This window comes from Lissotriton vulgaris, chromosome 6 (genome assembly GCF_964263255.1).
Source record: "Lissotriton vulgaris chromosome 6, aLisVul1.2, whole genome shotgun sequence".
Lineage (NCBI taxonomy): Eukaryota > Metazoa > Chordata > Amphibia > Caudata > Salamandridae > Lissotriton > Lissotriton vulgaris.
In genome coordinates, this window is record NC_141694.1 from 716,248,182 (window position 1) to 716,536,539 (window position 288,358).

The 288,358-nt window shown below is 43.0% G+C and overlaps 1 protein-coding gene across 1 annotated transcript; it reads left to right on the plus strand.

Annotated features, from left to right (window-relative positions):
- Positions 1–182,687: 182,687 nt before the first annotated feature.
- On the plus strand, positions 182,688–184,381 carry LOC147707892 (uncharacterized). The gene is made up of 2 exons (XM_086925254.1): positions 182,688–183,108; positions 183,384–184,381. Exons 1-2 carry the CDS (start codon positions 182,688–182,690, stop codon positions 184,379–184,381), a joined length of 1,419 nt encoding a protein of 472 aa, XP_086781380.1.
- The last annotated feature ends 103,977 nt before the right edge of the window (positions 184,382–288,358 follow it).

Consider the following 288,358-nt stretch of genomic DNA (forward strand, 5'->3'; position numbering starts at 1 on the left):
TCACTGATGACATCATCCAGTGACTGTGTGTTTCTGTAAAGTTTAAAAATGTTTTGTATAAGTGAGTGATTAAATGTGTTTTACTGAATACATGGGTTAGTGACTAAACTGTGTAAATGTTGGAATCAGTCTGTCAGTTGGTGTGTAAGCAGTTGAATGGGTTGGCGAGTAGCTAAATGAGTGTCTATATGGGTTATTGATTGGTTGTCTGAGTATCTGTATGGGTGCCTGAGTGTCTGTGTGGTTGGGTGGGGGGTGTGACTTTGTGCATAGATGTGTGAATGGCTGTTATAGTTAGCTGAACTAACTATAACAGCCAAATTTCTCTGGTTTTATACGAGTGAAATGTCCAACTAACTATAACGTCCCTGAAACCTGTGGCTTTTTAGTGAATTTCTAAGGTTTTTTAAATGCTAATTTCTAACTATACCGTCCCTGAAACCTATGGTTTTTTTCAGTGAATTTAAATGTTTTTTGAAATGCTAATTTCTAACTATGCCTACAGAAGTAGGACATGTGCAGAAAGAGGAAGAAATGCACAGAAAGAAGCAAGAGAAATGCAGAAAGAATCAATAGAAGTGCAGAAAGAGGCCTTGTTGCGAAGCCATCCTGTGCCTCCAACTTTTTACTGACGGGTACTGGTGGTAAATGACTATGCCTAACCAGACCTAGAGCCAGTGCTTTGCTAAAAGACACTTAGAATAAAGTGAAAACACCTACATACACTAGGGTAAACTATGGGTTGGGGGACCCCTGTGATTGGCATGACCTCCCCTGGAAGGCCCTAGTACATAATAGGGCAGGGGGGTTAAAACTACCTCTAAGTCAGAGGTACAGAAACATGCTTCTTTAACTAGTAGTCACGTTTGCATAGTGGTGGAGTAAGGGGGCATGACCTCTGAAGAAGTCTTAGCAATCCTACTGTGTGGGACTTACTGGAGGTAACAAGAGGAGTACTTGGCCCCCAAGGACATCCTTGGCCCCCAAAGACATCCTTGGTGGCCAACTACCACACCTACTACTTGCCCCCCTCCAGTAGGTACCACACAGCTGGAGTGCAAAGTCCTCATAACTAGCAATGCCCCCTTTGCCCACCACTCTGCAAACAAGCTCCCTGGTGCGCTCTTATTGTAATTATTGTTATTGTATTTCTTATATAGCGCCAGAATCGACCCCCGAAGGGGTATCTCCGCGCTTGCCTTGGGAACCCGTCCTAGTTTTTCCTTGTGAGATAGCCCCTACAGGGCATCCCCAAGGTGAAAGCCAGGCATCCCGCCGCGGGGGGGCCGTTGTGGAGATTAAGCAAGCTTAATGCCCAGAGTTGCAGAGTGTGAACCCATGATTAGGTCAGGCACCGAAGCGAGAATTATCGAGTCCGTGGACATTTGAGCTCAACACCCTGCCGCGTCGGGAATCGAACCCTGGTCCCGGGTCTGACCTCTGCTTCAGGGTCTGCCTGCTCTAACCAGTGAGCCACACTTCTCCAATGGGGATTGAAGTCCCCTTCACTGCTGGGGGTCCTTAGGGGCCAACTAGCCTACCTCTTACCTCCAGTAATGCCCACACAGTGGGATTGCTGAGAGGTGGACACAGGCCACACCCCCTTTCTCCACCACTCTGCAAACGCGCTTCCTGGTGCGATCTTGGTTGGGGGATGAAGTCCTTTTCCTCATGAGGGTCCCTGGGGGCCAAATAGCCCACCAGGTACCTCCAGTGTGCCCCACACAGCTGGATTGCTGAGAGTGGTCAGAGGCCATGCCCCCTATTTCCATCCCTCTGTAAACGAGGCTCCTGGTGCACTGCTGCTCGGGGGATGAAGTCCACTTGTGTCCTGAGGTCCTCAGGACACAAGAGGACCTCATCACCCCACCAGCAGTGCGCCAAGGGACGTGTTTGCTGAGTGGTGTAAAAAGGGGCATGGCCTCGGACCACTTCTCTGCAATCCAGCTGTTGGTGCTTCTTGGAGGTACCTGGTGGGCTACTTGGCCCCCAGGGACCCTCAGTATACAAGAGGACTTAATTCCCCAGGGGAATGCCAGGGGGCACGATTGCAGAGTGGTGCAGGGAGGTGGAGGGGCCTCCGGCGAGATGCCAGATTTTTTTAAATATATATTTTTAGAAAGGGAGCTGTGTGGCCCTCATACTTTTAGTATTTTTAGGGCCCTGGGGACCCCATCCCCCAGGGCCTGACCCTTTTAAAAAAAATAAAAATAAAAAAAAATGGGAAGGGGCAGCGCGGTCCCCCTCCAGCGGCCGATTTCGGCCCCAGGGACCCCATCCCCGGGCCCAGGCCTCCTTTAAAAAAAAATATGAATAGGGAAGGGGGATCACGTGTCCCCCCTTCCCTGGGCCACTTTTGGCCCCGGGGACCCCATCCCCCAGGGCTGTCCTCTTTTTTTTTCTTACTCTGTGGTGCTGGGGCCTAATTTTTCACCCTTCCTTAATCTCCGTAATCCTTCGATTTTAAAACTTTTTCCCCATCTTTATTATTTATTATCTTACCCTTTGTCTTTCTAAGTGTGTATTTGTGTTTTTTTAGGTCTCGCCTTTACCATTCCGCAGGAATGGGAAATGGGGAGAATTCAAGTCGGCTATTTTCTCTTCAAACCAAAGGGCTTTCAGCCGCGGTTTTCTTGCAGTTCACGTGAATCACGTGATCAAACATGCACGAGCATTCACGTCCAGGGCTTCTCCTCCCCTAGCAGCACTCCTCCCACACCAGCAACTCCCCCCTCCCACACCAGCACCTCCCCTCTCTCTCCCCGCAAACACAGCCTTGTCCTAGCAGCACTCCTCCCACACCAGCACCTCCCCCCTCCCACACCAGCACCTCCCCTCTCTCTCCACGCAATCACAGCCTTGCCCTAGCAGCACTCCTCCCCCCTCCCACACCAGCACCTCCCCTCTCTCTCCACGCAATCACAGCCTTTCCCTAGCAGCACTCCTCCCACACCAGCACCTCCCCCCTCCCACACCAGCACCTCCCCTCTCTCTCCACGCAATCACAGCCTTGCCCTAGCAGCACTCCTCCCCCCTCCCACACCAGCACCTCCCCTCTCTCTCCACGCAATCACAGCCTTGCCGTCTGGTATCTGCCTCATCCTTGTTTCTCTTTATTTTCTCTCCCGGTCTTGTAAATATGCCCCCTCCCCCATGCACTAAATCGCACTTTTCTTTTGATCCACATACTTGTTATCCTATGAGAGTGGAGGCAGATGTGGCAGAAGGACATTAATCTTCCACTTACTGACACTGGTTGTCTTGGTGTGGAACTGAGGTTGTGTGTGCCCACTGTATCTAGGGAAATCACAACAGGCTTGATCACGAATATCGAGAAACCACTGTCTCGAATTAAGCACTGCCAGGCAGACACCACGTGCTAGTCTCTCTGCATATCACTTATTATTGTACTCCATGTAAACCGCACTTGTGCGCCAAGCATGCAGGAAACCTTCTTGTTTTTAACCTAACAAAGCCAGACTTTGATGTGACATCACCAAACTAAAGACGTAATCCAGTGGGGTGTCTGAAACCTGTATCCCAAGAGACCTGGTTGGAGAATGTATTTATTGTTGTTGCTTTTTACAGGTTTCTAGCATCTCAAGGTGGTCTGGAAGGTTCAGCCCCGCCTGCGCGTAGCCGTAGATGCAGTTTTTGATCCCAATATTAAAATCAGATGTCCTCTTTCGGAGGGCGCAGCTGGAGCGCTGAGGTCATCAGAGGTCTATTTCTACCGCAAACACGCTCTGTTCCTCTTGCGCTTGCAGTGAAACGGAGCCCCTCTCCAGGCACGTTTCTCAGCAGCGCTCCTCTATCTCAGATGAATGCAGAGGAACATTCGGCGCACAGCTGTTGTTTTCATTCTCTCGCTGGTGTGGGTTTAACAGGCGCCATGGTGTGATGGGCGCACAGCCCGAGTCTGCGCAGGCGCAGGACGGAGCTGTGCGCTCTTTCAAACAATTAAGTTACTTCTGTTAACTCAGCAGAGGGGTAGCGCAGCACTCAAATCAAATGACAGGTTTTCGAATACCTTGCGCCAGCAAAGAGTCATGCAAAGTAACGCCTCCTTGAAGCAGGCGCTAATCTGGAGAAATGTTTTTATTTCTCAAACAATTTCGCGGAATTTATGTGCACATCTTCATACCATTCCGCAGGAATGGGAAATGGGGAGTGCATGTGAAAAACGGGAGAATCACGTGACCACAAGCCTCTCGTGAACGAGCCCAGCCAGCCCAGCCTCCCGCACACAGCTTCTCCCACCCCCTCCCTCTCCAGCGCCTGCCTTCCTTGACTCGCATTATATCATCAGAGGCAGCCCAGCCAAGCACACGCATTTCCCCACAGGCTTACCCATTGCATCACCACATCAAAGCCAGCCATCTGTTGCTACCCCAGCGTGGTGCCAGCAGCTTCACTTCAGGCATCCACTCCCCCCGCCCCCTACTTCACACTTCTCACGGTCACCAGGCTGTGTTTGCACTCCCAAACTCTCTTTCTGTATGTAAACTTCTCCGCGAGCACACTCACATTTCAAGAGTTCTGTGGAAACTTCAGAATTGTATTCATTATTATTTATATATTTAAATGACTCATCAAGAACCGAGAGAAAGCGTAGCCGAGTATCAAGCGATCGCTTGCTTGCGGTCAGACATACTTATTTGTTCGGCTGTTTTTTTTTCTCGGGTTAAATTTGCTCTGCATGGGAATTTGACATGCTCCAGGGCCCGTCCACAAAGACGGGCAGACAAAAGGGTAGAAAGTGTGTCCTCGCGGCACTTTCCCGGGTGTAAATGTGCGACACAGAAAGGGCTAGTGTAAGCAGAATCAACTCCACACTTTCCTTGCAAATGTGGTGTTTGCTTTAAACGCAGTTTGCACCAATGAAACAGAAAGACACGGACACACACCTACACAGAAGTCCCGAGGAGCCATAATTATAAATGTACAGCTCGTGTGTTTTCACTTGAGGGTTGTTTTTCGAGTCCGCTCAAGCGTGGCCACCAACACGCCCGAATAAAATGACTCATCAAGAACCGAGAGAAAGCGTAGCCGAGTATCAAGCGATCGCTTGCTTGCGGTCAGACATACTTATTTGTTCGGCTGTTTTTTTTTCTCGGGTTAAATTTGCTCTGCATGGGAATTTGACATGCTCCAGGGCCCGTCCACAAAGACGGGCAGACAAAAGGGTAGGAAGTGTGTCCTCGCGGCACTTTCCCGGGTGCAAATGTGCGACACAGAAAGGGCTAGTGTAAGCAGAATCAACTCCACACTTTCCTTGCAAATGTGGTGTTTGCTTTAAACGCAGTTTGCACCAATGAAACAGAAAGACACGGACACACACCTACACAGAAGTCCCGAGGAGCCATAATTATAAATGTACAGCTCGTGTGTTTTCACTTGAGGGTTGTTTTTCGAGTCCGCTCAAGCGTAGCCACCAACACGCCCGAATATGTCTCTGTAGGGGCAGTGGGTGTTCGTGTGAAGGAAGAAACGCTTTGCGGAGAAGTGCCCCCCTCCGCCCCCACCAAGAGGTTTATGTTATTGGAAGAATGTTCTAGTTTGGAGGAGGAAATGCAGCTCGAAAATGGCCAGTGCAAGCAAGGCATTTCTGAGCTCGTGTTTGTGCCTTATTTAGGACCGGGCATGGTCATTTATAAGGCGATGTTTACGTGTTAGGAAGTGTTATGACAAGCTGTTTCGGATTCCAGGGAAGAGGCCTCCACGGCACTCAGGGACACCACCACAGCCCTTAGGGACACCAACACAGCACTCAGGGACACCACCACATCACTGATGTACACCACAAAATCAATCAGGGACACCACCACATCACTCAGGGACACCACCACACCACTCAGGGACACCACCACACAACTCTGGGACACCACCACACAACTCTGGGACACCACCACACAACTCTGGGACACCACCACACAACTCTGGGACACCACCACACCACTCTGGGACACCACCACACCACTCTGGGACACCACCACACCACTCTGGGACACCACCACACCACTCTGGGACACCACCACACCACTCTGGGACACCACCACACCACTCTGGGACACCACCACACCACTCACGGACACCACCACACCACTCAGGGACACCACCACACCACTCAGGGACACCACCACACCACTCAGGGACACCACCACACAACTCTGGGACACCACCACACCACTCTGGGACACCACCACACCACTCTGGGACACCACCACACCACTCTGGGACACCACCACACCACTCTGGGACACCACCACACCACTCTGGGACACCACCACACCACTCTGGGACACCACCACACCACTCACGGACACCACCACACCACTCACGGACACCACCACATCACTCACGGACACCACCACATCACTCACGGACACCACCACATCACTCACGGACACCACCACATCACTCACGGACACCACCACATCACTCACGTACACCACCACATCACTCACGGACACCACCACATCACTCAAGGACACCACCACATCACTCACGGACACCACCACATCACTCTGGGACTCCACCACATCACTCCGCACCATAACAGCATCACTCAGCACCACAACAGCACTGTCCTTGCTGGCTAACAACAAGCATTCCCATAGCCAATAGGACTCGCATTAGGAAAGTGCAAGCTATTGGCTTTGTAAATAACAATGCTATTAATTTATATATTTTCAATGCCAACACATATTAAAAAACTAATTGTCATTTACAATACCAATAGCTCACACTTTCCTAATGCGAGACCTATTGGCAACGCCAGTGCTTGTTTCTACTTTACTGTGTGTTTTCGGTGAGTTTTGTACTGTATTTATTAGCTTTCCTACTTCCTTATTACTACCAAGTCCTTCCTTCTTTTGCCTCATTTCTTTTATTTCTCTCGTTCCCCCCAGCCCCATGGCAGATAAGGGTGCATCAAGGCTTGGCCGCCTTCCTTGCGGAAGGCGGCACCAGTCAGGGGTTCAGCCCCGTGCCCTGTTTTCTGAGGTGGAGGTGGAGGTGGCAGCGCTGTTTTTTTATATCCAGTTTCACCTCTCCTCCACCTTGGCAGCAGGCAAGGTTGCGCCAAGCAGTTTACCACTGCTCTGGGGTCCGGCGCACCCATCAGCAGTTGGTGCACCGTTGGTCTGACATCCTTGACCGAGAGCAGGACCTGCTGGACCTCTTAGGAGTTGAGGTTGTGGGTCTAGGTGAGTAAATATTAAAATTATTCATTTTTTTTATTACCTGTGTTCTATGCTAAAGCTAATATTTTTTCCCCAAATAATACAAGCATGCTGCTTACATGCAGGGAAGTTAAGTTTTGAAATATTATGTAATAATCGGTTATTCTAGACAGGTGCTTAGCCTACTTGGCACTACCCACCTAACCTAGTTATTGAATCGTACTTGTTGCCACTTGCTTGGGCTGATGTGATTAGTGATGATTATATAAAACATTCTGTAATAAGTTATTTGTAATTTCGTAACCGCATTGTGCATGCCAATGCCACACGGGGGTGCAGGGTTGTTTGTGAACAACAACATCCATTTTTCAATAGAAGCTTGTGCTGCAGGCCTTTTCGCCTGCCACACAAGCTTCCATTGATAAATGGAGGTTTGTGACGGCCCTATGGCCTATTCACGATCTCATCGATTCGTAGTAGACTAGTGCGGTCGTCGTGACCGTGGCGCTGACCTAAGTCTGTGCGGTTACAGAACCGCAATTGCATCCGCCCAACATCGTTGTAATCATTATCATAAGGAAGGCCCTTAGTGATTAGTGCATTGAGGGTTGACTTGAGACTGAGAGATTGCGAATGAGATTTGAGAAGAAGCAAACATCATGAGTTGTTGCAATTTATTATAAGTAATTCCAAAATGCAGTTTACTAAATTTCTAATAGGAGTGGACTAAGTAGGTAGGTTTTGGAAATGTTGAATATGATAGGACTGTCTGCGATATACTGTTACTAGTTGATATGATTTAGAAAAGTTCAATGTTATTGCGATTGCCTTTGCATGTCATATATATTTTGGGGAGATATTATTTATTACCCCTAATCTTTTTTTGTCTTTATGTTTTACATCAGCATCCAGCGGCAAGAAGAGGGCTGAGGCGGGTGAGGGTCCAGGAGCTAGAGCTCGAGGTGCCTCCCAGAGTTCCTCGGCCGATGGCTCTGCTGTCCCCAGTAAGTCCTCCTGGTGTTAACATAAATTCATTTATTCCCATAATTTTTCTGCTCCTTTTTGAATAATGTGAAGTCTACCCATTTATACATTATTTTTCCAAATCCTCTTCAATATATCCATTTCTAAATTCTTGTTATCCCTGCATCTGTTATGGACTAATGTGCAGCCTCTGTAAAATCTTTAAATGTCCCACTGTCATCTTGCATGCCACTTGCGCAAGGATTAATAATCCGCCATCTGGACTATGGCAATGCCCTTTTGAGCTCCATAAATGAAGAGCACATAACAAAACCCCAGGTCCTTCAAAACATGGTGGCCTGTTTACTTCTAAACCTTCCACCCCGTTCCCCCTCGGCACCTAGTACGAGAGCCCTTCAGTGGCTCGCAGTCAGAAAACGTACCAATTTCAAGATTAATTGTCTAGTACACAAAACCCTTAGTGGACATGGCCCCCATTATCTGGTTAACAAACTGAAAAGGTATCAGCCCCCCAGAACCCTCCGATATGCCAATATAATCTTCTAACTATTCCGAAAGTCCGCACTGCTAGGAACGGCGGAAGATCCTTCTCCTGTCTTAACCCCCTTTGTGGAAGACACTGCTTCTGCATCTTCGCACAGAGATCGACCACAAAAAGTTCTGTAACTCTCTTAAAACCTGGCTAGTCGGAGACTATTTTCCCTTCAGTTTGTTCCCCCTCTCCTCTTCCTTTCCCGCTTTCTGAGGCAGGCTAGCGCTTTGAGACCTCAGGATGGTATATATGCGCTGAACAAGAACCAATACATTACATAACATAACATAACATAACATAACATAACATAACATAACATAACATAACATAACATAACATAACATAACATAACATAACATTATCCTATTTACTTATTTTCTATATTTCAAGTTTCTCTACTTTACATCAAACTGTCTCTAGTTACTAGTCTGTCTGAGGCTTCCTTTCTTCTGCTTTAAAAAAAAAAGATTTTTATTGATTTCTATTCCAACAAAGCAAGAAAACATTCTTGTACATAATAAAGTGTGTAGCACAGCACTTCATCACTATAATTACCGATTATTATTATAAAGTCACAAATTTGCATTTTCTCAGCATCTGAAACTGGTCCCCGTCCATCCACCCTCAAATCATCACGTCTCATCCGAGTCTGAGTCATCATATTCTCGGTCCAGAGGTGGTTCACAAATATCACCCCTATATTTATTCCATGCCCCCCAGATTTTACTCCACTTTTTATGGCATCCTCTACTACTGAACACCACCCTCTCGGCAAACATGGCTGCATCCATGTCCCTTCCCCATGCTGCAAGAGACGGCACCTCCGTCCCTCCCCACTTTTGTGCTACGTTCCGTTTGGCAACCATAATTCCCAGTGTTATCCAACTCTGCCCAGATTGCGTGAGGTCATTCGGCTTCCATATATTTAATAAACAGGGTCTTGGTTCCGGTATAAGCGATACCCCCTCCGATTGTGATATGGTTCTCATTACCTGCGCCCAGTATTCTGTTATTTTAGGTCAATCTCTTTCTTCTGCTTTTTTAGTCAGCTTTCCCTCTACCCTTTTGTGACTGCCTAGTGGTGGTACTCTACGACTCAGAGAACTCATTAGTCACATAGTACTACTACTTCTCTGCCGTGCAGATAGCATGCCATTGCCCAAGTAAGGCATTCTACACATGTAATAGATGAGAAGGCTAAAACAAGAGAGTGGCAATGGTCATGTTGGACACCCCAAAGTTGTGTCTTCTTATTAGCTAGGCCTAGTATTATTAGCAGCAGTTGGTGAACTGATGTCTGTATACCATGTGTGGGAGGAAGTACGAGGACAGCCCCATTAAATTAGCAAACCAAGGCCATATGCTATTTTCTTCTAAAAAATCAGATTCATCCAGCCACTCCTTAACAGCTTGCCTCTTGCCTTGACTTCAGGCTTTTTTTTAACTTTCCAACAACAAAATGCCCATACTGATATTTTTTTATAGAAGATACTGTCTGTAATGTATCCAAATTGTAATGAATGATGTGTGTGGTGTTGTTTTATTTTGCTATAAAGCAATGAATAGGGGGAGGTGTATTTGGCATCTAAAAAAGGTGTAATCTTTTTTTCTAGCTGCACGACCACCAGTGCTGGGGCCAACACAGAAGGCGCCAGCCAGACTGCAGATGCAGCAGCAGAAGGGGTGAGCCTGCGGCACTGGCGGGTGGTGCTAAGTCATATTGCTTGCTTATTATTGACAATTAATTATAATTATACGCTCACTGTAAAGGTGCAGTCTTGTTGACTTGTGAACAACAGGTGAAAACAGCAGGAGTTGAAGTTGAGCTGAGTAACTAATGGCCGCTCCGATCTTCAACTCAGCAGAAAACGTTTCTTGAACAAGACCTTGAACTATGGGTTGTTGGAAAAGGGAAGGATGGAAGGGGAAAGGTTGAATGAAATGTATTATATATGACTGAAAGAGAAGGATGCGTGGGTGAAAGGACGCGCTGGAGGCATAAATGGTACTATAGGCGGTTGATAGCTAGGATGCATGAGGGGGTGAAGGATGGATGATAAGTTGGTATACGGGTAGGAACGAAGCTTGCCTGGGTGGCTGAAAGTATATGTATGAAAGGATGCCTGCCTCGGTGGGAGATTAGAATCCGATGTTTTTTTTTTTATTGAAATAAACTTAAGGACATATAGGTGGGTAAATGTCAAATGACAAATGTATGTTGCTGAAAGGTTTGTACTTGAGATCATGAGACTAGCGGGAGACAAAGAGCCTTGTTTTGAACTTTGGATGGATGGTTATATGGATGAATGGGTAGTTTTACTGGTTAAGAGTGGATTGAGAGAATGTAAAAAAAAAGTAAATGGTGGTGAGTAGCTACACCAAGGCTGAAGAATAAAAAATTAAATACTTGAGGAACAATGCAATGATGAATGTAAAAATTCTTTGGAAGGAGAATAAGGAACTATGGTGCTCCTCTGTAGTGGTGTTCGTCTCACCTTTATTTGCCTGGAATGTTTTTTTCGAGTTTTATTTAATTCAAATAGTTGAGGAGGTGGTATTTCGGACTCCTCCCTGGACTCACACTAGTTTTCAAGCGCAACATTATGTATCCTTCCTACCCACCCATCATAAATCACCTCCCTCCATACCCATGGCATAATTTTCTATGTGTTTTGCTAACAGCATTGTTTACAATGTCATTTTTCTTTTCTTGATATGTAGCTATTCCTGCTGCTCCACCAACCAGGCAGGAGATTACAGCCCGGAATTGGCGGCAGAAAATGGAGTCCATCAGGGCCGAGTACCAGCGGCTGGTGGCCGAGGAGGATGAGGCAGGAGCTGCTGCAGATGCCCTGGGCCCCAGCCAGGACCAAACAACCACCCCAACACCATACCGTCACCGCAGTCCAATGGGTGCCCACCTGCGCCGCCACCATTCCACCAGCACTGCTGCTCCCCTTTTTTCCTCCATTATGAGCACCGCATAATGCGAAAGGTGGCGGATATTGAAGCCAAGCAGGAATAGGTGAAGAGGCACCTCCAGAAGCTCCTAATCTGCCATTAGTACTCTCTTTAGCCCCTTTTTAAATAAAAAAAACTAGGTTCATGCCATTATTATTGTATGCAAGCTTGATGACAGTCACCAGAGACTAGACTACTAGAACAGACTCAGTCTCAGACACAAGAAGAGAGTATGATAAGCAATGAAAAACTGAATTAATCAATCAGAACAATGTTGAGCTACTACGAACTGTACGAAGTGGACAAGCTTAACCGGCTTAAACGCAAATTAATACAGTGCCTGAACGATGATGCTTACATTGAGATGTTCCTCTGGAAAAAAATATCATAACACTGTGCTGGCTGCGGTGGATATTGTATAATATATACTGCCAGTGTGGGCTATATGAGCTTAGTTCAGAATAAGTTCCTCCTCACCCTGCACTGAGTTGTGTGTTGCTTTCCCCACATCCGCCACACCAAGTGTGTGATCAATTAATGGTGTAACAATTGTTAAGTCACACCTCAATGAATCACACAGCCTGGGGGAAGAGGTTTAGGGGTCTGATGAATGGTTGGGAAGGGAGATTGAGGGAAAGGTTTGACAAAGACAAACACTACACATGGACAACACTCATCTTGGCAGCCGACCATCATAAATCTGTTATGGGAGAAAAAGGAAATGCATGCATGATGATGAGTAGTACTAGACAAGTACAGGGAAGTATATTAATTATGCAATTGTTTGTCTGCCACCAGAAAGACCCAAGTTACATACATCATATATATGCTCTGTTGTACCGGGCTTAGAAAGATAGCAAATACAATTAAATGATCTGTAGGAGTAAAAAGCGAACATAAATACAACACACTCAGTCGTAATGAATGAAGAGAAAAAAAAGATACTGTATAAATTGGGAGTTGCATTTCGGCATTCCTATTGGACTGTCCGCCCATGAATCTTGGGTGCTTGGCGGATGCTGTTTGGTATGGTAAGTGTGAGTTGTTTTTCCAGTATGGTGCAGAGTAAAGGGCCTGTAGATGGAAAAACAAAAAAAATATTTAAAAATCAAGGAGAAAACAAAAAGTTAAACTGCATAAGGAGGAATGCAACAAGAAGACTTTCAGAGGCAGCATGGCTAAATCAGATTCTGTTTACAGCAGTTACCTCCAACAATAGGCCACCCCGCCCAAATTCCACTTAGCTTCGAATTTGAGCCAGACAGCACTGAGTGAGCACACATACATAGTTTACACACAGCCACATAGCATTTTCCAAATATAGTAAAAAATCAATGCACCTCTGTCAGTCACACCACACTCACCGCCCACCACCACTACACAGACATGTAGGTCTGGTCTCTGTTGTTGTTTACCTTTAAGCCACTTCAAAGTCATCATCGATCATCCAATATGGGTTTGCTTCAGTGAATGTGCTAAAATCCATCTTCTTCAGGCCGCACACCCTGAGTTATTCCATCCATCATCTCTGATCCTCCTGACCCGACTCTGACTGCAAGTATGGTGGTCATGGTGTCCAACTCCGAGTCCGTACCAACAGTGTCCGACTCCCGAGTGAGTCCTCCAGACTCGTCCACTCCCGACTCAAAATGCAATGGCTCGGCCTGTAGTAGTACAATTTTGTTATTGAACAAAAAGAAGGGAAAGATTGACTTGTGTCACTTTGTAGAATAGACATTCACAACAAACAACAATCGCTCATAGTGCAATGCATGCCATCATTTACCTGTTCTTCCAGGGCAGTAGCTCTAGGTTAGGAAATGATAGTTAGATAGTCAGGGCCCCGGGTTGGAGGCAGGCACAAGTTTGTTTGAATTCTCTATCCAATGACTGGCTTGAGATAGATGGCTTTTGGGTGAGTCAGGAGTAGACTTCTTCATTGACCGCACACAGTTGCAAATCTGATCTGGCAATAAAAAGAGTAAGACGGTGGGGATGGATTTATGAACCAGAAACACAGTCACAAACACAAATAAATAATAAAGTAAATAATGTTCCTTAGCTATATCCTTATTTGGGGGGGGGGGTCAAAGAAAGAAAGAAAGTAACTGGAAATTAAAAGAGCATAGTTGTCAGGGAAGTAGAGCACATCCACAAACTGTGGTGGTTCGCTCAGAAGTAGGTCACCTAACACACACCTTCCATGGCCTGAGTCGATGTCATCATCTTCCTGCTGTGCTACTTCAGGTGTAATCTGGTGGTATAAAGTGCTGATTCATTTTGAACATGTTGAACATGTTTAACCACTCCACGTTTTGGGGCGAGAAACTGGTCCTTCTCAGTGTCAGAACTGCACCAGCAGCACTAAAAACATGCTCAGAAGAGACACTTGCGAGAGGGTATGCCCGATAGTTTAGCGCAAGCCTGCTGAGCACTGGCCATTGGCGCCTTTTCCCATACCAATACAGCAATGGGTTCTGATCAAAGTAGACCTCTGTTGGGTCATCCAGATAGGCCTGGACCATCCGCTCAATGCTCAGGGGTGCTCCGCTTTGCTCAGCTTCTTTTGACTTTGCCTCAGCACTGGACTTAAGCCCTTGCTGTAGAAACTATTCTAGTGCCGATTTTAGGGCTGATGCTCCTGTTGTTGTTGTTGATGTTGTTCTTGGTGTTGTTGGTGGTTTTGGCTGCTGTGAGCCAACCGCACTGCCCTCAGGCTCAGAAGTTGAATTTGAAGCCAGCTGCCCTGCAGTACTTGTTGTGCCCTGGCAAGGCGGTCCTGTAATTCCCGCCTGTTCTTTTTCTAGTTGACTGGCTTCCACAGCTATCCAAGTTTTGTAGTTGGAAACACCCCCATCTGAAAAAGGAATGAAAGTGTGCAGTAATGGTTTGTACCCTGGATTCAGAATTGTGGCACAAATGTAATGGTTAGATGACACAATGCCTCTTTGCACCCTTGTATTTTCAGATAAGCAAAGGGTTAATCTCTCCACCAACTCATATACTTCTTTTTTCTTCTTCACACCTGCGTACATTGCAGACACCCTCTTCAGCTGTCCCTGTAGCATGTGCAACAATGAGATAGCTTGGCTACAGTCCTTCTTGCTGACTTCACGTGTGAAGACCTCAAAAGGAAGTAGCATCTCTGTCAGGCATTTGTCTAAGCCTCATTGGTCCATCTCAATGATGATGCCTTTCATAGTAGCATCCCCTCTTTGCATGACATATTCATTTATTGGTCTGTACTGCTCAAACAGACGTTCAAGCATGTAATGTGTTGGCACTTTCTGGATGAGTTAACTGGCATTCTATTATCATGTTGAATGATCCTCAGCTGCTTCCGGGCTTTAAAAGAATGGCTGAAATGTGTGCAGATTCTTCTACAGGTGGTCAGTAAGTTGCTGACTCAGTCTTCTTTTTTCAGAAAATCTTGAACAATGATGTTAATGCAGTGCGCCAAACACAGGACCCTGAAATAGCCACCATCGGACATGGCCTTAACTATATTACTGCCATTGTCCGTGGCAACAAACACAATGTTAAGCCCTCTTGGTCGCAGTCATTAAAAGACCTTGCAGTCAAAGTCTTCCAAAATGTTTGCAGCAGTATGAGATTTCTCTATGGCGAACATGGCTACAGTTGCATGTTTCCAAGCAGCATTAAACATCTCAGCAGTGTCAAACACCTGCTGCAGACATCTTTTCTCTAACCCCACACAAAAGAGATCCAGTGTGCAGTGATGCACATGTAATCAATGGCTTGGCAACTCGTACACATGTCGGTTGTCAGGTGGGTAGTGTTTAAGGCACTCTGCTACAAAGCTTGTCCAAGCAATTCCAGCACATGTGATGTAGTGCTGTAACAGCAACTCTGGCGAAATAGGACCGGCCGGGAACCTTCCATTTCGGGCACACGGCTGCCACAAATTCAAGAAAACCCACCCCTTCCACAAAAGAAAAAGGGAGGAGGTCCAGTGCTAACATTTTAGCTAGCTTCGCGTTGTACAAACGTGCCATTGGGTGGTTGCCCCTCCCACCTAAACATGCTGAGAATGGTGGCCTGGATCTTTTTCTTTTCTGCTGCCACTGATGCAGGTGACTTTTTGACGGCAGATGTTGTTAGGCTCAACGCACGTTTTTTCGCTGCGGTACTCTCTTGCCTGGGACATGTCTCCCTCTTGTTCACCTTCCACCATGATTGGATCTTCTTCTTCATCCCCACCACCAGCAAGACATGCAGTTTTCTGTCTGTTAGTGTGCGCCTCCCACTGAATCAAGTGGTGTTTTCTCAGATGGGTTGTTTGGCCTCTGGTACCATAGTTTTTACCAAGCTTACCCCGACTAAGACCTTGTCCACAAATGGAGCATATAGCAAACCCATCATCTCCCGCATCACATACAACGCCGCAACCCTCACAGCCCTTAACCCCGGCCGTCCACCAAAGTGCTACCAAGCCGCCCCAGGACACACCCATGGACCATTCACCTGCCACTCCTGCAAATTCGACTGCATCAAGACCCACACCAAATCCACAAACCCCAAACAGAGCCCAGATACTAACCACCTAAAATGCATCCTTCTCCACACCCGCTCGGTTCACAAACACGCCATCGACCTTTGGAATCTCCTCGACACAATTTCTCCGGACGTCGCCTTCCCAACAGAAACCTGGATGAATGCCTCATCAGCTCCAGACATCACCATAGCCATCCCGGACGGCTACAAGATCATCCGAAAGGACCGCACCAACCAAACAGGAGGAGGCATCGCCATCGTCCACAAGAACTCCATCCGCGTCTCGACCAGTTCAGACGACAACCTCGCTACCGCCAAACACCTTCACTTCCAGATCCACACCGACCCCAAGACCACACTCAGAGGCACCCTCCTCTACAGACCACCAGGACCCCGCACACAATTCAGCGAAGACATCACTGACTTCATTACCCCACACACCCTCCTCTCCGAAGACTACATTCTACTGGGAGACCTCAATTTCCACCTGGAAAAGAGCAATGACAGCAACACAACCGCCCTTCTGGACAATCTCGCCAATCTCGGACTCAAACAACTTGTAAACACCCCCACCCACTATGCAGGACACACGCTCGACCCTATCTTCACTTCCAGCAAGCACATCTCCTTCAATCACACCACAGCTCTCCATTGGACGGACCACAGCTGCGTTCACTTCAACTACAAAAAGACCACGATCCACAACCACCCTCAACAAATTATGCGAAGAAACTGGAACAAAATCACCACCGAACAGATCTTCACATCGCTTCTTCAAAACCCCCCTGCCAATTCATCGGACCCAAACCAAGCAGCCATCAACCTCACACAATGGATCACCCACAGCGCCGACGAATTAGCACCCTTGAAGAACCATCAAATCAAGCATGGAAGCAAAAATGCCCCCTTGTTCAACGAGGACCTTAAGAAATCCAAGAAGCTTTGTCGTACCATTGCGAAAGCATGGAAAAAAGACCCAAACACCATCGCCCGGGCCGCCTTCAAAAACGCCACCCGCAAACACCACCAACTTATCCGGACAACCAAGAAATCAGCATTCAAAGACCGACTAGACAACAACGCCCACAACAACAAGGAACTATTCAACATCGTCAAAGAATTTACCAACCCCACCGCCGGCACTAACGACATCACTCCCTCCCAAGCCCTCTGCGACTCCCTAGCATCTTTCTTCCACGACAAGATCGCCGACATTCACAATAGCTTTGGCAACCAACCCAGAGACCAGTCCACCCCTCCCACCTCCGAACCAAAATCCCCCCTGAACATCCTTTACAACTGGGACCCAATCACCACTGATGACACCATTCGCCTGATGAACTCAATCCACTCAGGATCACCAACAGACCCATGTCCCCACCACATCTTCAACAAAGCAGACTCCATGATCGCACCCCATCTCCGAAACGTCATCAACTGCTCCCTCAACTCCGCCACATTCCCGGAAAGCTGGAAACACGCCGAACTTACCGCCCTTCTGAAAAAACCAACAGCAGACCCCACCGAACTCAAAAACCACCGCCCCATCTCGCTCCTCCCATACCCTGCCAAAGTCATTGAGAAAGCTGTCAACAGCCAGCTCGCCACCTTCCTCGAAACCAACAAATCCCTCGACCCCTCACAATCCGGCTTCCGAGCCAAACACAGCACCGAGACCGCCCTCATCGCAGCAACAGACGACATTCGAACTCTACTGGACAACGGAGACACAGTCGCCCTCATCCTACTTGACCTCTCCGCAGCCTTCGACACAGTCTGTCATAGCACCCTTATACAACGCCTCAGCAACATCGAAATTCAAGGAAAAGCATTGGACTGGATCATCTCGTTCCTCGCCGGAAGAACGCAGAGAGTCCGCCTTCCCCCTTTTAGATCAGAGGCCACCGAAGTCATCTGCGGCGTACCACAAGGATCTTCACTCAGCCCTACCCTCTTCAACGTATACATGAGTCCCCTCGCAACCATCACGCGACAACACAACCTCAACATCATCTCCTACGCATATGACACACAGCTGATCCTCTCCCTCACCAAAGACCCAAACACCGCCAAAATCAACCTACACGAAGGGATGAAACGAGTAGCCGAATGGATGAAAAACAGCCGTCTAAAACTTAACTCAGACAAAATGGAAGTCCTCATCTTAGGTACATCCCCCTCTGCCTGGGACGACTCCTAGTGGCCACCGTCCCTGGGAAACGCACCAATACCGACGGACCACGCACGTAACCTGGGCATCATCCTGGACTCCTCACTCTTGATGACCAGACAAGTCAACGCCGTCTCTTCATCATGCTTCAATATCCTACGCATGCTCAAAAAAACATTCCGTTGGATCCCCACCGAAACAAGAAAGACGGTCCCCCACGCACTGGTCACAAGCCGGCTGGACTACGGAAATACCCTTTACGCCGGAACCACGGCCAAACTTCAGAAAAACTCCAACGCATCCAAAACGCCTCAGCCAGACTCATACTAGACATTCCCCTCAGAGATCACATTTCCGGTCACCTGAAGGACCTCCACTGGCTCCCCGTCAACAAGAGGATAACGTTCCGTCTCCTCACCCACGCACACAAAGCCCTCTACGAACTTGGTCCCGAATGCCTCAACACGCGCCTATCCTTTTACACCCCCACCCGCCAACTGCGATCGTCCAACCAAGCCCTCGCCGCTGTTCCGCGCATCCATAAAGCCACCATGGGGGGTAGATCCTTCTCCTACCTAGCGGCCAAAACCTGGAATTCCCTCCCCATCCACCTCCGCCTTACACAAAACCACCTATCCTTCAGAAAACAACTAAAAACTTGGATATTCGATAAGTAAATTCCCCCCCCTTCCTCAAGCGCCTTGAGACCCTCTGGGTATGTAGTGCGCTATATAAGTGCTGACTTGACTTGACTTGACTTCCTGCTAACCGAAAAGAAGTCCCAAACTGGGGAGGGCAACTTTCTGGCGCTGCTGGTGCTGCTTGCAATGTCGGATTAACTGGTAGGTGGGCGTGAAGTTTGACTCTCGGTAGTACCTACTTCTACTGAGGTGGTTGTGGTGGATGTAGGTCGCTGCTGGCGAATTATGGAAGCTGGAGGTGGTGTTGGTGGTATCATCTGTATTGGTGGTATCCGTGCCACATCCCTCACAGCAATTTGGGATGGGGTAATGTTGGTCTCCACTGAGGCGGGACTAATATTCATGATGACTGGCTCGTCATCATCATCCTCCTCTTCTACAACTACCTCCATAACTCTAAGGCTTTCTGGAACCTTCCTTTTCCCAAACTTGTCTCGTGGGCATGGAGTGTTTCCAACTTGGACTGAGGCGGGGTCCAAGTGGTGTCCAGCTTATCAGAAGGGGGGCTTGGAGAAAAAGTTGATGGACTAATCCTCCTTTTCCTTGCTGGGGATCTGGAAGACAATGGATCTTCTGAAAGAGTGGCTTGCTCTTCCTCTGCAGGAAGCTTGATCTCTTGACCTGTCCCTTTTCGGGAAGAACAATTACTATTGGGGGCGGTTGCGGCTGTTGTTGCCCACTTATCTGAGTTTCTTGCATTGGTTGGGTACTACTTTGCGATAATGATAAGTAACTTTCAACATCACTGCTCGTCGGCGTTGGACTCATGATTAGACTGGCTGCCTCTGCAACAGACATGGGCTTGGGCCTAGGTTGGTGGGGTGGGTCCACTGATGTGGGGGTGCTGCTCCCAGCTTGCTCCCCAGACACCGCTGCTGCAAGTGCATTTCTTGGTTTCCCAAAAAAGGTCTTGGGCGACATACTAGTCTTGGTAAGTGGCAGTGCCTTCTTTTCACTGGCAACGTTCGTGGTACTGAACCTGGTACCTTTCTTTGGGGCCATCTTGAAGATGTCAGCAGCATGCAGTGGCACAAGTTGAAGAGATTTCTGTGGCCAACAGAACTTCTGTCTGGCAGTATAATGGGCGATGTTGTCTCCTTGTCTTTTGTGTACCTAAAAGCAAAGAAGCAAGAAGAACATCAGTGAAACGTGACATTCATTGTTGTGGTACAATTACTACTAGTACAAACAAATATAATATATAACTTAGTGTGTGGTCACACCTGTTAGTGTTATTAATATTCTAAAATGTATTACCTCAGCTATTGAGAAAACATAACAGTACAGTGTAGACATTTGTAAGATTTTGACAACAACATTTCATGGTTGGGGTACTAGTGTACAGTACACTCAGGAAGGATAGGAAAGAAGAAGAACAACAAAAATACAAATGTAACGGACCCGGTTTAGCATTGTGCATCATATGGGATTCAGCATTCGGGGAGCTGCAGCTGACAATGGATAGAAGCAATAAGCCAAGAGAAACAAAGGAAAGACATGTAGGCCTATTGCAGAAGCACACTGGCTGCCCCTTCACAAATGGCCACCAGCCACACGGCCAGACCACAACAACAAGAAAGTGAAGACAGACAATGCAGGCCTATGGCAAAAGCACACTGGCTGCCTTCACAAAATGACTGCCAGCCACATGGCCAGGCAGGCCACAACATGAAGCAATAAGCCAAGAGGAACAAAGGAAAGAATACATGCAGGTCTAAGGCAAAAGCACACTAACTACCACTGCCACAAAATGGCCATCAGCCACATTGTTACTCACGACAACAACAAGCAGGAGACCTGGAAAACCATGACCTCAAGCAGGCCTCTGTGAACACAGACTTTACAAAATGGCCCCTGGCCACGTGGAGAGGCTCATCCAAGGCAAATGCTGGCCCACTATTACAAACACATTCACACACTGGCCAGACAAAGGAGGTATGCTAAACAACACAGCTTTAATGCAACAATGCCAAAAACAAAAATCCACAGCGCAAAAAAACGGTTTGCAAGTTACAACAACCACACACACCCAAAAAAGCATTTATTTAGCCAACATGAAAAAAAGTGAAATACCCAAAAGAAAAGATTTTGCATTTCAATCCAATGCTATCCATACCCTAATTGGTGTTTAAAATCAACAGACACCACAGAAACAGTTGTTTCATGCACCCATCTGTAGCACTGGGCCTACTGGCTGAAAGGCCTATTTGCAGACTACTGGGCTAGTGAATTAAATAAATATTGCACATTGATTTCAAAAGTTGAAGAACATGTAGTGAACTGTGCAACGTGATTCCTTTAAAAAAGAAGAAAAAGTAATTGCAAAGAAACAACTAGGCCCCTCGTGAAACTACAGCCCACCCACCACAATACATTTAACGATGAAAAGTACAAAACAATGTAGGTGCAATGCCCAAATCAAACAAACGCAAAAGAAACATTGATGAACGGAATGCTGGACAATGCAAACATTTACCTCCAGACCAGAGAGGACCTGGCTTGGCAGTTCCGGCTGGACTGTTCCCACAAGGAACAGGGTCAAGACTGATTTGCATATGGCTGGGTCCAAACTGGGGTGGTGTGGTGAGCAAAAGAAAGATCATTGTGCCTGGGGGGTGAATGTTTGCATTGTCTAGCATTCTGTCTATCAATTGTTTCTTTTGCAAATGTCGCCCTAAGTGGGAAGGGTATGCCCAGATGTGGATCCCGTGCTCACTACACTACTGGATTCAAGCTAGCCTGGCTGAGGAAGGGTGATGCCCTCACACCGGTCCCAGGATGCTTGTTTCCGCTCCAGGGAGGACCTGGCTTGGCAGTTTGGGCTGGACTGTTCTTACAAGGAACAGGGTCAAGACTGATTTACCTATGGCTGGGTCCAAAAGGGGATGAGCTGGTGAGCAAAAGAATGATGGATCAAACCCAGGTCCTTGTGACTGGGGGTGAATGTTTGCATTGTCCAGCATTCCGTCCATCAATTGTTTCTTTTGCACCAATCAAACAAACACCAATTTTCAAACTTACTGGTGAAATCTGAAATTCAAAAGTCCTCAAATCTAATGATATATGATGCAGCATACACAACAAGGGCTCCTTCCAGCTCCAAATCCAAAAGAAAAGTGAACAGGAGATGGACAAAGCACTGGGAGGAGCCTGCTGGACAGGAACAGAAAGTTGAAGACAATGGGGCACTTATTAAAAATACAAAAATAAAAAGGACTCCTTGCACAAAAAAGTACAGCCAAATGTCAATCTGAGGAGTTTTTTTAATCCAAATACTCATTTCGAGAAACTTTTGATGCTGCTCGGGAGAGAACATTCTCCAGATTGCAATTTCTGCGTGTTCGGGATTGCGATCGTCATAAAACTTCCACCGGAAGTCCGATGGCGTGCCCGATTGACGTGTTTGTGATTCCAAACTCTTGCGGGACCATGCGGCCACCTAGCAAATCTTGTTGCACTCCCGGACGGATGGGAAATCTCGTCAGCAATCACAGGCACCCGGTAAGTTGCTTCAGCTCCCGCAAAGCTCATTTTGGGCATGCAAACAAAAAAAAACCCTCAGCTTCGCTGCTGAGTTTTTCGTCAACTCCGCATTCTACGCGAAATGTGGAGTTGCCAAAAGTCTGCATACTCCGCGAGCGGAGCATTGTTTTACGGCCAGGGTTAGTGTTGTTAAGGATTTCAATGTCTTTGGGGAAGGTGATTTTCATCTAGAGTTGGGTATCATCAGCATACATGGGGTATGAGGTGTGAGAGAGTTTGAGGATTTCAGTGAGGGGTTCCATATATTGGTTAAACAATGTCAGGGAGAAAATTGGCCTTGGGGAATGCCTAGTGACAGTGGAGACTGGTCAGAAAGAGTGTTATTGATTAGGATGTGGTGAGATATGTTATGTAGAAAGGAGGAGAAACATTTCCGCAGAGTACCAGGGAGGCCCATCCTGTGTTCAAGCAGGTTTAGAAAGGTAACATAGTTGATGGTGTCAAAAGCTGCTGATAGGTCCAATAGGATTAGGAGACAAGATTAATTCTGGTCAAGGCAGTGTAGGGCATTGTTGACGAGGTGGACCATGGCAGTTTCAGTGATATGACCCGATCAGAAACCAGATTAACAAAGGTCTAGAAGTTGGAATTTCACGTTGTAATTGTGAAGCTGTAGGTGCATACATTTTTCTAAGATTTAGCCAGAGTAGGGATGTTTGAGATAGGGCAGTAATTGTTGGGGTCTGATTGGTTGGAGTTTTTCTTTTTTTAGGCTAGTGGTTGATGTAAATAATTAATTTACTCTCTTAATTTCTATGCAGATAAGTACTTAATCAATAATAACTCAATCGAAATGAAGGAAAACAGAGTCCGTGGTGTAAGAGTTTCTAAGGGTTTTATTCCTCATAAAGGAATCAGGATATAATGTTCTGACCACCACACAGGATGTCAGAAGGGATAGATGAGCGCGCTGTCGTTTATTGACAATACATAGCTTATATACTTGATTTACATCATAATGTTCAATGTAAGAGGCGTAACAGCTGAGAGAAGACAAGATAACAGTATACACGTGGTGCTAGTACATCATCAAGAGGCGTAAACTAGGCGTGAACTAGGGTGTGTGCTAGAAACGTCACTGATAGGTGACGCAAGTGGGTGGCACCAAGGGGTGGTGCTAACAGAATGTTGCAATGTCAGCAGAAATCGGAAGCTTGGATGCGCGCGCAGCTGCATGACGTGTGATAGACGGGGTGCAGGGGACTTGACATTTACACTGGCGGAAAGAGACAGAAGTCTGGCATGTCAGATCAACTTGTGCTTCTATCATATCTGATATCTGATGTTTAGGAACTAAGCTATCTGGGCAGAAAGGTCTCTAGAGCAGAAGCTATTCTATACTTGCTGTGAGTGCGTGTATAAGCGCCTGAGTGTCTGTATGAGAAGCGTGGGGCATGGGGCCTTCCATGGAAGCATGGCAACAGAGGCTATGAATTACTTGCATAAAGACAGGTCGGCCCTTTAGCCCTGTAGCTGAGGAAGGATGTTTACTGAAGCTAGCAGGCTGGAATGTATCTTCGGGGAGGAAAACAGATAACTCGAAGGTTATAGTCAATCTTGGCAGGCAGCAGGCTGAGCTGAGCACGGAGGGCCGCGTTAGAAGTAAGTCAGAGTTCACGGGTACGGGGGCTGCTTGGGCAGAGGCCCTCGCAGTCAGAAGCCAGAAAAGAGGCTCGGTGGCAGAGATTCAGGGCCTACTTTCAGCCAGGCTGAAAAACGTAGGAGTACACTTCAAAAAGACGTTGGCATAGCATACTTAGGAACGGACCATCAAACCCATTCATGGTGGGTCTGAAAGAGGACAAGTTAACGTTGGACGCAAATGTATTTGCGTCTTCATAGCTGGTACAGGAGGGAAGTTACATGCACTTTTAACTCGTACATGGAGTCGGTGGGGTACTCGCTAGGGAACACAACATGACCATAAAATTTATATTACCTCATTCCCTCCTTGTTCCCTACGGACCCTTCATGATATATCGATCCTCATAAATCGATCAGTTTGTTCTTGTAACATTATATGTTCGTCTTTCTTTCTTTGACTGTTTGAGAGGCAACTGGAATGCTCAATGCAGGATGTGGCACACAGTCCACATATCGCTGGCCCACACTGCAGGCACAGGCAACAACTGAATACTATAACAAGGCCAATGCCTAGGAAGGATAAGATCTTCCATCCCCAAGCTGTTAACGTAGTCCAGAACCAACCGGACCAAGTCCAGGTGCCTGGATTCTGATGTATCTGATTTGCAATTTTATGTAAACGGGTGATAGCTTGATAGACAGATGGTGCGTTTTGTGGAATGAAAACACAGCAACTTGACCCGATGACCTTACAGGCTCCACCTCTATCTGCCAAGATGACGTCAATCACAAGGCGATTTTGAAGGACAACAGTCCGTATAGCAGACTGCTCCTCTGTTAGGTTACCTAGAGCGGAGGCAGTTTCGTTCACTACTGCTTCAAGTGTTCTCGTTAATCTGCGTATTAATTTACTGTTTTGGACAGGTCCTAGGAAGAAAAAGAATCCTTTATTGAAATCAGTGTACTGTTCCCATGCCGTTTCTGTGTAGTCGACAAGGGGAATATCTCTTTTGGGTCTATTCGGTGCTAGATTCGTATTTCTATGGTAATCAGGGGGAGCTAGAAAAACAGGTGGCAGGAGGAAGGCAATGTAACAGGTACCATCCCAATCTGGAGGCAAACGTATGTATGCGGTATGACCACAAACAAAGTAGGAATGACTGATAGCTTTAAAGGACGATTTACCATGGTCACTGAACTCGACCACAGTAGTGCATTTACTATGACCTACGTGTACTGAACCTTTCTTGCTAACACATAATTCACCTGTGACTGGTAGTACTAACATATGGGGCAGAACTGGAGCAGTTTCAGATTCAACAGTGAGGATCATAAGGCTAATTGTGTAATTACCTAATCCATATACTTCATTTTCTAGATCAGTTCCTATTCGAGTGGGGAGCCCCTCTTTATCAGGGTAACAGACGTTGAGCAGGACTAAGTTCAAGTTTCCCCAAACCCAGCCCCCATCGAAAACAGCAATATCAGGATCTAAAGAATTAATTATTTTAAACCATGCTCCACAGGAGCCATTGTGAGTGAATGGGTACGGAAAGAGAGGCAGAGCTCCCTTGTAATTCTGGTAGGGAGGGAGTCGGCCACATATCCAACAGTCTGTAGCATTATTTGTCTGATGGGAATGGTGTAACATACTAATGAATGTATTGTTGCGCAGCGCAAGTCTGTAAGAGAGTTCATGTGCGGGAAGTTCACTAAAAGTGTGTTCAGCAGAGACATTGTAAGCAGATTGTTCACGCCTGAAAATAGGCCAGTACATAGGAAGCAGAATGCTGGCAATAATAATTAGAATACTCAGAATAAACATGATTATTAGTGTCACTATGCAGTGACTACGAAGTGATTTGCAATATGTTCTTCTCTTTTCCTCTCTCTCTCTAACTCGATCTAGGGGATACATGTCAGAAACTATTTAACCGATTCACCTAGGGGAGGACTTAAACAATTAAACTGTCTGACTTGCTAGATCGAAGCTTCATACGGTAAAGTTCTTGAGGAGTCTTTTCTCTTTTAGGCACAGTAACGTCTTGTGCTTCAACACAGTCTTTGGTGGGGGTGGACGAGTCAGAGTCCTGTTTCAGTCCGTTTTTTAGTTCATTGCATAGTTTGATGTGACTCGTGTGGACCCACCCCTTTCTCCCCTCGATTTTCACGGCGGTCCTGGTGGTAAGCAGAACGGTCTTTGGAGACTTCCAGCGGGGCTCCAGCGGACTTTTCCGGTCGAAATTCCGGACGAGTACCAGGTCCCCTGGACGGACCTCATGCGCCTTTACATCGGTGTTGTCAGGGAAGGCTGCGGCAACCTGTGAACGACATGATTGGAGTGCAGACATCAAGGAGGCAAGGTAATCTGTCAACATGTTACAATCAATATCAGTGATCTTTTTCGGAACGGGCGTCCCCCACATATTCGGTGGTCTGCCAAAGACCACTTCGTACGGGGATAGCCCTGATCTCGAGTGGGCGACCATTCTCATGTAGAATAGTGCCACGGGCAGGGCGACTATCCAGTCGACCCCTTTTTCCTGACAGATCTTGGCAAGACGGATTTTTAGTGTCTGATTATGCCTTTCTACAAGGCCAGCTGCTTCGGGATGTCGGACACAGTGGAACCTCCACTGATATCCTAGCAAGAGGGAAACTTGTCTCATCAGCTCGGACGAGAACGGCTGTCCGTTATCTGAATACACGACACGGGGCAAACCGTACCGTGGGAAGAATTCACGAACCAACTGTCTGGCAGTGGTCGGAGCAGTGTAGTCTGGGACTGGGTATGCTTCGGTCCAGCGGGACAGAGCACAAACAATTACAAGGACATACTTAAATCCTCTACAGCTATTCATCTGGATATAATCCATCTGGAGGACTTCAAAAGGGTGATCGGGAGGATGAAATCCACCTTGCTCAACAGGGACACTTTTACCTGGATTGAACTGACAACAGATCATGCAAGTACGCACTTTCTGTTTTGCTGCTGCTCGTAAGTGTTTGTTGTACCAGAGATTCTGTAAACTGTCTAACATGGCTTTCTCTCCAAGATGGGCAGGACTATGTGCTGTATTTATCATGACTTGAACCATTGAGTCGGGGAGAAACCATATAGATTTTCCCTTCGTCACCCAACCTTGATCTGTCTGAATCCCTCCTAGTTCAGTCCATTTCTTTATCTCCTCTGGAGTAGCATGTGTCTGGATATCAATTACATCTAGGGCGGGATCTCTAACTGCCATACACTGGGTCTGGACTATTGTCTTTGTCACATCAGTAGTCTGGGTGTGAGTCAGTGCTGTATGTTTTGCTGTCTGGTCTGCCAGGTCGTTACCCTGGGAAACAGAATCTGTGACTTTAGTATGTGCCTTACACTTCATGACTGATATGCCCGAGGGCAAATGTATTGCTTCTAACAGTGCTTGAATGAGGGGGCCATGTTGGATCTTGGCCCCATGGGAAGTCAGAAAACCTCGTTCTTGCCAGAGGACTCCGAAGTCGTGTACAACTCCGAAGGCATAGCGGGAATCTGTGTATATGTTAACATTTCTGTTCTTGGCTAGAATACAGGCTCGAGTCAGAGCGATGAGCTCTGCCGCTTGAGCAGACAGTGTGTCAATACGATGTGTTTCTTTAATTTCAGTTTCAGTGGTCACGGCGTACGCGGCCACTAATTCTCCTGTACTTGTTCTCATGCATGAACCGTCCACATAAAGTGTCAGGTCTGGATTTGTCAATGGGACATCTGTTAAGTCTCGTCTAGGCTTAGTTACTGCATTAATTATTTCTATACAATCATGCGGAGCTGGATCTGTCATAACTGTAGGTAACAGTGTTGCTGGGTTCAGGATGCTGCAACGTCTGATTTCTATGTGTGGCTGGAATAGTGTTAATTCATAACCTGTCAGTCGTGCTATAGTTAAGTGTTGAGTCTGGGTTCTGTTTAACAAAACCTCTACAGAATGTGGTACTTGAACTGTTAACTGATGACCTAAAACAATTGAATCACTTTGTCTTATTGCTAACGCTGTTGCTGCTACTGACTTTAAGCACGCAGGGAGTGCTTGAGCTACTGAATCCAATGTACTAGAAAAATAAGCACAAGGCTTATGTGAACCTGCTTGGTCTTGAGTGAGGACAGACAACGCTGTGCCATCACGTTCTGTAACAAAAAGTGTAAACGGTTTGCTGTAACATGGTGTCGCTAAAACTGGTGCTTGGCATAAAACTTTCTTTAATTCTTCAAAAGCTTGTGTGTGTTCCTGAGTCCAAGGGAGGACAGTCGAAGTCGCTGCCTCCTGTGTCGTTAACTGGATGAGTGGTTTAGCTAGAAATGCATACTGGGGAATCCATTGTCTGCAGTACGAGGTGAGGCCTATGAAGGCCCGCACTTCCTTTTGTGTCTTGGGTTGCGGCATGTTCACAATTAACTGAATGCGATCGGGAGTGAGCTGTCTCCCCACTTTGGACAGCAAGTGACCCAAGTACACAACTTGCTGAACACAGAATTGTAGCTTCGAAGGAGACACCTTGTGTCCCTTGTCGGCCAGGAAATGTAAAACTGTCAGTGATGCTTTTTCACATTCGGGCTCACTTCGTGCGGTGATCAGCAGATCATCGACGTATTGTAGTAAAGCGGTGTTAACTGGCATTTGAATACAATCTAGTTGTCTTTTCAGTGCTTGACTATAGATGCTGGGGCTTTCTGTGAATCCTTGAGGTGCGCGCGAAAATTTGAAACTGCGTCCATTTAAACAGAATCCGAAGAGATATTGGCTCTCTGGATCAATAGGCACGCTGAAGAAGGCGTTCTTGAGATCAATTACAGTAAAGAACGTTGCTTCTGAATCAATAGCAGTCAAGAGAGATGATATATCGGGGACCACAGGATACTGTGGGATAATGCATTTATTCAATTCTCGAAGATCAATCACCAGCCGATATACTGGCGGTGCATTGGGATCAGTACGTTTAAGAATCGGAATGATGGGTGAGTTACAGATATTGGAGTCGGTCTCGACGACCACTCCTTGGGCAATGAGCTCTTCAATGATTTTCAGTAAAGCCGCTACAGCATCGGGTGGTAACTTGTATTGTCTTATTCTGGGTAATACAACACCTGCCTTGAGGGTAACGCGGTATGGTGTAATGTGCATACATCCTACATCAGTTGGGCCTTTTGCCCACAAGTAATCAGGTACATTTTTCAATCTGACGTCAAACTCACGAAGGACGTAATGACCCTTGAAATCCCGCAGAAAGAGTCTAACCCCCTCCGGGGAGCAGCATATTATAGCTCCTAGAGCCTTCAGTGTTTTAATTCCTAACAGATTTTCCGGACATGATTTTGTTAGCAACAGGTCTGTAACGCGTGATAATGGACCCACAGCCAGGGGAACTGGTTCTGATACTTCATTTACAATAGGTTGTCCTGAAAAACCAAGGGAAACATTTTGTGAGCCTGAGAGGGGTGCCCCTGGAACTTCGTCATGACTTATTGTAGTGCGACTTGCCCCTGTGTCAATTAAAAACTTTCTATCTTTCCCCAATACTTGACTGTGTACATAAGGACCTTCTTGATCTACAGGAATCTCGATAAGAGGCAAGCCACCTTCCCTCTCTAGGCTGTTTCATGTATATCGGGAATATTCGGGGTAAGCAGACTGGGCATACTGGTACATCTGTTGTGAGACTTGCTGAGTTGCAGCAATGGGCTGTGGCTGTGGTACTGCTACGGTCTGTGCTGTCTGTGCAGATGCATGCATGGGCTGTGTATTCTGTGTAGACTGATGCTGGTTATGGTCTTGTCTAGGCGGATGCGGTCTCTCTTTAGTTTTACCTGTCGCTATGTTATGTTTCAGAACTGCACATTCGTGTACGTAGTGACCTGGCTGCTTGCAATAATTGCATGTCCCTTTAACAGGAGCTGCAGCGTGACTTGTCTGGGTCGTACCTTTCCTGTGACTGTCGGATGGGACCGTCTGGGCTACTAACATTTTCATTTTCGTGTCTTTCATGCGCTTCTGTTCCTGATCTTGTTCTTCCCTAATTCTATTCTGGTGATATTGTAACATTTGTAACATCTGGGATGGCGTATTTGCTTGCCATGTACTCTCGACTTTATACACTCTATTTTTAACTAACGGTAGGGAATTCTCGACTAACTTTGATACAAAAAGATGTGGGTACGACTCGCTACTTGGCTGGAGGCCACTATTGATAATAAAACATTTCTCGAATCTTGAATAAAAGTCGCTAGTATCTTCATCATGTTTCTGTTTACAGGACGAGATTGCATCCCAATCCTCCTTTCTAGTTGTCAATAATCTGGGCAGGACCTGTACTATCAAACCTGGTAATGCTTTAGTTTTGTCCCCAAGGCCTAACCCTGGAACCCGTTTTTTCTCTTCGTCTTCTATTTCTGCCCAGGCAATCTTTGTGTCTCCCACCTCCCATTCCTTTTCCTTTAATTTCTCGAATATACCCGTAGGCAATAATACTTTCAACATTTTCATGATATCATCATATGTGTAGTCCCCCATTAATAACATGTCTTTAAGCTCTCTATGGAAACCTGCAGGGTCTTTATCATGGCATGGTACTAATTTCTTCATTTCTAACAGTTCTAATTTAGTCAGAGGCGTGTGCACATACACGCGTTTCAAAACCTTGTCCTCACCCATAACAGGGTGTACTTCTCGTAAGGGGTTCTGACTTTCAATACCACCCCCGCACTGCATATGGTACATTTTCCTTTCTGGAGGTGGGGCGGGGACATATTCAGGACTTACAAAGGTATCATATCTGCGTCGTTGTTCTAGAATTATTTGAACTAATTTAGTGCTTAGGCCTCTCCATCTATCCATCAGTAGTGCTTCTAGTGTCTCATGTAAGGGACCTGGATCGGAATAATGTTTTCTGTACTTAATGAGAAGGTGCTGAATCATATATACCCCTGCTAATTTCTGTTCGTCGGGGGAGAGGTTCAGAAATGTCTGTGCTACGGTGTCATCATTATATATGTCTGCATTTTCGGCCCATGATACCGCTGATCGGGCTAATTCTTGTTCATCCATAGAATTGAGTACATGGTACCCCACTCGATCTCGAAGCCGTTTATCAGTTTCCTGGAACTGATGCTCAGCAGAATTCGGATTCGTTAAGGCAGAGAAGAAAACTCTCTTGCTTTCTGGACGGATACCCTTCCTAAGATAAGTTCCCTTACCTACATATGCTATAGTGCTTGTAATCGGTTCTAGTTCTTCAGATTCTTCTTCCTCCTCGGAGGGAGCCTTTTCTTTCTCTTTCTCGTGTACTGCTATCACTGCTTTCTTAATCTTTTTATACATGGCCTCTATGCAATTTTGTCTGTCATGTTTTCCATCAGCTATATTTTGACCCCACTTGTTCAATGCATCTAATTCACTCTGATCTGTTCCGGGCCTGTCTCGTTCTCTTATTAGACAATTTATGAGAAATCGTAGTATCAGTGCTTGCATGTTAACTTTCTGTTTCTCCAGGGCATCCTTAATACTGTCGGGGTCCTTTCCCGTTTGAACGAACTCATATATTCTATCTAGGCGCTCCTTCATTCCTGCATAACATAACAAACTATCAGTAGCAGATCTTAACCGTAAAGACGCTAATATCATTAAGTCGTCCTGTCCAGGTTCTGGATCATATCTACAAACTGACATATTTTCTTTTAGTGCATCAAGACGGGATGAATTAGAAGAACGGGGGGATCTGTGCGTAAGAGGACTCTGCATACCTCTGAGATTTAATCTGTGAGTCGGTGGCGGGGTCTGGAGACCCGCGGTCGCACCTCCTGAAGCGGAAACTTGGGCATTATCTCTGTGTGTAGTCAGTATCTGAATTTGTCTTTTAGTAGGATCTGATTGAAGTGGTTTCGGCAGATCAGTTTTAGGTGAGGGAAGTGGCGGAGCTGGCGGAACGGAACTAGTCTTTTTCGGTGTCGGCTGAGAGTGATCTTGGGGGGCAGTACCACCCCCGGCCCTGTCAGTGGGCAGGGCACGAACAGGCAGATTGGTGTAAGCTGGCGCTACATCTTCGAGATATGAATTTAGGAATATGTCTTTAGTAGTCTTATGCATTACTTTAGTTGGAACTAATGGTGACGGCAAATTTTTCGGTATTTCTGAAATGGCGTCAGGGGTACCATCGGCCAAAAGATACATGTTGTTCACTTTGCCATTTTGGATACGATCTATTTGTTCTACTTTTACTCGAATTCCCTCAGTAACTAATTCGTTTTCTTGGGCCTTTTCTGATTCTTTAAGCCTGTCTTCTCTACGGAGTGCTCTATCAGCACGCTTACGTGATTCCTTACGCCAAAATTCTATGGCGTCTTTCTGGGATTGTCTAGCTTTCTTTTTCCGTAATATTTCTTCTACCTTTATGATGCACTCGGCATCCCATGTTCCGTTAACTGGCCATCGGTATCTTTCCTCTAGGTGCTTGGTATAATCTGTCCATAACTCTAGATACAAGATGGCGTCTATGCCATGCTTATTATACATGAAATTACCTGGAGTGTCCCTAGGGGGGATTGGAATCTCTTCCTCTAACATCCCTTTCCTAGTTCCTATCTGCTTTAATTTGTTAAAAAACGGCATTGTGCCTACTTGATACTGAAATGCTTGATCCTTAATACTTAATTTCGCCTGTAACTATTTAAACAAAAAAACACAATAATGCACAAAAACAATCACATTCATACCACGACATTAATCACATGAAACATTTAAAGACATAGCTAACTTCCCCCTACTCTGAATGTACCGCTCAACGATACAGATACACTGCTGTAACAGTGCAGAAATTCGGAATACTTTATATACTGCTAAACAGTACAGATACACTGCCTAAAAACAGTGCAGACCGGACTTGCGTACCCAAACCCGTCTAGATACGACCCAGCAATGGTACTCACCGGGAAGCACGGAAAACAGAAGGCCTCGGAAAACTCGACTGGACTCGACTCGGAACTTCGGAAAACTTCGGAAAACTTCGGAAAACTTCGGAAAACTTCGGAAAACTTCGGAAAACTGGTGGGCCTCTTCACACCTCGGACCTTGCTTCCTTCGGCTGGGCTCTGGTCGGGATCCTCCGCACTCCTCACCGCCTCGTCTGGGCACTGATCGCAGTCTTCGTCACCTCCGTGTGTCAGAGGGGGATGCAGGAAATCCTGCCAGTACACGTGTGGTCCGTCTAACTGATGGCAGGGGACACGGATTGCAACGCACCTTCCGGCGCGTGAGGTGGGGGAGGGGTCCCTATTCGGGCGCCAAAATGATGTAAATAATTAATTTACTCTCTTAATTTCTATGCAGATAAGTACTTAATCAATAATAACTCAATCGAAATGAAGGAAAACAGAGTCCGTGGTGTAAGAGTTTCTAAGGGTTTTATTCCTCATAAAGGAATCAGGATATCATGTTCTGACCACCACACAGGATGTCAGAAGGGATAGATGAGCGCGCTGTCGTTTATTGACAATACATAGCTTATATACTTGATTTACATCATAATGTTCAATGTAAGAGGCGTAACAGCTGAGAGAAGACAAGATAACAGTATACACGTGGTGCTAGTACATCATCAAGAGGCGTAAACTAGGCGTGAACTAGGGTGTGTGCTAGAAACGTCACTGATAGGTGACGCAAGTGGGTGGCACCAAGGGGTGGTGCTAACAGAATGTTGCAATGTCAGCAGAAATCGGAAGCTTGGATGCGCGCGCAGCTGCATGACGTGTGATAGACGGGGTGCAGGGGACTTGACATTTACACTGGCGGAAAGAGACAGAAGTCTGGCATGTCAGATCAACTTGTGCTTCTATCATATCTGATATCTGATGTTTAGGAACTAAGCTATCTGGGCAGAAAGGTCTCTAGAGCAGAAGCTATTCTATACTTGCTGTGAGTGCGTGTATAAGCGCCTGAGTGTCTGTATGAGAAGCGTGGGGCATGGGGCCTTCCATGGAAGCATGGCAACAGAGGCTATGAATTACTTGCATAAAGACAGGTCGGCCCTTTAGCCCTGTAGCTGAGGAAGGATGTTTACTGAAGCTAGCAGGCTGGAATGTATCTTCGGGGAGGAAAACAGATAACTCGAAGGTTATAGTCAATCTTGGCAGGCAGCAGGCTGAGCTGAGCACGGAGGGCCGCGTTAGAAGTAAGTCAGAGTTCACGGGTACGGGGGCTGCTTGGGCAGAGGCCCTCGCAGTCAGAAGCCAGAAAAGAGGCTCGGTGGCAGAGATTCAGGGCCTACTTTCAGCCAGGCTGAAAAACGTAGGAGTACACTTCAAAAAGACGTTGGCATAGCATACTTAGGAACGGACCATCAAACCCATTCATGGTGGGTCTGAAAGAGGACAAGTTAACGTTGGACGCAAATGTATTTGCGTCTTCATAGCTGGTACAGGAGGGAAGTTACATGCACTTTTAACTCGTACATGGAGTCGGTGGGGTACTCGCTAGGGAACACAACATGACCATAAAATTTATATTACCTCATGGTAACCTGGCACTGAGGCAGTCCGGTAAGAAGACTTGGGTGAGTGAAGCATTGATTATCATAGTCCATAGTGGTAGTAGGAGGTGAACTGATTCATTTAGGAATTTGGAAGAAAGGGGATCGTTGAAGTGGTTGGAATATTTCAGAGAGGTCAGTAAATTTAGAGTGCCATTTTCATCGAGGGTTTTGAAGCTGGACCAGGAGGCACTATTTTTGGATGAGATGGGGTATATCTCTGGCACGTGTCATGATCAGAAGGGGAGGGATGTAGGGGGGCTCATGTCAAAGTAGTTTCTTAGCGTGCTCAATATTGTTAAAGATTTACATGATTTTCTCTGAAAAAATGGAAGCAAACTTTTCACTTTTAGGTAATGTTTTGTTCTCTGCGGAAGTGGGATCACTTTTGCTAGTTCACTGGTTTTTGATAATTTTGAAGAGTTTCGAGGTCAGTTAGTTGCAGAGTCTAGTTGATTTTGGAAGAAAGCCGCTTTGGAGTACCTTAATGTGCCTATTTTAGGCACTGCGTCTTTGATGTAGGTGTTTGAGGTTGTCCAGGGAGGGGATATGTCTCCATGCTCTTTCTGCAAGTCTTAGGTGTCGGTATTCTTCGTTTAGGTTGAACCAGGGGTTGGATCTTTTAGACAGGATTCTTTTAAGTTGCTTGGGGCCAGGGTATCCATAATTTTGTTTAATGGAAAACAAGGAGAGAGCAAGGGAAATAGGGGGTGCGGCCATGTCCCTAATACGATACTAGGCTAACCAATGTGGACAGACCCACTGAGTTAACGTGTAACAATCACTGTTGTGGTAAGAACATGAACCCATTTGGGTTACTGAACAGACCCCTCACACACCAACCTAGTTGGTGTCAAGCTTTATAATTGGGGTCCCAACCAGGTGGCCGAATGCCACCCGGTTGTGCTACAACGCCTGATTACAGCGGAGCTGGTGTGGTGTGATTTGTGTAAAGTGTAGTGAATTATATATCTCTGAGAATCCTTGCCTGTAGAATTTATTAATGGCGGCCCAGGATATGGATAAAAATATGTGATGTAACTACTAGAGAGTTATTACCCTTAGTTGGCTAGATAACGTGATCTGCATGTTTTAGCCCGAAAGGTAGATGAAGTGGGCTTTCTTCCGGACCGAGTGAGTAAAAAAGTGAGTGGCAAAAGTGGAATTGCCACGTGAAATAGTAAAATACCTACACACGTGCTAAGATGTGTGGTAGTAGTGTTGGCAAAAATATAGCACCTTTGCTAATACATTCATTTTACCCACATTTACCCTGCCAATGAGTGTAAGATGTAGTTGTGACCATTTGTCAAAGGAATTCTTTATATTAGTTACTAAATCCCCCCAATTAACATCCAAAATTTCAAGCATGGACGAGCGTACTTTTATACCCAAATATAGCACATCATGTTCCACATGTGGGTCATTCATTGTAATAGAATCTGACGTCAATATTTGTGTTTTTGTTGCATTTAATTTATAACCAGAAGCTTGACCGAATACCACGGCTAATCGTTCAATCTCTTGTAATGCTATAACAGGGTCTGAGGAGGCTATCGCAACATCATCTGCGTAGGCGAATATAGTGTATGAAACATTATGTACTACAAATGGTGTAATCCGAACATTATCTGCCAACAACTCAATGAAAGGATTAATATAAAGGGCAAATAATAATGGTGAGCTGGGGCACCCTTGCCTGGTGCCCCTAGTGATGTTAACTGTATTTGACATTCGCCCCATCATAGAGATCTTAGCTACTGGTGAGGTATAAAGAACCTGGATAGCAGTCAGAAAGCGTTGCCCGAACCCTGAAAGTCACATTAATTCCCACAAATATGACCACTCTACACGGTCAAACGCTTTCTCTGCGCCGAGTAAGATCAAACCAAGATCTCTTCTCTCCGCCTGTGCAATATCGAATAATGTCACCACCTTATTAATATGAGAAGTGGTACTACGGCCTGATATGAACCCGTGTTGCATTTGTGATACCAATGAAGGAATTACCCTGGAGAGATGAGTGGCCAGTATCTTCGAATAAATCTTACTATCACAATTTAAGAGTGATATTGGCCTATAAGAGCCTACCAACTCAGGATCTTTACCTTTTTTATTAAAAACTACTATTGTAGCTTCTGCCCATGACTGCGGAGCCCGTCCAGATTGTGCAGCCCTGAAAGTTGCAAGCATATCCAATTTAATAACACCAAAGAAAAGCGTATAAATTTCCCTGGGTAGTCTATCTGGCCTTGCTGCTTTTCCCAGGGCTAACCCCTTAACTGCCGTCTCGAGCTCTTCCATAGAAATAGGTTCTTCTAAAGATGCTGCATCAATAGGATCCAAAAAAAATTAAATTCCGTCTGTTAATTTAAAGAACTCACTATGGTCTAACGGTTGTGCAGTATATAGCTGGGAGTAGAATATATGAAATATTGCTAGAATCCCTTCAGGATCCCGACAAGTTGTCCCATCCCCAGCTTTCAAGGCTTTAATCCCACCCATAGCTTCTTTCCTACGTAGCTTCCAAGCTAGACATCGTCCCACCGATTCACCATATTCATGCAACTGTTTTTTATTAACTAAATATTTTCGTGCATTATCTATGTGCCAAATCCCTTAAATTCTAGCTCTTACTCGTTCGCCCATTTCTTCAGACTCTAGAATATTATTTGCCCCTGACATGACACCGTCCACTAGCCTCGCTTCAGCCTCCTTTAACTGATCATATAATTCTCGTAACTCTAGCTTTTTGAATCGATTTTGTCTAAAAGCAAAACTTGATATTTCACCCCTCAAACACGCTTTAAATGAATCCCAAACGATTGCACAATGAGTTGAGTTCCTATTAAATTGAAAAAAGTTGCCTACCCATTGGGTCAACTCTTCTTTGAAGCTCTCGTTTGCATCAAGTTTCTGATCAAACGAAAACATCCTTAACGATGGAGTTTGACTTTGAACTTTAAGTGTCATTAAAATCGGTGAGTGGTCGGACGTTATCCTTGGATACACTTGAATTAAAGCCTGATCTTTCCAAGATGACGAAATAAAAAAATAATCTAAACGAGCAAATTTTCTTATGGGGATATGAATAATAAGTGAATCCCGGATTTGCTGGATTCAGATAGCTCCATAAATCTATTAACGCGTGGTCATTAGTGAAATTATACAAAGCTTTAAATACACGGGGTTTCCGTCCTTTATACTTTCGAGGACCATTGCACAATTCAATATTCGTTAGGTTAATATTCATATCGCCACAAAGTATAAGTGGTAGATCCCATGATGCTAATTCCACATTTAACTCTTCCAAGACAGAGGATTCGTCCAGATTGGACCCATATACTGCACAGACAGTGAACTTAACCTGCCCAAAGAGGCATTGTGCAATAGCCCACCTCCCGCAATTATCTGCTAAACATCGTGTCATCATAACCCTATTCTCTTTCACTAAAATTGCCACACCTCTGATCATTCAAGATTGATGAGAAGCCACTAATAAGGAATAACCAAAATTCTCTAACAAAGCACTTTGTGACCACCGTACATGTGTCTCCTGGAGACGAACTACATCAGGCTGGACATTACGGAGTTCGGCTGAGACGCGATTCCTTTTACTCCAACTATTTAAGCCCGAAACATTCCAAGCACACATTTTAAGCCCAGTTGCTGCCATATTAAATACAAGGGAAATGCAACTTCTGAAGCGATCTCATAATACTGAATGTGCCACAGAACTGAACAAAACATTACAATATGCCATGAATTTATTTCAATCAATCTGCACAATTTTTTGAAGAGCTGTGGTTCTTTTTCCCCCTTTTTTCCCCACCCTAGTGACACCTGAACACCCCCCACCCCAACTACCACCCCACCTACCACAATGCCGACACCCCTACCCCCCTCAAACGAGGCTTTATGACTGATAGTCCTGTAGATGGAGACTAGCGTATACCCCCTTGCTAGCTCCCGCAATTCTGACTACACACCGGAGTGTAGAGGCATAACACTCATAACATTTGTCCCAGATAGAATAAAAGAAAAGAAAATATGCCAAAGCAATCCTATACCCAAAAACCTGTGTATGTTTAAATGATACTATGTTGTAAGTACAAAAAAACGAGAATTATTCCTTGTTAAGAGATTGTAAATACTTTTTGGCAGAAGCTTCAGTTGAAAAATAATGTGAACGTTCCTTATAAATAACTTTAAGCTTTGCTGGATTCAGGAGAAAACACTGTGCCCCTTTGCCTTGAAATTGAGGGATCAGTTCACGTAATTGCCATCTTAACTCCACAGTGTACATACAAAAATCGGGTTGAACAAAAAATTCTAAATCCCCCCCAGATCTCTTCTTATATGGTCTAGCCAGCTGAAGCACATCTTCCCTTGCTAGAAAACTATTGAGAGAGATAAGCAAAGCCCTCGGTTTTTCCCTAGCAACATCTGTATTGGGCAGAGTACGTTTAAAGAAAGGGAAGCGATGCGCACTTTCTACTTCCCGCTCCCAATCCCATTTTGATAGTTCCGGAAAAGTTTTCTTAAACAATTCCACCACAAAACGACGGGGGTCTTGGCCTTCTTTTCCTTCCGGAATCTGCAAAATGCGCAAATTATTCTGTCTTGCCCGATTTTCCATGTCGGCTAATTTCCAAGCTGAATCATGCCTTACTGCCTGAAGTGAGGTTGTTACTGCTTTTTGTTGAAGGAGGTCGTCCTCTAATGTAGAGAAACTCGTCTCCACCTCATTGACCCGGCCAACAAACTCAGCTTGAGTTTTTGACATTCTACGTACAGTGTTCTGAAATTGCCTGCAAATGTTCTGTGTTTTCAAATTCTCTTCCCTAGTTTCAGTGCGGAAGGATAGAATAGACTGATAAATTAGTGACAGAGAGATATCTTCTTCCGCAGCTGTCGAAGTTGCAGGCTGGCCCATAGCATCTACATTTAGACCACTTTCCATTGAAGTCAAATCAAGCTTCCTACGCACCGTATCGGGGTGGTTACTATAAGCAATTGCCTCATCCAATAGGAGACTACTATGATCACTTCCTTCATTCATACTTATATGGGCCGCATATTGATGTACTAAGTCTTCACAGGAGGACATAGACTGCTCAGAAAGAGAATAATAATCTGCAGAGTCTGGGTCCACAACTAGGGGCACGTCCATGCCTTCAGCGCCCATTGTATTATTTTCTATCAAAGCCTCTTGTTCCAGACTAGTGATTACTGCTACCTCCCCCACAGAAATGTCCACTTCCTTCGCCACCACCGGCAATACTAATTCTGGAGTGGGGGTTGTAGTTGTAGTTACAATAGTATGCGGAGAGTCCTGTGTATGGATATCATTACCCTCATCTAAGGGGACCGGAGGTAAAGACTGGAGAGGGGGTTGCTGTTGTTGCTTTCCTCGTCGTCTCTCTTTGCTGTTGGAAAAAATCGCTGGAATTTTTTTCCCCTCTTTATCAGTGTTGCCAGTCACAGACAGCTTCCCTTGCTCCATGCTCCCACTGAGCAAACTGTTGCTTGCACAATTAGCTTTGCGGACCTCCACACCAGTCCCCCTGCCTGCTGCAGCTCCACTAGTGTCCACTATAGCAGTGCCAGCAACCCCCGAGCCCTGGGGAGGAGCCGTTTGCTCCGAGGCTCGTGCTTTACCCTGTCCCCCTTTAGGCGGCATGACAATCTCACTCTCACCGTAATCCGTAATCCGTAATCCGCTTTAATCAGGATGTGAAGCCGTCAGCTTCCTGGACTCCGTATCAGCCCCAGCTGGCTTCACTGACCGAAGCCCCACACAGTTCACTTAGGCTCCCAAGTCCCGGGTCTCGGACTCAGTCTCAACGTCTCGGCGTCTCAGGACACAAAAAGCTTCACCGCAGCAGAGCAAGCTTCACTTTACCGCCGAAAGGAGAAAGAAAAGTGGAGGCGAGGCCCCCTGCCTGCCGCTGGAGTGCAGCTCTGAAATACAGCGTTAGATCACCGCTAACCACCGCTTGCCGCCCCAGCTTCGAGCCTCTAATTCAGGCAAGAAGTGGAAAAAACGATGCCGGCCGCCAATGCAGTAAGTTTGACTCCAGCCGCTTATTACTGATTTTCAATCCGCTCACTTCTCAGCTTAAGTGCAACATTGTATCACCATGATTAGAGCAGAATGCGGGAGCCGCAAGAAACGTCGTCCAACGCGTCCACAGTCACGGGCGCCATCTTGCCTCTCTTGATGACTCCATTTAGCAGTTGCTCTGCAGTGAGGCAGGATCTCAAACCAATATGTGATATTCAGAGCTTTATGAAGAAGGGGCTCAAACTCATCTATATAATTTTTCAAACAATATGCATCTTTGAACTCGAGGAAGGCTGCAGGAAGAGAGCCCACCCTCTCTAAACTACAGATTCCATCAATAATATGCCTTCAAAATAACCCCTTTATGCAGACTTCGAAATCCTTCATGCATTCTCAGAAATAAGCCACAAATTATCACAATCAATCTCAGTTAAGTGGCATTTAATGAACCTAAACCATGGGATCCTGGCAGCCCCAGGTAGCTTTAAGATGTCTTCTAGACCCATCAGATATGGCACTAGATGCCCAGACCCTTCGCCAATAGAGCAGTATTCTAAGGTCTATTTTGTCGACAAGGGATCTAAGGCATAGGCTAACCGAAGAGGGATAGGTGCTCATGGGAAGGTTGGTAAGGAGACAAAGGAAGCGATTCTCAACCAACTCCATACTGTTGACACTCTCATGCACCCAGAATTCCCCACCATACAAAGACGCTCCAAGTGCTTGAAAGTTGTAGAATTGGAGGGGTTGGGAAAGTTGGGGAAATGTGGAACCATGCAAAGCCCTCATAATTGCCTCTGTATTGTGCTCTAGCCAGAGTCTGCACCTCTGTATCTGGGACATCCAGCCAAGTCACTCAGTGAGCGTAAACTCCAAATTTTCAAAAGAGCGAACTCTCTCCAGGGGAGCCCCATAGGGACCTGGTGTGATCGGGTCATGCGACAGTTTTAAAAACCATGTATTTCATTTTGGAAAGGTTAATCTCTAGGCCTCTCTGTCTGCAGAAAACACCAAACTGGTCAAGCAGGTTTTGCATTCCCATTGGGGATCTAGGTTCCAGTAAGATTTCGTCCACAAACAGTAACGCCGGGACCATCCATTGGCCAGGCTTGGGGCATCATGGTTACACATCTCCTGTTGGGCCACCAAATCATTAAAATTCAGTAAGAACAAGGTTGGGGCTAATACACAGCCTTGTCTTACACCCTGTGTAACTGGAATTGGTGCTGTCAATTCACCAGAGCAGCTGCAGCGGACCTGGGCATAGCTGTTTAACCCTTTCGGTGCAGTCCGACGTTACGGTGGGCGTGTGTGGAGGACAGCGGGGGGCCGTCCAAACCATGCCCAACCTTGATTTCACCCGCACCACGGTGGAATTCATGCCGCAGTGAAGAACCGGGCCTTACGGGCCTGGAGGCGCAGGGCACGCTTTAAATCTCCGAGTTCACCTGCCTTGTCGGACAGAGACACAAGACACTCGGTTAGCCGTAGAAAACCAGGTTTATTAGCTGCAGCTAAGCACAGTTGTCCCAGAAGTACAGAGTAGGTTCTTAGGAGACTGCCACTTTATTACGTGGCGCACAATCTTTTATAGCACACATATTTACAACGTATACTCCAAATACATACAAGGCTAGCCAATAGGAAAAGTTGGAAAACAAGCTATCAAGTGTCCCAAATACGCCCTTCTTTCAGACTCTGTGTGTCACCCCTCCCCACAAGTTAATCAGTGCTAGTGCCTACAATCCAATTTGCAGGTGGCAGGACGTATTTCTGTGCCTCAAAGGATAGTTGTGTAACAAGAGAGTACAAGGAGAGAATAGCGAAGGCCAGTTGGATAAGATATAGTAAGGAAAGAATAGGGAGAGCCAAACAGTCAGTCGAGACAGGGATCAATCAACCTAGACATGGATTAGTGGACTCGGCCAGACCCTGACATCAGTTTCGTAAACAAGGGCAGGGGGTTACTTTTTAACAGAAGAGACATGTAGCAGCTGGAAAAGGCAAAAACACTCAGTTCGCCGTGCTGCCTGAGTGAGGGCAACACAAAATGGCGACGGGACACAATATGGTGGCCGAATACGGGACGAAGTCGAAAACCAAAGAACCTCAGCAGTCAATGGGTTAAATGAAGCCTGATGATAGCATCTACAAGATGTTTAGGAACTCCCCGGTCAATCAGGACCCTCCACAAAGCCTCCCTTGGAACAAGGTTCAAAGCTGGCTTGAGGTCAACAGAAACTACATAGAGGCATCCCTCTTCCAAGGTGATGTATTTCAAATAGATTAGTTGTAAATGAAATACTTGGTCGATAGTACTGGTCCCTGTTCTAAACCCTACCTGCAATGGAAACACGAGGTCCACCTCTTCTATCCAATTAAGCAGCCTTTCAAGTAGATGGCGGTTAAGGAGCTTCTGGGAACTATCAGAAAGGCTGATTGGCCAGTAGTTGGTAGAAAGAGACCTTAGCCCTTCTTGTGGACAGGAATGATCTCACCTCCTGCCCACGTAGGGGGTGATGGGGACCCTCCCAATATATTGCTAAAGTACAGGACAAAATAAGGGCTTCAGATATCCTTGTCAGCATTAAACAAGTCTCCTGGTACCCTGTCCAATCCCTGAGCTGTCCCAGGGGTAATCAAATCAATTGCTATGGTGACCTCAAATACAGTAATGAGACTAAAGCCACTATCTCCCAGCCCTGCTTGCCCCCCACTGCATCTTTTTTCCCCTTCAAATCCCAACAAAGGTGTTACTCACCTCCATACAATCCAGAGAAGTGGTTTACCCAGGCGGCAGCAGTAATGTTGCTCGACATAGAAGTGGTGGATTCTAAAGCCCTGTTGGCCAAAAATTTCCAAAACGAGTGATGGCCCTCTGCTTTAACAGCAAACAATAGGGCTTCCTACTTAACCAGTTCATACTCTTTCTTGGCCCTAAATATTGAAGCTTTGTATGTAAGCTGGCCTCCTGTAGCAGAGTTCTGCTCCCACCTTTAATTGTGTTAGATAGGGCATGCCTTGCTACTTTACAAGCTTTGATATACCAAGAAGCCACTTTTGCATGTCTGGGAAGAGAACTTGACTCAACTAAAAAAGATTCTTTAGGGTGGAAAACATGGAATTATGAATGGCATTAAATTCCACCCAAGTTGCAGGTTCGGGTAATTACCTTGCTAAGGTTGTGGCCTCCAGGGTGTAAATTGCCTCATAGATATGGGCCTGGATGACTGGGGTTGTAGTAAAAACTCTCCATTTCACTCTGCGACAGTTACTAGTGGGTTTAACCCTTCTATTGAATGGTTCATTGGTTCAAGATAAGTTGGTGTGCCCTAACGGTCTCAGAGTTAGATCAAGGGTGTTGTGGTTGCTGTCCTGCTGTGGAAATCACTTCCATATCTATCAATTGTGGCAATAACCTGATGTCCAGCAAAATGTAGTCAATGAGACCAGTGCAGCCCTGTTGATTAAAGGTGTGCCTCCGATTCTTGTCAGATATTGATCTCCTGTTGCAGGCTTGGTGACCTTTGTTAAGGGAACGGGCATTCAAATGCAGGGCAGCCGGTATCCATTTCCTAATGGGCGAGAGCGACAATGTAGGCACTGCCCATACTTTGTCCTCACTGCAACTAAGAGAACTAGTGTTGATACCAAGGGATTCAAATTGCAATTGAAGTTGCCCGCCACAATTCTTAAGTAGCTAGCCGGAACAGATGATAGATGGGAATTAATTAAATCAATGATGGCTAGGTTTGCCCTGTTACTCTCATGTTTACAGTAAGCATTGTAAATATAAACGTAAATGGTTACCCTGCCGGGAAAACCGCAGTAAGGACGAATCACTGACAGAATATTGACCTACAAAATATCGACCTACAGAAATATCACCGCTGGAATAGCGAAGGCAAGAAAATCAACATCCTATCTACAACATGGTAAGTACAAAAATATTGAAGAAAAAAATATCGATGTTAAAAATATCGTAATTGAAAATATCGTTTTTTTCTGTTAAAAAAATTTGTAAAATGAAGTAAATAATACTTAGAAATGAAATAAATATAGTTAAAAATATTTAATAATATTTAAAATTTGTAAACAATACATATATAATAATAAAACATTAATTAAACATATACATAAAATATATAATATATACTTACTTAATAATACGTTTTGATAATTATTTTAATAACTTATACAATATTAAAAATATTATAAATTACAAATACATCTACACACATAAAACAATAACATAAATAAAAAGTAATGATTATGTGTAATAAATTAAAAAAATTAAATATACTTACAATATTTTTAAAATTCATTATATACTACATTATCTAAAATAATACAAAAAATATTAAATAGCTAAAGAAATAAAACTACTATTCAAAGTCCACAAAAAACTACAGTAATGAAAATATTGGATAGCGTAGGGCTTAAAATCACTATTCCCACTCCAGAAAATGCAACAGTAGGGAAAGCGTTGAATAGCGTAGGGGTAAAAATAACTGTTCCCACTCCAGAAAGTGCAACAGTAGGGAATGCTTTGGATAGCATAGGGGTAAAAATTAATTTTCCCACTCCAGAGAGTGTAACAGTAGGGAAAGCGTTGGATAGCGTAGGGGTAAAAATTACTATTCCCACTCCAGAGAGTGCAACAGTAGGGAAAGCGTTGGATAGTGTAGGGGTACAAATGACTATTCCCACTCCAGAGGGTGCAACATTAGATTTGATTTGATTGATTGATTTTGATTTTTCTATTTGTATAGCGCGCGAATGCCCGAGGGCGTCTTGGCGCTGAGAAATCCCAATAGCTCATTGAAGGTGTATGGTTAGAGATGTTTAGCGAAAAGCCATGTTTTAACTTCCTTTCTGAAGGATTTCAGGGATGGACTGGTTTTTATGTCTAGCGGTAGTTGATTCCATGTTCTTGCCGTCTGTACCAGAAAACTTCTACCGCCCCAATTGGTGCTTTTGAATCTGGGTACCTTTATGAGTTTCATTTGACTGGATCTAAGAGGTCTGTTTGGCTCATATAGTTGCAGGTGTGTTTTTAGGAATTTTGATCCGGTTCCGTTTATTGCTTTGTATGCCAAGCATAGTGATTTAAATAGTATCCTGCTTGCGATTGGGAGCCAATGCAGACTTTTTAGTTTATGGCTTACTTTTTCGTATTTTGGTATTTCCAGTATCAGTCTAGCTGCTGCATTCTGCAGGCGTTGGAGCTTAAGAAGGATTTTCTTTCTTGCTCCGGCATATAGGCCATTTCCGTAGTCCAGTCTGGACAAGGCCAATGCTGTCACCACTGTCTTTCGTGAGTCATATGGTATGTATGGTAAAATCTTTTAAATCATTTTTAAGATGTACCATAGTGATGAAGCTAGTTTGCTTGCTTGAGCGTCAAAAGAAAGGTTAGTATCTAACATGATCCCTAGGTTTTTCACCTTTTCTGACGACTCTGGGCATCTTCCCATATCTGTAGGCCACCAAAGAGGGGACCATATGTTTGTGTTTAGGGAAAACGTTGGATAGCGTAGGGGTTAAAATCACTATTCCCACTCCAGAAAATGCAACAGTAGGGAAAACGTTGGATAACGTAGGGGTAAAAATTACTATTCCAACTCCAGAGAGTGCAACAGTGGGGAAAGCGTTGGATAGCGTAGGGGTAAAAAGTACTATTCCAACTCCAGAGAGTGAAACAGTAGCGAAAGTATTGGATAGCGTGGGGTAAAAATTACTATTCCCACTCCAGAGAGTGCAACAGTAGGGAAAGCATTGGATAGCGTACGGGTAACAATTACTATTCCATTTCCAGAGAGTGCAACAGTATAGAAAGTGTTGGATAGCGTCAAAGTTAAATATAACATACTTATAAATAATTTTTTTATTTACAATAATTAATAATTTAAGTTTTAAATAACTCTACATCATTTACAAATACCCATTATTAATTATTAAAAACATAATTACAATGGAATAATTAATTAATAATAATTCAACAATAAATAACAATAAAAATTAATTAATACATATTAATTGCCAAATAATAACTATTGAACAATAAAATATTTTTCACAAGAACCATATTAATTATTAAAATGAATTAACAATTAAAAATATGAAACAATAAAATGCTTTTTTATACCAAGAAATACTTTTTATGAAACATTAATTACCAATTAATAAAAAATGAATTTCCAATTAATAAAATTGAATTAGCAAATAAAAAATGAATTACCAATTGAAAAAATTTATTGCCAATTAAAAAAACTTAAATGCCAATTAAAAACATTAATTACCAATTAAAATAATGAATTACACATGAAAAAATTTGCAATTAATAATTAGTTTAACTTTTTTTATCAATGCCAATAAGTAAATTTAAAAAAAATTACTTAATTACAATTAAATTACTTCCCACCCTATTCCCCTATAAACCCACAACCCGCTTCGGTACTAAAACACAAAATTGACTTAAAAATAACATTATTAACATATAAAAATAGTATACATATAATTTAAAACCAGTAGAATACTTCACAAAAAACATATAACACATACATATTACATACATAATAAAATACATAACAATAATACAAATATCGATATTAGTAACATCGATATAAAAATATCGATATTCTGTCCAACGATATTCTTGACCTCGATATTCTTTACCTTCGATATTTCCAACTCGATATTTCTGTGGGTCGATATTTCGAAATCAATATTTAGACTGTGCACCGTAAGGACCACATACCATCAGGAGGATTTAATCCAAATAGTTAGGCCCCATGAGGTACGACCCTTCCTAAGAGCAAGGCAGGTCGATCAAAGCTAGCAAAGCCTATTCAAAACTATGGTCGAGACGGCACACGTCTCCTGGAACTAGCAAATGTCAAACTGTCCAAAAATCTTTCTCCGTCTGGACATTTTTGATGCTGGTAAGGTTCCAAGAGAAGAACTTTGTGTTGATTTTGTCATTGATCAAGGGGCCACTAGTGTCAGGTGAACTGCAGAGAACAGGCGCTGGATATGAAGCGCCATTACCTGGATAAGATACAATGGATATACACCAGAAGCCAGTTCTGTAGCCCCATCGGTGCCAGTCTACCCAAACCAGGTAAAGAGGGTATCAATCATTACTATCCATGTCTGATAAAGAGAGGTATCTATTATGTGTAGGAATGGCTAAGGCCTCTGAGTGACCACTCGAGGAGATACTTTTCTTCTCCCAGCCTGCTGTTGTGGTAGATCGGGTTTATAAAAATAGCCTAGGGGAACGATACAAGCGACTGCTCCTTATTAGCCTGGTCAATGTCTTGATTTCATTAGACGCAGGGCAATCCCAAGATATCTACAGTTTATTATCACATAGTCCCCTCTTACGAGTATGCCTGAATGGCCAATCCACCCAATCCTCCTCAGTACTAGTACCTCATCATACTCCTATATAGAAAAATCTGAGTTCCAGAATAGCCAATGGCATAATTTATTTTTGAACATACAAAAGATATGATCGTTGTCAGCTGGTTGAACCATAAACTGATATGTATTCCGTGCTCCAGGAATTGACTCCCCGCTCGGGAGTAAATCAAATCAATGGACAAGTAGCACCAATACAGCTGTATAGGTGTCTTCCTGGGCACTGGATTGTAGATGCTGTGAATCACAGACAAGTTCAATCAAAAAAGTTCCCAAATATGAATATCGAGGTATAGATGTATTTTATTATTGAACATAAATCCACGTAAAGATGTCAATAATTCTTGAATCTTCACTCCATGTAACTATTATGGTACTATGATATGCATATTCAATATCATGCAAACATCGATTCCCAATTTTTTTGGCGCCAGGGCCTTCATCAGGGGAATATCTATAATGCAAATCAAATGAAAACATCTTAACTAAAGGAGAAAACCACTGGGAATGGCCATCACCAAACTTGCTGAAAAAACTTCACCGTATTGTGTGTAGGGATTAGAGCAGTTTTGACTGTGCATATAAATGAAGTGACTGATAGAGCCGATAGAATCCAAATTGGTGTGAATATAAAAACAAAATAGTGCCGTAGTGTTCTAAACAATAACGTGCTCAAAATTAAGATGCCTCTACTCAAAGAAAACCAACCGTGATTGTGGAATTGATCGTGTCGTTAACGTGCATATTAAAAATCGACAAACTTAGAGACCATGGTGGTGGTATATAGTGAAAAAAAATGTAAACAGCACACGCTATTTGAAACTTAAACAGCTAACTAGTATAACGGTCCAAATACTGCGCTTACCGATAAAAACGTTCTGAAAGCTCGCAACGTGTGGAAAGTAACCGGCGGTCTCTCTGCCGTCCGTGCATGTTTTGGTGGCGTGTGATGTATTGTCAGTAGGTGTGGTACTAATACGGAACAAACGTAACGTGTATCCTGAGACTTAAAAGGGATACCAATGCCTGAAGTGTATGAAATGAATAAGTGAAAAGCGAACATGCCGCGTGTTATGTGCATTTAAGTAGTGTAGCAATAAAGTTAAGATCGAAAATGACGCAACAGAAAAAAGTTCCTACACATTACAATGTTCTGTGTGGGTGGTCGTCACATGAGTATCAAGTCAAAAAAGTCTGACTAACTAATTGAATTGAAATGCTAAAGCACATGACTTAAGTACAGTATGATAAACAATTATAATTACGCCAATGTTTATCCGGAGCACCATTCAGATAACAAAATAAAAACAAGAGATGAAACCAGAAATGTTAACACTGATAAACACCGTCCTGTTGGTGTGGGGTCAAACTACAAATAACACGTAAATTCAGTCCTATCATTCATCCCATGAGGCTTCAGGGTATTTAGGTGATAAATCCAAAAGTTCTCACGCATCAGTAACATCTTTTTGTTATCTCTCCCTTCTCGACGTTCAATGGTTTCTATAACACATGCTTTACTTTGGCTGATGTGATGGTTGGCCTCTAAAAAATGAGTTGCAACAACAGATTTTAATGCTTTGGTTCATATGTTACTTTTGTGCTCATTCAGGCATGTCTTTAGTTTGCGTTCCATTTGGCAAATGCCACACGGGCAATTCAAAGCATATATGATGTTAGAACTGTCGCAGTTAGCGTTAACACGTAATGGAATTTTATGTCCCTTCATGGGGTGGGACATAAATTTACCCTGGAGTATATTATGGCAATTATTACAGTTCCAACAAGGAACTGTTCCTTTATAGGTTTGAGTTTCTTTGTCACCGCTAGACTGTTTGATCAGTTCGCCAATGTTTTTAGATCTGCTGAATGCAAACAAAGGAGTATTCTGAAAGATGTTATTAAAGTCAGATTCTGTTTGTAGGAGAGTCCAGTGTTTTCTAATATTTCTCTTATGTTGAGAACTTGTAGTGGAAAATTTGCTCACACATGTGATTATAGATTCTTTCCTTGTAGTTTGTGTAGACAATAATTCAGATTGGTTGCTCGTTTTGGATCTCTCTAAGGACTGGGATATGATTTCTTTCGGATATCCTCTATCCCAAAACCGTTGGAATATGTTCTGGGATTGTTCTTCACTCTTATCGGTGTCTGAGACAATTCTTTTGACACGTAAAAGTTGCGAGAACGGCAAATGATGTTTCAAGGCTTGCGGGTGAAAACTGTGGTCAGATAAGATGTTGTTGCGATCTGTAGCTTTAACAAATAGATTGGTTTCAAATCCAGTAGAGGTTTTGGTAATTAGCACATCCAAAAAACGAATCTTTTCATGTGGTATATCGTAGGTGAATTGAATAGATCATCAATCAAGTTTAGATCCATGATGTTTGCTCTCAAGTTCTCTTCTGTGCCTTTCCATAAAATGAAGATGTCATCTATATATCGCAAATATAGACTTTTCCACTTGTCAGAACTGAGGATATGTTGACTTTCATGTTCATGCATGAAAATGTTCGCATAGGTTGGAGCTGCACAATTAACAATCGATGCACCACTCTTTTAAAGGTACCAGTTCTCTTCCCATTTGAAATACCTGTGCATTAATGTGAACACAAGAAGTTCCATAAGAAACACTTTCATTTGTTCATCGTAGTCCATCCCTATGAGAGCTTTTTCCACAGCTTCTATGCCTGACTGATGAGGTATCGAAGTGTATAGGGATTTCAGGTCAATGCTACACAAGAGAATATCCACATGTTTATCCATCTGTATACCACCCAGTTTGTTTAAAAAACCAGTCGTGCCCTTAATGAATGATCCCCTGTTCTGTACAAATGGTTGAAGGTATCTGTCCAACAATTTCCCGACAGTTTCATGGATACTACCGCGTTTGGAAACAATTGGATGGCAGGGTGGTTTTATAGGGTCCTTATGGATTTTGGTGCCGCTAGCCAAGGCCTTTTGTATGATTTTAGAAAGAATATTTTGCATTTCTAAAGTAGGGTTAAAGTCAAGACGCATGTAAGTGCTTTCATCCAGCAAGTGTTGGTTAACCTTTTCCAGGTAGTATGATGTGTTGAGAATTACTAAAGCACCTCCTTTATCGGCATGGCAGTTCGGGCTGGACTGTTCCGTCCATCAATTGTTGTTTTTGCTTGTGTCACCCCTAGTGGGATGGGTTTGCTCAGGCGTGAGTCTCATGCTCTCCATACCACTGGAATCAAGCTATCGTGGCTGATGACGGCTGATAGCCAGAAACCGGTCCTAGGATGCTTGATTCCACTCCAGGGAAGACATGGCTTGGCAGTTCGGGCTGGAATGTTCCCATGAGGCACAGGTCAAGACTGATTTGCATATGGCCATGTCTGAACTGGGGTGGTGTGGTGAGCAAAATAACAATGGATTAAACCCAGATCTGTGACTGGGGGTGAATGTTTTGCCATTGTGCAACATTCCGTCCATCAATTGTTGTTTTTTACTCTAGATGAGGCAGACAGAATCAAACTATTAGGATTCCAATTAAAGGGTCACAAGGAAAATATGGCTAAGGCGATCTTTGTCACATGCCACCCAACACTGCAAATTCTTCCCTACCTTCTCTTTTAGACAACATTACCAACATGAGGCTTACTCAAACCAATCTCTTCTTATTGGGAGACTTTAATATGTGGGCAGAAGGAGATTTATCCCCGGCCTGCAAAGAACTGATGAGTACCTGTGAAATTATTGGTCCCCAACAACAGGTCCAAGGCCCTACACACATAGCTGGCCACACTCTTGACCTCATTTTCTCCCCAGAAGGCCTAATTTCAGTTGGAGAAACCATCCCTTTGTGTTGGACTGTTCACTCACTGATAGCTTTTCACCTGCATGCGGGCAAAAAGGGATCCCCAGAAAAAACAAACACATATCTAGTAGAAAGCGGAGCATGGTATAAACTCTGAACAATTAAGTCTAAACCCTTTCTTAAGGAGGTATACTTCTCTCCTACAGACTCCACAGAAAGTGAAATATCAAAAGTTCAAAAAAGAGATCTCAAAAACACTAGATGAAATGATACCCCTTACTACTTTGAAACGTCGGAAAAAAGTATCAGGCCCATGGTACGATGTCAGTCACTCTGAAAGAAGGCAAACTAAAATGCAGGCATTTGGAAAAGAGATGGAGGCGCCATTACTTAAAGGAAGACAAGACCCATTTAAAATCTACATTAAAGGACTAAAAAATATGTTAAGGAAAGCTAAAGCTAACTACTACTGTGAGCTGATTACCGCGGCCCCTAACAAATCAAACAAGACTTTTGAAATACTTAAAGATTTTGCCAATCCATCCCGTTTCAAGGGAGAAATCATACCATCGCAGAATCTATGTGACGACCTGTCTGAATCCTTTGAAAATAAAACCAAAGCAATGGAAAAAATGGGAAGATGAACTGCAAGGCCCTCTCTTAGAACTTGTTATCATTCCCTTGAAACTGACTGTTGAATAAGGGCAATAGTGAAGCTGCTGTTGAAAAAAGCTTTGGCTGACCCATTAGACCTATCTCTGTCCTACCCTTCCCAATAAAAACCCTAGACCGTTATGTGAGTGCAATCCTGTTGCAACACCTGGAGGAACACGCATGGCTAGAAGAAGAGCAACTTGGCTTTCGTCCCAGTCATGGAACCGAGACTGCACTGATCTGCGCTAATCACGAAATACGGAGGATAACTGGCAGCCGACAACCAATTGTACTGGTCCTCTTCGATCTATCAGCCACATTTGAAACGGTTAACCACTGCACGCTCTTGTACAAACTTATGTCAGCGGGTATCGGTGGCCCGATGTTAAATTGGCTAAAATCTTATCTGACCGGCCGCCGTCAGGCTGTATCCATGCCCCCATTTCTTTCTAAATTCAGATTGGCCTCGAATGGCGTTCCCAGGGCTCTTCTCTCAGCCCAATTTTATTCAACATTTACATCAAACCTCTAATTTCCCTTATTAAGTCCCACAAGATGAAGTTGATTAACTATGCACACAATACCCAGCTGATTTTATCACTAAACAAACATCAGGCTAAACTCTCTTGGCAATTTTCAGACATGCCTCCTGGATATATCTAAATGGATGAGCGTACATTCACTCAAAATTAATGGAAGTACGACCGAGCTCCTTTGCTGTTCCCCTAGTAAAATCTCCACACCCAGACCCTCTAACTTCTGGCCTCTGCCCACGGAAGCCCCGTTGGGCAACTCAACTCTGGTACGAAACCAAGGGGTAGTTATAGACGAAAGCCTCTCTATGGAAAAGCAAGTGAATGGAATCACTGGGACCTGTTTTGCATTGATTCGCACCCTCAGGAAGCTATACCCACTGCTTGATCTTCCAGCTAGAGCATTAATTTCTAGAGGTGCAATATTAAGTAGATTTGACTATGGAAACGCTCTTCTATTAGGAGCTCCAAGCTTTTTACTAAAAAAGTTAGAACACATCTAGGTAGTCACAGCAAAGCTAACACTAAATAGACCCCGATACTCTTCTGCTACATATGCCCTTACAGATCTTCATTGGCTGCCTATTAAACAGAGAATAATATTAAAATCACTATGTATTATACACAGGGCATGTCACAACAAAGGACCAAGACCTTGACAAGACAAACTAAGGCGAATACCCCAGGCAGACTCCTCTGATCAGCTGCAGGTAACTATGTCCAAGAATATAGATTTACATTTTTTTTACCTGGAGGTCGAACCTTTACTGCAAGAGCAGCTCAGATATGGAATACACTGCCAGCCTCATTGAGATCCCGTACTGATCTGCTTTTGTTTAGAAAGTCCTTGAAAACTTGGCTCTTTCCTCACTAACAGTCAGGATCTGCCCCTTGAGACTTATTCCAGTTGACTCCCTTATATAGTGGTTTAGGTAGCGCCAGGATACAATTTTTGGTCACAGTGCGCTGTATAAATTCATAACACATACATACATACATACAGTTTCCAAATATGATTCGCCCTTATTAGAGGCAAAGGCGGTATTATGACCAGCACCGCCACATATGGGCAGCATTCAGGTGGCAAATCCAAGCACGACTGGGTGCAAGTGGTACAATGTGGGGGCCTTGGCACCTGAAGACCTGGGCTTTTAGCTTAATTTGCTCCAATTTGACCATGTTGGCCCTGGACAGGATTCCTATTACATGATAATGCCGAATGCCCTGTCCCCAGTACTGATGGTAGCGTATCAGTGGAGAGAGCAAATTGCCCAGTTAATGGAGGAGGCCTCTGGTCAAGGGCAAGATTGCTGTTGTTGTAACTGGCCATAGTGATGGAATAAGGAAGCTATTATTAGTAATTGTTGGTACCAAAAAGGTGTTTAGTTTAAAAATTAGATCCTGAATAGCACCCTCCAGGGAGCTTATCTTGTCTACAAAAGGAGAAACTGCTGATGTCACAATACCGTTAACCTTATCCATGGCACTCTCCCAGTCCAACTTTAAAGCCCCATCACTCTCCCTAGTAGTTGCGATAGGTAGACTCTCTGTCTGAGAAAAGCTAGGGCCTGGTGTGCTGCAAGAACTGGCAGAAGTCCAGGCTACAGGTCCATATTTTTTTTATAAAAAAAGGTGCCGGCCTTTGCTTAGTTTTCCTCTTTTTCCAAGCTGCAAGTTCAAAAAAACTAGTAATTACAGGCAGATCAACAGTGGCTGTTCTGTTGTTCTCATAGTTGTAGGAGGAGTACTATGCCCCTCCCCTAAGTCAAGAGACAGACCCCTTTCAGTCAGATATATCTCTTTGGTTATTACACTTGTTATTTGGTTAAGAAATGAGTCTATGGTTGTGCAAGTTTGGGCTTTAGTTATGGAAGTGGCTTTATCTCCCGACAATTTTCTTTTGCCCATGATTCAGAATCAAAAAGTTGATAGAAACATGGACACAGGCAATACAGCAAAATGGACAGGTAGGCAAGAAGGGCAAAAAGCTCTCAGGTATCGCTTAATGACAGCAGCCAAGAGGGGCGGCTCAGCCCAGCCTCTTCCGGGACATGAGAGTCAAAGACGAGCCCATCTTGACCCAGTCTTTGCCCAGGCGCACGCCCCGGTGCATCCTGCCCTTTGGGGAGTTGTTGGCGCCTTTGAGGGTGTCAGTGAATTAGGCCCCGCCCCTCCTGGGCTCGATGTGGCTGTAGGACATGGTCCCACCCCAGCCCAAGCAGCAAGTTTGTTATGGTCACAGTGGACAGGGAACTGCTTCAGCAAATGCCCCTTATATTTTCTAATCACTCAGTCACACAGTCATCCATGCACGCTCTTGGGGTGGTTGCAGGGTAAAGCCGCAGGTCGAAGTCCATGCCCAGTGGGCGGTTGGACACCCAACCACCACACCACACACTATAATGGACATCTAACTTCGGTTAAATATATCGAAATTCCCTGAAAAACCAAAGGTTAAAGTGATATTATATTTTAATTTAAATGTTTAAAAACCTTAGAAATTCACTAAAAATAACAGAAGTTATAGTGCCATTATAGTTAGATGACAATGACAGTTTAACCACAGTGTTTTAAAACACCAAAACCACTGAAATGTACTGCTTATAGTTATCTCAAGTAATTATAACTTATGCCCTAGAGCGACTAAAACGTGCACCCTTGCCATGCACTGCTAATTTCCTCACATATTAGATCACTCTTGACATGTTCTATGACATCATTGATAACATCACTGAAACATCTGAAATGACATCATTGATGACAACACTGTGCATGGCAGGGGTGGAAGTTATAGGTACTTGACAGGATCCCCATTGAACATCATTTATTCCAGGTGATCGCCTTCTCCTCACAGGATCCTCTGGTTTTGGGTCAGGCTGAAGCTGGTGCTCCAGGCGAGTGTATCCCCTCACCAAGCATGGAAAAGTGGCAGGACCTTGTCCCAACAAGCAGAACTCATGCTGAGCTTCTCACGCTGATGTACAGCTTCCGTTTGATAATTTGGGAGTCTCAAGCATCCCTTTTCATAATCTGTTTCCAGACACAAATGTGATTTATTGTTTCTGTCTTTTAAGGTCGTGCTCTGGGGGTCGACCCCTTTGAAATGTCCACTCCTGTACCTTGCTGTCCCATCAGAGAGCAGTATATCACAGTAGAACAGTCTCAAAACTTGATAGCGCCAACAGGCCTTGGATGTGACTAGAGGCTCACACATGGATGTCAGCCTCAGTGATATGAGCATCATAAGTTTACCAAAGGACTCCAGCCCTTCTCTTTATGATTCCTTTATCAGCCCCACCACCTTCCTGAGATGTGCCCAAGCCCCCTTTGACCTGTGACCTGTTTCAGAATCAAGGAGCTCCTTTTGAAGCATATTGACAAGCCTGACTCTTCTTTCCTCCAGTGTGTGTCCTATCCCGCTATTAGGAAAGCAGCAATCTACAAATCTGACAGGAGGGTATAATCTATCTCCACATGTTCCTGAAACTCAACCCTGGGGTTCCCAATCTGTACCTACAGGCCTCATGCACTGTCACACTCCCAGGTACGTGCCCATCCTTAGTGCTTCCAATGTACTGCTGCTTTGGGCATACATTTATAACAGCGCACTATTTATTCATTTATTTATTTATTTATATCATTTCTAAAGCGCGCTGATACCAACCGGTGTCCTGGCGCTGAAATGGTAACTCCCTGAGCTTCAAGCCTCAACAGACTAAGGGTGAAAAGCCATGTTTTTAAGTTTTTCCTGAATACCATCAGATTTGCTTTTTGTTTGAGGGCCATGGGAAGGGCGTTCCAAGCCTTCGCCGCTCCCGTGACAAAGCTTCTGCCCCCCCAGCGCACCTCCCTGATGCGAGCTGTTTTGACCAACCCCCTGCTGGCCGATCTGAGTTGTCTGCCGGGTCTGGACCATTGGAAGCGCTCCTGAAGGAACCCCGTGCCCTGACCGTGCAATGCCTTGAAGACAATGTACAGAGATTTAAACAGTATCCGCTTCCACACCGGGAGCCAGTGCAGCTTCTCCAGCTCCCTGGTGACTGATGAATATTTAGGCAAACCCCCTATAAGGCGGGCCACCGCGTTTTGAAGGACCTGGAGTTTATTATGCAGTCCCTGTTGGGCCTCGAGGAGAAGACTGTTACAATAATCGAGGCGAGAGAGCACAAGTGCAGTCACCACCGTCTTTCTGCTCCCACCAGGTAGGAAGGGGAGAATTTTCCTGATGATTTTCAGGGTCCAGTGAATGGAAGACGTAATTGGGTTAACGTGAGGTTTGAAGGAGAGTTGGTTATCTATAATAACTCCTAAGATCTTCACCTTCGAAGCGGAAGACGGAGGAGATCCCATGTCATCCAGCCACCACTTTGGGCTCCAGATGTTAGTATTTGGCCCAAAGATCAACACCTCGTCTTAGCGGAATTCAACTTTAGGCAGCTTTTTGCCATCCATGAACTAACTGCTGCAATGCAGTCCTGAAACCTGGCCGTCACACCCAGCTCTTTCACAGGGACCACCGAGACCACAATCTGGGTATCGTAAGCGTAAGATGTTTACTCAAACCCGAAGGAACGGATCACCGGGGCAAGGGAGGAAACATAGATGTTAAACAAAGTGGGGCTTAGGGAGGATCCTTGAGGGACCCCCCCTGGGAGTTCGATAGATCTTGACTCGAAATCTCCCATCGCTACCACTTCCACCCGATCTTTGAGGAAGGCTTTCAGGATACTCAGTGCTAGACCCTGGACCCCGCAGTCTTCTAACCGGTCCACCAAAACAGTATGGTGGACCGTATCGAAGCCGCGGACAGATCCAGGAGGACCAGCACCGCCTGACCCCCATCGTCAAGTGCCTTCCTGATCTCCTCTGTGGACTTGATCAGGGCGGTCTCTGTACTGTGTCCTTCCCTAAACCCATGCTGGGCTGGGTCCAGCCCCTGTGAGGTGCGCAGAAAAGCACAAAGCTGAAAGTTCATGGCTTTCTCAACAAGTTTGGCCGGCAACTGCAATCTGGCAATGGGCCTATAGCTATTAGGATCTGTAATATCCAATGAGGGCTGTGTAAAGACACACTTGCAGACCTTCATGTACTGCATGGGCATATATACATAACAGTGCACCGTGTGACACTCACACTCTTCCCGCCATCCATCCATCCACTCTGAGGGAGGACACGGGTGAGGTTAGCACATGGCAACGTAACTTCAATTGAATGGCCCAGTAGGACCCATTCCCACAGCCCAGGTAAACACTCTAGCCATGTTAAAGTTTGCTGTATTGAGTTCTCACCTCTCCTATATCGTACATATTTATTATATCTTTTGCTCCTCTTTAATGACCATTGATATATTATTGTACCATGTTTTGTTTTTGCATTAATAAAGCTTTTTAAACAAAAAAATGATTACTCATTAAAAAAATATTTGCTGCCACCACTGTAATCAGGCACCTTGCACTTGTTATGGGCTGTAGCCCTTCATCACTATGAGGGTAGCATTTTGTGCACCCCTCCTGGATTAACCAGACCCCAATCGATGAGACAGGCTTAGGTCATGGGCACATGCATGACTCGTGCTCGCCCCTGACTACTATTTGTCACCAAGAAGCCAGATATCATTGCAGCTGGGGCAATCAGGACAGAGGTTCATGTCTATGACCATGCAAGGGACATTTCTGTCCCAACATCTATCTACACTTACCTTCACTATATTTTGTAGTTAGTAGTCTGATGATGTTATTTTTGTAGTGCAAAGGGCACACTATTGTGGTAGTATGCTGGTAATTCACCAAAATACTCGGGATAGTGGCAGTGACATCATGCGCCCTTCGACCACCTAATAACCCTAGAAGGTTGACTTCTTTCTTCACACTTAGCCCCTCAGCATCCTCGTGTGTGCAGCTGAGGGGCTATCAGGGCAGAGGTTGAACCTACATAAAGCAAACATGCCCCTCACAGCTCTGTATACTTTCTGTTCCTGCTACTGCTGCGGAGACCAGGGTTAGGAATGGCAGTGACAAAGCTGTCAAAGGGCAAACAAGGGATAGCTTCAGGTAACCCTGGTGACGCCCGTTTGAGGTCCATGACAACAGCGACAAAATCTGTCCCCTGCATATTCTAACATTTCTTTCTGTGCAGAATTCATCTTCATCCATGTTGGGAAACATCCTTTACGACGCAACTTTTACCACGCAGTGCCTTTACAACGCAGGTTTTTCAACGCAAGTCATTACAACAAATTGCGCAGGGGGCGCTGTAGGATAGATAATAGTTTCATTTACCATCCAACACCATCCCTACAATCCACGGGGACTGGAGTTGGAATAGTAAATTAAACTATTCACTATCCAGCACCCCCCAACGCAAGTCGTTGTAACGACTTGCGTTGAAAAACCTGTGTTGTAAAGGCATGCGTGGTAAAAGCATGCGTTGTAACAACGTACATCCTCCATGTTACTGTATCTCCCTTTTTCACCCATTTGAGAAAGTTGGAATTTCAAGGCAGCCAGTGGTTCTTTGGGCGATCACCATTATTCTTTCTGCAGCGGTTTCGAACTATTAGGAGTTATCAAGTCAAGTCAAACACTTTAATTTCGCTTCGTTTCCACAGCATAAAAAGTACATCAAATACATATCACTATAAACGTAATATAGTTAAGGCTAGAATCAGAAGGCTAGATTCAGAACTAAGATAATGATTTAAAGTGCTGATATGGTACATTATCGTCCAGGTCATAAAAGCTACAAAACTGTGCCAACTAGACATCCATTAAAAGGTAGCGAAAGTGCCAACTGCACATAGCAACTTCAAGGGTATATCCATTCAATTATGTTTAAAATCCTATACACATAAAGTTATAACGAGCATCATTATTTTTAGGATGCTGTTAAAAAAGCATCTATTTTAGGGCAACGCCTGTCTTTTTCCTCCCACTTGTGGGACATGTGAACATGGCCTACCTAGATTAGATCACTTCCCCAGGAATGAAAGGCAGCGGTGTCAGTGAGACTGCCAGCAGCCCAGGTACCAGCAGCCAGGAGAAACTGGTCTTTAAATGACAGAGCACCGCAGAAAGGTGAAACCTGAATTTCCAGCCTCCACTTAGTGCTTCTGGCTCGACCTCAAAGCAGTTGAGCAACAGAAAATGAGCTCCCTAATGCCGTGGGCACGCAGACTTCCTTTTACAGATGGCTGATAAAGTTTAGATTTAATTTTAGTACATTAATTGTGCTACTATCAAAACAGTGTACAACAGCAAACGTTTTATCCCTGTGCCAGAGATGGCTGGATGCCCCTTCGTCTCTAGTCTGCAACGAGGGCCGCATGCAACACAACCGTCTCATGGGTAGGCCCAAACCTGCATCACGTTCTTCCTCTGCGATAAATATGAAAACGCACACTGATGATGCTTTGCTTTCACTGACCAAAGACTCAAACAGTACGGCTCATGCTGTACGTATAGGTTTGTGGACGGATGCATTTGTGGATCTCTACGTTGTGTCACTCAGTTCCCTCTGTTAGACCAAACACAGGGCCCGATTCACAGAATTAACTAAAGACAAAGTCCTAAACTTACTACCATTTTGGTATTCACAGAAGGCAGTTACTCATTTTGGTATTCACAGAAGCCACTTACTCCGTTTGGTATTCACAAAATGCACTTTCTCATTGATGAGTAAGTGCCTTCTGTGAATACTAAAATGAGTACTCATTTTGGTATTCACAGAAGGCACTTACTCATCAATGAGTAAGTGCCTACTGTGAATACCAAAATGAGTATATGGTAGTAACTTTAGGATTTTGTCTTAAGTTAGTTCTGTGAATCGGGCCCACAGTCTTTAGAAGTCACTCTCAGTCTCACTGTTTCCCTTTGACCTTGAGGGTGCATTTTAATACCTGTGGCATAGACCACACCCCTCTCACCTTTGATAATAGAGCTTTTCTAGGGCCGACTAGGGGCCGTATTACATAAAGTGCCCTGGGGGCGCAAAGGGCATCTGCTCCTGCTTTGTGCGCCCCCGGGGCACTTTGGCATTACAGAAGGGGCTGCAGATGCTTGTGCGGCCCCTTCTGTATTACTGAGAGCGCTGGTGCACATAAAGCGCCAGTGCTATCTTCAAGGGGGTGTTCCCTCATTTGCGTGCCCCATGCAAATGAGGAAATCTCTTTGCCTCTGCGCCTGCGCTGTATTTTGCAATTTTCACCCCGAGTGTGCTGGGTATACTCAGACGTGAGTCCCAGGCTCTCCACACCACTGGAGTCAAGCTATCCAGGCTGATGAAGGCTGATAGCCAGAAACCGGTCCTTGGATGCTTGATTCCGGTCTGGGAAAGACATGGCTTGGTAGTTCGGACTGGACTGTTCCCATGAGGCACAGGGTCAGAGCTGATTTGCATATAGCCAGTGTCTAACCCAGGGTGGTGTGGAGTGCAAAAAAACGATGGATTTAGGCCCAGATCCTTGTACTGGGGTGAATGTATGACATTGTTCTACATTCTGTCCATCAACTGTGTTTTTTGCAATTTTCACCCCGAGTGTGCTGGGTATACTCAGACGTGAGTCCCAGGCTCTCCACACCACTGGAGTCAAGCTATCCAGGCTGATGAAGGCTGATAGCCAGAAACCGGTCCTTGGATGCTTGATTCCGGTCTGGGAAAGACATGGCTTGGTAGTTCGGACTGGACTGTTCCCATGAGGCACAGGGTCAGAGCTGATTTGCATATAGCCAGTGTCTAACCCAGGGTGGTGTGGAGTGCAAAAAAACGATGGATTTAGGCCCAGATCCTTGTACTGGGGTGAATGTATGACATTGTTCTACATTCTGTCCATCAACTGTGTTTTTTGCAATTTTCACCCCGAGTGTGCTGGGTATACTCAGACGTGAGTCCCAGGCTCTCCACACCACTGGAGTCAAGCTATCCAGGCTGATGAAGGCTGATAGCCAGAAACCGGTCCTTGGATGCTTGATTCCGGTCTGGGAAAGACATGGCTTGGTAGTTCGGACTGGACTGTTCCCATGAGGCACAGGGTCAGAGCTGATTTGCATATAGCCAGTGTCTAACCCAGGGTGGTGTGGAGTGCAAAAAAACGATGGATTTAGGCCCAGATCCTTGTACTGGGGTGAATGTATGACATTGTTCTACATTCTGTCCATCAACTGTGTTTTTTGCAATTTTCACCCCGAGTGTGCTGGGTATACTCAGACGTGGGTCCCAGGCTCTCCACACCACTGGAGTCAAGCTATCCAGGCTGATGAAGGCTGATAGCCAGAAACCGGTCCTTGGATGCTTGATTCCGGTCTGGGAAAGACATGGCTTGGTAGTTCGGACTGGACTGTTCCCATGAGGCACAGGGTCAGAGCTGATTTGCATATAGCCAGTGTCTAACCCAGGGTGGTGTGGAGTGCAAAAAAACGATGGATTTAGGCCCAGATCCTTGTACTGGGGTGAATGTATGACATTGTTCTACATTCTGTCCATCAACTGTGTTTTTTGCAATTTTCACCCCGAGTGTGCTGGGTATACTCAGACGTGAGTCCCAGGCTCTCCACACCACTGGAGTCAAGCTATCCAGGCTGATGAAGGCTGATAGCCAGAAACCGGTCCTTGGATGCTTGATTCCGGTCTGGGAAAGACATGGCTTGGTAGTTCGGACTGGACTGTTCCCATGAGGCACAGGGTCAGAGCTGATTTGCATATAGCCAGTGTCTAACCCAGGGTGGTGTGGAGTGCAAAAAAACGATGGATTTAGGCCCAGATCCTTGTACTGGGGTGAATGTATGACATTGTTCTACATTCTGTCCATCAACTGTGTTTTTTGCAATTTTCACCCCGAGTGTGCTGGGTATACTCAGACGTGAGTCCCAGGCTCTCCACACCACTGGAGTCAAGCTATCCAGGCTGATGAAGGCTGATAGCCAGAAACCGGTCCTTGGATGCTTGATTCCGGTCTGGGAAAGACATGGCTTGGTAGTTCGGACTGGACTGTTCCCATGAGGCACAGGGTCAGAGCTGATTTGCATATAGCCAGTGTCTAACCCAGGGTGGTGTGGAGTGCAAAAAAACGATGGATTTAGGCCCAGATCCTTGTACTGGGGTGAATGTATGACATTGTTCTACATTCTGTCCATCAACTGTGTTTTTTGCAATTTTCACCCCGAGTGTGCTGGGTATACTCAGACGTGAGTCCCAGGCTCTCCACACCACTGGAGTCAAGCTATCCAGGCTGATGAAGGCTGATAGCCAGAAACCGGTCCTTGGATGCTTGATTCCGGTCTGGGAAAGACATGGCTTGGTAGTTCGGACTGGACTGTTCCCATGAGGCACAGTGTCAGAGCTGATTTGCATATAGCCAGTGTCTAACCCAGGGTGGTGTGGAGTGCAAAAAAACGATGGATTTAGGCCCAGATCCTTGTACTGGGGTGAATGTATGACATTGTTCTACATTCTATCCATCAACTGTGTTTTTTGCAATTTTCACCCCGAGTGTGCTGGGTATACTCAGACGTGAGTCCCAGGCTCTCCACACCACTGGAGTCAAGCTATCCAGGCTGATGAAGGCTGATAGCCAGAAACCGGTCCTTGGATGCTTGATTCCGGTCTGGGAAAGACATGGCTTGGTAGTTCGGACTGGACTGTTCCCATGAGGCACAGGGTCAGAGCTGATTTGCATATAGCCAGTGTCTAACCCAGGGTGGTGTGGAGTGCAAAAAAACGATGGATTTAGGCCCAGATCCTTGTACTGGGGTGAATGTATGACATTGTTCTACATTCTGTCCATCAACTGTGTTTTTTGCAATTTTCACCCCGAGTGTGCTGGGTATACTCAGACGTGAGTCCCAGGCTCTCCACACCACTGGAGTCAAGCTATCCAGGCTGATGAAGGCTGATAGCCAGAAACCGGTCCTTGGATGCTTGATTCCGGTCTGGGAAAGACATGGCTTGGTAGTTCGGACTGGACTGTTCCCATGAGGCACAGGGTCAGAGCTGATTTGCATATAGCCAGTGTCTAACCCAGGGTGGTGTGGAGTGCAAAAAAACGATGGATGTAGGCCCAGATCCTTGTACTGGGGTGAATGTATGACATTGTTCTACATTCTGTCCATCAACTGTGTTTTTTGCAATTTTCACCCCGAGTGTGCTGGGTATACTCAGACGTGAGTCCCAGGCTCTCCACACCACTGGAGTCAAGCTATCCAGGCTGATGAAGGCTGATAGCCAGAAACCGGTCCTTGGATGCTTGATTCCGGTCTGGGAAAGACATGGCTTGGTAGTTCGGACTGGACTGTTCCCATGAGGCACAGGGTCAGAGCTGATTTGCATATAGCCAGTGTCTAACCCAGGGTGGTGTGGAGTGCAAAAAAACGATGGATTTAGGCCCAGATCCTTGTACTGGGGTGAATGTATGACATTGTTCTACATTCTGTCCATCAACTGTGTTTTTTGCAATTTTCACCCCGAGTGTGCTGGGTATACTCAGACGTGAGTCCCAGGCTCTCCACACCACTGGAGTCAAGCTATCCAGGCTGATGAAGGCTGATAGCCAGAAACCGGTCCTTGGATGCTTGATTCCGGCCCGGGAAAGACATGGCTTGGTAGTTCGGACTGGACTGTTCCCATGAGGCACAGGGTCAGAGCTGATTTGCATATAGCCAGTCTCTAACCCAGGGTGGTGTGGAGTGCAAAAAAACGATGGATTTAGGCCCAGATCCTTGTACTGGGGTGAATGTATGACATTGTTCTACATTCTGTCCATCAACTGTGTTTTTTGCAATTTTCACCCCGAGTGTGCTGGGTATACTCAGACGTGAGTCCCAGGCTCTCCACACCACTGGAGTCAAGCTATCCAGGCTGATGAAGGCTGATAGCCAGAAACCGGTCCTTGGATGCTTGATTCCGGTCTGGGAAAGACATGGCTTGGTAGTTCGGACTGGACTGTTCCCATGAGGCACAGGGTCAGAGCTGATTTGCATATAGCCAGTGTGTAACCCAGGGTGGTGTGGAGTGCAAAAAAACGATGGATTTAGGCCCAGATCCTTGTACTGGGGTGAATGTATGACATTGTTCTACATTCTGTCCATCAACTGTGTTTTTTGCAATTTTCACCCAGAGTGTGCTGGGTATACTCAGACGTGAGTCCCAGGCTCTCCACACCACTGGAGTCAAGCTATCCAGGCTGATGAAGGCTGATAGCCAGAAACCGGTCCTTGGATGCTTGATTCCGGTCTGGGAAAGACATGGCTTGGTAGTTCGGACTGGACTGTTCCCATGAGGCACAGGGTCAGAGCTGATTTGCATATAGCCAGTGTCTAACCCAGGGTGGTGTGGAGTGCAAAAAAACGATGGATGTAGGCCCAGATCCTTGTACTGGGGTGAATGTATGACATTGTTCTACATTCTGTCCATCAACTGTGTTTTTTTGCAATTTTCACCCCGAGTGTGCTGGGTATACTCAGACGTGAGTCCCAGGCTCTCCACACCACTGGAGTCAAGCTATCCAGGCTGATGAAGGCTGATAGCCAGAAACCGGTCCTTGGATGCTTGATTCCGGTCTGGGAAAGACATGGCTTGGTAGTTCGGACTGGACTGTTCCCATGAGGCACAGGGTCAGAGCTGATTTGCATATAGCCAGTCTCTAACCCAGGGTGGTGTGGAGTGCAAAAAAACGATGGATTTAGGCCCAGATCCTTGTACTGGGGTGAATGTATGACATTGTTCTACATTCTGTCCATCAACTGTGTTTTTTGCAATTTTCACCCCGAGTGTGCTGGGTATACTCAGACGTGAGTCCCAGGCTCTCCACACCACTGGAGTCAAGCTATCCAGGCTGATGAAGGCTGATAGCCAGAAACCGGTCCTTGGATGCTTGATTCCGGTCTGGGAAAGACATGGCTTGGTAGTTCGGACTGGACTGTTCCCATGAGGCACAGGGTCAGAGCTGATTTGCATATAGCCAGTGTGTAACCCAGGGTGGTGTGGAGTGCAAAAAAACGATGGATTTAGGCCCAGATCCTTGTACTGGGGTGAATGTATGACATTGTTCTACATTCTGTCCATCAACTGTGTTTTTTGCAATTTTCACCCAGAGTGTGCTGGGTATACTCAGACGTGAGTCCCAGGCTCTCCACACCACTGGAGTCAAGCTATCCAGGCTGATGAAGGCTGATAGCCAGAAACCGGTCCTTGGATGCTTGATTCCGGTCTGGGAAAGACATGGCTTGGTAGTTCGGACTGGACTGTTCCCATGAGGCACAGGGTCAGAGCTGATTTGCATATAGCCAGTGTCTAACCCAGGGTGGTGTGGAGTGCAAAAAAACGATGGATTTAGGCCCAGATCCTTGTACTGGGGTGAATGTATGACATTGTTCTACATTCTGTCCATCAACTGTGTTTTTTGCAATTTTCACCCCGAGTGTGCTGGGTATACTCAGACGTGAGTCCCAGGCTCTCCACACCACTGGAGTCAAGCTATCCAGGCTGATGAAGGCTGATAGCCAGAAACCGGTCCTTGGATGCTTGATTCCGGTCTGGGAAAGACATGGCTTGGTAGTTCGGACTGGACTGTTCCCATGAGGCACAGGGTCAGAGCTGATTTGCATATAGCCAGTGTCTAACCCAGGGTGGTGTGGAGTGCAAAAAAACGATGGATTTAGGCCCAGATCCTTGTACTGGGGTGAATGTATGACATTGTTCTACATTCTGTCCATCAACTGTGTTTTTTGCAATTTTCACCCCGAGTGTGCTGGGTATACTCAGACGTGAGTCCCAGGCTCTCCACACCACTGGAGTCAAGCTATCCAGGCTGATGAAGGCTGATAGCCAGAAACCGGTCCTTGGATGCTTGATTCCGGTCTGGGAAAGACATGGCTTGGTAGTTCGGACTGGACTGTTCCCATGAGGCACAGGGTCAGAGCTGATTTGCATATAGCCAGTGTCTAACCCAGGGTGGTGTGGAGTGCAAAAAAACGATGGATTTAGGCCCAGATCCTTGTACTGGGGTGAATGTATGACATTGTTCTACATTCTGTCCATCAACTGTGTTTTTTGCAATTTTCACCCCGAGTGTGCTGGGTATACTCAGACGTGAGTCCCAGGCTCTCCACACCACTGGAGTCAAGCTATCCAGGCTGATGAAGGCTGATAGCCAGAAACCGGTCCTTGGATGCTTGATTCCGGTCTGGGAAAGACATGGCTTGGTAGTTCGGACTGGACTGTTCCCATGAGGCACAGGGTCAGAGCTGATTTGCATATAGCCAGTGTCTAACCCAGGGTGGTGTGGAGTGCAAAAAAACGATGGATTTAGGCCCAGATCCTTGTACTGGGGTGAATGTATGACACTGTTCTACATTCTGTCCATCAACTGTGTTTTTTGCAATTTTCACCCCGAGTGTGCTGGGTATACTCAGACGTGAGTCCCAGGCTCTCCACACCACTGGAGTCAAGCTATCCAGGCTGATGAAGGCTGATAGCCAGAAACCGGTCCTTGGATGCTTGATTCCGGTCTGGGAAAGACATGGCTTGGTAGTTCGGACTGGACTGTTCCCATGAGGCACAGGGTCAGAGCTGATTTGCATATAGCCAGTGCCTAACCCAGGGTGGTGTGGAGTGCAAAAAAACGATGGATTTAGGCCCAGATCCTTGTACTGGGGTGAATGTATGACATTGTTCTACATTTTGTCCATCAACTGTGTTTTTTGCAATTTTCACCCCGAGTGTGCTGGGTATACTCAGACGTGAGTCCCAGGCTCTCCACACCACTGGAGTCAAGCTATCCAGGCTGATGAAGGCTGATAGCCAGAAACCGGTCCTTGGATGCTTGATTCCGGTCTGGGAAAGACATGGCTTGGTAGTTCGGACTGGACTGTTCCCATGAGGCACAGGGTCAGAGCTGATTTGCATATAGCCAGTGTCTAACCCAGGGTGGTGTGGAGTGCAAAAAAACGATGGATTTAGGCCCAGATCCTTGTACTGGGGTGAATGTATGACATTGTTCTACATTCTGTCCATCAACTGTGTTTTTTGCAATTTTCACCCCGAGTGTGCTGGGTATACTCAGACGTGAGTCCCAGGCTCTCCACACCACTGGAGTCAAGCTATCCAGGCTGATGAAGGCTGATAGCCAGAAACCGGTCCTTGGATGCTTGATTCCGGTCTGGGAAAGACATGGCTTGGTAGTTCGGACTGGACTGTTCCCATGAGGCACAGGGTCAGAGCTGATTTGCATATAGCCAGTGTCTAACCCAGGGTGGTGTGGAGTGCAAAAAAACGATGGATTTAGGCCCAGATCCTTGTACTGGGGTGAATGTATGACATTGTTCTACATTCTGTCCATCAACTGTGTTTTTTGCAATTTTCACCCCGAGTGTGCTGGGTATACTCAGACGTGAGTCCCAGGCTCTCCACACCACTGGAGTCAAGCTATCCAGGCTGATGAAGGCTGATAGCCAGAAACCGGTCCTTGGATGCTTGATTCCGGTCTGGGAAAGACATGGCTTGGTACTTCGGACTGGACTGTTCCCATGAGGCACAGGGTCAGAGCTGATTTGCATATAGCCAGTGTCTAACCCAGGGTGGTGTGGAGTGCAAAAAAACGATGGATTTAGGCCCAGATCCTTGTACTGGGGTGAATGTATGACATTGTTCTACATTCCGTCCATCACCTGTGTTTGTATGCAATTTTCACCCCGAGTGTGCTGGGTATACTCAGACGTGAGTCCCAGGCTCTCCACACCACTGGAGTCAAGCTATCCAGGCTGATGAAGGCTGATAGCCAGAAACCGGTCCTTGGATGCTTGATTCCGGTCTGGGAAAGACATGGCTTGGTAGTTCGGACTGGACTGTTCCCATGAGGCACAGGGTCAGAGCTGATTTGCATATAGCCAGTGTCTAACCCAGGGTGGTGTGGAGTGCAAAAAAACGATGGATTTAGGCCCAGATCCTTGTACTGGGGTGAATGTATGACATTGTTCTACATTCTGTCCATCAACTGTGTTTTTTGTATTACAGATGTTGGCGCAGAGGCAAAGAAACCCTCAGGAGGAGCATTGACAGTGCGCCACCTAAAAAAAGGCACAATGTCAGTGCACTCCTTGAGAGAAGCCCTCAGGAGGGGAGGAAAGGGAGTCCTATGGACCCCCCCAAACATCTCCTTGCAGGCACAAGTTTGTGACTGCCCTTGGGGCAGCACGTTCCCCATAATGTGGCGCATTTTCCTCATTTGCATCTGGCACACCGTTTTAAAGGGGTGCCCGGCGCAATGAAGGAAAATGCGCCGCATGTGTAATGCGGGCCCCAAGTCGAAGCCTCCTTAAAAGGTCATTGTTCGACCACTGGTGAGACTTTGGTTAAGACCTGGGCCCGGTACTGCGGTACTGCCCCTTCATCAATCTATTGATGTTGGGAAGCAGGTCAAATGACTATTCATGTTCCAGTTGTCAAAATGTCTTCAGCTCATGGAACTCAGTTAGGCAGCAGGCCAAGCATGGCATAAACTTTAAGTCTAATTGAAAAGTAGATAACCACTAAAACAGCATCCTTATAAAAAAATGTTTAAGTACTGTCATCTTTCTTTTCTCGTGTTATTCTGTCTATGTTTCTGTGACCATAGTTTGAACAAACTTTCAAGGACCAAATATGATTCACCTAAGACTAAAAGAGCACACATTTCTATACATTATGTACCTCCAGGGATGTTTAAAAAATACACAAAGCCAACTCTAAAGCCACCGGGCTAACTCAGAAAGATTTAACTGTACCTTAATCTTGAAATTCCACAGATCGTCAGGAGTAAGCCAGAAGTAAACTAACAGTACTCCTGACTTGATCCTGGAAATAATAATTACGCCAGGAGTAATACATAAATTAGGGCCTGATTTAGATTTCGGTGGACAGGTTACTCCGTCTCAACGAAATATGAATTTCATAATATTCTATAGTATTTATATTTTGGCGGATGGGATATCCGTCCCCAATGTGATGGAGTAACCCGTCACCCAAGATCTAAATCAGGCCCTAAGTCACACTTGCTCATACACCAATCTTTGTGACACGATAATAGCCTGAACTGCTGAATGGAATTACACCAAATTTGGTAAAAAAAGAGGAAGAGCTTGGTCCAGAAAGCAACCATTTTGTTGAATGGCGTGAATCCGTTCAGTAGTTACTGAGAAATTTAAAGATTTCTCAGATATACAACTGTGGCCGTGGTGGATCCGTGATCCCTCCCGATCTACTGCCTGAGATCTGATTGGCTGCCAACACTTCAAACTAGGAAGTGTTGGCTGCCATATTGTGACTCGGTTGAACCGAGTCATAGGAAATAACGTTACAAACAACACCCTGACCCCCTGGGCCTCTTTGGTGCATCCTAGAGGAATCCCCCAGGGCCCCAAAAGCATTTTTTTTTTATTCCACAGGAGCTGCGTTGAATCTGCGAAAACAAAGCGCAGGCTGCCGCGCTTCGTTTATTTAGGCCACTGGGTGGGCCAGATCATGGGGGCAATTAGATATAATCATGGGAGGGGCCCGCTGGGCCCCGAAGCCTCGGGGACTGCCACCGCCCAAGGCTATGTTAAAAAAAGAATGTGTGGGTGGGCTCCAGCCCCCCACGCAGCCCCGGCAATTGTCACCTGCACGTGGCTAATTCACTGAAATACAGGGGGCTTGCAGCCCCCTCATGCAGCCCCGTGGACCTCCACCTCCCTGGGGCTATTTGACTGAAATGGGTGGCCACATGGCCCTCAGCAGCCCAGGGACCGCCACCTCCGTGGGTCTATTTAACTGAAATGCAGGGGCCATGTGGTCCCCCAGAGACACGAGGACCGCAACCTCCCCGGGGTATGTAAAAATAATGTGTGGGGAGGGCTCCAGCCCCCCCCCCCACGCAGCCCCAGGGACTACCACCTCCCCGGAGCTAATACATTGAAATTCTTGGAGGCATGTGGCGCCCCATGCAGCCCCGGGGACCGCCACCTTCCATGGGTTATTTGACTGAAATGTGGGGAACAAAGCGCCACCTCCCCCGGACAACTGTAAAGTAAACTATATATGGGGCCACGCAACCCTTCAGCCCCGGGGCCACCACCTTCCTGGGGCTTCATTTTTGTTGGAGGGGGTCACGCAGACCCCCTCCTGGAGTTGTGGTTCTATACTCCGCCACCCCAAGGGCCAACTCCAGCAATGTCCCATGGAGCCCACCCTTAGGACATTGCAGTTTTCTATTGCTTGGCGGGCGCATCGAGCACCCAGCAGGTTTAAAAGGAGCAGTCCAAAATTGCTTTACTTGGCTTTGAGCCTTCATTGCAGAACACACTCAAAAGACTTCGATTCATCAGTTGATAGCAGTATGACAATTTAGAGACTGATGATACTCAACTGGTAGTGAAAGGAAAGAGATTGCAAAAGAATCTGTGTCAAGTGGAAGCATTTAAAATCTGTTCATTTCTTCTTCTTAGGAATTTATGTCTAGATAAATCAAATCTGAACGTGCCTGCAGATGATCTGAGGCATAAATCAATTTACTGGAAAAATATTTTCCAATGAGAACTCTTTCCACTTTTTAAAAGTCTTAAAAAGATTCCCTTGTTTTAAAAAAAGAAATTGTGCATTTTTCCCCTCATTATAGTTCTTATTTTGTATAACTGATTTGCAAGATATATTGTTATGTGTTGGGAGAAAAAATACATCATTAAAATGAAATAAATAATTTGAAAAACAATCAAGAGAGGAAAAGAAAAATTAGAAGAATGAGGATATTGGAATTCTATGTGCTCTGCAAGGATTATATGTTTTTTAGCCAATGTGGCTGCACTCGATCCCGTAAAGTTCGCCATACATAAACTATTAGAGCTAATTCATGCAAAGTACAGTCAATTATTTTGCAAAAATAGAATTTCGAAGTATCATTAAAAAATGCATAAAGTTGGAACAAAAAACACACAAATTGTAAAGTAGTACAACCTAGGAAGAACAGGAATCTCTCCTTCCAGCCTATTTGACCGCCGCCTGATAACGCTGTTTGGACAAATTATCAAGGTCAAAATGTCAGAAATCAGAAATATCAGAAAAAAATATTGTGGTGTAGAATATTGCGGTCAAGAATATTGCTTTATTTTTATGAATAATGCTTTTAAGAAATTGCTGCTTTAAATATTGTTTTCAGTAGTAGAGTTGTAAAAAATAAATGTATTTTAATTATTTTAATGTGTTTTGGTTAATATATTTGTTTTGTATATTAGTGTTGTCAGCATAATTGTTATTCATTTTTTTAAATCTAATTTGTAATTTTAAGTGATTTCATTTTTCTTAACTGTAATTGTCATTTCTAGTGTCGTAGAACATTGTTTTGTTAAATCGTTTTTTTATTGTTAATTAATTATGAACTTGATTAATTATTAGGTAAGTACTTTAATACTGATTTATTTAAGTTATATTTTAGTTACGGGATGCTAGATTTGTAGGGAATAGGTTGGGAATTTAAAATTAAATTTTATTTAATTTGTTGCTAAATAATTTTTAGACTAATATTTGATTAGTAATTATGTAAATTAGTTATTAATGATTGTGTGATTATTGTACTGTGTTATCTATTTTAATATGTATTTTAGTTTTTATATGTTAATTGAATATGTATTTTTTCACTGTCTTCTATTTTGTTTGTGTGAGTTGGTTTGGGAATGTCATTTGAGATATCATCATGATGTAATCAGTGATGTCACTAATCATGTCATCAGTGTAATATGTGAGGGTATAAGCAGTGCATTGCGGGGCTTAACTCATAGTTGGCTCAGCTAACAGTAACTGCTGAATTTCACTGGTTTTCTACAAGTGAAATCTGACCCTAATTATAACGTACCTGTTATGTTTGGTTTTTTTGGGTGAATTTCTAGGTTTTTTAAAATTCTGTTTCCTAACTATAATGTTCCTTTTACCTTTGGGTTTTTCAGTGAATTTCTAAGGTTTTTAAAATTGTGGGGCATATTATCAAGGGGGTTTATCTCCGCTTTTTTGGCTTTAAAAGCCAAGAAAGCGGAGATAAAATTATCTCCCTATTACCAAGCTGTCGCTAACACCAGTTAGCGACAGCTAGTAGGAGATAGCGACCATCTTGGGCCCCACTTTGCATGTCAGTGATATTTATCACTAATGAGATGCAAAGTGGGCGTGCCAAGATGTTAGAGACTGAAAACAGTCGCTAACATCGCTATCTCCTATTACCAACCTTTGGAGATATTCGCGCTAAGCGGGAATATCTCCAAAAGCTAACACCTGCCCTGAGCAGTTCTTAGCCATGTTATCCAATGGGAGGTGGATAACATGGCTAAGAGCATTTGCTCGATAATGCATGAAAATCGCTGACTTTTCAGCGATATTCATGCATTTCGGCCGTTTTTTATCGCATTTGCGATAAACCTTGTTAATAGCAAGGTTTATCTGCGATAAAAATCGCCGATGTGCGGCGATAATTTTTGTCTCTAAACAAGTTAGAGACAAAAATTATCGCTAGTTGTTGGTAATATGCCCCTGTGTTTCCTAACTGTAACCTGTAACCTTTGAGAGTGAGTAAGGGAGTGTCTTAATGGGGTGTGAGTGGGTGCGTGAAGGTCTGAGTGGGTCTGTGAGTAGGTGTGTGAGTGTCTGAGTGGGCGCATTACTGTTTACGTGAGTGTTTTACTGGGTCTGCGAGTGGGTGTAAGAGTGTCTCAGTGGGATTGTGAGTGCCTATATACGTGTGTTAGCTTTTGAGTGAGTTTCAGAGTGAGTCTCTGATTGGGTGCGTAAGATTCTGATTGGGTCTATGAGTTGGAATGTGAGTTTCTGAGTGGGTCTGTGAGTGGCTGTATGAGTGACTGTATGGGTTTGTGAGTTGGCGCATGAGTGTCCTAGTGGGTCTGTGAGTGGGTGCACATGTGTGAGTGGATCTGTGAGTGGGTCCATGAATGACTAAGTTCATCTGTGAGTGGAAGTGTGAGTGTCTGAGTGCGTCAGTGAGAGGGTGTATCAGTGTCTGAGTGGGTGTGTGAGTGCATGAGAGTGTGAGTGGGTGTCTAAGTGTCGGTGTGGGCGTTTTCAGTAGCTGTGTGTGAGTAACTCGGCCACAAAGGAACTGTGCCTCACCTTTTATCCAACAAGAGTCCACAGTTTTAGCACAAAATATCTCCCCAAGTATTGCACTTTCTACTCGTTCATCACTAATTATCCAGTTCGTATTTTACACTATAGCTGCGTAATGGAGCGCTAGGAAATATCACTAGTGACCTTGTGTGTGTTTTGGAAATGTGATTTTCCTGGTGGTTCTTGATTTAGAAATATGTGATGACATGAATCCACCTATGGAGAAGGCAACAAGACTACAAAACGCTTAACCTCCACCAAACAATGCCCTTTCCTCCTAACTATATGAAATAAGTGCTTCTTTGTTTGGTGGAGATGTCCTAATTTCCCTCATCATTGTTGAACTTTTTGCCATTTGTAGTTATGTTTTAGTATTCCACACACACCTCAAAGTAGCCCTTTTCTTTTTCAAAATGAATGTTTATTGTGACAAAAGATACTATCTGCTTCCAAATGTATTTTCACCTAGGCATGGACATGGACACAATTGTTCTCCTTATGTAATATGATATTTTGCCAAATATCATATTTATTTATTTTCAATGCATGAGGGAGATGAACTGATTTGCTCAGGATCCTAGGGGGTTGTACCAAGACCTAACAAGCTTTGGCAAAGCCAACAGGTCTCGCCTTTGAGACTATTGGCTCTGCCAAAACCTTTTGTTTAATCTGTACAACATGGGCATTGCTGGTTTTGGTCATAGTTTGTTGCCATGTTGTATAGCAGGGTGACTATTGTGCAGCATGGCTAATGATAATTATATAATAATAATAATAAAAGACTATGATGCATCCAGTGCTAACGCACTTTAAAAAAGAGCATTAGCCACGGCTGTATCATAGTGCCTTCTTAAATTGGTTTTAGCTGGTTGCAAACCATTCACGCTGCTATATAGCATGACTACAAACCAATGATTTAGCTTTTATAGGCGTGGCATAGTGCCTTTGCCTGTGCTTGTTTATTCTTCCACTGATGCTGATATGTTGGATTTAAGAGGATTAAAGAGGAAAGCAGAAAAGGGAATTCAGATAAATTGTTGTAACTAAGCTTATACTGCTGGTTATATAGCACACAAACCTATCAAGTAACCATTCACTGTCCCAGTTTAAAGTAGAGTTAATTTGTGTTGGTGGCTGCAGCAGTAAGTACCAGTGTTCTGCCTGATCAAGCTCTCCATATGCCAATGCCGCACAGTCACTGATATGCATGTGAGAGAAATTCACTGATGCACACTGACAGTCTGGCATTTTTACTCTCTCAATTTGCGGAAATTACAATAAGACTCACTTTCCTAAACATTTGTGGGCAGGAGTAAGATTAGTAGACCATCCACTCCTTGAATATTTAGTATATTTCTATGCCTCAAAATGCATGAAAGCCCAGAAGGCACTGAAAGGCAGTGAGCTTTGATGGGCAGTACATCAACACTTTTTTTGCGGGCAATTGGCCGTATTATGCATACGGTGCACTTTCCCTGGTTTTGCAATGACGCACCTTATGCTGGGTTATAAAGAATATGCTGTTCCCAGGGCAGTCACATACATGCAATGCCCACAGGGCAGCGCATTCAAGTGAAATACGGATCGGCTGCTTTAAAGCCACTCCGTATTTCACAGTGCAGGCGGCATGCCGTCACATTGAAAAAGAGGGAGAGATCCCCTTGTAGGCGGTTGCCGTGAGTGACTGCACCCACCTGCCGTGGGATGTCTGGGAAGCAGGTCCATCGGACCTCCTTTCTCTGCTCCAGAGTGCTGCCTTTAGGAGTGCGCCTCCTAAGGACATATTTGCCTCTGCGCCTGCATCCATAATATGGCGCATGCACAGAGGCAAAGTAATTCCTCATTTGCATGAGGCCACGCCCCCATGCAAATGAGGGAACACCCCCTCATGATAGCACTGATGCTACATGTGAGCCAGTGCTATCAGTATTACAGAAGGAGAAGCACACGCGTCGTGGCCTCTTCTGTTATAACATTATGCCCAGGGTGTGTACAAAACAGGCGCACACGCCCATTGTGCCCCAAGGTCACAATGTATAAATCTGGTCGCAGTTTTTTTCTTCAGCATCAGACTTTGTAGAGCAGGAGTGAGGAAGGCAGAACAGGAAGAGAGACTGAGGAAGCTAAACATAGTAAAGCAATAACAAAATGGTAAAGGGATGAGAAAACCTTCAAGAATGAGATAGTTCACCTCTGTAAACCGTATAAAGCGCTCTGATACCCTCACAGGTCAAGTTTGCGCTCTATAAAACACTAAAATAAATAAATAAATAAGATATAGCGACAGTAGGTGGAAGGTGGTGAAGGAGAGATGCACGAGCTGGAAGGAAAACGACACAACTTGGGTAAGCAGCATCCCATCATTCAGTAGCACCAGTGTAGAGGCCCTAAAAACCATATTGGGTGGATGTGCTGCAAAGAAGGTAGGGGGCATGGTGGGGAAGGCTGGTTTACAGTTTTGTTCCCATTTGAGTGGGTTGAAAAACGAGGTGTGATAACGTCCAGGCTGTTGCTGTTTTGTTAATTGACTTAATAGTAATGTATTTACACCTAAGGAAATCTTTGGGACTCGGCACTTTATTTTACAAATGACCTACTGTATGCGCTGTCTAATTCATTAAAGCATTCTCCTTGGCCGTTAATGCACATATATCGTTTTTGTGTTTTTTTTTAATGTAGCAAGTACGAAGGAGTTAATTAAAAGCACTGAGATGTAAATCTCAAAACCCCTAAGGGACTTTACCTCTTCCTCCAAACATCATCCTTAAGCAGTTCATCACTGCCTCTCAAAAATGCAAATGTTTACAGTTGAAAATGGCTGATGCTCTGTATTTGTGTTTATTAGGTAGGGGGAGGGGTTGGGGGAGAAGCTTCTTTCATGTGGGTGGCCTCTCTTGAACAATTTCCACAGCCAGACCTCACAGCTTGGACTAAAACCCCAGTTGCAGTGACTCTCTGCTTTATTCCTTCCTGAAGCAATGGTTTTGGGAGTTTACGGTATAAAGACATGAATGTGCTACCGCACAACGATAAACGGCGCCATTAGGCAAAAGTATCCACATTTTTCAGGAAGTAATAAGTTGGGGGACCCATATCATATCCAATGCTTTACTTGTTAAAAAAACACGAATTCTGGTGCTCAAAGTTTTTCTTCGGCGCCTGTCCCTGGCGCTGCCGAGTGCCAGTATTTACAAATACTGCTAGTTTTAATCCCAATTTATTCATCCTTCATCCACCACTCTAAGCTTTTTCTTTATTTATTTAAACTCATGCCGTTCATTTTTCATCTCTGCTTTCTCCCTTTGCCACTGTTTTCTATCTTTCTCTCCCTCCTTCCTTAGCCATTTTCCACTTTCTCTCTTGCTCAGGGTCACAGTCTGATGTTGAGAAGTAAATACCGGTCCTTACAAATGTGTAGCTCTACCCACCATCTGCACCCACCCACACAAATTAAGAACTGCACATGCCATCCACTCATCGGGGCATATTAGCAAGAACCTCGGGGCATATTAGCAAGAACCTCGTTAAAATTATCGCCGTTTTAGCAGCAGGAAACTGCAGCTAAAACGGCGATAATGGGCTTGCTAATATGCGTTATAGAATTCCAATAGAAGCCCAGGTTAGATGTCCTGCACATCTAACCTGGGCTTCTATTGGAATTCTTTAACGCATAAACGCATATTAGCAAGCCCATTTTCACCATTTTAGCAGTAGTTTCCTGTCGCTAAAACGGCGATAATTTTAACAAGGTTTTTGCTAATATGCCCCCTCGTTCAAATTATAGCCGTTTTAGCGGCAGGAAACTGCCGGCGATAATGGGCTTGCTAATATGCGTTATAGAATTCCAATAGAAGCCCAGGTTAGATGTCCTGCACATCTAACCTGGGCTTCTATTGGAATTCTTTAACGCATAAACGCATATTAGCAAGCCCATTTTCACCATTTTAGCAGCAGTTTCCTGTCGCTAAAACGGCGATAATTTTAACAAGGTTTTTGCTAATATGCCCCCTCGTTCAAATTATAGCCGTTTTAGCGGCAGGAAACTGCCGGCGATAATGGGCTTGCTAATATGCGCTATAGAATTCCAATAGAAGCCCAGGTTAGATGTCCTGCACATCTAACCTGGGCTTCTATTGGAATTTTATAACGCATATTAGCAAGCCTATTATCGCCGTTTTACCAGCAGTTTCCTGCCGCTAAAACTGCGATAATTTTCACGAAGTTCTTGCTAATATGCCCCATCATTTTCAATCCAACTGGTCGTCAGAAATATATTATTGCAGAAGAAACGATTTTCTCCTCCGAGATACATTTGTAAGTCTCTCCACGGGCAAGAAGCCTATCCAGGATTGATCTAATTGCGGTGACTGAATGGCACAAACATCACTTTATGTTGTGATATAAAAAACGATTTTTGTTAAGCGCTTGCATGAATGAGCTTCATGGCGCTACAGCAACTGCACAACGTAGTTACTAAATGTGCTTTACCACATTTCCAAGCGTTTGGCATCGGCTAATAGGCTTGTTGCAAAGAATGATGTTTAAGGCTGTGGCACGTTTGTGGGTGGGAAGATGTAGGGAGGGTTTGGGTTTCGACTGATTGGTTTTATGCTTTACCCATATTTCAGTTTTTTCTGCCAGTGCACAGATGTGTAGTTGTTTTATTTAAATTTGGATTTGGGAAATGCATTTGTTTGGGAAGATCTGACTCCCTAGACATTTTATAGACATAAAGATATACGGCAATTGGTAAACACAGTCTGGTAGTACAGAATCAAGGATACCTCATTATATTCGAGTTTGGGGTAATAAAGGGCAGACTCTTCGTCTAAAAATAGCACATTCCAGTAATTGTGTAGTGCTGCTTCTCGGTTTTCCCAGAATTGAGCAAAGTCTTTGTGTACAGGAATGCACTCAGTGCACCCAGCAGCATCCTGTGTAGCCTAAAGGTATGCTTCCGACATCTGCAGAGTGCAAAGCCTTGGCAAATCGCAAACAGGACAACACATTCGTCAGCCTCTGATGCTTGTAAAATTGGGTCTAAATCTGTTTCTAGGAATTTCAAAGAGCGAGGTAGCGAGGAAAAATGGCATACATACTTTACCATGTTAACAGTTTCTATCTTTTTATTTTTTTCCCCAGATGTTATTCTTAAAGCCTTTAAGAAAGATCTAGCGGCCGAAGATGTGTGCATACAACAGCACAACAGGGAGCCGTTTATTAGGTTCTAGTTCTAGGGTTCTTCCAGTCAAACCCATGATCAGATGGGTTTCCTGTACTTCACACTGAAGAAGAGATTAGCACTGGGGCAGAGCTGGTTGTTTTTGCTAGGCTTTGGTCTTGTTATCTACTGCTGTAGTGATGCTAAAACACCCTACTGTTGTGTCTGGCTATGCACAGAAGTTTCTTTTGTGGTCTCATCCTGTAGAGAAGTGGAAATCCCTGGTTCGAGCTTGCAGGAGAGAGAAGGATGTGCTTCTTACACCTCTGAGGTGAAACACTGTGCTCTGTGGCTTGGCCCCTGTGTTCCTCCTTTCACTTTAACTCTATCGCCTTCAGTCACACCTCCTAACTCCCTTGGACGGACCATTATTGTGTCCACTTCACCTTCAACCAACATCACCCGCAAATGCCCACACCAGATCCAGTGCAGGACCTGGAACAAGATCTCCGACGACCAGCTCACAGCTTGCCTCAGCAGCTCAGTTCCCACCGCCAAGGACGACGACCCAACCTCCGCCGCTCGAACCCTGCACACCTGGATCACCGACTGCACCAACACCATCGCCCCCCACAAGAAAACCACCAACCCTCAGGCCAAGAGAGCCAGCTGGTTCTCCACCGAACTCCGTGAATTGAGAAGAGCCTGCAGACGCCTTGACAAGACATGGAGGAACTCCAAAACTTCAACAGACCTCGACAACTTCAAAGCAGCCACAGCTGCCCACCACAACCTCTTCAGATAAACTAGGAAGAAAGCACTCAGGACAGAATCTCCGCCCACGCCCACAACAGCAAGGAACTCTTCGGCATCATCAAAGAGTTCGCCCAATCCAACAGTGAGACAACAGACATCGCCCCCTCCCAGGACCTCTGAGAAAGACTCAGCGCCTTCTTCCACCACAAAATCAAGATCATCTATGACAACTTCGACGACAATGACAACCTACACGAGGAAACTACACCACCAGCCTAAACTAGACAGCTGGACTTCCCTCACCAACGAAGGCACCCTGAAGACTATGAAGTCAACCCACTCATAGGGCCCCCACGGACCCCTGCCCCCACCACATGACATCATCGCCCCAGAGCTTTGTCAAATCATCAACCTCTTCTTTGAGACTACCTCCTTCCCCGACGACTGGAAACACGCCGAGATTATCCCTCTCCTGGAAAAACCATTGCGGACCCCACCAACCTCAAAAACTACAGACTGACCTCCTTACTCACGTACCCAGAGAAAGTCATCGAAAAATCGGTCAACAGCCAGCTCGCCTCCTTCATAGAAGACAACAACATCCTCAACTCCTCCCAAACCGGGCTTCAGGAAAAAGGAGCACCAAAACCGCTATCCTTGCCGCAACAGATGACATCCGCTCCCTCCTTGACAGAGGAGAGACTGTGGTCCTCATCCTCCTGGACCTATCCTCAGCCTTCAACACAGTCTCTCACCGCACCCTAGCCTGCATACTACACGATGCAGTAATCCGGAACAAGGCCCTCGACTGGATACGATCATTCCTCTCCGGCAGCACACAGCGGGTCAGACTTCCTCCCTTAGACACTAAACTTGGTAGACATTACCATTAACCCTAATAAAATAAAAGGATAAGTGAATATATGATAAATCACTCTCACACATCGTACTACAGACATATACTGCATGTTGTTTAAGGTACTTTGTTCCAAGATAGTGTAATAAATGTCCCTCATTTATTGGATAATAGATCTCTTCCTGAACCGCCATGAAATGTTGAACTCTTGACAGATTTCAGCTTTTGGCAAGGGCCTTCTCTTGCCCTAGGTCCTGAAGTTCGTTTAATCGGAGTGATTCCACACAACTGAGTTATTGTAAAGTGTTTACTAATATGTATAGCTGTAAATTACTTAAAAATTCAAAATCCTGTTTTCTATTCCAGTTTTCTGTGGAAGTTGTCCCTTCCAGTTTTATCCCAACAATTGCATATGGTGTTGAATATGCAGTAATGATTTAAGTTGGACAACAGGTTATACAAATCTAACAAGAATTATGTACGAAACAAAAAACGCACTATTATTGAAATAATTCTATTTAGAAAAGGTCGGATGGATGAATATGGAGTTGAAACACAATTCTATTAGGACCCTGCTCTAATCATATAAACCATGGAACTGTAGTAGGAGTTTAAAATCTTCATTTTTCAAAGCATCAAACTACATGAATGGCCAAATCATTTTCTTTTCATATGAGTATCTTTTATGTTCAGGTCCCAAATGTACAGTAAGTCTGTTTAATTATGTTTTCTTCAAGATTTCCTATAAAGACATATTGTCTTATTACTTCATAGTATAAATATAATAAAAGTATTAAAAGTATATAAGTAATAAAAGTATCTATCTATATGACGGAAAGCAATAGTGATGGAAAGAGATTGTTAATTATTGTACAATATTGTTTAATGACATATATTATGAGTCATTTGATGGCCAACCGCACTGAGAGAAATGTGGAACTGTAGAGCCTAACAGTGATTTTGTGCTCCTTGGACCATCACCCCACCAATTTATCATCAAATTATTACATTTTGTGCATTCTTATGGTCTAATGAGGGCTTGTTCCGTCTGTCTATCTATATCTATCACATGGGCCTCCAACATGCCCATCCATTTTTGTGTTTGCTTACCTTTGGTCTACTAACATCTAAAACAGAAGAATTACGCTTGCCAGAACTCCTCATAAAAGAGCCTGCATTGGCTAGCGAATGCATTATTTCACAGCTACCTATATCTTTCATCTGGATGGACACACCATGGATTTTAGTCAGATATATTGCTTAGGTTGAGAGATGTTGCATAGTCGAGTCATTCATAACTTCCTACATTTTATTTTGAAACTTTGTGTGCTTCATGAAATGTAAAGCTTCGGAAATAAAAAAATATAAAAGAGTACCCGATTCAGGGGCCCTTTTTGACAGCGTAATAGCAGGTCAACTGATGATGTTTGGTGGCAGTCTCCTGTCAGTGCCTTCGCTCAGGCACATCTACTGCCGTATTCCCCACCACTTGCACCATCTCCTGACACATCAATCCCAGCCCTCCCTGCAAAGGTCTCCTTGGGACAACATCCAATCTCCTGGTTGCAATTGATTAGCTGCAGCTCCGGCAGTGGCATAACGAAACTTGAGGGGGCCCACCTGCAAAGAACATGAAGGGGCCCCCCCAAGCTCTGGATCCAGTCCGGAGCTCTCTGTGCCAGAGGGGGTCCCTGGCTCGGGGGCCCCCACACTGCAGGGCTTGCGTCACGCCACTAAGCTCCAGCTAGGGAGAACATCTTCCTCCAGGTCATTATGGACACTGTTTCCAGCCCTGGACTTTGGTGTGATAGCATAATGCATTCTGAGCACTGCAGTCTTGTTTGGCTTCCATTGAACTAATTTGATTAGCACACCTGAAATCAATGAATCGGAGGTGAAAAGTCCAGGACTGGAGAAAGTATACTTAATGACCTGGTGCAAAATGGTCACTCTCTTTGCTACCATAGTGCAAGCCTCTGCTTCATTTTTTTAAAAAAATGTTAATCTGTTTTTATTGACTTTTAGGTTACCTGTACATGAAAGGCAATATACTCATAAAACTATCCATACATTGGATCACTCATCAATAGTGGAAACATACTAGTGGTACATGAAGTATGAGCATTTCAAGTATACATAGGGTGCCTGGTGCACCAGAGTGCATATAAATCCATTTTAGCTCATCCCTTGAATGATATAGGTTGCGTTTCAGTGATAACATGGTTCCATTAGTCCAGCGAGTAAAGTCTTTCAGATGGATCAGTGTGGACCTTCGAACAGATGTCGTGTAATTAAAACAGTCAAAACCAACAACCACAACATAGACCGGTGCTATTGCAAGTATCCGCCCGCCACCCTCTGCTCCCCCAACAGTGCGCCATATCTCGTCAGTCTGACTGTTACTCCCTGACGTTGGTGTCAGCTGTGCTCACCCTTGGTGTCAATTCGGATATTCATATACATGGAACACTACGGCTGCACACGGATATGGCCCATAGTACGTACCCTGGGCCTACATCCCTCCCTTTGGGTTGTACCCCTGAGCATACTTCCTCAGTGTGCTGAAGTGCTTGGAGTAGTCCCTCCCACTGAGTAGCTATGGGCTCCTTCCTCAGTCCCAGTGTCTCTTCCAGTCGGATGGCCGTTTCCTCTGCCCTGGCCCATGCGGAGATAAAGTGTCTCCATGCTTGTGTGTGAGGTGGGTCTTGCACCTTCCACCTCTTGTTGATAAGTCGCTTGGCGACCACTAGCCCCAGGTCAAGGAACCGGGATGTTACTTTTGTGGCCGGAGTTCCCCGGAAATGGTGCAGCAGGTGGACAGTCCAGTCAAAGGGTATGTCGCGCCCGTGCTTACGTGTAGTAACTCGCCAATTGTGCGCCAATATGTGTGTAGTCTGTGGCAACTCCACAGCATGTGGACTAGACCAGCCCCGGGTTCGGCACATCTAGGGCACACTGCATCCGTGCGGTGGAAATATCTATTTATCATCTCATGTGTACGGTATGCCCTATGCACAATGAATAATTGTATTTGTCGGAACCTCATATTTCTGGGTATGCACACTGGACTCTTAAATACCCATTCCCTGTCCTCTAGTTTCCTCCCTAGATCCAATTCCCATTTGTGTTGGAGGCGTTCCAAAGTAATTGCCACATGAGTGCATAGTGAGGCCGCTAACCAACGGATCAGGTGTCTGCCCCGCCCCATAACTTCGGGGTATTGTATGGTAAGGTGTTGGCTGTTTTCTGTGGCTATGTCTCCCCATTTAGCGGTCAGGGTGGCAATCTGCGAGCTGTGTATTAGGAATTGCCCCGGTGGTAATCTCTCATCTTCGACCAGGGAGTCACATGGAATAAGTGTGCCGTCGCGGTATAGATCTCCCAGGGACTGTATGTCAACGTCTTGCCAGTGTGTGAGTGTAAGAGAGGTGAGCGTCCTTGCCCCATTAGGGGAGCCTTCCATTGGTATCGCCGGTGCATAAGGGACCAAAGCTCTGGTGAGAAATAGGCTCCTACGATAACATTTGTACGCCACCGCCAGAAGGAGCGGTGTCGGTATCGCAGACTTGATGGCTGGGTGGAAGAGTGTTAGTATCTGCTCAAGGGATCGTGGGGGTAGTGTAGATGCAGTGTCTTCCCGACCCTTATCCGCGAGCCAGGGGGCTATCCATTGCAGCTGTGCTACTAAATAGTAGTGCTTGAAGCAAGGCGCAGCCAGCCCTCCCTGGTCTGTGGGGAGGTATAGCTTCGTTAGTGTCATCCTGTGCCGATTGCTCCCCCAGATGAGGTCCCTGAGCAGTTTGGAAAGTGTGGCAAAGAAAGCCACGGGAACGTATAAAGACAGGTTAGCAAAGTAATACAGGAGCTTGGGTAGAATCACCATTTTGGACAGTGCTACCCGGCCAGTGACCATTAGCGGTAACGTGCTCCAGAAACGTACTTGCGACTTGATGGCCGTGGAGGCCCTTCCCAGGTTACCATCAAAAAGGTCTGCCAGTTGATGATATATCTATTTCTCAGGTATTGGAAGGTGTCCTCTCTTCACTGTACTCTCATACCGGTAAGGGTGTATCCCAGATCTTGCCTCCCCGAACGCATAAAGACAGGACTTGCTGGCATTTACCCGGAGTCCTGAAATGGAGGCAAAGTCCTGTAGGGTGCAGGCCAACTGGTCTGGAATATCTTCTATGTTTCTCACGTATACCAGCAGGTCACCTGCATACAACAACACCTGGTGTACTGCATCTCCAAGGGGTATTCCGTTCCCTAATGTTGCGCGTAATGCTGCCGCTAGGGGCTCGATCGTCAACGCGAACAGGAGTGGCGATAGTGGACACCCCTATCTGGTACCCCTGCATATTGGTATGACATCAGATATGTACGTACCCAGACTTACCCTAACTGTGGAGTTCTTGCATAAGAGGCCCACCGTTTGCTGAAATCCCAGTCCAAGATCGTATTGTTGCAACAGTGCTGACAAGTAGCCCCACTCCAAGCAATCAAATACTTTTTCCAGGTCCAACATTAGGCAACCCGCTCTTGGCCACTCCCATACACTGTCTGCGGCCACTCTGAAAGACCTCTGCAGGTTCAGCAACGCGCTCCATTTGGGCACAAATCCATTTTGGTCACTGTGGACTATTTCCGGGACTACTGATTTCAAATGCTCTGCTAGTACTTTGGCAAGTATCTTATAATCCGCGTGGAGGAGCGCTAGCGGCCTATAAGCTCCCAAGATTTAAGATCCCAGTCCAGTTTGAGTAGAGACACTAGGTACGCCTTGCGCATTGAGGGGGGTAGTGTGCCTTTCTCTAACACTGTTGTGTAAAGCGTGTGTAAGTATGGCATCAGAGACTTCCGGTAAGCCTTGTAGAATTCAGTGGCAGGCCATCTGGGCCCGGTGTTTTCCCAGATACCATGGATGCGATCGCTTCTCCTATCTCCTCCAGGGTGAGGGGGCAATTAAGTATCTCATGATGTGTTTCTGAGGCTGCGGATAGTTGGGTCTGCACGAGGAACCTCTCCAGGTCTTGGCCAGTACAGCGGACTCTTGACTGATACAGTTGTGTATAGTGACCTACCATGACTCTGAATCTCCAGTTGTGTGTACACTAGGTCTCCCTCCCGTGTGCGCATAGCTGCAATCGGAGTGCGGTTACTCTCTTGTTTTAGCAGCCAGGTGAGCAGACGGCCTGCCCTATCTGCTGTGGCGTGCGGACTGTGTGAGCTGCATAGTTATGACACCGCAAGCACTCCAGAAGTTCTGCATGTTGTGCCTGAAGGGTTTCTAGGTGATTCGAGTGTCTGCCCCCTCCATCCCCTTCGCGTTCATATTCATATTGTAGCAATTTGGATTCAAGGCGGGTGCTTAATGTCGCTTGCTGTTTTCGTATGTTCCATGTAGCTCCTGAACAGTGACCCCTGAGTGTTGTTTTGAGGCATCCCATCACTCGCCGTACCTTTGTTGAGATCAAAATATGTAAGGATGGCTGTCCCTAGTGAGGAGCGGAATTCGGAGTCTTCCAGTGCAGTGGGTTGGAGACGCCATGTGGGTATAGGGGGCCGATCAGCTTAAAAGCTGAGTTGAAACCACAGGGGGTTATGATCGGAGTGTGTCCGCCCTAGATATTCCGATTTCTCGACTAATGGTAGCAGAGACTGGGACCCTACTACCCTATCCAGTCGTACATGCAGGTCATGCGTCGCCGAGTAATAGGAGTAAATACGTTTAGTGGGGTGGAGGACTGGCCACATGTCGAGTAATGCCCAGTGTGAGAGCCAGTCTGTGAGTGTCTGCGCATTTGATACAGCTGGTGTTTTACGGAGAGGGGGGAAGGATCTATCAAAGTGCACGTCAAGCACTGAATTGAAATCGCCCCCCAGCAACCGGAGGAGCCCAGCATAAGGGGTCAGCACCAGTGACAGCTGTGCTAGGAATGATGCCTGATCGGTATTCAGAGCATAGATAGAGGCCAGCAGCATGGATTGACCATTGAGTGTTCCATGTACTAGAGTGTACCTGCCTTCAGGGTCTATTACTGTGTCCGTGCTAACGAACGGGACGCCCGCTCTTACCCAGATGAGTGTGCCCCTAGCATGGGCCGAATACACAGTACCATACACCTGCCCTCTCCAGCGCTTGTGTAGTCTTTCTAGTTCCGGCTGTGTCATGTGTGTTTCCTGCAATAGGGCGATTCCGACTGAGTGTTATTATTATTATTATATTTCTTATATAGCGCCAGATTCGATCCGTGAAGGGGTATCTCCGCGCTTGCCTTGGGAACCCGTCCTGGTTTTTCCCTGTGAGATAGCCCCTACAGGGCATCCCCAAGGTGAAAGCCAGGCATCCTGCCACGGGGGGCCGTTGTGGAGATTAAGCAAGCTTAATGCCCAGAGTTGCAAAGTGTGAACCCATGATTAGGTCAGGCACCGAAGCGAGAATTATCGAGTCCGTGGACATTTGAGCTCAACACCCTGCCGCGTCGGGAATCGAACCCTGGTCCCGGGTCTGACCTCTGCTTCAGGGTCTGCCTGCTCTAACCAGTGAGCCACACTTCTCCACTTATCTGGAGATAAGCAAATATGGAGTTTCGCCATGTGGGAGTGTGCGTGCCGCGTATATTCCATGTGAGTATGTTAACTCGTGTCATTGCTAGAGTGTATAATCATCTGGAAAGCCAGGGGTGGGGTATGCCTTGGTGAGCGCGGAACTTGGTCAAACGTGAGTGCACCGGTCTGCTGTAACAATAACAATGTGTGAACTGTGAACAACATAATGTCCGGAGCAAACTTTGCGTGTTTGTCTGTCCAAACTTTTGTGATCATGCAGAGGTATAAACTAGGTCATTGTGTGACCTGGAGGGGTGCGTGGGTGAGTAACATTGTACTGTGGCTGACCGCTCCTTACCCTACATGTGTAGTGTAGTTCCTATTTTCCCTATAGGCCCTGCGCATTGGAATAACATAAACAGCAGTGTAGACGTAGAAGTGCGGTCTTCCAGGTCTCTACTGACTATGCTAAAGTTAATTGGGTTTGTACCAACTAGCTCAGAGGTCACTGGAAACTTTCTTGACTGAATAGGAAGTGATCAGCTCCCCTGGCTCAGACAAGAAGGGATTCAGTTTTCCAACAACCGCATAAACATGACAACTTTGCTCCTTTAGAATAAGAGTCAATCTCTAGAGTCGTGTGAAACAATAGACAGCTATTTCACTCAGTCAGTTGTGCAAGAATTACTTTTACAGGATGCAGAGAATAGAGAGACGGGCGTTTTCAATAAAAAGGTATTATTTATTGAACAGTCTTTCTTCTCATGCAAGAGAAATGAATTGCCACAATTGCAAGACTTGTTATTATAAAAAGTGCGTACAGTAAAAGGAGGATTGCGAAATAATACTGTAAAAGCATTGATATGGTTTCTTATCCATACAATGGTTTAAAATGAGTAAAATATATACATTCATATATACATTTAACTAACGTACTCAACTGGTGCTTCTAACTACGCCTACCCCAGTGTACCTGACCTAAGCCTAATACATGGAAGGGAGTAAGTAAGTAGCAGTTTAAGTTAAGTTGGTTTTGCCAAGAGTTTGCTTCAAGAATTCTCTCTAAGGGTTTAGTCAACACCGTACCTCTGGAATAGAATGTTGGAGGTCTTGTATCTCCTCTCAGGACTTGATATTCCAGTTACCCGCGAGTGTAGGCTGGAAACGCCGGAGCTGGATTTTCTCGGCAGGAGAAAAGACAGCGTCTTTCTCAGCGGGTCAAGGAGGAGGAGGGGCAGCGTCCGTGGGCATCTCGCATCTGCTGGGCTCTGCAAGGGACAGCTGTTCTGCTCCTGTATTCTCTATCACCACCACTGTGTTTGCTTAAGGCAACGTTGGTATTATTTATACCTGGAAGGTGCCTTGTTTGACGTAAGTTTTTGGACATAAGACGTCAATAAAGATGGCACTAAGAACCGGTCGTTCTTACAGTGCTCATTAGAGTTCTATTACTAATCAAAACATAGCAAGCGGGGCTTTCCCAGGTTGCTGGGGGTTTTATCTGGTGAAAGAACTCAGTGTGTAATCTAGGAATCTTAGATAGTGGCTTCTGCTGTGCCATATACTGTAATGAGCTGCAGAGGCGAGTTTCTGAAATATGGATCTGATCGTTTATGCCATTATAGGGGTATGGATGGATTATAGCCGTATTAGGGGCATAGGATCACAATATTGATCGGGGTCCTAGATAGAACACGACACCCACTCCACGAATTTATGTCCATCAAATTACTAAAACCAAAGCAATAAGATGCGTGTGTAATACTTCCCACCACAAAATACATATTGCATTTGAAATGGTGTATTTGAAATACATGAAAATATAGGTACTGTACGTCTTTAAGCATAGAAATCATTCAAAAATTATTGCATATGTAATCAGTTGAACGATTTTGCGAAAAAATTACACATGAAATATCTATTTATACAGAAAAGAAGGGCGAGATTATTTCATCACATATAAATGCATTTGCTGTAACATGTGTTAGAGGCTGAGGTAAAGTTATTATTTCTCTGGATCTACCTAAAAATAGAAGTTCTCTTCTTTATGAATAGTTCTACTTTAAGCAAAGGTTTTCGTGCCAGAAAAAAGGTAAATATTTTGAAAAAGTGTTCAATTTAAAAAAAAAAAATTCATGGTGAACGGGGGAATAGAGTTCCAAACGCTTTTTAGTAGTTTTTGTTGATCAAAACTGAAGGCCGAATTCAGAGTTCATGGGAACGCTGTGCGCTGGAATGCTTTCCAAAAATTAATTGTTGTTGTTCAGGCGAGAACATCATATCAGACAGACTTTTAAAGAACAGGTCTACATATTCAGGTGACAGTTCGACCAAGTTCGATAATGCTGTTACTTGGCAGGTGTGAGAATGATTGCTATTATCGATGTGTGGATCAGCAATGCTCATAGGAGGCCGTACCTGGGTGATGTTGCTTTCTTATATCGCTTCACTGCCGCCACCTAGTCGTAGCACAGGAGTCTCAACGAATGCCGTCATCAGGATTGGTAGCCGCTGGGGACAACCGATGCGTGAGCCGTTACAGGACTTAGCAAAGTATCGATATCCATTGGTACTGCTGATGGTAGTGCAAGACAGGTGTCTAACACTCATTCTTCTCCGCATAGCATACATCGAAGCACAGGTAAGATGCAGGTCTGCCATATGGGTCTGAATGAAAGAAACCAGGTATGTTCAGATCTCTCAGCCTGGCCAATCCAAGGACTCTAGTTATGCGGTCCAGGTAGCGTACTGCTAGGATTGTTTCTTCCATCCTTGCCGGAGTCATGTCTGTGTTTTGGCTTGCCATATCGGAGCAGGAGGGTCAAAAATAAAATGCCTGCTACAAGTCCCAAAATCAGGGGTATGCCGCCAAAGACTGAATGGACAAAATTAGGAATAATTCCCAGGATTGCTTTGAATGGTGTTAGCAGTCCCCAAAAAATGGTCTTAAATACGCCCGAGATACCTTTGGCATCTGACATATTTAGAATTTGGCTAAGCATTTCTGTGAAATGCACGGGGCAATTTGTTGATAAAAGGTCATGTATCTCCGAAGCCGTCCTTGCAACTTGGAGATCATACGTCTCTTTTGATGACGTTATGGGCACTGTTGTCTGTAAAAGCACAGACTTAATTCTGCTTAAAGTATCAATTTGTATAGAAGAGACATTCAAACGAGGCCAAATGGGAGTCTCGGAGTCTCCAGGGCCGTTTGGAAACAATGCTTGCATACAGCAAGTGACCATGGAAGTTACGCTTACGAGATATGCTTTCCCTGGCAGCAAGCCACAACAGCTGTGATCCGTTATTAGAATGTAACTCCCGTAAGAAAGTTGCTTAAAGAAAGGCTCTATCTGCGCTGCAGGTTTGACGTGTTGGTGGCAAGAAAGGTTGTTTGAAGTTCCTTCACAGGCCCCGTGTAAATTAATACCCTGGCACAAAAGTATACCGCTTAGTGAATGTTTGCAATTTTCACTACTAAGAAATACATTTTTGTTGCTGTCACTTTAGCATGTGTGTGTATATGGTAATTTCCATGCTGACTTAATGTACCCTTTACCCAATTGTTCATACTGGCCAGTCGGTATATATTCAAGGCAATTTTTAAATCGGAAAGTTGTTATCGGAATTGTGATAATCCTGTGTATTATCCATTCAATGACAGGTCTTTCTGACATTGTCAATGGTAATCTCTCAAGTTTTTCAATGCTCAGGATTGTATAGTCTGCTCCTTTCTGTGCCCAGCTGATTTGTTTATCAGTAAGGTTAAAGATGGAAAACAATGACGTTGTGTTGATTAAACGCCATGGCACATAGCCTGAACGAAGATTTTGCAGCGTCCAGCCTAGCTGTACAATAGAACGTAATTGCGACTGGCCATGTTGTAACATTAGCAAGTCTTTATCTATTATATCGATGGCAGATGATACAATACTGTCCAGTGAATATATTCTGGAGGACAGAGTCATTAACCCATTGTCCACAACAGAAAGTGATTTTTCCAAATTAATACGATCAATTTCTCGTATTTTTTCAGCTGTTTCAATTTGTGTTACTTTCCAAGCCTCGTTATATGCCGCATAGATGCTGGCCGCTATGAAGCGTTTCTGACGCTGTTTGCGTGGTCCCAGAATGAAATCGCGCAAATCAGCACCATCTTTAAGTAAAGATAAGTGTTGCTTAATTTCTGCCAGTGTGGATGATTCTAGCCATTCAAGGCACAGTTTCCCTACACTGTATGTTGTTACTATCCCTGGATGTTGTCTCTGGGAGTATCTAGGGTCTGGTCTCGTCATTGTTAACCCCTGTGTTTTGTTCAGGAATCTATCTTGACAGTTATTCGTGTCAGTAGGCCAGATTAACCACTTTTTCCAATCAGGATGTGTTCTGTTTAAATGTAAAATTTTAGATACGTCTATTTCAATATCTGTGGTTGCATTATCAGGTATTGGCTTTGGAATAGACGGTTTGTTAAGGTCTTTAATCTTAGCTAGGCCAAGACAGGTTGTTTGGTGAATGGTGTCATTTAAGAACATTATTTGTTCTGGGATCATGCAGGCTCGAAATAATGCTTCTAGGCCTTGTACCTGCCAATCTTTTGTACCCCAGATGGTTTTTGTTTCAATATTATTTTTCCAAAAATCAAAACCAAATGTCATCATTTTTTCATAAAATGCTTCTGAATATATCAATTTAGTATTTGTCAGCATTGTTTTCAATCCTGTTTTATCCAACAGTTTATAATAAAACGTTTCTGCATCACTTGTGTTAAACCCTGAGAAGTACTGGAATTTCTCATAGAATGTTTTAGAACTACTTTTAGGTGGAGTAGCACAATGTTCCAATTGGTTATATTTAAAAACATTTCTAGGTTGTGCAGATTTATGTAAGTAATGGTTTCCGTAATGTGAGAAGCAGTACATCTGTTCATAATTAGACGTACCTTGTAAATAATCATGTTCTGTAAATCTTGCTGACAACACTAAATCAGACATCATATTATTTATATTTTCAAAATCCCAATCATCAGAGAATGTACTCGGTTTTACAAAGTCACTTAATGAAACCTTGAACTTGTGAGTATATTTCAGGATTTCGACCGGGCCATATACTTCATAGTCAGTCTTGTCCCATACTACCCCGCAGGGTATTGGAATGGCTGTGACATTTACTGATGATAGTCCTCTTTTCTTCACGTGGGATGATTTGTGTGGTTTCAGGACTAAGTTGATGGTCTGACTTGCTGTGTCCATTGAACTGTATTTCCCTTCAATGAATGTTCCCAAACAAAGTATCATGATGAGCCAAAGCACGAGGAAAAATAACCCTAGCCCAAACCAAAACTCTAACCATGGAGAAATAAGACACGTTTCCTTGAGATGATGAAAGAGTTCTGTTGCTTTTTCTTTAAAAGTCTTTGTTTCTGGCGTCACTTCAGGGTCGTTTTGATCTTCAGAAAAGGTATAAAAGTTGATGAAGTAGCCAGAGGCAGTTCTGTCAATTGTTGGAATTTGTTTCTCAATTTGTCTTTCGTTAGCACATTCTGATGCCACATCATTGTAGACAGGTGTTTCATGACGAACTGTTTTAATCTGTGTTTCAAGAGGCACGAGTTCCATGGCATTATTGCATAGTCCCTCTCTGTGCACTGCAGGTTTATCAAATGTGATTAGTCTTTCAGTTTGAACCTCTTGGATTGTTGCAAATTTGGGTATTCTGTTATTTCTTGGGAGTCCACTTGGCCTACTGTTGATTATAGGCCACATGCTTGTGGTTTTACCAGGTCGATTGATACAACTCGGTTCTCCTTTTTACCAGCAAGAGGCGGTAGTACTACTGATCTTGTTCCGTTGATTGCCAAGACAGGTACTGCTTTTCAGTAAGAAGGCCCAAATTCCTTCTTCACCGCTATTTTCTCTCTGACTAGATCCCCAATCTTTGGAATCCAGACAGGTCTTGCTGGGACAGGTGGTGTGTCTTCAGTGGTAGTTGGCTGTTGCTTTAACTTTATGTTGCTTAAGGATTTTCTTGTTTCATTCAAGTCCTGTAAAACAGCCAAACAATCTTTGATGTCAAAGTCTTTATTCTTATCTGTTACCACTGAAACCTGACTATCGAGGTCCTGAACATGCATTCTAGTTCCGAACAATAGTTCGAACGGGCTGAAACCTTTTAGAGAATTTCTTGGCAAATTATTTAGACTAAGTTGGACACTTATTGAATGTTTGACCCACCCATCACCCAAACCTAAGACCTTCACCGTTATAGATTGCTTTATGTCTCGGTTTTTTCTTTCCACTACACTGTTCCCCTCAGGGTGTGATGGACAAGAGTATCACAACCCAACGCCCATACTGGCCATGGCCTCCTTATATGCTCGAGAGCTGAAAGCAGGACCCTGGTCAGAATGGAACATGGCAATTGCGTATGTGCCGATAAAGACTTGCAGATCTTTTATAACAGTTTTGGCGTCAGCCGAGTGCTGGGGCCACATTTTCTAAGTGAATTTTAGTCTTAAACGATTAATAGGATGCTGGTTTGCCTATAGACAGCATTCTGCTACCTACATACATGGCCATGGCATTACTGCGCTTGACTCGCTGCTGCGATCTCTGTCGCAGTCTGGACAGTTCTTTACATATTTATAGTGGTGCAGGCTTATCTCCCGCCACCAGTATACTGATTGTAATTCAGTCAGAGATTCCTTCATCTGTTTGTGCCGTGGACCTTCACCCATGTGTGCGTCTGCTATTAATAACTTTCTCCGGTTCGTGTTTGGAATTACCCTATCCCCCACTCCAGGGATTCGAGCAAAAGGAACGGAGTTTGCATCAATTACGTATGCATAATTGAGTGGATAGTTCACGGGTAGTGCTGCACAGTCGCCTTTTAAGGATGTTTTTACTGCCAGCATGGTTTCCCCGTCTATGTATTTTTCTGAACGCTTTTTGGGAGTGTTGTTCTATCATCTTTTACTGACGCACTGACAGCTTGTAGTATGTCGCTGTCTATTTTTGTTTTTGACCGGGTGATAGCAGCTACGGAAGCCATTTGCACAGCTGCCTTCGCGGCTTCATCAGCCAATGAATTCCCTGCAACGTGAACGCCATCACGTTGATGACTCAGAGTGTGTATCACGTGAGTCTTTTGTAATTCCTTCTGTAAAAGAACTACTTGTTCCCAAAGCATTTTATGCTTGATTGTGCCACCTTTTGCATCTTTGAACCCATTTCCCACCCAATTCTGCAAGTATTCATTATAAGATTGAACGCAATAATATGAATCGCACACTATAAGTGTGGGGAATTCGCGATCGGTATTTTCTAGCGCCATCTTAAATGCTAGTAGTTCAGCTCGCTGAGCTGTACAATCTCCTAGAGATTGCGTCTTAGTGACCAGTGGTCTACATTTTCCTTTATGCCAACGACCTTTAATAATCGCGCATGCAGCACTGTAAGCTTGTTTACCCCCAACTGCGGGTTGTGCTGATCCGTCTGTATATATGATACTACCGTATTCTTCTAGAGGCAGGATGTCAATTGGCAGCGGATATTCATATTCATATTGTAAAAATTCCTGTGTCTTTAGATTAGGATCAAATTCATACACTACATCTTTTGCAGCAAGAGAATTAACCCATTGGATCCATCTTGGATGCAGAGCTTTAGCATTTGGAATGCTTGCTTTAGTTACCGCTTCTAAAGCAGGTATAGGTGTAATGATTATTATTCATTTACCTTGTGCTTGGGCCCTTTCTTTTGCTACAGCAGTCTGAACCGCAGTTAGAATTTTTTCCGTTGAACTGAATTTTATTTCAGCTTTTGTGTACAAATGTGATTTGTAAGCAATTGGTACCGTTTCTCCCTCATTAAAGGTCAGTTACGTGAATCCGCATCTTCCTGGGATGACTCGGATTACAAGGTTTCGTGTATTGTCACGTGTATCTAAGTTTGTTTTTGCTAACATGTCTGTTTGCAATGATCTCAACATTTCTGTGTGCTTTTGAGTTCAGTTGATTGGTTTAAAATCAGCTTTAATTAGTTCGTAGAGAGGTTTAACCCTCTCCGCATAATTTAGAATGTAAGTTCTTCCAAAATTCAGGAAGCCTAGAATCGATTGTAAGTTCTTCAGCGTTTTTGGTGCTTGGAGTACAGCGCACTTCTCTAAGAAGTTGTCCGCTAGGCTCTTCCCTTCACTTGATAATTCGTATCCTAAAAATAAGACTGTCAGATGGGCAATTCTTGACTTTTTAAAGTTGAATTTGTAACCCTCTGCAGCGAACCCAAGTATTATGGTGTTCACTCTTTTCAAGTGAGTATCCAAGTCGTTGTCTGTTAGATAGATGTCATCGACATAAGATAATGCCTCATCATCATATATTTGCAGTAACTCTGTTACTCTGGCTGAGAATAGTCCTGGGCTGTTCTTGAATCCCTGTGGGAGCCTACAGAAATTTTTCTGTGACCCCATTACTGAGAAAGCGGTCAAGTATCTGCTTTCTGGTGCAATATTTTGACAAAAGAACCCGTTAGATATGTCTAATGTCGTTTTGTATTTTTTTCAAACTATGTTATTCATTAGTGCAGCACTATGCGAATTTTGTACTGCAAATGTTTTGCAACATGAGTTATGGTGTCTGTAGTCCAAGACTAGACGATATGAATCGTCCAGTTTGGAGACAGGAAACAAAGGATTGTTCATTTGAGAGGTGCATGTTTCAATCACCCCCTGGTATTCAAGTTGATCTAAAATCTCCCTGACCTGTTTTTTAGCTTCTTGCTTAATTGGAGACTGCCTTTGTGCAGTCGGTTGACTTTTTAACTGGATTTTGTGAGGAGGAGAGTCCTCATCCCATCCTACATGATTTTTATATAATGCTGGTGCCTGGGCTACTGCCCATTTCCTCGCATATATATATTTAGTATGAATCGGAATGTGATTCGAGAAGGCAGGCATAATCATTTCTTCGCCACGAGGGCACTCCCTGACAAACTCCGGGGGCCAATCTTTTTCAGCTAACAGGATGTCATAGCCTTTGGAGAGGTTATCCCAGAATAGACCCCTTATTTTCCTAGTCTTATCACCCTCTATAGGCAGTGTTATTTCGTATATCTTATGAGGTTCGCTAACTCTGGTGTCGGCAGTTTCTACTTGAATGTATTCATTCGTGTCCACTGTCTCCAGATGACTCATCAGGATCTTGCGAGCTATGGTGATTTCTGCTGTACTGTCTAGCATTGTCTGTGCCCACTCCCCGTTTTTCAGCTGTGTCCTCAGTATTCTCGGCATGTTCGATTACTCTAATACGGGCTACCTTCTTTTTTGGAAATTGTGATTTTTTATTTTGAGCAGGTTCCTTGTCTTTGGACTTGGTGTGCTCTCCTGGGTCTGACCGTCCTCTTCTTTCCGATTTCTGCGAAAAAGATCGAGAGGGACGTGTATCAATACTTTGATATCTATCAGGCTTCTTCAAGTTATCCCTATTTCTAAGGTTATATCTTTTCTCAGAGGGCTCCCTCTGGGGAGACTGGTGTTCTCGAGTCGGAGTTTGTTCCCTCCTTTGAGGAGACCTTCCTCTGGACTGGAAAACTTTTTCCTTGGGAGTGGATTGTTTATTTCCATCCCAGCTCTTTTTAGGAGTGTTTGAATTATTTTTAATAAATCATTTTTCAGGATTTTCAAGTAGTTGGGGTTTTACTGGTTTCCCACCCAAGCTATCTCTACCTAATTCTTCATAGCATTTTTCTATGATTCTGGCAAGCTCAATTGGTTGATCTGTTATATCTGTTTCCTTCAATTTCTGGCGGATCGCCACAGATGCTGCTTCTCCTTTTATATTGGCTAGTAATATAGCCGAGACCTGCTTGAAGTCTTTCAGTAATTTCATACCAAGAGTTAAAGCAGGTTCTGGACCGTATTCATTCTGAATCTGTTTTAGCACATCTGGTATTACCGCCATGGACGGAACACCATGTGTTTTTGTGTAAATGGAAGCAAAGACTGTACCCCAAGTGTCACAGTCCTCCACGTGTGGTGCGACCCCCATTGGAAGGCAGATGGTCAGAATTCTGTGTTTCTCAATAGGGGTAGTATTCGGAAATACTGCCTCTATTTGAGTAATTTTCTGCGCTAACCAGAAAGGAATTTGTTCCCGTTTTATGGGTGTTTTACCAAGACATGATTGTATGTTCTGTGGTGTAATTTTATTTGTGTTCCCCTGATGAGGGGTCAGCTGTGGAACATTAACAGCTGTTTGGACTGTTGCAGTCCGCATTACATATTGGACTAATTGTCTATGTATTTTAATTAATGTTTTTAGCTGTGCTAAAAGTTCTTCTTTTGACATTTTTTCAATGTCCGGATGTGGTGTGTAGCTGGCTAGAACCGGCCACGCTGATCCTGGTCTACCTAGTGGACCGAACCTGATAATATGATCATTGTGTTTTAGGGCGCCTTTAAACCAGAGCAAATGCTCTTGGTATTTTAATGGAATTTCAATCTCCTCGAAAGGAGCGTACTCTTCCGGAGGTTCCTCTATTTTGTAATAGTGGAACTCGTGTGTTGCAGCGTTTGCCGCTGGAAATTTTATCCAAGAATAGAATACCTCTGTCTGCCGATATTCGTGTGCCTCTATCACGAAGACGACTGTGCCACCTTGTGTGGTCAGTCCATTTTCTCTAAGTTTTAACGTTATAGTTTTTCTTATGTTGACCGGGATGATTATTGCACCCGGTTCATTAACACCGGTGTCCCGTTGATTCGCATCTACTGCGGCTTCAACGGTCCCGTTGTCTAGTAATGACATTGTATAAATGAAAGTTTTTTGCAGAGCAGGTCTCCAAGGACACAAAGATTAGGTGCACAATATTTTGGAACACTGTATCCTTCAACGTTGAATAAACCAGAGCTTTACATAGGAATCTCTTCCTACTAAGTTCCGGCGGATTTTAACCTTTCACCCACTCCAGACGTCTATTGGAGTATTTACGGGAGAAAGGGTCTGTGTGAAAAAGCACGACTGAGTTACTCTAACGTCTTGCGTTAGTTTTATCACCTTACCAAACGTTGGGCACCATGTAGTGTAGTTCCTATGTTCCCTATAGGCCCTGCGCATTGGAATAACATAAACAGCAGTGTAGACGTAGAAGTGCGGTCATCCAGGTCTCTACTGACTATGCTAAACTTAATTGGGTTTGTACCAACTAGCTCAGAGGTCACTGGAAACTTTCTTGACTGAATAGGAAGTGATCAGCTCTCCTGGCTCAGACAAGAAGGGATTCAGTTTTCCAACAACCGCATAAACATGACAACTTTGCTCCTTTAGAATAAGCGTCAATCTCTAGAGTCGAGTGAAACAATAGACAGCTATTTCACTCAATCAGTTGTGCAAGAATTACTTTCACAGGATGCAGAGAATAGAGAGACGGGCGTTTTCAATACAAAGGTATTATTTATTGAACAATCTTTCTTCTCATGCAAGAGAAATGAATTGCCACAATTGCAAGACTTGTTATTATAAAAAGTGCGTACAGTAAAAGGAGGATTGCGAAATAATACTGTAAAAGCATTGATATGGTTTCTTAGCCATACAATGGTTTAAAATGAGTAAAATATATACATTCATATATACATTTAGCTAACGTACTCAACTGGTGCTTCTAACTACGCCTACCCCAGTGTACCTGACCTAAGCCTAATACATGGAAGGGAGTAAGTAAGTAGCAGTTTAAGTTAAGTTGGTTTTGCCAAGAGTTTGCTTCAAGAATTCTCTCTAAGGGTTTAGTCAACACCGTACCTCTGGAATAGAATGTTGGAGGTCTTGTATCTCCTCTCAGGACTCAATATTCCAGTTACCCACGAGGGTAGGCTGGAAACGCCGGAGCTGGATTTTCTCGGCAGGAGAAAAGACAGCGTCTTTCTCAGCGCGTCAAGAAGGAGGAGGGGCAGCGTCCGTGGGCTTCTCGCATCTGCTGGGTTCTGCAAGGGACAGCTGTTCTGCTCCTGTATTCTCTATCACCACCGCTGTGTTTGCTTAAGGCAATGCTGGTATTATTTATACCTGGAAGGTGCCTTGTTTGACGTAAGTTTTTGGACATAAGACGTCAATAAAGATGTCACTAAGAACCGGTCGTTCTTACAGTGCTCATTAGAGTTCTATTACTAATCAAAACATAGCAAGCGGGGCTTTCCCAGGTTGCTGGGGGTTTTATCTGGTGAAAGAACTCAGTGTGTAATCTAGGAATCTTAGATAGTGGCTTCTGCTGTGTCATATACTGTAATGAGCTGCAGAGGCGAGTTTCTGAAATATGGCTCTGATCGTTTATGCCATTATAGGGGTATGGATGGATTATAGCCGTATTAGGGGCATAGGATCACAATATTTATCGGGGTCCTAGATAGAACACGACACATGTGTGGTGTGCCGCTGAGAAGTTCCGCCAGTTGAGCCTGCGGGGTTAGTAGTGTTCAGGTTCAGATTCAAGTGTCGTTGCATATCTGTTAACCGCCTGCGAGGAGATTCACAAGGTGTCTGGCTATAAGCTTAGTGGCTCCCAGGTGACATCTAATGGTCATGTACAGACAGTAGCACTGCTGACCTGCCCCGCCCCACCCCCGCAACATATAAACAAAACCATATTAGAAACAATGGGCTACTTGTGTGGGTGGTCCGCCACCGAGTTCAGTACAATAGTGTTCTCATCCTAGGATACCGTCAGCAGTCTGTGGAGTGACTACCGGTAGGCAAAGGTTCTCAGAAATGACTGTTGATGGTGACAGCGAGCCGCTCGCCACCACCGTGGGTTGCACAAAGGATTCCAGGCGATCTCTGTGCAAGCCTCTGCTTCATTATCTTCATTGTCCTCCTTCACACCTGGCAGGCATTTGGAGCTGTTTTCCAGCCTGTGCTGGTAAAATAGCTCAATTATGTGAGCTTGTGGTTGGGGAAATCTTGCATGGGCAAGTCCAACGAAGATGTAAAACTTTGCTCGGCTTTGTCACTGTGAAGTTAAGGAAACAGAAATTTTATGTGGTCAGTGTGTCCCCCCCTCGCACCCTATCCACGTACCCATGTTACATGTATGTCCATGTTATCATATAATTCCCTTCCCGTGCCTGTCATAATAATGCTCCTGCATTTCCGTCTAATGTTAGCATGTCAGCTATTAGGCCCTCCATGAATGAAACGTTAATTCTGTACTGAAGTTTACGTTGCCAATGCATTTACATGGCACACGTTTTAATATCGAGAAGCACACGTTTTTTTGGCCCAGCCGAGCCAGGCCCTGAATTCAGGCTCTGAGCCTCTTCTGTCTCTGAACACTGCAGCTTTGGTATGCATCCCTGACCTCTCCCCTACTCCCTACCCAGCCGAGAGGTGCCCGGCCTGGCCTGCCTGCCAAGACGGTATTTTGCCTACAGTTATCTGCTCATCCTCCGCAAAAACACATTCCAGTCTAGTGAAATAGGTAAACATCTTTCCGCCTGCAGAGCGTAGGGCCTAGCCTTCCTGTCTCCATGCAAGTGATTTACTGCACCCGTTGCCATAGTAGGCCCATGGCCCCCGCGAAATGCTCGAAGATATATACACGTATACTAGCATTCAGTAATGAAACAGCCTTTACTCGAGAGACCTTTACTTCAGACAATACATCCTCCAAACACAAGATATCAGATATGCCAGAAGTGCAGGTCGTTCTGACATCCCAGACTCCAGACTCCTCTACTAGTGCTAAAGTCACAGCCCCCCAGCTCTCCCCAGTTACACGTCAATTTCACGTCATGACCAGTTGCGCGCACATGTAGGTTAAAGGTTTCTGCTGATCCTGCAGTCTTCCTCTATGTCTCCACCTACCTCTGACATGTCTATGACTCATCAAGTACACACCTACGTGTACGCCTTCTTACACGCCTTCTTTCACGCCCATGTGTTCTTATCTCTCTCCTTACATTGCTCCGCCTGGAGTGTTCCGCCTACTGTATTCATTACAATTGTATGGTTTTACTATATATATTGTGTGATGTTAATAAAGATGTGACATCCCTTCCTGAACCTTAGTGGTGATGGAACCCGATTCTCCCCCTGGCTCGAGCCATTGAAATAAAGCCCTTTCGACTCTGATACCACGGACTCTGCCTCTCATTATATGAGCTATCCTTATTGTTATTAATGTATAGAAAAATGTATAGGTAATTTTATTTACCACATAACCTGGCGCCCGAATAGGGACTAGTCCCCTTCCCCACGCGCCGGCGATGTAAGCGCAGCCCCCTGACCCCTTCTGCAGCCGCGACGGACCCATTCTGTGCACATCCACGGGTTTTCCTGCTAACTCCCTCAGGCCCACGGAGGAGACGGAGACTGCGACGAGGCATCCACACGAGGCGGTGAGGATTGCGGACCATCCCGACCAGAGCCCAAGCGGAGAGAGCAAGGTCAGAGGTATCCCGAGGCCCACCTGTTCCGAGGCGCATGCGCAGCAAGAAGCCGTAGCAGTCCAGTCCAGTATCGAGTTTCCGAGGCCTTCAGTTTTGCTTCCCGGTGAGTACCGTTGTTGGGAACGCATATAGACGGGTCCATCTATTTGTGCCCGGTCAAGACGGGTCTGGGTACACAGATCCGGTCCAGATGTGTCCACTTAGGTGGATGCGGTAAAGACGTGTCTCTTTATGAGACCGGTATGACTGTACTGTTCTAGCAGTGCATCCAGTAAACAAGGTTTATTCTAGGTTTCTTATAACTGTGTTTTTCCTTGTATTAGCCAGTGTCTGTTTCTAATGTTCTCATATCGTGGTATGAATGATTGTTTACAGTCTATTATTGTGCTTATTGTGTTTATCGTTTAAGTTAGTTCAACCATGCCGTTGTTCTCGAAATTACGTCAGATAGGGACCAGGAAAGGGATACTCAAACAGGCAGTCCCCGTCCCGCCTAGGGACACTCCTGGACACTTTATGTACCACAAACATGGCTTAGATGCCATACTGTACTTAGATTTATGGGTTGACTATACAAAAGATTTGGAAGAGAAATATAGATGGCCTGTCTCAGGGACATGGGATGCTGACTGCATCATGAGAGTAGAGGAAGCACTATGGAAAAAGAAAGCCAGACAATCCCAGAAAGATGCCATAGAATTGTGGCGCAAAGAAGCGCATAGGAGAATAGAGAAAGAAATACACAAAGCAGAGAGAAGTAGAGAAGCATCAGAAAAAGCCAAAGAAAAAGAACTACTAGAAGAAGGTGAACGGGTTAAAGCAGAACAAGAAGATAGACAAAGAAACGCCCTTATTAAAGGCATGTACCCCCTCCTAGCCGAGGGCCTACCTAAAGTGACCCCGGAAGTACCTAGTAACTTGCCGGCACCATTGATCCCGACTAAACTCCGTAGTCATAAACAGACCGCAGCGGACATTTTCTTTTCCTCCTATTTAGACGACGCTGCTCCAGCATATGTAAACGTAAATGTACCTCCTCCCAACCCTATCGTTCCTGTCAACCTAACTAATACTCCAACTAATCCTCCTACTACTACTCCTGTCACTGTCCTTCCACAAAGTCACACTGTCCCTACCAACGTGGAGGCACTGCCTACCAACCCTTTTAAATTGCCACCACCCGTAACACAAGATCGATCCGCATTAACAGCGGCAGCACCGACAATAAAAGACGACTCAAGTCATGGCGACTCAAGTCTAGGAGCAGCGGGAGGAGGAGGCCCCTCCACCCCACCACCAATAAAAAGAACACTACGAGATTTAGCACTACAGCACACGCCAAAAGCAGCTACTTACGCAACCCTTAGACAGTACCTTACGGATTGTATATATGATCCAGTACCAGAATGTCTGACAAAATATCGAAAACTAGAATATCGAAGTACAAAAATATCGGAACAAAATTATCGATGTCAAAAATATCGGGATCCTATACTTAACTATATATCTACACAAATATCGATTTTTTAATATCGATATACAAAAATATCGTTTACTGTGATATCGACCACATTTATATCGGAAAACAAAAATATCGCTATCGGCAAAATGTAATGACATTTACAAAAATATCGAAATCAAAAATATCGTGAACATAAATATCGGATTTTGAACTATATCGACTTTTGTTAAGCTTTTCTTTACATAATTAATTAACGCTTTATATGTTTTCACATCAAAAATAACATACAACACTTTCATTTCTACTATACACACACCATAAAATCAAATCTTTTTTAATATTTATTTAAAATTATGTCACCTACACATATAAAAATATTCTATGGTACTGTGTATACTTTTCTAATTATTCTTTGATTTTATATTCTAATACTAATTAATGTCAACAGAAATTCAAATCTATTAACTAACCAATCACAAGCCTAATTTTTTAAATGAACCAATAGTAAAGTAATTACTACTGACACTCCCCTATATAAGCAATGAAAACGTAAGCACAAACTACTTGCCAAAAGTCACAGAAGGAGATTCATCTCTATCCGAATTGCTGCACAACAAGTAGAAGAACGAGACTCAAAACCTACTATTACATCTACTAAGTAAGTAAATAAAATATATGATACATTATTTTTTATTTGTATTTACTTACCTGCTAAATACCCAGTGGCCCTTTGCTATTTATACTACTTAACATTCTAAATAATGATATAAAATTATTTTTTTTAGATACTACCACTACTGATAATTGTACTCCAAATAATTGTGAACAAAAGATAGGAATACAGAATCAGAAAAGTATGTAAGTAATTTGACATTGTTTCGTTTTGTGCACATTAATCTAAACACCCTGAAATAATTACTTTTGCACACCATTTTTTTATTTTTCTGTAGATTCTGCTACAGAAAACTGCACTACTACAAAACTAAGGCTACAGTACTACATCTATAATCCTTTATATTAAGTAAGTAAATAAAATAGAAAGTGCTTCATTTGCTAGTAATACTTAATTACCTGCTAAATACCCAGTACCCCTTTGCTATTCATTGCAGTTAACATGCTAATAAATTATCTGCTACTATTTGTTTAAGATACCACGAGAACTGAATATTTTACTCAAAATAACTGTGAACAAAGCATAGGAATACAGAAGCCAAAATATATGTAAATAATGGCACATTGTTTCATTATGTCCACATAAATCTAAACACAATGAAATAATCATTTTTCTCCCACATATTTATTTTTCTCTATAGATTATACTACTGAAAGCAGCTTTACTACAGAACTAAGAACATCCGAACTATTTCTAAAATACTTTGTCATAAGTAAGTACATAAAATAGAAACTGCATATTTAGTACTACTAATTATTTTCCTGCTAAATACCCGGTAGCTCTTTGCTATTCATACTACTTAACATCCTAAATAATAACATATTATTATTTTTTTAGATACTACAACAACTGAATTTTCTTCTCAAACTAAGTGTGAAGTAAGCATAGGAACACAGAATCGAATAACTATGTAAGTTAAGTAATATTGTGTAATTTTGTGGTCAAAAATCTAAACACTGAAAAAATAACAGTTTTCCTCAACATATATTTTTTTCTCTGTAGATTCGACTTCTGAAAACTGCACTCCTAATTAACTAAGGACCTCAGTAGTATTTCTAAAATACATTTTAGTAAGTAAGTATTATGCAACTGCAATAAATGTGTGAAAACAATACTAACATTTCTAACTATTTTAATAATTTTCTATGACATATTCTTTATTTACAGAGCAAACACAGTGAATAGATATACAGACAACATACAGAACTTCACATTCTAAACAACAGTAAAACAAATAACTAAGTAAGTATATTAAATAACATATTTACCACATGTTTCAAAAAACCTACCAACATGGTGATTAAAGTAACTCATATGTTCCTTATTTTTTTAAGATAACACTACAAAGTATTCTACAGAAGTTGAAGAAAGAATTATAACTGCCAAATACCAACCACAAAAATTATGTAAGTATCTTCACAATGTGAATAATGAAGACACATCTTTGTAGTAAAAATGAGCTTTATAATTGCTAATTTACCTAAACATTAATAAATAATATACTACTTTCATATTTCTCAGAACAGCTACAACAACATCAAAACTATTTATCCTCAACTAAAGAAGCAAGAAAGTCCGAAGTTTAGCTGCACATTGTAAAACACGTAAGTATAAACATTCCTACTTATCACTAACATAGATTATTGATCACATTTAAATTGATATTAACTATTATATATATTTTATAGATATACAAAGTACAAAATGACCGAAGGAGCCGAATTTGTGACCAGCCAAAAAGGAAAATTATTGTTATGCTACATGGGTTACACGTACACACAGGAAAAACAATATGGCATGAAAGTGAATTGGAAATGTTGCAAATATTATTCCAACAAGTGCTATGGCAGAGCAACAACAAAAGAAGCTACAGTACTACATACTAGGGAACATAATCATCCACCTAATATTACAGAAATAGAAGTCAGAACAGCCATGGAAAGTATAAAAGAAGCTAGTACCGGATCCCAAAAGCAAACTAATGTCATTTTAAAAGAAGCCATTCCAAAAATTCCCAAAACAGCCTCAACCCAAATGCCAAACATCCTATCATTAAAAAGAACTATAGCACGGACCAAAAAAGCGACAACTTGTTCAACACCATGTCCTAGAACATATCAGGATATTAGTTTTAGTGCTAACGAAATAATAACTTTAAATAAACAACCCTTTATAATTTATGACAACGAAAGCAATGAGAATAGACTTATAATTTTTGGTACCAGTATGAATTTAGTGAAACTGCAGCAAAGCCAATATTGGATGATGGATGGGACATTTAACATCTGTCCCAAACCATTCTTCCAATTATACACAATACATGGCCTCTATCACAACTGCAATATCCCTTTGTTATATGCACTATTGCCTAACAAAAACAATTCTACATATATGGAATTATTAAATGTCATAAAACAAAAAAACAATGATTTCTCTCCGGACAAAATCATTCTTGATTTTGAGCATGCAATGCTCTCAACTATTCTAAAGATCCACCCACATACCTCCATTCAAGGGTGCTATTATCATTTCAACCAGTGTTTATGGCGACACCTTCAAAAAACTACCCTAAGTGTTGAATATGCTACAAATTCTTAATTTGCTTTTCAAATAAAAAAACTTATAGCACTTGCCTATGTCCCTACAACAGATGTAGCAGAACATTACAATATTATCATAGACAGTCCATTTTATAAACAAAACGAAACTAGATTAACTCCTTTTCTTGATTACTTTGAGGACACCTGGGTAGGCAGACTCCACAGATCTGGGCACAGAAGAAATCCAAAATTCCTTATTCCCTGGTGGAATGTGTACAATAGTACCCTTAACGGGGAGTCAAAAACTAACAATGCCGTTGAAGGTTGGCACAATGCATTTGTCCAATCAACTGGCAGAAGCAAACCTAGTCTCGAAAAATTCATAAAATGCCTACAGAAAGAACAGAGCTATCAAGAATTCCGAATGGACCAATCTGTTACCGAAATTGTCCCTAAAACATCCAAGCAAAATAAACAAATGCACAAGTACCTGGAAGAGCAGGTTAAACTTTACCCTAATACGAAAGGCATAGAATACCTAAACATCATAGCCAAAACACTACTGTAATTAAAGCCGAAACTGTTATAAAACACCAAATGTAGCACCTAAGTATATGAAAATATGTAACGTGAGCTTCTAAAGTATTTAATGTATGCAATATATAATGATATTATTTTAATATATGCACACATTAAAACAAAATAATAAGTTAAAAACAATTCCATAATAAATATGACATTACCCACCCACAAAAATAATAGAAAGCAAACACTTACCAATTTTGTTGTCTATCCAAGAACGTCCATTACCACCAAAGTAATCCAGGTAGTGCAAAAGTAACCCAAAAAAAAATGTAAAAATACAACTGTTCCACAATTAGGAATTCCACACGGTCCTTAGCCATCGAAGTACCATAAAAAACCCGAAAAAGTCGAAAAAAATAAAGAATCGCTCCGGAAAACCCGAAAAACTGTAAAGAAGTGTTTGTAAATCACTGTAGGATTAGAAAAAGTAACACTTCCTTTAGAAAAAAAAACGGAACTTCCGATGTTGCGTACACCTAGGAAAAAAACATAGAAAACAGACATTCCCACCCACAATATTTAACAAATAATGACAGACTAACATATTAACATTGATGATTTAATGTTCGATATACCCTAAAAGACTTAAATGAACTCTATAAATAATTAGTAAACTAACTAACACGACGTGTATATACCATACGTAAATATGTTATTTCAAAATCTGAAACATAGCTCCCTCACATTCAACAGCACTAAATATAAGCTCACTAGTGTCAAACCATAATATTAATACACATATAACATATAAAATAAACCTTACCTGCAGCGACGTGAAGTGTCTCCCAACCGCGATCAGCCCTTCTTCCAAATAACCCAAAACGACCAAACCCGGTTACAAAAGAAAGCACCAAAAACTGAATAAAATAGTCCCAAGTGTAAAATATAATATCTATACAGAACTAAATGTGTAAAAAAAGAAGTATTAATTTATGTTATATTGAAAAAATTTATATTTTTTTCCTACAAAGAAATCATGATAAAAATGTATATTAATATAATAATTTAATATGATGAAAACAATGATGTTTATGTTAACAATGTTAAAAAATGTAAGTACATTGTCACTAAAAGGAAAAATATTTTCATAAAAATGAAAAATGTTGATTTATATTGTAAAAATGTTATCTTCACAAATGAAGCTGAGAAAAGCTTAACAGAAAAATATTAGTGTTATTTGCATTATTTTTCTGACATAACAATATGTGAAAGAGATAATAAAGAATGTGAATGTCATATGAAAAAGAAGAAAAATAAGAATAATTCTGTATAGTTGTTATTAATTGTGTTTATAAAAGTTTATTTCGAATGAAATGTCAATAAAAATATATTATTATGCATTTATGTTATTTGTTAAAATGTAAATAAAATAAAAGTTAATAAAATCATGCTGAATATTGTATTTTATTATCTTACTAAAAAGTATCAATGTAATAAAAAATAAATAACTGTATATTACAAGTGAGTATATGTTGGACTCTAATAATGTAATGAAGAATATACAAAATCCAGTGTACATTAAATTACAATAGGTGTGGCACAGTAATAACATAAATATTAATATTCCTACTGCACTCTACATAAAATGTTAATATGTACTATACACTAATTAATTTCAATAGATTATTCCAACAGTAGTGTACAGTAAATTAAACTTGATGTAATGGTATATATGTTAAAAATCCTGTAATTGATTAAATTAAAAATAAATATATTTGTACCCTGTAGAACTAGGTACCAAAATCAATCAATTGACCCTGAACCCTACAAATACTCCTTTACCCTAAAAACAGAACACTGACCCAGAACCCCAGAAATAGACCTTAACCTAAAAACTTAAAACTGACCCAGAACACAACAATGACCCCTTTACCCACAAACTGAAAACTGACCCTGAACTCAACAAATACCCCTCTACCCAAAAACTAAAAACTGACCCAGAACCCTAAAATTAGCCCTTTACCCAAAAACTAAAAACTGACCCATAACCCTAAAATTAGCCCTTTACCCAGAAACTGAAAACTGACCCTGAACCCAACAAATACCCCTTTATCCACAAACTGAAAACTGACCCTGAACCCAACAAATACCCCTTTACCCAAAAACTAAAAACTGACCCAGAACACTAAAATGAGCCCTTTACCCAAAATCTAAAAACTGACCCTGAACCCTAAAATTAGCCCTTTACCCAAAAACTGAAAACTGACCCTGAACCCAACAAATACCCCTTTATTCACAAACTGAAAACTGACCCTGAACCCAACAAATACCCCTTTATCCACAAACTGAAAACTGACCCTGAACCTAACAAATAACCCTTTATCCACAAACTGAAAACTGACCCTGAACCCAACAAATACCCCTTTATCCACAAACTGAAAACTGACCCTGAACCCTAAAATTAGCCCTGTACCCAAAAACTGAAAACTGACCCTGAACCCAACAAATACCCCTTTATCCACAAACTGAAAACTGACCCTGAACCCAACAAATACCCCTTTATCCACAAACTGAAAACTGACCCTGAACCTAACAAATAACCCTTTATCCACAAACTGAAAACTGACCCTGAACCCAACAAATACCCCTTTATCCACAAACTGAAAACTGACCCTGAACCCAACAAATACCCCTTTATCCACAAAGTGAAAACTGACCCTAAACCCAACAAATACCCCTTTCTCCACAAACTGAAAACTGACCCTGAACCCAACAAATACCCCTTTCTCTACAAACTGAAAACTGACCCTAAACCCAACAAATACCCTACAAATACCCCTTTCTCTACAAACTGAAAACTGACCCTAAACCCAACAAATACCCCTTTATCCACAAACTGAAAACTGACCCTGAACCCAACAAATACCCCTTTATCCACAAACTGAAAACTGACCCAGAACTCAACAAATACCCCTTTATCCACAAACTTAAAACTGACCCAAAACTCAACTAATACCCCTTACATTAAAAATAATTAATTACATTTTTAAAATTAATAACAATAAAAACTAATTATTTTCAAAGAATTGAGTAAATAATAATTTAGACTATATAATATTAATTACTGAACTAATTATTATTAATTATTTGCCAATTAGGTGTAATGTAGAAAAAAATATGTACAATTATTAATTAATGATTTAATTATTAATAAATTACTTCCCACCCTTATCCCCTATAAACACAATAACCCGCTCCCAAACCTAGAAATGTAATTTACAAATAACAATTTAACATTAATGTCGAAATACTAAATAAACATGTATGTACATTGAATTATTTAAGTAAATATTTAATATGTCTTAATTAATATTAATTATGTATCAATTATTTATTAATTAATATAATTGACTATATGAGCTTAAATAATTAACTAACTAATTATAATTAATAAAAATAATTTAACAATTAGGTATAATGTACAAATATTTTATTACATTTATTTAATAATGAATTAATTAATAATAAATTACTTCCCACCCTTATCCCCTATAAACACAATAACCCGCTCCGAAACATAATAAAATAATTTTGAAATATTGTATTTTACTAATTGTAGAAAACGAAAATCAACAAATATCTACATATATAGTTTAAAATATATATTTTTAATTGATTAATTAATATTTATTAATTATCAATTAATTATTAATTAATAATATAGACTATATGAGCTTAATTAATTAACTAATTAATTATAAATAATTATATAATACGTATAATTTAGTATTTGTTATTAACATATATTAATTAATTATTAATAAATTACTTCCCACCCTTATCCCCTATAAACCCAATAACCCGCTCCTAAAACTAAAAATGGAAATTGTAAAAATTTTATTTTACTAAATGTAGAAATACAAAATTAACAAATATCTACATATATATTGTTTAAAATATGTAATTTTTATTTCATAATTAATATTTATTAATTATCAATTAATTATTAATTAATAATATAGACTATATGAGCTTAATTAATTAACTAATTAATTATAATTAAGTAAATAATACGTATAATTTACTATTTGTTATTAACATATATTAATTAATTATTAATAAATTACTTCCCACCCTTATCCCCTATAAACCCAATAACCCGCTCCTAAAACTAAAAATGGAAATTTTAAAAATTTTATTTTACTAAATGTAGAAATACAAAATTAACAAATATCTACATATAATGTTTAAAATATGTAATTTTTATTTCATAATTAATATTTATTAATTATCAATTAATTATTAATTAATAATATAGACTATATGAGCTTAATTAATTAACTAATTAATTATAATTAATTAAATAATACGTATAATTTAGTATTTGTTATTAACATATATTAATTAATTATTAATAAATTACTTCCCACCCTTATCCCCTATAAACCCAATAACCCGCTCCTAAACATAGATATGTATTTTTAAATATTTTTATTATAATTGTTTTATTTATTATAATACAGCTTTTTTAATACTTTTTCAATGCAATTATTTTACTTTTTCCTATACTATTGATTATTTCCATTAGTACACGATATTTTTTTTCACGATATTTTGACACTCAATATTTTTTTTGTCGATATTTTTACATACTCACCTATTTCGATATTTTTGTATCCGATATTTTTGCATACCTATATTTTTGACCTTCGATATTTTTCCTTCGATATTTTGTCTTTCCGATATTTTTTTTTCGATATTTTGTCTGATTACCCCAGTACCAGGTGAGGACGCCATGCTTATATACTCGATACGTTTAAGACGCGTCGCAAACTATTTGAGTATTCTACCAGACATAAAAGACCACTTAGATAAAATATACCACTTCATTAGAACGGGGGAGGGACCAGAAAGTATTCACGAGGCCATGGCACATAGAAAGGTGGAGCTACAACGTATGCTCTTACAGTTTTTGATAAATTGTTTGATCAGGGAACGAGACCAGGAAGATAAAGGAGTAACTAAAATGATGATAAACTGGAGTGACAATATAGCTGCTGGTAAACATGAATCGCAGAAGTCAGTAGAAAGCATGTACAGGAAAATTCGTAAAGAAATTCTTGAGCTACACAAGAAAGAACAAGCCGAGAAAGAAACCGAGAAAGAGGATGATGAAGTCTCAGAGGACGATGAAATAGTAGCAGGGGACACCAGTAAAATAAATTACGTAGGAAGGGCAAGACCGTTTGATAGACCCATACGCTTAGATTACAATAAAGGCTCTCCCTCTCCCGTTTCAGTACAATATTCCCTTGAACACATATTTCAGGTCACTGATCAAGCACTGAAAAACCGAGTAGGGAGTAGCGAGCTTAGTACTATGCATGAGCAGGAACTAGCTCGGTCAGCAGTTCAATGGGCTGGAAATTCTAACATATACAAGGATGATGTAGTAGCACAAACATTTTTGAGTCTTCCTCCAGAAGAACAGCGTTTAGCTGGTACTTACATGATTCAACATCTTATCATACTGTACGAAAGCCAGCATTCTGATCCAGGTCCCCTATATAAATTATTGGACGATTTACTCCTCGCAAGATGGAGAGGTCTAGGTACCGAATTAATTAATGTGATACTAGAACAACGATGTAAATACATGACTTTCCTGACCCCACACTTTGTTCCTACCCCACACCGAGAAAGAAAGACCTTTTTTATAGACCGACAGAATCCCCTGCGAGAGGTTCATCCCGTTAGAACTGATGCGGGTGTGCTTCAGCGAGTATTCGTTTACACACCCTTGACGAAAATGGAATTATTGGAAATGAAAAAATTGCTGCCCTGTCACGATAAAGACCCAGCAGGGTTCCACCGTGAATTAAAAGACATGCTCCGTATGGGGGAGTATACATACGCCGATATCATTAAAATGTTGAAAGTACTGTTACCCGCAGGTATATATGAAAAACTCAAAGAGAAAGAATGGGAGGTGGGAGAGAAAAAGATTAACTGGACAGAATTAGAAGACGAAGATAAAACACGAGCCCCAGGTATTGGTCTTTCGGATAAAGCTAGAGAATTACCCGAGCTATTGATACAGGTTCTGCCGAGATTATTGACTACTAAAAAGGAAGATTGGGATGCTATTTCAGCCTGCAAACAGAAACAAGATGAAGACACTAGTGATTTTTATTCTAGATTTGAAAAATGTTTTCTTATTAATAGTGGTCTGAAGACAAGTAGTGAATCGTACCCACATCTTTTTGTGACCAAATTAGTAGAAAATTCCTCACCACAGATTAAAAATAGAGTACTGAAGGTTGAGAGTACTTGGCAAGCTAATAGCCCTTCCCAAATGTTACAAATGTTACAGTATCACCAGAACAGAATTAGAGAAGAGCAGGAACACGAAAAGAGACGCATGAAAGACACGAAGATGAAAGTGCTAGTTGCACAATCAGTTCCAGCCGCTGATGGTCAGAAAAAGGGCGTGGCACCTGTCAAAGGGAACTGCAACTATTGTAAACAGCCAGGTCACTATATAAATGAATGTGCTGTCCTGAAATACAATATAGCAACAGGCAAGACGAAAGAAAGACCGCGTCCTCCTAGACAGGAACACCCCCCGCAAAACGCGCAAACTCCTCAGAACACACAACAGACAGTGGCTGTGCCCCAACCCATTGCTGCCACGCAACATGTCACCCAACAAATGTACCAGTATGCACAGTCAGACTACCCAGATTATCAACAGTATTCATGAAACAGCCTAGAGAGGGAGATTGGCTTGCCCCTTATTGAGGTTCCTGTAGATCAAGAAGGTCCCTATGTACATAGTCAGGTTTTAGGGAAAGACAGAAAGTTTCTGATTGATACAGGGGCGAGCAGAACTACCATCAGTCATGACGAGGTTCCAGGGGCACCCCTCTCAGGCTCACAGAATATTTCCCTGGGATTTTCAGGAAAGCCTATTGTCAACGAAGTGTCAAAGCCAGTTTCCCTAGGAGTTGGTCCATTGTCCCGCACTACAGACTTGTTGCTTACGAAATCATGTCCAGAGAACTTGCTTGGTATAAAAACGTTGAAAGAACTAGGAGCAGTGATTTGTTGCTCTCCGGAAGGAGTGAGATTGTTTTTACGGGATTTTAAAGGACATTATGTGTTGAGAGATTTTGATCCAAGACTTCAGAATGTACCACAGCATTTATGGGCGCAAGGTCCGACTGATGTAGGTTGCATGCACATTACACCATACCGTGTCACACTCAAGCAAGGAGTTGTACTGCCACGAATTCGACAATACAAGTTACCACCTGAGGCTGTAGTTGCATTACTGAAAATTGTTGAGGAACTCATTGCACAAGGAGTGGTTGTAGAAACTGACTCCAATGTATGTAATTCTCCTATCATTCCGATCCTTAAACGAACTGACCCGAATGCACCACCGGTTTACAGACTAGTGATTGACCTCAGAGAATTGAACAAATGCATAATACCCCAGTACCCGGTGGTCCCAGACATTTCTTCATTACTGACTGCAATTGATTCTGAAGCGACGTTCTTCACTGTAATAGATCTCAAGAACGCCTTCTTCAGTGTCCCAATACATCCAGAAAGCCAATATCTTTTCGGATTCTGTTTAAATGGCCGAAGCTTCAAATTTGCGAGGGCTCCTCAAGGGTTCACAGAAAGCCCTAGTATTTACAGTCAAGCATTCAAACGACAACTAGACAGTATTCACATGCCCACTGACACTGCACTGCTTCAATATGTTGATGATCTTTTGATCACAGCACGGACAGAACGAGACTGCGAACGTGCATCACTGACAGTCTTATACTTCCTGGCGGAAAAGGGGCACAAGGTGTCCCCTTCGAAGCTACAATTCTGTGCCCAGCAAGTGGTATACCTTGGGCACTTGCTGTCCAAGAGGGGTAGACAGCTGACACCTGACCGCATCCAGTTAATTGCACACCTTCCGCAGCCCAAGACACAAAAGGAAGTACGGGCCTTCATTGGCCTCACTTCTTACTGCAGACAATGGATCCCTCAATATGCATATCTAGCCAAACCACTCATACAGTTGACAACACAGGAGGCAGCGACTTCGACTGTCCTGCCTTGGACTCAGGAACATACACTTGCATTTGATGAATTGAAGAAAGCTTTATGTCAAGCACCAGTTTTAGCGACACCATGTTACAGCAAGCCTTTTACTCTTTTTGTCACTGAACGCGATGGCACGGCATTATCTGTTCTCACACAAGACCAGGCAGGAAAGCACAAGCCTTGTGCTTACTTTTCTAGTACATTGGATCCAGTGGCCCAGGCTCTGCCCGCGTGCCTAAAATCAGTTGCAGCAACGGCTCTAGCAATCAGACAAAGCGACTCCATAGTGTTAGGGCATCCCCTGACAGTACAGGTTCCACACTCAGTGGAAGTGCTTTTGAACAGGACACAGACACAGCACCTGACCATAGCGAGACTGACAGGATATGAACTGACACTGTTCCAGCCACACATAGAGATCAGACGTTGCAGTATTCTCAACCCTGCTACACTTTTACCCTCGAGCACAGCAGAACCTACACCACATGACTGTGTGGAAGTGATTAACACAGTGACGAAACAAAGACAGGACTTGACAGACATTGTCCTCCAGATGGATTATATCCAGATGGACAGATGTCGAGGATTCAAGTATGTCCTCGTAGTTGTATGTGCCTTATCCAGATGGACAGAAGCGTACCCAGTCCCAGATTACACTGCTGTGACCACTGCCAAACAGTTGGTCCGTGAATTTTTCCCGAGATACGGCTTGCCCCGTGTCGTGTACTCAGATAATGGACAGCCATTCTCTTCTGAATTAATGAAGCAAGTATCTCTTCTGTTAGGGTACCAGTGGAAGTTCCATTGCGTACGACATCCAGAGGCAGCTGGCCTCGTCGAGAGACACAATCAGACTCTAAAAACACGGCTAGCGAAGGTCTGTGCAGAAAAAGGCGTAGATTGGATGGTAGCCCTGCCGGTTGCCCTCTTTTACATGCGTATGGTAGCTCATTCCAGAACCGGACTATCTCCATATGAGGTAGTTTTCGGTAGACCGCCTAATATGTGGGGTACGCCTATGCCGAGAAAAATCACAGATGTCGACAGTAATATGCTGACAGATTACCTGGCTTCCTTGATGTCTGCACTACTCTCTTGTCGTTCACAGGTTGCCGCCGCTTTCCCAGACAACACCCAGGTTAAGGACCACGTCATCGTCCCTGGGGACCTAGTCCTGGTGAGAAATTTTGACCGGTCGAGCCCCCTGGAGCCACGTTGGAAGTCGCCGAAGCTTGTGCTACTGACGACGAGGACGGCTATCAAAGTGGAAGGACGTAAGGGCTGGATCCATGCCCACCACGTGAAGAGATTCCATGGACTTGGTTTGAAAAAGGATTCCGAGAACTGTTCCGACACTGACACTAAACTCCCTTTGCTAGAAAAAACTCCGCAACAGGAGTATCGGTCTAAGCTACGGTCTAGTAAGTCAGACAGCGTTTAATTGTTTAAGTCCCCCTCGGGTGAAGCGGTTAGACAGGTTCCTGACATGTATAAGACTGTAGACCCAAATAGTGAGAGAGATAGGCAAAACCAAATGAAAGACAAATACTGTAAAAACCTACGCAGCAGATGCATAATTACTCTGATCATTATGTTTTTTCTAAGTATATCGATTATATGTATAAGCTTGACGCTACATGTTTTCTTTCCTCCTCTTGATTCACATGTACATTCTTCTTTCAATGACACTGTAGAGCACACATTCAGCGACCTGCCACCTCACGAACTATCCTACCGACTGGTACTGCGCAACAATACTTTTATTCGCATGTTACAGCATTCCCACCAGACCAGCAATGTCACGAATTGCTGGGTATGTGGCTGACTCCCACCTTATCAGAAATTGAAGGGAGCTCTGCCCCTCTTTCCTTATCCGTTTTCACACAATGGTTCGTGCGGAGCCTGGTTTGCTTTAATGTCATCACTAGACAGTAAGTCCACAGTTTCCCAAGGCGATTGGATATGGGGAGACCTGAATACAGTTATGAATAAAGCATGCTTTCCAGACAAAGATGGTCTTCCCCAAAGGACAGGGACCGATCTAGAAAATGAAGTGTACGAATTAGGAAATTTTTCCCTTAACCTCATGATTCTGAACGTCCAGTCCGAAACCACTACAACTTCACCGTTTATTACAGTTTTGCCAGTAAGAGGTGAATTATGCGTTAGGAAAATTGGTTCAGTGCACCTAGGACACAGTGATTGTAATACTGTGATCGAATTCAGTGATAAAGGAAAGTCTACTTTCAAAGCTTCCCGCCATTCCTATTTTATTTGTGGTCAGACAGCTTATGTACGTCTGCCCTTAGACTGGGGTGGAACATGTTATATTGCGTTCCTGTTGCCACCAGTTTTTCTAGCCCCATCCAATTATCATCGAGATTCCCGACTCAAACATGTAAGACACAAGAGGGAGATCGAGTCCACAATTGTCGATCAGACTGAGACAACATTGGAGCAATATACAGATTTCAATAAAGGATTCTTTTTTTTCATAGGTCCCATTCAAAATAGTAAATCAATACGTAGATTAACCAGAACTTTGGAAGCAGTAGTGAACGAAACTACTTCTGCCTTAGGTAACCTGACCGAAGAGCAGTCTGCTATGAGACTTGTTGTTCTTCAGAACCGCCTTGTTCTTGACGTCATCCTGGCCGATAGGGGCGGAGCTTGTAGAGTGATCGGCTCCAGTTGTTGTGTGTTTATTCCTAATAATGCACCATCAGTGTATGCAGCAATAACAAGGCTCCATAAAATAGCACACCAGATACACCAGAATCCTGGCACCTGGACTTGGTCCGGTTGGTTCTGGAGCGTGATATCAGCCTGGGGTTGGAAAATATTGTCGTTCCTAGGAATGATACTGCTCATACTATTCAGTTGCTGTCTCTGTCTGCAATGTGGCCCAGCGATTTGCGGCTTGTGTGCCACTGCTTGTATTCCCCGTCCGTGTTCACGTTCCCGTGCACGAATGAAGAAAGACGAGCAAATGATGCTATATGAACAAATAGATGGTCTCATGAAAATAGATATATCCTAAAGGGCGCAGTAGGGGACAAGGAGGGAATGAGGAAACAGAAATGTTATGTGGTCAGTGTGTCCCCCCCTCGCACCCTATCCACGTACCCATGTTACATGTATGTCCATGTTATCATATAATTCCCTTCCCGTGCCTGTCATAATAATGCTCCTGCATTTCCGTCTAATGTTAGCATGTCAGCTATTAGGCCCTCCATGAATGAAACGTTAATTCTGTACTGAAGTTTACGTTGCCAATGCATTTACATGGCACACGTTTTAATATCGAGAAGCACACGTTTTTGTGGCCCAGCCAAGCCAGGCCCTGAATTCAGGCTCCGAGCCTCTTCTGTCTCTGAACACTGCAGCTTTGGTATGCATCCCTGACCTCTCCCCTACGCCCTACCCAGCCGAGAGGTGCCCGGCCTGGCCTGCCTGCCAAGACGGTATTTTGCCTACAGTTATCTGCTCAGCCTCCGCAAAAACACATTCTAGTCTAGTGAAAAAGGTAAACATCTTTCCGCCTGCAGAGCGTAGGGCCTAGCCTTCCTGTCTCCATGCAAGTGATTTACTGCACCCGTTGCCATAGTAGGCCCATGGCCCCCGCGAAATGCTCGAAGACATATACACGTATACTAGCATTCAGTAATGAAACAGCCTTTACTCGAGAGACCTTTACTTCAGACAATACATCCTCCAAACACAAGATATCAGATATGCCAGAAGTGCAGGTCGTTCTGACATCCCAGACTCTAGACTCCTCTACTAGTGCTAAAGTCACAGCCCCCCAGCTCTCCCCAGTTACACGTCAATTTCACGTCATGACCAGTTGCGCGCACATGTAGGTTAAAGGTTTCTGCTGATCCTGCAGTCTTCCTCTATGTCTCCACCTACCTCTGACATGTCTATGACTCATCAAGTACACACCTACGTGTACGCCCTCTTACACGCCTTCTTTCACGCCCATGTGTTCTTATCTCTCTCCTTACATTGCTCCGCCTGGAGTGTTCCGCCTACTGTATTCATTACAATTGTATGGTTTTACTATATATAATGTGAGATGTTAATAAAGATGTGACATCCCTTCCTGAACCTTAGTGGTGATGGAACCCGATTCTCCCCCTGGCTCGAGCCATTGAAATAAAGCCCTTTCGACTCTGATACCACGGACTCTGCCTCTCATTATATGAGCTATCCTTATTGTTATTAATGTATAGAAAAATGTATAGGTAATTTTATTTACCACAAAGTTTCCAAATTTGCTGGGCACTGTGAGTGAGGGCTTTAACTTTGCTTGACTCTAATTCATGTCTGTAGGACTTGGCTGAGGAGTGCGGTCAGCTCTAAATCTGCAGGTCTGACCATGAATCAGCATTCTGAGTAATAAACACAATGCTTCCATATACGGTTTGCCTTCCCATCTCTTCTCTTCTTAGAATAGGCTTACTAGGGAAAGTCATCCTACAAATGATGACAGATTTTGAATAATTCTGTGATCATACAAATCCTCCTCTGGGTAATTTAAACAAAAACCTCTACTGTGATTTGACTATATATATGCCCAAACTTAGCTGCTGATCTGCACTGCATTCTCAGTCTTAAGTCCTAATATTTGACCTTAAGATCATTAAAGTATCATTCAAAGTGTGCTTTGTATACTTTCCACTGTATCTTTCTGTGACACCAGCAGTCCTGGTGGTAAAAATATTACTGACCCACAACTCCAACCTGCTCTCATGGCACCAAAATCTTCCCAGATAGCACAAACCTCGCCTATGTAATTTGAACCACACTTAAAAGTGTGACATATTTTATATATCAGTACACCAGTCTTTGTCACGTGCATGCCTTATCCCTGGCTTACGTTTGCCACAGCGCAATCGAAACACATCTCTGGAACTTACATAAGACAACCAACAATTCCTACCACAATGAACACATGCAAATTCCAAATATATGTGCACTGTCTGGCATGCGATAAATTGGTCAGGACAACAGAGCTGGGAGTCCAAACCAGAAGCGGACATGCACTCTACAAATATCAACAAAAACAACATTAAAAGTTATGAATAGCTATCACCATGTGATGTCTACCTTTAAGCTTCTTGCAAGTTTTGTAAGGCGATAATCAAACCCCAACCCACCGACCTGTGCAACCCCTTCACACCAACAGATGCCACCCACAACCATCAGCTCGCAGCATGGGAACAGCTCACCACACAGAGCACCACAGCCATCATGAACTCCAGAGCACCCACGGACCCCTGCCCCAACCACTTCTTTAACTTCAGGAGCAAGGAAATCAGCTGCGTCCACACGTCCAAAACCACGGTCGCCTTTCCTGACGGATGGAAACACCCACAGGCCAGACCCCTTCTCAAAAAATCTGCTGCCAACCCTAGCAAACTCAAGAACTACCACCCCATCTCTCTGCTCCACTTCCCGACCAAAGTCCTTGAGAATGCCATCAACCGCCCACTCACCGGACACCTGAAAAAAAACAACCTGCTGGACACCTCCCAATCTGATTTCAAAGTCAATCACAGCATAGAGACCGTCCTGATGGCTGACACCGAAGACATCAGAACCCTTCTCAACCCGGGAGCAACAGCAGCCCTGATCCTCCTCGACCTCTTAGCAGTGTTTGATACCATATCCCACCACACCCTCATCAAGACACTTCACCACATCTGGATCCAGGGAGACATCTCAAATGTATTGCGTTCATTCTCAAGGGATGAACTCAGAGGACCCACCTTCCACACTTCACTTCAGAACCCAGGAGCATCATTTGTGGTGTCCCTCAAGGCTCAAACCTCAGCCCTAGCCTCTCCAACACATACATGACCCCACTGGCCAACATTGTCAAAACCCATGGCATCAACATCATATCCTATGCAAACAACAACCAGCTCATCCTCTCGCTTTCAGACAACCCCTCCACCACGAGGACCAACTTCCACAACTGCATGAGGAATGTTGCCGAATGGATGAAACTATCTGCCTGAAACTCACTAAGGAAGTGTTGATGTTTGGAAAACAACACCTCCCCATGGAATGACATTTGGTGCCCACAGATCTGGGATCTACAGCCACATTGACAGACCACGCCTGCAACCCTGACATCATCCTGGACAGCAAACTCACCATGAAAGGCCAGATGCCAAATGCGATGCAGCGCACGCAATGACATTTGTTTTATTTATTTATTTGTATACTTACCTCCGTTCGGCCATAATACAGAGTTTACTACCCCCCACCCTGCCCCTCCCCCACCCTGCGTCACCGCCTGACAGCCCTCCCTCCAGGAGCCGCTACTGACCTCTCCGTGATCTAATGTTCCATATCAATGATCTTTTTAGTAGCAATGTATCTCTGTGAGGGAAATCTAGAATCCATGTCATAAAGTCCTAGCTACAGCAACATTGCCTAGAAAAATATGCATAAAGTGTGAGGAAAATTATATCTGATAATCCAAGATTTCACAAAAGAATTTATGGCCTGTTGGGAATCAAAGTTCACTTACAGCACGCTGCTGCACAGCGCATCATCCATTTGCACAGCTTCAGTCTAGACAACGCCACCACTCCATGATGGCCCTTCCTCTTCTGAAGGACACCCAGTGCAGGTAGATTTGGAGTACTGCCTCCACGCACATGGCCACAAAGAGTCTCCAGTCTTGCTTCCTGACAATCACTGTTTCACAGATGGCCCCATCACAAGTGCACCTTTGTGCCTCCTGCTGTTCATCCACATCCATTGCACTTGCAGTTTTTAGAGGAGCGACAGTTGTACAAATAACATTGGGCCTCTCATCAATATTACCCTAATGTGAGTGAGACAAAAACAGCTCAAATCTAAGACAAGGTTTATTTTGAAACGAATCCATGACTGGGATATTATTTTCCACTGTGATGAGAATTCATTCTACGCCGGAAACTATGTGATCCTTACCTTGTGTCCCTTGAGCCAATAACCCAGGATTATCGGGAAAGGCATTACAACCCAGACCCAAAGAATTGTCTCTTTACTCACTGCATCCATGTCACTTTCTAGCATTTATCCTTACCATATATTTCCCTTAAGACACTCTGGGAAAGGCTCCTGTGGACTCTGCCATGATGTTAACCATAACATTAGTAGGTTGACCCCTCCTTAGTCTTCTACTGCCATCATCCTCAATTATGCTCTCATTGCCACTAGTGGGGTCATCCGGTGGAGCCCAAACAACCTCCTAAAACCTATTCTCAACCAGTATTATAGGCCTGGGTTTTGTACAGACACATAACACAGCTCCTTAAAAATGTGCAGTCACTGCCCAGAAAATACTCACCATTGCGACCTTATCCTTTATAATTAGACCCAGAATGGCATGCTCCATGAGGCAAAACTCCACTTGCTTTTACCATGTACTGAATCTGGGAGCCAGATAATCATCATTTGCCAACTTTTCCAACCTGTAACCAGACGAGGGACATTTCCTCTTCCAAGAGAAAGTCACATTCGATTTTCCCATGTTGACTTCCAGATATTTTACTCCTCAGGATCCCCTTTACATTCATCAAGAGCTTCTTGACTGCCAGGGGTGCTTTGCTACAAAGACTGGATAAACTGTATCTAACAACACTGCAGCATCCTCTAAATATAAATATTGGATACCTGCAGTACATATCTAAAATCAACTACAAGATTTCAAAACTAGGGCCCACATGCATCAACATTGCCATTTGCGATTCCTTATTAGCGAAAAATAAGGATTTGCTAATAAGGAAACGCAATTGGCTATACATGAAGAAATCGCTAAAAAATAACGATTTCTTAAAGTTCCTTAATTGCGACTCGCAAATTGAGAATCGCAATTAAGGAATACCTCCCCATTTATTCTTATGGGCCAAGAGGCCCATAGGAATGAATGGGAAGGCATTCTCAATTTGCGATTCTCAATTAGAGAATCACAAATTGAGAATGCAATTTTAAGGGTGCCAGGGTGTCGAAGTATAAGTACATCTTGCACACGCACATGCCCCAAGGGCATGTATGTGTGTAAAATGGAACTTTGAAAAATGCACTTTAGTGCTTTTTTGAAGGTTTTTGCAAATTACCATGAAGGTCAACTTCATGGTAATTTGCTCCCCCTAATAGCGAAATCGCAAATTTTTCAAGTTTGATGCATTGCATTTAAGGAATCTCAGTTTGAGATTCCTTAAATGCAATCGCAATTTAAGTAATCGCAATTTTGCGATTTCTTAAATTGCGAAAATTACAAAAATGATGATGCATCCCAAAAGTAAAAATTGCATTCGCAAACGGACGATTTTTGCAATTCGCACCATTTGTGAATGCAATTTTCAATGATGCATGTGCCCCTAGGTCTCTTACAGATTAAATACATTAATTAAAAAAATTGGCAGAAACACTGAGTACTGTAATCCTGTAAAGGACATAATTTTACAATCTTTCTCTAAGGTTCTCCATCAGATTGTTTTATTTGCATTTGTCAGAATATGTTGGTCTCATAGTTTCCCTTTGGCAGGAAGAAAGGCTGGACATTGCCCTCAGATCGCTTTTCAGATTTTTCTAAAAATGTAATCAGTGTGTCTCTTCACCGTCCACCTATTATGCCTCACTCAAAGATTGTTTTTATTAATTATGGAATGTAAAGAGAAATATTATAATTTATGCACATGTTGGATAAGGATCTATGAAAAAAATTTGGGTTTAAGGGATCATTTTAAATTCAGAGCCCAGCCATTACAGAGTCAGAAGGGGACAGACAATAGACATGACCACAAAATTAAAGGAGGACTTCATTAGGGTATCAGACACCTAAAAAGGTGGCCCACATTTGAAAATCAGGAAATTTTTAAACTTGTAAAGGAAAACTGTTAGGTGTGTTGCAAGGTATAGGAGACTGTATACATATGTGCTTCCTGGAGGCAATGTTTGTGGTAATATCATGGAAAACAGGAGAAAAATCTGGTCCACCAGATCATAAAGCTGTCCCGCAAACAGTCAAAAAAACAGCCGACACACTGATCTGTCAGACCAGTTCTTCGGGCAGTACCTGATTGCCCTGTAGGCCAGTCCGACCATGAGCCATTATACACCTGGAGTGGCAGAGGCAGTGCTGACTTTAATTTGACCACACAGTTAGGTATAATTTACCCTCAAAGCAGCTCCTGTGTCCATGGCAAAAAGGGGTTTTGGGGGAAAGAATCACTGACACCAGGTCCACCATGCAGTGGTGGATGGAGGACTTACCTAAATGTATGTTATTTCTGAAGGTAGGTCTCCAAACAGTGGTCTTTTGATTTACCTAAATAATGTCCCAATGCTGTGGGATCCTTTAACCCTTTCTGGACTTTTTTATGTTCAGGCTATCAGTTTTTACATTGTGGTCTTGGATAGAAGAGATACCAAAATGAATGATGTCTGTGTTCCTACTCTAAATAGAACAGACCCTCAGATCCAATCCTTCTGTTGCCGGTTCTGCCACAAGGGGTTTTCCTGCAGGAGTGCTTATTGTGATCCTCCCTTCGCGAAAAACTGAAAGTGTAGGGCTGTTTTGATAACGATAATAATTTTGTTGCAAAAAGATGTTTCTAATTTTTACTAATTTGCTTTATCTGTAAGTTTATATATTGTGTGTTAATCGCTCTCCTTTTTCTGACCTATCATTATATAGGTGCTAAAAACACTATTGCTCCCTTCCTTCATTCCTCCCTCTCCCCCTCCCTTCTTCCATCTCTGCCTTCCTTCCTCCCCCCTCCTTCTTTCCTTGCCTGCCTTCCTCCATACATCCCTTCCTCACTCCATCAACATGCATCTCATTGGGGTTACTTCAGACAGTTTGTGAAATAAAAGCTACCCATGTCCTCCTCCCAGACCCATGAATAAGGAGTGACCATAGATGCCAAGCTGATTTCTTGGTTCCTGTTTCAGAGGGCCTTATCCTTCAAAAACACCAAGAATGTCTGCAGCTCAATAAAAGGCACTGGGAGCCTGAATGACCCTCAACAGTCCATGTCTCCTTCTGTTGCATGAGGTGTACCCTCTGGACTGAACCCCTGAACAAAAACTCATATTGCTTAACACAAATTTCACCCGTGGTGAATCTACAGGTAAATTAAGAAATTGATTTTTCATCCACAAAAAGATCATGAAATCAATTATTATGCAGACAGTTTTAGAAATATGACTGTGTTCAATTCCGAACTACCTAATTCTTTCCGAATATTAGAGACTTGTTCCCAGAGTGCAGAGCGTCATACAGGTTCTGGTGGCTGTAGAAAATAATTATTTTAAGGTTTGTAGTTCAGCGTGGTGCAATATATCTCTTATGGTTGATAAAATGACATGAATGTACAAGAAAGGAAATGTCTTAATTTCATTCTTTAGATTTTGTCTTGACAGCGCACTCGCTGTCTCTTCTAGACCGTTAATTTCTGTGGGCTTAGAGGCCACCATTGCTTACCATTGATTGGCTTCATCGTCACTCTTGTCTGCTTCCTTCTTATTGGTCAGCTGCCTTAGTCTTCATTCCTCTTTGATTGTTTGTCCTTTCCTTGGACCATGAGCACATTACTTTTGTCCTTTCACTGCTGAATTTTAGGCATTACTTTTTTTAATTAAAGCACACCAACAGAGCATGTCTTCTCAGTTGAATCCCTTGTGTACTTCTCCCCCACGGTATTCTTCCTGCCTTCCGTCCTTCCCTCATCCATGTTGCTTCCCCACACACCGTTACTCTCCAATCCATGTCGTTAGCCCCCACCCTCCCCCCGTCATCCATGTTGTTTGGTCTGTTGCTTACCCCACCAGCCCTCTCTCCCTCCTTCATCCAAGTTGTTTGTCCCACCATGCCCTCCCTCTTTCTGTTGGCTGTGTCATTGCTTGCCCCTAAACCCCCTTCCTCCATTATCTGTGTTACTTTCCCCCACCCACCCTTCCTCCTTATCCAGGGTGTTTGCATCAGCTGTCTGCCCTTCCTCCTTCTGTTGTCTGTGTTGTTTCTTGTTCCTACCAGCCTGACGTCCCTCCTTACTTTGTCTAGGTTGTTGTTTGCCGTCACCTGCCTGCCCTCTCTCTTTCGTTGGCTGTGTTTTTGTTTGACTCCACCGACCCGCCCGCCCTCGGTCTCTATATTGTCTACATCATTGATTGCTTCTATTCAACATCCCTCCCTCCATTGTCTGTGTGTTGCTTGGCCCCCACTGGCCACAGCAGCAAACAAGCATTGGTAAATGCAGGAAAGGGTAGGTCACAGCTAACAGAAATGGAAGAAAAGTAAGTGATAAGCATAGGAACCAATGAAAAGGAAGGAGGCTGGATATAAGCCCCTTTTAAGATTTATATTAAATACAATAAATTTCACAAGCACAACGCAAATGCTGTGCAGGCGCAACCGATAAAGCACAGTCACGAGGACACCGCTGGCTGTGCCTTTGCACTCTTTTCCTCACACCCTCAGTTGTCTGTGTTGAACCCCACCCGCCCTCACTGTTCCCTCCTACCTTACCCTCCCTTCTACCAGCAATTTAAAAACGCTCTATGGCCAGGCCAGTGCTGGCTGGGTCATAATGTTTTATTTAATTTTTTTAACTTTCAGCCATGCAGCATGGCAGCTGTGCTGCTGTACACAATGGCTAAAAAACATTGACATAGCTAATATTTCTATTCGCGTATGCAAGATTTATTGGCTTTGCTAAAGCTTGTTTTGAAATCGCTACTGATGACGCAAGATTTCAAAAATCATACTACACAACACCTTTACTGATTTAAGACACGAAGAGCTGATAGTGTACCTTGCACACATTAGACACAGTAACACACAAAAGTGACACAAATGTAGTAGATGCACTGTAAAAGCGTGGTTTGAAATGAAAGGTGAAGAAACATATGGGCAAAACACTACTAATACATACATATAAATGAGTTGCACTAATGAGAATTCTTGAAAATATTGTTTATTGGCATTTGCTGATGGAATAATGTGCTATTAATAAAGTGGCCTAGTGTATCTGTTGCTTTCCATTAGAATGCAGAAAAGTCAGTACAAAATTTGTAAAAATACTAGAGTATTTTTTTTTTTGGTAATAATAACTTAGAAAACTATATGCGCATGTGAAAGTTGAGAAAAATTGTGGTAGTAGTCTATTTATAACCTTAGTCAATTTCATGTGATAATACTTGATGATAGTTCTATGTTATTTCCAATGTGAAATGATTTTATTGCAGTATATTTGAAATAGGCTTAGACTTTATTTCATTTAAAATTCTTATTCCAACGTGAGGCCTTTTTTAAATATGCTCTTTCTCTAATGTTGAATTATTCTCTGTCCTACTACAATTGTTCTTTTGCAAATAGTAAAATGTTGCCTTATTGGTTCAATACATGTTCCTGAAATGTTTCCTCAACGTTCCCACTGAATTGTTCCTGTGGGAACTGGATTTCAATTGTTACTACAAACTGATACTTTATATTCTTTTTTACCGTTGTTAGGCCTACGTGGACTTTAAGATGAGCATGGGAGATCATCTTATAGTTGTAAATGTCCTGGGTGATAGTCTGGGAATATGAGCACATGACAATCTTCCAACAGTGGTGTGACGCTACATCACTCGGACTTTTACAGAGAATTTATAAAAGAAGAAACCCCAAAGGAGGGGCAGCGCAATTCAAATTTTTCTTACTTAAGACCAGAACACTATGATGATCGATTTTTGATGATTTTATAACCTATCATCTTTGGCTTTTTATTTTTGGACTGCTTTGTGAATGTTACATCCGGTAGCTGATAGACTGAAACCCTTCTTTGCCGAACCATTTCATTTTCCTTATTTCTTTTGTCCCATATTAATGGACACACCATTATTGGTTTTTATATCTGAACCTTTTCTCCCTTTTCCTTAGGATTGTGAGCTGTTAAATAATTAAATGGTTATTTGAAGCTTGGCCTACGTATTTGGCATTATATTGCAAGCTGTGATCATTTTAATAGGATTACTTAATAGAGTGCTTATTACCAAGAATTTTAATTTTTAATAAAATAACCACATTTATTTAATATCTGTCCAAATCTATTACTGCGTCTTGTTGGTTCTTCCATTGAAACTGTGCAATTTTCTAATGATTTAAATGCATAAGGAGAATCAGCAAGGTTTTACAAAATATCAAGTTCTGCTTCTTTTATTCTGTACGGCCATAGCGCAACTTTTGGTTTGCATACTACTTGTCTGACTTAACTTTTTTGGGAGGTTGGATCTTCCTATTGCAATTCTTTATTTCTACAGTATGGTTTTGCGAGTGGTGTACTTAAACCTGATTTCAAATTTGTAAGTTAGCTGTCAAGTTATGGTCCTCACTGGACAGCTAACTTGGTGTTTTAGCCACTTTAATTTCCACTCCTCCTAACAGAGGAGAAATATTCAGAAGAGGATCATTGCCTCTGTGGTAAATGGAAATGCAGCGGATTGTCTAATTGTAAAGGGCCCAGTACGGTTAGAGTAGTAGGGAAAGTAAGCGTACAGAAATGTTTTACCACGCTTGCGTTGCAACACTACCTAGCTTGTTCTTTCCTCAACAGCACACACTCCCACTGGAGACAGTGGGAAAAAATGTTAAATTCTGAGAGCAGAACATTTCTGTTCTCAGGCTCTTCCAGAGTGCCTCATGAGTAGTGCAGATAGGTCAAAATAGAAGTGTGCTTAATCTGAAAGTAAACAAGAAAACTGTGCTTGTCTGTGGACTTGCTTGGATATTCCTCAGTAATTTTTTATTATGGGAAGTGTAGAGGGTTGTATGTAAAGAGAACTTTCTGTTCACACACTTGTCAGTTTGCCATTGACCTAGCTGATGAATAGGGGGTAATGGCAAATGAAAAGTTGAGATTATCCGCCAAACAGTAACATTTCTATTCAATGATTAAATAAAGCCATTTTTTTGGTGACGTACTTTAGAACAAAAAGAAAAACTGAACGACAAGCTTTACCAATTGGGAATTGACTCCCACATCTCAGACAACCAAGGGCTATGAATTTTAAAAAACGCGGACATATTGGGAGTGTTTCATTTGAAATGCTGGTATTTTACCGAATGCACACCAGCACGATGCACTTTGTAAACAGACATGAATTTACATATCAATTCTAAATACACAGCTGATGTTCTTCAGGCAAAAATATTTATGTAATTTAAGGGTTCTCAGGGGTTGCAGTTACAACTCCTGGCTTACCCCTTGTGACCCCTGGCCCTCCCTTTGTGACACCTGGTCTCAGAGTTGGCTAAATCAGTGCCAGGAGTACAGGGGCAACTCCTCCTTATGGGAGTTGGTTGGAACTCCATTTTCTTTGTTTTTTGTCACTTTTTTATCACACTAATGGTGAATAATTTTCTAATATTCACTATTAGTGTACATTAAATGGAATATAATTAGCTGGAATATGACCCTCCCTGGTAGCTGAGGTAAGTAAAAAATGCTGTTAATTGTATGCTGTGCGCATGCTATTGGATGAGAGTGTGTTTATGTGAGAGTCTGAGTGCCTGATTCACATAGGGCCTCTGTACTCTTTTTGAAAACTCTTTCTGAGTAACTCACTCCTCGCGAAGGCCCCGCAGTTGGGGGGGGGGGGGCGCTCGTGTCTGGACCTCTTTAGGAGAAACTGAAATGCAGAAGTCCTGCCACAAGTACAGGGCTCGCGTCATGACTGCGGGGCTCGCGCCATGACTGCGGGTCTTGCGCCGCGACTGCGGGGCTCCCGCCACGACGGCAGGGCCTCCGCCATGAGTGCGGAGTCCTTATGTGAATCAGGCCCAGTGTGTGTATGTGTAAATATGTGTGTATGTATGAGAGTGAAAGTGAAGGTCACATAGTGTGATGTCACAGCCACTGCTACTGACATTTTAGTGATTTGACGTCCATGGGCAAAACAATCCCGTTCATAAATTGTCTATATGGAACTATGAGCTTAAATCTTTGCCATACCTGGGTATGGAATTCTTATCACATATTAGTGTCCCTTCTTCGATACAGACAGGCTTCCCCACATGCTAGGTGTGTAAAACCAAAGATTCCATAAGAGATGTGGCATCCCCAGCACACACTTTGTTGATGGCATTTTGTGACTTATAAAATTCTGTGCAGGAAAACCGTATGGAATTTTGACAGTGTTTATTCTCATATAGAGCGAACATTGAACAGAATAAGAAGTTTCATTATTTGCCATTTCGCGTCACAATAGTGACATATAACACCAATATGAGAAAGACACTAAAACATACATTTCAGAGTAACATTAACTCTTTCAAATGTTACAATTTCCAGAAAAAATGTTTTTAAAAAATCATAAATATTAAAAACTGTTGTGTATCGTGGCTTATACTTATAAACGTTTTCTGCACGTGGTTCATTCTTTAAAAAAAACAGTATAGAAGCAAATAAAATCTGAAAAATCGCTTGTCACAAAAAAGCATGGACTGTTGCATGGGAGTTTTAAAGTGGATTGTATCCCCCTGAGCACACTTGTAGTAATCTAATTGTAAATCTAAACAGTATTGTAGTTACACAAATTGTAAATACTTGGCAAGCCACAAGATATCAAAATGAATTCAAGTCTATTCATCAGTAGTTGCAGTCTCTTTGTATCTCCAAAATGTATTCCAATCCAATGTTCAATATTTCTATACATTCAGTATGACAGTCCAGTGTAGAGATGGTACATCAGCCAACACGTGTTTCGTCGTGTATTTATACAACACTTAGACTTCCTCAGGGCTGTAACCAAAAAATATAAACAATATCCATATTATGACATAAAACCTCTATATGTTTAAGAAATGAAGGAAAAGTAAAGTAACCTCCACCAAGAATTACCACCACTAGCAAGTGTCCATGTAGGCACTATTCGTGAGAAAGATAGAGACGTTCATGTTCCGTGGATACCTTATAACCCAGACATTGTCAACAACTAGTCGATATAGAATAGTTACCTCGGACATATACTTGTATCCAGTAGAATAAAGGTTCCTTGTCTTGTATAAGGTTAAAGCTCTATTTTACAAAATAAACATAAACCAAATCACCAAACGTGTCCTATCTAAAACGTCTTCATATTAATTCAATCATCTGCGAGCTACTTCATCAGAAATCTAACAACCAAAATCTGAATATCTTCCACAACATACGATAATTATAATACATGTTCACAATATCATATTTAAATCTATTGCAAACTGTATCTCCAAAACCCCTAGTAACTGCTGGAACAAATCGAGACGCATGATACTGATTGATAGTCACAAACTAACAAAAAACGCACAGTACTGGTTGATAGTCACACTATATCAAGTAACACTCACCAATATACTCAAAACTCGTTCCATAAATCTTCACTTAGAGTCCTATTCCTCATTTGGCAGTATCTATAAAGAAAAGACAGCCTATAGACCGTATTCCTGATAATTCTAAATTCGTAATTTAAGTAACAGCTGTGAATAAACAGACTCGCTTACAGGTCTCGCAAATAGCGTTACAAGTGCTACGGTAAACCGTAGATCACTGCTGTTAACAAAGCAAATGGGCGTAAACATTTATTATCTGAAGTATGCCAATATTTCGATACACGAAGCTTAACTCCACTTACCAAAATAAGTGATCACGAGTGAATTCTGAGGATATATGCTGTAAAAATAAAAAATTATTTGCATTTAAGTTCCTCCTAATTGTATCCACTCCTAGTCACGAAGCTGCCTGTCCAACTATCAGACCTAGAACTTACCGAGTATATGTAACACTCTGGTATCGTCCTCATTCAATATCAGTCCTTGATAAAATGAATTATTCGCAAATACGACAAAGTCGAAATGGGGGGATATATCTTCCAAAAGTATCTGCAACAGTTAAAATTAAAAAATCACTATAGTGGCATTAAGAAACAGAAACCAAACTATCTTACTGGTATCAACTATCTTACCCAATGTTAGTGTCAAGTGATCAATCCGTTCCTCATCCAAACGACCCGCACCTGTTAAAAAGATGTAGACGCATATTTATCTATAATCTATTGTAAGCGTCAAAACAAAGCAAGTCCAAAACAGCTAACACTCAGAGCATACCTGCGATACGGCAGCAAAAGTCCTCACTGCTCTTTGGCGTTCAGCGTAGGCGCCATATTGGAACGCCTATTTATTGCAAACGGCAATGGGCGCCATCTTGTAGTAGTAAAGATTTATTAATGAACAACTAAAATAATGTCCATACAGGAATACTTTTCATAATTCTTAAGAACACTAGTACTAACGCTGTACACGATATCTACGCCTCATATCCGTCATGATTATTTCGAGTTGTAACGTTACATGTATCAGTGAACCCACGTGGTAATCAAAAGGACAAATCACCCGAGAATTATACTATGCGGTTTCTAGCCGAGTATACAAGGCTCCGCATTATTAGAAACTTGCGAACTATTCATATGTCAGTAAACTAATACTATTCATAAATCTTAAGATCACCAATATTGATGCTATTCACAATATCTTATTTACAAAAAGGGGTGGTGAGGGACAGAGTCTCTGAATTAAACAGAAAGCTCTCACCCAGTCAAAAGATCAGGGCTAGATCCAACACCGTTTTTTAGCTCACTGCACCATCCCAGTTTCAGAACCTGACTGTATGCAAATTAGTCTGTTCCTGTCCCAGTGCATGATGGGAACAGGACAAACCAAACTACAGAAGCCAATTCTTACACTGGGAAGGAAACAAGCTCCCGGGGACCGGTTTCTGGCATTACAGCCGTCTTCGGCCCGGTTTGCTTGAATCCTGATGGTGCAATGAGCAAGGGTCTCACATCTGAGAATACCCTTCCACGCTTAGGGTGGACAAAAATATTTACAAAAAGGGGTGGTGAGGGACAGAGTCTCTGAATTAAACAGAAAGCTCTCACCCAGTCAAAAGATCAGGGCTAGATCCAACACCGTTTTTTAGCTCACTGCACCATCCCAGTTTCAGAACCTGACTGTATGCAAATTAGTCTGTTCCTGTCCCAGTGCATGATGGGAACAGGACAAACCAAACTACAGAAGACAATTCTTACACTGGGAAGGAAACAAGCTCCCGGGGACCGGTTTCTGGCATTACAGCCGTCTTCGGCCCGGTTTGCTTGAATCCTGATGGTGCAATGAGCAAGGGTCTCACATCTGAGAATACCCTTCCACGCTTAGGGTGGACAAAAATATTTACAAAAAGGGGTGGTGAGGGACAGAGTCTCTGAATTAAACAGAAAGCTCTCACCCAGTCAAAAGATCAGGGCTAGATCCAACACCGTTTTTTAGCTCACTGCACCATCCCAGTTTCAGAACCTGACTGTATGCAAATTAGTCTGTTCCTGTCCCAGTGCATGATGGGAACAGGACAAACCAAACTACAGAAGCCAATTCTTACACTGGGAAGGAAACAAGCTCCCGGGGACCGGTTTCTGGCATTACAGCCGTCTTCGGCCCGGTTTGCTTGAATCCTGATGGTGCAATGAGCAAGGGTCTCACATCTGAGAATACCCTTCCACGCTTAGGGTGGACAAAAATATTTACAAAAAGGGGTGGTGAGGGACAGAGTCTCTGAATTAAACAGAAAGCTCTCACCCAGTCAAAAGATCAGGGCTAGATCCAACACCGTTTTTTAGCTCACTGCACCATCCCAGTTTCAGAACCTGACTGTATGCAAATTAGTCTGTTCCTGTCCCAGTGCATGATGGGAACAGGACAAACCAAACTACAGAAGCCAATTCTTACACTGGGAAGGAAACAAGCTCCCGGGGACCGGTTTCTGGCATTACAGCCGTCTTCGGCCCGGTTTGCTTGAATCCTGATGGTGCAATGAGCAAGGGTCTCACATCTGAGAATACCCTTCCACGCTTAGGGTGGACCCCCTTTTGTAAATCGATTTTGGCCACTATAGGTGTGGCAGGGTATACTCAGACATGAGTCCCTTTCTCACTGCTCCATCAGGATTCAAGCAAGCCGGGCTGAAGACGGCTGAAATGCCAGAAACCGGTCCCCGGTAGCTTGTCTCCTTTCTGGTAAAGAATTGGCTTGGTAGTTTAGTCTGCCCTGTTCCCATGACGCACTGGGCCAGGGACAGACTGATTTGCATATAGCCAGGTTCTGAGCTGGGATGGGGCAGTGAGATAAATAACGGTGATGGATCAAGCCCTGATCTTTGGACTGGGTTAGAGTGGTCTGCTCAATTCAGACACTCTGTTCATCACCACCCCCTTTTGTAAATCGATTTTGGCCACTATAGGTGTGGCAGGGTATACTCAGACATGAGTCCCTTTCTCACTGCTCCATCAGCATTCAAGCAAGCCGGGCCGAAGACGGCTGAAATGCCAGAAACCGGTCCCCGGTAGCTTGTCTCCTTTCTGGTAAAGAATTGGCTTGGTAGTTTAGTCTGCCCTGTTCCCATGATGCACTGGGCCAGGGACAGACTGATTTGCATATAGCCAGGTTCTGAGCTGGGATGGGGCAGTGAGATAAATAACGGTGATGGATCAAGCCCTGATCTTTGGACTGGGTTAGAGTGGTCTGCTCAATTCAGACACTCTGTTCATCACCACCCCCTTTTGTAAATCGATTTTGGCCACTATAGGTGTGGCAGGGTATACTCAGACATGAGTCCCTTTCTCACTGCTCCATCAGGATTCAAGCAAGCCGGGCCGAAGACGGCTGAAATGCCAGAAACCGGTCCCCGGTAGCTTGTCTCCTTTCTGGTAAAGAATTGGCTTGGTAGTTTAGTCTGCCCTGTTCCCATGATGCACTGGGCCAGGGACAGACTGATTTGCATATAGCCAGGTTCTGAGCTGGGATGGGGCAGTGAGATAAATAACGGTGATGGATCAAGCCCTGATCTTTGGACTGGGTTAGAGTGGTCTGCTCAATTCAGACACTCTGTTCATCACCACCCCCTTTTGTAAATCGATTTTGGCCACTATAGGTGTGGCAGGGTATACTCAGACATGAGTCCCTTTCTCACTGCTCCATCAGGATTCAAGCAAGCCGGGCCGAAGACGGCTGAAATGCCAGAAACCGGTCCCCGGTATCTTGTCTCCTTTCTGGTAAAGAATTGGCTTGGTAGTTTAGTCTGCCCTGTTCCCATGATGCACTGGGCCAGGGACAGACTGATTTGCATATAGCCAGGTTCTGAGCTGGGATGGGGCAGTGAGATAAATAACGGTGATGGATCAAGCCCTGATCTTTGGACTGGGTTAGAGTGGTCTGCTCAATTCAGACACTCTGTTCATCACCACCCCCTTTTGTAAATCGATTTTGGCCACTATAGGTGTGGCAGGGTATACTCAGACATGAGTCCCTTTCTCACTGCTCCATCAGGATTCAAGCAAGCCGGGCCGAAGACGGCTGAAATGCCAGAAACCGGTCCCCGGTAGCTTGTCTCCTTTCTGGTAAAGAATTGGCTTGGTAGTTTAGTCTGCCCTGTTCCCATGATGCACTGGGCCAGGGACAGACTGATTTGCATATAGCCAGGTTCTGAGCTGGGATGGGGCAGTGAGATAAATAACGGTGATGGATCAAGCCCTGATCTTTGGACTGGGTTAGAGTGGTCTGCTCAATTCAGACACTCTGTTCATCACCACCCCCTTTTGTAAATCGATTTTGGCCACTATAGGTGTGGCAGGGTATACTCAGACATGAGTCCCTTTCTCACTGCTCCATCAGGATTCAAGCAAGCCGGGCCGAAGACGGCTGAAATGCCAGAAACCGGTCCCCGGTAGCTTGTCTCCTTTCTGGTAAAGAATTGGCTTGGTAGTTTAGTCTGCCCTGTTCCCATGATGCACTGAGCCAGGGACAGACTGATTTGCATATAGCCAGGTTCTGAGCTGGGATGGGGCAGTGAGATAAATAACGGTGATGGATCAAGCCCTGATCTTTGGACTGGGTTAGAGTGGTCTGCTCAATTCAGACACTCTGTTCATCACCACCCCCTTTTGTAAATCGATTTTGGCCACTATAGGTGTGGCAGGGTATACTCAGACATGAGTCCCTTTCTCACTGCTCCATCAGGATTCAAGCAAGCCGGGCCGAAGACGGCTGAAATGCCAGAAACCGGTCCCCGGTAGCTTGTCTCCTTTCTGGTAAAGAATTGGCTTGGTAGTTTAGTCTGCCCTGTTCCCATGATGCACTGGGCCAGGGACAGACTGATTTGCATATAGCCAGGTTCTGAGCTGGGATGGGGCAGTGAGATAAATAACGGTGATGGATCACGCCCTGATCTTTGGACTGGGTTAGAGTGGTCTGCTCAATTCAGACACTCTGTTCATCACCACCCCCTTTTGTAAATCGATTTTGGCCACTATAGGTGTGGCAGGGTATACTCAGACATGAGTCCCTTTCTCACTGCTCCATCAGGATTCAAGCAAGCCGGGCCGAAGACGGCTGAAATGCCAGAAACCGGTCCCCGGTAGCTTGTCTCCTTTCTGGTAAAGAATTGGCTTGGTAGTTTAGTCTGCCCTGTTCCCATGATGCACTGGGCCAGGGACAGACTGATTTGCATATAGCCAGGTTCTGAGCTGGGATGGGGCAGTGAGATAAATAACGGTGATGGATCAAGCCCTGATCTTTGGACTGGGTTAGAGTGGTCTGCTCAATTCAGACACTCTGTTCATCACCACCCCCTTTTGTAAATCGATTTTGGCCACTATAGGTGTGGCAGGGTATACTCAGACATGAGTCCCTTTCTCACTGCTCCATCAGGATTCAAGCAAGCCGGGCCGAAGACGGCTGAAATGCCAGAAACCGGTCCCCGGTAGCTTGTCTCCTTTCTGGTAAAGAATTGGCTTGGTAGTTTAGTCTGCCCTGTTCCCATGATGCACTGGGCCAGGGACAGACTGATTTGCATATAGCCAGGTTCTGAGCTGGGATGGGGCAGTGAGATAAATAACGGTGATGGATCAAGCCCTGATCTTTGGACTGGGTTAGAGTGGTCTGCTCAATTCAGACACTCTGTTCATCACCACCCCCTTTTGTAAATCGATTCACGATATCTTAGCATCATATCCATCACACTTATTGCAATTTGTAACGTTACTTGTATCAGCGAACCCATGTAATAGCCATAAGGACAAATCATTCGAGAGGTATGCTATGCGATTTATGAATGAATATTCAAAGCTCCACTACATATGTTCCAAGCTTGACACAAAATCAGTTAATTCACAGTCGCAGCACTTAAGGTCCACATGTCTCCTCCATATCTACAATATTGATGACAGTAATGATACCAACAAGTCCAACAGTTGACTAAGGAATAATAATTAGTATATTGCTTAGTTATGAAAGAGTACTAGAAAAGGTATAGATAAAGGGTGGATAAAGAAGTATATCCATGTGTGCCATATTAACCTCGGTACCCATACAGTACTAACAAAGCCAATACATAACGTGCATATGTATAACCATTTTAACTGTTAAGTCTTCAATCATTAACAGTATATCAATATCATCAAGGGTCAGAAACATAATATAAACCACAATTTTTTCGCCAATAAAAGATAGCATTCAATTTCCATTTACATTCCATAAGAGAATAAAGCACATTTCAGAAACAGTACAATCAAATTCTCATCAATTATTAATATCAGTTTAGATGCTCCAATCTAATCATCAGGTAAATACCAAATGCATGTCCTTATAGTAATTAACATAACACTTATACATCTGATGCAATCAGTCTAGTTAATGCATGCCCTCACTCTTGTCCTAAATAGTATTGATATTCATTGTCAATATTAAGACCCCTGTCCACTGCTTTCAATTTCATGATCCAGATCACTTCTCTCCGTCTCAGTCTCAATTGTCTGTTGCCCCCCCGGGGTCTTGCAAAACATGGTCAATCCCATGGTAACTAAATTGGTGTTGGTGCTGTTTATCATGATTCTGCACACTATGGGCAGCAATCGGATATCTGGTGTCTCCAATCTTCCAAGCTCGGAAGTGCTCCATCATCCTGTCTCTCAACCTCCTTATTGTGCTGCCAACGTATATCTGACCACACGTACATGAAATCACAGAAAACACATAAGGGGTTTCACAGTTAATAAATGTGTCAATCTCAAATGTGTCGGAACCATTATAACTGAAGCGTTGGACCTTTTTCTTTGCCCATCTACATGAGTTACAACGTCCACATTTATGGAAACTCTTTATAGCAGATGTCAGCCAAATTTTCTTACTCTGGGTAGGGTAACTCGGGCTTAAATCATTGGCTAATGTTCTTCCTTTCCTAAAAGTGATTGAGGGGCTCTCACTAATATAGGGCAATAGGTCTTTATCTGCTCTTAATAAGTGCCAGTGTCTATTGACAATAGAGTATAACCGATTAGACTCAATATTATACTGTGTGATGAGCCTAACCTTCTCTGCACTTCTCTCTATTTTCTTCTTCTGTGACAAAGTATATGACCTCTGGAGGTTCAATGCTCTCTTTTTAGCCTTATTGATCACATTTCATTCATAACCCCTGGCTATAAATCTTCGTGACATATCCAGTAAGTTAAAATGAAAATCCTCTTCCTCAGAGCAATTTCTTCTCACTCTAACCATTTCTGAGTAGGGAATTGAATTCTTCTGACAGTTGGGGTGGCAACTTGTAGCGTAAAGGACAGCATTGCAATTCGTTTCTTTTCTGTACATTTGGGAACATAGTCTGTTGTCCTTAACAAATAACTCCACATCCAGGAATACAATTTTCCTGGTGTCATATTGTGTGGTAAATCATAGATTAACATCATTACTGTTTAAGTATTCAAAAAAGCAAAGTAAATCATCCAGGGTACCAGTCCAGATCATGAGACAATCGTCTATAAATCTTCCCCAGTACTGTATGTTGTCAATATACCTTTGACCACGACGGCCCCAGATCCACTCCGCCTCTAGCTAGTGGTGGTAATTCTTGTTGGAGGTTACTTTACTTTTCCTTCATTTCTTAAACATATAGAGGTTTTATGTCATAATATGGATATTGTTTATATTTTTTGGTTACAGCCCTGAGGAAGTCTAAGTGTTGTATAAATACACGACGAAACACGTGTTGGCTGATGTACCATCTCTACACTGGACTGTCATACTGAATGTATAGAAATATTGAACATTGGATTGGAATACATTTTGGAGATACAAAGAGACTGCAACTACTGATGAATGGACTTGAATTCATTTTGATATCTTGTGGCTTGCCAAGTAATTACAATTTGTGTAACTACAATACTGTTTAGATTTACAATTAGATTACTGCAAGTGTGCTCAGGGGGATACAATACATTTTGTTTCTGTTTTTACAGAAGTTTAGGGTGTTGGATGTTATTAAGAGTGGAGCGCACATTAACTGTCAGTATCCATATCTTTGTTAGAGTTTTAAAGTGGCTTAGGTTTTGAGACAGTTAAAAAATGAAAATTATTTCAAGTATATAGACTTTTGTGTGCCTTGCAGTGAATTAACTAGCGATGAATAATCAGTTTCAGTCGGAGCCTTTCAGTGCTTGCGGAAGGAAGTCGAGTGACTAATTTACTTGAAGGAGTCACTTATAAAAACTAAGAGGAAATATGGGTTTCTCCTATTTCACTTCTTCACTAGCATTCCCATCATAATTTATAAAAACATAACCTTTTTTGTCTGCCTAGTTATTCACAGAAAGTATTCTTTAAATGTAATTTGGTTCATGAGATGGTCTCTGTAGATGAACTGGCCTGGTCACTTAACTCTACTGTTTCAAGGACTGAATTTTAAATATTTTAATTAAAAGGGTTACATTGCTAAGTGAAGATCGGGTTTAAGATGACGTGGCAAGATTTCAGTATATGCTTCTTAAACAAAATAACGGTATCACTTATGTTTGGACTATTTGTCCATTTTGTCAATCCGCATTTTCTGCATCAGTGGTGGCTCCACCGCAATGGTGGAGGAGCATCGGCCCCTCTGCCTGACTCAGAGCCAGCAAAAGTCAAATAAAAAAATGTTCTTGCATCGTTTTATTTAGCATTTGCCGGCTTTTAGCCGGTGGTGTCGGAAAGGTTGGGGCCTAGGCTTGGGAGGGGGGAGAAAGAGTGCTACGTGCACGCCACTTCCTAAGTGGCCACTTCCTAAGTGCGCATTTGTGTGTGTTTATAGCAGCCGCCGCTGCTCTGCGTAGAGGCATGTTTTAGGTTTCTGGAGAGCATGGAAGTCTGCTAGTGTTTATTTCACTAAAAATATGGACATGGCAACGTCATCCAGGACCTGACGGCCAGCTGAATGAGCGCTGATTGGTCAGACGCCTTGTCCTATTTCATGCTCACAGCAAAATGTACAAATGTAGTTCAACGAACAGCTGAGCATGATATAATTATTTACATGATGTCTGCATCAAATTTAAAGCTTTTTGTAGTCAAATTTATGTTTCAAATGTTTTCCATGCGATATAATGTACATGTTTAAAAGTATATGCTGCATCAACTGGCCAGCTTTACAACAGTACTTTTGTAAATCCCAAAAATATTTGGCGACAAACGTTTGCAGGCTTACCCGTGCAAGCTGTATCTCAACAGATACTAACAAGAAGGGACCAGTTGCTCCCTACACCTAATTAGAGCGAGGCCCATCACTCATGCCCTTATACTTAAATAATGTTGCACCCTTAATGAAAAAGCATTCCCAACATCCAGTAGTTGATAATCATTAGCTCTACACCTTCTTGCTCTCAACCATGTCATGAGCACCAACGTTTCCCCTTTTGCAATCACAGAAACCCTTGAGGCTAAAGATATATCTGTTTTCCAAAAACAAGACCCCGGCATAGGAGATGGAGTCACTTTCATCTTCACTAACATTATTTCATGCAAGGATCTTGATGAGCATATCTTCAAAGTACGTCTCCGTTAAAATTACAAGCCCTTCTTTTCCCTAGATTTATACTGTGGTCCTTTCATCTTCTTCCATCATCTAATAGCCTTGGCTCAATATATAAAATATGGAATAAAGCACCCCACCATACATTAGATATTGCAAGTCATAGAAGAGTTCCTTGACCATATATGGGAATGAGGCCAAAGTTCATTTATAAAGTTATGCAACTCCAAGTTGACTTCAAATAGCCTTATAATGTACAGCAAGGGGTAATTTATTCCTTATAATACATGGTCACACTATTACCTTTCCCATAAACCACTAAGTCCTTGGTGTGTTACTGTTTCGTGTGAAAGAGATAGCATGTTTGCAAACATAATGAGTAAAAGTACATTTTATAGTGCAAAGTTAAACACATGAAAATAAATAGTTAGATATGTGTTGCAAAAAGATATTAAAATCAGTTTAATACAAGTCATATTTTTTTTTAAAAAGCTCTGTAGGGCGGAATGTGCAGCGAAATGCAGAAAGGTTCTAAGAAGTGCACAAATGAACATGTTGCAATAAATATCTCTTTTATGCTTATCACTGTTCATTTCGATAAACAGAGCAGAAGGAAAAGCTAAGTTTTATCTTCTTTTTTTAAACTTCAGCTTTCATTATGCTCGGTGTCCTGCTTTTCACCTTGGGTGCTGGCAGCAGACATTGTGCTGTCAGAACTCAACAGTAACATTACAGTTGAACAGCTACAGCATTTCTTTATTACAAGTGCATCAGAAGTCGCCTGTAATAAGGAAATTAGAGATGGGGTTTATACAGAGATTTTAGGATTCTATAGATTCAATATAGAATTATATATGATTAACAGTGAATTATGGTGATGCTTTCACCAAGGATTTCTGAGTGATATCAAATAGACAACAAAAGTGAAGTTCGAGTTGCCTATAATGTCACTCTGAATCCTGAGGTGAAAAACAACAGTGCAATTCACTTGCTAATCAATCTACAATCGTATGTTATGTATAGTGCCCAAAATCATCTGCTCCTAATTTCATGTTCTGTGCAGTGCCAGAGAAGTGATGGGATAGCCATACAAAATATAACCTCTCCTCCCAGTCCCAAATTTAAAGGAAAAATACATGAACTCCTGCCAGTGCCACCCACCCCCACTGCTCTCTGTGCCTTCCCTTCCCTCTCCCCCAGAAGCTGTGCTCCCTTCTTTCTAGTGCCCAAAGAGCCAGCCAGAGCAGCCTGAATTTCATATAGGATTTCACAACAGAGGTTAACAAATTCTGTTACCTACTGTTGTTACGTCACAGCAGCAAATAACCAGATTTAGAATCTAATCATTTACGCTAAAGGCTTTCAATACAAGCCATGCATAACAAGCCTAAAGAGATTCTCCTGATGGCAATCTTGCCAACTTTGTTGGTGACCAAACAAACCATTATGAACAAGAATAAATTGGATCACACACAACAAATGAATGAGTCACAATTCACTGGAGGGCACAGCCTCTGCATACTGTCCTCCCTTAATCTCAATCCTTTTGTAATAGTCTCTTTCCAAATCCATATCAGGTTTAAACTACCTGAGGAACTCTGCAATAGACTCACGGTAACCACCTAGGTTAAGTATTATGTTTTGAAACTTATATTTAGCCTCCAAACAAGCAGTTCCTGGAAGTATTCCCATGCACTCTGGGCGAAGGATTGTCTGATTGTACCACATAGAAAATGAGATTATCATAATTGTTGACAATATGGCCCCAATAGGCTCCCGAAGGATGAAATCACCAAAACCAACTGCCAACACCTGAAATAACAATTTAGGAAATAGAAAGGATGCTCCCATATCTCACAACTCTCTAGAGATCAAATGGTCTGGTCAATCCCACCCCATACCACTACAAGAACTCTCCGCTCCTCCAACTGCAACCTAGCCTCCATACCTAGAATCAAGAAAGCTTGTTCAGGTGGGCGACTGTTCTCATACAACTCATCCAAACTCTGGAACACTCTTCCCCCTGACATCAGAGCCCAACCCAACCTGCTTTCATTCCACAGAGCGCTCAAAACATGGCTATTCCCGTGAGACCCCTCCACAGAAGGTTCTTGTCACTTAGCGATGGGACGCTCACGGGCAGCCATGCGCTCTAGAAATCTGTTAAATAAATAAATAAAAATAAATAAATCTACTGCAAGCAAAACAAACAAGTAATTCTCAGGACCAAAGAGTTCTAATACTCTTGCCTCACTCACTAATGCTTCAATTTGCATATGACCATATCTCAGAAGCTGAAGCATGCCATAATCAGCCACATTCCCAAGAAAACTAATTCAGAACTAAACATAACAGCAAATATTAACCCATCTCTAACATCTATTGGGTGACCTAGGTCCCTAAGAAGATCTCTATTTTATTTCAAACCACTAGTTCCTACACACTCAGCTATTCCATTCAACTTCAACCTGAGATGAGACAAAGACAATCTCTTTGCCACAGATCTGAGTTTAGCCTGCGTCCTATTTCTTGCAGATCTATCCGCAGCAGACAAGTTAGCACACACAGATTGAACTCAATAAGAAGGTTTAGAGTGTGTTATTCGGGCCCTGATGGGTGGCCCATCAGCCAGTAGGTCAACAGAGTCCTTGGCTTCTGCTCCATAGGCAGAGGACTGACCTTTATATTATAAGATTCCCTCCTGCCTAGAAGGGGCTCATTGCCTTCTCTGCAACTGAAAGGTGTGCGATTGCAGAGAAGGGAAAACGGGTTGTCAAGTGGGCAAACGTGCTGCTTTAGCCCTGAAGGCGAACTTTTTCTTTTTCAGAAACAAATAGCCCTGACATGCTGGAAGTATTCTCCGAGCATGTGGGGTGTCATCTAATTTATTTTCTGTTTCGTACTACCAGGCTATTGCTGACGGTCCCGCACAGAAAAAACGAGCCCTGGGAGGACCACCCTAAAATGGGCAGACCTTCTGCCATACATCGATTGATGGGCTGCTAGTCAAAGATTCCCAATGGTGGAGGGAGCTGAGGTCCGGCTGTTGGAAACCTGACACTTTAGCCTCCTCTAAATGAGGCCATATTTCAAAAGACCAATAGGGCTGAAATGGTGGTGGGAGAGCTGTTTTTACTGCGGCTGGTTCCTAATCTTTATTTTGCTGGGTAATAAAATTCATGTGTGATGTATCTGATGAGGTGCTAATGTGTTTTTTTTGTTTGGGACATGCTTAAATTTTGATTATTGTTCTGTGGTATATCCTCATTTTGTCAGTGTATGAGGAAAAAGGCCATGATGGTGACGTATAGATTGGATAACTAACAGAATATTGTGTCAAACATATCGAGGATCGAAATATTGAGATGGTAAATGTAAATAGGTAGGTGTAGATGTATTATTATTAACTCCATATGTACGTTTCTTAAAGTTATATATATCGTCAAGGTACATATAGGTCAAGTTAAGTATAGTCACACTTTGCATACCCATAGAAACTTACCTTCACAATATTCTTGGCCTCGATATTCTTGGCACAATATTTGGTTCACATGATATTTTGGACTCGATTGTTCAAATACTGTGTGGATTACTTCAGGCAGCTCTTATTAGGCTTAAATACCATTCCTTGTTAAACTGCTGAGTCTCTTCCTTCCTGGGTGGTTGTGGCATGTATTGCCTGGTATAATACAGGAAGCAAGCCTCCCTCAATGGGAGTAATGGGTTGAAAAACGATGGAGTCCATCTCAGAAAGGGCAGATCAGGGAGGGAAGCCATTGAAAGGAAGAAAGGACACTATCTTCCTAGGTTGTTGGTGAGGAGGCATGCCTCTATTTACCACAATTTTAACAAGGTCAAGGATGTCGGAAATAAAGAGAATTATCTCAAGTAATCCTGACATTACAGAATCATCTGATGTGGGGAGCAGTGACAGAGCAGCTTATTTGTGTGAACACAATTTGCACTTGTTATTGGTGCTAAACGTTATTTTCCAAGACTATAGGAGCTATAAGAAAAAACAAATGAGACAGTTTAAAGTATGTATGTTCTTATATAGCGCTCGACTTACCCTTGGGCATCTCGGCACTTGCATTGGGAACCCGTCCTGGCTTTTCCCTGTGAGATAGCCCATACTAGGCATCCCCAAGGTGAAAGCCAGGCATCCCGCCAGGGGGGGGGCTGATGTGGAGATTAAGCAAGCTTGTTGCCCAGAGCTGCATAGTGTGAACTCGTGCTTAGAGTGGGCAGCAAAGCGAGTATTATCAAGTCCGTGGACAATTGGGCTCAGGACTCTGCCGCGTCAGGAATCGAACCCTGGTCCCGGGTCTGACCTCTGCTCCAGGGTATGCCTCCTCTAACCAGTGAGCCACACTTCTCCACTTCCCAGTCATCTGAGAGTCTGGTACTACTGTCATTAGGGACAATTTAAAAGAAAGGGAGCCTGTGGCTAAAAGTCTAACCTACATTTGGTATAAATTTAATGTATTTAGAAAGGGAGCATTATGTCCAATTAAGGTTACCGTCCAGAAAATAAGCATACGGGTCCTGCAAGATGAGACAAGTACATTAACAGCAGCAGTTAGAAAGTATTTGAACGGCTGTAGCTAAAAGACACAGAGCCCAGAAATTACAGGCAAATTCAGCTTCAAGAAAGCCTTTTTCCTGGAGTTCTAGCTTAAATTAATTTTTTAATGAATGCATCTGTATAACCACTTGATGACTGTGGCTTAATGACGGGGTCCCTTCAAACAACATTTCTTTGAGTCTAATTGCGCATCTGTTTTTTGTTGTTTATACATTCTCTAGAAACAATCACCACTTTTTCTGAAATTTAGAATTATAATTTCAAGGTATGATGATGACATTTCAAAATCTTTTCTGAGCATGTGCCACATACTTCAGTGACCACGCAATAGTTTTCAATCTGAAAATGAAATGTTCTTCATTTACTTAAAACACCACATCATGTTGAAATTGTGAAGCGAGGTTTAATACAGTTATGTTTTTACAGAGTCAGCAGTCATGTAGGGGACACCAGCTGCGCGCATGTCTTTTTGTCTTCAACAGGAGTTGAAAAGGAACATTCTAAAGAAGCAGCAACTAATCCGTTCGGAAATAAAGTAAGGTAGATACAAATGTACATCAAGAAGCCATATTTCAGGTGAAAAACTGGAATCTACTACAGGGTTTTAAAGCCACAGATAAAGTAAGGACCTCCTATAAAGATTCCCCACCAACATGAGTCTCATATGGTGGCAGCCATTTTTGGGAAAAAGCAACATGTCAGCAGGTCTTTTCCATTGCGTCATGGCAGACCTGTCAGTACTTTTGCTTTTAACAAAAACATAACTCCTAAATGTGGCTCTGTCTTTTTGTTTGGGGGGGGGGGGGGGACTAATGTGCTGAGAGATTTCTCCAGTGTGTGGTGCTATCTGGGACCTACATGTTTCACTTGGTAGACACAGACACAGACACTTAAATAACGTCTATGGTAACAGTGGTTCAAAAGGCTTCCTTATTTAAAATTTGAAATTTCCATTGCCAACTGATTGCCAAAGTCTCATTTAGTTACAAAACATCTTGGTAGCCCTTCTGAGTAATCATACATTTTTTTTATAAAACAACATTCAACAAACTAAATTAGTACAATATTTGCTCAAGTAGTGATCACAGGGTGAATATGTGCAACTGTGAGAAAAAGTGTGTATACATTAAAATACAATCAGTGGAGGAGTGCAGAAGGGAAAACAGGCTGCTTGAATTAGAATGTACACTTCTGTAATTAATACATAGGCTTAACATCCTGTACCACCTAATCGCCCATGCTTAAAAAAAAAAATACTAAAATAAAAACATAAATGTAATGGTGTTTAATGTGTCCCCGTGCCTAAATAATTATTTTTTAAAAATTAACGTAATGTAACTTGAGCTCATGTTGAGCGATTCAATACCTTCAGGTCGAGTTTGCGCTAGGGGGGAAAGAACAACCAGACACAAGGGGGAGTAGGAAGTAGAAAAAAAGAAATAGTACCTCAGTCATAGCATGAGCTGTGGACAGAGACTAAATATGTTTAATTAATCTGTGCTTTGTCCATGCTCTACTTGAAGGAACGGAACTGACTTATGGCCCGTAATGCCCTATTAAAAAGTAGCAAAGAGTGAAGATGGAGCGAGATAATGGTGAGCAATGGGTGGACTGCAAGCCCTTTACAGTATACAAGACCCCTCGCAGCAACAGGGCATACGCGCTGTTAGGCAAGACCTAAAAAGCTGCTCAATAATGCTGGCAATCACTGGAGCAAAAATTGATTATGACAATATCCTAGATCCTAGTCAATCCAATAAACTGATTTCAGCAGTGAAATAGAGGGACATAGTGCAGCTTGGGTGGAAAGAGGGAGCAGTGCATTTCTTCATCTAGCCCCAATAATCAGAGTTTCACATTTGTTTAAAGACAAGCCAAGGACCAAGGTAAAAAATGCAGCTATATTAGGCAAAACTCTCTATCGAGAAATCTAAACTCGGCCAAAGAACCATAAAAGAGACCAGTGTCTGTATCCAACCGAGAATGCTGAGGTCTGTTTTTCATAACATGGTGGGAACTTCGCCTGGCATGAAGGAAAGGGCGTGGGAGGATGAAGACTCTCACTAACAGGACCAACAGTCTGGTGCCCTCTCACCAATCCGGCGGGCACTAACTTTATTCAGCAAAAATGGGAATGCGTCTTTTCTAGATCATCCTGGTGCAACCAGTGATGAACTAACCACCCAATACACTAGAATGAGCAGCTTTTAAATACTGTACAGAAAAGCGGAAGAAGAAATAACAAACATGAGGCTTTAGAAGTGGCAAAAGTGGAAACATATAAATCTAGCCATAGTTTTGACATTTACACTTAAGTTTAATGCACCTGCGGTCCTGCAACTATCTTTACTTCTACAAAAGGGCTATTCTCAAAGGCATTTATGAGTACATATTATAGTATTACTGTTGTACCCTTTTACGTACTCTTACAAACCGCTCTAAATTGGTCCCAAAAACATCTAAAATAGGTATAAAATGGGGATATTTAGGGAATATTCATATACAGTTAGTACAAATAGAAAGGTATGCACCCTCTTTCCACTTCTGCTAATAGGGATTTGTATGATTTAGGATCAATTCACAAAGGAACGTAAGAATACCTAGAAGAGTACTCCTGTAGTACTACTTGCCCTACTCATGAACGCTTTTGTCAGTCGGCCTCATTATCTGTTAGCTTTATCTAATATTGAAACAAAGAGTTACTATTTCAGCTCACTGCTGTCCCTTTCATTTTCTATTTTTAGTCTTAGTAATGTGTCCAATTAAAATGTTGGCAGGAGTTTTTAAACATGGTTTTGTATTTGTCAACTTTAATCTGTGTGTTTCATGCAGCCTTCACATCCCTCGCATGTGAATAATTACCAGCAACAGTCACAGGGCTGACACCCATAGGGCATTGTCCTTATTAAGATTGTGATGATGCTATGATACCGCGGCATTTGTTTGTTATTTTCTACATGTTGAGAAGGCCTTTTTGTAGATCCTATGTAATTTAATTACAGAGCCTTCCTGTGCCAAGTATGGTTTCCACTGATGTATAAAATGTCTCCTGTAATGACATTAAACACTACATGAGCAAGCACTGAATCAGATGTAAAATGCTGTGTTTAACAATTTCCTTTGTGAAACCTTATGCAGCCAGCCACATTATTTGTGGTGAGGCACAAGGCAAAATCACTTTCTTCGGATCTGGCTCTAATGTGCTATAGCCATTGTAAGAAAACGGCTTGGTATTTAGGGTGGGTGACCACCCAACTTAAGGAATATACACAATTCATGTTATGGTGAACGCTTGACCCCTTCACTGCTAGGCCTTCTCACAACCCCCCTCCCAACCCCCCAGTGCTAAGCCTTTGTTTGGCTATTCGGGGTAGTGTGCACTAAGGCCTCCATACTTTTTGTCCACATAAGCTATGCATGCATAATTTGCGCCCTTATTTTTCAACATTCCTGGGGATTTTAAAGGTACCCAGCGTTTGTGGATTCCCCTTAAGGTAACTGAGAAATTAGCCTACATAAAGCTACATTTTGTGTTTTTTGGGGGAAAATGGGGAAAAAGTGCTGCAGAAGAAAGCATCTTTTGTTTCCTGCAATGACATCAACGAAGGGTTTGCGGTGGTAAAATCATCATCTTCTCAGCTTTCCGGAATAGACAGACTTGAATGAAGAAACCACATTTTTTAACACAATTGTGGCATTTTACTGGGAGATAGCCCTTTTTCTTATTTTTCTGTGCCTTCATCCTCCTTCCAGTTTGAGGTGAAAAGGGGTAAAAAGCCCATGGTGGAACCCGGAAAGCTATACATTTCTGAAAACTAAACATAATTCTGAATTGCGCAAGGGATTATTTGTATAGATTACTTTCCAATAAAAAGTAACAGTTGAAATTAAACAATATCGAAATTGAGTTTAAAAAAAACCAGCAATTTGTATCTGCGTTTTCACCTGTAACTTCTTATTACTAGGGCCGATTTTGGAAAGCATTATACCTATTTATTCCCTGAGCCATTCTGGTTGTGGGGATATATAAGGCTTGTAGGTTGTCCAAGTACCAGAGGTACCCAGAGCCAACAACCGAGCTGCACTTTATAATGTTTTTTTTATTGTGTAACGACTATAAACCAATTCATATGGTAAATTATAAAGAATGGAAAAAGGGTACGGAGTAAAACTCTGTATTTCTGAAATGTATACTAGATACTGAGTTTAGGAGCAGTGGTTGTTTGTACATCTCTGAAATTATTGGTACCCATACTGGCAGGTGCTTCAGAGGGGAGTTTGTAAAGTGTCTTCTGTGTTACACACTTGCTTACATTTGAAAGACCTAAACTTACAGATATTCGATTGGTAATAACAAATGCTCTAATATTCTGTATTCCCACATGTCTCCCGATTAAAGTGGTACTGCACTTGTGTGACTGGCCCATGCGTCTGGGACACAAAACATTCCAAAACTTGACCTAGGAGACATCATATTTCACCTAGCAGAATATATGTTTTTTTTACATGATGGCTAGCTGTCGATTTTGAGGCCCATCTCATCTGGCACCTGCGGAAACTTACCAAACCAGCTCATTTTTTAAAACTAGGCACGGGGGGAGTCCAGGGTGGGGTGCCTTGCGGGGCTCTCACCAGGTTGTTTTACCCAGAATTGTGTGCAAACCTCAAACGTTGCTTTAAAAACACATTTCCTTGCATTTCTGTGAAGAAAAGTCATGGAATGTGGAGGCAGCCATAAATTTCCTACCACCCAGCGTTCCCCCAAGTCTCCTGAGAAAAATGGTGCCTCACTTGTGTGGGTAGTCTAAATGCCCACCACACAAAAGCAACGTAGACACATCACATATTTCCAGTGAAAAACAATGTTTTTTTTGCTATGTGGGTAACTGTGGATTTTGGGCCCCATCTCATCTGTTACCTAGGGAAACCAACTAAACCAGTGGATTTGTTTAAATCAGACACCCGGAGGAATCCAGGGTGTGGTGACTTGCATGGCTCTCACAGGTCTTTTTTATCCAGAATCCTGTGCAAATCTCAATCGTTGCCTTAAAAAACACATTTTCCTAGCATTTTAGTGAAGAAAAGTCCTGGAATCAGCAAGTAGCCACACATATCCTACCATCCAGTGTTACTCAAGGTCTCCCGATAAAAATGCTACCTCACTTGTGTAGGTGGGCCAAGTGCCCACGACAGGGAAGGGCCTAAAACATATTATTGAGATAATGATATCTATGGTAGGTGTACTAATTAGTTGTGGGGTCGGCAACCATGTAGGGAAAGCTATCAAACCCAGAAATGTCTGCAAACTAGACACCCGGAAGAATTTAGGGAGGTATGGGTTGCATTGACCCCCTAATGTTTTCTTACCCAGAATACCCTGGAAATGTGAAATGTTGAATAAAAACACACATTTTCCTTGCATTTCTGACGTAAACTACAGGAATGTGCAAGGATCTACAAACTTCAAACCACCCAGCATTCCTCCACTTGTCCCAGTACAAATGCTACCCCCCTTGTGTGTCTAGGCCTAGTGACCGTAAGAAGAATGGGTTGCACAAGGGTCAACAGTAGTCCTTGCATGAGGACTTCAGTTGACCCTGGTGTGATCCATTCCTGACGCAGGCACTAGGCCCAGGCAAAACTCTGCCAACATGGGTAGAATTTATTGCCCACCCCTAGTCATATTGCACCTAGGTCCCCGCATTTAGCAACCATTGGCTATCATTAGTACTCTATGCTTCTTGATGCTATTTCTACTTAAAATTTAAAACATCTCTGATTCTCCTTATTGGATTTTTTTCATATCTGCTAATTTGTTTATTAAATGTTACACTATTTTTCTGATTTAGTTTTGGATTTTTATTTTTTTGCACTTTGACTTTATTACTGTCTTGGTGCTGCATAAAAACTTGCACATTGCCCAAGTTAAGCCTGTCTGCTCAGTGCCAGAGCTACCAGGAGGTTGAGCTCAGGTTAATATAGTGATTTTAAGGGTTCACCCTGACAATGGCTGTTATTATTCATTGAAGCGAGTATTCACCCACCCCAAGTAATAGTCCAATTTCTTACACAAATGATGTGGAGTAAGTCTGCCACACTAAATGGTGAGGAACAAGGGAATTGGGTTTAAAGCACAGAGTAGAAGTCACCTGTTTCCAATTTTCAGATTACTAGTTCTCAGTCAACTGTGATATTCACTCAAATACCTGTTTGTGCTTGCCTAGTAACACTGTATGCATCTTATCATCCTCTGTCTGAGAGTGACTTCGGAGAGAGAGTGTAGATGTGGGTTAGCTAGCTGTGGCCTCTGTGTCCCTAAGGTATTAGGGTAAACTGCCAATTTCCACATGGTGTAGGAATCCTGCCAGAGGCCTCTCTTTTCATCCATTTGTGGTTGCCCAACTGCCTTTCAAGTTCAGCTCCCACCACCTCGGACACTTAGCTTCATCTATTTCTTGGTGACTGCCTAGGCTGCTTCACCTGCAACTACTACACAGCATCTCCTATCTCAATCTTTCCACTGCAGGGACCTGAATTTCTGTAATCTTCCTTGGCTCTAATGTTAAATCTCCTTCCCCTATGGCCACATCTGTGTGCAAACAGACCTAAACTATCCAAGGTAGAACTGAGTATAATTATCTTCACAGTGACTGTGTTTATAGTTACTATCTATTTAAATGTACAATTTCTTTATCCAGGGCCACTGAACAATATAGCGGTTACTCACAGCACATTATGTTGTTTTTAAATAGAAGAAGCATTGTTTATGTCATTTTAAAATGAAAGATCTTTGCAAGAGGACAATGAGGACTGCTGAAAATGGAAATGCTTACTAAGAGGGAAGGAGTCCTTTTATTTTGTTGTGAGGAATTTTTAATGATTGCGTTTGGGTGTTCAAAAAACATTAGTATTGGATTTTAAGATTCAGGAAGCAAGATTTTGAGTGAAGCCGGGGGACCTGACCAAACAGCCCCTCTGCAGTATGGTGTTCCAGGTGCCAAAAGGATGAAACAATTACCATTGTGTGTGAATGAGATGTACATTTGTTAAGAATCAAGACACTTTGGGGCATATCATCAAGAGGGGTCGATAATTATCGCTAAGTGCACTTAGCGCTAGGATAATTATCGCCTCCCAACTCTGAATTTTATTGCGGAGAAAATGTGCTATCAGCAACGCTTATCTCCGCAGCGATAAAATTCAGAGTGCAAGCTGCCTAACTGTGTGATTATCACTGGAAATCCAGCGATAATCACACAACGTTTGGCGATAGCTTGCTGATAGGGCCTCACATACTTAGCCATGATATAAACCTTCCATAGGATATCATGGCTAAGTCAGTTTCAAAGCAGGCATAAGGAAAGTAGCGATAACCTCTGTTATCGCTACTTTTCTTGTCGCTATGCTGCTTTGCGTGAGGCTTGATAATAGGAGAAATGTCGCTTAGCGACATTTCTCCCGTTATCCTGGGGAGGAACGCCTACTTTGCATCTCATTAGAGCTGTAAAGCTGGGCGTTGAGGGAAAGGGCGAAGAAGCATGGATTCACACGTTAGTGTGTCCTTGCTAATTGGGTGTTAGAATTATCGCCGGTCCTATCAATTAGCAGATACAAATATAAAAACTAGGGCTATCCGGTGCACATTAGGGATCACACTGACATCCCTTTTTAATAGAAGGTGGTACCTGTAGTCTTAACATACAAATTGAACCTTTGTTTCCACATGGAAAATAAGCAAGTGGGATATTATCTTTCAGACTTTAAGATTAAACGTTGAAACCTCCTTATTATGAAGAGCTTACATATTATGGACAAAAAATATCAAATTTTTTAACTTGCAATTTTATTCTCGGTGATAGTGTTATGCTGCTTTCTGGCTTATGTTCAAATTCGGCACACTGAGAGTTGCATGTCAAGTGAGGTCTTTGCAATACTTTGACCTTCTGTCACATACTGAGAGCTTCTCTTCTAGAGACAAACATGTATTGAAAAAATCAATAGGTCTGGTTTTGGCTGCCAGCATTTTGGCTTTGCAAACGCTTGTTTCGCTTGGCTTTATTAGTGGAAATACATTGCAAATATGAATATATGGGGGTGACTTTGGGGTTTGTATGCATAAGAACCAATGAAGTATTGGGAGCAGATTTCAAAGTATTAGAAGCTGTACTAATACTATATTGTAAAAGTTGGAATTTATGTTGGAATGAGGACGGAAAACCAAAAAGTACTTGAGCTTGTAGAAAAGAAATAGAAGATTCTTAACAAAATAATTGATTAACCCCTATCATTCCCTTTTCCTCCAAGATTTCCAATATATATGCCTATTGGTTAATTGATTGAATCATTTATGCAAAGAGTAGAATGGAAGAAAGTGTGAAAATCTTTAGGTGCATATGAAATGACGGTGTCCAATAATCTACGGGTCTTTTTAAAAACAGGGTTGGATATTGTTTGAGGCCCATAATAGGCAATATTCAAAGGAAGAAGTGAACCAGGATTGCCTCAATAAAAATGTTTTATGATATTCGGAGAAGTCAGGGAAATTTACACAGTCATCATTTTTTGAGCATTTAAGTTTTGCTGCAAACAAGTGTAGACATTTTGTACACCAGAGAAAAGAGGAGAGTTTGGAATAGATTTTTTGTGTAAAACTTAAGGGGAATGTGTAATGGAATATTTGAAATTATATAAAGAATAATGGTAACCAACATCATTTTTATTATATCCAAACAACCTCACCATGAGAGGTATAAGGGGTGCCAATGAGTTGGTTAATGAGGTCACTTTTTCCACAGATATTTTTGTTATTCAGTGCAATACACTTTACAGCCATCAGTATCACAACACATCTTACAAGAAGTATCCGGATGAGTCATCAATATCTTTATGTAAACAGTTCCCCAACACCCCCACCCCTGTACAGCTCAAGTAAAATTGTAGATAGAGATGTTTACTCCGATTAGTTACAAAGCTATGGAAGTATCAGAATCTTACTTCGTATCATCCATATATCTTAGCATATCAATAATGCTCTTGTTCATGATTACAGTAACCTCCTGAGACCAGGAGTCCAGATATGTATATCATGTACATCATGAGGTCCCTTCCTTAATACAGTTGTCCATGTTTAGAAAGATGGATGTTTTAAGAGATGAAGTAAATTGTAAACCAAGATATTTAATTTGTTCAGGTTTCCAGCTTAAATGTGAAGGTAAAAATTAATGTTTAAAAGTAAATTTATTTAGAGGTCAAATTTCACATTTGTCATTATTTAATTTATATCCAGATACTAAGGCGTAAGCGTTAGCCTCAGATGAAAAAGCAGGAATTGAGGAATGAGGGGAGGACATAAATAGTAAAATATCATCAGCGTATGAAGCCAGTTTAATTTGCTAAGTATTATACGAAAAACCATCTAAGTCTGAGTTTTGTCTAAGTTAATTTAAAAATGGTTCTAAAGCAAGATTAAAGAGAAAGGGGGAGAAAGATCATCCTTGACATTCTCCTGTACTTAAGGTAAAATGAGGAGAAGTCAACCCATTTACATAAACAGCTGCTCGAGGAAAGGAATAAAGAAGTGAGATGAGGTTAGTTATCCTGAGACCAAAACCAAGCCAATGGGGGGTATAAAACAAACAAACCCAATTTACACAATGAAAAGCTTTCTCAGTGTTCAAGGCCATGGCCGCTGGGTTTACTAAGAGCTGTGGATTTTGAAAGGACATCAAAGAGGAGCCAGGTGTTATCCAAAATGCATCTTACTTTGACAAAACCTGATTGTTCCTTTCCTAAAAGATTAGGACGGATGGGTTCCAAACGCAAGGCCCATGCTTTTGAGAAGATATTATCATCTATATTGAGAAGAGATATGAGTCTATATTATTTACATTATTGCGGTTCTTTGCCATCTTTTGGGATAAGGCAAATAAGGAAATCTAAAAAGGAGCCTGGTGAAGTTGAAGAATTAGTGAAGGACTCAGTAAGTGTAGGTAGCTTAGGGAGAAACTATTTAGAATAGTGTGTATAAAATACTGCTTTGAAACCATCCGGCCCTGGAGCTTTATCTTTGCTTAAGGTACGTAAGGGAGTGTAAAGGTCTGTTTGTGTGATATGTGATTCTAAGGGAGAAAAATCTAGATGCGGAGAAAGGACTTTTTGCATGGAGGATAAATAACGTCGAAGTTCAGAATCAGAAGGAAAATACTCTGGTGTATATAAAGTTTCATAAAAGTGTTTTAACTGATTTAGAATTTCTGAGTCTTTGTATTGGTCAGTATTACTTTCATCTGTAATTGATTCAATGTGTAATCCCTGTTGTTTAACTTTGAGATAGTTTGCTAATATCTTCCCAATTTTATTTTCACCTCCATAAAATTTAGTGCTAGTTTTAAGAAGGTAAGAAGACGTGTATTTGGTTGATAATTTATTAAGGTGTTATTTGGCCTTAATAGGTTGTTGTAAAGATTGTTGTGTTCCCGAGGTGTAACATGCTTGTTCTAATCATTTGATATTGTCTATAATTAGCTTGGATTGATTTTGGGGATATTTCAGTTGTTTTATACAAAATTAATGATGCAATCATGAGCTGATGCTTTAAACACATCCCTTATAGTGTGGAACGGAATGTCTCCTGTGTTATTAAACTGAAAGTAATCATGAAAAAATTAGGTACAGGTAAATGCGGAGTCTAGTAATAATGAAATATTAAGGGCCAGCTCAGGATGTCGGGCAGACCACTACTGACATCCAGGATAGCGGTCAGACCGCAGCATTATGATGCGTTCGGGTGAAAGGCAGCAGTCTAATGGGCTGACTGACACCTAGATGTTTGCAAAATGCTTTTTTCCAGTGCGGCTTGTGCTGCTGTGCTTTTCTGGGCCGCAGCACAAGCCGCAATGGAAAAAGGCATTTTTCCGACCGCCTACATGGCAGTCAAATCATAATTTGGTGGGTGAAACTACCGACTACATGTCAGGCGGTTCCATTCCCGCTGCCATGTCGGTTGGACTCTTGCTCAACCACCACCGTAATCAGGCCCAAAATCTCCACCAGTTTGGAGATGTGGATGTAGGTAAAATATATAATTGGGTAGTAATCATGGCATGATCTGATATGAGAATAGAACCGATATCTGTGGCATGTAAGGTTTGGGTCAAGTTATGAGAAAGAAACATTTAGTCAATCCTTGATTGGGTATGTTGCACTGGGTAAAAATATGAATATTCATATTATATGGGCTTACATAGCCTTCAGGTAAATGTATTTTGTGATTTGTTAGGTATGTAGTGTCATGTGGAGCGTCTATCGATAAAAGGATCAACAAGTTGAATGAAGTCTCCTGCAAGTACAAAATTATCAGCCGGATGTTGCAAGAGTTTTTGTGTAACATTAGCCCAGAATTGACCGTCTGGAGCAGTAGGACCGTATATGTTCATTAATGTGTTTGGTAAATTGTCAATGAATAATTTGAGCAGTATTCATCTACCATCAACATCAATTTCTTGTGATATAAATTGAAATGAAGATATTTATGACAAAGGATTGCAACACCATTCTTTTTATCAGTTCCTGGTCAAAAAAAGATTTCACCCACCTATCCCCTTTTTAATTTCAAAGATTCAGTTTCCATATGGTGAAATTCTTGCAAAAAAGCAATATGTGCAAGAAGCTTAACTAAATGTCTCAATACTCTCTATTGCTTAATAGAGGAACCTAAACCTCTGATATTCCAGGATATACACTTTAAAGCCATTGGAAAAGCAAAATCAGACATAATAATAGAAACATAGGTTAATAACAATGTAGGGAAAAAGAGGTCAAATATTGTGAAGAAAAAATAATATAATAATAGTTGGAAAATGATGGGAGAAATGAGAGAGGATAAATGAAAAGTAGCGAGAAAAAAGAAAAGGAAATGAGAGAAATAATATGTGAAAGGAGGGAAAAGAAAAAAGTCAACATGAAAAGACCACAAAGAAGAGGGAAAGGAGATAACCAAGGTAAACTGTGATGAGGATGGGGTAGAAGACCACATGGATAAGACAGCACGTCCAGTCCACAGGGATAACAAGGCTCACAAAGGTTGAAGAAGATAGATCAGATAATAAGCATAAGGACACACGAGTATCTGTGGGAAAATGACATGAAAATGGGTTAAAACATGAAATAAAATATGAATGTACTATCAGTGCTTGGGAATAACAACTTGGTAACATCATGAGAAAAAAATAATTTGATCATAGAAAAAAAATCAGCGTTGTAAATAAAACATGTGAATGTATATATATTATTTTAAATTTACTAGATATGGAAATATCTATTGTATAAGGCCGGCACATGTCAAGGAAAACGTTCAGCTGACTAGGATCTTCGTAGGTTGTCATTTTATTCTTGTAGGTGACCTTAAAAAAGCACAGGGCAAAAAGCAGAAAACGGGAACCTATAGATTGAAGCACTGGTTGCAGTTTTAAGAATTCCTTTGGTCAATCTGCAGCATTTTTTGCATAGTATTCAGTAAAATAAAGGTTACTTCCTGACCAGGAAATGTGTTTTATCCGTTTGGCCAATGAGATTACTTGCAATAGCTATGTATATTCCAGGAAATAAATAATAACTCCTCTGGGTTTTCTTGAAGTTGATGCGGCAGCAGAAGGATGTACCAGCCTGTGCGCTCTTTGAATATTTAGTGACGTCTCATCCGATAAATTAAGGAGTTCAGGAAGAAAGCTTTTAAAGTATGTGATAGGGTTAGTTTCCTCAGTTGCCTCAGTGAGACCGTAAATTTGCAGGTTATTTCGGCTACTTTGATTTTCAAGCTCTTCGACATGCTTCAGAAATATGACAACTTCTGACTGAAGAGAATTTACTGTGTGAGAAGACTTCTTTCGGGTTGTAATCTGATGTTCAGCTGCAGTCATCCTTTCCTCATTGTGAGTTCATCGATCTCCAAGATATTGTAATTTAGCATTTGTCTCTTCCATATGTCAAGTCAAGTCAAGTCAGAGAATTTATATAGCGCACTACATACCCAGAGGGTCTCAAGGCGCTTAAGGAGGGGTGGGGAATTACTTGTCAAATATCCACGTTTTAAGTTGCTTTCTGAATGCAAGGTGGTTCTGGGTAAGGCGAAGGTAAGTGGGAAGTGAGTTCCAGGTTTTAGCTGCCAGGTAGGAGAAGGATCTACCTCCCATGGTGGTTTTGTTGATGCGAGGTACAGTGGCAAGGGCTTGGTTGGAAGATCGAAGCTGGCGGGAGGGGGTGTAGAAGGACAGTCGTGTGTTGAGGCATTCTGGTCCGATTTCGTAGAGTGCTTTGTGTGCGTGAGTTAGGAGCCGGAAAGTGATCCTCTTATTGACGGGAAGCCAGTGGAGGTTTTTCAGGTGACCAGAGATATGTTCTTTACGCGGGATGTCTAATATGAGCCTGGCTGAGGCGTTTTGGATTCGTTGGAGTTTTTTCTGGAGTTTAGCGGTAGTCCCGGCGTAGAGGGTGTTTCCATAGTCCAGTCGGCTCGTGACCAGAGCGTGGGTGACCGTTTTCCTAGTTTCGGTGGGGATCCAACGAAATGTTTTTTTAAGCATGCGAAGAATGTTGAAGCAGGATGAGGAGACGGCGTTGACTTGTCTGTTCATTGAAAGTGAGGAATCCAGGATGACGCCCAGGTTCCGTGCGTGGTCTGTCGGGATGGGTGCTTTTCCAAGGGCTTCTGGCCACCAAGAGTCGTCCCATGCGGAGGGGGAGGTACCTAAGATGAGGACTTCTGTTTTATCTGAGTTCAGTTTCAGACGGCTGTGTTTCATCCATTCGGCTACTTCTTTCATTCCTTCGTGTAGGTTAGTTTTGGCGGTGCTAGGGTCATTGGTGAGTGATAGAATCAGTTGAGTGTCATCCGCGTAGGAGATGATGTTGAGGTTGTGTTGGCGGGCGATGGCCGCGAGGGGGCTCATGTATACGTTGAAAAGGGTGGGGCTGAGTGAAGATCCTTGTGGTACGCCGCAGATGACTTCAGTGGCCTCTGACTTGAATGGTGGAAGGCGGACTCTCTGGGTTCTTCCGGTGAGGAACGAGGTGATCCAATCTAGTGCTTTTTCCTTGGATTCCGATGTTTCTGAGGCGCTGTAGAAGGGTGCTATGGCAGACTGTGTCGAAGGCTGCGGAGAGGTCGACGAGGATGAGGGCGACTGTGTCTCCATTGTCCAGTAGAGTTCGAATGTCGTCTGTTGCTGCGATGAGGGCGGTCTCAGTGCTGAGTTTTGCTCGGAAGCCGGACTGTGAGGAGTCGAGGGATTTGTTGGCTTCGAGGAAGGCGGCGAGCTGATTGTTGACAGCTTTCTCGATGACTTTGGCCGGGAATGGAAGAAGCGAGATGGGGCAGTAATTTTTGAGTTCGGTGGGGTCCGCTGTGGGTTTTTTCAGAAGGGCGCTGAGTTCAGCGTGTTTCCAGCTTTCCGGGAAGGTGGCGGATTTGAAGGAGCAGTTGATGACGTCTCGGAGGTGCGGTGCTATGATGGAGTCTGCTTTGTTGAAGATGTGGTGAGGGCATGGGTCTGGGGGGGATCCTGAGTGGATGGAGTTCATCAGGCGGATGGTGTCCTCAGTGGAGATTGGGTTCCAGTCATTAAGGATGTTCGAGGGGGGAGAAGGTCCAGCAGATGGTTGGGTGGGTTGGTCTCCGGGTTGGTTGTCGAAGCTGTTGTGGATGTCTGCAATTTTGTTGTGGAAGAATGAGGCTAGGGAGTCGCAGAGGGCTTGAGAGGGGGTGATGTCGTTAGAGTTGGCCGAGGGATTGGTAAATTCCTTGACGATGTTGAAAAGTTCCTTGCTGTTGTGGGCGTTGTTATCTAGTCGGTCCTTGAAGGCAGTTTTCTTGGCCTTTCGGATCAGTTGGTGGTGTATGCGGGTGGCGTTTTTGAAGGCGTCCTTGGTGATGGTGGTTGGGTCTTTTTTCCAGGCCTTCTCAAGGGAGCGGCAGAGTTTCTTGGATTTCTTAATATCATCGTTGAACCATGAGGCCTTCTTGCTGCCAAGTTTGCTTTGTCGTTTTTTCAGTGGTGCTAGGATGTCGGCGCTGTTGGATAACCATAGGGTGAGGTTGGTGGCGGCTTGGTCGGGGTTTGAGGAGTGGGCTGGGGGGTTTAGAAGAAGCGATGAGGAGATCTGGTTGATGGTGATTTTGTTCCAGTTTCTTTGCAGAGTTGGTTGGGGGTGGTTGTTGGGTTTGGGCTTGCTGTAGGTAAAGTGAACGCAGCTGTGGTCAGTCCAGAGGAGAGCCGTAGTGTGGTTGAAGGAGACATGAGGTGAAGATAGGGTCGAGAGTGTGACCTGCGATGTGGGTGGGGGAAGTGACCAGTTGTTTAAGTCCGAGGTTGGCGAGGTTGTCCAGAAGGGTGGTGGAGTTGCGGTCGTTGTTCTTTTCAAGGTGAAAGTTGAGGTCTCCCAGAAGGATGTAATCTTTGGAGGGGAGCGCATGTGGAGTGATGAAGTACGTGATGTCCTCACTAAATTGTGCGCGGGGTCCTGGTGGCCTGTAAAGGAGGGTGCCTCTAAGTGTTGTCTTGGGGTCGATGTGGATCTGGAAGTGAAGGTGTTCAGAGTTGGCGAGATTGACGTCAGAGCTGGTTGAGATGTGGATGGATTTCTTATGGACGATAGCGATTCCTCCTCCTGTGTGGCCGGTACGGTCCTTGCGTATGATCTTATAATCTTCTGGGATGGCAATGGTGATGTCTGGGGCGGAGGAGGCGTTCATCCATGTTTCTGTAAGGAAGGCGACGTCCGGAGAGATGGTGTCTAGTAGATTCCATAGGTCAATGGCATGCCTGTGGACCGATCGGGTGTTGAGCAAGATGCATTGTAGGTGGTTGGGGTCGGGAATCTGAGGTGTGATCGTAGCGGAGTTGTTGACGGTGCCGAAGAATTTGCAGGAGTAGCGTGAGAAAGGTCCATGGGTGTGTCCAGGAGCGGCTTGGACGCAGTTGGGGGAGCGGCCGGGGTTAAGGGCTAGGAGGGTGGTGGCATCGTAGGTAATGCGGGAGGGCTGGGCAAAGCGAGGGCCAGGGGGTCTGGCGCTGGGCGCGGTCCAGGCGCGGACGGGCGTAGACGGGCTTACCTTTGGCGCACCTTCGGCGTGGACGCTGCGCGTGGGACCATCTGACATATATGGACAGTGGAGGGGGCGGAGCGTGGGAGGGTCAGCAGGGAGGCGGGGTCAGAGAGGCGGGTCAGGGGAGAGCAAAACACAAAATGGAGGAATGAAAGTGAAAACAAACAGCGAAGGCACAGTGCAATGCTCGCCAGCAAGCTATCAAAGGCACCTAAAACCTGCACAAAGTGTACACCTAAAGCGCTATCCAGAAAGCAATCAACCTTGGAAGCGTTACACAAACACAGAAGTCTAGGCGATGAATACACAGCGCTAATTAAATGAGCACAATTGGATTTCCTAGGTGCTACACGATAATGATCTTCAAAGCGCAACAGTATCCAAGGCGCTGCAATGTAAATGTAAATGAGCGAGAGCTTCAAAGCGCGACTATGCACAGAGCGCGAGGCAGATAATACTTAAAAGTTTTCAAAGTGCTTCAAGAGTGAGAGCTTCACAGCGCGATTATGCTGCCTGAGGCTACGATACCAGGTGCAGTCGGGAGGTCGAGGATGAAAGAGGTTTCAGCTGCGGGCAGTATGGGCTGCAGAAAGATCGAGCAGGGAGCGTGGGGGAGCAACCGTTCCGGACGGAATCCAGGCGGAATCCAGGGTGCGAGACCCTGATCTCTTCCAACAGGATGTCTATTGAAGTAATAGGAGATTTTTTTTGTAGGGGATGGTGGGTCTTTTCAAAGTTTTATGGTTGAAGACTTATTAGCGGTTGGTTGTGTAGAAATTGAAGTAGTAGTGGCAAATGATGCAGAGGAAGTACCTCTATGTTACGAAGAGCAACAGTTCTCCATTATAATATGACGTTAGATCGCAGTGGGATGTTTGAGGTATTTAACCGGTATATTCTTCAGAGGCTGTTTAAGTCTTGCAAGCATGACCAAATACAAAAATAACCAGCAAGATTATATTTAGGAACAGCAAGTTGTAATAACAAATAGTAATCTGCAAACTTCATGTAGCAGAGTAGGAAAGATACATTTTGAAAGTCCCGCTCAGAAGTATGAGTAAACTGCGATATGATAAGAAAATAACTCCCACATCTGCTTGTGATGATAGAGAATCACACTTTTAAGTAGGCCTGGGCGGTAAATTCCGCTACGCTTGCGGCATTTGGGTAATTTCGAGTTCTGCGGAGAACGTGGAATTGGCAAAAATTCCGTGATCCGCAGCTTTGTGGAATTTTTTGCTTGTTCGCACTTTCAAAATGCGTGTTCGTGAGATATTTCTCCCCGAGCACTCAAACAGCGTTCGTGAACAGGAAAAAAGCATCGTGAACGGACGGGACAATCAATTCTGTGTGTTTGCGGGACTTTTGCGTGTTCGCAGAGATTTTTTACCGTTTTGCAAAGCTTTGCGTAGCGCGACTATGCAAATTCCACCCACCCCTACTTTTAAGTATGCAAAAGTTTATTTAGGGTCACATGTCCATGCAGAGAAGTAAGCCTGACTGCTGTATGATTAACATATAGTAAACACCAGATTGAGGTTTAATATCCAAGTATTGGGCATTTCCACTTCATTAACCATCAAGATACTCATGCAGCTGAAGAAAGTGAGGAGGCTGAGCATGTTAGCCTAATAACTACAGTCCTGACAGAATCCTCATTAAAAATATTTAACCACATTTGCCTGGTTAATGTAAGGTGAGGACCCTTTAAAAGACCTCCTAGCAGCATTGGAGGAGGTTACACATTGAAAGGGGAGTGACCATTAGTCAAGCAAAGTGTTGCTTCGGTGCTTGCGGCGTCATTCAAAATCTACCAAAATGGCGGGTGCCTCTGAGGAGAGAGAAGCGATCCACCGGTTTCACCTAAAATATGCTTCCCCAGGCAGAAAAAGGCTGGCAGCCAATTCTACATTGCCTAACACCATTGAGGGAATGCAGTGAAGTCGAGTCATCGAGGGAAAACGCCTCTGCAGCTCCTTTGTGTGGGGTGGCCTGTGGAACTCTAAAAGGATGCCGCCATTTTTCTTGGGCAGTAAGTCACGCCCCCAGTTAGCTATCTCTTTGAGCCTTGCTTCATGTTCTTCTTCTTTCTGTAATGGGGCAGATAGTACCCCATAACACTTACTGTATTCTGCTCACACTAGCCAGTTTATTTCAAATACTGCCTTTATACTACTCCATTACATCACAATTCAGTTTTACCCTGGGCTACCCCTGAATATTGAACAATCAGTGGTAGACTAAACCCTGGATGCACTGCATTTGTATTCAAAAGGTTTTCCTCCTTTCTCAACTCCTGCATCTTGCTATCCAGTTTCATCAAGCTGTGGCCCAATGTCCCCACTTCTCCGGGGTGTTGCTACCATAGTTTGCCCTGTTTTTTATCAATACAGCACTCTCTCTGGTTGTTGCTCTCCCTTCTGCTTTGAAATATATGTCTTGTCATCATTACTAAGTTAATATATGTATATATCCTCAGCTCCTTTCTATTTTAATTCTTCACTTCTCCATAATATCTCAATTTCCTCTTACCCATAGCACTAAGCAGGCGTTGCTGCGCTCGCCCACTCAATGTTATGTTCCCTTTCTGTTTGCAATAATAACATTAAGAATACTTATTATCACCCCTGTTAGTGGCTTTCATCCCACGCAATGTTGGTTACTTAGCGGTCTTAATCGCCTATGCTTGGAACAGAACATTACAAACAAATCATGGGATCAAAAAGAATGGCTTGCAAACATTGCTCAAAACACAGTGCGAAACAAGATTGCAAAATCATTTCCTGGCAAATGTCTGCAGATTATGACTTTAACCTAGAAAGGACACTCAAAAACACAGATTAGCAATGCCAGATGGTCTAACGTTAGCTGCTAGCCTTTTGGTTTTGTCAAGGCCTGCTTTGTTTGTGGTGGTTTTAGTACAATTTTGTTGTGTGGGGGAAGCACGGCCCTCACCTATACATACAAAAAAACAAAAAACTTAAAGCAACTATCCTTTTTGGTCTCATAAACAACACTTTACCATAGAAGTCTCCAGCACTGTGTGAATGTGTGATCCTTGTGACATACCAAAATGCCATCACTCACAGTGAAGTTAACCAAAGGCTGATGTGGGCTGACCATTTATTCCATGCTGTATGCTCCAGTCGTCAGAAGGAAAATGTGAATAACACAACAACAGAGCAGTGGATGAAAAATACTGGATGAAAACCCCTTTAGATAAAGATATTAAACATATAACTTTAGTAAAATCAAAGCCAGACGTAAAAAGATTTGCCAGCTTCTTTGAAAACTTCGCAGTGGACCCACAAAGACTTCAAAGAGAGGTAGTGTGCATCAGAGTGATCGATAAACGCAATGCTAGTCGCAGCCATGATCTGCATTATGAAGGTTTCATATGTTCTCTTAAAAAACGTATAGAAATGTATGCGTTAACATAGCTAAATGCCCTTCACATTACCCTTTTTGGGGATTCAAGAATGTGATCTTTCACTAGCTACACGGCCTCCTTGTTTTAAACTAATGCATTGTCACAAAGTTTGAGGCATTTTTTGTGACTCCTCTGGGTTAATTAGCCTTTTTATAGCACTCCAAAACAATAACTTGAAAGGGTTAAATGGATGTTACAGAGAAGCAACTCAAAAAGAAGTGCTAGCTCCATGTCTCTCAATAACAATGTGGAATATCAAAATTGTGTAAATGTAAATGTAAATGTGCTGGACGTGTAAGGCATGTTTGATGGTTGTCATTGTCCATCACACATATACCACTCATGCATGGGTACAATTCAGGCTGCAAATCGGGCCGCACTGACTATTTTAATGGAAAGACATGGCTTTTTAGGATAATAGTATGATCCTTTCCTGGTTGATAATCTCTTGCTTGGTGTTTTGGGGTATAGGGAGCATGTGTTTTATTGTTAATGCAAGTGCTCACAAAATTTCCCATCTTAGATGAATCTAAGCAAGTAGAGGCAAAGATGAGCTTAGAAAGATAAATATTTCTAAGCAACTCGCCAAAAAGAAAAAGATCTGGATGCTGAATCACTTACTCTCAGGTGCAGGGAGCAAAGAGAGTACTACGCCTGCACAGTCCTTTTTTTCTCCACCTGATGTATAATTTTCAGTCCAGAGGTAAAAGTGGCAATGTAGTGAAGATGTGTGCAAGAGATTTGATTTGATGTAACTCACATCCTAAAGCATGTAGGAGTTAGGGTGTAGCTAGAAGAGATGGTTGAGGACTTTGACTAGTCTAGGTGCTGCTCTTCCTGGACAGGCATCCTACCAATGGACTCTAGCCTCTTCCTTTATAAGTGCCATACCAAATGGGTAATGCCTCAAAACACGGCCGGACTGAGAAAGCAAACCAGCCCTGGCAATTAAGTCAGATGGGCCGGAGAGGGTGGAGGGCAGAGAGGTGCTGGTGGGGGAAACACTGCTGCTGCTTTTGTTACAGGGAGCCTATATTGCAGCACTGCTGCAAAACTAGCCCCAGTAACAAAAATGGCCCCTACCGCTCCAAAATCGGCCCTGCGATTCCGGCCCATCGGGAAACGGCCCTGTGCCCACTACGGCCAGTCCGGCCCTGCCTGAAAACCTTGGAGAGAGTTCATTAAGACAGGAGCTCCCCCACTCTTGGGGGCATTCAGGCGGTGTGACGATCATTGCTTGGACACGTTAGCCTTGATTATGAATGTGTCCGAACGTTTTGACTAGAAAGAAAACCCATTTGTGCAGGGGTCAGAATTCCTAGTTGTTTGTGTAATTACCGGGTGTGATAAAGGTTGCATTGCCCAACACATTTCCGCAGGGCAAACTTGCTAGAATTTATTCAGGGAAGGCCTAGTATTCACTGAGACATGCAGATGTTGGCACGGTAAGTGCCAAAATCCATAGTTTAATCCCCATATCCTCAGAATAGGTGCACTTTATCACATCTGATGAATTCCAAATCCAGGGAATTGGTTTTTATATGGTGCAGTACATTCTGTACGCTGCTCAGCAGCACTAGCTGTAACGGACCCCTCTCCCCAGCGCCTTGAGACCCTTCCGGGTGAGTAGCGCGCTAAACAAATGTCATGATTGATTAATTGATTAGTAATCATGCCCATAAAGGGGAGTTAAACTTGGTATAACAGCAGTGACATAGGGTATGGAGGTATACCCCTAACCATGCTCTTATAGGAATATTGTATACAAATCTTCAATGTGCTCATATTTAAGTAATCAGCAAAAGCAGTGTCATATTAAATGTATGCAATTATCCTTGCAAAATGAGCACTAGTGTAAAAATGTGCACTGAAAACTCGAGCCCAATAGCACGCACAGTAAAAGAGGCCACAGAACCAAGAATGCAATGGGCAAAATTGGCACCAAAATCTCCTCCACCGAAAACCAGGTGGCAATCAAATTCAACAACCTATTTCAGAATTCAATGAAAACACCTGTAACTTAAACTAGCTTTCGTTACCTTGTGATTTTTTCTCTGTAATGGACTTTCCTTTTACAAATGACTATTCGCAGGCGTGACAGTCCAATGCGTTCCCACTATTTCAAAAATTGAAAGATAGAACAAGAAACAGGGTTTCCTGTAGATAGACCGTTAAATGGAAATCCTACATAAGGTAATGACACTGCAAACATATTCAAACAACAAATTAATAAAAAAGTGTGTCTAATAATTCCGTCAAATATGTATGCCCAACTACTGTGCCACAGTTTGTAACTAAACTAAAAATATAACACATACATAATGAAAGAAAACAAAGAACATACCTGAAAACGGCCTTTGCAGCACCATAAACCCACGAATGTTTGCTACATGAATGCCAATGTAGACAGGTAGTCGATGGCAGCACAATAAGGTTATTAATGGTGATTTTTGCCTGTGCATCTGAACAAACTGGTGCTAAAGTTGCTACTTCCTCAGTTAGATCAAAGCCATCAGTATAACAAATATACAAAAGCAGTAGAACCACCAACACACAGATCAGAAAGCATAAAGGCTACTTTTGAAAATGTCTTATTTGTCCACCAGATGTCAGTGCTATTGGAACATACCTTGCTGCAGGAGAAGGAGCATTACCCAGATCCTCCCGCGATATGATGATCCTGAGAAATAAAAAATCACACGGAGGGACGGAGGGCAAATAAAGGTCCAGCACATGGGCCCCCAGGAACGTATGTATGCGTAAAGGTGTGCTCTTCCTATAGAAAGGGAGGTCGGGAATACCTGAGGGATCAAGTCAGAGGGATCTAATCCTTCAGGAGCAAGAGCCTCACACACCCCAAGGGGTGTCACTGTCATGTTATGTTATGTTAATACATTTATTAAGCGCGCAAATACCCGGAGGTTCATAATAGGGCAGCTCCTCGTTCGGCCGGCACTACAAGTGCGCAACGGGCCCCAAAGGGGGCTCTTTGCCGGAGTTCTTTTAAGCTGCCGAAGTGAAGTATGGGTGTAAAGGTGAGGGTGCTGTGAATGAGTAGAGTGATGGGTTTTAAAAATAACTCAAAGGGAATTTTAAGTCAAATTGTAATGTGTAAGTCCCTAGGTTATGTTAAAAAGAAGTGCAGGCCAGAGGCTGATCTCTCTTTCTATAGGAACTGCACACCTTTGCGCATACCTACGATACTGAGAAATAACCAGATACCTCCACATCGATTCACAACATCTGTACAGAGGCTGGTTTAGGTATGTGGGGACCCCCCCTACACACAGGTGCATTAAGCCACTCACACAAACACACACATATGCACTAAGCCTGGGCGCAGTAGTGGTCCGCATAGTGCCACAGAGTTTTACCTACCACCTATCCCCTCCCAAAGCAATTAAGAATTAAAAAAACACTTACCTGCTGCGTGTTCCTTGACTGCCTCCTCCTCGCACGGAATAACCCCTACTTTGTACGTCTTCGCATGTGCATTCGCAAGACATACACGTAGGGGTTATTCAGTGCGAGGAGGCGGCAGGAGAGAGCAGCCATTGCGAGGAGAAAGCAGCCGAGGAAGATGCTGCAGGTAAGTGCCTTTTTAATTATTTTTATGGCTTTTTCATTATTTTTAATAACTTTGGGAGGGTTGAGGAGCCGGTTAACTACGCTCTGTGACGGAGTTCTAGTTTTGCCTGAACTCTGTGCTTGCAGCGGAATGCAAAGTAGGCTAAACTCTGCGGCGGAGCGTAATTACCCGCCCGGGGTTAATATGCATATGCAGTTCTGCCTACTATTGGCTCACCGTAGCATCTCACAAAATGACCATTCATCACTGGTGGTTATACTGTCCCCAATAACATTCTGATAAAACCATGTCCCGGATAAAAGATAAAAAGCAAAAGTATATTACCAAAGCACATATGTCATGCTTAATGCCATGGATATTCACACAGTTCTATATTTCAGTGGGTGCTGAAGAAGGTCCTTGATGCTTTGTCCAATAATCATGCAGTGGTCCATAATCATATCCTCATCATTTCCGCGCGTAGGATTCTGTGTCTGGAACCAGCAAACGGATTATTGTTAAATCCATAGCGATTACATGCACTTAATTTACACGCCAGGAAACCTCTCATCCTTGTCACTTTGCACCTTGACTAGTGTGCTTCCTTCTAACTAGGTCTAGCAGGATTTCCTCCCACCATCTTCAACAACAGATTTAAGAAAGTTCACATACACCCCAACCGCTCACCTCACCCATCATCTTTCTACTTGCAGCATTCTCTATTGTTTTTCAACCCATTCATGATCTTGTATCTATAGATAGTTATGTATTTCTTCAACCATATTATACATTTTCAGTAGATCAGGTTTTCATTGATTGTCTTCCCTTCCTTGTCACATGTTGTTCTCTTGAAATAATTTGAGACAAGAGCTATTGAAGTGCACGGCATTGAAATAAATACAACTAATTTGGAGAAAGTTGTCCCAGGTGAATAACATGGTGATACCACACATCAAAGACACGCGTCCAGACAGGGTTACTACGTCACTGCATGCTCCAGTTCCAATAATCACAGGCTACTTGTACTTCTGCAAGGGCATTTATCATCTTCTGTGCAGTGCAGCAATGCTTGTGGTGCAACAATGAATGTACAAGTCACATAGTTCCACGGAACATTGGAAGTGCATCACAATTACACTGTACACATTTGCACATGTGTAAGTGTTGCTCACAAAATGGTATATGGCTGGACAGCTCCCTTTCAATGGAAGCACAAGCAAGAGAAGTCACTTGTACGTGCTTTGCCTTGCTGAGAACCTTGCACAAAATTCTGGACTTACTACCTAATCTTTCCAGAAGAATCGTAGTCCAAGCCCTTTTTTTGTTTTGGACTACGGGAACGCCTAATATCTGGGATCACTCAAATCAGTCTTAAAGAGACTTCAAGTCGTCTCAAATGTTGCGGCCAGAACAATCTTCAAGTTACCCAAATGCTAGTCAGTCAAAGATGCCTTGGTATCCTTGCACTGAATACCAGTGGAGAAGAGAATAAAATTAAGACACTTTGCACAACTCACAGGGCAACAAATCACAGGGGACCCAATATGATTAGGGCTCTTCTTACTTCCTATACCTCCAATATAACTTTAAGATCCTCAAACACTGGTCTTCTGAAGGTCCCTCGCAATCAGAAGTCCAGATGGGCTGTAAGGTCCTTCTCTTACAAATCCCCCAAACTGTGGAATTCAATGTCTATCAGCTTGAGAACAGAACCCAATGTACCCAATTTTAGAAAGATCCTCAAAACCTGGCTTCACACCAACGAATTCCTCTACACATTAATAGGCTAGAATAATGCTTACTCTCACAGCACTGGGAAGCCTTTGGGTGTCTATGGGCTCTACAAATCTACACAAGATAAGGTAAGATATCCCCTAGTGCTATTATTGCTGACTCTCCTAGGAGCCAACTAATGCTCAGTAGCAGAGACACAACCTGACCTCAAGTACCATAGAAAATTGCTTCGGGCTGTCCAATTTAGACCTGATGAATAATCCTGAAAAGGTAGGCCAAACTGGCTGTGGTATTGGTAATGCATTGCATGGCCTTGTCTTAGAAATCTCATGTTTCTCCCCTTGTATCTGAGTGGTGCAAAGATTTCATTAATAATAATAATAAAGTTTTAATAAAATGGTCACATGCTGACATAACTGTCAGGTCAAATACCCGAAGTGGCGCTCCAAATTGGGGGGGGGGGGGGGGGGGGGGGGAACTAAATGCCATTGGACAATTGCTTGCAGGAACTAGAACCCAAATCTGATAAACGCTCCTCGTGACCCCATGATGCGAAGCTAAGAAAGTAGTGAAGGTTTATCTTCATAGATCTTTACAGAGGAATATGGGTATGCGACTACAAGCCACTTAGGGTTGGAACCAATAGTTTTATGGTTAACACCATCGCTGCTAGTGATATTTTCCTCCTGTGCTGGAATTTTCAAAAGTCCATAGAGCATGACGAGCTGGGCTCGTCATCAGTGTGCGAGGAGGCTACTTCATGACGAGCCCAGCTCGTCATGAGCCTGGAAGGGGTTATACTCTCATGGAATTGAAGGGACACTCATTGGAGGCTGTACGAGTCTTCCACCCAGGAACAAGTCAACTCACCAAAAGCTTCCTGTCAATGTTGGCTTGTTTTTAAAGGTTAGATTGTTTGATGTTAGGTCTTAAGGTACCTCTAACCTGAACACTGAGCAAAGCAGTGATATGCCAGCTTGCCGGAATAGACATATATTGTGCAGTGTTACTTACTGCAATGTAGTAATGCATTCGAGCTGAGCAATAGTTGCAAACCATTGTTTTTGAGAAGACTCAATAAAGAAATATTTTAAAAAAATATGTAGTTACAGAAGCAGCCACGCATGTGTTAATACTGGGACACAACGGGAATGTGCACCATTTCTGTGCCCTATGGCAGTTTTATACAGTCCGAGGCACGCATGTCTGTGAGTGTGCAAAAGGCCATGGAAGATGCACACAGTGGGTTGCATCTCCACAAGTGTGAACTAGCACCGCCCTAGTTATAGCGAAAATGTGCCTGTAACTGTGCACTGTCATCCCTGCACAAACTACCTGTTCTAGCATGAACACAGCCAGGAGACTTGCATACACTGGATTTGTATGTAGAAGTAGGTGTTAGGTACTTTTAGTGATGTTGTGGTGGCGATAGTAGCTTAGCCTTATTTACAAGGCAGCGTTAAGCTACCTAACATGGCTTAATGCTGCCTTGTAAATAAGGCTAAGCACCTATCGGACAATGGGTGCCCCCTATTTACAAGTATCCAAAAACAAGGGTTATGCCCTAATCACCCCGACTTCGTCGAGGACGTGGTTGCCCATTTTGAGGATTTGATGCCTGTAATGTATCCCGCAAGAGAAGTGTCCACCACTAATTGATTTCCAGAGCGGAGGGGATGGTAAAAGTGGAAACGCCGGCCGGTTTCCAAAAGTGGATGTGACGATGTAGCAGCGGCCGTGGTACCGGAGTGCTATATATTTGCTATATAGTTCATGCAGATTACAAAGTTTCTAAGGAGCTGATCAACTGAATTTCATATTTGCCTTGCTTCTGAGTGCATTACTGTGTTTTTTTCTTTCTTTTGTTGCGTATGTCCTAATGAGGCCCGAATCAGTGGGCCGAAGCGCGTCGACCAGAAAAAGAGGAGGAGTCCAACGGATAAACACCATCGATGCTGATGGTCTTCTCCTCCAGTGCTGACTATCATCGATTCCCATCATTCATGATGAGCTCAGCTCGTCATGAGTGTACGAGAGGTGTACCTCATGATGAGCTGAGCTCGTTATGAGCATCGAAAGGGTTAAAAAACGTACATATTTATGTTAAAACACACACAACCGACGGACTGAGTGGAGGGGGAAGTTTCCCTCTTGTTTTTGTGTGTAAAGGACTAGGTCCACTCGGATTACCTATATATGTGTATTGTTTTGCCTCCAGGTTAGAATGGATAGGTAGGAAGGGACTAGGAATAATTTTGGAATATTGAACTTTTTATGTTTTATGTGTAATGTTTTTGGTTGTGTCATAAAATATATATTACCTACTGGCGGTCGCCAGTAGGTAGGTATAGTTAGGACCTATTATCAATAGGAAAAGTGTTTTTTGATTTGCCAATATCTTCGGGCGTTTGACGAATCCTCACAAACCTTTCCATTCTGCAGCACACATAGGAAGAGCAAAACACGCTTGTTGCTTGTTTATGTGCAGGAAAAGACACCTTCCTGCACATAAACAATCATTCTCTGCAATGCAGGCTCCCTTGCACAATGGAGAAATGGTTCCTGCATTGTCGCTAGGCAGATAATTTTAGCACCAGTGCTGGGGAAAACGTAGGGGTGTGCTGTATTGCTGTAAATAAAGTGCATCCCTGTCTTTTGGAAATGTCAGAGCGTACCGCTGCTTAATTTGGCGCAGCTCTGCGCTCCAACATTTCCTTGTAAACATGCCCTGAAGTTTCAAGCGTGAGGTTTTGCGATGGATAGTACGTACCCTGCCTAGACTCTGTCCCGCTTTGTTCACTGCCTGACTTTGAGGTGGCGCACAACCTTGATAAATCTGCCCCTTCACGTTTGCAGGAAACGTAATTCCAGCAGAAGAAATGTTAAGACACTCAGCTTTGTCTTTCACTCTCTCTTTTCTACAGGGCGAGAATGTAATGTCAGAGTTTTCCGCAAGTAGATCTGATAGATCACTGTACCTTTTCCACCCATTTTGCAAGGATTATGAATGTGCCATCAGAGGTGCTAAACAAATTCATGCAACATTATGATGGCCTGAGCTATGGAAACTGCTGCAGAACTACACGTCATGCAACAACGAGCTGTCAGACAGTCATAATTAATTGTTTACCCAGTTCTTAATTTGAGCCGGTGCTTTCCGGTGCTGGGCACCAGCACTTAATTGTCAACACCGGCACTTATGACAGTCTGACATATGCTGGTGCAGTTAGCAGGGGCCGTGGGTGGTGCAACCTGCAGTGGCCTCCTGATGAGGGCCCTGGCAAATATTATTTTGCAAATGAAGCACTGTGTGTGCCAAAAGTTCTCTGCTTCTAAAACATTTACATTGGCTGTCTGTAAAGGCCAGAATAAATGTCATGTTAATGACGGTGTCCCAGAAAGGATGCTGTGGCAACATGCTCGCAACTACATGAAAGGTCAAATGACCTTTTATCAGCCCTACAGTGCCCTTAGGACAGTTAATCAAAGTTTGATGTCCAAAAGACACGAGCTGCATGTGCTTAGAGAGAAACCTAACCCAGGGCTCAGGGCAGTGCTTAATTTGTGCTGATGGTTGCAAGTGGTGGGCATTGGCATTATTTTTTTGGGCCTATTGTACTGATCTTGACCCAGTACAAAAGAGGAAAAGGCAGGAAGGGTATAAAACAGTGCTAAATTTGAAATTCATAATTGGGGACCAGCACTTATTTTACTTACTTCTGAAGAGACGGAAAAAACCCAAAAGGGAATGATGGAGTAAGAGAAAGATGGAAAAACGTCACAAAGGGAGACAGCAGGAGCCTGCAAGAGTAAGATAAAGGGACTGGGTGTGTCTGCAAGTGGACTAAAAAGGCCTGAGATGGATTCCAGACTATGTAGCCTTTGTATTTGGTGTGCCGGTACCGTCGCAGGCTTCTGATCAGAGCATTGGGTAACAGCACCAGTCGTGCCTGGTGGCGGGCCAAAGTGGTGGGCAGGGGAAGGGAGGGCAAAACAAAAAAACTAATAAATAAAACAACTTACCTGAATGTCACCGCATTGCCATATCACCGCACTTCTGGCTACACTGCAGGCACAATCTCTCAGACTGCCCTGCGGCCAATCCTGACACTGCTCTCACAAAATGAGAGCAGCATCAGGAATGGCCTGACTGCACTCAATATGCGCTCCCGTGGAGACTGGGAGCATGTGCCAACTGTCTCCAACCTGGCAATGCAGCTCGAGTTGGCACACTGATAACAGTGCCCACCAATCCCCTTCAGTGCCTGTCATCCCCGGGCCCCGCCCCTAAGACTCCACATTAGGGGAAAAAGAAAGATGATAATAAATACAATTTATAATAATTTTATTTTTTAAGTTTTGCAGCTGCTGTTGTTGTAAGGAGGGCTATGCTCCTTCGCCATAGCGGAGGAGCAACCACTGACCAGCGCTTATTCTTCTACAAATTAAGCACTGGCTACAAAATAGGAAGAACAGAAAGAAAACGAAACAGTGGCACATGCAGAAAGCAGGACTGCAAAGAGTCGGTAGGAGTGAGCTAAAGAGATTGGTAGTGTGGCAGAGGATAGAGGCGTCAGGAATATTAAAGCGGCATTTGCATTCAGCAGCACCGACCTTTTTTAAAAAAAAATATCAAGCACTGCTAAGAGGCCAACAAGAATTTCTCTCATTTCGACTTGTGTTGAAAGCTCATATTTTCTGACGTTCTGTAAGGTGTTTCTTTTTGTGCAAGTGATTCCATACCTGCCTTTGTTTGAGCACTGCAAAAACATCTGCTGGTGATGGCTGAACGACTGCTTGGGAGTGGATGCTAAGTGACTTACCATATAGGCGGGGGGTGAGTTATCCGCTTCTGAGGACTGTATTATCAGCCAAGACGACCCTTTGTTTTGTGAAGGTCGAATAAATGACAATTTCACCTTGAAAATCATTGCCCTGTCAATGTGCCACACCAAATGAAAATAGCTTCAAAAATAGCTCTGTAGATTTAGAGAAGCTTTTGCTGACTACTAATTTTTCGCGACAATAATGTGCACGTTGCATTGGTCACTCGTGAGTCACTGTTAATGACAAAGAACTTTCCAAACATTGTTTGAAGAAAATAACACTTTTTCCTGTAAAAAAAAATCCCTTTTCAAAAGAAGGAAGTCTAGTTCAACAAACATAGCCAGACTATGACAATGACTAATTTTTTATGTTTTTAGATGTGAAGCAAATACAAAGAGCTTCCCATCCTTTCGGGCACAGAATAATGCAGTTGAGTGGGAAGTGAAAAAAGCTGAACACATTAAACATTTCCTTTCACCAAAACACAGTTTTCTTAGGTGTGGAATATGATCCCTACTTTTTAAGGCACCGAATAATGATAGATGCACATATTTCCCACCCCCATCAAATTTTGGCATATAAATTCCCATGGTCCTTTCTAATTTTCTGCAGTGAGATGAAGTGCACTCAATTTTCTCTTGAAACTACTTTCTGCTATTTTCTGTGCACCTTGTGTTTCAATAACACCAAGGGACCCTATTATGAGTTGCCTGGTAATCCTGATGTGTCCATTAACAGCATTAATCGACTCCAATAGGATTAGCCCCATTGTCATCTACGAGGCCTGTGGTCCATATGAAATGCTGTAAGAAAATGGGGAATAACTAAAGCATTCAGGAGTGGTATTACTGATTCCTTAATGCTTCTGCATTTCTGAGAATGCCTCAATATCTAACTCTTAATTCTGTGGTGCTGGAATTACCAAAGACCATGGAGCTTGCAATATTGTCAACATTGGGGAAGGGGTGCCGTGGGGATACCGGGACGTTTTCCAGCCCATAAGTTTTAAGTAATTGTATCATATCAGAGACAACTGGCAACATGATACAAGAAATGTTCCAGAAAAGTGCCCACTTCCAAGGAGATAACAGCAAAATCTGTTGCCGTTCAACAAAGACTATAACACTCATTTAAGTACAATGCACTCGGTTTTCAGGATAGAGAAGATGAAAGATATACATATGACTTCAAATAGTGCCCTTCATGATGCAAGTCTTCCTGTGGATGCATTGTTTTTGTTTTTGAAGGTTGGCGAATCCATAACCCAAATAAAACAAAGATCGTCTGGTACCAGTTCTCTCTTCTAAGAAAGTGAAACCATTTCTCTCAGAAAACAACTGCTGTACAAGCCCTTGTGCTACTGCATTTGGAATGTGATAACACCCTGCTTCATGACCTCCTAGACTCAACTCTGGCACTCCTTAAGGGCACACTCTAGTGCATGTATCATCCAATGGCTTCCACTTGCAGGCCCGCACCATCGTCAAAACCAGCTGCATCATTTACAAAGCCACAATGACCACCACTCTGACATATTGAAGACAAGCTCAGCATCTCCAGTGATTCTTGGCACATCCCCAGCCAGGGCACCATCGTACTGAAGACTATGATGTAGAAAAAGAAAAAACACAGGGAAGCCTTTTCCATCAATTGAACCATAATCTGGAACAACATCCCCGTGTGCACCAAGATCACTTCAATGCTGCTCCCATTCAAATGAATACAGAGTTGAAGATTCAACTTTGAAGGAACACCATTTCACAATGCATTAACAGTCAAAACCAGCTACCTTTCCTACCACTTATTGCCTTCCTTTTGACTAGGTTCGTACTGTAGAAATACCATATACATACATACAGACAGCAGTGTTACAGTGTCACCCATAGGTGTGACAAAAAGGGCCATACTGTCAGCTACCCATATGGCCCTCTTGCTGGGGAGGGTGCATGTGTGTATGCTTCTGGCCCCAATAAAACTTGAACAGTTGAATCAGAGATTCAGTCCTTGATTGTGCCTTAGCAGAAAAGGCATCTTTTACTTTAATTTTATCACTTTGGTATGTTTGCCTTGGTCTCATTGGGGCACTCTTTTGTGGAGTGCCATAAGAGAGCAACAACCACAATTGTGTTTTTAAATGAGATGCATGAAGGAGACCTCTATGACACATCGTTGTGGCTTATGTTTTTTAATTTTTTGTTTTTTTGTTTTTTGAATTTATTTAATTTTCTAAATTTGTTTTATTATCTTCTCCGCTCAATCAGTTATTTTTCGTTTTCACCCTAGCATTGCTGCAGTTTTTTGGATCAATTGCCCCTATGCTTTGTACACCTCCAGCTCTCTCAACTTGATGTTGCTGGTTCCTGCTGCTTCTGCTGTATCCTACCACGATGGCCATTCTCAAGTCAGGGAAGCCCGCATCATAACGGACACATTACAGTCAAAATACCCAATTTTGGGTCTTTCCACTTCATTCCACAATGTCAGCCATGGAAATTCTATTTAGACACTACAGAGTGAGGCTCGCTTGCTGTCTTCTAAAGTGGGTCAGGTCAGCTCATTTCAGAAGGTCTCAATGCATCTTGCACCTTCCTTTTTCAGTCAGCAGAAACGGAAATCCAAAGTGGGTCACTGTGTACATGGAAGCATGTATGCATCTATGTAGTATTTGTATCACTCAAACCAAGCTGGAAGGCAGCAGAGGACTGTAGAGGGTCAAACTGTAGCGTAGCAAAGATGCCATGGGCTCTTGTGCAAGCTAGGTAATTGATCCCTCTGGCTGCTATTGGGGTAGTAAAATACACCATTTATCAGGGTCCAATGGGCCCCTCAGAGCTCTGGACCCCAGTCCACTGCACCTGCAACATCCATGGTAGCTACGCCCCAGTGGAGTAGCCAGTTGGGGGGGTGTGGTCCACCCGGGCGGCACATGGTTTAGTGGGCAACAGCCTCCGCCCGCTCCTACCTGCGGGCGTGCGAGGCGGCCATCACGGGAATCGCCAGCACCCCCGCTCTTATATGCTGCCGCCAGACTGCAAACGCAGTGACCACCACAGGCGGCACAACATCTAGCCACGCCACTGCTACACCCCCTGGGATCAAAGGCAAAAATAGGGTCAGCTGTACTGGGAGAGGTAGCTGGTTTCTACAAGTGAAACTGGATTGGTACTGCGTTGTGAGGTGTTATTCTATTCTTCAGGTAAAGTGTATTTTAAGCTCTTTCCTAAATTGGATCAGAATAGGGGCAGTCCTGAGGAATACATCTCCATCTACAACTGGGGGTGTCCTGGCTGCAGATGTGCCAAGAGCCTTTCTGATTGTCAGCAGCTTCTCCTTTGTCCTCAAGCATGTCTCTGCTCGCCTTTTAAGATATTCACCTGTACCTACTTTTTTAGTGTCACCAAACTGGAAGTGTTTTTTTTTACCAGAGGTTCCTGAAAAACCTGTAGCCCTGGAATTGAAGTCAATTATAGAGACAGCCAGGTCATTCTGCTAACATTGTTTATTATTTACAATGTAGCTACGCCACTTATTCAGGCAACCATTATAGACATTGCATTTACATTGATACGTACAGTGCCCTGAAAAAAGGGGGGAGGGGAAGTGCGGAGTGAGTGTAGGAAGGGGTAAAGTGACATAAAAACAAAGCCAAAAAGGCTACAATTAATTGAAGATTCTTATACTGATTTAAATTCACAAAGAACAAAGTTCGGTAATGATACTACAAAATACCATGCTTCATGAGTGTACTTAATAACATGATTGTGGGAATGAGGCTGAAGAACACGAAAAAAAACAGTCGATGTTTCGACCCCTAGTATGAAGGCAGGCTGAGATTGATCCCTTGCATTGGGGTCTTCATCAGGACATAGGACAGGGACACAGACCAGGGATGTTTGTTAAACTCGGTGAAGAGGGAACCGGTACTCCCACAAAGCAAGATAAAAGGGGCCAGGGCTGGAGAACCACGCTCAATTATCAGATGCAACCGAAGATAAATGGCAGAATCCTTCTAATGGGAAATGTCTCTCTGTACATCCCAGCAGCCGGCGTTACATGGATTTCCTCTAACGAATGCAGATGCCGCGTGTGAACTCCAACCATTAGACCCTACCCGGGCTCGGTTTCTTCCCTCTGCAACGCTCATCGAATCTTCCCATTAGTTATTGATTGATCTTTACACAGCCCTGCGTGTAAACAATTGGAGACCAGTGTCCCGGTCTAACGTTTCATGCTGGGATGTACAGAGAGACATTTCCCTTTTTGATGTCAACTTACCAATTCTTCGTAACTACTTAGTCGTCAATGACAGTGACGCTACTGCATCCACTCTGAATTACAGTGGAGCCCATTAGAAGGATTGTGCCATTTATCTTCGGTTGCATCTGATAATTGAGCGTGGTTCTCCAGCCCTGGCCCCTTTTATCTTGCTTTGTGGGAGTACTGGTTCCCTCTTCACCGAGTTTAACAAACATCCCTGGTCTGTGTCCCTGTCCATTGTCCTGATGAAGACCCCAATGCAAGGGATCAATCTCAGCCTGCCTTCATACTAGGGGTCGAAATGTCGACTGTTTTTTTCGTGTTCTTCAGCTTCATTCCCACAATCATGTTATTAAGTACACTCATGAAGCATGGTATTTTGTAGTATCATTAGCGAACTTTGTTCTTTGTGAATTTAAATCAGTATAAGAATCTTCAATTAATTGTAGCCTTTTTGGCTTTGTTTTGATGTCACTTTACCCCTTCCTACACTCACTCCGCACTTCCCCTCCCCCCTTTTTTCAGGGCACTGTACGTATCAATGTAAATGCAATGTCTATAATGGTTGCCTGAATAAGTGGCGTAGCTACATTGTAAATAATAAACAATGTTAGCAGAATGACCTGGCTGTCTCTATAATTGACTTTATCTTGTTGTGAATAATTTTCCTTGGTTTACTGGGACCCCTCTTTCTCAGCAATCTATATACCCAGGTCCCAGTGACTACATTGGGTCAACCCCCCTTTTTGCAACTTACACGCCCTGGAATTGAGACTTGACTGCTTTCATATATGTCTTACTATTTCTCTGGGGGAAAAAACTGCAGTGAGTTCAAATTTCCGAGGTGAAGATAGTTGCTGGGACCACCACAGAGCCAACATCATACCAGTTGTTCACAGCTTGCACTGTCTGCTTGCTGAGAAGGAAAGAAGATGAGTGGCCATTTCTTTTCCATCCATTTTACAGAGATTATTACATGCAAATCAACTGTATTACAGTAGTACGACATCACCTGGCTTAAACTGGTCTGTACTCCTTTTACCGGATTTCCAACCCTACAGAACCCATTTTCTTCTCTCCAAGGTGTTCTAAAAGATGTACAGCATCTTCAGATCGCAGCTATCAAGTGTGTATACATACTTCTATGACATCAGCCTATATAAATGAATAATAAGCAAAAATACATAGACTGATTTTCTCATGTTTACCTTTTTCCATGGAAAATGAGAAGGTGCTATCTCTCGCACATCTGGCTGACCCCATATTGGTCTGGAATTTGTATGTGAGTCTAAACAGCCTCTTCGTGAACTAATGATGGTAGCCTGCAGCCGTACTCCCTTACATATGACCTGTATCTCATCTTGGCTGATAAAGTGGTTCACTGTCTGTTGGGGTCACCAAGATATCTCTTCAGACCTGTGTTGTTTGTATGTATGTCGGTAGTTGTCATTTTGACTTAAGCTTGTCACTGGTTTTGACTCCTAGCGCCATCATGGTGTAGTAAAACCAGTGGCGCATAGGTCTAAGAATCTTCTGTGTTTAAAAAATTGCCTCAAATGTTTTCAAATGTTCCCATTTGATCAGCCACATGAAATGTCATCTGTCTGTATGTGACCATTTTATGCATTTCCTATAGCCATTTTTAAATGTCTTGACTATGAGGGGATCTCCATAGTTAAAGTATACAGAGTTTTGCTATTGCCAGCACAACTTTAAGATAAGTTATTTTCATATAATCCAAGCTGCCATACAGGAGGTCTGCTTGTCTTGTCAACTGGTCAACCTACCCTGGGATTCTACTCATGGTTGTTCACACCCAGCCCAAAAGTGTGTTAAGGTGGGGCATTCCTACAATACGTGACCTATGTCTCTATTAGGGATTTTGCACCTCCAACCGATAATAATAACCCAGTGTCGGGGAGCCTCTAAGGAGACCAGCGCCATGTATGTATTACTTTGTAATAACTCAGTTTCAGGTGTGCATCTCTGAGTGCCTTGTCATGGCTGCTAATAATTCTGCCTAATCTTCTTTCATAAAGTCTTGTTTAGGGCTGTGAGACCACTATTCTCTCAACTGTTGCGAAGCATGGGCCGAGAATGTGTAATCAAGGAGAGTCTTATAAATGCACCAATGCCATCCCTATAATAGTTCTCCATTTCTGCAAGTCTCTGAGTATAGTTGAGTCAGATAGGGCTATGTGTGGTGTTATGGGTAATATGCTAATGCAATTAAGTAGCCTTTAAAAATCTCAAAACTGGTTCCGTGTGAAGCGGAACTGCTTTTCAAACCTTTTTAGTCTGTTATCGTTGAGGACCTGATCAAGGGCCCGATGTAGGTAAAAGGGATTTTCCGATTTCAAAATACCGAGGCGGGCCCTTTCGGTATTCTGAAATCGGAAAACGAGATGTAGCAAACAAACCGCGAAATAATAGCGAATCGGTCGGCATCGGTAATGTGATTCGCTACGTACCGAATCGGCACGGGCCGAATCGGAAAGTACCGAATCGGCTACCACCGATTCGGAAATAGCCGAATCGGCTACCACCGATTCGGAAATAGCCGAGTCGGTGAAATCCGAATCGGCAATTACCGAATTGGAGGAATGGAAACACACCCATGGCCAAAAAGCCCATAGGAATGCATTGAAAAAACCGAATCGGTAAAATCCGAATCGGATTTTACCGATTCGGTAAAAGCCGATTCGGTAAAAGCCGATTCGGTAAAAGCCGAATCGGTAAAAGCCGATTCAGCCAATGAGGTGGCTCCCCCTCCCCCACCAAAACAGGGAGTGGCAACCCTGGCAGGTGCAGCTAATTAAGAACTTTCTGGAGAGCCAGCCTGAGCTGAACACTCACAGTTAGCAGCAGTGGGAGTAGGAGGTAGTGAACTGTTCTGATCAAGATGGCAAACCCTAGTGAGAGCCAGAAGTGCAGCCAGAAGAGGAAGCCAAAATTCAGCACCACTGAGCTGCAGGTGTTGGTTGAGGAGGTGGTGAGGGTGCACCGTCAGCTATTCGGTAAGCTGTCCCTCAATGTGCCAGACAGCATCAAGAGGAGGCTCTGGGCAGAAATCGCCGAAAAGGTCAATGCTGCAGGCGTCACCCCCAGGACCCTGGATGAGCTGAAGAAGCGATTCTATGACATCCGCAGCCTCACCAAACGGAAGATGGCAGAGATCCAGAGGCAGGCTGGAGGCACTGGTGGAGGCAGGAACCCGGCGCCACCCCTCACCGACCTGGAGGAACTGGTCTCCAGCACCATTGAGAGGGAGAGCGTAACCGGAATTGGGACCCTGGACAGCTCAGCCAGAGCTACAGCTACAGGTAAGAAGCATGCGCATCATGACACACCCTACCAGACACCTCCCCATTAGACACAATGCATAGCCAAACCCCAGCACAGTACTGTGACCAACATACAAGAGACAAGCATCATGGTACATGTAGTCAGCAGAAGTCAGCAAAATATGGCAGTGCAGAATCACAAGACAGGAAACAGTGGAACACATTCTAAGGAGATGCAAGGACATGTGGAATGCTTTAATTGTACTGACTGTAATACATCGGCACTCAATTTACAAATGCTTCTTTGTACCTAGGGGCACCATCAGGCGGACAAACAATGACAACAGAGGCAGCAGCACCATCCACCACTGCACTCGCCGGGCCAAGCACCAGTCAGGCTGCCGAGGAGGAGGAGGACGAAAACACCATAGGGCTTGGTATAGAGGGAGACCTGGTAATAGACTTTGAAGCACTGCACTCCCCACAAATGCCGAGCACACCCCCCTTGCAGTTCTCCCCAGAGAACTCCCCGACAAGGGACCTCCTTCCACCTACACCAGCTCCTGCCACGATCATAGCTGTGGCACCAGTACACCCTGTCCTGGGAGCAGGGGCTCAGGCCCCGGCCAGCACCACACCCCCACCAGTGGCACCCCAGCCCACTCAGCAGGCCGGCAGCAGCAGTACCCGGCGCCGTGCCATTCCAACCACTGCAGCACCAGCACCGGAGGGCAGTGTCTTCCTGGGCCTCGAGGGTAATATGGTAAAGATCCAAAGGCAGCAGGCGAAATCCATCATGGCCTGCCAACGCCAGCTCCTGCAGCACAACCTGCAGATGGGGGAAATGGTGAAAGGATTTCAGTCCTTTGTGGATTCAAACAAGGAGGTAGCAGCAGGTTTAGGCAGGCTAACCACTGCCATAACCCAGTTATGTGGCAGACTGGAGGAGCATGAGCTGGTGCGCAGGCGGGATGCCCGGGTGCTGAACCGCTCCATGAGCCGCCTTGCAGCTGCAACGGCCCAACTCTGTCAGCGCAGTGCAAACATGGAGTCGAGCCTCACACAAAATACGGCGGAGTTAACAAGGGGAATGGCCCGCATCACCACGGCAATGGAGGCCATGATCATCTCGAACACTGCCGCAAATCCTGCCCTGGACCTGGGGGATGCTGGGGACAGCAGCAGCCGCAGCAGCCCGGTCAGCGCTGCGTCAGAGCCACGCAGGAGCACCAGGCGCTCCGCAGAAGCCGCTGGCCATCCTGAAGGGGGTGAGGGACACCCCAGTGGGGCTGCCAAGCGCTTAAAGAAATAGCCTTGCAAGGGCGGGTGAGGCAACCTGGACCTTAGACTTTTGTGTTCTTTGCTATTACACCTTTTTTTTGTTGCACATCAGTGCTGTAACTGTGTTGCAACAGTATTAAAAATTGCTTTTTCACCACAACCATTTACCTGTCTGTGCATCTGTACTTACTCAGAAATAGTTTTCTGTAATCTCCTCACGTCTGTATCTGCCATCACTTGGCGTACACACCCCAGCTGGCTGTGTTGGTGGCACAGCTTCGTCGTCGTCATGGTCCTCGTAGTCAGACAACTCCACCTCAGTGCCCTTCTTCACCGCAAGGTTGTGTAACATTGCACATACAGCTATGATCTTGCAGCAGGTGATGGGGGTATACTGCCTTGCACCTCCACTCTTGTGCAGGCATCTGAATCGACTTTTCCAGATGCCAAAGGTCCGTTCGACGACATTCCTTGTGCTTTTGTGGGCCCGGTTATACCTCCTTTGGCTGGGTGTGGAGGGGTTGAGGTAGGGGGTGAGTATGAATGAGCGGAGGGCATATGCACTGTCGCCTGGAAGGGAAAGGAGTAACATTACACACATGCATACATGTATTACACCTAGCTACTTTGTGTTATGGGGGTCTGATGATGTGTCTCACCTAGGAGGTATCCTTCACCAAATTCGCCAGCCATCAGCCGTGCATAGATGCCGCTCTGTTGGAAAATATAGGAGTCGTGGGTACTCCCTGGAAATTTTGCTACCAGGTCTGTGAGGGTGCACTTCGCATTGCAGATCACCTGCACGTTGATGGTGTGTGTAGATTTCCGATTGCGGTATATGTATTCTGTGTCCGCTGGTGGGCATATCGGAATGTGCGTCCCATCTATGCAGTCAATGATTTGGGGAAATTGTGCCATCTGGTAGAAGTCAGCTTTGGTTTGTAGCAGTTCTGCGTGGGTTGCAGGGAACGAGATGTATTGGTCCATCCTGTGTATCATGGCGTCAAGGAATGTGTGGAAGAACCTTGACAGGCTGCTCTGGGTCACTCCTCCTGCCGCTGCAACTCCACTTTGATAGCTGCCAGACGCCAGCAGGTGTAGGCTGCATAGCACCTGGACGTGTGCTGGGATGGCGTGTGCCCTTGGGGTGGGGTGGTCCAACAATGGTTTGAGGTCCCTGATGAGCTCAAGTATGGTGTCAGAGTCCAGCCTGTATCTCTGTAGGATCTCAGCCTCAGTGAGCATGAACAGGGTTATCCTCTGTCTGTAGACCTGTTCATTTCTTAGCCATTCCCTCTGTCCTTCCTGCTGTAGCCGTAGCCGCCTCGCAATGACATAAAAAGCTGCCATCCTGCAAGTTGCAATGCATTTTGGGGCTGTTTTTATGGGTTGGAGTTGGTTACCACCTGATTGTAATCCATGGTAAATACCGAGTGAATTCTACCGATTTTGAGCCGAAATCGGTGTTTCTGTGCCTCCCTACATCTCCCCATCTGTCCGAATCGGGGAATTTCCCGATCGGTGATTCTACCGAATCGGTAGGTTCTCCGATTCGGCTTATGTCCGATTAGGTTCATCTACCGATTCGGTACATGGACCGAATCGGATAATTTCCGAATCGGTGTCACTACCGATTCGGTACGTGGACCGAATCGGATAATTTCCGATTCGGTCCACGTACCGATTCGGTACGTGGACCGAATCGGATACTTTCCGATTCGGTCCACGTACCTATTCGGTACGTGGACCGAATCGGTATTTGCATCCGATTCGGTGTATTATCGATTCGTTACATATCCGATTTTCGGTATGTACGTATCGGATTCTTTCCCATTCGGTACTCATTCCGAATCGGTTTTCGCTCCGATTTTGAGTTTTTTCATTGCCCTACATCTCGATGGCTGTTTACCGATCGGTAAGGGCCCAAAATCGGGAATTTCGGCCTTTACCGATCGGTAACGGCCTACCTACATCTGGCCCCAAGTGTTCCAAAACCTTTATCTATGGAGGGTTTCCAAAGTAGTCCTACACCGCTTATGAGTATACAACTACATAAGGGGGACTCTTTGTGAAGAGAACAGTACTCTCCCAATATTTCATGCCCCTTTCTCCATGTGTGAAATATTGTTTTGATTATTGGGTCGGTGGTCATGAAACGCTGTCTATCCCCTTTGTATAGTGGATACAGTTTGTCTGCCTTCTTCCACAATGATCTCTCTGTGACGACACCTAACAGTGTTTCCAGGCTGCTGTGGAACATGTAGCAAATTTGCGTGAGTTGGAATGCAAGCCAATAGTATTCAGCTTGTGGGAGTTGCAAACCCCCGATTTTCGTGGTGGTATGCAGTTGATTTAAATTTAGTTGCGGATTTCATTCTGCCCAGAAGGACCCCTTCGTTAATCTGTTTAGTTTGTGCCTCAGACACACTAGTATATGTAGAAGCAGCATAGCAAACACATAGGGGGATATTCACAAGAACGTTGATAATCATCGCAAAATAAGCTTAATGCAACTCTTCACATCGCAGTTTATCGCGGAAAAATAACGCTGTGTTAACGTTGTATTCTCAACACGGCGGTACCATGCGATAGGCTCACGATAATGTGTCAAATGTCTGAGATAAAGTCAATGCAACACTGTAAAAATGCGAAACACGAACTCAAAAAAAGTTGTGATGGGGCCAAAAACCAGCGAAAACCAGCGACAGACCTGCAATTCCCACACGTTAAGCTGGAAAAGGCACCATAAAAGCAGAACAAATGTAAACAACAACAAACTGCGTAGCACCATGGATGCACCCGTACCAAGTGCAGAGGTCAACGCGAACCCCACAAGCCACACACAAATCACTAGCAGGGAACCTAGGGATCGGGGAAGGCCACGGAGAAGAGGAAGAGGAAGACTGGGTGCAGTCCGCAAGAAAAACGGATCAGAGTCACGGAGGTGACAGTACACTACCATCAACTGAACTTCAATTTGACAAACGTGAATGCAGTCGGAGTGTCGAGGAGGTCCATGGAGGAGGCCAAGAGGCGCTGGCATGATGTGAAAAGCAAAACCAAGCAAAAAACTGCTGCCAACAGGAAGACAGCAACGGCGACTGGAGGTGGGAGTCCTGTGCCACAGGAGGAGCTAGAGTTAATGGTGGCCACAGTCATCAGTGTGGAGATGGTGCAAGGAGTTGGGAGTCCGGACACAGCTCAAAAGGACCTGACACAACATCAATAGGGTGAGCAACGACCAGGGACTGGGGGGACGGGGAGATGGGCACAATTGCACATATGCACAACGATGTGTAGCACACTGCACACCCACAATGACCCTGGATAATATCCATGATCCCCGTGGAACACTGCAGCACACATACAAACACCAAGTAGGCCCTCGTCCACCATGTACCCAAAGGGGTCCCACCCCACACATCAACAATCTCACAACCAACACATGCACACGTGCAAAACCCTGCACAGATGAGTATTTGTGACCCACACTGACAATGCAACTGACACTACATGGCAATCAGCATGGCTGCAGTACAATCATCATGCCATTGTGCACGCCACAACACTGAGGTGGCTGAGTGTGGACCACAACCAGATAGGAGCAGGTCACACTCTGACACATTCACGTGCACAAACAACCCCTGACATCAACAAGACATCTGCAGACAAACAAATGACCCAAGTCGGCAAACACCTAAGCACCGTAAAAGCACATAAGTCAAAGGCACATCGCCTCATAGGGATAAGGGGCAGCAAAATCACAGCTGCAGGGGCGACTCCCCTCCAATGCTGCACACACACATAGCAATCACAGCACATCCACATTAACGACAATGTGGTACAAAGTGCAACACTTACAAAACTGGGTCTGCTCATGCGTAGAAACTAGCCAATCACATCTGACATAGCAGGAAACTGTCAGATGAAAATGTACGTGTACAACCTCACATCCGTCATGTAGTCCAAATGTCCACTGTCACGCATCAAACATTCAGCACCTCCCAAACTGTCACAATGTACATTGTCATACGGTCTGAATGTAAACTTGAACAATGCGCCACCATACATGTAAATACAATTTCAAAATGCATCTCCCCTTCACATTGCAGACGGACAAACAACACCTCCAGCCGAGCAGACCAGACAATTCATCGGTGATGCTGAAGAGGACCTACACACCTTCGACACTGACGCCCTACAACAGCTCATGGACATCTTAGGCAACCCACCTCCAGGAGCAGGGCAGCCCAGCTACAGAGAGGAGAACCCACCCCCTGCACAGACCACACATCAGGAATCAACCGCCACCACTGCTGGCTCCCAGCACTTCACCAAAGCACAAATCGCATTCCAATGCCAGATGTCAGAATGCCAGAAGGAGGTGGCCGAACAGGTGTGGGTGGGGTCCGACCTCATGGAAACCGAACTAGATCACATACGTGGGTGTCTAAGTCCCCTCATGGACCACCTAAACTCCTCAATGGAGAGCCACACTGGGACAGAGACACATCCATTTGCATATTTCCAGTACTGAACCATGCCCTAAGCCCTGGAAAAATCATTCACACCCCCACGCTGGACCTGCGTACGACGGACCAGTCCACTACTCTTACGTATTGAGTGGATGACAACAAAGCTACATGTCCAAGGCCTTACCCGCTGCCTGTGGTGACATGGTTGCGTCCGCTGTACACAGCCCAATGTAATGTTGTAGGCATACAATATGACCACACAGACACACTCAGATAATATATGGAACTGGCTACGGGCACGTGCGTCTGGCACCTTTATTGCCAGGGTCACATGTACAGTGATGCCTGTGCTGGATGTGTGTCGTGAGGGTGTAAGCCAGCCCTCACAGAGTTGTTGGTGCTGGCAACAACTTGAACAGTGATCACTATTAAAATGGAAACAGAAAACAACAGAATAACAGAAACAACTGCGAAGCGTCATGGTGGTAGCCGGAGCAAGTACAGAGGTCACCCAATATGCTAACAGAAGTGTTCGTGAGTTGTAGTGCACTGAGGTTGGGGAACTAGAGCTGAACGTGCTCATGTGAAGAAATTGTCTAGGATTGTGTCCCTTTGGGATAGTTCTGATGCAGCTGCAGTGCAGTGTGTTACACCTGCATCATCTTCCTCATCATCGTCCCCGTTCTTCCACACTGTCTGAGGTGATATTGCTGCGTGAGCTCTCCACAGCACAAAACTCAATCAGAAAGGGTCCATGAGTTGTGGTGCACTGAGTTAGTGGCATCTGAAGAGCTGAGCAGGGTATCAAACATATGATGGCATCCACGACAGGTGTGAGCAACTCTGATAGTCTGGCAATAAGACTGTTTTGACTCAGGCAGTTGTTGTTTGGAGCTGGTCCTGGTGGTGTGTGTCTCCTGCGGTGATGCGACGTCCGGGCTGGTCAGGACTAGATTTGATGTGTGAGCCCTGGTGGACCGCAGTTGACGCCGGAGGCAGTGGACAGCGGAGGGCCACAGACACATGGCGTTGATGACCCCAAGGCCATCGACCCAGAGGCCATCCAATATTCTATCAGACAGGGTCCCTGACTTGAGCTGCACAGAGTTAGTAGCCCCGGATGCACTGAGGCCGGCACAGGCACACCGCCACGGGATGGTGACTTGCGGTGCACTAAGGTAGGGCCACGCGAACTGAGAAGGTCCTCGTCGATGTCGAAGGTAAATGTAGCGCGGTGTTGTGGGGGACAGTGGAAGGTGTCCTCCAGGACATGATGCAGAGGGCAGAAGCCGGCAGGAAGCTGCAAATGGAGGAGTGGTATGCTACAGCCTCGTTATTACCACCAAGTCAGTATCAGCTACATGATGATGAAGACAACCCCCAGGCCATAGACTCATAGGCCACCAAAATTCAACCAGAGAGTGTCCATGAATGTCGGGGAACAGACTTAGTGGCACCGGAGCTGAAAGGGTATGCAGTCTGCGATGAGGCCTGTAAAGTGATATAAACACTGCCATAAATAAATCAAGGCTCAGTTCCAAATGTGTGACCTACTTGACCGCAGTGTAGGCCAGAGGCAGCTGTGGAGTACGTCAATGAGAAAGGAGTACTGCGGGCCTGTGTCGCGGAGGTCGTGATAGTTGGAGGAGGCTGCAAAGGTTGCGGGCCTCGGACTTGGAGCTTGCTTAAGAAATTTGGTGAGATATTGATGGACTGGTGGGAAAAGGGTTTAATAGAGTGGGAGGAATATACATATCTGAGATGTTCCCACCCCAAAATACCAGGGCTGAACCTTCTGCCTAAGTTGCACAAGGATGCACAGAATCCCCCAGGAAGACCTATTGTTCCCTATTGGAAAATATTTCCATATTCATTATCTGAGACCTTTGGCAGTGGACTTACCAGCATATATATGAGATACCACTCACTTCCTGACTGTAATTGATGGTATTCATTGGGAAGAAAGTTACACACTTGTCACCCTAGATGTCAGCAGTTTATATATGAGTATCATGCATGATCATGGAATACAGGCTGTTAGGCACTTCTTAAAAGCACAATCAATTTCCCTTCTATTCTACTCGGAGATGTTGGTGGATATGATCTACTTCTTTTTGTCCAACAACTTTTTTATCTTTGATGACCACATCTACAGGCAGAGACAGGCTACAGCGATGGGCGCCTGCTTCGCCCCCAGCTATGCAAATCTAATAATGGGCTGGTGGGAGGAGCAGGTGACCGCACAGTTGGAGGAATTTGAAAGCTGTGTGGTACTGTAGCTGTGGTTCATTGATGATATTTTCTGTATATGGGCTGAAGATGAGGTGTCGGCTAAATGCTTTGTAAAGAAACTGAACAGTAATTCCTACAACTTGGCATTCACTGTGCACATTAGTAAGACATCGATTGACTTTTTGGAAGTGCAAGTGAATGTGAAGGATGGAGCCCTAGAGACAAAGTTGTTAAGGAAAGCCACAGCAGGCAACAGCTTACTTGGTGCTAGAAGGGCGCACCCTCCGAATCTCATCTACAGTATTCCCAATGGGGAGCTGTTACGTGCAAAGCGTAAATGTAGCACATAAATTGCATTTATCGCTGAGAAAGAGATCATGAGTAGACGATTTAAAGAGAGGGGATACAGCCTTAAAAGCATTGATCAAGCTGGTAAAAGAGTTGAAACAGTCACTAGGAATGAACTGCTGCATCCAGTGGTTCAGGAAAAGGATCAAGATAAAGTGAGGTTTATAACAACTTTCTCACACCAGGCATGTGAGGTGCATAAGATTTTACAAAAACATTGGCATGGTTTGAGAACTGATGATAATCTGCGTAAATGTTTGAACTGTAATCCCCAGATCGCCTTTAAGAAAAGTAGATCTTTACGCGATGAATTAAGTCAAAATTTGGTTACCAAAGAGAAGGTAAACAGGAGCACTGGTTGTACAGGTTTACGCTGTTGCAAAAGTTGTAAGGCATGCAGCTATAGCGTGGATTGTACACAATTTTGAATACCCCACTCTAAAAGAGAATTTGTTATCAAAACGTCTCTTAATTGTAACACCACTTATTGTGTGTATGCACTGGTTTGTCCCTGTTACAAGATGTATATGGGGAGTACTATACATTGTGCCGAAAACCGAGTGCTAGAGCATGTTCGTGCAACTAGACACAACAATAAGCATTACCCTGTGGCACAGCATTTTTTCAATCATTATTTTCAGGATGAGAAACTTTTGAGAAAGTTGGTAATTGATGCTGGGAATATCAACATGAGGGGTGGCAATCATGAGCTAGAACTGCGCAAACTGGAATCAAAGTATGTAATTGATTTTGAAACCCTGGTACCGCAGGGTTTGAACTCCAGCGAAGATCTTGCCATCCATTGGGTAATTAGGATCAGGAATTACTAGCGAGCTAATCTTTTCAGGTGGTCTTTTATGTTTTTTAATTATAACACTGTTTATTTTATTCTTTCACAGGTGCTGGCACTTTCCCTTCCTTTTTTCTGATTAATGAATAGTGTGGAATCTGCTGTCTTCTAATATTCTGAGAAAGATTTAATATGTCAATGACTTATTTATACATTATGGAATAAGAGCAAATATATTGAAAAATTGGGTAACATCCGACATGCCCATAGAATACTGGTGTTGTTTACAATGTTTCCCCCCGTCAACCATAGGAGTGATTGGACTATAACTGCCCACTGGGGCAAGATATGGGATGTGAGCTATATTTGTGGTTAACATGCGTATAGTGTGTAGCTGGACATATAATATGACCAAATATAAACATACTGATAGCCAGTGAATGAATATATTTGTTGCCCACTTGGACTGGATGAAGAATATACACAACATTCTTGTTTATTATGAGATATACATATATATATATATTTTATTTTGCAAACGGGCTCACAACGAGATTGATTGTAACAATATCGAAAAACATCACATGTATATATTTACAAATATATAATTTTGTTACCGTTGCAGGATATCAGTGCGTTAAATTTAGCTTTTTGAAGACAGCATTGTGATTTAATACATTGTAAGATACTTGATTACATATTGTATATATATTTCATGAAATGAAATGACTTAGTTTAAGATGGCCATCACTGTTCTGGTTATCGGAATACACTATATGGGTGACATTTCCAGTGGACTATGAGGAGATCAAGTTGATATATATGTATATATATATATATATATATATATATATATATATATATATATATTCACTTAAAAAAACATAGGTTTCAGGCCTTAATAGTTAGGAATTAGCATTTAAAAAACCATTGAAATTGCTCCTATATAGTTAGTTGTACTAACTATATTTCGCGCACCCGCAATCCACTGCTGATGATGTCACATATTACATCATTCATGACATGCTCAGTGACATCACTGATGACATCACTGATGACATCTCAAATGACTTCACTGATGACATCACTGATGACATCTCATTTGACATAACTGATGACATCATCCAGTGACTGTGTGTTTCTGTAAAGTTTAAATATGTTTTACATATTGAAGAATGAGTGGATGTATTAGTGTCTGGATGAAGGTTTTAGTAGGTGTGTGACTGACTGTATGAGTGAGTGATTAAATGTGTCTTACTAAATGCATGGGTTAATGACTAAACTGTCTGAATGTGTGCATCAGTATGTCTGTTGTTGTGTAAGCTGCTGCATGTGTTGATCAGTAGCTATATTAGTGGCTATATGGGTTATTGATTGGTTGCCCAAGTATTTGAAAGGGAGACTGAGTGTGTGTGTGGGTGGCTGGGAGGTGTGTAACTCTGTGCATAGATGTGTGAGCAGTTGATTCACTAGGTGTATGAGTTCAAGAGTGCATGTGGAAACAGCTATATGGGCGGTTGACTGTGTGCATGGGTGTGTTGGTGAGTGAATGGATATCTCAGTGCTACATGTGCAAATAAGTACATATGTAAAACACAGTGCATGTGAGAGTTGGCATATATAAATGACTATACATGAGAGCCAGTGAATGTGCAAGTGGCTATATGGATCATTGTGTACTTGTATCAGTGATTGTATAAGAGAGTAAGTATGTGTTAGTATATGTTTGAATAAGTAAGGTCTTGTGTGTATAACTGTATAGTTGAGGAAATGGAAGTGTGATTGATTCTTTGCATGACTGACTAGGTGTGTGAGTAACTCCATGGATGAGTGGCAGTGTGTGAGTGTCTGTATAGGTGTATGAGTGCATATGATAGTGTTGTATTGATGAGTGACTGTATGTATGAGTGATTCTATGGGTGAATGAGTGAATGTGTGTGTAGGAATCAGTGAGTGCGTATGTAGTAACTGGTATTGGTGTGTCAATGGTTTCAAGAATGGTAGTCTGTATTTAACACTGGGTGTATCAAAGGTTATGCTAGAGTGTGAGGAGGTGCATCGTATTATCACATGAATGATATCATGGTGGGGGAAATGGATGCTACGGAGGAGTTCCACGCCTCCACGTAGCCTGAGCACCTATCCCTGACTCCTCCCCCGCCTCACCTTGAGGTCAATGGCATCTGCTGCTGCTTCGGCGTTCGGGGCTGTGCTCGGTGCTTAGTGCTCTGAAAACTGCTGAGGTTCGTTAAGCCGATTCGGACCGGAGTTTCTCGGAAACAGGCTTCTGGATGAGACATGAACGGAGCGAGGTGAGCGGCGCTTTTTCATGGACAATGGCTTCGATGTGAGATACAATGTGTCCGGATAGATTAATCTTGGCTGCGTATTAACGCTGTGCTCGCTCCGAGGATTCCTTCGCCTATTGCCTGTCATTACCTCATTGCCTGTCGCTTTGATTTACTACTGCTACAGACATTGCCGTGCTGCATTCAATCTGGAAAACGGCCGTAGTGTGGGTCTGCAATACATTTCTGCTCCCGCTTTACCTGAATAAACTTTTGAGCAAGCGTCTGGAGGAAAAAACGATCAGTGTACTATAATGCGTTGTCAAGAAAGGGGAAAAAAAACAAAAAGACTGCTGTAATTGCTGCTGCTGTAATTGCTGGGGGAAACGGAGAGGAACAAAGAGAAAAGAAACTGGGTTTGGAGTTGGACTTTTTTTTCTCTATAGTGTTCTCAGCATTTTGACTGTATCATTGGGCTCTGCGCTACTCTCTGCAATTTTGGGATGAGATGAACTGAGGTGGCTGTAGCCACTCGACAATTAGTTGGCTCAGTGCTAATTACTTGATACCGATGTTTCTTCTTAATTAAGCACTGAAAATAATAGATACTGTTGCAGGTGGAAATAAGACTTCTAAGCTTTCAAGGCATAGCGTTGGAGGCATTGGCGCTAGAAAGCAGAAGACTCCGCACAAAAAGAAAAGAAAAAACGGGAAAAAAAAGAGACAAGAGCTGGGAAAATTAAAGCAAATTATATTTCCCATTATTCACTGACATATTTTCCTTTTCCATTTGGGAAAGTACGGAAAAGGAACGGAGTATAATAGGGCCGCTTTAATGGGAAAACTCACTGGGGTTCGAGCCAGAGCTAGAGCCCGTCGCCTCCAAGCAAAAGAAGAAGAAGAAGCAGCAGCAGCGGCCGCCAGATTAGCAGCTGAAGAAGGCAAGGTGGACTCCTTCCTGACCTCCGAGGAAGAGACATTTGGGAACATTAGTACCTCAGAAGTGCACCAAGAGACTTTGGATGGCAATTTACATTTAAGAAATATGACGACTACTAATAAGCCATTGAAACAGTTTCCTCTTTTTGATGCCAAACTCAATTTATTAGCCGATAATATTTCCGCTATAACTATTTCTGATCCAGACCCCGGCCCCGGTCCCGGCCCAGCCCTAGCAATTGCTGTTTCAGACACAGAGCCCTTACAGATTGACACTTTATCTCTTAGTGCTGATACATCATCGTCTCATTCTTCAAATTTAAGGGCAGCACCCTTTCCAGCAGGAGTGGTAACCGCTTTAATGAATAATACAGATAACCCTGCAGGCTCAGTTGCCATCCATTTGACAATTTGCCCAACTGAAGGGGCTGAAGTGCTAAGCCCAATTCTAGATATGGATCCAAAAACCACCCAGATAGTTGGGTCACTGCAACTATCAGTTAAAGATATGTTAAATCTGATATTGGATGAGATACGGGAAGTTAAGCAATTTCAAAGGGCTGAATTGGTTGGGATCCAGAATCGCTTGAATAAAATTGAAGATCTTGTATCCACTTTTCCCCCTCGCCTTCAGGAAGCTGAAGCTAGGATTTCAGTCCTAGAGGATGGTCAAAATACCTCTAAATCTTCTAAGGCTTTAGAAGTCAAACTGGATGAACTTGAAAACTTTAATCGTCGATCAAACCTAAGAATAGTCGGGGTTCCCGAGAAAATTGAGGGGGCTGGTATGATCAAATGGGTGTCCTCCTTTTTGCAACATAAAGTCATACCGGAGTTCAAATGTGACCTGACGATTACCCGAGCACATCGGGAACCGGCCCAGCCTTTTCCCAATTCTGCCCTCCCTCGTACAATCCTGTTGAACTTTGCTGATATTCGAATAAAAGAGACCATTTTATCAAGGGCCATTAAACAAGGTCAATTCGCTGCCAGTGCTACAGCTAAATGCAGGATTTTTTCAGACATGTCTGCGGCCGCTGCTCGCCGCAGAAAAGAATTTGTAAAACTACTTCATTTGTTTAAGGCTAAGGGAGCTCAGGCCGCAATCGCACAACAATCTAAACTTAGGGTGCTGATCAAGGGCAAATTTAATTTATTAACCGATGTTGCAGAAGCACAAGAGCTGCTTAGTAAAATGTCGCCTGGCTAAAGATATGTGATGGAATTGTGGAGGCTGTGGGTGGGGGGTCGGGGAAGGGGTGCTGGGAGTCAATGGGGTGTTATACCAAGACACCTCTAAGAAAAGGGAAGAGCACCAGTGGCCAGCGTGGGAAATACAGGAAGAAGAGGGCCACAGGTGAAAGTGGCGGTGGGGTTGGGACAATGGGGAAAAATTTGAAAAAATTGAGGTTGTATGCAGTAGAACAATTTTTTGTAACAATTCACTTTCTAGGTACTTTGGTGATATAAGATATTTTTTGGTTAGAATCTCTGTATTATTTTCAGCAGTTAATTATGTAACATGTCGCTCAATAAGGGTTTGAAATTGGTATCGTTTAATGTGAATGGCTTGAATAATGGTAGAAAAATGCGAGCAATAGAATCTTGGATTAGGACTGAAAATCCTGCGGTGGTAATGTTACAGGAAACTCATATTGCAGCTTCCAAAAAAGAGGATTTTAATATGTTTAAAACTTGGGCTTCGTATCGGGGTTTTTCATGCGCAATGGGTTCACAACGTGGAGTTGCTCTCTTTCTGAATAAAAATTTAGAGATTGAGACTGTTCAGTGTTCAGACAGAAAGCGATCCTTCAGGTCGCTGGTGTTGGGCTTCATGCAGATTTAAATCCTTTCGTAATCCAATAACTTTTGTTTGCTTTTACGCCCCTATAGAGGATAGTCCCCAGATATACGAAGCTCTGTTTCAATCTCTGTTATTGGTGGGTGGAGACATCGTTATAGGTGATGATTTCAATATACTTATGAACCCTAATTTAGATTCTACTTCATCCCTCAAAAGACAGTCCAAACCTAGATCTTATAGGACTATGTTAAACTATATATCAATATTAGGATTGTGTGATCTATGGCGCCTGATAAATCCTCGAAAAACGGAGTTTACCTGCTGGTCTGGTAGGTTTAAATCCTCATCCCGTATAGATTTTTTTTTGGCCTCTAGACAGCTTAAATTTCTCTTCCAGAAATTCTACCATAATGGTTTTTCAGACCATTCCATGCTGGTGATTAATTTTGACTTTGAAGAGAACACTCAAACTGTGAAAAGATGGATGTTTAATAAAATTTACTTACAGGATACGAAATGGGTATGTGCGCTAAAATTAGAGATTACGGAATATAATGATCGAAATATAGGTACAGCCCCTCTTCATATAATTTGGGACTCATTAAAGGCCTTTATACGGGGTATAGTCATTAGGAAAGATGCGGCTGAATGGTCTGCTGTGAAAATCACTAGGAACTCTCTATTACAAAAAATTCAGGATCTTACATTAAGTCAACACCGTAAACCAAATGGCAATGTATTAAATCAACTGAGAGAGGCCAAACATGAACTTAGGGGGTCATTAGGATCGCGGACGGACTTGCGTCCGTCCGCGACCCCAGAGCAGGAGGGAACCTCCGCATGGCATGCGGAGTTCCCTCCTGTGCAATTAGGATGTGACCGCAAGGGTTGCGGTCACATCCTCTATTTTTAACATTGCGGCGGGTGGAGCTTCAAGCTGCACCCGCCGCAATGTTAAAAATGCACGCATTGCATTTGCATGCAGTAAGAGACAGGCACCGCGCGGTGCCTGCCGCTTTCTGCATGCAAATGCAGGGGGGTACCATAGGTACCCCCCATGTGCACCCCCCACCCCCCCTTCACCTAGGGGGCCCGCAACGGGCCCCCGCAGTGAAGTTCCGTATGCTTTTCCACGGCGGAAAACCCGCCGCGGAAAAGCATAATTTACAGGCCATCCTAATATGGTGGACGGTGTCTGGAAGACACCGTCACCATATTAGAGCTTTTCCGCCGCGGTTGTAAGCCGACCGCGGCGGAAAAGCTGCGGACGGAAACCAGGACCCACCAGCCATCCTAATGTGGCGGTGGGTCTTTGGTCAGTCTGCTGCGGTTTTTCCGCATCCTCTGGGCCGGCGGTGCATTCCGCCGGCCCCGAGGATGCGGAAAAACCGCAATCATAATGACCCCCTTAGTACCCACTATTATGTACAAAGTGAAAAGGCCTTCCGAAAACAATCACAAAAAGTATACGAAGAGAGCAACTTTACAGGAAAATTTCTAGCTTGGCAAGTAAAAGAGCAGGCGGCTTCAAATATGATTAATTCTTTAAAAGATCCTGTCACTCACATCGATACATTCGTTCAGGCAGAAATAAATTCTATTATGCTTCAACACTGCGATAGAATTTATACTATAAATAGCACTATTGATCACCCAAAATTATCTGATTTCTTGGGGCGTCATGAAATTCCAATGCTATCTCTGGAAGATCAGAAGCATATGCAAAAACCATTTGTTAAAGCAGAATTTGAAGCAGTGGTAAAAGATCTGCCATTAAGTAAAGCTTGCGGCCCTTCCTTCAGAATTCTTTAAAGTTTTTTTTAGCTCCTTTAGTGATTTTTTTCTGTTATTATTAAACTCAATGCTTAAAGGAGGGCAAATCCCTGAATCCCCCCATGAAGGTACAGTCATTAGTTTTTTGAAAAAGGGGAAGAAACCCAAAGATCCGAACTCATATAGGCCAATTACCCTACTAAACTCAGATTACAAAATAACCACCAAATTGCTTTCACTTCGCTTTAATAATTTCACGGCGGAGTTGATCCATCCCGATCAAAACGGGTTTATCATAGGTAGACAAATATTTACAAACACACATTTTTTAGTTGAAGCATTAGATTACTTTGACTCACGGGGGATACAGGCCTTAGTTCTTTTACTGGATGCAGAGAAAGCTTTTGATTTGGTGGTTTGGGACACTCTTTTCTTTATTTTAAGAAAGTTTGTGATTCCATAACATATCATTAATTTAATACAGAATCTGTACACGGGTGCTAGAGCAAACATAATTATAAATAAATCATCAGTAGGCTCAATATCAGTACAACGCGGCACCAGGCAAGGTTTCCCCTTGTCACCGATTCTTTTTGCTTTTTTTATTGAACCACTAGCTGTTGCCATCAGGAATTGTCTCCAGATCACGCCACCAGTCACTGCCATGGCCAAGATCAAACTCTACGCAGATGATATCATGTTACTAATCAAACCCGATCTTGCATCACAGATACAAATACTTAACATTTTTTAAGAGTTCGAAACCCTGGGAGGTTACTGCATTAATAAAAAAAAACGAAATATTAGTTTGTGGGGGGGCAGACCCAATCCTCCATAAAGATTTACAAGGCTGCATCAATTCAAAACCGAAAAGATATTTGGGGATCTTGTTCTCTCCCAGTATCCTAGACTTATATACATTAAATTTCGTTCCATTAATTAAAAGAGTTCAATCAATGTTTGCCCGCTGGGACACTTTACCGTTATCTATTCTTGGCCGCACTGCTTTGATTAAAATGTCGATCCTTCCACTTTTTAATTTCTTATTTTCATCAATTCCAGTTTATTTACCAGGTTCTTTTTTTTCGAAAATAGAATCTATGTTTTCTAAATTTATTTGGGCAAAAAAACGCCTAGAATAGACTTACGAACTTTAACTGCAGAAACTGAATATGGAGGTCTTTCTTTACCAAATTTGAAAGATTACTATTACGCATACTTTGCGCAGTACCTAGAGAGATTCAAAAATATAAACCCAGGCACTGGGTTTTTCATACATTTTTTTTTCGATTTAATATGTTTAGAAATTCAAATCCCATCCCCTTTGCTTGTACCGAAATCACCCAAATTTGTTCGTTATAAGACTTTAAATTGTTTTTTTAAATGGCGCGATGCTATGCATAAGAGATATTCGCTTCCTCCTATCCACCTAACAACTCCCTTAATTGGCGCCTTTTCATTTTTAAGGATTAAGGTTGATCCAATTGCTATAGAAAACTGGGGGCAGGCAGGGTTTAAAACATTATCTGATTTCCTAAGGAATGGGACCTGGCTCTCTGTCAACGATATGATTTGTTTGATTTCCGGCAATTTTTTGTTAATCGGGTCCTACACTAACTTGATATATCCAACATTGATGCAATTAGACCCCAGTATTATTACTAATAATCCCTCTCCATTAGCATTAGATCTTTTTGTTAACAATGAGATGAAGAAACCTGGGGCATGGTAACAGTGCCTCGCACAGAGTAGGGAGGATGAGTTGACCTCTAAAGCTATCCGTAAATGGGACAAACAGGAAAATCAAGTTCTATCAACTGAAATATGGAAAACTATTAACCAATTTAATTTCTGTGTTTTGCGTGGCGCAAATTGGCGTTGAATGCTTTATTTTAGCAAATGGATATTATTGTCCCGCACACAGTAATCATTGCTAAAATGTACAATAATGCATCGGCCAGTTGTTTCAGACAGTGCAATTGTGTGCAGGCCAATTGGTCTCATATTATAGCGTATTGTCCCAAAATTAAGCCTTTTTGGGAAGAAATGTTTGTTTTTCTAAAAACTTTCTATATGTTATTAATCCCATGTAATGCAAAAATGCTTTTATTTGGATATGATCCTGAATGTACATTTACAAATTATTTGAAAAAATTGATTTATATCATAATGGGCGTTGCTAGGTTTTTATTGTTACAGAACTGGCGTTCAACAAAAGTTCCAACGTTTTTGGAATGGCTCGAAAAAATGAAAAAGGTTAGGAGAAGTGAACAATTATGTGCTAAAAGAGTCGGTAGTATAAAAAAGTTCGAGAAAATTTGGGGTTGTTATTTTGAGTAAATTGCTATATATTGGGGTGAATTTAAAATTAATGTAATTATAAGCGTTTGTGACATTTTTACTTTGTGACATATACTGTATAATACTAAATACAACTTCAATAAAAAATGTAAAAAAAAAATGAATGATATCATCAGTGATGTGATCAGTGATGTCAAATGAGATGTCATCAGTGATGTTATCAGTGATGTCATTTGAGATGTCATCAGTGATGTCACTGACCATGTCATGAATGATGTAATATGTGACATCATCAGCAATGGATTGCGGGTGCGCGAAATATAGTTAGTACAACTAACTATATAGGAGCAATTGAAATGGTTTTTTACACGCTAATTCCTAACTATATAAGGCCTGAAACCTATGGTTTTTTAAGTGAATTTGCAAGGTTTTTTAAATGCTAATTCCTAACTATATAAGGCTTGAAACCTATGTTTTTTCAGTGAATTTGCAAGGTTTTTTAAATGCTAATTCCTAACTATATCAGGCGTGAAACCTATATTTTCTTTCAATAAATTTCAAAGGTTTTGTAAGGCTAATTCTATTAGCGGATAACGTTTATATATGTTATTATCCTTCTGGGACCACCTGAGCAGCCATCTTGTTTCTCAGGAGAAGTGAGGCACAAGAGAGCACAAAACAAGAGTGGAAAATGCGAAAAGGGGGCAGGGTTGAGACCCCCTGACCCCCTAACCCTTCTCAGGGGGTCCCAGAAGGACCACCAAGTGCAAGAATTTTTTTTTAAATCGCGGGGTACGCACACGGTCGCTTACCCTACGCATACGGTGTGCGTACTCCGCGATTTTTTTTTTTGCCCTTGGTGGTCCTTTTGGGACCCCTGAGAAGAGCTAGAGGGTTGGGGGGGTCTCTACCCTGCCCCCTTTACGTGTTTTCCACTCTTGTTTTGGGCTATCTTGTGCCTCAGTTCTCCTGAAAAACAAGATGGTGGCCAACACTTCCTGGTTTGGACAGTTTGGAATGTTGACAGTCGACTGCCAGCCAATCAGAAACTCGCTCACGCAAGTTAGGGTACGCGCACGTACGCGTACGGTACGCCTACCGTACGCGTACGTGCGCATACTGTGCGCGTACGGTGAGCGCATATAGATATATAATTTGATCAAAATCAATTTTCTCAACAACTACTGGAGGGATTTTCACCAAATATAGAAAAGGGACTACTGCATACCAGGCCCTACCATTTTGCCAAGTTTGGTGTATTTCCATTCAGCCGTTCGGGCTGTAGCCGTGTCTAAAGGTCCCTATGGAAATTAACATGGGGAAAACACGTTTTGGGACCCCCCTTTCGGCCCCCGCTTGACGAATCCCCCCGAAACTTTCAGGGAAGGAGCGGAGCAGAGCTGGCCAAAATTCTGGAAAATTACACACAGATTCCTCAATTGGCGCCAAAGCTATTCCCAATAGAATGTTGAGCGCATATAGATATATAATTTGCTCAAATTCATTTTCTCAACAACTACTGGAGGGATTTTCACCAAATATAGAAAAGGCACAACTGCATACCTGTCCCTACCATTTTGCCAAGTTTGGTGTAATTCCGTTCAGCCGTTCGGGCTGTAGCCGTGTCTAAAGGTCCCATAGAAAATGCCATTTGAAAAATTTCAAATTCAATTTTCTCAAGAACTACTGGAGGGATTTACACCAAACATACAAAAGGCACTGCTGCATACCAGTCCCTACCATTTTGCCAAATCTGGTATAATTCCGTTCAGCCGTTCGAGCTGTAGCCTTGTCAGAATGTCCCTATGGAAATTAACATGGGGAAAACACGTTTTGGGACCCCCCTTTTTTCTCGGCCCCCGCTTGACGAATTCCCCCGAAACTTTCAGGGAAGGAGCGGAGTGCAGCGAGTCAAATTTAAGGGAAATTACAGGCAAATCCCTCAATCGGCGCCAAAGTTATTCCCAATAGAATGTTCGGAATTTCCTATGGCAACTAGGTCCTAACTATATATACCTACTGGCGACCGCCAGTAGGTAAAATATATATATATATATTCTACTGGCGGACGCCAGTAGATAGTTATGGTGAGGACCTAGTTTCCATAGGAAAAGCGGGCACCAGTTGACGAATCTTCGTGAAAGTTTCAAAACTACTGGGGCGCTCTGGTCAGCTCCTGTCTTAAAAGGTTCGGGGTGATTCGCCATGTGGGGGCCAAGAAATAAGGGGGGTCCCAAAACGTGTTTTCTCCATGTTATTTTCCATAGGAAACTTTAGACACTGCTACAGCTCGAACTGCTGAACAGAATTACACCAAATTTGGCAAAAAGGTAGTGCTTGGTTCAGAAAGCACCCTTTTGTTTAAATGGGGTAAATCTGTTAAATAGTTGCTGAGAAAATTAAAAAAGAAAAGTTTCGATATCTAGAGGCGCTGTGGATCCGCGGATCCTCCCGACCATGAGCTTTATTCTATTTTTGAGCAGAGCAGAGAACAAAAAATAACATAGCATTGGTCATCAGGGAACACCAACCCTCATGCTTCCAAATTTGACACACATATATAATATATACCTTTAACAGCTGAAACCCTTAAAACTGATATGGACACATCCTCAAATAAAGTGAAACAGAGAGTCCGGTACACCATATATTCATAAGCATCAAGAAAGCAATTACACCTTCCACATCTTAAAGTACCTTAAAGTGACTAGTGCCTAATGATCATCAAGAATACGGGTAAAATCAGTTGGATTATCTGCAACTTTTTACGTGTGCAAAATCTTGTCATTATTACAGTACAGAACTTTTTCCCTATTAGGGGTTTAAAGTGCAATGCATTAAAGTGCTACATTTTCTAAAGTGCAAAGTGCTAAAGTGCTAAGATTCCTATAATACAGCCAAATTGTCAAAGAACTTCCAAAGCACTGCAAACGTTTTTGTTGCACCAACCCGTTTAGCATATGCTTCCTCAAATCTCCTTATTCTTGCCATTTTATTTACCCATTTAGGATAAGATGGAATCTCTTCCGACCTCCAATTTTGGAGAATTAATGAGCGTTCTACTGTAGAGCAGATTGAGATGTACGTCTCTTCGGCTTTGGTCAGATCTGACCTAATTTTAGAGAATCTAAAGAGAGCCACTTCTGTCTCGGGGTTGATTTTTAGGTCTCGCTTCGCGCTGCTTCCAGCGAAAGACCATAAGTTGTGCACTTGCCGGGAATGTTGGTCAGGGGAAGGGTACGCGCTTTCCTTCGGCGATTTCATCTCTAGGACGCACACGCCCAGCCGAGCGCCATGCACATCTCCTGTTCAACATTCACCGCAAGTCAGCCTCTCGCCTCTCTCAATCGCGCGTGCACACACACAGCCACACTCATGCATGCACACACACACTAACACGCACACACACACACACGCAGGCACACACACACACACACACGCACACACACACTGCATACACACACTGCATACACACACGTGCACACACACACACACACGCACGCACGCACACAGCCGCCACTCCCCCACCGACTCACCTGGCTCTTTTGTCGCGACTCCCCTGGTATCTCCGCCGTATCACCTGGCACACGCGCGGGGCTTCCCTCCCTCATGGGAGCCCCGCACTTGTTATACAATAGCTAAGAAATTTAGCCCTGCACGTATACCAGACTCCAAACTCCAGTCTCAGCAAGACCCCCATTCTATGTACCCACGGGTCATTGCTGGCCGTGCTCCAATGTTCGCAGACACCGAAACTCCACTCTCTCGTACTCTCCTGACTTCACTGATTGCCGCCGGACCGACCGAGCGCCGTTTACTGAAAAAAACAGTTTCACTCTGCCCTCAAGACCCTACACCCTATTGGTTAACTGGACACCACGTGATTCGTGCTTGTTCTCGGAGGCCTTGGCAGCAGTTAACTGTTCATTGTTCGCTGAGAAACACCGGGCCTCAGCTGAAGGCAAGGGAGCATTATGAGGGTAGATAGTAGTTAAACATTGTTAACGCCCAACAGCCTATCGAAAACATGACGACAAGCAGCCATTCTGTCACTCAGACCAGTAGAATCACAAGCAATGTTCGTCTTTTATTCACGCCCGTGGCTCCCACTAAACTTAAAATGCAGGCACACAATACTAGAGAGTGCCAGCAAAGTGCAGGTGCGTGGCTAATATTTTAGTCACAACATTTCTATATTGTGCTGCAAATACCAAGGTCAAATTACATGTAAATCTGCACCTTTTTTTATGTATTCGTGACTGCGCTCTCAAATTGCATTACATACTTGAGATAGCACTAGTGCAGATAAGGTCCTAGGGAGTGTTACATTTGTATAAATAAATAATAATAAATAACAAATAAAAAAAAATGTGCTAGTGTCCAATGTATTTTTCAAAAGGTTATGTGTGATACTACTGCTTAGGTTGCTGCTTCCATCACTAAAACAGTGCACTGACTTCATGGTCACGTACATTTCATTCGGTGCAAGCACTCACTCCCTTGTTTACACGTGCGTTTTCTCCGAAATCAGGGCTCAAATCTTTCTTTATATATGGGCAATCAGGGGCATCGCTCTCTGGCTAGTAGACATTTGGTACCCGCAACACAGGACTAGTTACCCGGCCTCTTGGGGATCATTTAGGAGTATTTCTTGCACTTTCATTTGTTTTCACCCAGTTCATGGGGAACAATTGAGGGGATTGTTAACGGACTAATGGGGGGGCCAGGGTTCAACCGGCTCTGTGATGTCATCAAAGCATGCAGGACGTTACAGGTCCAGGGTTCAAGTGGCCCTGTGATGTCATCAAAGCATGCAGGACGTCACAGGGCCAGGGTTCAACTGACCCTGTGATGTCACCGAAGCATGCATGACGTCACATTTCCGTCTCCCACCATTTCGTTGAATAAATGCCCATGTGATGCAGTCTGGGGATAGCGCCTTTTTTCTTGGACCCTTATAACAAGCTCTGTCTTGTGCCCCTGGGTGGACTCCAAGGAGTCCTTCCCAGGCTCTGATGGGAGTCGGGGAATTCCTCTGCTTTTAAACGCGCTGAACCAACTTTTTTAGGGCAAATAGCAACATTTTGGATCCAAAAATGTAAATCTCATTAAAAATACAATTTAGGAATCAGCTCTGCCTATTGTTCACGCTCTCAACAATACATTATTCTTATGCACTGTGACGTTCACTACACCATGTGGGAAGCACGTCTTAGAACCTCTTGCACCTCCAACAGAAACCAAACTACACCCCACGCACTACCAACTATGCAAGGGCCAGGAATCTGATGCTGTATACACCTGTTTACTCGCAATTCTGTTTCATCAAATACTTGTGAAAACAAAATCATTTTCCCTGACGAAGAATGTCAACTCGAAACGTGTAGGCAATGTAATGCAAGTGTAAATATTCAAACAACCTTTTCCAAACAACGATTGTGAAACAAACCAAATGAAACAGATGAAATCTCTTTTTTCCTCATAAGTGTGCACTACCGCCAAGATAATGCTTCTACAGTATTCACAGTTCTATATAGAAGGTGCCCACCTCAAGCCAAATCGCCCCTTGGCATGTAAACAACAGGTGCTATTGTTGCACAACTCACTGGTACTCATGTTATCTCTCTCTAAAGGAGGAGAGGCCTAATAGGCTATGCCAGGTGGTCGCACCAGTGGTGTACAGGTGACACGAGACCTCTGTTGAGAAGGTCCAACCGTGCAGGTATCTATCTATCTATCTATCTATCTATCTATCTATCTATCTATCTATCTATCTATCTATCTATCTATCTATCTATCTATCTATCTATCTATCTATCTATCTATCTATCTATCTCCCTCTATCTATCTATCTATCTATCTATCTATCTATCTATCTATCTATCTATCTATCTATCTATCTATCTATCTATCTATCTATCTATCTATCTATCTATCTATCTATCTCCCTCACTCTATCTATCTATCTATCTATCTATCTATCTATCTATCTATCTATCTATCTATCTATCTATCTATCTATCTATCTATCTATCTATCTATCTATCTCCCTCTATCTATCTATCTATCTATCTATCTATCTATCTATCTATCTATCTATCTATCTATCTATCTATCTATCTATCTATCTATCTATCTATCTATCTATCTATCTATCTATCTATCTCCCTCACTCTATCTATCTATCTATCTATCTATCTATCTATCTATCTATCGCCGTCACTCTATCCATCTATCTATTTAACTATCTATCTATCTATCCATCGCCCTCACTCTATCTATCCATCGCCCTCACTCTATCTATCCATCGCCCTCACTCTATCGATCACCCTCACTCTATCTACCTATCGCCCTCACGCTATCTATCTATCTATCACTCACAATCTATCTAACTCTCGCGCTCACTCTATCTGTCGCCCTCACTCTATCTATCTGTCTATCTATCTATCGCCCTCACTCTATCTGTCTATCTATTGCACTCACTCTATCTATCTGTCTATCTATCTATCGCCCTCACTCTATCTGTCTATCTATCGCACTCACTCTATCTATCGCCATCACTCTAACTATCTATCTATCTATCTATCTATCTATCTATCTATCTATCTATCTATCTATCTATCTATCTATCTATCTATCTATCTATCTATCTATCTATCTATCTATCGACCTCACTCTATCTATCGCCCTCCCTCTATCTATCTATCGCCCTCCCTCTATCTATCTATCTATCGCCCTCACTCTATCTATCTATCGCCCTCACTCTATCTATCACACTCACTCTATCTATCTATCGCATCACCACGACATCAATGAGCACCACCACAGCATCACTCAGGGGCACCACAACATCACTATGCGCTACCACAGCATCAATGAACGCTACAGCATCACTCGTCGCCACCACAACATCACTCAGCACCACCACAGCATCAATCTGTGCAACCATTCAACAACAACTGGTTCAAATATATTCTCCCAATGTTTCAAGCTTTATTACAAATGTCACAAAAAGATATTAATATTTCACTTCTGTTCTTGGATTTTCGTCACAATAAAATACACTGAACATAATCTTCACAAAAGTTATTTACAAAAGTTTAAGCTATTGCCATTATAAATTACAATAACTTTTATTTAAGTATTAATTATAAAAAAAAACATTGTTATTTGTAATGTCAATACATCTAAGTTACATTAATACAACACATATTGTATTACAAATGCAATAGGTGTCACATTTGCGAAAGTTAAAACTGTTGGCATTGTAAATGACTAAGCTATTAATTTCGCTATTTTCAAAACCAACACATAAATAAAAAATTTGTCATTTACAATACCAATACCTCAAACTTTCCTAATGCGAGACCTATTGCATTGCAAATGCTTGTTTTTTTTAATTAACTGGCTTATTGCTAAAAAAATGTTTTTCCAAAAGGCTTCAAGCTTCGGGCATGTGAAACATATATGCAGCCAGTCTCCCTCGCCATGGGAGAGACATCAAAAGCATTTATTATCCACTTCCGGATGACATTTATTTGGCTTTTTTCGGAGTATAATAAGCCAGCCACCGTGACAAGAAGGCCATCCTTTTAAAATTAGCTGCTCTCAGGGCTAAGCATGGGCTGAAAATTCGTTCCGCTCGCGGAATTTGCGGATTTTCCGCAATTTCGCGATCCGCGAATCTAGCGAAATCGCGGTAAAATCCGCGAATCAGCGGGACAAATTTTCAGCCAAGCACTTACAGGGTTACAGCAACAGGTGCAAAAGTTGAAGCTAATTTTTTGTAACCTTTTACAAAAGGGTTACAAAGAAATTAACTTCAACTTGGGCACCTGCTGCTGTAAGCCTGTAAGTGCTTCCTGGCGCCTTGTTGCCTACTTGCAACTATTCTCTGACCCTGCTCTGACCCTTGAAGCAGGGTCAGAGAATAGTTACAAGTAGGCAATGAGGCGCCTGTTACGAAACTTAAACCTCAACAGGAAGCACTGACAGATATAAAAACAAGCATTTGCAATGCAATAGGTCTAGCATTAGGAAAGTTTGAGCTATTGGTCTCGTAAATGACAATTTTTTTAATTTATATGTTGATTTTGAAAATAGCTAAATTAATAGCTTTGTCATTTACAATGCCAATAGTTATAACTTACGCAAATGTGACACCTATAGCATTTGTAATGCAACATGTTTTGTATTTACGTGACTTAGATGTATTGATATTACAAATTACAATGGCTTTTAATTTTTTTAAATAATTAATACTTAAATAAAAGTGATTTTAATTTATAATGACAATATTTTAAACTTTTGTAAATAACTTTTGTGAAGATTATGTTCAGTGTATTTTATTGTGACGAAAATCCAAGAACAGAAGTGAAATATTAACATCTTTTTGTGACATTTGTAATAAAGCTTGAAACATTGAGAGAACATATTTGAACCAGTTGTTGTTGAATGGTTGCGCAGATTGATGCTAGGGTGGCGCTGAGTGGTGCTGTGGTGGTGCTGAGTGGTGCTGTGGTGTTGCTGAGTGGTGCCGTGGTGGTGCTGAGTGATACTGGGATGGTGCTGAGCGATGCTGGGGTGGTGCTGAGTGGTGCTGTGGTGGTGCTGAGTGATGCTGTGGTGGTGCTGAGTGATGCTGTGGTGGTGCTGAGTGGTGCTGTGGTGGTTCTGAGTGGTGCTGTGGTGGTGCTGAGTGATGATGTGGTGCTGCTGAGTGATGCTGTGGTGGTGCTGAGTGGTGCTGTGGTGGTGCTGAGTGATAATGTGGTGGCGCTAAGTGATGCTGTGGTGGCGCTGAGTGATGCTGTGGTGGCGCTGAGTGGTGCTGGGGTGGTGCTGAGTGGTGCTGTTGTGGTGCTGAGTGATGCTGTGGTGGTGCTGAGTGGTGCTGTGGTGGTGCTGAGTGATGCTGTGGTGGTGCTGAGCGATTCTGTGGTGGTGCTGAGTGGTGCTGAGTGATAATGTGGTGGTGCTGAGTGATGCTGTTGTGGTGCTGAGTGGTGCTGTGGTGGTGCTGAGTGATAATGTGGTGGTGCTGAGTGATAATGTGGTGATACAGAAAGGCACAAAAAGCAGTCTAACAAAGGGCAGAAGGGCAGAAAAACAAGGGAAAAACGAGTCTAACAGTGGGCAGAAGGGCACAAAAAACCAGTCTAACAGAGGACAGAAGGGCAGAAAAACAAGGGAAAAACGAGTCTAACAGAGGGCAGAGGAGCACAAAAAACGAGTCTAACAGGGGGCAAAAAGGCACAAAAACGATTCTAACAGAGGGCAGAAGGGCACAAAAAACAAGTCTAACAGAGGGCAGAAGGGCAGAAAAACAAGGGAATAACAGATGGCAGAAGGGCACAGAAAACAAGTCTAAAAGAGGGCAGAAGGGCAGAAAAACAAGGGAAAAATGAGTCTAACAGAGGGCAGAAGGGCACAAAAAACGAGTCTAACAGGGGGCAGAAGGGCAGAAAAACAAGGGAAAAACGAGTCTAACAGAGGGCAGAAGGGCAGAAAAACAAGGGAAAAACGAGTCTAACAGCGGGCAGAAGGGCACAAAAAACGAGTCTAACAGGGGGCAGAATGAATCCCGCCCTGCGTGTTTGTCCACGAAGATGCCACAGTTTTGTGCAATACCTCTACTCAACTGGAGTACTTTCTACTGTCTAATCAGTAAGTGCTCCCTCGTTGGCTAAATGTATAGGGGCAGATTTACAATAACTGGCTAGCCCAGACGGTGTCAAAGTATTGGGATACACCTTGGAACAGTGTACTTCGCATAGTGCTGTGTGCAGGGGAACATAGGAGAAGACTTACCTGGTGCTAAGGCACTGATGGCGGAATTTGGGTAAATGTCAGGATTAAAATTTAACTGGCAAAAGTACAGACTTGTCCCGCTGAAGCCTTGAATCGGAACCGAATTGCCTGGAATACCTAGGGGTAAAAATGTACCACTTCCACCCTGGCATTTTTGAGGGCAACCTGGGGGCAGCCGTGCAATCTTTGAGGACCAGCATGGAGTTTTGGAAAAGCCTTCCACTTTCATTAACAGGAAGAGTGGCGCTTTTAAAAAGGGTGGCACTACCGCGATTACTGTATTTTTCACTGCTTTCAATATGGATACCCCCAATGTGGCATACTGACTTGCATTTATTAGTATCAAATTTCCTGTGGGGCACGGGCTGTAGACGGGTAGTGCTGAAAACAATGTAGCGTTTGACTGCAGAGCGGGGCTTTGCAGTCCCTGACTTCGAGAGATAATACCTGGCTGCCCAACTACAGTGGGTAGCCCGCTGGCTGGTAGATCAGCAATCGTAGGTACACGAAGCAGGTCTGTTTACACTAGACTTGCATGTACTATTGAAGTTGTTGATGAGAGTATGCAGAGCTCTGCTAGATGACACATACGATGTACAAGTGATACGGCGTTGTCGGAGACGCTGCCTCCAAAATATGCAAACACGGGTCCCCTACTCACCTGACTTCCCCATAACAATATTACGAATGCTACCAGATGGGGGATAATGGGAGGGCCTTGGAGACTGGATACAAGTGGGGCATCACGACTGGGAGACCTATATAGAGACAGGGTGCTCATCCAATTCGAAGACTTTTGAGAGGGAGTTGACCTCCCCCACCGTCATTTCTTATTACACGTACGGGTTGTAGCGGCCAGTGGGGAAATATACTGATCGGGACCCTTAAGATCTGAAGGAATGCCCGTCCCTAATTAATGAATTTCTTTATACTACACAGGGCATACCTCACCCAAGGACAAAATAAAACATTTTTCCACAGGGAGGATGCGGAATCCCCAAGATGCGGAGAAGAGGGGGCAGAATTTTTCCATATGCTCTGGACATGACCGGGGTTAAAGAATTACTGGAATGAAAACACTAACACAATTGGTACGATTATAGAGCACTTAGTTCACTGTGCTCCAGTGCACTGTCTCTTAGGACTATTCCCCAACAACTCTAAAACATGGGACACTAGCAGATTTCAAGACCTGGCCCTGATACTCAATAGCACGACATTGGAAGACCCCTGTGGGACTTCGAATCTCAATATGGAAAAGAGAATTGGAAAAATCGGTGGGATGAGAGGTGATGACCATCCTTAGAAATGCCCATCGGGGGATTGGATCATTAGAGAGCTAGGTTCTGGGAAGCATTTGTGGATAATGCAAAAGACCCAGAACCTGTATCAGGAGAATCCACTCCAGCGGGACCGTCTCCTCAGATGAGCCCAGCGCAACAGAACTTGGATGGGGAGGGACCCCAAGCTAACTCGGACTGCCCGAGCACAATTAACTCCTTGAGCAACAGGGTGGGAGATAGCATAGTTGGGAAAGCACTCCGGCTATATGCTAGAATATCATTAAGTTACTCCTTAGCTTATAGCAGGGATCTGCAATGGGGGAGGGAAACTGGGTCGAGTTTGAAAGTTAACTGGTTTGTTTGCATTGAATGTCATTAAAATATATCACACATAAAAGTCAATACATTGGGGATAAATAATGAGAGTGATACAGAATGAATAGTTAAACGGTACTGTTTACCTCAATTACAACTGTAAAACTTAGTAAAATATATGTATATTTTCAAAGGAAAAACAATTGATAAAACTCTGTGCCAGGCAGCAAGGGTGTGTGTTCTAGAATACATATACACAGATGCATATGGTTAGCTAGACCGAGTTCCACATCTTAGGGCAATTTTCACGTGCAGCCAAATCAATACACAAAACAGGGTTTGAACTTTAGGATCACACATAAAGGAATTGCCATCTATTGAAGGAGTGAATGTTGACATCAAACCCTAATGCTTTTTTGAGCACTGAAATCAAAAATATGCCAACGTTTCCGGTTAAACTTTGACTAGAATGGGCAGTGATATGAACTTTCATATTTCCTTGAACCAGATCTTATTATTTGATAACAATTTGATGAAACGGGCATATGTATTTCTGTCATTGTGGAGTTCATTGACCAGCAGTTGCTGGCAGATTGCTCAATGAGCTGAACCTTTCCACTGGAAATGTAGTGATCTTGAGGTCATGAGTTTAATACTGGGAGGGCTGAATCATCCAGCCATCCTTTCAAAGGTTTGTAAATTGGGAACAATTAACATGAGAAATAGTAACAACTGTTACTTACAGTGCATTTGAACTGCTCAACTGCAGTATGATGTGCTGTATTAAAAAAGGTTATAATTATTCTAAATTACCTGGTGAATCACTGTAGCAGGGTGAATTAATTAGAATGTAGACATATAGTGTGTCAGCACACTGACTCAAGGCTTGGGACACCCAAAAAGTAAGAGCTTAATTGGAGATGAGACAATTAAAACACAATGACAAATGTGGAAAAAGTAAGTGTGGTGGAAACGTCATTCAATTAAAGTAGTTCATGTGCTTTAAACATAGATTTGATATAGGCATTGCATTTGGGATGATCTATTGAGAAAAGTATTGCAAAGCTAAGCTGACTGCAATACTTAAATGTAAGAATAATATTAAATAATAATAAAAAAGCAATTCAATTCTTTGCTGGCCTTTTTCTTCCAATAGTTTGTAGCCACTGTACATTTAGTATTGCTTCTTGAGCAGCGTTCTCAAGACAATTTTTTAAACAAACCCTAGTCAATTTGCAACAAATTCCAAAGGGTGCATACTTTTCAGAAATGTGTATTAGTAGATTTCCATGAGTGCTTTGTTCCGCGGGTGACAAACTGCAATCACTTAAAGAGCTGAAGGGAAATATTTGTCCCCAAAGGTTCATGTTGTGCAGCTGTAGTTTTGTCCAGCCAGTGACACCATTAATCTTTTATTTGTTATTAGCTTTGAGGATTTAATGTCATACAAGTGTGAAATACAGATTTCATGTGTAAGAATCAATTCATGAAAAAGGCACAGTATAATAAGTACATGCCATAATTAGTCACAATTAATATAAATTATATTAAACAGATTTAATATTAGTGACTACATTATATCAGAATGCAGGGGTTCTCTGTATGTTTAAATTTGTGTAACTTAATGAGAAGAGATTGCTAACATGTTTTAATTGAGTGCGCTGACATCTAATGATGTCTGAAGAACAATATTTTAATTCTTTATTGTATCCAGCACAGTCAACAATCACTTGATCTAGTTTATCATCTCACCCAAATTACACCCTTCTCCAACTTTTGTAAATCAGACAGGCCTTTCAATGATTTATAATTGATAATTTACACAATCTGCCAAATGAAAGGGATACACCAGGATAGTCACTATCAGCACATTCATGGCTTCACAGTTTGACATCCAAATGTTTAGTTCCTGGTTTATCGGGCAGAAACCTATTTTACTATATACTAAAGGCTCCTTACATGGGAGCAGCCATGAGAGTTCCCTAAAGTGGTATCTCGCAATGCTCGATATAAAATATATAATATTATACATGCTAAAACGAGCATATTTAACACCTGAATGCCTCCAACCTTTTTACCCAAACTCACAGTTCGCTTGCCCCCGATGCCAAACCCCCAATGCAACATTCCTCCACATGTTCTGGAGCTGCCCTACGTTACAACCGTACTGGAGCACAATCCATAACACAATACGAAAAACAACAGGACTCACCAACATAGATACATGGGACACCTGTGCACTTTGTATAGTTCAACATTGTAAACCCGACAAAGTCGAGACACGATTTGCATCCCTGACCCTTCTATTAGCAAAACACAGGATCACCATACACTGGCGAGCACCATCAGGACCCCCGTTAGTAGCCTGGATAGGGGCGGTCAGCAAATGGGGAGCGTCCGAAGAAGACGCACTTCGATACAGAGATAACCAGAGAATACACAAACGACACATCTCCATGCAATGGGCAGTACTCCTCCATGATTTTAAAAACATCACCACAAACACCACGCCTTCCTCGCTGTCACCACATGCATCTCGAATGCCAACTGACACCTCCCCCCTTACACCCGCACATAGTTCCCTCCCTCACTGGAACCATACACAGAGTCTAGTTGGTGAACCACTCCAAATAGCCTTTATTGATATCCTGATGAAGGATGCACAGGCTACACCCGTTTCCCTAACAACCCAAACACACTAACATCACACCCACCTGCCCATTCCCACCATCTACACCATCCTTCTCATCTACCTTTCTTTCGGGGGACCCCCAGTTCATACTCGATTACCCACTTCAATACGAGTTAATCCCCCCACATATCTCGCACCAATCATACACATTCATATGTAAGGTTATCACAATTAGACAGGAATATGCACACAATAGAGGATGATCTACATAATACAGCATCCACATCACCATGATGCTCGATTGTAGCATAACACCCGGCACACCAATGATACCACTAATATGAAAACCACAACATGTTTTTACAGGATCACTGAAATAATATCGAGGGACAAAATATCGACTTGCCAAAATATCGTGGACAAAATATCGACAGTCAAAATATCGAGTTTGTATCTACAAACAGGTAAGTACAAAAATATCGAGTACAAAATATTGTTAACAATAATATAGATGTAAAAAATATCGACTTTATTAAAAACAGTGTTAAATTAAATTAATATTAAATTTTAATTACTAAAATATACTTAAAAATACTTAAATTAAATTATAATAATTAAATAATAAATGAAAATAATAAAAATAATTTTTTACAATCTTATTTGTTGACCCTGAACCCTAAAAATACCCCTTTACCCAAAAACCCAAAACTGACCCTGAACCCTAAAAATACCCCTTTACCCAAAAACTGAAAACTGACCCTGAACCCTAAAAATGCCCCTTTACCCAAAAACTGAAAACTGACCCTGAACCCTAAAAATACCCCTTTACCCAAGAACTGAAAACTGACCCTGAACCCTAAAAATAGCCCTTTACCCATGAACTGAAAACTGACCCTGAACCCTAAAAATACCCCTTTACCCATGAACTGAAAACTGACCCTGAACCCTAAAAATACCCCTTTACCCTAAAACTGAAAACTGACCCTGAACCCTAAAAATGCCCCTTTACCCAAAAACTGAAAACTGACCCTGAACCCCAAAAATACCCCTTTACCCTAAAACTGAAAACTGACCCTGAACCCTAAAAATGCTCCTTTACCCAAAATGTATCAATATTATTTAATTACCAATTAATTATTAATTAACAATAACAATAAAGTAAATATATTAGCACATTAGCTGTAATTATTTTAATAATTAATATTATTTTTTCCAAATTAATTACTTAAAAATAACACAAAATTATATATATTAAAAATTTACTCTAATTAATGTAATTAACTAATTACAATTAATTAATTACCAATTAATTACTAATACAAAATATGTTCAACATTATATTAATTAATTAACTAATTAATATTAATTAATTATCAATTAATTATTAATTAAAAATATTAACAAACATATATTAATTAATTAATTATTATTAAATTACTTCCCACCCTATTCCCCTATAAACCCACAACCCGCTACAGAATTACATTACGCAATTATTATAAAAACAAAATTCATTTAATAAAATATTTTATAACATTAAGACACACTTTTCACACATATTATTACATAAAAATACACTATAAAATATTATATATTATTAAAAATTCGATATTTTTGCTATCTATATTTTATACAGTCGATATTACTTCACTTACCTGAAAAACAATATTTTTGTAGTCGATATTATGTCCAGTCGATATTTTGTCCAGTCTATATTTAAAACTCGATATTATGTCCAGTCGATATTTTGGAGTCGATATTTTGTCTGTACACCGTTTTTACATATGAAATCCTTCTACTTGATGATGCTGCATCAATCATAGTGATGAAAATCAAATAAAAAGTTTAATAAAAAATGCTAAAGGCCTCCTTGTTTTGGTGAGTTCAGTTACTGATGGTCAGACTTCCCATCAAGAATAAATGTAAATGAATGTTATGAACACTCTCAGTCCCTAGCAACTTGATATTTTATGTCACTATGATCATCTTTCCTTCTAGTCTTCTGCAGAGAATGAGCTATCCATTTCAAATGTCCTTAGTATTTCTGTGTTAGATTTGTGCATCAGAAGATGACCAGCACAATTGGCCATGAAAATAATAACAATAGTAATCTCATCACTAGTGGTAGGGAACCGATTAAACATGGAATATTCATGAATTAACCATTCTACATTTTTTCATGAGCAAATAAATTCATAGTTGGCTAGTACCTTATTTACAACTACTGGCCATTACCAGTGGATTTTGCACCATAATATTGCCTTCACTTACTCCTGCCTGTCACCGCAGTGCAGAACTTGTGTCCTCCCATTTGCTTATTTTGTTGAACTGGGTACGTACATAGATTAATAAGAGATTTAATTTGGACGAATGGTATCTAATTAATATTGCATGATGCTTCTTGTGCATGTTATCACCCTAAGAGGTTTCCAGATATCCTTCACACTCAAGGAGCCTTATTGATTTCAACAAAATGGTTCTATCAACACATTGTCTGCTTTAAGGAATGCTAGTTTTTCATAAACGTCTTGCCATTCAAACTCAAGGTTTTTGAAGACCATTTGCACGAGCTTTTGCACCATGGGACTTGATGATGGCATCACACTTTCCTCACAATTTTGCCACAGACTTTAGTAAAGTTGGTATTGCATTCTCTAAAAATACCACCACTGACAATAGCCTGAATTCAAAGGCAGGTATCACTGTGATTGCTTCAAGCAAACAGAAAATATAGGCTACTATGTTCACAAGAAGTGTGTGCGAATATAGGATGGAATGAAATGTCAGTTAGCAGAGAGAATGTGAATTATTAAGGTTGATTTTCAGGCATGCTTATTTAGAGATTTTGTATGAGAGAACTGTGGGGCACATGCATCATTGTAGGATTTTGCATTTCCTAAATTGCGAAAATTAAGGAATCGCAATTTAGGAATCGCAAAATCCTATGCATCAAGAAATCCTACATTTTTTTAGGATTTCTTAATTTTCGGAATTTGCGATTCCTTAATTGCGAATCGCAATTGAGGAATGGCATTACATTGATTCCTATGGGTCTAGAGGCCCATAGGAATCAATCCCGTTTTGCATTTCTATTTTTTGGAATTCGCAATTTGTTGATGCATTGCAAGGGTGCAGAGGGGGGTCCAAAGGACCCCCCCCTGCACCCCTGAAATGTATTTTAAAGTGCATGTTTCACACACACATGTCCTAAGGACATGTGTGTCTGTAACATGACACTTTCCAAAATGCATTTTTGTGCTTTTTTAAAGAATTTCGCAAATTAACACGAGGGTCAACCTCGTGTTAATTTGCACTTCCTATTTCAAAATTCGCATTTTTAAAAAAATTGATGCATTGCATTTAAGGAATCGCACAAATGCGATTCCTTAAATGCATTCGCATTTTTAGGAAATGCAAAAAAAAGCACATTTTGAAAATTTGTTTCATGCATCCCAAAAACGTATTTAGGAAGTGCAAACGGCCGAATTTACCGATTCGCACCGTTTGCACTTCCTAAATAGGTTGATGCATGTGCCCCTTAATTCGGTATCTCAAAGGGCGGTACAGACAGTGAGATCTTGTAAAAACCATCTCAAGAAGCCCTCTCTCTCCATGCACCTGAATGTGAACACCTTAAATCACTGCAATTAATCCTTAACCAGGGGAAAAAAGGTAATGATTGATGGATTATTATGCGAGTGTTCTGAAGGATTAGCATAGGCTCAGTCTTAATCAGGGCCACCAGAATTTTGCGATTCTGTGGCCACTGCATTTTTTTGGCTGCATTTGCCACATAATCCATCATCTGCTGCATAATCTGCAGATTTGAACACAAAAAAATTCTAGGTCAAACAGATAAAAAGTTACTAAAATCGCTGTGATCCACGCTGCCACATAGTGGAATGTCATATGCAGAGGTTGGTTTGTCATCTTTCAGTTGCTTATTGCTGTATTTTGGATGTTAAACTGGTAATCCTGAGGTGAAACCTTTGCCAGAAAGCCTTAACAGGTGAAAAAACCTCAAAATTAGAAAGTAGTACCATCACGGAATGTTCCACATGAAGTTGCATAATTTGCCTTTTTTTGCCTCAGACCTTAGTCACCCCTGCTGCATAATTAGGTCCTCACCTGCCACATAATTCCAATGGCTCTGGTCTTAATTAAGGCTTGTTGATGGCACTCACTGCTGCACATTAATCACTCCACTACAGTGCATCCGCAAATAGGACTCGGATGTTAAATATCCAAGCTGTGTGCACCTATTATGTAAATAACACTTCATTAACTCAACTGATTACATCTGACTTTCATTAGACTGTCAGAAACATATGACACCATTATAGAAAATGCATATCAAACTACAGATTTAAAGAGCGATATGTGATGCAAACTAATTTTACGAGTTGTATTTCAGGACAGTCAATGCCCATGGCCTTCCGTGCAAATGATAGCTTCCTATAACCCACATCAGAGGAATACACCCTTCGCAGGCTTGCAGATTAGAAAGGCTTCCCAGAATGCAACACTTCCGTGCACACCCAAAAAGCAGAAGGCCATCAATTAGGTTCAAAGCATATCCCGATTGAAGAACGCCATTGCCATGTGCATCACTGCATAATCTCTGCTCCACAAGCCAGGAAGGACCACCAGGGATTGAGCCACTTTATTATGTCACCCAAATTGCACCCCTTTGGAGGTTTTGTAAATCCGACAGGATTCCTATGATTTAAAATAGATAATTTACACACAAATCTGCCTGCTGGATTGGATAACCTCCAAGATAGTCACTACAATGTTGGACTAGGCCCCCCGTTATATCCAGGATCTGATCACCCCGTAACAGCCTAGCTGGATGCTGAGAATCAGGTTTTATGCCAAGTGCCTAGAATCCGTCTGGCACGCACGGGAGGCCACTCCTTTGCATTTCTAGGCCCAAAACTTTGGAATAGCCTTCACAAATCCTCAAGAAACATGCGGCCACATGCATCATCCCGGCCTTTTGCCAAGTCCAAATTGCGAAAAATAGCGAATCGCAGTTTGGAATTCGCAAAATGGGATGCATGTATATTTTCGCAAATTATTTGCGATTCGGTAAAAATCGCAATTTTTACCGAATCGCAAATATTATGCGAATTCTAAAGTGCGAATTCGCAATTCCCATTGTTTCCTATGGGCCAAAAGGCCCATAGGGATCAATGGGAAGGCTTTAACAATTTGCGATTTTCTTTTGGAAAATTGCAATTTGTTAATGCATTCTAAGGGTGCAGAGGGGGGTCCAAAGGACCCCCCCCTGCACCCCAGAAATTTAATTTGAAGTGCATGTTTCACACACACATGTCCCGAGGACATGTGTGTCTGAAACATGAAAGTGTAAAAAAAGCATTTTTCAGCATTTTCAAAACTTTTCGCAAATTACCACGAGGTTCAACCTCGTGGTAATTTGCACCTCCTAATTCCTAATTGACAATTATAAAAACAATCATGCATTGCTTTTAAGGAATTGCAAATTTGCGATTCCTCAAAAGCAATCGCATTTATGGAAATCGCTAAATTTCTCAAAAATGCATGATTTATCCCAAAAACTTATTTAGGAAGAGCAAACGGCCGAATTTACCGATTCGCACCGTTTGCACTTCCTAAATAGGTTGATGCATGTGGGTGTGTACTTCTCTGCTGCTATTTCGAAAGAACCTTAAAACGTGGCTATTGTCATTTCTAATCCGTCCTCTCTACCTATGCTTAGCGCCGGGAAACCTGCTGTGTAGCTGTGCGCTCTACAATGGTAATATTAATACCATCAAATTCACGACATCACAATTTGACATCCAGATATTGCGTTCCTGGCTTACTGAACCAACACATTTTTTACTGTAGGCTAAAGCTCTTTTTATTTTGGTGAGTACAGTAATTGATGGCCAGACCTTCCACCAGAGAATGAGGATGAGTGAATGCTCATCAGCACTGTCAATCCCAATTTAACTGAGATCTGGGCATCTAGCCTGCTGAAGGTGAGACAGAGGTCAGATGATCTTCCATAGCATGAACAGTAGCGACTGGGTAACGCTAACCTCACCCAGCACCTTGATGTTTCATGTAAATACGACCGCCTTTCCTCCTAGTTTTTCCACAAAGAATCAGTAGTCTATTTCAACTTTCCAGGTTATTTCTGTGTTCAATTTGTCTACCAGCAGATAGTCACCACAAATGGCCAAAAAAATAGTAATAATGGCAATATCTTCGCTTATTGCCGCCAGGAAGAGGCTTGGTGAAGAACACGAAAACGGGAAATTACCATACAATAATCTTATTACCACAAGTTATTCCACTTCTTTTCCATAGAACAAAAAAACCCATAGCTGTGTTTTAACTTAGGGGGACATCATGATGGCGGCCAGACTTTAGTCTGTCCGCCATCGTCCCGGGGATAGGGACCATGTTTCTATATGGCGGCGGTCCCGCACTACTAATTACAATGCGACCGCCACCATGGCTGCCGCAAAATGCTGTTTTAACATTGCGGCGGGTGCTGCTGGCTGCAGCACCTCCCCCAATGTTAAAAGTGCATGTTTTGTTTTTCCCTGCACTACGTGGCAGGAACCACGTGGTGCCTGCCATCTGGTGCAGGGAAATGGTGGGGTGTTCCTAAGCACAAAACAAAAGTGCCCCTGCACAAAAGGGACCCACAACGGGCCCCCATAGCCAATCTCTGCCAACATTTGAATGGCGGCGGAACCGCCAGCCGCCATTCAAAGGCTTGCAGGTTGCAGCATCCTAATCTGGTGGGCGGTGCCTGCTAGGCACTGCCACCAGTTTATGGATGCTGGTCGGGTCCACCAGGCAATCGGAACGATTGCGTGTGGCGGACCCGTGCCGAGCAGACTTTGCGTCCGCCGGCACACTGCCCGCCATCATTATATTGCGAGCGAAGGAGTGAGTGGCGAAGGCAGTGAAACCGCCACCGGGAATCTGCCGGTGGTGTTTTCACCGCCATCGTTATGACACCCTTAGTTACCACTACTGGCTATTATTACAAGTAGATTTTGTACCATGATCTATTCAGGACATGAATATTTCTAATTTGGGCAATAATATTACCTTCACTTGTTTCTGCCTATCGCCCCGTCGCAGACCTTTTGTCCTCACATGTGCTTATTTAATTTAACTGGTGATCTGGCACTTAATAAGAGATATCATTTGGACAGATTGTGTCTGAATATTGTTCTGTGATGTTTCTAGAGAATGTTATTACAGCTAGAGATTTCTGGATATCCTTCGCATACAAGAAGTCTAAATAATTTAATCAAAAGGGTTCCATTAACATAATTTCTGGTTTAAGAAAAGTAGATTTTTCATAGGATTCCGGACATTCAAACCAAAGGCTTTTCACTTCCATTGACATGAGCTTCATGGTATTTGCATCAGGAGACCTGCTGATGCCATCACACTTTCCTCACAGTTTTACCACCCAAGGGAATTTAGTACGGTTGGCATTGCGTTCTGTAAAAATGCCACCACTGGTAGTGGGCCCAGAATCATCTTTTGAAGCAAACAGATTATATAGGGAATCATTTTAACAAGCGATGTTTGCAAATATGGACATGCCGGTTAGCAGTAAAAGTGTGACCTATGCTGGTTAAACTCCAGGCAGATCTGGTTGGAGTTCGTGCATGAGAGAACTGTATTCAGTATCTCAAAGAGTAGTAAAGACAGAGAAATGTTGTAAAACCATCTCATGTAGCCTCCTCTTTGTATGTGCCTGAATGTTTAAATCTAAAATCATAACAGTGCTTTCTTTTCCTGGGCTATTTGTGTTCTGGTTCAGGGAGGACCTGGCTTGTCAGTCTGGGCTGGACTGTTCCTATTGGAGCAGGGTTGAGACTTATTTGCAATTGACTGTCTCCTAACTGAGGTGGCACAGTACGCAAAATACCTATGAATTGGATTGCGGCCCAATTGATTACCAGTGAGTGAGATTAAATCAAGCATTCCATCCATCACTGTTTTGCATCCTTTTCCAAGTCAAAAAGAAGAGGCAGACGTATTTGGCAGACATTTTTGAGAAAAAACATAGGATCTAATGACTGATGAATTTTCATGCTGGTTCAGGGAGATCAGCACAATCTTACTCTTACCCCAGCCTTGTTGATGGAAATCATGATTGCAAATGAATCACTCCATTAAAATGCAACCCAAAATACGACTTGATTGTTAAACAACCAAACTTTGCGTGCTTATTATTTGAATGACCGTTCATTAACTCAGCTAATTATATCTGACTTTCATTGACTGCCAGAATTATGTATCACTTTCATAGGAAACACATTCCAAAGTAAAGATGTAAAGAGCTGTGATGCAAATTCATTTAGACAAGTTTTATTTAAGACACACAAGGAGGCAAGGCTCCTCCAAATGCCTGGCATGTTTGAGAGGCTTCCCAGAATGCTGCACTTACGAATACACCCATAATGCACAAGGCCATCAATTAGGTTCGAAGCGGCTACCAGGTGATTCATGTCATTATAGTGTACAGCAATGCATAATCTCTGCTCCACCACCACGCCAGAATATCAGGGCTTCCATATTAAACAAAAGGGCAGAGGCCAAAAGCACGTCAATGCTAGAGTTATTTTTATATTGCTGTATCTGTTGTTGAGGTGCCTCTCGATGCCAGCTATATGGATATGAATATTTTCAATGTATGTGCACTCTTCTGGAATGCACAGAGTATAGTAGTATACATTGGCCCTCATGTATGGTTTGCCACATGCCTTCCTGGACTGTACAGTAAATAATACCACTTGGGTGTTTAGGGCAAGCAGAGTGTGTTTGTAGTACATTTGTTGTTTCCAGTATGTGCTCCAGTGTACCACCTAGCGGAACTGGTGTCCTGAAGCACAAGGGAGGCAGACTGGTACTCTCTGTTGCACTCTTTGAAAGGACAATCATACGCATCGTCAACTGCGGCAGGGTTCCCTGGAAGGTGTTGGAACATTGCAGAAGTGAAGGAAAATTGGTATGGAGCTGTGAATGACGTGTCATTTAACTGTATTTATTTTAATAGCATGCTCACCACACTAAGTTCCGTATTAAGAATAAAGGAGATAAACATGTCAAAATACAATCAAGCAATCAATCAAACAGGTGTGGAATATCACATGTTAGAGGGAGTTTCAGGAAGTGGTGACGGTGATATTTGACTAGTGATCTGAAAGACGCGACTTACCAAAAAATCTAGACAATGGCAGAAGGCCAGAATCGAGCTTTACTCTCTGGGACATTTATTGATTGTGACTGGGATAGTTGGAGGCCGTGGCTTTGGCGTCACCTAAGATGGCCGCCTAAAGGTAGGGCTCTTACATGGCACAGACTTACTGATGCTTTTTAGCTTCTTTGAAGCTCTTTTTATTGGAGGCTTGGTCATTGAAGAGCCGGCGGAAGGTGCCAGGATGCCTTGAAGCTGTTTATTCTTGAGAAGCGGTGTTTTCTTGTGTCTGTTTTTGTCATTGAGGCTGTTTCCACAGTCGTGGCTGCCATTTTGGATTCTTCTCGGATGCAGTAGTTACTGAGTTATGTTCTCAGGTGAGTTTAACTAAAAACGTACTCTGAATATACTTGCTCAAACATGCTGCATTCTCCTGGAGCTTTGAAACCTTCATTCAACTAAATAGTATGAGAATAATATGACTTTGCGAGGCGTATAATAATTTTTGTCACTCTAATACTATGCGCCTGTAGTAATTAGACTGTCTTTAACACTGTATAACTTCCTCATGCAGATAACAGTGCATATCATATGATGGTAGCACTTAGAATAATTGTTCTTTCAGGCAATATTATACATTTCTTTCTGCTTTGAGCTACACTCTCTTCCAAGTGTATTGTCTGGTTGATTTACTATTCTATATGGGAAGATTGAAAAAGCCAATGTTTTTTTTTACGCCTAAATTCCAAATTGCTCCCACTTTGAGTACAAGTTCTATTGTTAAGATGGATAAATCAATTTCTTCTGATGAAATAGCTAATTCCACTGATCCTCTTTCTTTATCCATATTACCATCTTCAAATAAGCCTCCTTCAATTGAAAAGTCTTCATCTCCATCGCCTATCTCTATGGAGCTATTGTTGGAGGAAATATGTGCATTGCGGCCCTTTGTTGAGGAGACTAAAACGTTTTCATTACCTGAATGATAAATGGACTTTAATGCAAAATCGTGTTACTGTGGAGGAACAATAGATTGTGGATCTACACAATGAAACAAATAAAATTCAACGTTTGGAAAAGGAAGTTCTTCACTTAAAAAACCTACAGAGGATTAGGAAAACAGGAATAGGAAGAATAATCTTCATATTTACGGTCTTCTTGAAGCAATAGAAGGCAATGATCCTGTTTCCTTTTTCACCTCCTTTCTCCCAAAGCTTAGGATCTACAATTTCGTTCAATTTTCAGAGAGATCACAGGTTTGGTCCTCGCCTTTCTTCTTCTGGGTCTTTTGTTAAACCACGGGAAGTTATCATTCTATTCTTAGAATTTACTGATTTATGGAAGGCCCTTACTGCCTTTAAGTCTAAATAACAAATTACTTGGTCAGGTAAAAGGATTATCATGTCGCAAGATGTCTCCAATGCTGCAGCCACCAGAAGGAAAGAATTTCTAAGTCTTCGACCTTCTTTATGAATTTGTGTGCTCAATATTGGCTTTTACATACTTGCTTCTTTTAAGTGACTTATCAAAATCATACCACCACATTTGACGATCCAGCTGAAATTAAAAAGTTTATACAAGCTCATAAGTTGGATACCATGGACACAGCTGCTCCCTCTACATGTTGAGTCTTATCTCTGAAAGGATTTTCTTTGTTCTACTGTAATTTTGAATTATCAATGTAGTTGAAATTTATTCGAGGGTACTTTTTTCTTCTCCTTCACTTCGTGCTGGGGTCGCAGGTTCCCACGTTTTATTTTAATGAGGCCCCTGGGTGGGCTAGGTCCCAGGGGCATTTCTTAATAAATAATAGCGGGGGCCCTCTGGGGCCCCGCAGCCCCGGGGCTTCACTCATGTTGGGAGGGGTATTCAGTAGGCTGTGGAAATTATGTCAGAAAAACAACAATGCGCCGTATTGCAGCCTTCCTTTAATATAATGCGGAATAAAGTTTACTTATAATGCAGTGTTCACTTTTATCGCAGATTTTTTTTTTTTTAAGTTTTATTGATTTATTGCAAGGAAATACAGCAAAACATAATAGACAAAATAACACAATATGTTCTAAAAATATGTAACAGTTTTTGACAAAATACAGGAAAGAAAGAAGAATAAGTCAAAAAATAAAACAAATTAGATTAGATCCACTCGGCAATTGGTGCCCAAATTTTTTCCCCCATGGTTCTTTTTTTAACCCCCTTTAACTTATATATAGCAGATTCTATGTTGTACATAAATAATAATTATTCCCGCCACATAAAAAACGTGGGGGGATCGGGGCTAATCCATTCCTTAGTAATAAATGATCTGGCTGCAGCCATACAAAGAAAGAGAAAGTAGGAAATTGGTCTGGGCCTAGTAACAGTATGGTCTATACCAAGTAGTAATAATTCGGGAGTTATCTTAATCTCACATTTCAAAATAATAGATAAGAAGGTTTCAATATGTTGGTACAGCATTGAAAGTTTAGAACAAAAAAAAAATGTGTAATTCATCGGCTGCATATAACCCACACCGACTGCAGGTCGTACCTGCCGTCGTGCTCCATTTAACAATTTTACTTGGAGTGTAATAAAGATTATGGATACACATAAAATGTTGGGATTTCATCATTCCGGTTATAAGACACTCTGCAGCCATTTTAATCGATAATAAAGTATCAACATCTGGTATACCTAAGCTGTTAGCTCATTTCAACTGACATTGACCTAAGTCATCCCCATATTCCTGCATTAAACTTAAATAAGTAACTCCTATACGGGGTTTTTTTTTGCAAAACTCTAACAATGGAGTTTTAACTGGAGGAATTAAAGGATGATTCTGCAGAAAGCTACGGAGTTGAAGAAATTTAAAAAAATCATTTCTTCCCACAGAGAAATTATTCATTAGATCCTGAAATGAAACCATTTGATCATTATAAAATAAATCACCCAAGTACCTTATTCCTTTCTGCTGCCATCTATACATAGTTAAATCATGGAAAATTTCTGGAAATAGATCCTTTGATGTAAGGGGAGTGTAAAAATTAAGTTTCCTTAGTTTTATATGTTTTCGAACTTTTTGCCAGATTCCAAAAGCTGACTTCAGTATCTTATACTTAGTTTTCTTGTGATAACTAGGCTCTACCATTCTCAAAAAGCTGCCCTTGACTTTCTCACCCATGATCATTTGATAAATTGATGGAGTCTGACAATCCAGCAGTTCCACTCTATCTCCCATAATTAGGGGGCCAATGTATTGCAAAGCGGCAGAAAAATAATAAAAAAGAAAATAAGGGACATTCCATCCGCCACATTCATTGCTAAGAATCATTTTCTTAGTGGCTTTCCTATGGCGTTTATAACCCCATAGAAATCGGAAAATAGTTCTCTCTAAATTTCTAAAGGAAAGCAGTTGAAAATCTAATGGTTTTGTGCGAAACAAATATAATACTTTTGGTAAAATCAACATTTTTAGAATATTACGTCTGCCAAAGAGAGATAAGTGTAGATGGTCCAGGCGCTGCAGTGAAGTATTAATTTGGGTTACTATAGGGTTTAGATTGCGTTCTGGTATCTTTTCTATGGGTAAAGAGATTTTGATTCCTAAGTATGTGACTTCTGGAGTAATAGGGATGTTTACAGGTGGATTTTCTCCTGAACAAAGAATTTGTGTTTTTTCCAAATTGAGTTTGTAGCCAGAAAAGAACCCAAACTGTTTAGCTATCTCATCAATAGTAGGTAAAGCTGTTTGAACGTCCGTAGTAGTAATCACAATATCATCGGCATAGGCTAAAACTCGATAATTAATATTGGCTAAGTGTATGGGTTTAATGTTAGATTCTAAAAGAAAACGATTAATTAGAGGATCAATATAAAAAGCAAAAAGTAGAGGAGAACAGGGGCATCCCTGTCGGGTGCCCCTAGTGATTAATAAAGGTGAAGATAATTGCCCATTAATGCGGATATACGCTCTAGGGGAAATATACAAAGTTTTTAAGGCTTTTATAATGCCTTGTCCTAATCCCTTCCTGGACAGGATTTCCCAAAGGTAGCCCCAAGCAACCCGGTCAAAAGCTTTCTCAGCATCTAGAAATATGAGTCCAATATTAGACCGAGTTGCTTGAGACCAATCCAAAAAAGAAATCACTCGCCAAATATGATCAGCAGTATCTCTAGCAGGAATAAAGCCATGTTGGTAAATGGAAACTAAAGGGGAAGTGATCTTAGATAGTCGTAACGCTAAAATTTTAGAAAAGATTTTACTGTCAGTATTTATAAGTGATATAGGACGGAAAGATGAGGGTAATAACGGAGGCTTGCCTTTTTTAAGAAACACCGTGATTATAGAGTCATGCCATGATTGAGGGGCGTTACCTTGCTGTGTATTCAGACATAAATCCAATAATTCTAGTTTTAGAACATTCCTAAAGAATTTATAAAATTCTAAAGGAATGGCATCCGGACTTGCGGCTTTTCCTGAAGCTAGCGACATTAGAGAGAGTTCAATCTCCTCCCAAGTGAATGGGGTGTCCAGTTTCTCCTTGTCTTCATTAGATAGGGTAGAATTCAAAACTGAGTCAACAAACTGATTAATCTGATCTGAGCAATCGGGCGATCATCGTCAGTATACAACTTGGAATAAAAATCACTAAATACTCTAAGAATATCTTCTAATTTGCTAACAGTCGTCCCTGTGTGATTATTTATTTTATTGATACTAGCAAATGTCGCTTTTTGTCTTGCCCTCTTTGCCAGGAGTTTACCAGAATTTTCTCCAACTTCGTGAACCTCTGTCCTGAAGGCAGAGACTTGTTGCGCAAACTTTGTGGCAAATCCTTGATGTATCTTGACTTTCAGAGTTGTTAATTTCTTTATAACACTTTCAGTAGGTAATCCTTGGTTACATGCTTGCATGAGTTGAACTTCTAAGGATCTAAGATTTTTAACTTCAGAACTTTCTTGCAGTCTAGCTTCCTTTTGTTTACTTATTGAATAACTCAATGTTTCACCCCGAACCCCACATTTGAAAGCATCCCAGACTATTTCAGGAGAAGCAGTGCCTTTGTTGTTAGAAAAAAATTCTGGGATCCAAGTGTTCATATGGTCAATGTAAGACAGGTCGTACAGTAGTTTACAATCAAAAGACCATGAACGAGGGGTATTAGAAATATTCAGTTCAAACTTAAGCATCAAAGGATTATGATCTGAGATAATTTTTGGAAGAACCCCATATTCCACTTGAGCTAGGTCATTGCATAAGCCCCTAAATACAAAGAAATAATCTAATCTAAAAAATCTTTGATGCGGAGCAGAAAAAAAAGTATACCCAAACATCCCTGCCCTTTTCTCATGCCCTACATCGGATAATCTATATTCTTGGATGATCCCTTTAAGTGCTGCAAATACCTTCTTCTTCCTGCCCTTATATGGAGTGCTGTTATGAATGTCGAATGTTTCTTCCAAATTTAAATTAAAATCTCCACATAATATAATATTGGAAGACCATTGTGCCAATTCTACACTTAGATGGTTAAGCGTGGTGGGATCATCCATAATAGATGCATACACTGAGCATATAGTAATAATCAGTCCTCCATATTTAAGTTCAGCAATCACCCATCGTCCAAATGAGTCTTCTTTAACTTTTTTTATTTCCCCCATTCCATATCTCTTAAGAATTGCAACCCCTCTTATTGTAGAATTCTGACGAGAGCACCCTACCACTTCCAGTCTGAGATCTCTTAAACTCCCTCTGTTAGACCAGGCAATATGAGTCCCCTGTATACAGACTAGATCCACCCGCATAGTTTTTAACATCTGAGCCATTATACCCCTTTTTCTTTTATCATTTAAGCCACATACATTGATGGAACATATCGACAATATAGCCATTGTGTAACATTTTTAGGATAAGCTCGCCTAATCAAAGATACATTAGCAACGATTTCCAAAATTCGGTACCTGCCGTAAGTGGATCTTGAACACAAAACAAATACATCTTCCAGCTGTATGACCTTGCACCCCAAAAGAAAAAAAAATTCTTCCCACCCACAACCCCCACTCTTCCCCCCACCCCTCCCTTTCCCCAACACCCCCCCACCAGAAGCGTAAGGGCTAGTGCCCTCATTGATGGTAAGTGAGTATGGGCTGTGAGTTCCGCCCGGGCCAGTCCAACCTGAAAAAAAATAGAATGCATCTGGCAGAAAAAAAGAGAGATAATAACATAAGACACTGCTAGGGGGTTGGCCCACTCAACCTAAATACACTATTATCCCTAGCCTCTATCCTATAAGACATTATTACATGATTTCTAGGAATTGTTGTGCTTTGATCTCCGAAACAAAGAATAAGGTTCTTCCCTTATGCACAACTTTAAGCTTAGCTTAACTGGGTTAGCTGGGTTTAGTAAGAAGGTTTGCCCCCCCTTAGCCCCCCCTTAGCTTGCATGGGTGCCATTAGCTGTTTAAGTCTCCAGCGTTGTCGAACCGTTGCGGAGCAAAAATCTGGTCTGACAAAGAATTCATGCCCCAAACCTTTTCTGGTTTTTGATGGCCTAGCCAGGTCATATAGAATCTCCCGGAGAAAATAATTCTGCAAACATATGAGAATAGCTCTTGGATGTTTATTCCTCCCCTCCTGATCAAGTTTTTGATTAAAAGGAAAACGATGAGCTCTTATGATTTCTTTGTCCCAGTCCCATCCTTTAAGATCCTGAAAGGCATCTGAAAACATCTCTACGACAAACCGTCCAACATCCTTCCCTTCTGATTTTTCCGCAACTCCCAAAATACGTAAATTGTTACGACGTGCACGATTCTCTAAATCAGTTAATTTCCAGTCAACGTCTTGTCTAGTACAATCCAAGTCTTTGATTGAGTTTTTTTGTAGAGTTAGCTCATCCTCTACCACAGAAATGCGCGTTTCAGTCTTCTGTACTCTCAAATTGGTATCCGTACTAGACTTAGCCAATCGCCGAACAACATTCTGGAGTTTACGTACAGCCCCTTGAGTCCGGAGACCCTCAGCTTTAGTTTCCTCTCTATGAGTCATGATCAAACAGTACATTGACGTCTGTAACTTATATATGGATTTTAGTGTAACCTCCTCAGCTTCCGCTAATAACTCTAGAGATTCAGAATCGATTTAATTATTCGCACCAGCCCCATCCCATTGAGGTTGGCTCATGGCACCTATATTCTCATTAGTTTTCGCCTCTATGACCTTGCGAACAGTATTAGGGACTCCTTCATTTGTTAAAAAATCAGACCCAAGCATATCTTCTTCTGAGATTTGATTACAATCATCTGCCCAGTCTTTTTCAAGAAGATGCCCCTCGCTTAAAAGTTCTTCATCAAGGTCTCCTTCCGTTGTTATTGATACATCAGACATTGAAAAAAATTGGCCCCCTGATTCTATAGACTCTGCATCTTGTTGTTCATTCAACCTGGGCGAGACTCTAACTCCCTCTACAGCAAGGCAAAGTTCAGATAGTGCGTCATCATTCACTCCCCCTCTTACTCCGGCTCCTTCCTCATCTAGAGCTACAACAGCAGGAGATTTGGGTGGGTGACTTGCATCAGTTTTTTTAGAATTAGCACGTGGTAGAACCTTAGAGGGAGTCAGCTCATTTATGATACTTTTGTTAGGATTAGTTGTAACCTTTTTTTTTAATAAATCAGGTATAATGGGCTCCTTAGTAGTGCCATTTGGTTGTGAATTACGATTTTCTGGTTCTGTTACTGTTGCTGTAGTTGATGTCTCAGCAACACCTGGGGTGGTATTTGCAGAATTAGCCAAATTAGTGGTGTTTTTTTTGTTACTCTGCCTTTAGGAGCCATAGTTGAATTCTCGATTAATTAATTGAAAAATAGAAATTGTTCTTTCAATTATGTCAATTATGTCTTATCAGTTATTACCTGCTGCTGAAAAGATGTTCACACACCGCAATGTAACAAGCTCAGCAAAAATATATCCGCTCGCCGCTTGATTTTTCTGCGGAAGCTCAGGAAACTGCTACAATATTGCAATAATAGCTTCAAAGGACTTTCCAATTCAGTCCCCTGGTCTTAGCCTCACCAGCCAGGACGCCTTGAATCACTTCCTCGCGCTCCACACAACGACCAGTTCAAACACCACGAAAACAAAAAGTAAACACAGCTGAGACGCTATGGTCTTGGTCTCATGGCCCCACCGCCTTCTCCGAGCTTCCCCAGCAAAGACGCCTTAAATCGCCTTGAATCGCCTTAAATCGCGTCCTCGTGCTCAAGACAGCAGTCAGTCCGAGCGCCGTGGAAAATCGGCAAAACTGCAACACTGCAACACTGTTACAGCAAAGACAATAGTAGCACCTTCAAACAGCTTTCCTGCTTCGGTACACTGTATCAGGTTTCGCCAACACAGACGCCTTGAATCGCGTCCTTGCACACCACGCAGCAGCCGGTTCAAGCACAGAAGGATAGGTGGAGCACAGCTGAAAACGTTGTAACGTGGAAACGCTGAAGCGCTGGGATCCCGCCTGAATCACAGCGGGAGAAAGCGGACGGTCCTGGTAGGTTTCCAGCAACGGCTCTGATGCAAGTTGGTCTCTCTCCCACAAACACCACGCCTCGGAGAGTCCCAGGAATCACAGACGCCGATGTAGCAAACAACGCCGAACAAGCCAGGTCGGGTCGGCTAGCGGACGGAAACAAACGCAGTTCCTCACACGGCTGCAGTAGCGGCCACCATCTTGCTTCTAACCTACTCCCTCACTTTTATCGCAGATAGTGTCACTTTGTTACAGGAAATTTAATAATATGTGGGAGGCATGTTCTCTATCTCTGTGCGGAACAAAATTAACGTTTAATTGGCTGAGGTGTTCCAACAACAAGCTTAATGTTCATTGGCTGTGAACCATTGAAAGAAGAAGTGTTTCCAGCCATTCGCTTTCCCTCCGCAGAGTAGCAAGGACATCTTATTGGCTCACATGTTCTAAGGAGGACCTTCCAGAGCTTAATGTTCATTGGTTGTGAACCATTGAAAGTAGAAGTATTGCTAGCTATTTCTTTCTCCTCCGTGGAATAGGAGGGACATCTGATTGGCTGACGTGTTCTAAGGAGGAGCTTACAGAGCTTAATGTTGATTGGTTGCGAACTATTGTGAAAGTAGAAGTGTTGCCAGCCATTCCCTTCCCCTCCACGGAGTAGGAGTGACATCTGTTTGGCTGACATGTTCCAAGGAGGACTTTCCCAAGCTTAATGTTGATTAGCTGTAAACCATTGAACGTAGAAGTGTTGCCAGCGATTCCTTCCCCCTCCGCGGAGTATTAGGGACATCTCATTGGGTAACGTTTTCCAAGCGTGTTCCAAGCGGGACCTTCCCAAGCTTAATGTTCATTGGCTGTGAAGCATTAAAAGTAGAAGTGTTGGCAGCCATTCCCTCCTCCTCTGCGGAACAACATGGACATTTTATTTGCTAAAGTGTTCCGAGTACAAGTTTGCTCCTTATTGGGTGGGAACGGTTCACTGTTGTCAGCCATTTTGTGATGCACTTCAAAGGAGTACGAGGAAACAAAGTAGTAGAGGGGAGGGTAGGAACACTATTAACTCTGTGCAGTGGTCACAAGGTGGTGGACAGGGATTGTGAAGGTAAAAAATGTTTTTATATATGTAAGGACCATTTCTATAATTACTTTGGGGTGTCCAAATCACGGCAGAAAAATAACAGAGTTTCCTGCGATCTATTTTTTATCAAGTTTTAAGGTGAGATACTTCCCAGGAGCACTATTTACTTATACTGTGGTGTTTACTTTTCTGACGGGAAAGTGTGGTTTGCGCAGCAAACATTTCAGTCTAGGTTTCAAACAGTTTTTATTGAGCAATTATAAATAAACTTTCTTCGGAAACTGACACTGTATATTTCAAAGGGGTGACAAATAAAAATGGAATTTCATAAAATATCACTTGAGCGTGGCCACACCCTCCTTTTTTCTTGTATAGGTTGTAAAAGTGTTGCCCCATATTCTTGATAATATAAGAGGGCATGTGTTACTTTTAGATAAAGTAGAAAAGAAGTGCTACAAGAAACACTCCCGCACTACGTCATCTGCGGTCAGAAGAACATGTAAAAAACAGTTAAACACAAATGACTTCATATTACATAGAAATGTACACATTATCATTATTTGAAATTTGTATTCTGTAGAATTCGGGAACGTTCTTTCGTAGTGCTTAGAGGTCGCAAACTGTTCTGCTAACAAATCATGTACTCTTTAAAGAATATATAGAACAGTACTATTATAATATACTGTACTGGTAATATATATTTAATAGGGATAAGGTGTATAGGAACCGCAACTGAGAAAAATAGAAATTAGAAAATAACATTTAGAAATGTAGGGTTTATCAAATGTTTAAAGTAAGAAAGTATATATGAAAGCTATTTTTTTAGACTGCAAATTTGTAAAATATGCTCACTGAGAAAAAATCTGATCAAGTAAGTTATAAAGGTTAGTAAACTGTATTTCAGATGGCGCCAACAAATCTCCAATTCCTCTTCTATAACAATATGACACTTTAGTACAATATAAAAAGTGACACCTTTGTTACAGTAAAAAGAAAAGGAAAATAAAGTTATGAACAGAAGATCAATAACAAAATACTTTCGAGGGATGAATATTTTAGAGCTTGTTTTCTCCGGGACTTCGAAATGAATGATTTTCGTGGTGACGGTTCATAAACTCCTCCAAGATCATAATGACTGTGAAAATTATAATATACATATTCACAGTATATGATCCAAAGGGGGAAACAGACTAACAACCAGAAGCTGATGACGTTGCGTATACATCTTCACTCTTGGCGCCGACGGGTCATGAACTCCTCTGAGATCACAATGACTGACAATATTATAATATACATATTGACAGTATATGATCCCCAGGGGAAAACATACTAACAACCAGGAGCTAGTGACGTTACTTATAAATCTTTAGGGTTTGCGTCGACGAGTCACCAACACCTCTGATGTGAAGTACAGTGTCAATATTATAATATACAAAGTCACAATATATAAGCTGGAAGGAGCCAGAAAAGGAGCAATGTTTGCTGTATTCTGTCTGTTTCTGAAAACAAGTTGCTGAAGTTACAGAAAAAAGGCCAAAACAAGCAATAACAATTCTTTTAAAATAAGGCGCAAAGCGCGGCGGGTGCAACAAAAAGAAATAAGCAAAGAGGAATCTGTTTGTGGAATGGAGAGTACAGCGGCTGCTAAAACTGTTATCAATATGAGTAATCTAGAATTAAATGTTGCAGAATTACAATTGTTGGCTTTGGGACTTTCATTTTGTCCAAAAACTGGTTTCAAGTACATTCAATCACGTGTTGATGTATTTAAATTTATCAGAAAATTGAAACTAGTAAAATTCCATAAGCTTAGAAATGCAAGTACTAGAGCCCTGTCTATTGATGCAGATAATCATCCTAGCATGCATTTTCAAGTATCTGATGTTCCAATATTAAGGACGGTAAATGAACTAGCTGATGTTAATGATACTTTACCTAATAACACCCAAGAAGAACTTCTAGGTATGGGTATTTCCACTACTAGAGCAGTCTCTACCCATTTCCGCCCTTCTTATACTTTTGTCCCGATAATGGCAAGAGATGCCATAGATATTTTCGGGGATTGTATTATTGAAGATCTCAAGGCCCTTCATAAAACATGTTTGTCAAAGAATAAACATAGGCGATATACAGAACAGCAATATATGTGCCTTATGAAGAAAATTAGTAACAATAATAATATTATCGTGAGTAAAGCAGATAGAGGCGGGAAAATAGTTCTTTGGACGCGATCAATGTATATGGAGGAAGCTATGAAGCAGCTGAATGATGTTGGTTGTTATAAGAGAGTAGATTTTTCTGTTTTGATCGCGGTTAAGGAACAGATTTTTAAAGAATTGGCTCAGTGGAAACGGGAGAGTTTAATCAACAAAGAGGAGCATACTTTTTTGAGAACTGATTACCCTATCACTCCCACCCTGTATTTACTTCCCAAAGTTCACAAACAAGTCACTCCAGTACCTGGGCGTCCTATAATTTCTGCACAAGGCAGCCTATTAGAAGCTATATCTAAATATGTGGATTTTTTTCTCCACGAATATGTAGAAAATCTCTCTTCATTCATCAGGGATACTGGTCATTTCCTGGAAAAATTAAGTGAGGTTAATTGGGAGGATGAATATTGCTTTTTAGTAATGGACATCTGTTCCCTCTACACTAGTATTAATCACCAAGATGGCCTAGACGCTATCAGACATTTTTTGTCAGATAGGGATGTTTGCTTCTAAGAACACAATAAAATGCTGCTAAGGATGACAGAACTTTGCCTGACTAATAATTTTTTCCTTTTTAATAAGGAGTTCTATCAACAATTGAGATGTGTGGCGATCGGGGCGTGTTTCTCCCCCAGCTATGCATGTTTGCATGTAGGCTGGTGGGAGAAGCACGTCCTCACGCACACTCATGCTGATGACGTCTCCAGTCATGTTAGTAAGTGGTGGAGATTTATTGATGATGTTTGCGTTATTTGGAATGGTTCACAGGAATCAGCTCTGAAATTTGTTGCTGAAATTAATGATAACACCTTGAACATCCAATTCACAGCTCATGTTAGCAATTTGAGCGTAGAATTTTTAGATGTGGAGATTTATGTGGAAGAAAATACCATCCATACCAGATTACATAGAAAGGCCACTGCTCTGCTGGCAATTCAATTCTCAACGCCAGCAGTTCCCACCCTAGGCACCTTATCAGAAGTATCCCCTATTGGGAATTTTTACGTATTCAAAGAATTTGCAGCAAGAAAGAAGATTTGGACAAATGTTTGTGTGAATCCATACATAGGTTCAAAGCTCAAGGCTATGATGTAAAGGACTTACAATCAGCTTTGGCTAGGGTACAGGATCAGGTTATTCAATTTGGCATTAGTAGCGAGGCTGATAACATCATTCTACTTGACGTAAAACCCAAACCAGTGGTAAGGCTTATTACCACATTTAGTAGCCAAGAGAAGCAAATAAGAAAGATTGTAAGTAAACATTGGCATATCCTTAGGACAGTCATGACGTTGGCTCCGGAATTGGAATCACAGCCCACAATCACCTTTAGAAGAGCACCCTCTATGAGGGATGCTCTAGTAAGGACTAGTCCCGAAGTAAGCAATCCAGGAAATTGGTTGACCAATAGAAAGGGTTTTTATAAATGCAGTTCGTGCAGATCCTGCAAGTTTGGTGTAAATAAACAGGTATTTGAGGATGCCTTTTCATCTATGCCATATAAAATTCAAGGCCTTTACTCATGTAAAACCGACTTTGCAGTTTATGTACTGAAATGTACTTGTCAACTGCAATATGTTGGCAGTACTAACCTCTTAAGTGCTGCGCCTATACCAACGGCCGACGGCACCACTACCTCGGGAGTGCTGCCGTCGGCCGTTGGACGTTCCAGCTGCACCTGCGCAATGGAACGTTCAGCACTGGAGCTGGACGTTCCAAAGCAGCTAAGGTGCTAAACTCCGTTTTTAACCGTATTTTACAGCACCTTCGAGCGATTGTGAACTCGAATCCCGCGTCTCCTGTTGCTCGTCATTTTAAACTAGTGCATAAAAATAACCTTCAGGATTTAAGTTACTTTGTAATTGACACTGTTCCTAAATCTATTAATGCTAATCCCTAACTATATATGGTCTATAACCTATGGTTTTTTCAGTGAATTTTCAAGGTTTTGTAAATGCTAATTCCTAACTATATATGGTCTATAACCTATGTTTTTTTCAGTGAATTTCAATGGTTTTTTAATAGCAAATATCAAAAGCTGTAAAATGTATTCTTCTTTTAATTGAAAAATATATTTTATATGTTTTCATTATAATTGTTTTATGCATCTGCCAAACCCTGACCTCTTAATAGTACACTGTGGTGGAAATGATTTGGGCACTATGACTGGGGTTGCTCTGGAAATGCTTTTAAAGGACACCTTTCATCAATTGATGACACTTTTTCCCCAAACTGCCTTTGTATATTCCAATATATGCCAAAGACAGAAATGGAACTGGTCCAACCAATTTTGTCCACAATTTGAGAAAGCACGGAAACATGTGAATAAATCTTTTTCTGCTTACATGAGAGACTTTAGAATGGGTTCAATATACAACAATAACTTGCATTACAACATGCAAGACATCTACTGAGGAGATGGTGTGCACTTCTGAGATGAGGGGAATAGAATATTCCTCCTGAATTTAAAACTGTGCATTGGAACCTACTTGTAGGTACCTAAATCAGCCACAGAACCCAATAGCTCTTTTCAGAGCTACCCTACCTCTGATCATTCTAAACGTTAATCTTTTTTTAACTTTTTTCACTATTTTTCATCAAAGTACGCTTGCCGGTTCGCTTACCGGTGCGCGTACCGGGCGCTCCCCCGCGAAATTTCTCAATTTTTTTTTATTTTGCCTATATGAGCCTCCTAAGCCCCCATCAGAAAACCTAGAGGGTCACAAAGTGTTTACCGTGCCCCCTTCTACCCATTCCGAACATTGTTTCCCCTCCATCTTGTGTCTCAATTCTACCAATACACAAAATGGAGGACTCCCGTAACGCTGCCGATTCGCGTACCGGTGCGCGCACCGGTGAGCGCTCGCTAAAAAAAGGTGGGAAAGTAATTTACAGAAAAACCACTGGAGACACTTTCATCAAATATAGAATAGGCCCTACTACAGGGCTGTTTAGAATGTTGACAGTCACCGGGGAGCCAATCCGCTTCTCCTCGCGAAGTTCCGTTACGCGTCAGGTACGCGAACCGGGGCGCTAACCGGGACGCTGTCACAGATATATCTGTTTTTTCAAATGTTAATTTCTCAAAATGCACTGGAGCACATATATTGAGACATAGCAAAGGCACGTCGAGCAAACCAAATCTACAATTTTGCCAAGTTTTGTATAAATCCATTCAGCCGTTCGAGCTAAAAGTGATTCCAACCGCCCTATGGAAAACGAATGGGAAATAAGCATTTTGGGACCCCCCTTTTTTCTCGGCTCCCCCTTGACGAAACCCCCCCCAAATTTTCAGGGGCTGCTCAGAAACAAAATGTGCCATTTTCCTGACAATTTCAGCCAATTCCGTCCACAAACGCCAAAGTTATTCGACATAGAATTTTCAGAAATCCCATAGGAAAAAAATCCTAACTATATATACCTACTGGCGACCGCCAGTAGGTAATATATATATATATATATATATATATATATATATATATATATATATATTTTTTTTTTTTTTAACAAACAAATGCCAAAGGCTTAGGAAGGCACACCCAGCTCGCCTGCCTACTGGCATACAGTTCATCACTCGCCTCGATCACCAGGCAATCAATTAATTTAGCCGACGAGTTTCAAAGCTTTGCGCCTCTTCTTCCAGGACTTGTTCACAAAAAGTAAAGCTGACTCGTTTTTAAACTCTGTTCTCTGAGTATTTTTATTGGCTCCTGACCCTTCAGTGGAACGCCCTCCGCTTACATTCAAAGCAGTTGCATTCTGGAATATGAGTTTTAAAGACGAGTCCTCCGTCATTCCTCAGTGGGTGCTTTACATAATTGTCCTCATTTAACATATTATACCTTTATAGTAAGGTCCTGGAAACACGAGGTGAGTGCATTAAGAACGGCTTGCTGTGCTGCATATCATCCGGCAACAGTTACCGAATGCAGCCTCTCTCTTCCTTTCCATGAGATGACGTGTTTCAAGGCTTTGCGCCTCTTCTTCCAGGGCTTGTTCACAAAAAGTAAAGCTGACACGCGGGAGTCTGTGCATGTCATGTGATCAAGGCCAGGGTGACCCGGTTGTGGTCAGTTCCTGTCTGAAAGCGTCGCCGGTACTGCTCTGCATCATTTGATTTTCGACAGGACTCTGGTGATTCATATATATATATATATATATATATATATATATATATATATATATATATCCAAACCTCGCAGGAGACCCCTTTGAAGAAAGCCACAGGAAGAATCCAAAATAGTCACGTAGTTTATTGACAGCATGCAAGCAGGCGACATGGAGGAGCTTGAATCAGGAAATCCTTACGCCATATGCGTTTCGAGAGTCTCTGCCTCTCTTCTTCAGTGGCGTGCTGCTTGCAGACAAATGAAAGCACTGTTCCACTGCGCACCTTTGAATTGAAACACCTGCTGAGGTGGGCGTGGCCAACTGCACAGCCTTCTGGTTGTTGTGGTGCGCTGTATCAATACTCAAGTGAGCGCGCTGTTCATATATATATATATATATATATATTTTTTTTTTAACAAACAAATGCCAAAGGCTTAGGAAGGCACACCCAGCTCGCCTGCCTACTGGCATACAGTTCATCACTTTTTTTTTTTTTTTTTACAGGTTCTTGGTATATTTTTGCATTGTGTGATTCTCCTCCTGATTGTGTATTGTCCTGCTGTGGTGCATAGTCTTCCCCTTTCGGATATGTCATCTTCAAATGTGTTGTCACCCCCCCGTTTTCCCTTTTGTTATTCATTCAGGTATGTTTATTCAGTCGACTTGTTTGGGCATGTACTGTTTTTCCTTCTTGTTCATTATTTCCTCTTTTTAGCTTCTCTTTTTTCTCTCTTTTCCTTTTCTCTCTTTTCCTCTTCATGCTATTTTCTCCTCACTATTTTTTCAACCTTTTCTCAGTTCTTGAGCTATATTATGTCCTTCTTATATGTTTGAAAGTTCTCCAGAAGTTTATCCTTTACTTACAGTGTGTAATTCAGAGTAATTTCATGGAATAATAAAGGTTTAAGTAATCCTGCTAAGTAACAGAGAGTATCACCGCATCTGGGCGAGTCTAATCCTGATTTAACTCTTCTTCTAGAGACTCACCTCACTAAATCTGAAACGTTGAAACTAAAACAGAATTGGATAGGTACTGCGTTTGCTCAATGGTGTGGCTCAATGGTTAGAGCGGCGGACCCTGATGCAGAGGTCTAGCCCAGGACAAGGGTTCAATTCCCCGCCTCGGCGGGTCTTGGGCTCAAAATTCCACGGACCTGATAATTCTCGCCTCGTGCCTATTCCAATCATGGAGTCCCACTCTGCAACTCTGGGCAATAGCTTGCTTAATCTCCACAACGGCCCCCACAATGCTAAGGATGCCTGGCCTCCACCTTGGGGGTGCCCAGGAGTGGACGCCTCACAGGGGAAGCCAGGATGGGTTCCACAGTGGTATTCGTACAAGCGCCTTGAGACCCTTGCGGGTGAGTAGTGTGCTATACAAGTATCAATTTACATTTTTGTCTTCCCATTGCTCAATAATAAGAATGGAGTGGATGTGTTATGTAAAAAAAAACTAAATAATATTATGCTTTCACAAGAAAAAGATGATATGGGCATATGTAGTATTATTAATTTTCTTATGGATAATATTCCTCTTTTACTTTAACCTTATCATACTTTTTGGCCTTTAATAGCAAAAACGTGCAAGCAAAAGCATGACTCATATTTAATGTTTTGGGGGTGGGTGATTGCACTCGACTTATGGACCCTTTCTTGACAGACAATCTTTGGTTCAATTCACATCTCATAAAATGCACAAACAATTTCATTCCACTATTTTAAAAGGTGCTTTGGTTGATTCTTGGAAATTATCTAATCCTACATCTCAAGATTACATATAGTACTCATCTTCTCATGGCACACTCACAAGGTTAGATCACTTATTTATTTCCAAATCCCTATCACAGTTTATCATGCAGTCTCATATAAGTCTAAACATACTTTCTGATCATGCCATGGTTACTACAGACTTGGATTTGGTTCCTCTCTGTTCTTCTTCACATAGTTGGAGATTTAATAATTCTTTGTTACAGGAGGCTCAATTTTAACTTCCTTAAATTCCTTTGTCTCTAAATTCTTTTCATTTAATGATAATAACACAACCTCTCCCCCTCTATTATGGGATACTTTTGAAGCATCTGCATGTGATTTTATTTTTCGGTATGTCTCTTGGAAAAAGATGGGTTGTGTTGAATAGAATGCTGCGTTACTCTCCTCAATCAAATCTTTAGAACAGCAATCAACTCATGATCTTCAAAAATTACTCAAGGACAAAGTGCCATTTATTACTATATCTACTAATGAAACTAACTTCATACTTCTGAGAAAGAATGCACGTTATTATGGGAGGGCGAAATAAAGTAGGTAAAAAGCTGGTTAACTGTTTGAAAGTAAGAAAAGAAAGGCACATGATTGACTTGTTATCCTCACTAGGACGCTCAATCATAAATAATCAGGGTATTTTGGTAGAATTTGTCAAGTTTTATAAGTCTTTATATACTCCCAAAACTCCAGTACATTCCTCCAGTATCAAGACTATTTGCATAATATCATACTTCATATTCCCTCTAAATTAGATTTTGAATATCTAGAAACCAATTTTAAATATGATGACATTTCTCATGCATTACAATTATTAAAACTTGGAAAACACTGGGACCCGTTGGCTTTACAGTGGAGTATTATCTCCATTTTCCTAATACTCTGCTTCCTTATTTATATTGCTTATTTAATCATTTCCTTGAATCAAATTCCACATCTGGCACATTTCAGGAAGCTATAATATGTCTTATTTACAAGGACTGAAAAGATCCTGCTTCATTGCAGGAATTACTGACCTATTTCACTGTTAAATATAGATTATAAAATCTATGATATACTCTGAGCGCTCCGTTTGGAATATTTTCTTTCACATATGGAAAGAACAATCAGGATTTATTAAAGGTACGCTTGCATCGGATAGCACACAATTTTTTTTTACATCCTTAGTAAAGCCCTACCACTTAAATCCTCCCTTGCAGACATAACAATAGATACTGAGAAAGCATTTGATGAGGTACATTAAGAGTATATGCTCCAGTCATTAAGCTGGCATTGATTTGGCCCTAGGTTTATAACTCTTATTTCCATATTATATAATTCTGTTTGTGCATCAATATTGGTTAATGGTAAGGTTTCCTTCTATTACCCCCTTCAGTGAGGAGTAAAGCATGGTTGTCCACTTTCCTCCGTATTGTTTGTTCTGGCACTTGAATCTTTTATTTCCTGTATTCATCTTAATTCTTCTATTACTGGCTTTTCTTATGGGATCATCATCTCAAACTTGCTGCTTGCGCAGATGATTTTCTTCTCTCTATCTCCTCCCCAGAAACTACTTTGCCTCCTCTTCTTCATGAAATGTCCCTTTTTTCTACTGTTTCTGGTTATAAAATTAATAAAGACGAAACAGAAATTCTTCAACTTTATAAATACATTTTGTCATTCCTTTAGCGTAACTGGCTTCAAATCGTCTTCTTCAGTTAAAATAAATACTTGGGCATTTGATTTGCAAACTATATCTCTGAAACAATTAGAATTAATTTTAAGGAGCTAACTACTAAAATAAAAAATATTCTATCTTCTTGGAAACCCTTATTTTTATCATGATGGGGGCACTTAGATTCTATAAAAAAGATGATCTTCCCTCTTTTACTCTATCTTCTTTCTATGTTGTCAGTTTATTCAGATTTTTTAAAAAAAATTAACTCAATGCTTCTTAAATTCTTTTGGAATGATAAGAAGTCAAGGTAAGCCTTAACTATTTTACAAAAATCGTAATTAGCTGGAGAAGTTACCTTTCCAGTCTTCTATTGCTACCATAGAGCTTTTGGTTTACGTCAAGCTGCCCTTTGGACCTCAGAATCAACCTAACCCTTTTCTCCATTACTGTTAGAAGTAGAAAAAGTGCTTCTTCTTCCCTTAACTGTCAAGGAAGTGTTATCGTTCTCTTCCACAACTTCAATTCTTAACTTTACCATTTTGCATCAGATAGTTTAATTGATCAAATCTACATTCCTTCTACTCATTTTAACCCCATCCTTTTTTGCTGAAAAAGCCAATATGGTATAACAAATCTTTTTATACTTAGCTTTTATTACTTATGAAAGCTGTCCTTGATATGTATTTCTCTTTACAACATTCTCCTGTCACTTTTCCTCTTTCGTCTGAATTCACCAATTTTCTTACGCAGGTCCTAAAGTGTATTCTACTTATAGGTTTATTTCTCTTTTGGCTCCTTTAAAAACCAAATCCAAGACTGAACTTTTATAGGATGATGATTTAGAGGTGAATTGGGACATCTCCTTTTGGAATACTGTTTGGGCTTGTATTTATAGAATTTCTAGGTAAGCTAATATTATTCAGTCTCTGTTTTTCCTTTCAAACACAAGATATATCCTGTGCTAAAATTTCCAGTAAAAAGTTCTTAAAGACAAGATGATCTTCCCAAACTTCTTCTCTATTTCAAAATATTTCTTCAGAACAAAATGTCTAGCCGCCAACACGTGTTTCGTCCTGAGTGGAGTAAGCCAAGGACTTCCTCAGGGCTATTCACCATAAATACCGTTTAATCAAAAGGTAAGTCTTTCAAGCATCCAATAGTTTCTATCTTATTCCAAAACCGGACGTGAAAGTTTGTCCTCTTCCAACAGTCCGTTCCAGTAGTCAGTCATATATCAGTAAACCAGTCCTCGCAGCATAATTCGTAATGGCAATCTTAGTGGAGTATTTTTCCTTTATAGGCTTTATTTTACTACTGTACAATGTTCTACATTTTCACCAGTGTTGGTCTTGCGCTTTTCCTATGGGTGACCTGATGCATATGCTGTTAAGTTGTCCTAATACACTCTCTTTCTGGCATAAAGTCTGGTCCCAAATCAATAAGATTTTCAATTTGCAATACTCTCTCAACACTCCTTATCTTTTTTATGTACGTTAACTAATTATTTTACCCCTTCCTTTTCTAAAGCTAAATTATTAGATATTTTATTAGCAGCTGCCTTTCAGCAAATTGTCTTTTATTATGCGGATGAACATTATGCCACCTGCAATTCATGCTTAATTAAACAGTCCTGCAGTTATAGGTGGCAAAATGCCTATGGGCACAGTGTGGAGGGCAGCGGGTGGCAGGTGGAAGCACCCCCTGTAAAAAATATGTGCAATCACTGTGGGCAAACACAGGTGTCCAGAGCCTGTCTCTGTTTGTCGTGCAGTGAATTGTATGCAAATCTTGAGAAATTAGGGACATATTCATGACCCAGTTTGCATCATTTTTGTGCCAAGCAACATGGTATAAGAGCAACGCAGAGTTTAAGTCAGATTTTTAAAACCAATTTGTTGCAAGCGTGCCTGTGTTGGCATTAGGCAGCCAAAAAGGGACTAGTGGAGGGGAAAGGACAGGAATGTAATGTATTGCCTTAAATACTGTGCATTCCTGCTGTTTTCCTGTCACGCAGTGCACCACAGTAAGGTGACTTGATGCGCTGCACTGCATGACTATCTCATAATTAGGCCCCTAAATGTAATTGTCAATTGCACTTTTGTAGTGTGTACATATCAGTTACTGGATCCATGGATTTGTTGACATGATATGTTATTAATATATCATATTATGTTATTTATTACTGTTTATAAAAACACTGTATGATTGAATGTTGGGCATTGTATAGTAGTGAATTACATTTTATCAGTTTGTGAGTGTGAATGCATCGATTTTGAAAGATCATGCAAATAATTCTTCTAGATAATGCGCTGTAGTACTGTAAATATTGAGTAATGGGTGAGGTAATAATCACTGCAAGGTGGGTTAGGGTGAAGAAAAACGTACTTTCATACATGAATGAATTTAGATTTCTAGAGTGCACATAGCTGCCCTGAGGCGTCCAAGCGCTAAGAATACCAACTGAAAGCTAAAATCGGGAAAAAGGAGTGTCAGCTCCACTATTTACGTGGTGAACAAGAGCGTTTTCAGCTGTTTACGAAAGGAGAGGATGTCGGGGTTAGATCTTAGATGCTGGGGAAGGGCATTCCACAGCTTGGCTATATTATAAGAGAAGGAGCGGCCTCCAGATCTTGATTTCTTTATTTGCGGCACAATGGCTAGATTTGCAGAGGTAGAGCGCAGCTGTCTGGTGGGAAGATAGGGTGTGATGAGAGGGAGATTAATTGCCGGACCTAAAGACCAGAAGGCCTGGTGTGCAATGCATAGTGATTTGAAGTTTACTCTTTCCCTTACGGGAAGCCAGTGCAGTTTCCTTAGTCCGGACTTTACTGAGGATCTGCGGGGGATTTGTTAAAGCGTTCGTGCTGCGCAGTTCTGTATCAGTTGCAATTTGCGCAAAGTAAAGTCAGGAGCTCCGAGATATAATGCATTCCCATAGTCCAGCCGTGATTGGATCAGGCCCAGAACCACGGTTTTTCTTGCTTCGAAGGGGAGTAAAGGTAGGATCTTCCTGATGACTCTCAGGATGCCAAAACAAATGGCAGAAAGTTTTATTGCCTGTTGATCGAATGACAGGGACCTATCGAGCCAGACACCGAGGCTCTTAATGGCGTCTTTGGGAACAGGGGCAGGACCTAAACTGGATGGCCAAAGAGTGTCTATGGAAGATGGTGCAGTGTGACCTAAGAGCATGAGCTCGGTCTTGTCTCCATTGAGTTTGAGACAAGACTTGGTCATCCAGCTCTTGACCATCTCCAGACAACCAGCAAGATCTACACTCGCCGAAGATCCCCTTGCCTGTGCCAAAGAGACCACCAGCTGAGTATCGTCCGTGTAGGTAACCATACGGACGGACAATCTCAGCCAGTGGCCTCATGTAGACGTTAAATAGCGTCGGGCTCAATGATGATCCCTGCGGGACTCCGCATCCCAGAGGCTTTCTAGAGGAGGTGACATTGCCCTCATACACCTGAAAAGATCTGTCACTCAGGTAGGACCTGAACCAGATATTCCGGTGTCTAGGAGACGCTGCAAAAGGGTACCGTGGTTAACGGTATCGAATGCCGCGCTCAGATCGAGGAGGATGACTGCCACCGATCCTCCCCGATCCAAGATTCTCCTGGACTCCTCTGTGACTGCCAGCAGTGCCGTCTCGGTCCCATGCTGGGGCAAAAGCCAGTCTGGGAGGGATCGAGCAGCTGGTTTTGCTCGAGAAAAGTTGTTAGTAAGCTGTTTATATATTTCTCCAAGATTTTGGCTGCCCAAGGCAACAAGGAGATCGGGCGGAAGTTGTTGAGATTCTTGGTATCCAGGTTAGGTTTTTTGACAAGAGCCCTCACCATAGCCTGTTTCCAAGCTACTGGGACTGTGCTGGTAGAGATCGAGGTGTTGAGTACTCCGAGCAGTATGGGAAGGATGGTCTGTATAGCAGAGACTAGAACATGTGGGGGTGCTGGGTCTCTAGGGGAGCCTGACTTTACTTGATGCATGAGGGAGGTAAGGTGATCCACCTCTAACTGGGGGAATTCCGCCAACACCGGAGAGCAGTTAGATGTATTTTCTTGAGGGGGGCATAAAGATGCTTTGGTCAGAGTAGTCTGTTCTGAGGATGGAAAGGAGGAGTAGATGAGATTTATTTTCTGGGAAAAGAAGTTGGCCAGATCTTTACAACGGAGCTGAGGATTCTCATTTGTAAGAGGAGGTGTGGGGAGGGTGGTAAGGCTTTTTACTATTTTGTAGATCTCTTTAGAGCTGGAGCTGGCCTCTGCGATCTGGTTTGAATAATATAGGGATTGCACACTTTTTATGCCTTTTTTCTACGCCCTAATGGCCTCTCTATAGATAATTTTGTCTGCTTCAGCATATCCTAGTCGCCATTTGCGTTCCAGTCTCTTACAATAGCGCTTTTTCTCCCGTAGTTCATTAGAGTACCAGGGAGCTGAGATTCTGGATCTTTTGAAAACAGTTTTCTTCAAGGGGAGCGTGGCATTTAGAGAATTATATATCCATTCATTAAATGTTTCATTGGCCTGCGAAGGAGTCTTACCGACTAAGGGAGTTGATTTTTGTAACTCCTGGGTCCACTGGGCCAGCGGGATTTTAGACCAATTTCGAGTTTCTTGGACTATAGGTGTGAGGGGTATAGATTTCTCAGTTATCCATAGCAGCGGGACTAAAGCATGGTCTGTCCAAGGAAGTACTATAGGGGAGCATGCCTTCAAATTCGGACAGTTGCTGAAAACTGGATCCAGCAAGTGACCTTTCGTGTGCGTAGGTGATGAGACCAGCTGAAGCAGCTGCAAAGCGGAGAAATCCCCGATTAGTTTATTGGTGGTAGAGTTATTAGGGTCATCAAAGTGTATATTGAGATCACCCAATAGCGTGAAGTTAGAGGGTGATAGGGCCAAATCAGCGACTAGCGGGGGCAGAGATTCGTAGAACTGTTTGGGTGTGCCCGGTGGGCGATATATAAGTGTTCCAGAGAAACTTATATTGGGGGAAAATTCCAGGGTGAAAGACATGCTTTCACATTCCGGGAAGGGGTTGGGGGTACAGCGACAGGTGAAACAGTCTCTGAAGATAATGGCTAAGCCACCCCCTCTTTCATTTTCCCGGTCCTGTCTCACGATTTGGTATCCCTGCCCCAGGGTTTGAACCAACTCAGGATCGGAGTGAGGGGTTAGCCATGTCTCAGTTAAAAAGAGAGCGTCAGGGTTTCTCTCGCCAATTAACAGAGATAGCTCTGTGCAGTGTCTTGGAAGAGACCTGCAATTTAACAGGAACAATCTAAACAGTTGTTGTTTGTGTGTGTGGAGTTTAGACCTGAAATGAGTCTTACAGTCCCTACATTGAGTAGGTAGGTCAAGCAGATCGTATTTATGAGCACAGGGCAGACTTACCTGAGAGTTAATAGTTCGGAGTTCTTTAGAAGTATATTCCCGGATTTTTGTGAAGAGAGATGTAGGGGTTGTGGCCCCTGGTCCCGGCCCGTCGCGGACGGGCGCAGACGGGCTTGCCTTAGGCGCGCCTTCGGCGCGCAAACGGCGCGCCCTCTGCGCTCGTCCGCTGCGCTTCCTGGGGTTACACATTTTTATATGAGCAGAGGGACAACGCTAGGGGCGTGGCCTAAGAAGAGGGCGTGGCCAGCAAACTCGCCGGTAATGTCGGCGTGGTGTTTGTCTCTGACGAGGATCCGCTGCGCGCTGGCAGGGAGGTGCACAGGTAAAAATTATACAAGAAATACACAAGAAGTTTTAAAATTAGCAGCAGCTTCGTTCCTACTCCCGGCTTTCCGCCTCAGGAGGTATGCAGTCTAAAGACGCTTGTAATCAGCGATCTTTAAATAGGGCGGGCAGGGGGCGTGGCCTAAGAAGAGGGCGTGGCCAGCAAACTCGCCGGTAATGTCGGCGTGGTGTTTGTCTCTGACGAGGATCCGCTGCGGGCTGGCAGGGAGGTGCACAGGTAAAAATTATACAAGAAATACACAAGAAGTTTTAAAATTAGCAGCAGCTTTGTTCCTACTCCTGGCTTTCCGCCTCAGGAGGTATGCAGTCTAAAGACGCTTGTAATCAGCGATCTTTAAATAGGGCGGGCAGGGGGCGTGGCCTAAGAAGAGGGCGTGGCCAGCAAACTCGCCGGTAATGTCGGCGTGGTGTTTGTCTCTGATGAGGATCCGCTGCGTGCTGGCAGGGAGGTGCACAGGTAAAAATTATACAAGAAATACACAAGAAGTTTTAAAAGTAGCAGCAGCTTCGTTCCTACTCCCGGCTTTCCGCCTCAGGAGGTATGCTGTCTAAAGACGCTTGTAATCAGCGATCTTTAAATAGGGCGGGCAGGGGGCGTGGCCTAAGAAGAGGGCGTGGCCAGCAAACTCGCCGGTAATGTCGGCGTGGTGTTTGTCTCTGACGAGGTTCCGCTGCGTGCTGGCAGGGAGGTGCACAGGTAAAAATTATACAAGAAATACACAAGAAGTTTTAAAATTAGCAGCAGCTTCGTTCCTACTCCCGGCTTTCCGCCTCAGGAGGTATGCAGTCTGGTGTTGCCTTTTGTGGTTTACATTTGCTTCATGAAGTGGGACAGCAGTAGCCTTTTTTATGAGTTAACTAGAGTGGTAACCTGGGAGGCCTCCTCAAGTAGGGGCATAGCTTCCATTGGTGCAGCAGGAGCAGGGGCACCGGGGCCCAGAGGTTCAGGGGTCCAACGAACCCTCATTCTATCTATATTTTGTAATTTAATAAGCAGCCATGGCCGCATTTCCTTCGATGCACTAGGGCTCATGACACACTGGGTACGCCAATGTCCTCGAGCACAACAGGAGAGGTTACACATCATTGCCTTTTATTTCAGACGGCATTTCAAACCCTGGTGTGTGTTTCTTCTAGGTGCTTTCAGCAGGACCAGTAGTTATTACCCAATGAAAGTAGTACTCAAATTATGAACTGTGGAAGAATGAAAATTTAAAGGAATCATGGGCAGGAGATCAAACTCTTCTTTCAGGTGAAGGCACAAGGGTGCTATTTTTGTTGCTCCTTGCAGTAGACTTACTTTCCCACTCTTTTTGTGCCTGTATCTGAGTGGCACAAATAGAGATAGATTAAGGGGTATATTTATAATTATTTCATGCAGCGCAGCAAGCGACCTTCCTGCACTGTCTGAAAGGGAACGGGCAGGGATGCTCCTTATTTAACATTATATGGTGCATTCCTGTCCTTTCCCTGTGCTGGTGCAGGATGTGATGCCTAGCACCAACTCAGGCACCCTTGCACCTTGGTGCAAAGATACATTCCTTGAGGACGGATTGTTTTTGCGCAGGAAGGGGCACCTTCCTGCTCAAAACAATCCCCTGAGGCATTTTCCTCATTCTTTAGAAAGAGGAAGTAACATGGAGAGAGAAAAATATTTCTCCTCGTTACGCCTCCCCTGAGGAGTTGTAGCATTTCAACACGTTCCCAGCCAAGTCTACCAGTAATGGTAAATCTGGAAATGCAGCAAAATCCACGGGTGGGTGCATGGCAACATGTGGCTCAATGGTTAGAGCGGCAGACCCTGATGCAGAGGTCTGGCCCGGGACCAGGGTTCAATTCCCCGTCTTGGGCTCAAATCTCCACGGACCTGTTAATTTTTGCCTCTGTGCCTATTCCAATCATGAAGTCCCACTCTGCAACTCTGGGCAATAGTTTGCTTAATCTCCACAACGGCCCCCACAACGCTAAGGATGCCTCGCCTCCACCTTGGGGGTGCCCAGGAGTGGACGCCTCACAGGGAAAAGCCAGGATGGTTTCCACAGCGGTATTCGTACAAGCGGCTTGAGACCCTTGCGGGTGAGTAGTGCGCTATACAAGTATCAATTTACAATTTTTTACATTTCTCCCATGGAACACCTCCCTAGGGAAGAGTAACCCAAGGCAGCGATTTGCACAGAGTTGAGGTATTCTAGATTTCTCAAGACACACAGGGTCACGCAAGGTGGCCTTGCGTAGCTTCATAAATCTAGCTTAACAGTTGCATCGCCCTTGCGCCCCCTAGCGTGGCGCAAGGACGACGTAACTCAGTGATAAATATTCCTCTTTATGTCTCGCTCGATCTCTAGATTTTCGATTAAAAGTGTCTTAATATTTATATACAAAACTCTGGGCTAAACAGAGTTCTGATTTTTAATTCAAAAAGGACTTGTTGCTTGGAGGGGGCAGTTACGTGAAAAAAAAATATCCGAATTGATATGGAGTCTCTCATTCACGCGCCTGTCTGGAGTGCCCCCCTCCTTGATGTGAGTGCAGCTTTAACAACCCTGAGTGACGTAGAAGCCGCTGGGCCAATGTGTCGCTTGCAGTTAAGTCAATCCACCATTCCTGGCAAGAGGTTTACTGTGAACTTATAGTGCAGTCAATGCCAAGCCACTTCTCCCGAGGGCTGATCCTTAGATGAATAATGATTTAAAAATGCTAAGTGGATAACTAGATTGGGACGGCCTATTAGAAACAATCAGACATTTGCAAGACCTTGAAAATATTCCAAAAGCCGCTATTGCGCAACTGCTCCGGGGTAAACAAGTAGCTATAATGCTTTTAAAAATAACACGCAAGGTTTATTGGGGCCGGTTATTTTATTCCCGTCGTCTATAATTGCAAACATCTGTCCCACTACAGTAGTTGTTACTATTAAGTGAAATTGTGTAAACAACTTGAATGCGGCTGGAGACATTGTGGAATGAGGTAGACGTCGTGTACAGCCCTCTGACCGGTTTATAGATACTTTCTTCTGTGCTTAGCTTTTAGTGTGCCATAGATCACGTTCTCCTGTATGACTTTTCGGGCCAAAATTAATTATTTTTGCAAAGGACGGACTGAAACAGTCAAAAGAATAAGTGATGTGATTTAACCATTGGCTTAGATTAAAGTACATCCTTGCCCACATTAAAATTACAAAATACAAGCAGGCAAAAAAAAGACTGAATAAAAAAGAAAAAAAAGAGGCCCTTTGGTTTTCCTAGGTGATATTGCGGAAAAAAGATTTTTTTTTACTTTGCATTATTCGCGATTGCCATTCTTCGTCAAATTGGTATAAATTACGGTTCACATCATTTAAAGTAGTGATGCTCCTAGTTCGGTGCCTATATTCTGCAGCTTTTAAATAAAGGTCGCATGTATCAAAAAAAGATTCTACGACTGCCAAATGGTGAATTTTACAGAATTGCTATTTGGTAATCGCAAAATGCTGTGCATGTAAGAAATCATCGAAGATTTAGCCATTCCTTAACGCCTTAACCGCGGCGGTTTTTCCGCCGCGGTGCTGGCGGCCTATTGAGTTTGCGGGGCTCCGTCGGCCAACGCTGGGGAGCATGAAAGGGGTAAATATTACCAAATAGCGATTTGCTAATTAGGTAATCACTATTAGGTAATAGTTCTCCATTCATTTAGGAGCGAATGGTTTTGCATTAGGTAGTTTGTAATGAACTAATTGGTAATCGAAAATTAGCTAATGCAAAGCCAAGGGTGCCAGGGGGCCAAAGGACCCCCTGAAGCACCCAAAAAAACAAATACGCACATGTAAAGCGCACACATGCCCTAGGGGCTTGTGTGCGCTACATTGCACTTTGAAACATTTATTTTTCAAAATGTACACCTGGTCACGATTGACTTGAAGTCGATGGTAATAGCATTTTCCTAAATGCACAGTTTGCATTTAGAAAATGCTTGATACAAGTGCTAAGGAAATTGCAATTGGCAATTCCATTTTTGTAGTGGCAATTTTAGGTAATCACGATTTTTGCGATTACCTAAAATTGCGACTACAAAGCCTTTGATACATCATGAAAGGCTATTTTGCATTAGCAAATGCCCAACTTTTGCGATATGCTATTTGCGCATACATGTGGCCCTAAATGTGCATTCCCGCATGAAAGACCTGCAGGTTTTATAATACATCCTGCAGGGCTTTCATACGGTCATTCGGTAACTCATTAGCGTTGGACTGAGCTGTATCATGGTTCTTGCACTCTGTATTGAGAAACCACAGGTATAGAGCAAGTGAATTGACAGCCAGTCTGTCAGCAGTTGAGTAGCATTTGTTATCCAATCATCAGTGCACAAAGCAAAATATGGCACACTATTAAGGATCATCTTGTCTAGTCTAGTCTAGTGTTTTTGTATAGCGCATGACTACCCGGAGGCCTTCCAGCGCTGTTACAGACGCCGTAAGTTAGTGAGACGGGGAGTGCAGTCACCGAAGAGCCAGGTCTTCAAGGCTTTGCGCAAGGGAAGTTCCTGCTCTATTGAGCACAGATCCGGGGGTAGGCCATTCCAAAGTTTGAGTGCCAAAAACAATGAGGAACATCAGAAAAATAATTATCTGCTGCACTGTCATACCACTCTCTTGTGTGACCAGTAGTACCTTTCAAAATTTTACTGGGAAATAAAAACCTAGAATTTTTAAGTAGTAACATTGCAGACTGACATATGTGGAGGTGGTATTGTATATCTATTTTAGACACAGGAAAAAGTAGTGTCTGCAGAGTTTATAGGTTTAATGGTAAATTATCCCTTCAGACGTTGGGAATGAGTTCTGCGCTTTCAGGAATTTGCACAACTTGTTGTCAGGGAGTCATGCGTAGATTTCTTTCCAATAGTCAATGTGCAAAATCGTATGGCAAGTATGGTAATTTGCTGCGCCATCAATAACGGAATGACCCCTTGACAGTGCCTAGGATGACAACACGCATTTTTAGTCTCTTCATTTGTAGGAGGAAGAACAACCAACTTGAGGGCGTAGGGAACCTGTGGCCGAGGATCAATTGAACAGGAGAGCAATAGAGTCTTTGAGCTCCTTAGAAAGCCATGTACGCTACCATGACTTGCAGTATACTTGGAAATGAGTTCTACCTGCCCACTTCAAAAGACTGCCAGACTCTACACCGACTCTCCTTAAGGGTATTCTACACACCCCAACACACCTCATCAAGGACATGAAGAAATATGACAGTATCATCTCCACCACGAGGGAACACCGCTGGCTCCCCTTGCTAACCCGCCCCAACTTCATACCACAGGTGTTAATGCGTTGGTAATGAAAGGTGTGTTGTATTACATAAACATTAGGCATCACCACGTGCTGGTTACATATGGCTTAATGGATGGTCAAGTGAGCATGTATTGTATTAGATGTGTCACCTTTACTCGGTACCTGTAGGGATTGTTCTTTCTAACATCCTTGGGCACATGGTGCTGATGTTTCCAGACATTCTTCTTAAGTTACGTTAGGTAGAGAGGTCTATGGATTGGTGCTGTGTCTCTGCACGTGGCTTTGCCCTGTACAGTTGTGGCACAATGTGTTGCATGACGGACATTGTAATTTATTATGGTGCTTGGGCAGTGCACAGTAGTCAACAGTAGAATGTGTCCTTTGGTGTCTGATGGGTAAACCAAGTGCATCTTGCATGCGTGTTGGTAATGAAAGATGTATTGTATTTCATGAACATTATGCATCACCACGTGCAGTTGACATATGGCGTCATACATGATCAACTATGCATATCTTGCATTAGATGTGTCAACTTTACCCTGCACTCATAGTGAGTGTTCTTTCTGACATTGTATAGTTTTTGATAAAGGGATTACCTCAGAATAGTTTGTGAGTGTCTTCATTTATGCCCACGCAAACAAGTAACTGATTTGTACATTTATTATTTATTTTATTTATAAAGTTTTATATAGCGCGAACTTGATCCCAAAGAATATCAGAGCACTTGATAATTTGAGGCAATTAAATACCTTCCCACCCTATTCCCCTATAAACCCACATCCCACTATGGAACTAAAAATGCTAAATTAGAACAAAAAAATGTAATAACTACTAACATTTTTACACAGATAATAAAAACAAAAACAAGCCTCAGTTCCCCTACAATGTCATATGAGTGGACAGTCACATGACATACACTTCATTCTTTGTTGGCATTTGGAATGAGTGCCTTGAGTCTTAACTCTTTATGCTATATCTTGCAAGTATTGAAGCCTTACATTTGATTGTACATCTTTCACTACTATCTCCTCCAACCAATCGCTGCCATTATTAACCTGGTTCCTCTTTTTCTCTCTGTTGCCACTTTGACCTCATGAGCATCCTCTTTGAGTGGGCTTGAGATGGTCTCCTCAGTCACTGATGGGTATGGCAATGAAGGGAGAGACAAGTATGGTGACACTGTGCAAAGCATAATGCTTACTTCTTTTTCTAACCTCAGGGATGTGCATCTAGCTCCAATACCATTGCACATATAGCCACACAGTTCTGCATGTGGCTGCAGGATCAGATGCCATTATTTACCTGTTGGCCTCACATTACTGGCTTGAAAGTGGCCAGGAAAGCCCCCAGCCGACTGTGGCTCGTATCGGCCAATATCGATATTAAACGCCGACTACAAGATTTTTGCTACAATATTGGCCAAGAGGCTTGGTCAGGTAGCCCTGGATATACTGCATCCCAATCAAAAAGGCTTTGTAAAGGGGAGGCAGTTATATGAGCTTATTTATGATCTTGTAGGCGCCATAGATGTCGCGACGAAGGAAGGTATGCCCCTCTCGGTTCTTACGTTGGACGCCACCAAGGCCTTCGACAGGGTGAATTGGTTATACCTGTCGGAGGCCTTGTCGAAATTCAACGTGGGGTATAAGTTCCGCAGAGCAATAAATTTGCTCTATAGGAGTCCGTCTGCCTCAATACTGATTAATGGGGGTCTATCCGAGCCATTTCGGGTAACGAGGGGTACGAGACAGGGTTGCCCCCTGTCTCCCCTGTTATTTGACTTATAAATTGAGCCATTTGCGCAGAAATTAAGAGAAGACGCACTAATTAAACCTTTTGTTTCTTGCGAATGGGTCAAAAAAGTACCCCTTTACGCAGATGATATTATGATCTTTTCATCAGACATCAATACAGCGTTCCCAGCGGCTATAGACTTAGCCCTAGAATTTGGAAGGGTTTCAGGATACGAGGTGAATGCCTCCAAAACTGAGTCGATGTCATGGAATGTTGACTTAAATACCCACAGAGAAACATCAAGTGCCAACCTGCGGTACCTGGGGATAAATATAGATAAAGATATAAAATTGATCGCCTCTTCAAACTTTGCTAAAGTAGCAGCGCAGTGCCGAAAACTGATGAGAGCTTGGGCACACCTCCCTCTTACCATCTTGGGGAAGGCAAACCTTGTTAAAATGTCTATACTGCCAAAGGTTTCCTTTTTATTTAATTCAATTCCATTGTTCTTTGACCCGAATATAATTTCAAAGCTGCAGAGCGAGATTTCCTCATTTATTTGGAATAACAAGAATCCAAGAATTGCTTGGAAAAAGATAAGGCATCGTAGGGAGAAGGGCGGGTTGGCGGGCCCAAATCTCCAGGCTTACGCGTGGGCATTTCAGTTATCACATGCACGAATGCTTTTGAAAACACCTACTGAGACAGGCATGGGCCTTATGTTTTCCACCTTGCTGAGCTGCGAGGGAGTTGGGCAGGGTAGTTTTTTGTTTAAATTCGGAGACCCTAAATTAAAAAAAAAAATAAAGCTGAAGGTACTACAGGGGATGGCTAATACTTGGTATAGAGTGAGGCTCTCGATTAAACTAGGCTATCACTCTAGTAGAGCTCCAATATGGGATTTACCTGCGCCCCCAGCCTGGGCGGGAGATGCATTAGCATTACCACTCAAAGAGGCTGGAATTGCATCTTGGGGCGACTTGTTTATTGATGGATCTTTATTTCCATGGAATTACTTGGTCAACAAAGTTGGGCCGAGATTTTCAAGATTCAAATATTTACAAATCTCAAGTTGGGCTCAGGCATTTCATATACAGTCTACGTGGAACAGCAGCTTGCCTATAGGGGAAGTAAGTGAATTAGAGGCGTGTCTGGTGGACAAACCCCCTGTAAAGAAGGAGATCTCGCTTTGGTACAACATGATTTTAGAGCAAACAGATGGCAAATTTTGTCTTCCAACGCTATTGTGGGCTGAGTTGATGCCAGGAAAAGACGTGGAAGAACTCTGGACAACTTTATGTAGGGTGTTGTGGGACTTAGTTAAACCTGCCTGGCTCCGAAGGAACCATTTATTCACAATGCATAGGGCCTACTATTCCCCGCAGAGGCTGTCTAAACTTTCCCTGACAGGTCCGGTCTCTTGTCCAAGATGTGGTTTGGAGGCGGCGTCCGATATACATATGTTCTTCGAATGCCCGCAAATTACCTCCTTCAGGGACTCCATAAGTAACAAACTGTCCTCGATATTGGATTTTCATATCTCCATAGCTTTGGGCCTTGTCATCTTTGGTCTGAGCGGGAAATCCCGTAGCGCAGCCTCGAACCTGGTGTTCTATTCCATTCTGGCGGCTCGCAGGGAAATTTGCAGACATTGGAAGGACGCCTTGCCGCCTACTTTTTATGAATGGCGCTCTTCTATCCTCCAAATCTCGAAACTCGATCTGGCAAGGGGAGGGAATCAGGAAAAGAGAGCCTTTTGGTATCAGCTGAAGTGGCCACGTTGAACCTGGGTTTTTTTTTCTTTTTTTTCCCCAGGTCCAATGATTAACGCAGACATGGTTAACCTTCTGGTTCTGCTGCAGCATGTAGCAGTGCTTTTGGGGCCCTGGTGGGTCGGGCACTATCGATCAACAAAATAGCCCACTTGTCAGAGTTTTCTGGCTTGCCAGCAGCTATTGTTGGGATTTGGTCACCATCCTCCCTATGCTATCCCTTCCAGCTGACGCTGAGACAGTACAGAGGCACTGCCTGATTTTCTGCTCTGTGGCAGTTTTTGTTTTGATAGATTGGAGCCATGCACGCGAATGAAAAAAATTACTGGCTTGAAAGCATGATTGACTGCCAATGTTGGTGATATATCTTTCCATAGGCGCTCCCTTCAGCAGAGTAAATAACTTAGTTGAAAAATGTGGCATTTCTGAGTATCAATGCTGGCTTTATTTGAGTGTATGTGTTTGCTTTGTACTGTTTTAACATTTTGTGCTGACTTGGTCCTCGTGGGTACAGAGGGCCTAGTTCTCTCTGGCTTCCCCTTGGCTGCTCTCTCATTGACTGGCGTTGCCTTTCCCTTCAGCTACTTCGAACCGATACTGGTAATCTATATTAACTTGTTGTAAGTTGCAGGTAGCATTTGATAGTAGTGGCTGACTTGCTGCACAGATGTTGACTGATTTGTACTGTCTAAACAAAAAATGGGTCAACTCAGCATCCCTAGCAACGTGGGTGAGTATATACTAACATAAATAATGGTTCCCTCAAGGGACGTTAATAGCCTTTGCTTCCCAGGCTATTGTAATGAAGTGTTCTGAAGCGAAACCAGAATTTCTAAAAGACCAGTTGTTTAATAGATGCCCATATATATAAAAATACACAAGCCTGTGCAAGAATTGGGCATATACATTACGTGTATACAAACAAGTTTTAAAAAACAAATAAAAGAACACTAGGTGCTCCTTGTGGATGGCGCAATGTTGGTGAATGGTGAAAGATAGTGAACAGTAGTGCGCAGTGATAAATAAACCAAACAATTGTTGACGTAAGTTGCTAAAGTTTTAGTAATAGGCAGCCTAGGTCCCAAATGACCGTTTAGGTTCAACCTTTAGCAAACGTTCATTACATTCTACACATTTACATCAATGTTTCGACCCCTAAGTATCAAACTGTAACATAATCTTCATCAGGACCAAAGTAGTAGACACCTACTATGCAAGGTTACTTTTATGTAGAACAAAATCCCCTGAAAGATCAATTTTTTATGTTAGTATGATTTGTATGGTACACATTGATAAGAGGTTCACAGTTGATTCAGTTCATACACTTTGGTAAGTATGCCTAGTGTTCTGAAGAATAATTCATGTTTGGAAATGGGTTCTTGGCATTGTTGGTTAGATGTGAGGGTGACAAGGACTACTGAGAGCAGGTGAAAGATATTGGATAGAAATGGGGTGTTTCTTGATGCTACTCTCCACGCTGCCCCACAGAGAGGTATTAATGTCTTTCGACCTTTTGTTGATTGGGCTGACGGTCTATTGAAACAACCGCCTGTATTTCACAGTACAAGTCTATGTGTGCCATGCATAACAGTGACATTAATTTGTCTTTTGAGTCCATTGTTTCTTTTGTTATACTGATCCTTGTCTGTAGGTGAGCAGCAGTGCTTACTTTGTGAAAGAATAAGTGCCAGGGCTAAAGTTTTGCTTAGAAACCCACAACCACCGATTTCAAATGGAAGGGTCCCGAATTCCAAGGCAGAGTAGTCCAGACTCCACCTCATACCTATTTCATCCACTACCAGAAACTTTCTTCCAATTTATCCCACTATTCCAGCTTCTTTTTCATTCCTGACTTCTTTCTTTGTCTCAGTTTCTCTTCCTCTCTCCTCCTTCTTTCTGTATTTTGTGTTTTCCCCTCTCTTGTTTTAAGTCAATGCCCAAAGAGCAAAAATATGTAACAGTCCATATATATAAGTGCCGGTGGGTCCCTCCTGTAAAATAAAGCACTGGTGAGCAGTATGACTCATCTCTATAGAGTTACCTTATCTTTATTATTACTTGGCCACACAGATATGCTTGCACCTGATGGCCAGGGGCTTATTGGCATATCAGAGGTGGAGTCTGCTGAACTTTGGGATATTTTACTTTCCACTGCATCCTAATACCCCTTGTTGCCATTCCAGGCAATCACTTGCTCCTTAAACTGGCATGGCTTGATAACCTGCCAATTTTTTCTCAAAGTGAATGTGTTTATTTATTTATTTGTGGTTTTGTAGAGCATGGCCATGATCCAAGTGGGAAGTTGATTGGAAGGAAGGACTTCGTTAAGATGTGGTCTTCATTAACAAAGGACTCCTTCAATTGGATACCATTTATAGATCTTGTCAGAATTATTGATTAAGTAATCAGTAGGATTGTAAATCATGTCTGGAATTGGGAGTTGACTGTGTGGGGGTCATAGACACTGCAAGGTTTGAGTGTCTTGTATTACGTTTATTCTTATGTGTCTGTTATCATTTTTACAGTTAGGGTGTGCTTTTTATTCTGTATTTTCCATCTGTGTGCTTGCAGGGGTCGTTTCTTTGAGAGTCTTTTTCTCAACTAGTATAATTTCACTGAAGTGGCCTTAATGAATATTATCTATTTGTCCTTTTTAAAAAAGATGAATTTAATACACTATGAACAGTTTATGTGTGTAAACATTTTGTATTCCTTTTTCATTGGTACATTTTATCCAAATAAACAGATTAATGGTTGATTGAATCATCTCAATTGTATATTTAGTAAAATACAAGAACAGAAATAGGATGGGAATGATTGCAATATTGCATTATTGAGACATCACTGGCAACACCTCAGACATGGTTGCCACACCTATTATATTTGAACCTTCACAGAAATGAATCACCCATGTTGCCTTTAGAAACAATCACAGCAAGCTTTCTTCTATTTAGTTTTCTTTGTGTGTCTGCACCCCTCTTTCACTGTTTATGTTCTTATGTGTTGACATAGCATCTCTTTGGGAGGTCTGTGTTCCTGGGAAACTATAATCTCTATTTAGGTCTCCTCAAAGTCTTAGCTAGAAAGCTCAAGTAAATGAAGCAAAATATGCCCTATTAATGGTAAAGAAAAAGAGCAAAATATGTTAACAATGGTCCCAGGGTCATCTTAAGAATTTCTGGGGCCTTGGGCCCAACGTATTTAGGGGACCCCTGTTCAGAACAGCTTTGAATGTATGATTCTAGTTCAGCTCTTGCATGCTCTCTTTGGCTAGGTCTCTGACAGTGCACAGGCACACTTGTCCAAATTCTAAATGTGTTTACATCTAATATTCATGTATAGTTATGTGCGTTTCAATATTATGATGCAGTTCAAGAGAAAGAGATGCACTCCTCGTAATCCCTGTTTGCAATCCTTTCTTCCCCATTGTGCTAATGAAGGCATGCCAGACCTGCTTCGCGCTTCGTATCTTTGCGCTGTGAACATTATGCCACCGCAATTTGAATCCACATCCTGATTCCATCAGGCTGCACTGCCTTTGTACACCTTTAGTTTGAATTCAATGAATCCATTTCTTATGCTATTTCCTTCACTTTTATCTTAATTTAACCGTTCATTTGTATCCACTAACTCTTGCTTTGTATTCAATTCATTTTGTTGAAACTTGGGTATCTTACAGAAAGTTTCAATATTGTAACACAGCAGCAGCTCACCAATATTAGTGCAAACAATCTCTGTGGTCCCCTACCATTTCTCATATGTGAGGTCCTGATTTTTATCTCAAAGAAACTTTTTTATGGATGCTGCATGAAATAAACACAACATTTCTTTGAAAATGTCAGTACTGGACTCTCATACATCACGTACATTGAAAATAAATTAAAGGAAAACTGTATTTAAAACAATCTGTTTAAGAAATATTTAAGGTCATTAGGGAAAGACTCTGAAGAACAGAGATGACTCTGTCAGGGGCCTCCCTGAAAGGATGGGGCTCTGAAGCAGAGCCCACTTTGCCCATGCATTAAAACGTCTCTGAATGGTCCCCAAGGAATCATTCACAAAATAACGTCAAAGTTAATCTATGATATCTGGTGTTTTAAATATACATATATATATTTTTTAAATAACCAAAGGTTACAGGGACGTTATAGTTAGGCTCAGACTTTACATACATAAAACCATAGAAATTCCGCAGCTATAGCTAAAGTTGCCTCAAAAACTATATCTTGTGCCCTAAAGTATTTATGTGTGTTACTACAACGTCCTTGTAACTTTTTTTTTGTGAGTTTCTAAAGTGTTTTAAATTCTATTTCCTAACTATAACTTGTCTGTAACCTTTGTTTTTTCTGTGAATTTCCATGTTTTAATGCTGTTTCCTAACTATAATGTCCCAGTAACCTTTTTTCAGTGAATTTCTATCTTTTTTAAAACATAAAGTAATATTAAATTACCATACATTAATTCAACCGCCACCGCGCCCAGCCAAAAGCTGTGAATGGTGGGGGTAAGGCCAGGCTCTGCGGCCAACCCCCCTCAAGCAGCCAACGTTACGCTGCACACAGGCTTTAGCTGTGCACATGGGACCGTTGGCCACAAGGCCTGGTCTGTGGCCAGGCCCAGCCCCAGCCCCTCAAAGTCAGGCAACCTGTGCCTCCTCTCCCCAGGATGCTATTGGCCCTGGGGATCCCATTCCCTGGGGGCCGGCAACATATTTTATAGGGAGGGGGCACATGGACCTACCAGCACAGTTTATGAGGGTTGTGGGCATGTGCCTCTCTCCCTGGGCTAATTTTGGCCCAGGGACCCCATCCTCCAGGGCCTGGCGCATTGATTAGGGGAGGGGGACACCTGGTTCCCCTCCCTGACCAATTTTCATCCCGGGACCCTTCGCCTGGGCCCTGACATTCCATGAAAAGGAAGAGGGGGCATGCAGCCCCTCCAGGGACCCCATCTCCCAGTGCCCGGCGCATTGATTAGGGAAGGGGGCACCCGGTTTTCCTCCCTGGCCGATTTTTGAACCGGGACCCTTCACCTGGGCCCCAGACATACTGATTTCAGATTGTTGGACCTCAGGCCCGACCATCAAAGGTGGGTGCCTTGGTTCTCACCCAAGGCACCCACCACACTATAGAGCCCCACAGCCCCAACTGACACCACACCTCCAGCAGGAGTCAACTGCTCTAGCCCAAGGGAGCAGCTATAAATGCTACTCCCTGTGGGCAGGAGCAATCTGTTTCCCTGCCTGCTTCAGGGCGGCCAGGTAACAGATGAAAAGTCTGCTCCCAGTGGGCGGGAGCAGTTTTCATGCTCCCGCCCACTGGGAGCAAACTTGGTGCTTTCTCTCACTATTCAGGAGTTTTGAAATGACTCAACCAAGCGAGATTAAACACAGGTTTCCCTGCCTATGCCAGTGTTGGCAGGGAGACTGCTGTCCCCCAGGGCTGGACTTCCCGGGACTAAGCCTGAGCTCGCCCTGGGGAATGGATTCCCAGGGCCATTTATGGCTCAGGGATGGGGTGTTCATGGTCTCCCTCTCCTTTGTAGTTGAGGCCAAGTCTCTGGGGTTGGGATCCTTGGGGACCGAAACTGGCCCGAGGAGGGAGCTGTGTGCCCGTTCACTTTTTTGAATATGGTGAGGTCCTGGGAGTTGGGGCCCCTGGGGCTGGAATCGGCCTGGGGAGGTAGGCCGCATGGCCCCCTTCTGAAACTCAGCAGGGCCCAGGGGGATGGGATCCCCAGGATAGAAATCGGCCTGGGGACAAAGGCTATGCATTCCCTCCTCCCAAAAATATATATATTGGTCCCTCCAGGACCTGGTCCAACCAGGGGCATAAAAAAACTAGACAAGCGCAGGAGACTGCACTTGAGGTTTTTTCAAACTTTTGCCATGGATCCTCCACATATTTGCGGCAACATTTCTAAACAAATGTTTGGGCCCCCTCCACCAGGTCTAGGGGGTTAAGGTATTCCTAGCATGCACCCTTGTGTTTTTGCTTGCCTTTTTTTCTTGGGATTTGGGTGAGTCTGAATCCCAAGTTGGCTGTCACTACTTTCTGGTTGAAGTAGTGGCAGCCAAATACGACATTGCTGTTGGCACATGGATATGTGGATTGACTATGGTCGATCCGCATCTCTAAAATATACATTAAAAGAATTATTTAATGACTCCAAAACAACTGAACAGATTTACACCAAATTACAAAAATCACTCTTACCGGACCAAAATCTAAGTTTCTGCCAAATTTGGTCTAATTCCGTTCAGCTGTTCGGGCTGTAGGGTAATTGCATGAGGAAAACACTTTATGGGACACCCACTTTTTTCAGACCCTGCTTGACAAAAGGCCCCTGAAACTTCCCAGACAACAGCTGAATTGACTGGCACACTATTTTGAAACTTTTGTGAAGATTCGTCAAAAGGCTTTAAAGTTATTAGCAAAACAAAAAATGCTTTTCCTGTGGAAACTAGGTCCTAACTATAACTACCTACTGGCAGAAAGAGGCAGAATGAAGGTAAGAAATGAGCAGCCAGAGGCAAAATAAAGGCGACAAAAAAGCAGAAAGAGGCTAAATAATGGTGAGGAACCAGCAGATAGAGACAAAATAGAGGTCAAAAACCACAGCAGGAGGCAAAATAAATGTGACAAACTAAAAGAAAGACACAAAATAAAGATGAGAAACAAGCAGAATGAGGCAACATAAAGATCAGAAACTAGCAGAAAGAGGCTGAATAAAGGTCAGCAAAGAGCAGAAAGAGGCAGAATAAAGTTCAGAAACGATCAGAAGGACGCAAAATAGAGGTCAGAAACGAGCAGCAAGAAGCAGAATAAAGGTCAGAAATTAGCAGAAGGAGGTAAAGTAAAAGGACAGAAACGGAAATGAAGAAGGAAAATAAAGGTCAGAAACTAGCAGAAAGAGGCAAAATAGAGGCCAGCAACAAGCAGAAAGAGGCAAAATAGATGTCAGAAACGAGCAGAAATAGGCAATATAGAGGTCAGAAATTAGCTGACAGAGGCAAAATAAAAGTCAGAACTGATCAGAAATAGGCAAAATAGAGGTCGGGAACGAGCAGAAAGAAGTCAAATAAAGGTCAGAAATGAGCGGTAAGAGGTAAAATAGAGGTCAGAAATGCGAAAAAATAGGCAAAATAGAGGTCCGAAACTGGCAGAAATAGGCAAAATAAAGTCCAACAACGAGCAAAGAATGGCAAAATAGAGGTAAAAAATTAGTAGAACGAGGCAAAATAAAGGTCGGAAGTGAGGAGAAAAAAGTCAGAAATCGAGAAGAAAATTAGCAGAATCCACTCAGTCACTTCTGCACCTAGTCACAGAACAACTCAGACACTCCCACAGTCACTCACAGTCCCATTCAGACATTCATGGGGCCATGCACAGATGAACTCAGACATGTACACCCACTGACAGACCCAGTCAGATATTCATGCGCCCACGTACAGATGAACTCAGACATATACACCCACTCATAGACCCACAGATACACTCATGCACCCACTCACATACCCAGTGATAAATGCACTCACTCACACACCCACTGAGACACGCATGAACTCACTCACAATATCACTCTCAAAGATTACAGGTTACAGTTAGGAAATAAAATTTAAAAACTTTAGAAATACACTGAAAAAAACAAAGATTAAAAGGACTTTATAGTTAGGAACGAGAATTTGAAAAAATCTTAGAAATCACTGAAAATATTAAAGGTTATATGGATGTTATAGTTAGGCTCAGAATTCACTCATACAAAACCAGCGAAATTCAGAACTTACAGTTACCTGAGCTAACTATAACGTATGCCCCCGCAATGCACTGCTTATGATCTCACATATTACATCACTCATGACATGGTCATCACCGGTGACACCTTAAATGACATCACTCATGACATCATCCACAGAGCCACTCACATATCTACTCACACCCCTATACAACCTCTCATAAACCCACTCACACACCCACACAACCACTCACATACCCATTCACAGACCCATACAAGTACTCACACAACCATTCACTCATCCATAGAGCCACTTACATACCCACTCACTCACTCATATAGCCACACACACAACCAGCCCCTCACCCACACAGCTACTCATATAACCAGTCACTTATCCTTACAGCCACTCAGCACCCACTCACTCACCCATGCAGTCACTCACACACCCACTCATACAATACTACATTTGTTTTTTGTTTCATGTGGTATTAGAGAGCTGGGGAGAGTCTAGGCATAGCTGGGCCTTTTCTTCTCTCACTCCCCCTGTCTTCGAAAATACTCATTCATATTTGTAGTAATGCACACTTGTGTAAATAGTCTTGCTCATGGGCCTGGTTCTTCTACCAGGTGTAGGACATTGTGCTACACCCTTGCATAGCAAAACCATTGCATTTTTGCTTTGTTTGCCCTAAATTGGCAGGGTATGCCCAGACGTGGGTCCCTTGCTCACTTTGCCACTGGATTCGAGCTAGCCTGGCTGATGACGGCTGATTAGCCAGAAACCGGTCCCAGGATGCTTGATTCCAGTCCAGGGAAGACATGGCTTGGCAGTTCGGGCTGGACTGTTCCCATGAGGCACAAGGTCAGATTGATTTGCATATGGCCATGTCTGAACTGGGGTGGCGGAGTGAGCTACAGAATGATGATGGATTAAACCCAGATCAGTTGACTGGCAGTGAGTGCTTGCAATGTTCAACACTCCGTCCATCATCCCCTTTGGTTTTGCTTTCTACACCCTTGCATGATGGCAGATTTCAGGAATACCTGGTGAATAGCCAGCTTTTGAAGCTGACCTACATTTGCATAATTTCTAACAATCAGTACGTTGCACATCATTTTTCACAGCCACAGTGCAGTCATCGTCCTATTTTCTGAACTGACTTTCTATAATTCAGTTCCTTGTAAATTTGCTTCTTGTTACAGAGGCACTAATTTAAACTGGAAGCCATCAAAGGTCTGCCAGGCAAGAACTTTCCAATTCTAACACCATATATAATGTTTGCACTCCAGTTATTTCCTTCTTCAAAGCATGACCACTACTCTGTCCTACACTTCTTTGAGCCCAGATTCTATTTTTACTCACAACAGCCATTTATTAGTTAATTTTTTTCCCATAAGGTAAATACTAATGATATTTCGATTAAGTTTTATGACTCAGTGCTGCAAATAAAACTTGTGCACACAACATCTATTCTACTATGTGCTACAACATCAGTTTGAAATTACTGTAACACCCCTCTGAACCTCATGTGTAACGCCCAAAGGTTCTTATACTGGCCTCACAATATAAACTCACATTTGACTATGCAAGTGTAACTGATAGGGGTAAGCTCTTTTCGACCATCTTTGGGACATCGACAGTACTATGAAGCACTATATAAATGCTACAATAACATACAATACTCTACACAAAACTATTCTTCATTGGATTTCCTTGAAGGGGGGGGGGCTTCAAAAATGTATACACAGGATCAGAAGCTGAAATGATTCACTTTTCTGAAAAATATACAGGCCAATAAAGCCTTGGTTTTAGGAGCTGCCCTACCAAGAAAGGTATGAAGCATTTCAATAGTTCCGGTTTAAGACAGTATCAGGAGCATTATTTCTTTGTACCAGAAACTCATGTATGTGTTTATAATGCTTTATGCTGCTGTTGCCTTATAGATGCTTATGGGATTGGATGTACTAAGAATGCCTCAGCATATAAAATAGTAATATAGTCCTCCATCCCCTGACCTACAGCTGCTTTTCTCTGTGTCAAATGGTCTATCAAGTCCTAGTTACGTAACTTCTACTCAGCACCCTGGAGATATAGGTCACAATACAATCAAGCAAGTGTAAAGTGGTGGCAACCAGTCAGTCACCTGGAATCAGAAAACAGTGCTATAGTGTCAGCGTCTACAATAAAATAAACTTGGCTGATGAGCTCAAAGTAGGGTGAAACCGATCATGGGTTGCTTGTGTTCCGGATTAGGGAAGACCTGGTTTGGCAGTTTGGACTGGAGTGTTCCCACTGGAGCAAGGTCAAGAGTGATTTGCAAATAGCTGTGTTTACAAACTGGGGTGACATGGTGTTAGAAATTGGGATTCTGGTTGTCTAGGGTCTGCACCTAAGCCAGGCAGAACTCACCACTCTAGTCTGGGCAAGTAAGTTACGCCCCAAAGATAATCTGTGCTCACCCTCTTGTAGCTAGGCACAGAGCAGTCAGAAGTATCATCAGAGGTAATTTGCAAAGGATTTTCGCAACACACCCACACAGAAACACAATGAAGACACCACAAAAGAGACTCCACACAGTTATATGTTAAAATAGATTGTATTATACACAACACAAAACCAAAAACAACATAAATCAATCATTACTTTGCCAAATAGGTAATTGTCAAGCATCACAATGAGTGCAATAAGTGAAAAGCCTATATGTGTCTTGCGCCATGAAAAACACCATTACTGTGCATACTATGCACTCACATTATATAGTACTCATTATCCTGAACAGTGCCAGGAAAAAATGACATACATCAATACATTAGCAAATATAATGCAACAGGTAATGAATAAAGCACATCAATCACCATAAAAGTATAGGACACAGCTCTCCTGTGCTCCTATTACACATCATAAGGTAATTACCACCAACCGTTGGTTACAGGAATTCCTGCTCTCCTACTACAAGAATTACAGTAATGCAGGTAATTCTCTGCATGTGGCAAGTTTATGAGTGGGGGTCTCTTTCGAGGACTCACCCCGTAATGCCGCCAATCCAAGTAACAAGCGGCCCCAAGTACTGTGCTAACACAGGGGGGGCACACTACCAAATTCCACGGGAGACCTCAATGGTTTTCTTACTAGCAGAATCAGCAAAGGCAGCTGCCTGTGAACTTGCGGTGCAACTGCTGAGAACAATCGAGTTAGCTCAGCTTATTTTCATCTTCGTTGCCTGCGGAAGAGTGTGGCGCTGCAATACCTTTCCCCCTGGGTGCTGTTCACCCATTGACACTGTGTGGGGGGCTGACCTCAGGGGTCTCCAGGGGAAAAGCTTGAACCATCGGAAACGTGGCCCAAGCCTTTCGAATCTTGCCTCCTCTCTGAGCTCGCCCAGTGCTGACGTCACGTGGACCCAGTGGGCCAGGTCCTCAAGACGCCCCTTTGTCCTGCAGTGCTGGAGTCGGCAATCGGGTGCTTGTGCTAGCCTTTATGCCTCGGAATGCTGAAGCCAGCAGGCTCCGGAACACAACAAAAAGCGTCCTCTTTGCTGGACTCTCTGGGTATAAAAGTAATGTTGATCATTAGAGTGCAGCTGCATGGGGGAGATCTTTCATGTCCCTGAGATCTCCTAGCAAGCCAACAAGCCCTTTGAGAACAGTGTTGGAGTGCACTGTCCACAAAGGTAGCAGGCAGCAGGCCAACACATGGAGCAGGTTTCAAAGTGGTAGTCCCTTCTGAAGCACAGCACACAGCAAGCAACAGGCCAGGACAGTAGAGCAGTTAGCAAGTGGCAGTCCCTCCTGCCAGCACAGCAGATCCGTCTGGCAATGTGCATAGTGTAGAGCCAGTGATGTCTGGATACAGTTCAACACAGTGTTTAAAATTATGGGATCAAAGCCCCTGTAATTATACTTAAAAATGTCTTTGTTCAAGGGGGGACTTCAAAGAAACCCTTTCAAGTGTACAACACCCCCTTTCAATACAGCCCTAGCTCTAGACATCAGTAGGGGGTAAATCAGCTCTCTGTATGAGGACAGGACACAGTCTATACAAATGCACAGTGTGAACACCCTCCCTTTCCCAGCCCAGGAAGACCATCAATATGTGGGTATAATCCCTGTCACAATCAACCCTTCCTGCATGATGGCTGTCTGGAAAGTATGCACAAAGTGTAGCTGTCACCCAGGCCTAGACGTGTATTGAAGTCAGGCTGCAAAGCACAAAGAGTCATAAGCACAAAGAAATGCCCACTTTCTAAAAGTGGAATTTCTAAAATAGTAATGTAAAATCCACCTTCACCAGTAAGTAGGATTTATCACTATCATTCCAAACATGGCAACGCTACTCCTTTCAGATCAGGAATCACCACTTAAATACATATAAGGGAATTTCCAATGCTAGCCTATGAGAGGAGCAGGCTTCACAGCAGTGAGAAACAAAATAGGTTATTTGTCACTATCAGGACTTGCCACACAATAAAGCACATGTTCTACATTTTACTCACACAGCACCCTGCCCATAGGGCTACCTAGGGCTTACCTTAACCACTTCGCCGCGGGGCTAATACCCCCGCGGCGCTGGGGGGGCGCGCGCAGCGCCACGGTGCTTGTGACGAGCTTGGTTTGTCAAGCTGCACGGTGGCGCTGTGCTCATGACCAGCTGAGCTCGTCATGACCACACCGTTTCCGTGGAACGCTCAGCACAGCAGGGGAATTATCCCCGAGTGTGAGCGCCGCACGGGTCATGGCGAGCTCAGCTCGTCATGAGCACAGCACCACCGTGCCTCCTGATGAGCTGAGCTCGTCATGAGCACGGAAGGTGTTAAGGATGACCTATGTGTAATAAAAGGGGAGTTTAAGACTTGGCAAGTAGTTTTGAATGGCAAGTCACAGTGACAGTAAATTGCACATGCAGGCCCTGCAGTAGCAGCCCTGAGACAAGTTTGAAAGGCTACTTCTGTTGGTGGCACAATCAGTGCTGCAGGTCCACCAGTAGAATTTGATTTACAGGCCCTGGGTATATGGGATACCACTTTACCAGGGACTTAGAAGTACATGAAATATGCAAAACAGGTGCAAACCAAGCATACCATTTTTAGAGGAGAGCACATGCACTTAAGCACTGATTAGAAGTGCCAAAGTGTCCAGAGTCTTAAAACAGGGAACACCGTGCCTCCACCTCCAAGCCCATTGCTCCTGCACTGGATATTTATGCTGCAAAAGCTGTAGGCTGCGCCCTCTATGGTGCAGAGCTTTGGGGTTTCGATTGTGTTGATGCCCTAGTTGTTCTTTAGGGAGCTCGTATCGCTCCCGAGGGGTACCCCAACCAAGCCACTCTTGAGTGATCTGGGTCGCCGTTCCATCAAGGACCTAGCCACTCTGCGCCCTCTTTTATACTGGGCCCGGCTATGGCGCACCCCGGAGCTCTCAAGATACGCCGATGGCCTAAGAGAGGTCATGAACCTTCAAGGAGCCCACAAAATTAGTTGGTTAGCTAATATAAAGAAGCTTTTACTGGCAATGGGCCTTATAACTGCTTGGGAGTCCGGGGCATTGCTATCTAAGGCAGAAACTAAGCGAGCTTTTTGGGCATGGGTCGATGATCAAGAGCAGAGTGACCCAAATCAAGGAAGGCTGACTGAGGCATTCCGTCAGCACAAGCCTAAGCCTCGCCTGGAGCCCTATCTAGATTTTATCACGAAGCCTAGAGATAGATCCCTTTTTATCCAGTTTAGGATGGGCACTCTTCCCCTTCACGACAGTACTAGTAAGTGGAAGCCACCGCATCAAACTCCCTCTGATTGTCCAACCTGTGAAGGCGTTATTGAAAACATTGTTCATGTGTTTTTTGTATGCCCAGCCTATACAAAACCTAGACAGAAATGGCTTAAACCTGTGTGCCTGTTGCTTGGAACCAGGGACCACTCTGTTGCACTTAGAATACTTAAGTTGGGCTTGGCTGATTAGGCTGAAGGCTATCCGATGAATTAAGTACAAGCAAAATATCTTTTTATATATATATATATATATATATATATATATATATATATATATATATATATATATATATATATATATATCCACAAAGCTGTTAAAGTTTAATACACTTTTAATTATTTATTGTAACATAAAAGGGTTTTATATATAACTTTTTTTAAATGTACTGTTAATGAACTGTGTTTTTTATTGCAAATGTGCTTTTATGATATCATGTATATCGAAATAAAGCTTTGTTGACTTGACTTGACTTAAGCACTTATTAGCAGTGCCCAAGTGTCCAGAGTCTTAAAACCAATAAAAATAAGGTCAGAAAAATAGGAAAAAGAAGACAAAATGTTTGGGTATAACCCTGGAAAAAGGGCCAGGTCCAACACACCGTGTTCAAAGTAACAGTGGATTGGGATGTGGCCCGAGTAATTACCAGTGGCTGATATTAATTCAAGCATTGCCTCAAGCACTTTTTTATATACTTCAGAGTGTCTAAAATGAATACATCAAAATTCAAAGGGGGCAATTACGTCTGTGATGGAGCCCACCTTTAACATTACTTGCCCCTGTATCTGTCACCCATCCAGATTACAGCTAATTAAAAAAATGTCAACACTCTACTTAGGTAAATCTCTTGCTACTAACTCATAGGATACGCTGTCCTTTTCCTCTAAATAGGATTTGCTTTCCAATACAATGATCCATTCCCCATCCTTTCTTTACCCATTACCCTCTGCACCTCCCCTTTCCTGTTGATCTTTCTATTTTTTCTTAGAAGTTGCATTTCAGCGACATTTAGTACTAGACAAATAACAAAATACACACAAATTTCATAGCAGACAGGCTTGGAAGGCTTAAAAGTGCGAGAGATATTTTTGGTAACTAAATAATATTTGTTTAATGCCATGAATGGTTTACAATAAAAAGGATCACACTGCACTTTATAGAATTATGTTTTCCTAAGATTGGCAGAACTAGGCCCAAACCAGGCTAGACTCCATCTTGAACTTCAAACGTGACTGTGTTTACATTTGTTCTCTCTCCACACACAGCAAAAGGTGCACTAATGAAACACATTGTGATGGCATGTTGATCCTAGAGGAAGCTTTCCTACAAAATGTAACTGTTCAAGGTCCTTCCTGCTTGTAATGCAGTGGGCCTATTCATTTCATAAGTCTGTCATTGTTGTGTGTGTCATTAGATTTGTATTATCACGGCCATTACATTAGTTAAAACTGGGACTAATTGTTAATCATTTATGGTATTGTATTAGAACAGTGTTAGATAATGTTGCATTTTATTCAGTATGATTATTCATTGAGCCCATGTAACATTTTGCTCACCTCATGAAGACTGTATGATTTTCACTGTGTATTTTCCCCTAAAAGAGGGCTCATTCTGGAGGTGAGGAAGACTTAAAGAACTTCACTGGTTGGACTAGATTTACTATGCGAGAATCAATCTTTTATTCTTAGAGAGCAGACTCTTTTCGGTCTGTCTCATGCTCAGGATTTATAATAATTTGTCAGACGATGCTGTTTTTAAATGAACTTTATGCTAAATCTCTGTATTGATGGACTAACTATATTTTGCCTTCTGTAATTAACTTAATATTTTGTAACAAACTTTCATGTTTCCTAACTTATATCTGATTCAAAAAGGCTTATTTAATTGACTATGCAACCGGTTTATTTGGCATTGCTGATTCTGTTAGGAGCATAATACCTCATCTCCTCTTGAGGATAACACCTCCCCCCCTAACCACCCCCCCCACCCCCCCTCCGATACTGCAAAGGCGTTTTATCTTGTTTTATCACATTATCAAAGATAGTGTCAATAACAGTATCTGACATATTTGATGCCTTCTCGTTCCTTTTTGTAATCTGACTAATGTGGAAACTTTGTTACCTTAGTAAATCTTTGCCTCCGGCACACTTTCCTGCAAGAAAAGGCGTAAAAAATAGGTTATGGGATTTTATTTTCCTACACTACCCTACTTTTTGCAATGTTTCTTTAGCTTCGCCAAGTTTTTTAAGAAGGCAAATTAATCAAAGTTAAAAACAAAAACTCCACGAATTTGGCAAAAGGCAACTTTGGTTGCACGACCATCATATTGCCACGTGTGTGTGAATGTGTGTTCTACGAGCCACACTATTCCAGCATATATTGTAGTTAGCATTACACTTGGGTAGCCCTTCTTTGAACTGTCTTTAAGTTTCATTTACAGAGTTTGACTGGCTGCTTCTAGATCTGAACTCTGTGCTGCAGCAACCCATCTAAACTGAACTGAGTTTGCGAAAATTCCATATGAATTAAAAAAATAGCATTTACATCATTGACACCCTTCCACGTAAACATGCTGAATTACTCAAAAATACTGTTTTACAGGTTTGAAAAAAGATCCTCGGGATGGAGAACACAAGCAGAGCTGGGTAAAGATGGCCAACGAAAGATAAAGCGCCTAGAGTACTCAATCACCTGTAAACTGCTCTGCCTTTTTGTTCAGGTGTACATCCAAACAGACCCCTGCATCAGATAAGCTACATCCCATCAGCCTCAACAGAAGCAGCATTGTTCTCCCTGGGTGCTGTGCCTCGATCCAATGGATAACAATCGCTGCATTTAAGCGCTAAGTGCCTGGATGTGAAAAGTCGGAGCAGCACAATGGGCGCATTCTAAGATTAATGTTTAGATTCGGTGCAGACCTGTAGGTGTGAGCGTCTTCCAAGGGTGCTTGTTTGAGTCTAGTTACAGGCTTTGATGTACACACTCTCCCACACCTACTACTGTACTTTCAGGTGCTGATATCTCTTCTGGCACTTCACTCAGCCACATGAAGAGAAAGTAGAAACACCCTGTTCATCAGAAAGCTGCCAAGGAGAACAGTCCATTATGACATAAAAAGAGAGAAAGAGAAACAATTTACATTAGACATAAAATAAACAGGGACACAGTAGGTTCCTTTGATTCCACTGCACTTCACCCAAGCCCTTCGTGTGATTTGTCTTTTGTATCATTGTTTGCTTAAAAAGCACGTTCTGGTGAGGCATCAAGAGTAAACACGCCTAAGGGTCTCTTGTGTCTACAGTTAACAAGGCCTGGTCTCTTTTTCAGGCTTCTGTCTAGTGCAAACCTACCTGGGAAGCAATGGAGCATTGAACAGCAGACGAGAGCCCAGGTATCGCATGGAATGTTAACAGTGAGGTATGTATTTAAGCCTTCTAGTGATGTAGCTGTATAGTTCTTAAAGTTCACTTTATGATTACTTATAACTATGGTACTGTTTGGCAAAAATGTTCAAAATGTTTGGGTAATCAAACAAATAGTTATTAGAACATTGGAATGCTGGGCACGCCATTGAGAACAATGGAGCGATCTGGGCTTCTAATGGCTGGTAGAAGCCGGAAGCTCTAACATTCCAATGTTTGTTCACAGCTGATGCTGTGAACAAAAGGCCTCATGGAACCCGAGGGGATTTCAACCGCTTCGGGCTCCGTGAGGTCTTTGTTTTACGAATTAGAACATTCTGCCTTCTAGGGGTGGAATGTTCTAATAGTCTTAGAGCCCTCCGTAGCGTGCTCTACTGGCCATTTAAGGCCTGCTCACAAGTTAAAGGAACTCAGGCTCGAAGGCTATATCAGAGCATTGGACAGCTGAGAGCTTGGTTTAAGACAATGAAGTAGTTCCGGGCTTATAATGGCTGGTTCAAGCCTGAAGCGCCAACATTCCAATGTTTGTCTTCATGGTTACTCTCAGTGCTTGGAATGTTCTCCTATGCTTATAGCTCTTCTGCCTTGTGCTATGCCGATTGTTAAAGGCCTTCTCCTTCGTTATAAGCCCTTGATTGTGGCTCAGGCTTATAACTCGGGGTCAGGGCCTTTAACAACTGATAGAGCACTCAGCGGCTATAAGTAGGGGTGGGCGTCAAATTCCGTTCCGCTGGCGAAAATGGCGATATTTTGATATTTTTGCGTTCCACAGAGAGCGCAAAAATGCCAAAATATCCGCGATTCGCAGCATAGCGGAAATAGTTTTCATGTTCGCGCTTTGAAAATGCGTGCTTGTGCGCTTGATCATCTTACTGGGATCCCCGCGTTCACCGATGAGTTTTCCAATCCATTTGCGTCCCCCACGAGATGTTGGTAGCCGGTCATGCTATCTCGCGAGAGTTCGCGATCGCGATCACGTCATTCGCCTCGCCATCAGACACCACAACAGTCTGAGATCGCGAACACGTTATTCTCCAACGCGAGAGAGAGTATGAGGTCGTGATCACATCAATTTCCACCGCGGCAGAGAGTGTGAGATCGCGAACACGTCATTTTGGAGGCGCCATCGACATCCGGTGGAAGTGTGGTGAAGCTCGCGATCTCGAACACGCAAAATTCTGAATCTGGAGAAGAATATTATCTCTAGCTGCATAAAAACTTCTGTAAATGATGATTTGGATGAAAAAATTACTCAGATTGACATTTTGCTGTCCTTTTTTGTGCAAGTAGTCCTTTTTACAAACAAATCTTTTGGGGGTAGAGAGAGGAAGTGCCACAGAGTCTCCAACTTCCTGTTCCTGTCCAGCAGGCTCCTCCCAGTGCTTTGTCTATCTCCTGTTCATTCTGCCTTTGGATTTTGAGCTGGAAGGATCACTCTTTGTGTCTGCTGCAAGTAAGTTGGTGTTGTGTCTGTTTGATTGGGGGCAATGCAGTTGCTGCAACTACAGTTTTGGGGCCTCATTTATGACTTTTTGCCGTAGGGAAGCGCAGTAGGCCTTCCTGCTGCGCTTCCCTACGGCAAAAGAAAAGGGCAGAAATGCGCCGTATCTATAAGATACGGCGCATTCCTGTCCTTTTCCCCTGCGCCGGCGCACAATGGGCTGCCTACGCCAGCGCAGGCAGCCTTGCACAATGGTGCAAGGGTGCCTGCGTTGCGGGGAAGATTATTTTTGTACAGGAAGGGAAACCTTTCTGTACAAAAATAATCACAAGAGGCTTTTCCTCTTTCTATGTGTGCTGTAGAATGCAGCACACATAGAAAAAGGAAATACGAGGAGAAATAAAGACATTTCTCCCTGTTGCGCCTCCCTTACGCCTCCCCTGGGGAGGCGTAAGCTTTTGGCACTGCTTCAGAGTTACGATTTCTTGTAAATCTGGGGCAGTGTCAAAAGGCCATGGATGTTGCGGGGAACGCCCCCAGCAACACCCATTGCACGCCCCTTTAACGCAGAACACTGCGTTAAAGGGACTGATATTTATCAGGCAGCAGTACGCCACAAAAACTGGCGTACTGCTGCCTGATAAATACCACGCAGTCTTCTGCGCCACGGAACTTCATGAAAAGTGAAGTTCCGATGGCGCAAGGGGCCTCATAAATGAGGCCCCAGGTACTTATCATTCTTTTGTTTTTAATTGTCGTGGGTATCCAGTAGGTCCAGAGCTAGTCATGGGTGGGTGCATGATGAAGCAACTGTTCCTTTGGTGGATGTTAAATGTATTTCACACATCATTTAGAGCATGGATGGCATTGGATTGAGTTGGAAAATGTGTTTTTGGGGGTATTTCTGTTTTTGGGTATGTGTTAAAGAAATGCCTTTGTTGTATGTGTCTAGTGTGTTGGTGTGCACCCTGCATACCTTGTTTTGCCCTCTGGAGTTTCGTTTTTGCATTTTATTGTATTAAAAAGGCAAAGCAGTGTGGTTTAGCATGCATCCTTTGCCTGGCTTTTATAGGCCTTTTGTCACAATGTCTCTTCTGAACTTGTTTTCAGTGCTGCTGGTTCCATTGTAACAGTGAGAAGGACCAGTCTCTCACCCAAAACGTGGAGAGTTTAACCATGATCAAAATGAATCAGCACTTTATACCACCGAATTACACAATAGATGAATCAAGGGAGGAAGAGGACAGCGGGTCAGGTGACAAAAGTAGTGTGTTAGATGATGATTACCTACTTCTGGTTGAACCCCGAGAGTTTGAGGATTAGCTATACTTCCCTGACAGTTAGGCTTGCACTTCTTACTGTCTTCCTCCCTTATTTTCCTTTTTTTGCGTGTCTGTCTTTCTGGTTAGAAACTTTGAATCACAACAAATCCATCACCACCGTCTTCTACTCTTTTTATTGCACTATACGAGTTTCAGCTGTCTGCATTTCACAGTACACTCCTAATCCTGCTCCTCCATCCTCCTGAATCTCCCTAAATCCATTGCCTTCAAGACAGATGATGATTGGATGATACAAAATAGAAGAAAAAATAAAATCTTTCCTAGTCCCTCCAAAAGAAGTGGAACATGATGAAGACTACTATAGCTATCGTCCTTTCTGATCAGAGAGAGACTGCCCATTAACTGAAGATGAGAAGGAACAGGTAATGAATGATGCCATGCATTGGACGCTGACTAAATGATTTTGTTGTTGTTTGTTGTGCATGAAGTTATTTCACTGTGTACTATATGTAAAAATCTACACACTAAAAGTAACTCAAGGCAATGTTTCCCTTCTTGTAACTATTTTTAATAAGAAATGTGTACTTCTACTGCAGCCTGATACATTGCTTTTGAATATAGGAAGGGGACTCAATCTTTACACTGCACACTGAGTAGGACAACAACACCATAATGATGGCGAGAGTGACGGCCCCTTCACTTTAGATGAGAAGGAACAGGTAATGAATGGCATGCATTGGACACCGACTGAGTGATTTTGTTTGTGTTTTTGTTGTTTGATGTGCATGAAGTGAAGTCAAAGTGTACTAGTATTTACTCTACACACTAAGAGTGACTCAAGTCAATATTTCCACTCTTGTTGTTTAATAACAAAATTGTACTTCTACTGCAGGCCTATCCATTGCATTTTTGAATATGGAATCTGGACTCACTCGGTACACTGCAGACTGAGTTGAACAACACCATCATGATGACCACATAGTATCTTCACAGTCACTCAGTACAAGTATTGGAGATGATTGATGGAATAAATCAGGGCGTTTCATGAGTGGCATCAAAGGTAAACAAGTCAACAACAATCACAGCAGACCTAAATGTCTGTGTAGCGGTGGAGTCGAGTGCAGCGGTGGTATGACTGAGGTGCATTGATTTAGTCACTTAAGTTGTAAAATGCTATGTTGCTGGATATGTGCTTTGTCCAACTCTTTCAAAAAATGTACGCTAAATGGAGGATGTGCAACGGTGCCATCACTCTGTCCTGTTGTTGTTGTAGGTTAATGCTGGAAACAGATTAGAGTAGAGATGATGCATACATTTGGCTTCCGCACACGGCACTCCACGGAGTCAGCACTGCTTATGGCCACTGAGACCATCAGGCAAGGGGTAGACGAGGGGCAGACAATGGCCCTCATTCTACTCGACTTAAGTGCAACGTTCGACACTGTAGCACATTTCACCTTGCTACAGTGTCTGAACAAGGGTGGAGTTACGGGGGCAGCCCTGAAATGGATTCAATCCTTTCTGTCCAACAGGGGCTTTCAGGTTAGACAGGGGGAATACTACTCTCGTAGGTTCAATTTGGATCAAGGGGTACCGCAGGGCTCGGCCCTGCGTCCTACCCTGTTTAACCTGTATGTGTCCCCCGTAGCCAATATTGTGGAAAGCCATGGCATGCAAATAGTGTCTTATGCCGATGACACACAACTGGTAATCTCGCTGTCACGGGCACCCGATGTTGCGGTGTCCAGCTTCAGTGCCTGCATGCAGGAGCTTGCCTCCTGGATGTCCAACAACTGCCTGAAGCTGAATGGTGCCAAAACTGAGGTGCTCGTGGTGGGGGGTGGCCCGGATGTGTGGTCCTCAGCATGGTGGCCATCATGCCTCGGCCCCACTCCAGTGCCTTGTCAGAAGGCCAAAAACCTTGGAGTGGTGTTTGACTCTGACCTATCATTCACACCCCAGATTGGTCAAGTGGTGGGGGTCTGTTTTAGAACTCTTAAAAAATTATGGAAGACTTTGGACCTGCTCCCCGTTGGTGCTAGACAGACGCTGGTGCACGCCCTTGTGACCTCACGACTTGACTACGCCAACCTCCTTTATCTGGGGGCCACGGTCAAAAGTCTCAATCGCCTCCAGGTGCTACAGAACGCCGCAGCCCGGCTGGTGCTGAGACTCCCGAGAAGATCGGCCTCGAAAGCCGCCTTGGAGGCTCTCCACTGGCTTCCAGTCAGAGAAAGGATTACCTTCAAGGCGCTCTGCACATGTCATCGCATCCTCTGGGGAAAGGCACCTAGTCCTTTACGGAGCCTTATTACTCCATACAGACCCAAGCGGATGCTCAGATCCACTGGCATGGGCTTGGTTGCTATCCCCAAAATCAACAAAGCACGCATGGGGGGCAGATCTTTCAGGCACCTAGCAGCCAAGAGTTGAAATACGCTACCGCCAGAGCTGCGTCTGGAACCTTCTGAGATCAAGTTCCAAAGAGCTCTCAAAACCCACTAGTTTTGACTCACACTTGTGTAATTCTATCTAGCCTGCCTCCTTTCCTCTCTCATCCTAGTGCGGGGACACGCCGGTGCGCATAAACCAGGCGCTCTACAAATGTCCTTAATAATAATAAATAATAATACATGCCGCCTCGGAAAGTGTTCTTGTTGCACTACACCATAACTTGTGAATTTTTTTTACTTGGTTTCTCAATATCTGTTCTGTACTTCATTCTTCTACTCCTTGAAGAGTCTCTCTCAGGCGACTGACTGTCTCATTTTCTTTTTTTACAAATGCTGCTGCCAGTGTCTACTACTACTACTACCACCACAACCATGGCATGTTAGGAAAGGAAACCATCATCACTATGCAGCCATCGCTGGGCCTAAGTTAAACATCAAGCAAAGGTAAGAGATGTTTGGGGGAGGCATAATTAATAATTGACATGTTTTCATTAATTCAATTCACACACCCCTTTGAGTCCAGTTGCAGAATGCATAGACTAGAAGAGACTGACAGTACTAGTAGGACAAGTCACTCAGTGAGGGGTGCCGCATCTATCTGTTTGTGTCTTATAAAGTCAGACAATTATTTAAATCAAACACTGGCTGTGGGCGGCTCTGCACCAGCAAGGAAACAGTTTGATGTAAAACAGTAACCCCACCCACAAAACATTAACAACATTGATGTAAAGTAGAAATATATAATTTAATACCATAAAAAAAATAAACTATGCAAAAAAAACACAACACCCGACCCACCCCTCTCCCTAACCCCAACCAATGTCCGTGAAGAAAAAGTCCAACCTAATGTTCAATTGTCCGAAACCCCAACACCCGATTCCCACCCACCAAAAGAATAAATATAAGGGACAATGAACAGGGTCTTATGTTCGACTGGCTCAACTCTGGAGGACACATACCTGCTCCTCTAGGAGGGCAACACAGCGCTTCAAATCGCGGCAGTTGCATCCACAGTGGGGGGGCAGCAATGATGTTAAAGGAGGGGCGGCAGCGGGCGGCTGCCAGACGGTGGTGCTGTAACACTGGAGGGCGGTGGCTGGGGCCTGGGACATTGGAGGAGGCTACAGCTGCTGCCGCCTCCTTCTCGTCCAGAACCACCAGCCGACGGTATTCCCGCTGTATGGCCTCCAGCTTCCGGCACCAGGCCTTGGCGGCCAACTCCTTCCTGTCAGGTATCCCCTTGGAAGGAGTAGCTATATATCAAGAAGAAAAAACTAGACTATTGTAAAATATACTCTTAGCAAAGCAGTGAGACAAATTAATTCTATACATAGTGGCACGGTAGCGCTAGCAAGCACAGTACAAAACATTTGTGGTATGCATTTATCCTCCCACTTCCTTGGCCTTTAACGTTTGTGGGAGTTTCAGGCATTCAACCAACCCTGCATCTGATTCTTATCAGCCACCTATGCATGCATGCATCCCACATATCCTTAACTGTCAATCATAAATATTAAATCTCGCCTGTCCTTCTTCCTTCCACCCTTCTTTCCCTTTTCGTTCAACCCATCCATCAAGGTCATCTGATTTGACTTTTAGTCTTCTCCATAAAACTTTCACAGCTGAGTTGAAATCAGATAGAAGAGGCCATTGGTTACTCAACACTCCCGCCGCTAATGCTTTTACTAATGCCAAGTAAAGGGTGTCTTCAACCGTTCACAACAACTTCTTACCTAGTAAGTCTCAACAGTACAGTATACAGTACACCCCTGCAGTGAGTGTAATGTCAATAAGTAAGGATTAGGAATCTAACTTACCACCGCCCGCCACTGCTGCTGGTTCACCCCCTGCAGCTCCTCCTGTAACTGCCACATCCTCTTCTCCGTCACCAGCTGCGTCGCCTTTGCCGCTGGCCCCGGCACTGGTGGTCGGTAGTGCGCCTAGAAAAAACATTACACATTTTTTAAGTGTCATATACACCTCCCCCTATTTTTCAGTAGCAAGATTGAAAAATGAGTTACTAGTAATACATACATATACAACATACATCACTAGTACAAATCAGCTAGTAGTAGAGTAGACACTAGTAGTTATATGGTCCCTAGGGTCATTCTAGTCTTTGCTTAGTTAGCCCAAGCCATGCAACCATTTTACCTTTGTGTCTCTTATTTTTGCACACGTTACCTCACAGCTTGTTGTATAAGATGCCTTTCAGCCCACATGAGCTCATACTGCTATTGTCTAAGCACTGCGTACAGGTTCAACCAAAACAAGCCACTTTGTTATGGAGTTCTGGTGTTAGTCCATATTGCTTATCCATAGAAATGCTACACTTTTTGGCACGACTGAGAAATGCTTGCAATATACTAACACGCACCATTTTTCTCATAACAGACGGAAGATTCCCTTCTACGAACCAGAGCTTTGCAGAGCTTATGATGTAACCAGTACTAGGTTTTTCTAAGGTGAAGGGTCCCCAGAATTCGCTCAGATCTTCATTTATAATTTTATGTAAACTATATTCCTACCAAGGGGATGGTGGTGCTTCCACCACTGTTCAGTTATTATCATGATTTCAAATTTTTTTCCCTTCATTCTATGGACTTGTAGTTGTTGTAAGTGTAACTAAGTGTAACAATTTTTAATGTTTTAATCTTATGCATTTTGATGTTGGTGCTGCATTATAGAACAACTACAACTAGTCCCCTCCCTCTGCCTCTGTCAATGCCCCTCTGCTTAAACGCCAAGAAACCACTTGTGAACGTGCGCTCAACAAATAATTTTTATCATATCATATCATCAACAACGTACAGAGCTTGTTAGTTGCAAATAAAACTTTTGAACTTACATAGACTCGGTGGTATTTGGTGTGGATGGACTTACACGAGTGAGCGAGCGAAAGAAAGGGTGTGAATGTGCATTGCTTCCATGACTGAGAGGTCGCGAGTGTTATGTTCTGGGTTATCTACTCATTGGGTATCTTGGGTGGGGGGTTCGGAGAGCTAATAGTTATGAGACACTACTATGACTACTCTGGCAGGGGATTGTGGTGGGTTCTGATTGAGATGGGAGGAAGGTCCAACTTCCCATTCCAATATCCTATATCAAAATAGTAAAATCTGGTTGGGCATTTTGTTGGTGGGAATTGTCAACAAGCCTCAAGATTAATAAAGCCTCAAGATTAAGAAGACCAGAAAGAGTACAAGAGGACAACCCAAAGGACTGACTCTATGGCTAGAGCTACTGGTTAATCTGAGTTTTATTTAAAACCTTTTAAATAAAGAGTGGCCAACTGGGCAAGCTTAGCTACAGACAGACTAATAGTAGTAGTACAGAGTGTCATAGCAGAGGCAGGGATAACAATAATTTAGAAACAGATAGTCTAGATCGAAGGATAATTGTTGGTAAAAAATAGCAATAGGGAACGGAAACAATAGTTCGGAAAGAAAACGTGCAGTAAAAGTTAGTGAATAAGAATTATTAATATTAAAAACAGGAAGACTTACTGGGGCCAGCAGAAGAACCCTGGTCCTGGTCCTCTTGTCCCTGGTGTTCATCTGCTCCCGCCGACTCTGACCCCGTCTTCTTGCCCCTGGGTGCTGATCATGAAAGATATAAGAAAAAAAGAGACAAACATTGATGATTGGTGTGAAACAAATACAATATTTTTTTTAAACTGTCAAAAAAACATTTATGTAAACAACAATTGCAATAAAATTGACCTATCTAATCTGGTCGGCAAGTAGTATCGGGGGATTTGCGGACCGACTAGTTATTATTATTTATCAGCACTAATCCAGTGTTCCATTCTGATTCCATAATACTAACTAAGCCTAAGTAGTACGTACCACCTGACCAAGCACACCTATTCCAGGCATGCCAATTGTACATTAAGTAAGCATTTTCACTTCTTTTCGTCCTCAAAAATGCATAAATGGAGGACACATGCCTACAGTTTTGCATACACCAATTTGTTGGTTGTTTGATGCTGATGTTCTGTTAGTGCTAAGTGATACCAAAGGGGATGAAGGACAGAGCGTTTTTGCAAATCAAACACTCACCCCCAGTCAACTGATCTGGGTTTAATCAATCAACATTCTTTAGCTCACTCCACCACCCCAGTTCAGACATGGCCATATGCAAATCAGTCTGACCCTGTGCCTCACGGAACAATCGTGCCCGAACTGCCAAGCCATGCCTTCCCTGTACCGGAAACAAGCGTCCTGGGCCTGGTTTAGGGGTTCATAACCCTCATCAGGCAGGCTATCTTGAATCCAGTGGCAAAGTGAGCAAAGGACCCACGTCTCGGCATACCCTGCCAATTTAGGGCGAACAAAGGGATACCAAAGGGGATAAAGGACAGAGAGTTTGAGCAAATCAAACACTCACCCCCAGTCAACTGATCTGGGTTTATTCCATCATCATTCTTTAGCCCGTCCGCGCCTGGACCGCGCCCAGCCCCAGGACCCCTGGCCCCCGTCGGAGCCAAGGACCTCGACTGAGATACGACTCCGCCGCCCTCCACGCACTCAACACCGGACAAACACCCGCCTGCTACCGAGCCACCTCGAAGCGAACCCACGGACCCTTCACCTGTCAAGCCTGCAAATACACCTGCCACCGAACCTGCAGACCACCTACCGGACCACGCAACAACAATAACCACCTCACGTGCATCCTCCTCAACACACGCTCCATCCACAGGCCCGCCGTCGAACTGTGGGACCTCCTGGACACAACAGCACCAGACGTCGCCTTCCTCACGGAAACCTGGATGAACGCCTCCTCGGCCCCCAACATACCATAGCCATCCTGGACGGCTACAAGATCACCCGGAAGGACCGCGTCAACCAAACCGGAGGAGGAATCGCCATAGTCTACAGGAACACCATCAACATCACAACCTTCACCAAAGACACACTCTCCGCCGCCGAACACCTACACTTCCAGATTCACACCGACCCCAAGACCACCCTTAGAGGAACACTCATCTACAGACCCCCGGGCCCACGCACACAATTCAGCTAAACCAACGCCGACTTCATCAGCCTGCACGCCCTAGCCTCACCAGAATACATCCTCCTTGGGGGCCTGAACTTCCACCTGGAGAATAACAGCGACAACAACACCACCACCCTGCTCGACAACCTCGCCAACCTCGGACTTAAACAACTGGTGAACACCCCTACCCACATCGCTGGCCACACGCTCGACCCCATCTTCTCCGCCAGCAACCACATCTCCTTCAGCCACTCCACCGGGCTACACTGGACTGACCACAGATGCATCCACTTCACCTTCAAAAAGAATACATCCCACTACCGCACGCAAAAAATCCCCCGCAGATGCTGGAGCAAATCACCACTGACCAGCTTCTCTCATCGCTGAGTCAGAACCCGCCAACAAACTCAGACGAAACAAACGACTCAGCCCACAACCTCGCACAGTGGATCACCAAATGCGCCGATGACCTCGCACCACTGAAGAACCCCCAGGCATGAGCGGCAACAGGAAAACCTCATGGTTCACAGACGCCCTCAAAGAATCAAAGAAGCACTGCCGAACCCTCCAAAACCTGGCGCCACGAACGAACTACAGACAACATGACAGCCCTCAAGATCGCCACCCGTGAACACCGCCAGCTTATCCGCACCACCAAAAGGACATCATTCAAAGAGCGACTAGACAACAACACCCACAACAGCAAAGAACTCTTCAACATCGTCAAAGAGCTCTCCAACCCCAGCGCCAGCAACAACGACTTCACACCGTCAAAAGAACTCTGCAACTCCCTCGCCACGTTCTTCCACCGAAAGATCGCCGACATACACGACAGCTTCGGACCCCAGACTCCACCTCCAGTCACCAAACCAGCAACCCCCACCACCACCCTCAGCGCCTGGACCCCCACACCACTGAAGATACCACTAACATCATGAACACCATCAACTCTGGAAACCCCTCCGACCCATGCCCCCATCACATCTTCAACAAAGCCGACACCATCATCGCACCACATCTCCGGAACGTCATAAACATCTCGCTCACGTCTGCCACCTTCCCCGAGAGCTGGAAGCACGCGGAAATCAACGCCCTCCTGAAGAAACCCACAGCGGACCCCAAGGACCTCAAGAACTTCCGCCCCATCTCTATTCTTCCCTTCCCGGCCAAAGTAATCGGGAAGACCATCAATAAACAGCTGACTGCTTTCCTCGAGGCAAACAACTCACTCGACCCATCCCAGTCCGGATTTCGAGCCAACCACAGCACCGAGACAGCCCTCATCGCAGCCACCGTCGACATCAGGACCCTGACGGACAAGGGAGAAACAACCGCCCTCATCCTTCTAGACCTTTCGGCAGCCTTTAACACCGTCTGCCATTGCACCCTAATAACCCGCTTCTTCAACACTGGCATCCAAGGAAAGGCCCTGGACAGGATCACCTCGTTCCTCGCTGACAGAACCCAGAGAGTCTGCCTCCCTCCCTTCTGCTCAAAATCCACCAAAATCATCTGCGGCGTACCCCAAGGCTCCTCGCTCAGCCCAACCCTCTTCAATATCTACTTGACCCCTCGCGCCCCCATCGCACGCAAACACAACATCAACATCATCTCCTACGCCGACGACACCCAGCTGATACTCTGAACTCAGACAAGACGGAGGTCCTCATCCTCGGACAATCCCCATCCGCCTGGGACGACTCCTGGTGGCCCTCAGCACTGGGTTCCGCGCCGACACCCACTGACCACGCACGCAACCTGGGATTCATCCTGGACTCCTCCCTCACGATGACCAAAGAAGTCAACGCCGTCTCGTCATCTTGTTTCAACACCCTGCACATGCTCCAAAAGATCTTCAGGTGGATCCCCACCGATACCAGGAAAACAGTCACCCGGGCCCTCGTCACCATCCGACTGGACTACGGAAACACCCTATACGCAGGAACCACCGCCAATCTTCAGAAACGACTACAACGCATACAGAACGCCTCCGCACGACTCATCCTCGACATCCCTTGCCACTGCCACATATCCGGACACCTGAGAAACCTGCACTGGCTCCCCGTCAACAAGAGGATCACATTCAATGTCTCTTCACTCACGCACACAAAGCGCTCCCCGACATGGGCCCAGAATACCTCAACAGCCGCCTCGCGTTCTACACTCCCACCCGCAGTTCTGCTCAGCCGGTCTCGCCCTCGCCATCGTCCCACGGATCCGCAGAACCACAACGGGAGGAACATCGTTCTCCTACCTGGCCGCCAAGACATGGAACTCCCTCCCGACACACCTACGACTGACCCAGGACCATCTCACATTCAGGAGGCACCTCAAGACCTGGCTATTCAATCAGTGACTGCAACCCCCCCCATCCCTCCAGCGCTTTGAGAGCCTCACAGGTGAGTAGCGCGCTCTATAAATGTTATTGATTGATTGATTGATTGATTGATAGCTCACTCAACCACCCCAGTTCAGACATGGCCATATGCAAATCAGTCTGACCCCGTGCCTCATGGGAACAGTCCAGTCCGAACTGCCAAGCCATGCCTTCCCTGAACTGGAAACAAGCATCCTGGGACCGGTTTCGGGTTCATAACCCTCATCAGCCAGGCTATCTTGAATCCAGTGGCAAAGTGAGCAAAGGACCCACGTCTGGGCATACCCTGCCAACTTAGGGCGAACAAAGCGATACCAAAGGGGATGATGGGTGGAGCGTTTGAACAAATCACCACTCACTGAACAAACTACAAAAGGTTCCACTAAGGACTGGGGTAAGCACTAGCAGCACTCAGTAGCAAGTGACGTAACGTAACAGAGGGGGCGTCACCCAGACCACTAAAAAATTACAAACTCATAATAAAGAACTAAACCT

Excerpts from the sequence above, each read along its gene's own strand:
- LOC147707892 (XM_086925254.1), top strand. The coding sequence starts at position 182,688 with ATGGCAAACCCTAGTGAGAGCCAGAAGTGCAGCCAGAAGAGGAAGCCA. Across the intron at positions 183,109-183,383 it reads AGCCAGAGCTACAGCTACAG|GGGCACCATCAGGCGGACAA; the intron begins GTAAGAAGCATG and ends CTTTGTACCTAG.